Source organism: Dasypus novemcinctus, chromosome 8 (assembly GCF_030445035.2).
Source record: "Dasypus novemcinctus isolate mDasNov1 chromosome 8, mDasNov1.1.hap2, whole genome shotgun sequence".
In the NCBI taxonomy this organism is placed as follows: domain Eukaryota; kingdom Metazoa; phylum Chordata; class Mammalia; order Cingulata; family Dasypodidae; genus Dasypus; species Dasypus novemcinctus.
The window spans coordinates 36,529,433-36,817,790 of record NC_080680.1 but is presented as its reverse complement, the minus strand read 5'-3'; the positions used below and the strand labels follow the sequence as shown (position 1 = coordinate 36,817,790).

At 37.9% G+C, this 288,358-nt stretch overlaps 1 protein-coding gene and 1 pseudogene across 1 annotated transcript; one reads left to right on the top strand and one right to left on the bottom strand.

The window, feature by feature from the left end:
• Window positions 1-36,143: 36,143 nt before the first annotated feature.
• Window positions 36,144-52,304, bottom strand: LOC101416462 (etoposide-induced protein 2.4 pseudogene; annotated as a pseudogene).
• Window positions 52,305-128,213: 75,909 nt separating this feature from the next.
• Window positions 128,214-261,853, top strand: TMC1 (transmembrane channel like 1). The gene is made up of 20 exons (XM_071216678.1): window positions 128,214-128,359; window positions 131,052-131,099; window positions 133,606-133,777; window positions 140,393-140,521; window positions 181,018-181,108; window positions 183,948-184,029; window positions 193,861-193,967; window positions 198,000-198,098; window positions 214,429-214,571; window positions 218,976-219,120; window positions 219,759-219,953; window positions 222,476-222,655; window positions 222,781-222,942; window positions 231,720-231,848; window positions 242,503-242,570; window positions 247,381-247,620; window positions 252,993-253,118; window positions 256,866-256,944; window positions 257,064-257,115; window positions 260,209-261,853. Exons 3-20 carry the CDS (start codon window positions 133,653-133,655, stop codon window positions 260,229-260,231), a joined length of 2,175 nt encoding a protein of 724 aa, XP_071072779.1. The 5' UTR covers window positions 128,214-128,359; window positions 131,052-131,099; window positions 133,606-133,652; the 3' UTR covers window positions 260,232-261,853.
• Window positions 261,854-288,358: the final 26,505 nt, after the last annotated feature.

Sequence of the window (288,358 nt, the reverse complement as noted above, 5' to 3'; positions counted from 1 at the left end):
ACAATGACATTGCAAGAAATATTCGTGCCTCAATTTCAAATTCCACTCAAATTTCAAGAGTTTCTTGCTGTATTTTACTTAATTTGCTTTCTCATCTCTGCTGTTTTTCCTGAGTAACAGCACAGAACTCCATAAATAAAACCCAATAATGGGGAGTGACTCAAAACTGCTTATTTTTATTAGTAAACTATTTTGGGGGTAAATGCCCTACATTTTACATTCTCATGCTCCACAGCACTGAAAATAAGTCTGATCCCTTCCTCCCTACCCTTGGATTAAAGAAAAGATTTTTGAGATGATTAGCAGAAAACAGAGTTAGCAAAAGAATGTTATCAATTTTCATGTTGAATTTTTTCAAAGGGAATGGTGGCATCTTGTACTTAACAATAAACATACAAGGATTTGCAAATGTTGGCAAATTTCAAGAAAAACTCATTTGGAGAGTTATGCTGTGATTTAATGTCCTATGTAGCTTATTTACTTGTTTTGATTTATTTTTTCCTGAATGTTTAAAATGAAATTTCAAGCACAGTTGATCTTGCTTGGATAGGAAGCCTGTATATTAATTGGGGTTTCAGTTAATATTCAAAGGCTATCCCAGCTTCTGACTGTGTGACCCAAAGAGTCCCCTTAGAAAGTTCCAAAGAGGTTGATTATCCTTTTTTAAATTTTTTTCTTTTTTTAAAAAAGATACTTAGATCACATAAAATGTTACATTAAGAAATATGAGGTTCCCATATATGCCACTCCCTACCCCACCCCCACTCCTCCCACATCAACAACCTCTTTCATCAGAGTAACACATTCATTGCATTTGATGAATACATTTTGGAGCACTGCTGCACAGGATAAATCCCTCTTTTACTCCTTTCTATCGGCCCCTGCCTTCTCTAGTTGTATGCTATTTTGTTATGTAGAATACTGATTTTCTGGAATTTCTACCTCAATGTAGAGGATAGAAATAAAATTTCAATAAAACTATTGATTTGGGAAATATTGAAGTTTTCATATTATATGTATAGGGAAAAATAATTTAGTTGATTTGTTTCAATAACCTCTATGGTTTAATGATTAAGTTTAAGTTATTCGATTCACTTTTCAGTATCCCACTCATTAAACCCATGTTAGATCTCCAAAATATTGAATTGATGACCTATAATTTTCCATTCAAATTTTCCAGAAAGCAGAAATATAGATGTCTTCATTGTATTTAAAAGTAATGAAACAAACCCAGTGATCACAACAAAACAATTTGTACACCTACTGGTGGGATGCTCTTTTCGTTTCCCAGATGCTAAGACAAATACCATACAATGTGCTGGCTTAACAACAGGAATTTATTGGCTCAAGGGTTCAGAGGCTGGAGGACTTGCTTCCTCGTGGGGTCGCAATCTTCTGCAATATTCTGGCTGGCTGGCAATCTTTGAGGTTCCCTGGCTTTTCGGTCACATGACAATGCCCATGGCATTGTCCCTTCTCGTCAGGATTCCCTTGACTTCGACCTTCTGGCTGCTCCCTGTGGCTTCTCTCTGTGTGACCTTCACAACAAAGCCTCCAGTAATAGGCTTAAGATCCGTCCTGACTCAGTTGGGCCATACTTTAACTGACATAACCTCATCAAAACGGCTTACACCCACAATAATAGATTAAGAACATGGTTTGTTTTTTTTTCTGGGGTTAATAGCTCCAAGCCACCAAAGATGCTGTATTAGGATTTACATGGATTTCATTAGGCATGTTCTAATAATCTTTGCTATTTAAGAGCAGATAGGAAAAGCTTCCAACTTTAACTAACTTTTGTTCTGCCTCTTGCCACTCCCAAGAACAAGCAAATCAGATGCAACAAAGTTCCAACTGAAAGTTAGTTATTTTGCTTACTCAGGATCCCCTATGAGAAATCTTATACAAGAAATTTTGTGTCAGAACTAAGTGCCAGGAAAATTTTACTTCCCCTGAGCAATGGCATGTTTTCTCCTCCTAGATAGTGAGAACCATGTAATCAAAGATTTTCCTTTATGCTTTGGTTGCCAGGAAGCTCAGAGCCAAACTTGTAGGCCAACTTTTGTGCCTCTGTGAGATCCAGTAATCCAAATATCAGGGTTCTTCTTTTCCCCTTGAAATCGATTCTTCAATCCTGATTTTAATTTATAAAATATTCCACTACTAAAAAAATTGGTAATATAGCTATAGAATACCTGAAATTATTATGGAATGAAGTGAAATATAAATAAAAGGATACGGCATTTGTTTGACAAATAATGTATTTTTACAGGGAGATAACTGAGTAGTTTTTAGGTTTTTAGTCCAATCCACAAAAGCTTTTTCCATTTCAATATACATTTAATGGGATCTACCTTTAACCATACGGATGTGCCAACAGGGAGGAACACAAATATGTTTACAGGGCTCAGTCTCTTGAGTGTCTTTCAGACTGTAAGAGGAGAGAAATAGAAATGATACAAAAGGAAATGAAACAAGTTAAAACAGTCATAAAAACAACTTGAGATACAGGGGAAAGAACAAGTCATTCTTCAGGGGCTTAAAAGATAAAGAGGTTTTTTCTCAATAGCAAATAATGAGGGAAGGTCATTCTAAGCCAAGGAGGCTGCATGAAGAAAGCAAAATGTTGCAAAACTACAGTGAGAAATGACAAAACAATGTTGCTACAGAGCATTATTAATAAGCAATAGATTATTATGATTATTGCTTCCTGAGGAAGATGCACTTATTTAGAGGTAGGTAAGGTGAGTGGACTTTTTAAAGGGGACTTCTGGGTAATTTTGCTATACTAGTCCTTAACACATGCATTTCAACTTAAAAATTGTTTTTCTGCTTTTTCTAGATAAAGAGGTGTCGTTTGGTTTTCTTTTTTGCCTATCAGTCATGACTGGGGTTATTTCTGAATTGACAATTATAATGAAGAGAGGAAGCATAAAGGGAAAGAAGATAATACAAGAAGAAAAGAGAAGGAAAAAACGATGGCAGCTGAACTGGACGTTTCTAAGGTAGAGAGGGGGCACGAGGATAAAGAGCCTTCGTATAACTTTTTAAAAAAGACTTTTCTTCAGGCAGATGAAAAATCACTCCCTCTGTGGTGTTAGCTGAATGAGCAGGGTGAGATGGAGCCGTTCATCCCCATCGTCAGGTGCTGCCGTGCAGTTTGCATCATCTGGTCCCTTGGCTGGGAGAGACAGAGTTCCAGCCACGTTATTTGACACATTGCTAACAGAGAGCTCAAGCTCTGGCAGATGATCGTGCCTTCCTTGCTTTCCTACCTGGCCTCACTATCTAGTCCATACAGACAGATTCACAAATAACTCACTGTAATTCAAAGTGGTGGATGACACTAGTGCTAGAGAGGAGTGTATCTAAAATGCTTTCAAAGTGTGAAGAAGAGGCAACTCATTTTACAATGCTGGTGGTTGCATCGGTTGAATTGTCTTAAGTCAAGAGTTCTCCCCTGTGCCCTTTTGGCTCCCCAAGGGACTTTTGACAATCTGGAGACACTATTGTGTTTCTTTTCATCACAGGGGCAGGGTGGTGATTCTACTGGCATCTAGTGGGTTGAGACCACAAGGCTACTAAACGATCTGCACTGCATAGGGCTTCTCCCCACTCCCACAGAATTATCTGCACAAAAAGTGAATAGTGCTCTGTTGAAAACTCCTGGTCTATATTATGCTGTGGTAACAAACAACTCTTAAACATATCAGTGGCTTTTATAACTGCTTATTTTTCCCTCATGCAGTATACCCAGCATGGGTTGGCAAAGCACCTTTACACATTGTGGTCCCCTCAGGGGCTCTGCTGATAGAAGTTGCATTTCCATGTGTGTTTACACCGTCACTGTGACAGGGGGAGGGAACTTGATGATTCACACATAGTAGATTTTCATGCTTCTGCCCAGAAGTGACACACATCCTTTCCAATCACATTTCATTAGCCATGATTTGTCATGTGACCACACCTAAATTCAAAGAGGGCCAGAAGTACAATATTGTCATGTACCCAGAAGGAGGAGAGAAATAATTGTGAACCACCCTCATGATTGGCCTTGATGGTTGAGCTGGTATGAGGAGTGAATGAAACTTCTGTTTCTGTTATCTACATCTACACAAGAGACCGTCCCAAATTTAGGGGCTGAAGACAACAATGATCAGGGAGGGGAGGAAAAGCTCGCCTCTATACCATTGATGTCAACTGAAGGCAGCTGGAAAGCTGGGGGTGTTTCAAGGCTGGGCTGGAAACATCTGAAGGCATGATCACTCACACGTCCAGCAGTTGACCCTGGCTGTTGAATGGGACCTCAGCTGTGACTATGAGCAGGAGCATCTACAGTAGCCTCTGATTGTGGCTTTTTGGCATCCTCACATCATGGTGACCAGGGCCCAGTGCTGCCAGTTTCTGAAAGCCTGAGTCTGGAAACTGGCAGAGGGTCACTTCTAACCTATTCTATTCATCGAGGAACCACACAACTCAGATTGAAGGGTAGGGAATGTAGACCCTCTATGTCAATAGAATGAAGGTCAAAGCCTTTGAGGCCATATTTTAAAACCAGTACAACTTCCCAGGCAGATTGACAGGATTAAAGAAAGGACATGATTTCTTTAGGGGGAGTTTGAGGAATGGTTATTCTAGAGACAAAGTAAATGGTGTGAGCAAAGGCCAGGTGCATACGGGCTGAATTCATCTCATTGGATGTTCTCTACCTCCATTTTCTCATTGGTCCTGCTCCATAGTTCCTCACTCCTGGTGCTGACCTAAACCTTATAAAATACTTTGATCCAATTGTAAAATTATACAATATGTATTAAATGCATTGTGCTTTGCAAATATGAACTAATTGGGTTTGCTCTGATCTAATTGTCTAAAATTATACTGGTTCATTTTGATGCAAGCAAATGCTATTATTAAACAATGAGGGAAACGGACTTGGCCCAGTGGTTAGGGCATCCGTCTACTACATGGGAGGTCCGCGGTTCAAACCCCGGGCCTCCTTGACCCATGTGGAGTTGGCCCACGCGCAGTGCTGATGCGCGCAAGGAGTGCCGCACCACGCAGGGGTGTCCCCCGCGCACGGGGAGTGCACCCGTAGGGAGAGCCGCCCAGCCCGAGGGGGAGTGCAGCCTGTCCAGGAATGGCGCTGCCCACACTTCCCGTGCTGCTGATGACAACAGAAGCGGACAAAGAAACAAGAGGCAGCGAACAGACACAGAGGGCAGACAACCAAGGGAGAGGGGGAATTAAATAAAATAAATAAATCTTTAAAAAAAAAAAAAAGATATGTACCACCCCTAAACTTTTCTTTTAGGTACATGTTTTTTGTAACAATAATTTAGATTACCTGAATTTGAGGTTTACTAGATTAGTAGAGTTCATTCTGCTTTGAATTTATTCTGCTTTGGTCTTCATGGTTCAGTTAAGATTTTAAAGCATGCTGGTCTTGACCTGAAGCACTTTCTTGGAGAATCAGATGTGGTGGAGACTGAAGAATGGTACAAATGGGCATCACTTTTTCTGATTCTGAGAAAGGAATCACTAGTCATACTTCTTTGTGTTCCTTTCTTGAGTCAGTCCTAATAGCGCTGGCTGTGGGGAAGACCAAAGCAGAATTTTAGAACTGAGAGCCTCTTTAAAGTTCATTTAAGTTGAACGTCCTTATTTTGTAGATGAGGTAACTGAGAATCAAAGAGACCAAGTGACCTCATGGAGTGACAACTCAGTATAATGCAGGAAAAGAAAGGGTAGCTGGCATAAGGGGAGGGGACATGGTGATGAACTTTGTGGTAGGCTGAGGGAGAAACTCCTTAGCTCTGCTGCCTTGACTTCTCTTGTGACCTCTGTCCCTGCTCTTGGCTACATCTGCTCCAAGTCCCCAGGCCTGGACGATTCCCATCTGCCTTCTGATTATGCCCTGACAGCTGCCTTCCCCCTCACCCTTTGTTCTCACTCTTTTGAATCCAAGGGGGAGAAACTCCACAGATAGCATTTGAATTTAACTCATGAAAAATTCCAAAACAAGTGTACTTGACTGTTTGATCTCTGGCTTCTCCCACACATTTGACCTTTATACCCTGAGAGCCACAAGCTTCATTTCCTTGGAGCAGATTGCAATTTCAATGGAGAGGAATTAACTGTATAACTTTCAAGCTGAGCTCAGTTCTAATAAGGACGAAGAAAACTCAATCCTGGGCTTCTGAGGAAACTCAGTTACTGAATCAGACTGTGAAAGATCTATTTTTAAGCACAGCTTCATAGTTATGATCTTGGAAAACACCAGACAGAAGTTCCAAGTCCAGCTAAACCCATCTTACTAGCTGTGTGATCTTGGCAAACTACTGAAACTCTCTAGACTCAGTTTCCCATGCTTTAAAATGGGAAAGGTTGTTCATTCATTCAACAAATATGTGTTAAACACCACCTGTGTACCAAGTTTTTGCAATTTACAGTCCAGTGAAGAAGGTGGGTATGAATCAAATAATCGCTAGATTAAGATAAAATAGGCAACTTTGGTTAGAGCCCCAAAGAAGAGGTATATGAAATTTTGTGTGAGAGCATGTGATAAGTAAGGGGACTATGTAGCTTATTGTCCAAAAGGGCACTGTGAGAGGGAAAGGAGGTCCTGCTAATTGCCAGAACAAGCAGAAATCAGGACTTCCTGGGCCAACTCAGATGCCTGGTTCCCCTCCCACCCTTCTGCCCCTCACCCCCAAATAGGGAAGGTTGAGGAAAGCTTCCCCGGAGAAGATCTACAGAATGAGTAATGATTAGTAGGCAAAAGTGGAAAAGAGCAATGTAGGCCAAGAGAATAAGGGGTGCATGCAAATCTCTAGGACAGGAGGAAGCATGGAGCATACAAAGGACAGAAGGAAGGTCAGTGGGTTAGAGGACCAGGGGGGCGTGCGCTGCGCCTTGGAGGCCAGGCTAAGCAGCGTGGCCTTTATCCTCACAGCAGCCAGTAGCTAAGCATGGCAGGGGGAGCATAGAGTGACTGAAAGGTGATCATTAAGGGGTAGAGCTTTTTTGTTAATCTTTTTTTGTTGTTTATTATAATTGTTATTATTGGAATAATAAAGATGCTCTAATAATGATTGAAGTGATGAATGCATAACTGTGTGATTATACCAGATACCATTGATTGTACACCTTGGATGGACTGGATGCTTTATTAATGTGTATTAATAAAATTGATAAAAAAATTTTAACAAGCAGCCAGAAACCACTGGATTTTTTTTTAACTTTCTTTAAAAAAATTTTTTTTTTATCCCCTCCCTTCCCCGAGATGGCTCCCTTGTCTGTCTGCTTGTCTTCTTTAGAAGGCACAGGGAACTGAACCTGGGACCTCCTATGTGGGAGGTGGGCACCGAATTGCTTGATTCACATCCGCTCCCTGAATGTTTTTTAAGTAGGGGAACTGCAAGATCAGATTTGTGTTTTGAAAAGATCAGTCTCCCCAAATCCTCAAGGCTGAGGAATGAACAAACATAATGGGGGAATGCAACCATGACAAAGGAAAGTTATTAATATTGTAGTAATGGAAGAACATGTAACATTGATATAAAGATAATGGTTACGAGAGGTTCTGAGGAGAGGAGGAGGGAATAATAGGTGGAACGTAGGGCATTTTTAGGGCATTGGAATTAAGTGTAAACCACAATGTAAATTATAGACCTCGGCTAGGGTAGTAACAATGCTTCAACATTTTTTAATCACTTGTATCAAATGTACCACACAAATTTTAAGATGTTATTAATAGGGGAAGGTGTGGGAGGGGGAGTGGGCAGGGTATATGGGGATCGCTTATACTTCTGATGTAACTTTTTTGTAATCTAAAACCTCTTTAAAAATAAAGTTTATTATATTAAACAAATAAAGCTAATAAATAATGCAAAAAAAAAAAAAAACCAGTCTGGCTGCAGGATGGATTAGAATTGAGTAGTGGTTCTCAGCCTTAGCTGTCCAAGAGAAACATTTTTTTAAAAATTTTTCTGAGATTCTGGGGCCAGGGATTGAACCTCATATATGGGAAGCCGGTGGGCTACACCATCTCCCCCAGTTGTTTTTTTTTTTTTTTTTTTGCTTACATGTTTTTTGTTTTGTTTTGCTTTTAGGAGGTTCCAGGAATCAAAAATGGGACTTTGTATATGAGTTGTACATAGGAAGCAGGTGCTCAACCACTTGAGCTACATCTACTCCACACTGAGAAACTTTTTTTTTAATTAGCAAATTTTTTATTGTCTTTTTTTAAAAAAGTACATAGATCACACAAAATGTTAAAATAAAAAATATAAGCCGTTCCCATATACTCCACTCCCCATCCCCCTTCCCCCTCCTCCCACATCAACCACCTCTTTCGTCAGTGTGGCACATTCATTGCATTTGGTGAATACATTTTGGAGCACTGCTACACCGCATGGATTATAGTTTACATTGTAGTTTACACTCTCCCCAGTCTAAGAGAAACTTTTAACAATACTAAAACCTGACCCCACCCCAGAGATTCTGATTTAATTGGTTTAGGGTGGATTCCAGCAGATTATAATGTATTCTAAGCTTGAAATTAAAATTAAAAGGGCTATTGCAGTAGCCCAACTAAGAAATAATGTTATGTTGGGTGTAGTGAGTCCAGGGCAGTGGTTCTCAAATGGAAGCAGGGCTTGTTAAAATGCAGATGGCTGGGCCCCACCAAGTTCCTGATGCAGTAGGTCTGTCTGGAGTGGGACCTGATAATTTGCCTTTCTAAGTTCCTTGATGATATGAATATGGCTAGGTTGAAGACCACACTGATCTAGAGAAAAACTATCAGATTTGGTAGATAAAACCAGTGGAAGTTTGGTGATAGATTTTCTATGGAGCTGTAGGTGAAGGCACAGTAGAGGACTCAATTTTCTGATTTCTGCAACTGAATGTATGTGTGTCACTATTCACTGACATTCATGAACAATTGATCAGACCAGAGATTATGAATTCAGTACTGGGGCGTATATTTAAAATGTCTTTGCAACAATTAAGTGGATGCGTCAAGCAGGGAGATATGTAAATGGAACTTGAAAGGGAAGTCAGCTAGAGATGTAAATTTGCAGATCATTAAGCCAGAATCTTGTCGAGGGGATCACCTTTTTGCTCTTCTTAGTTCCAAAGCTCTAGCTGTTTTTTTTCGAGGTCCTTTCCAAGGGCCAATAATCCTCCCAGCCTCAGAGCCTTACTGCTAGTCTTTTCTCATACTTGGGTGCTGCCACCCTTTGTCCCTTCTGTATTTTGCTCCTACTTCTCTTTTGGATTACACTTGACCCTTGCCTCATTACCAACCAGGTACCTTTATGTTGTTCAGAGTGTGGTGATTATGGATCTCTTTGTGTGACTATTTGCTTAATGGCCATCTTCCCTGCAGGACTCTAAGTGTCTGAGGTGGCTGGAGAGCAGATACCAGTCTATTTTGAACACTGAATTCCATAATGTCTTAAACTAAACAGACCCTCGGGGACAATTGTTGAATGTCCAGTCAGTGAATTACAGAGATGGTAGTTGTTAAAATAGTGGCGATTTCTCAGGAAGGGCTTATCTGCCGTGTTAGTGTTTGTTCAGTAATGCGATTTATAGTTTTGTAGGGCTCTAGATGCGACAGCCAGCAGGAGCGCCATCTGGTGGAAACCAGCGACACAACAGCTTTACTATCAGTCTAGATTCAGTCAGAATAGTTTTGAACAATGGTGCTCTGGGAGAGAAGATTGATTTTTACTTTTAAAAACATACTAGTAAATTCTTTAGAGAGAAAGCAGACTCTTTTATAGATAATTAGTGGAAAATGGATATTTATTGGAACTAATGTTCAGGTTTTCAAAGAAGAGAAACACAAGTAAGTTACCTTAATTAAGAGGGGTTTATTATAATTATATAATCTAAATATCTTTAAATTTTTTTAAAAAACAGGAGTTTACTGACACTACCCATGGAAATAAGGAAGTCAGAGATCTCCACCCAAAGCCAGAGTCACAGAAAAACAGGAACAGACACATTTCTGAGACGATTTCGCACTTTGGAACCGACTGGTCACCGAGAATATTGCTCACCTGTAGCTGGTTGTCTTGTAACTTCCTTGGTAGCAGACGCAATCCTCAATTACATTCTCTTGAGTTTAACTTTTCCTTCCACGACGGCATCTCTCCTGCAGAGGCCGTGATGCTATTAAAATGATGATGACTGGATCTAGGATGGGGGTATGTGTGCCTACTCAGAATTTTCCTTATTTTCTAATTTCTATTATAATGGAGAAGAAAAATGATTTTTTAACCCTCTGATGGAATTCTAAAACTGTGGTTATGTCCCACAGTTTATGTAACTGGTTTATTTTGTTACCACATTTTGTATTTTGTATCCTACCACACTTCTCCAATTTTTCTCTGGAATGCTGAGGAAATTTTGAAATGATTTGGGGGCCTGCTACAATACAGAGGGGAGGGAACATACTCCCAATCCCTGCCTCTCCCCACCCTTACACGCCCTTCACCCGCCATATGCAGCTCTCCTCTCCAGAGTCAACTGCTCTTTTTTTTTTTTTCCTAAAGATTTATTTATTTTATTTATTTCTCTCCCCTCCCCACCCCGGTTGTCTGTTCTCTGTGTCTATTTGCTGCATCTTGTTTCTTTGTCTGCTTCTGTTGTTTTCAGCAGCCTGGGAATCTGAGTCTCTTTTCTTGTTGCATCATCTTGTTGTGTCAGCTTTCCAAGTGGGTGGCGCCATTCTTGGGCAGGCTGCACTTTCTTTCGCGCTGGGTGGCTCTCCTTACAGGGCACACTCCTTGCACGTGGGGCTCCCCTACACTGGGGACACCCCTGCGTGGCAGGGCACTCCTTGCCGGCATCAGCACTGCACGTTGGCCAGGTCCACACGGGTCAAGGAGGCCCAGGGTTTGAAGCGCAGACCTCCCATGTGGTAGACGGACGCCCTAACCACTGGGCCAAGTCCGCTGCCTCAACCACTCTTGCTGCTACCAACGTGCCCACAAACTTCTGAAGGTCTTGAAGCCAAATTGATTGATTTAGGCAGTTTCTTCCCTTTATGTCATGTTTCTATTGGGCCAAGCTTTTGTATTTGGCTACTACATAGACCACACTATGCCTACATATTGGTTGCTCAAAGGCCTGGTACCCTTTCTCATTTCATTTAGATATGTCTATTTTAGGGGGTGATATAGTACAATAATCACTATTTTGGATAAAGTGGTTTTCGCTGTAAATGAGAGACACCCTAATTCAAACAGGCTTACATGATAAGTGAATTTATTTCCTGTATAACTCGAAAGGCTAATATTAGGATGGCCTGCAGATGAAGGTTGATCCAGTGGTTCAGTAGTTTCAAGAACTCTGTTTATTTTTTTCCCATTTTGCCATCCACAGTATTGGCTTCATTCTAAAATTCTCTTCCTTTATGTCATACATTTTGTATTGGTCAGAATAAACAAAATTATATCACAAAAAATAAACCTCAAATCTTAGTGGCTGAAAAGAAGGATTTATTTCTTAATCATACTATTTGTGCACCTTGAGTCAGCGGGTGACTCTGTTCCTTCCAAGACCCAGTTTGACAGAGCACACACAATCCGAAAAGGTTTCAGACATTAGGGCAGAGGGGACAAAAGCTGGAAGGCTTTGGAGGAGTAATTAAATGCTTCCGTCTTGAAATGACACATCTTATATCTGTTCATAACCAATGTCCAGTGGCAGCCAGGAAGCACTATCCCACCATTGCCCAGAGGGGAAGAAATGGGAAGATTTGATGAACAGACTAATGACTACCTCAGGGTATTTGTAACAATTGGGCCCCTTGATTTTTCATCTGTGTCTGGTGGGAAAGAAGGACCATTTCTCAAAACCATTGTTCAAAAACCATGAGCTCCAATCTACTTGGTCTATTCCTGAATAACTTTCTGATTGGTTTAGTCTTGGTTTACCTAGATCAATTATTGATGGTAAGAAAGACAGGTTTGCCATAATTGGATTGGAAGAGACAAATCAAGACCCACCCCTACATTTGGAGGTATGGTTAATCTTCTCCAAAATCCATGACTGCTAGACAATGGGGAAAGATGACATGTAGATACCTACAATGGCCATTATAGTGACCTATGAATAAAAACTGCCCAGGGGACTTTTTTCAACAGGGAGCCACAAGAGTGGTGGGAAGCCAGAGTTGAATTAGACTTCTCTCCTTAATAACCCTGGAATATAAAACTTTCCTTTCATGATAGAAGGCAACATTTTTAACTAAGTAAAGCTAATCTCATGAGATAATTTTGTTTCTCATCTTTCTAAAAGGAATCTCACTTTCCTTTCCTTTTAGGCATAATTTCCCTTCCTTTCTATAGGAGTCTTTCCTTTATGCAAATGAAAGGGATTGGCTTCAGTCATTAAATTAAAATAATTTCACTAAGGTGTTAGTCCTTCACTCAGTTTATCACTCTTCTTAATTCTATGGTCTGCATAGTAAAAGACCTCTGATAGTTGCTGGCTCCACTCAGCTTTCCTCCTCTTTTCTTTCCCTGCAGATATGGAGATGGGAGTGGGCATAGGGTGTATTAGTCAGCCAAAGGGGTGCTGATGCAAAGTACCAGAAATCTGTTGGCTTTTATAAAGGATATTTATTTGGGGTAAAAACTTAGAGTTACAAAGTCCTAAAGAGTCCACCTTAAGGCTGCTTTCTCACCAAACTCAGGTGCCAAGTGTTGAGGCAAGATGGCAAGTGATCTCTGCCTGGTGTCTCCTTACTTCTTCGTCTTAAGTATCTGTGGGCCCAGCTTCTTCTTCTTTTTTTAAATACATTTTTTATTTATTTTGAAAAGGTACATAGATTATAAAAAAAAATGAATACATAGATTACATAAACTGTTAACATTAAAAAAATATAGTGGATTCCCATATGCCCTACTTCCCACACCTCTCACTTTTCTCACATTAACAACTTCTTTCATTAGTGTGAAGGGATATGACAGGGGTGTAGGGATACTATTGGGTTGTTTGGGACTTGTTGTGATTCTGGCTTCTGATCTCAGCTATAGGCAGGCATAGGGCACGTCTCTCAGGACTTTCTGTATTTGTCTGGCATAGGGCTTGTTTCTTTCCAGGCTTCCTCAACTGCTCAGCTTCTCAGCTGCAAACTATCAGGTGAATGGCTCATCTCTCCCCTGGGCTCCAGGATAAAAACTGACAAAGTTCTCTTTCTCTGTGTGTCTTCTGTATATTTTCTTCTGTGTGTCTTTTTGAGTGAGTGTCCGTTTCTATCAGCCCACCAAGAGGGTGGGAACTCAACTCTGAGTCAGGCCCTACTTTGATAGACATGGTCAAATCAAGCCTTAATCTTTTTTTTTTTTTTAGAACATTTTAAAGAAATCCTTTATTTACCTAATAAAGAAATCAACCCAGAAATTACAAACAAATTTGGAATTTTTAACTATGATCTATGTGTAGATAAGGATTAATTACAGACTTACACAAAATGCATCTTTTTTTTTTTTAAATATTACATTCAAAAAATTAGAGGTCCCATTCAACCCCACCGCCCCCACCCCCCACTCCCCCCACAGCAACACTCTCTCCCTTCATCATGACACATTCATTGCACCTGGTAAGTACATCTCTGAGCATCACTGCACCCCATAGTCAATGGTCCACATCATAGCCCACACTCTCCCACGTTCCATCCAGTGGGCCCTGGGGGGATCTACAATGTCCCCTAATTGACCGTGAAGCACCACCCAGGACAACTCCACGTCCCGAAAACACCTCCCCATCTCATCTCTTCCTCCCATTCCCCAAACCCAGCAGCCACCATGGTCACCCCACGCCCATGCCACATTTTCTCTGTGGACATTGGATTGGTTGTGTCCATTGCACATCTATGTCAAGTGGGGGCTTGGATTCCACATGGATAGTGGATGCACTCCTCCTGCTTTCAGTTGTAGACACTCTAGGCTCCATGGTGTGGTGGTTGACCTTCTTCAACTCCATGTTAGCTGAGTGGGGTAAGTCCAATAAATCAGAGTGTAGGAGCTGAAGTCTGTTGAGGCTCTGGGCCCGGGCATCATATTGTCAGTCCAGAGATTCAAATCCCCCAAATATATCTCAAACCCCAGCACCAACTACAATTTCAGTAAAGTAGCATGGGAGTCTTGTGAAAAGAGATCCCCTCTGAGTCCAGTTCATGCCTTAATCTTAACAGGTAATTTAACCAAGACATGTCAGCTGAATCTAATGCATTCAAAGGGTATCATACGCACAGGATTAGATTAATTTACAAACCGAATCGCTCTTTTTGGGGTTCATAGATAATCTCAAATTGCCACCGGGGTATTGTCTGGTATCACACACTTATTTAAGCTACAGATCTGGGGCTCCTCCCCAGCGAAGTCAGGATCCCCCTATCAATGCCCTCCCATAAGACCCCGCTTTTTTTTTTTTTTTAATTTTTCTCCCCTTCCCCCATTGTCTGCTCTCTGTGTCCACTTGCATTCTTGTCATGTGGTGCCAGGAAACTGTGCTGCATTTTTTATTGCGTCATCTTGCTGCTTCAGCTCTCCATGTGGGCAGAACCACTTCTGGACCAGCTGCCTTTTTTCACATGGGGCGGCTCTCCTTACGGAGTGCACTCCTTGTGTGTGGGGCACCCCTACACAGGGGACACCCCTGCATGGCATGGCACTCCTTGCACGTGGCAGTGCTGTGCATGGGCCAGCTCTCCACATGGCAGACCCTGCTTTAGGCCTCTCTCCTTCCCTGTGCAGATGAGATTTTTCTACACTTCTTACCAGGGCTCTGATGTGTTGATGACTCAAGGCCAATATTCGCAATTGCCTCTCCTCTCTCCCAGCCCATCAAAAAATTGGGGATAGAGTTCCCAGTGACGGAGTGTCATTCTCCTTGACACTTCAGGCACCAGTTAAAGAATAGATGCAGGAACTCTCAAGAATCTCTTATATGGAAGCATCTTATGGGAGCAGGGGAGCGAACATGTGCTGCTTTTAGTGATTCATGAATGTATTCATTTATTTATTTTTACCTATGAAAGATGGAACATAGTTTATTTTTAATGAGCTAAAACTTGAATACAGTAAAGAACAGAAATCTTAAGTATAGTTTGATGAGTTTTGCATATATACATATCTGTATAGTCACTGTCCAAGTCAAGATATAGAATATTTTTAGCACCTCGAAAAGCCCTCTTCCCAGTCAGAACCTCCCCCAAAGTATTTACTGTTGAAATAGTTTTGTTATAAATGTTTTAAATGTAAAGTATGGAGAACATTGTAATGTACCTATCACCCCTTATAATTGTCATCAGATCCAATGATTATGAATATCTTATATATGAGAGTCAATTATTCTCCTTTCCTTTATGCAGGTGTGATTTTAAGATTTTAAGTAATTCCCAAATATCACATCATTTTGTTCCAATATAGAACTCTTATACAGCGGAAGGGAAATTATGCCTTAAAAAAACGAACATTTTCTTATACAATGTCACCATTACTCATGATGAAATAAATAAAGCCTTGATGTCATTTAACACACTGTCCAACATTCCAATTTTCCCAATTGTGTATTTTATAATTTATTTGTCCAAACATTGCCTTTTTTTTTTTAAAGAATACATCTTAAATACTTCACATTGCATCATATTAGGAGGCACTTCATCTCCAGTTACTCCATTTTTAATGAGATAGATATTGATTTTTGAATTCATGTATTGGTAGTCTGGGATTCCTCCATTTCCTTAACAATCTTTCCTCAGTTTCCATTTTAGTTTTAAACATTTTTTTTCACAAATATTTTTCATAGCATCTATTGAGAATGTTTTATATGTAAAACACTGGAGTTACAAAAGTGAGCAAAATATACCACTTGCAAACAACTCTAAAGACTATTCATGTATCCTCAGCCTATTGGTATACCTCCTACCCCCGATATGAGATTTCTATTTTAGAACAGATTTTCTATCCAGAGAAAGATGTGGGTGGAAAATACAGTGAGTTTCAGACATTTCCTAATGTCTAATTAACCCTACTATATCTCCATCTCTCCTCTCTCTCCTTCCTTTGTCTCTTCCAAATTCTATTCCTTTCCTTTCCCTCTTTCCTTTCCAAATCTTTTGCCCCCTTAGTATGCTGAGCATACTGAGGATCAGTGTTAGAAGTGTGGTCCACTAAATTATTTTTGTTTATATGCCATAGTGATTCATGTTGGAGCCAGTGAGAGATACCAGATCATACAGCAACCTAGTTTTGTGGAAGAGAAAATTGAGATACGAAGACGTTGCTATTTATCCAAGTTTGCACAATGACTAACCCTAAGAATAAAAGGCTCCTTGCTTGAAGGTACCCAGCGCCATGCCTCCTGCCAAGCAGCAGGGATTCTTCCAAGAAGAAAGTTGGTCAAGGGCACATGGTGTAAATCTACACCTGAGGCCATCTGCCCATCTGAGAAGAAATTGTATACAGTGTCCTCTCAGGAAACTAAGTATACTATGTATCTAACAAGATTGTTTTGGGGATCTTAAAGTAGTTAAAATTTGTATGTCAGTAAGCCTCCTATGAGGAATTCAAATGCTAAAGGCTTTCACTCCACTTTGAATAAAATACATAATTAACTGAAGAGATAAAAATTTAAAAAATAGGAAAAAGCCAAAATAGGAGGGTCTCTGAAAAAAAAAAATAGGTGCGTTATTTGACCATCAGTGACTTATATGTACATGCCATGAAAACCCCATTCTTTGCTCTGTGATGGTGTGAAAGGCACATTGAATACCAGCAGCCCTGGTAAATATTTGTGGATTCGAATTGCACACGTTGAAATTCAGCCTGGTGAGGGCTTGCTGCTAATGTTACGGCAATTATAGCAAAACCACCACGTGGGAGACTTCTCAGATGACGAGATGTGGAATTCCTAATAAGAAAAGTTTGTTGGGAGACTTTCTGCTGTCTAATGCTCTTTGTAGAAGTGCGTTTTGGACTTCTGTGGGTGGTCCACAGTTCTGGCCATTGAGATTTCTTCACACACACAGAGGAGAGGATGAGGGCAAATGCTGTTCCCATGGGGCAGGAAGCGCATGCCTTGCCAAGCTGGGCAGCAGGACACAGGGACAGGATTCTTTCCCGGAGCTGCGGATTGGCTCCGGTTTACTAAGCTCTGTGCAGGAAAGTGCCCTGTGACAGATTTCAATTTCTGGAAAAGGAAGGGCCACCTTGAGAGCACCTGCTGTTCGCCATGCATTATTAGATTAAGGTTGAAGAAGGGTAGCAGCCATTTGTAGCAACTGGCATGTGGTAATCCTGGCGACCCACAGGTCAGTCCCAGGAAACTGCAGCATTTGCTGAGCTTCTCCCCAGGAGGCCCTCCCTGAGTATGAATAAAAGTTAGTGCTTGTTGGGTACATAGCTAATTGGTTGTGATATCTCTTCCAAGTCCCTCATCCATACATAAGGGGACTCTGTGCCTTCGCTGCTAATGGGAGCTGTGTTGTGTGTGTTCTATTTGGCTCCTTAATGGAGAATAGTAATTATAACAACAGTAATAACAATAATATTCAGAAGTTAGTGGAGAACCACTGTTCTCTGCCTTCCCTGAGATTTCTAGACCTTCCCAGGGATTAATGTTTGCCCATACGTGGCTTAGTTCCTGCTTGTGGGAGAAATTGTTATATATCCCCAGCTTCTCAGCTCCTATTCAAGTTCCCTTCTTTTTGCTTCATGCTGAACCAAATGCTATACTCATTCCCTTTCCTTTGAATTACATGCAAAAACTACCCTTATGAGAGCATTTATATATAACAGTCTTTACTGTGCGTTTGAGAACACAGAAGGGGGTTCATATCATAGCAGAGCAAACATTTTAAGTGAAAAATAGGAAAAGGAAAAAAATTCAGCCACTTCAGTGTTGTTTTACTATTACTTTTTTGCTGCCTTGTATGCTCCCTTTGCCTCCATGTGAAAAATGGAAAGAGTCAGAACCTATCCTCAATCTCTTCTCTGGGGCTCTTTTTAAATAGCCAAAGTACTTTAATATGCTTGTACTTGGCTAACCCATCTGCTCTGGTCTCATTCCTCCTTGCCCACTGTCTCTGCAAAGGAGAAAGGACAATATAGAGATTTATTACCCTAGTGACATGGCATTCTGTCCTTTTCCTGTTCCTCCACCTCAGAAGGCAGATTTGATTATGGTTAGTTCTGATTTTAAAAGTAAGTTTCTTGTCTCTATTACTAGAATAATATTGTAGCAGAATGTTATGAGGTGCTGATTGTTCTCTGCTTCATAATGTTATCTAATACTAGTAATATCTCTTTTGAACCCAGATATTGCTGAATAGTGTAGCAAATACAGTGGACCCAGGGTCCTGATAATAAAATTCCTGAATTCTTCAAAGTCAAGGGCCTGGCTTTTGGCCATGAGAATCCTGATTCTTACCTTCCTACTGCTCCTTTGCAAGAAAACCCAAACTGGCAAACAGGCTTGACCAGTGAGCCAAACTGAAGAGAGGAAGCTGATGGCTTTTGTGAGAATTGTGGAATTCAAGTTGTAGAAATTATTCCTTCATACGTCTTTCCCATAGGGAAGAAGGACTTTGGCTTTGGTCCTCTCCCTCTCCTACACATTAGGAGTGTCAGAGCCATTACTTACCTCACCACTGTGTGATTAGGTGCTGGCTATGACCACTTGTCTTAAAGTTGCTTCCTATTGGGCTAGGAGAGTGTTTAATACTAATTAGGCAAGGAGAAAGTGTCAAGAGAGAGATGGCTAACTAGGAAAGGGAGTGCTAGGGGGACAGCCAGCATTACCCGCCATTTATTGGCAAAGATATTTAGATTTCCTTCTGTTGGGAAGATGCCAAAAGAAGATGGATGGGCTAAAGCCTTATTGAAGATATCTCCCAAAAAAGTGGGTGAAGGAACCCCAGTTATGAAAAGTTTATTGGTTGAATTTCCAACAGGACTAGGGAGAGGGGTGAATGGAGGCCAATTTGAAGCTGGGTTTTCTAAACCATATACTTCGTAGATGAAGGCTCCTTCAGGACCTTCTAGGGAACCAATAAATACAAGTCCAACACCTGGGCCCCTGCCACACAGAGGAACCCAGTGACCCAGCCACACTGGTGGGGGAGAAGCAGCAGCATCCATGAGAAAGGGGATGTCAGAATTTCCATCCACAGCTTGTGGTTCCTCAAGTATGTCAATGTTGCTTCTCTTCCACCCTCATCCACTGCCTGAAGTTTTGGGGATAGGAATCTACCTGTAAAATTGGGGGAGGAGAAAGAGAGAAGGTGGTAGTTAACAAATAGAACATGCCTTCAGTGATGTATTGGAGATGGTGAACACTGGTTCACGAGATCTGATTTTAAATTTCTATAAATTTTGCCAGTTGTTTGTTAAATAATTGGTAGCTCCAAATCAACCATAAGAGTCTCATTTCAGCATTCACTACACAGTGGAAATCAACAAATGCTTACAAATTGGACTTTTTAAATTAATTCTTCACTAGAGAAATGGGTAACCAGCACACCACTGCCTTCTTCCCATGCCAACCAGGTGAGGTTAGGGGCCAGAGAGTTTGAGATGCTAACTCGTCTGAACTGTTATAATAACCAAAGGGGACTGAAAAGGTTTTTTTAAGGAAATCAATTTTATTGCTACATATTAATAAAGCATGCAATTTATCCAAAGAACACAATCAATAGTATTTGGTATAATCACATAGTGCTATCATCACCTCAATCATTATTAAAGCATTTCCATTTCATTATTTCAATAATAATAATAATAATAAACACAAGATGGACAAACAACAAGAAAATTCCTTATCTTTCAGTCTCTCTGTTTCTCCTGCTGTACATAGCTGCTGTTTTTGGCTATTCTTGCACAATTATTTATTTGTTTATTAAACAATTTTATTGAGATATAATCACAAACCATATGATCTATCCAAAGTGTATAATCAATGGCTTTTTTTCTTAGCTGTTAAAAAGTCCTTTATTGTAAAAGTGTATAATAAATAGAAAAATAGATAGAAACTACAAATTTTAAATGAGAGTGCAAGGTCAGTTTAGATTTAATATGATCACTTGTAAAAAATAGACAGCATAGGAACAAATATAAATGTAAACAATAATTCAAATATAATAGAAATTAATTATAACATAATTGTAATTTTTATATTACAGTTCTAACTATTGGGCATAATCATCTCTAAGAATGAAATAAATTATTGGTTTAGTTATATAATTTCCACTTAGGTCATAATTCTTCTAGATAATCAAATTCCTATTTGGGAATTCTTCACATCTTATTGGAATGAATTATAGGAGATAGCAATTTGCCAACTCACAGTTCTATGGAGCAGGAAAACTCAAAGTCCCTATCAATAATAGTCATGCTAAATTATTACTGATACAAATAAATTATTTTAATTAAGGAGTATGAATAAGAAAGGATTAAAGAAAAATGAATTATACAAAAACAGACCTCTTCTCCAGCCCTCCTCAATGAAAAGCAAGTTTATTTTTTATGAAAAAAATTATAGAATATTAATCACAGGAACAATTTGCCAGTTACACTGAGTAATTATTGTTTATATAATAAAATGTTGTTATTTTACATTTATCTGGTCTACGCCAGCTCATTTTTGGTTACTACTTGCCTGGAATACCTTTTTCCAACCTTTCACTTTTAACCTGGTTGTGGCCCTATGCCTGAGGTGGGTCTCTTGTAGACAATATAGAGATGACTTACATATTTTTTTAATCCATTCTATCAGTCTATGTCTTTTGATTGGGGTGTTCAATCCATTAACATTCAGTGTTATTACTATAAAGGCATTGCCTAATTCATCCATTTTGCCCTTCAGCTCTCTGTTGTCATATCACTCTATTGTCTGTCTTCTTATCCTTAGTTTACCCTTCCTAATAATTTTCATTTCTACGGTCTTCTCCAAATCTCTAGTCCTTCTTTTTCCCTTTCAGACTGCAACACCCCCTTTAGTATCTCTTGCAAATCTGGTCTTTTGGTAACATATTCTACCAGTTTTTGTTTGTCTGTAAAGACTTTGATCTCACCCTCATTTCTGAAGGACAATTTGCTGGATACAGAATACTTGGCTGGCAATTTTTCCCTTTTAGTACCTTAAATACATCATAACACTTTCTTCTCTTCTCCGTGGTTTCTGATGAGAGGTTGGCACTTAAACCTATTGAGTTTCCCTTGTATATGATGCTTTACTTTTCTTTTGCTGATTTCAGAATCCTCTATCTATGATATTTGTCATTCTGCATAGTAGATGTCTTGGGGTATGTCTATTAGGATTAATTCTCTTTGAGGTGTGTTGTCCTTCTTGGATATTGATATTTATGTCCTTTGTAAGGGTTGGGAAGTTCTCAGTTATTATTTCCTCAAATATTCTTTCTGCCCCTTTTCCATTCTCTTCTCCTTCTGGGACAGCAATAATGTGAATGTTTGTGTGTTATGCATTGTCATTCAATTTCCTATCTTTTCTAGTTCAGATGTTTGGTCTTCATAATCACTAGTTCTGTCTTCAAGCAATTCACATCTACTCTTACATGCTTCTGATATATATTTTTAAAATCTCATCCATTGTATCTTTCATTCCCATAAGGTCTGTTACTTTTCCTTACAGGCTTTCAAGTTGCTCTTTATATTCACCGAGTATCTTCTTAATATTCTTTATCTCTTTAATCCTATTTTCTTTCAATTCTTTGAACTGATTTAGGAGATTTTTATGATTATTATTGATTAATTGTCTCAAATCCTGTATCTCTACAGGATATTTGGTTTGTTGTTTTGCCTGGGATATGTCTTCCTGTTTCCTAGGATGGCTTGTAATTTTTTGCTGCTGTCTAAAGCATGTGAATATGCTGGTGAATTTTCTCTGATGGCTAATTTCTCTCTCATGCTTATTGTTTTCTTTTTCTTTACTTTTCACAGCTTTTCTTTGATACTTGGTTCAACTTACTCTAAGACTTTAAAATTGCCCAGCTTAAGTTATCATAATCATGCCAGGGACTCAGTAATGAGGTACAGATTTTCTCCCAGGAGTTGGGATTAATAGAGACCTCTACTGCAGTTCAAACCCTGGGCCTCCTTGACCCATGTGGAGCTGGCCCATGTGCAGTACTGATGCACACAAGGAGTGCCATGCCATGCAGGGGTGTCCATGTGCAAGGAGTGCGCCACATAAGGAGAGCCACCCAGTGTGAAAGAAAGTGCAGCCTGCCCAGGAATGGTGGCACACAGATGGAGAACTGACTCAACAAGGTGACGCAACAAAAAGAAATATAGATTCCCTTGCCGCTGACAACAACAGAAGCAGACAAAGAAGACACAGCAAATAGACACAGAGAACAGACAACTGGAGAGGGAGGGGGAAGGGGAGAAAAAAAATAGAGACCTCTAAAAGCAGTTTTTCTTTGTGTAAATTCCAGACTTGCCAGTAGATGGTGCTCATCAATGCACCTTTCCACAGAGGTCTTTCTTTCAATCTCTGCTTCCCCTTTCCTGTGTTTTTGCTTGGACAGAGCTGAGATTCAAAGCAGGTTCTGCAGGCCAAATTCACTGAAGAGATGACTCCCAACTCCCCCTCCTCTTTTCCTTGTAACAGCTGACAGGGAGGAAGATGTCTGTTCCCGCTCAGTTAGCTGCAGTGACCCAGGTGTTTTATCCCAGCTTAATATCTTGGTGGGGTCGGGGAGGGGAGAGTGGAGCCCTTCCTCACCACCACAGGGGCTTGGTAATTCATGTTTACTGTTTCAGCTTCTTTGTCTCCCTTTCCCTCACCTTCCTGGGAGTTGTATAGCATTGTCCTGTCTACTGAACCCCAGAGTAGGTCTCTCTGACACCTTTTACTCTTTTTCTGTTGTTTTAGTGAGAACGTTTGGCTCTGCCTCTTAGTCCATCACCATATTCCCACCCCTCATTATCTTTTGAAATTTGAAATCCCCATTAAGGCAGTTGACCCAGATAGCCAATCCGGACTGAAAAGTTTTAACACTAGGATAGGGTGTTCCATATTGGAGAGCATATTTATAATACAATAAGGATGACATTGTAATGGGGCAAGTGGTCTAGCTTTTTGACAAAATTCAAAGATTTTTACCCTTATATGACTGGAGAGAAGCTGTGGGTGATTTCTGTATTTTCCTGGACTGATCTCTGGCTCATGCATAGATCTCACATTTTACACTCATGAAAAGTCTTCATTTATTTATTAACTGTCTGTTTTGTGCTGGGCTTCATGCCAATTGCTGGGGACACAAAGATGAAACTGTACTTCTTGCTGTCAGTGAAAGCTAAGTAAAAGTCTTGTTGAGAGACAGACATTCAAGCAACAATTATAAGGCAATGTAAAAATTACTATGAGATGTATGCACATGGTATGGTACTTTGGAAGCTTAGAGAAAGGAGGGACCAACTCTCAAGTGATAGGGGAGGGGTAGGTTGTCAAGGAAAGCTTCGTGGAGCAGGTTTAATTATAGGATTGGGTCAGCAGGTGCCAAATCACAAAGGCCCTCCTGCACCAGACTTAAGGGTGTTTTAAACTGTGCAGTGGTGTGATTTAAATGTATACTTTGGAAAGATCTCTATGGCAGCAGTATGGAGGATGAAATGACAAAAATATACACTTTGGTTCACTTTATTCTAAATGGCAATTTTGCCTTCAATTGTGTATCTACCTTATTAACAATATTTAAGCAATAAAATACATAGGCTTATGAATCCTGTGTTACATATCCATACCTAGCTTTTGTCACTGATTCATCATATACCACATACAAATTTGTTTATGCATTGTTTTAGTTTGCTAAAGGCTACTAATGCAATATACCAGAAATAGGTAAGCTTTTATAGAGAGATTTATTAGGTTAAAAGCTTATAGTTCTGAGGCCATGTGTGTCCAAATCAAGGCATTGTCAAGAGATGCTGCCCTATCGAGTTGCAGCTGTGGGCCATCAGGCACATGGCAGGGCACATAATGATGGCTCTGCCATCTCTGCCTTCTCCTCCAGGTTTACTTTCTTCCTGAGTTCAGCTCTGGGCAATTAGGAATATATCTTTCTCTCCTCTCCTCTTGTTCTAGTCTCTTTCAGCCTCTCGGGGGACCTCTATCTATGCCTTTGTACTTGGCTGATTCCAGCCTCCAGCCTCTGGGACCTCATTCTCAGTCTTTTGGGGTTTCTTTGTCTCTGCAGCATTTTTATGTGTGTCTGTAGCATTTTAGTCCTCTGCTTATAAAGGGTTCTGAAAAAGGATTAAGATCTACCCTGGGTCTCACAATCTAATCAAATGCCCTTAATCAAATCAAATCAAAGGTCTGTCTACATGGGTTCCAATTATAGGCACAGAAATGGGTTCATTTTTTTTAAACAAATGACCTTTATTAATAAATATTAATAAAACATACAGTTCATCCAAAGTGTACAATCAATGGTATTTGGTATAATCACATAGCTTTGCATTCATCACTTTAATCATTATTAGAGGATTTTCATTATTTCAGTAATAAACAAAAAACAGACAAACAAGAAAATTTCACCTCTCAATCTATGCTTCCCCTGATGTATGTTGCTGCTATTTCTGGCTATTCTTGCTTATTTATTTATTTACTTATTCACATGCCATACAATATTTTCAAAGTGTATGCTCAATGGTATTTGGTATAATCAAATGTTGTGCATTTATCACCACAAAATATTTTAGAACAATTTCATTACCCCAAAAACAAAACCTCCATACCCCTTAGCAGCCCTACATAACCACTAAGCAAATTACATCTTTATAAATTGATTTATATTTACATTTTATATAAATGAAATCATACAATATATAGTACTTTGTGTTGGTTTCTTTCACTTAGCATAACATTATTATTATTAATATTTCATAGTATTAACATAAATTTGTTCAGCTTCAAAGAAAAACAGTCTGGGAAGCAGACTCGGCCCAATGGATAGGGCATCCACCTACCACATGGGAGGTCCGCAATTCAAACCCTGGGCCTCCTTGACCCAGGTGGAGCTGGCCCGCATGCAGTGCTGATGCGCACAAGGAGTGCCGTGCCACACAGGGGTGTCCCCCGCGTAGGGGAGCCCCACGCGCAAGGAGTGCACCCCGTAAGGAGAGCCGCCCAGCACGAAAGAAAGTGCAGCCTGCCCAGGAATGGTGCCACACACATGGAGAGCTGACACAACAAGATGACGCAACAAAAAGAAACACAGATTCCTGGTGCTGCTGATAAGGATAGAAGCAGTCACAGAAGAATGCACAGCGAATGGACACAGAGCAGACAACTGGGCGCGGGGGGTGGGAAGGAGAGAGAAATAAATAAAAAATAAATCTTTAAAAAAAAAAAGAGAAACAGTCGTATATATTCAATTTTACTCATATGCATATTTTACACAGAGTTGTTTACTCGGCTATACAGTTTCATGTTACATTTTTTAGCTTTCCTTTTAGTAATATACGTGACCTTAGACTTTCCTTTAAACTACTTTCATACCCACATAATAGTATTTCTAGTTACAAACATTATGTTGGGCTTTCGTTTTCTCTACTCCTTTCCAAAGTTTAACACACACCCTTTTCTCCAATTCTATAAAAGTTAACCCTCAGTTTGCCATTCTCCAACCTCATTCTATTTTCTGGTGACCCATATTCAAGTTATTAACTCCAGGAGATTACACAATATATTTAGTTCATAGTAACATAATCATACTGTATTTGTCCTTTGGTGTCTGACTTGCTTCACTGAATATAATGTCCTCCAGATTCATACATGTTGTCATATGCAAAACAACTTCATTTCTTCTTACAGTACATAATATTTCATCATATGGATATACCACAGTTTGTTTATCCATTCATTGGTTGATGGATGCCTGAGTTGGTTCCATTGTTCAGCAATCATGAATTATGCTGCTATGAACATCAATGTGCAGATGTCTGTTTGTGTCACTGCTCTCAGTTCTTCTGGGTATATACCCAGGGGTGGTATTGCTGGATCATGTGGCAAATCTATATTCAAATTCTTTAGGAACTGACAAACAGTCCTTCACAGTGGCTGTACCAATCTACATTCCCACCAACAGTGAGTAAGTGTTTCCATCTCTTCACATCCTCTCTAACACTTGTAGTTCTCTGTCTTTTTAATATGGCCATTCTGATAGGTGTAAAATGATATCTTAAAATTTCCCTGTTGAATATGATGTTGGCTGTGAGTTTTTCATAAATGCCCTTCATCATATTGAGGAATTTTCCTTCTATTACTCTCTTATGAAGTGTTTTTATCAAGAAACGATGCTGGATTTTGTTGAATGCCTTTTCTACATCGATTGAGATCATCATGTGTTTTTTTTCCTTCAATTTGTTAATGTGGTGTACTACATTAATTGCTTTTCTTACATTGAACCACCCTTGCATACCAGGAATAAATACTACTTGGTCTTGATGTATAAGTCTTTTGATATGATGTTGGATTTTATTTGCAAGTAATTTAGTTAGAATTTTTGCATCTATGTTCATTAGATTGGTCTGTAATTTTCTTCTCTGGTAACATGTTTATCTAGCTTTGGTATTAGGGTAATGTTGGCTTCATAAAATGTGCTGGATAATTTCCCTCCTTTTAAATTTTTTGAAAGATTTTAATCAGGACTAGTGTTCTTGAAATGCTTGGTAGAATTTACCTGTGAAGCCATCTGGTTATAGAATTTTCTTTGTTGGGAGATCTTTGATGACTGATTCAAACTATTTAAATGTGATTGATTTGTTAAGTTCTTATATTTCTTGTAGCATTAGAGTAAGTTGTTTGTGCATTTCTAGGAATTTGTCCATTTCATCTAGTTTGTCCATTTGTTGACATACAGTTTCTCATAATATCCTCATGATCCCTTTTATTTTTGTGGGGTCAGCTATAACTTCCCCCTTTTCATTTCTGATTGTATTTATCTGCATCTTCTCTCTTTTTTTCTTCATTAATCTAGTTAGGGGTTTGTCGATTTTATTGATGCTCTCAAAGAAATAGCTTTTGGTTTTGTTGATTTTCTCTATTTTTTTCCTCAATTTGTTTCTGTTCTAATCTTTACTATTACTTTCCTTCTGCTTGCTTTGGGTATGGTTTGCTGTTCTTTTTGTATTGTATCCAGTTCTTCAGTTAGATCTTTGATTTTAACTTTCTTCTTTTATAATATAAGCATTTAGGGATATAAATTTCCCTCTCAAGATTGCCTTCACTTTTACTGTATCCCATAAGTTTTGATAAGTTGTATTCTCATTTTCTCTTGTCTCAATATATTTACTAATTTCACTAGCAATTTCTTCTATGACTTACCAATTATTTAGGAATGTGTTGTTCAGCCTCCACATATTTGCAAATTTACTTTTTTTCCTGTATATTATCGATTTCCAATTTTATTCCATTATGATCTGCAAAGGTGCTTCGTATAATTTCAATCTTTTTATATTTATTGAGACCTGCATTGTGACCTAACATGTGGCCTGTCCTGGAGAAAGATCCATAAGCACTTTATAAGAATGTATAACCTGCTGAGTTTGGGTGCAACATTCCGTATTTGTCTGTTAGGTCTAGGTTGTTTATCATATTGTTCAAGTTCTCTGTTTCCTTGTTGATCTTCTGTCTAGTTGTTCTATCCAGAGATGTGAGTGTTGTGTTGAAGTCTTCAACTATTGTTGCGGAGATATCTATTTCTCCCTTATTTGCCAGTGTTTGCCTTATCTATTTTTAGGCACCATGGTTAGGTGCACAGATATTTATGACTGTTATTTCTCCCTGGTGGATTGTTCCTTTTATTAATATATAATGGACTTCTTCTGTATCTCTTATAACTTTTTTACATTTAAAGTCTGTTTTGTCCAATATTAGTATAGCTACTTGTAGCAGTTTGATATAATTGAAGAATTCCAAAAAGAAATATTGGATTATGCTTGTAATCTGATCTGTACCTGGGCATGATCGAGTTATGATTAGGGCTTTGATTAGGCCATGTCGTTAGGGCGTTGAGTCTCCACTACTTGATGTGTGGGGACTCACAGATAAAAGGCATGGCAAAGGACAGAGTTGAGGGCTTTTGATGCTGAAGTTTTGATATTGGAATTTGATGCTGAAGCCTTAAGTTGGAGCCCTGGGAAATAAGCTCACAGAGGAAAGGAAAGCCAGCCCCAGGAAGAAAGGAACCCTGAGCCCAGGAAGAAGCAAGCCTGGGAAGAAAGGAACCCTGAACCCAGACAGAAATAAGACCCTGGAAGGGAGGAACCCAGGAAGCCTGAAACCTCGTAGTTGTCAGCATCCATCTTGATCCAACACGTGAAAATAAGCTTTGGTGAGGGAAATGGCTTATGCTTTATGGCCTGGTATCTGTAAGCTCCTACCCCACATAAATTCCCTTTATAAAAACCAATTTCTGGTATTTTGCATCAGCACCCCTTTGGCGGACTAATACACTACCCCTGCTCTTTTTTGGTTACTGTTTGTGTGGAATATCTTTTTCCAACCTTTCATTTTCAGGCGATTTGTATCTCTGGTCTAAGGTGAGTTTCTTGTAGGCAGCGTATGGATGGCTCACATTTTTTGTTTTTTATCTGTTCTGTCAGTCTGTATCTTTTGATTGGAGAGTTTAATCCATTTTCATATTCAGTGATATTACTGTGGATGCATTACTTTTTTCCACCATTTTATTATTTGGTTTTCATATGTCATATCTTATTTTCATCTGCCTTTTTAGTCTTTTGGCTGTCCTTTCTGCTATTCTTTCTTCTATACTTTCCTCCAAGCTTCTCTCTCTTGTGTTTTTCTTTCAGGTTATAAAGCTTCCTTTAATATTTCCTGCAAATGTGAATTCTTTTTTTACAAGGTCTCTTGGTTTCTGTTCATAAGTATTTTAAACTCACTTTCATATTTGAAGGACCATTTTGCTGGATAAAGAATTCTCAGCGGGCAGTTTTTCTCTTTCAGTATCTTTATTGAATCATACCACTGTCTTCCCACCTCCATGGTTTCTGAGGAGAAATCTGCACAGTCTTACTGGGCATCCCTTGTATGTAATGGTTTTCTTCCTCTCTTGCTAATCTCAGAATTTTTTCTTTATCTTTGGCATTTGACATTCTGAGTAATATGTTTCTTGTATAGGTCTGTTTGCTTATTCTGATTGGCATATGCTATGCTTCTTAGACATACAGGTTAATTTCTTTCATGATAATTCGGGAATTTTCAGCTATTATTTCCTCAGATACTCTTTCTGCATCTTTTCCCTTCTCTTCTTCTTCTGGAACTCCCATGACATGTATATTGTTGCTTTGTTTCATGTTATCATTAAACTCCCCGAGTCCCTGCTCAATTTTTTCCATTCTTTTCTCTCTCTATTCTTTTTTCTCTTCAATTTCAGCTGTTCTGCCTTCTGTATCACTTATTCTTTCTTGATTATTTTGAGTTTGCTGTTGTATACCTCTAATGTGTTCTTGATCTCACCTATTGTGTCTTTCATGCATTGTTACTTTTTTATTCGGGTTTTGAAATTTTTCTTTGTACTTGTTCATTGTCTTCCTGATGTCCTTTATCTCTTTAACCATATTGTCTTTCAACTCATCAATTTGATTTTGGAAATTTGTGTGCATCTTGATTAGTTGTCTCAAATCCTGCATCTCTTATAGGACTTTGGTGTATTCCTTTTCTTGTTCCATTTTTTCCATTTTCTTAGTATGGCTTCTAATTTTTGCTGATGTCTAGGCATCTGATTAGGATGGTGATTTTACTCAAATGCTTGATTTCTCTCTTTTATAGGGATTTAGAGGCAGGAAGCTGCATGTTACTGCTGTTTTTTTGTTTTTTTTTGATTCTTGGTTCAACTTGTTCTGGGTCTTTAAGATTGTCCCTGATAGTTACTCAAATCTGGGCCCTACACCCAGTAATGGGTTGCAGACTTACTTCCTAGGGCCTTGAGGAGGGAGGCTATAAAGATCAGAAAAAGTCTCTCTTGCTTATTTACTTTCAGTTTCCTCATGTGCACCTACTTGGGCCATCAGCAGGTGGTGTGCTTTGACAGTCCTCTCAGTTCTGTGCCTGGTCAGAGTGTGTTTGCTGCAACATGACTGGACCAATGTGACAGAGGTTCCTGCCTGGAGCCTAAGAGCCCCGTAATTCAAACTTTCTCAGCAGTAGTTCTCCAACCTTTCTGGCAGCCCCCTCCTTTTTCCCAGGTAGGAAATAATTCCTCTCTCCTGTGTCTTTAACAACCAGCCCTGGTCAGTAGAGAGGGAGATGGAGAGGGTCGGATCTTTTTAGTCCCCTGCTGGGTCCCAAGGCAAACAATGGTGTGGCCCACCCAGCTTGGAAGGGCTCCTGGGACACTGCAGTCCAAATTTGTGGGTGAAAGCTGAGTCAGCCTGAGGCTGTTCCCTTTCTCCCCTTTCTTGAGGAGGTAGATCCCTGGGGCCCCATTTGTCTGTAGCCACTGGTCCTAAGGCCTGAGAATTCAAAAATGTCTGTAGGGTGAGGGAGGATGCCAGCATTTTCAGCTATGACTTTTAACTCACAGTTTTGCTGACACAATTATTTTCCTTTACCCCTTTCTCCTCTGGATGGTGTCCATCCTTCACCTGGTGTCCTAAACCCTATAAGATTTTTTCCAGGCCACTTCTGCCTGTCCTCTAGCTATTTTTCAGGGAAAGAAGAGAGTTCTGTATGTTTTTAGTCCACTATTGTAGCAGTCTGATATTATTGCTGAATTCCAAAAAGAAATATTGGATTATGATTGTAATCTGATCTGTACCTGGGCAGGACTGAGTTATGATTAGGGTGTTGAGTCCCCATGGGTGGGTGGGTGGGGACTCACAGATAAAAGGCATGGGGAAGAACAGAGTTGAGGGTTTCTGAGGTTGGAGTTTTGATGTTGGAGTTTGATGCTGAGACTTAAGCTGGAGCCCTGGGAAGTCAGCACGCAGAGGAAAGAGAAGCCAGCCTCAGGAAGAAAGGAAACTTGGACCAGAGAAAAGCAAGCCCCAGGAACAGAGGAACCCAGGAAGCCTGAATCCTCACAGATGTCAGCAACCATCTTGCTCCAAATAGACTTTGGTGAGGGAAGTAACTTATGCTTCTGGCCTGGTATCTGTAAGCTCCTACCCCAAATAAATATCCTTTATAAAAACCAACCAATTTCTGGTATTTTGCATCAGTGGTCCTTTGGCTGACTAATACAACTATCTTCCTGGAAGTCTGGGTTCATTTTATTTTTATTATTTTTTAAAGATTTATTTTTTATTAATTTCTCTCTCCTTCCCCCCAGTTGTCTGTTCTCTGTGTCTATTTGCTGCGTGTTCTTCTTTGTTTACTTCTGTTGTTGTCAGCCACATGGGAATCTGTGCCTCTTTGTTGCGTCATCTTGTTGTGTCAGCTCTCCGTGTGTGCGGCACCATTCCTGGGCAGGCTGCACTTTCTTTCACACTGGGCAGCTCTCCTTATGGGGTGCACTTCTTGCGCGTGGGGCTCCCCTATGCAGGGACAGCCCTGTGTGGCACGGCACTCCTTGCGCGCATCAGCACTGCGCATGGGCCAGCTCTATACGGGTCAAGGAGGCCCGGGGTTTGAACCGCGGACCTCCCATATGATAGACAGATGCCCTAACCACTGGGCCAAGTCCGCTTCCCTAGGTTCATTTTAAGAACAGGATTTTCTGGGGTCCACAGAGGACTCAAACCAACAAATGCATATAATTAAAACTGATCAATAATAATCTGTGTTCCAATGCACAATCCCATGATTATCACCAATACTGTTGGCTCTCCTTCTTTTAAATGAGTTCTTCCATTGCATCTTTGTCTTTCAAAATATGGTAATGGAATTTAATACTAGATCTTGGGACATGGTTGAGTGTTGATAGGTATTCTAGAATGTCTAGCAAATATCAGTCAAAAATAATCATAAAAATATCCTACAAAAACCCTAATGCTCTCAAGCTGCTCTGTTGTCATTTTTTTCTAGTTATTTCTATTTTCTAGTCTACAAAGTCAAGCATTCTCTTGCATTCAAATAGCCACAAAATAGAAGTTCTTAATAATGAAATTATATTAGAACAGTTTTTCTGTTTTATCCTCTATTCTGTAAGCATGGTCCTCACTTTAATGTTTACCAGAATCACTGGTAATTTTTCTTAAAACGTAGATTGCTGGGCCCACCTGCAGAGTATCTGATTCAGTAGCTCTGGGGTGGGGCTAAAATTTTGCATTTTTAACAAGTTCTCAGGTATTGCTGATATTGCTGGAGCAGGGACCCCACTTTGAGAACAACTCCCCTGAAACAATAGTGGCTAACATTAATTGGACATATTCTGTGTTCCAACTCTGTTTTCAGTACCTTACTTGCATTAGCTAATTCAGTCCTTATGGCAACACTAGGAGGCAGGGGGTCTTAGTAGCACATTATTACAGATGAAGACACTGAGGGTTGAGAGAATAAGACTGAGGTCTTATTTTCAAGGCCACTAGTCAATAAGCAATGGGCAAGGATAAAACCTAGAATTCTACATGGGAGTGAGTCACTGTGATTTTCCTCTTGGTGAATTCCCATTTCCCAAGTATGCTGCCTATCTAGAGGCCCTGGAACCCTTGAAAACTGCTGGTGTGTTTTGCAACTAATATTGCCTTGTCCTAAGATGGATGTTATTTTCTAAGAATTCATTAATATTTTTAGATAGAAATTTACTTAATCATCAATGAACCTTTTTTTATGGTTTACATTTTGGACCATACACTTTTATAGATTTTGATGAAATTTAAAATGGCCTGTATTCATTTTGCAAGATCATGCAGAACAATTCTAATGCCCTAAAAATACCCTATGTTCCTTCTATTCTATTCTTCCCTCCTGAACATTATCGATTACAGAGAAATTAATTACAATCCTCTGTAATTAAGTTGTTAATTCATTTTAATAATAAAGATCACCTACTGTTTAGTTTATGGCTTTTTAGTTTGAGGTGGTGGGAGCAAAGACAGATTACCACCCACTCTAAATCATTTTATTTGCATTTTATTCAGTGTCATTTACAGTACTGTACATGGAAGTGGTCTTGAGAGCTTTGTGGAGACAATTTTTCAATAGCTCAGATGGCTCTGATAAATATTTAAGGTATCTTGAGGAACAAGAGTATGATCCTGACTCAGGGGAAATTGGTCATGTAAATCATTTTGTTTCAAGTACTTTGGCCTCTGAACCTCTAAAATGGACACATACTTTATTGTCTTATTAACTCATTGCTGGGGTAATTGAAGGCTCAAGCTACAACTTCATGCCTGACCACACACCAAGGATTTTTATTGTTTATTTTTCTGGCTCTTTGCCTGTCCTGGTCTTCCTATCCAAATCCATGTAAGTATGATGTCTAACAATTTAATTCTCTCTCTTTCCCTCTCCCTCTTCCTCTCTCTCTTTCACACACACATAAGCTAGCATTGCCTATGATAGGCCAGAAGCTAAGTATAAAACATCTCTGACCACAGTAATATCACGTTTAGGTTTAAAGCTGTTATTTTCTGAGAAAATAACGGGAGCCACGGCTATCAACACTTGGCAATAATGTTTCTTACTATTATAATCTCACTGTTAAGAAGATAACACTGACTCCTATTATGCTTTTCTTTTTAATATCAAGTTGTCGCAATCGAAGATACTTCAAGTATATACAACTTTTCTGATAAGCTCACATTATAATCTTGAACAGATCTGCAAAAAGAAGGTACCCATTGAAACAAACCATGAAAATGAGCTTAATGAACCAAACTAAAACAGGATTATATCCCTTCTACTCTTGAACATTTACTAGATAAAAGAAGAATTACTAATATTGAACGGTTTATGAGATTCCTCTATTTACCAGCCCAATACCCTCATATTTCTTCCCATAATGTAAGGGGACTTGGTCTTGGCTAGAAATTCTCCTAGTGCAGAATTAGAAAGTGGTGGGGTATCTTAGTTCTTCAGAGCTACTATGATAAATACCAGACTATATGGCTAAACAACAGGAATTTATTGTCTTACGGTTTGGAGGATAGAAGATAGGCAGGCTCTGCTTCTCTAAAGCCGGCAGCATTCTGGTGGTGGCTCAATCTCTGCCTCCATCACAAGGTAATCTGTCTCCTTCTGTCTTCTCCTGTGGCTTCTGTTTCCATGTCCAAATTTCTTTAGCTTCTAAGAACTATTGGATTAAGGCCCACCCTGATTCTATTTATCATCATCTTAATAAGATCTTCAAAGATCCTATTTGCAAGTGGGTCACATACACGTGACCCAGGTTTTGGACTTGGGCCTGTCTTAGGGGGAAAATGATTCAATCCCCAATATGGGGAAAGAACTCAATTAGTGGGGTGGGAGCAGGTGGGGAAGGGCTTAGCAAATTAAGCCAAACTACAAATAAATAGGAAAGGGAAAAAGTAGTATAAGGCAGAATTAGATAGTACGTTTTATGAGAAGGGGGTGGTGAGTGTATAGAGTGGCAAGTGACAAAACAGCAAGGGGCTTAAGAAAGTGTTCCTGGGGTTGTGAATCAGATCAGGCCCAATGTCTTTTGAATGACACCTAAAAGAATAACAACTCCTTTAGAAATTATTTTTTGGCTACTGAAGTTGTGCGCAAGAAAAACTGGTTTGTGGAGATATCCTCTGTTCCTATAACTCTTTTTTTCTGAGCTTGTTTAACTGCAGGGCACATAAACTGAGCATGTGCAGAAGACACTGGCTCTTGTCCTTTAGACAATCTTTGAGACACCAGGAATAGAGGTCACCTCCCTGGGAACCAAGATTACCAGGACAGGGAGACATTAGGTGCAAATCAAAGGTGAGAAGTCATTCAATAAGGGAGATCCAGCCTAAAATCCACTCTACCACATATGGAAAGCTCTATAATTAATCAGTTGGACTTGGTCAAGTCAAACCTCCCCACTTCTGTTTCCACCTCTCATCTCTCACTCCCATAAATTCTCCCTTAACTCTCAGATCAAGAAGACAGATTTGAGCCTTTACTCTTGTCTCCATGCTGATTGACCTTGCAATAAGCTCTTCCTTTTCTCAAAATCCTGATGTCATAGTATTAGTCTCTGCAAGAGGCAGCAAGCCTTTGCTTGGTAACATTACGAAACCATTGAACAAGAGAGAGCTCTGTGACCCGGCCCGTGGAGCTTAACTTCAGGATATTTATATTCAAAATCACCCTAACATGCTTTTAAGAAAACTTTCTTGTCTCTTTCCATCTTTCTTTTAAATCCATTCTTTTCCATCTCATTTTCTTTTCTCTTTCATAACCTTGACTTCATTTTTTTGTCTCCATTTTCACTAAGTAGTAAGCATTTTTTTCCTGTCATGTCATCTTATCTAATCCGTTTTCCTCTGTACCAGCAAAATAGGACATTTTCTATATTGCCCATTTACAAATTTAAGCATCTTATAGTGGTTGTTGTTGGGGATAATGGACTGAAGTGTGCGGTGAGCATGGGGTTATGGAAAATGGAGGGAAAAAAAAGCTGTTGTCTTTTCCACCTCTCATTCTTTTCATAATACTTGGAGTAATCATCTCCCAAATTAGAACAGCTAGTTTTGCAAAGTCCATTCATCAAAGGATGGTGGAAGGCAGGAGAGGAAGATGGAAGGAAAAATGGGGAGAAAAACATGGGGAGAAAAACAAAGTGTTCAAATCAGTAAAGGCCCAATGACTGGATAAAGCTAGAATATAGCTGCAGAACAACATATCATGCTATCAGACTCACAGAGGTGTTAAAAATCTTCATACTGGTTTTAAGAAGATTCTGCCTTACATGCACCAAAGACAAAATTCCATTTCCTCAGAGAGAAGATAGTATGTACACGGCCCTTGGCAGAGTGGGTCCTGCCTTGGGTAGGGGAGGAGGTGGTAAACAGGGAAAATATCTGCCACAGCCTCCTTCGTATCCCAACCACCCCCTTCTGATGGCAGGAGATTCAGTGGCCTACAACAGCCTTCAGTTTGGCAGGGGATGGATGTGGTGAAGGGAACCTCTCTGTAGAGGTTGAGCTACTCAGGGCAGACTACAGATAGACTGTTTTGCGTGAGTCTATTGCTTAAGAAGATCACCAAGGAGGAAAGGCACAACTGGAAAAGGTAGGCTTTGACAGGAGTCTTTGCTTCATTAGTGCTGAGTAAAGGAAAGAAGATAGAGAAGAAGTAACCAATGATAATGCATGAGGAGTGCATTGCTGTGAGGAAAGCTAGGGGCAACCAAATCCAAAAAAGTAAGGTCAGTTCCTTTTTGTGTTTGATGACCTCTGATACATTTCAAATCCTTTTTTGAACCAACAGTATTCAAAGCAGTAAAGTGTGGAGAGAAGGGACATATGTAAGTGACTGATCCGCTGATCAAGGAGATGGCTGGGAAAGAGACTCACAAATATCCCCCTGGATGAAGAAAAAAGCCTGCAACAAAAATTTGAAGAGCAGGCCAGCAATTATTTTGCTGAAATGAGGGAATGGCTGAGGCTTCCTCCATGATCCCTCAAATGTTAGATCAGCTACATCTTAAAACAAAATAATATTGACAATTTTGCAAAGCACCAACAGGGAAAACACCCTCACATTGATGTGAGGAAGAATTCCAGCTATGACCAAACCTCCACAGATATAATCACCAATAATTTGTGCTGTTCCTGACTGAAGCACAGTTTTTTCCAGTAATAACTGGATAAAACCAGAAGAAACTGAACCAGAATACTCTGCCATTCCAAGTGCAGCACTGGAAAATTCTACCAACAGGCTCACTCTCCTTCCCTACTTGCCCTTTGATGCTGCTCCTCTTTTGCTGGGTTGGAGCATCTATCTTTGAGATGGTGCAGATACCTCCGATGGAGTCTTTAATTTCCCTGCCAAGGTCCTGGAGAAAGGTTTGACTCTGTCAGTCATCTCTTCATTACCCAAACTGTCAACTGCATAAAGAAAGAGATGCCCCCAAATCTCTCATCGTGAAGGACCTTGGGAATCACTCCTGTGTGTGCCTGCTTGGCTAATCTACAGTCACTGTCCCCCACCCCCATTGGCCACTTCTGGGGCCAGGTTGCTGCGCCATCTAGAGTAATCTTGATGCTGCCCTTTCTCCTATACTACATTTAATCTGTCACCATGTTCTTCCATTTGACCTTCAGAAGAGATCAGGAATCTGACCCTTTTATACCATCTTTGCTGCTGCTCTGGAAAGACCATCATCCTTCACCTAGATTATTGAAATGGTCTATTAACTGGTCTGTTTCTGTTCTTGCCTCTCTATATAGTCTTTTCTCCACAATGGCCAGAGCAATAGTGTCTTTTCCAGGTCTTCCTATTTAAAATTGCACCCTCACCTCCATACCACTGACATTGCTTATCCTCTTTCATTGCTTATTTTTTTCCCTGAATTTATCACCATCTAGCATATTATACATCTATCTATCTATCTATCTATCTATCTATCTATCTATCTATCTATCTATCTATATGTGTCTTTTTCTTGTTCATTACTGTTTCTGTCCACAAGATTCATGAGTAGGGATTTTCATTTGTTTTGTTTACTACTGTATCACCAATGACTATACCAGTGCTAGGCATGTAGTAGGCACTAAATAAACTCTTGTTGGATGAATGGATAGTAAATGAAAGAGTGAATAGATAAAATATGTTGGTTTAATAGTCATCATTAGACCTGAAAAACAGCTTAAAAATTTCAATTAAGTTATGCAGAATAAATATTGATAAGATAGTATAGAAGCATTTCCTTTGTATTTCTGAGACCAGGTGAAGAAAAGAGAGAGCAGAATATTTACACATGCTCTGATATATACATAAAAAAAAGATTGTGTTTTCTATACTCGGTCTAGAAAATAGACAATATTGAAAGGGAAATTTTGTGAAATTCTAGACTGTTTTTAAAGGAGTGGATAATTTAATTCATTTTTATATGTTATTTTCTTCCCTTTAAACTTAAATAATGTAGATGGAAGAATAAACTCTAAGATTAAATAGTTTCTGGACAATTCTCATAACAAAAGTTATATGTAACACATGTTCAAAACAATATAAACAATACAGTAGTCAATCATAGCACAGGTTTAAAAGACAATTCAGTTGTCTTCTAAATCACAAGCAATCTAAGCAATTCAATGGTGTAGTACTTATCTATCACTGCTCAACAAATAACCCCCAAATTTAGCACTTAAAGAACAATTTTTTAAATTATCTCACAGTTTCTTTGTTCAGAAATTCAGCAGCAAGTGAGCTGTGTGCTCTAGCTCAAGGTTTCTCAAGATGTTGTAGTCAGCTGTCAGATGGTGCTACAGTCTCATCTGAGGGCTTGACTGAGGAAGTATGAGCATCTGAGCTCACTCATAAAATTGTTGGTAGGCTTCCATTCCTTGCTGGCTTTTGGCTGGAGACTTAAGTTCTTGCCCCAGCTTCTGCCATGCCATTGCTTCTGTTGTATTTTATTAGTCACATAGGCCAAAACTGGTAAAATGTGAGAGAAGACCATACAAGGGAATGACTATGGGGTGGTATCATTGGTGGTCATCTTTGAGATTGTCCATCACAGATGAATTAAAAATAAATATTCAGACTGCAACACATTATGTATTTTAAATTATTTTAAAAATTTTCTTTTATTTTTATTTGTTGTTTCTTTTATTTACTTTATGCATTTATGTCACTTGAAACATTTTGACTAATTGCTGAAATATGAAATTAAAGTATTTTTAGAAACTGTGATAGTTGAGCAGGAATTACATTTTCTCAGGGTGAATCATATTTACCCTTTTAGAGACATTTGAAATTCCTTGTCAAACAAATTTGTAAATGTTGTAAATAGTAGTGCCTGCTGGTATGTTCTACTAAATAAAAAACACCGGGAGTTGGTTTAGTAATGGTGTCCAGCCTGCAGTGCTAAACTTCCTGGATTTGAATCTTGACTCTGGCATATGGAAGTTGTAAAAGCTTTAGCTGCTTATTCACTCTCTGTTCCAGTTTTCTCATATACAAAATGAAAGAAATAACATCTGCATGATATGGTGTTTATGAATGCTTAGTGGGTTAATACATGTAAATTACTTAGACTAGTGTCTTGGACATGCTGGACACAAAGGACAGGCTCAAAAAAATCTTAGTTGTTTCTTACTATTATCATCCAGAATTTAATGAAATGCCCAACACATTGTAAGTACGCAATACATTTTTTGGAATGAATCCATGTATTTGGTCCTAAAGGAATTTAAAATAGAATTTGTAGAATGGTAGGTACCATGAGCATATTACAGACTGACAACCATAAGAATTCAAAGCCAAAATTTGCCATATATTGATTTATTTGCCATGAAAGTTGGTGGTATTTGAGCTAAAGCTTAAGGCAGAGAAGGGTATGAATATGTCAAAATCATGAGATATATTAGTCCAAGAATAAGAAACAATATGAGCAAAAGTCCCCTCTTCCCTCTCCAATGAGGAATATGATTTTGGGAAGAGAAGTCATTAGGAGCAAGTATGGAGGGGTTGGGTTGGTGCCAGGTAACAAAATAACTAACATTGGACCATGGAATTTGGATTTTATTATGTGATCAATAAGGAAATTTTGAACAACCAATTCCTTAGGAAAATTAATCTGGTGTGATTGTGAAAAGTGAATTGAGAGGGAAAAGAAAACCCAGAGAAAAGATCTAAGCACAGGATAATCAAGAGGCCATATTTGGGAGACAGCATTGGGAATGGAAAGATGTAATTTGGTAAAAGTTACATTATCAAGAAAAAAAAATTCAGGGTTTGAGTGCCGGCTTCCCATTTATGAGGTCCTGGTTCAATCTCTGGTACTGGGAGAAAAAAAAAGAACCAAAAAGAAAAAAGATTGCACCTAGGGCTTGAATTGAGGAAGGCAGGTCAAAAGTTTCCTTCTCTATAAAGAGGTGAATCTATTAGGAATACTTTGTTTGCAGGTGACTGAAAAACATTCCCAAAATGGTTTACACCAAAAAGGGGATTGCTTGGTTCATGTAACGAATCAATTGTGGGTATGTCTGTGGGTATGTGTCCCTCTTTCCCTCTTTCCCTCCTTCCCTCTAGAAAGCCCACAAACTAGAATGGCAAGGCAAACAACTTCTTTGAAAGGAGGAGAGAAGAGAATAAATACATTTACAACACAGCAATTTTAAGAGGCACTTAGAGGGAAAAATTAAGAATGTTTACACATCAATAATTCATTCTTATTACACTTGGAAATTATGATTCGTTCTTGCTATTCTTGAGCACCTAACTACTTTCATTTCCACAAGTTGTTTCTTGCAGTTCCTTTGTTCATGCTTTCTTCATCTGCCTGAAATATTATTTCCCACTGTCAATTCTCCCATTCCATCCACTTCGTGAAACCTCTCCCAAGAAACCTTTGCTTCTCAGGAAGTCATCCCTTTCGGCAGTGCCACTCCCATCCTTCCAGACTGCTCCTTCATGTCCTCTGGAATGCCTCTTTGCCATTACATTTCTTCTAGGGTGCTTGTCACAAGGAGTTGTGACTATTTTTCAGTTCTATGTCTATTTATTTTACTACTCTGTGAACTATTTGAGGCCAAGACCCCTGTTTTGCATATCTAGCAGAGAGCCTGACACGTAGAAGACATTCCATAAACGCTTACTGAGTGAATAAGTCAATGGCTGAATAAAATGAAAAAATTCCATTTTGCATTTATTGAGTTGGAGCTCCCATTAGTACACCTGTTGGAGATTTTAAGCTTGGTTTTGGAAATATTGGACTAGAACTCAAGAAAAAATTAAAGCTTATAGATGAAGAACTGGTAGCACCTCACAGAAAAGAGTTAAAACTCTTACACTGTCTTCATGCCAAAACAGAAAGGCTGGTAAAAGAAGGCCTGTGGTATTTCCTTAGAATCCTTACCTGAAAGCAGAGGAGATGGGGAAGCTAATGTTTTCATCTATAAAATGGGAAAATTGAGTTAGATCGTTTTGAAGTTCCTTCTAGCTCTAAAACGTCTATCTCCACTTTGAAATTTCAAGATTGGGTTAATGGGGATATTAAGAGACATGAGTAAAAGATGAAGAGAATTTGGAGGGGAGATGATATCTTTTTCCCTGTTGCATGGAAACTACTTATTCATAAGATTTTAATTCTATGTATATTCCTCTGGGGAATGTTATTGGCATTTTATAAGAAACAGCCTTTGAAACTTTTCATTCTATCTGCTTTAATTGTATTGTTGGAGGGTCATCATTTATTATGAGGTCCTTTAGAGTACAGGCACACCTCGGAGATATTATGGGTTTGGTTCTAGACCACTGCAATAAATCAAATATTGAAACGAAGCAAGTCACATAGTTATTTTTGTTTCCCCATGAATAGAAAAGTTGTGTTTACATTATACTGTAGTCTATGAAGTGTGCAATAGCATTATGTCTAAAATAACAATGAATATAACTTAAATAAATGTGACACAGCAACTCAAAACGAGCACCTGCTGTTGGAAAAATAGCACCAATAGACTTGTTCAATGCAGGGTTGCCACAAACCTTCACTGTAAAAAACACAGTACCTGTGAAGCACAATAAAGTGAAGTGTACTAAAACGAAGTAAGCTCGTGCCTGTAAAGGCAAAGAGGAAGTGGTCAAAGATGTAGGAGGGAACCTTAGAATATATAGCACTGTGGGTGCCAGAAGAAGTCAAGTGGCAGGAATGCAACGATGATAAAATCTTCTGCAGAGAGGTTAAGGTTGATGAGGTGTGGGTAAAGGACATCATATTTGGTGATTAAAATATTTAAGGCAGTTTCTGTTAAGAGCTGGAAGACATTAAGCCCCTGATGTCATTGGATATTATGATTTTGTGGTGGACTCAGTAATCAGGGTACTTTCAATCAGTACTTAGCGGCCTGAGGACAGGAACAGAGAAAGTAGGTGGGTAAGGAGGGATGAGATATATGCTTGTTGACTTGGGGTTGAAGGTTTGAATGGTGGAAATGGGTTTAGGGGTTATAGTTTGCTAGTAAATACAGCATTGAAGAACCCTGGGATTTTGTCTCCGCAAGGAAGCTAATGAAGTCAGAAGCCTATAATAATTTGTAGGGCAGGATTTTTAAGCTGTATTCCCTGGATCCTTGGGTCAGGGGGTGAGGCAAGTGGCTCACTTGTGCTGATCTCAATACTGTCTCCCACTAAACATCACAGAAGCTTTTCTCTTTTCAGTGTCCTATTTAAGGTTGCATGCTGGATATCTTCTGTTTGCCTTCCTTGTCCACTCCTCATCCCTCTCCACTCTACTTTGCGACCCAGGAAGCTGACCTAGGAGAATGGCATCAGCGGGCTGCCTTGTCCTCCTGCCTCTGTTTGGGTTTGGCCATTAGGAGAGAACTAGCATGAGAACAGAGGGAGGCAGGAATGTGAAGTAAGATATTTCTTCTTCTGGCCTCTTCCCTCCATCCTGATCAAGGTCACAACTTCTTTCATATGATTCTCTTCTGGATTCCTATAACTACTCCCTTCACTCACACCTTCAGGCTTAGAGATGATAATGATAATAATGTCCAGCTTTTTAAACACAGACCTCCAAATGCACAGGGCAGCTCTCTCACCCTCACCCCTAAAGATTATCCAGCCCAGAATGTCAGTAGTGCTAATACTGGGAGATGCTGGTCTAGAAGAGAGTAAAGAAATGGTCAGTTTGCTACTGTGTTTAGTTTCTGGCTGCTAAAAACAAATACCATGCAATAGTTTGGCTTGAACAATGGGAATTTATTGGCCCACAGTTTTGAAACTAGGAGAAGTCTAAAATCAAGGCATTATCAAGGCATTGTTTTCTACTAGAAGATGATGGTGTTCTGGGGCTGACTGCTGGTGATCCTTGGCTCTTGGCTTCTCTGAAACATGGCAGTATGCATGGCAGCTTATTCTGGCTTCTTCTTTCTCTTCTAGGTTCTAATTTCCTTTGCTTATAAGAACTTCAGCCATATTGGCTTAAAGCCCACCCTCATTCAGTTTGGGCACATCTTAACTAATAACATCTTTAAAAGTCCTGTTTATAAAAGGGTTCACATCTATTAGACCAGGGGTTGGTACCTGAACAGGCCTTTTCTAGAGAACATGATTCAATCCCCAGAATTTACCATATATCTGTGGCTTCATGAAAAGAATATCAAAACTAATTTTGTAGATATTAAGGACTGTTAGGAGGTAGTTTATTTGCTAGTTTTAATTGTAAAAGTATTTTACAGTACTTAGAAAAGTTGGATATATATTAGGAAATTTGATGGCTTCCTCAGTGATTTTTTTCATTCCTTAAATCATTAGTCATATTAATCCACCTTAATTTACTTTTTTTGCTCCCAAATTATCATCTTGGTGGGAAGATATTTGGGCCTTTTTTTTTTTTTTTTAGCAAAATCATGTCTGTCTAGTGCCCTAAAACTGTGTCTTCTTGGATTTCCTTAGCTTGCTGGTTAAGATGAAGGACTGACTGGCAAAAGAATCAAATTTGCCCAATAGAATAGATATGAATATGGTATAGGTGTGGGTGGTGGGTGCTATGGAGATAGGCTTTAGTTGTTGAACCTAAGGAAAAATAAAAGTACTGAAAAGGAATGAGATTTGTTTGTGTAGGGTTTGGGCTAGTATGGATAAATGGGATTAATGAAGGTCTCGGGAGTTGAAAGGGACTGGGGACATTTTATTAACAGGGAGAAGGAGGGAGAATGAGAGCTGGGACAATGACTGATTAGAAAAGATTGGCTAGCGGATGTGCCCCTGAGCTAGACCTTTTAATTATATTTTTCTGGGGTTCTATATTTGAGATTGGATCCCTTAACATTCAAAAGGCAAAGGAAAGGAATGGATGATAACTCTGGCTGAGGTTATTGTATCTACATTTTATTCTAAAACTATTGAACCAGAGCAAAACTACAACATTTAATATTCCCTGAACTGAACGGATGTTTCTTTTGACTACTTTCCTTGTTTAATGATGTGAGGCCATGTTCTAAACCCCTCCTCAACCTTGTTAAAGTAGTAGACAAGTGAAAGATCAAGGGCATTTGGAGGTCTATGTCTGAATGACATCATAGTTTTGATTAACCAAATACCCTGGCAGTAGCCTTGAAGAGATGCTTAACTTTCAGAAATCGTTTCTCTTTTGCAACCAAAGCTATTGAGTTTAAAGGTCCATAAAGATGAGATAAACAGTAATAAAGGTCTTTTGAAATTCATACACAGTGTATTAAATGGATTTAATTACTGTCAGTTGAATATAGTGATGTTAAAGCAATGTCCATACACTGGCAATAATCAAATAATCAAATGCTTAAGGGGGCACAAATATTGAGAACAGTGGATGAAATGTTACTTACATGAGATTTCTGAGTCATTTTTGCAGGGTTTTTCAAGGGAAGAACTTCCCCTATGAATGCTGCAGTAGAAAACAGCTCTACACCTGGGTCCAAACTTTGTAAAGTCCATTTTTGCTAGTGGACACCTTCTGCTGTAGCCTAATTTGTAGACTGACAATCTCTGAAAAAAGATTTCAGAATAATACTAATCCTGAATACCAGTAAAAGAAGTGCAAGTGAAATAGTAAACTAAATTTAGTCAGTGTATTAAATATGCAGTCTAATTGTAATCATAGCTAATAGTTATTATTTCCTACCTGCCTGGCAATATGCTAAACAATTTAAATGTATTATTATTTTAATTAAACTAGTAAGCTAAGAGATATGTGCAGTTATTGTCATCCCACTTTACAGATGAAGAAAACCAAGGCACAAAGAGGTTATGTAAATATTCAAGATGATACAGTAAGTGGTCTTGTTGAAAGGTGCAGCCAGAACATTTAATTTCAAAGTCTGCTCTTAACCGCTTTCTTCTACTTCTTCCATTTTCTGTATTTTCTATGGCAAATCTGGGAAGATAAATTTGAGGGCATTATGCTATGTTGGATTTTAGCAATCCAGGTAATAAATCTTGTCTATATCTCAGACAAGCTACGTGATCTTGGGAAAATCACATAACATCACATCTGTAATATAAGGAATTTTACTAAGCAAGTTCCAAAATCTCTTTTCTACTTCAATATTTTGGTGATTCCAAGATAGTGCATAGATTTTCTTTCCAAAATCCTTCAACTTAATGGTCTTTTTAGCATTAAATTATTTGAAATAACTCTTCCTACAGTCACAGAATAATCTCCCAATTCTCTTTGCTTTGACCCCATTGGTTGATATGTATGATGGAAGCAGCAACTTCACAACAAAGAGGAAGCATATGGCTTAACTCATTCCTCTGTCATATACTGGATATTTTTCAGTATAGAAAATTCATAGAATTTTAGAACTTTAAAGGGCACTAGCTATGATCTAATCCAGCTTCTCACATTACCAACCAAGAAGCTGAATCCCACAGAAGTTCAAGGACATATCCAAATTCACAATGCTACTTTGTTGCAGATGTGGTACAATTACCTTGATTCAGATCCCAGGCTCTTCAGAAGAATTACAATCACTTCTGCCTTCGTCTTCTCAAGTCATGTAAACCACCTGTCTGTTTTCTTCTGCGTGGTATAGGGGAACAGAGATACCTGGGTTAGAATTGCAGCTCTACCGTTTATCAGCAGTGAATCGCTGGGGAAATTAAAAAAATATATATGTTCAGGATCATGAGACTGAGCCCCAAAGCCTGGTAATGATGTACAATAACAGTTGTGTCAGTGCTAAGCAGTGCTTCTTTAACTATTGAAGCCCAGTGTGAACAGAACAGAGGCCGACCTATTTGGAACTGATGTATTTGCCTAAATTAAACAGAAAATGATGAAATGGGGCTGTAGTGCTTCAGTTGTCACAGTTTGAGTAGAAGAAAGTGGTGGGAGAATCACATCATTACAAGGTCACAGGAGAATGGGTAAACCAAATCCAAAGAAGCTGCCCTGCCTCTTCTGTGGTCCGTACTATGCCCATAGTAAAGGAGATTGTTTTTATGAAAGCCACATCATCTGTAAAGTTCAGTTAGTGTTTTTGATTTGAAAATTATTAGCATTGTACGTTTGTTTCGACTTTTTAAAGTTTTTTATTCATTTTATTGTATAAGAACTAGAATCAGGAGTTAATACCATATTTTGTATTTTTTATGTTACATATTTAAGTACTTAAATAATATTGTATTACACATTTACACAAAACCAAGTGAAAAATTAGGGAGACAAATGGTTTATTTTTCCTTCAAGAGTGATTCATATATTTTCTTTGGGAAAAATACTTATCTAGTCCAGGAGGACTCCTTTAAAATGTTAGAGATTTTTTCAGATAATGGTTGTTACATGTTTTAAAAACAGTAACTGAGACAACACCAAATGACAAAAGACCATTATGAACTCAGTAATTCCAAAAATAGCTCATTTTTTTTCATCACACAAGTATTCACATATATTTGAAAAGTGATAGTACATTAAAAACATGAAAATAGTATGTACAAGGCTTTTCATGCAACATGATTTGTAAAGGCAAGATTGGAAACAACCCAGTTGTCCACCAGTATGGAACTGCTTGAACCCATGATGCTGTATCCACACAATGGAGTACTAGGCAGTGGAGAGAAGGAATGAGGACAATTTCTACCTACAGCCAAGGAGCAATTACTGGGTGTATTAGTCAGCCAAAGCATCGGTGCTTTTCCGATGTAAAGCACCGGAAATCTGTAGGCTTTTATAAAGGATATGTATTTGAGGTAAAAGCTTACAGTTACAAGGTCCGGAAAGGTCCAGCTCAAGGTTTGCACCAAAGCCAGTTGCCATGTGTTGAAGCAAGGTGATTGCTGACCTCTGACTGGTCTCTCTTTCTGGGGCTGCTTCTTGAGGCTCCGTGGTCCCAGGTTCTTCCTCATCTCAGCTGTAAACTGTTCTGTTCTCTTCAGCTCAGACTAGCAGGCAAATGGCTCATCTCTCTTCCCAAGGCTATAGCTGGGCCTTCTCCTTTCTGTCACATGGCAGGACTGAAATGACCAAGTTCTCTCCTCTTCCATGTCTATGGAGCGCTCTCTTTTCCTGTGTCTTCTTCAGTGTGTTTTTTTAAGTGAGTATCCATTTATAGCAGCCCACCAAGGGGGCAGGGACTCAATCAGAGTCATGCCTTATTGACATGGTTGAATCAAAGTCCTAATCTTAACATTATTTAATCAAAAACAGCTCAGCTGAATCTAGTTCAATCAAAGGGAATCCCAACCAGTGGAACAACATAATCACTCTTTTGGGGATTCATAAATAATCTCAAATTGCCACACTGGGCTAGATTATTAAGTGAAAAAAGCAAGATAGGAAAAAGGAGTTATAGATACCATTTATCCAAGAAACAGTATGTGTGTCTGTGTGTTTACACGAATATATGCATATACACATGCATGCGTGTAGACATGTACATATACACATGTATAAGTATATATGCATAGACATAAATGCTTATATATGTCTGTGTATGTATTAAAATGAGAGAAAAGAAATATATACCATGTATATATGTATTTAAAGTAGTTACCTCTAAGGGGAGACAAGAACAAGATAAAAAGGACAGGGATAGAAGCATGGCTTCTCTGGGTGTACAATTTTGTTTTGTTTTGTTGTTTGTTGTAGAAGGTACCAGGAATTTAACCCAAGACCTCGTACATGGGAAGCAGGTGCTCAACCACTGAGCTACAACTGCTCCCCTGGGTATATGCTTTTAATAGATTTAACTTTGGAACCAAGTTAATTTTTTCAAGATTTAAAAAAAGCAGAATAAAAAGGGGCAATTTCTGAAAAGGAATTTAAAATAAACATATTAACCTAAATGAATCTAGTTGATGACATAACCACCTGGAGAGGAATTATTTCAAGTGACTTTAAAACAGTAATTTGACTGCAGATCCCTAATGAGATATAAGTAAAAATAAAAAGAATTACAATCCTGTGTGGTAGGATTATGGGTGATTTTACTTTACCTTTTCTTTATTTTCCAGTTTTCTATAGTGAGCAAGTTAAATTACATTTCTAATACAGAAGATGCTAAAAATATTTATTAAGCTAAAAATAAAATTAAGTGTCCAAACATTTTTTTAAATGATAATACATGGATGGGAGAATATGTTTTTTTAATACAATAAGCAATGTTTATGTCTGTATTCAAGGATTCAATAAGTAGAAAACTCCTAATCTAGTTCAACTTTTTCATTTTAAAGATGAGAAAAGATCCTCCAAAAGCAAAGCGACTTGCCCAAGGCTTCTGTACCAATGTTCTAAAAGGAAAAGAAGTCAAGAGTGTAAAACACTCACATTTTAAAAGTTAGGCTTGCATTATTTTGAAGTTTATCTGGGTACTCCACCTGTGTATTCAAAATTTTATACTTATTTCCTAAACCTAGATAAAAAAATGGTCAAATTTGGCATACATGAATTAATCATGGCCTAATTAATGAGTGATTAGATTGTGCTCCAAGGAACTCAAGATGTGGTCAGCTGTAGATTAATTGTGTTTAGATTGTACCTCTAGAAGTATTTTCTATTCTTTGACAACTAGCTATGAAGGACCTAAGCAGGGGCAATTCACCATTTTGGAGAAATTTGACTTTAGAAAGGTATCTTTCTCTAGAGGGTGATTCCCAGGAGACATGCCATCAATGGACAATCCTTATCAATGAAAGAACTTTGGTACAAGGAAGCATGTGCAAACGTATGCTATAGGCATATTTAACTCATTTTCAGAAGATTCAAAGCATAAATCGAAAGTATTTGCAGGGCAATAGAATACAATCAGCCATGATTTAGGGCACAAAGGACAGAAGCACACAGTGGAGAAAAGGAAAGAAAACTCAGTAGGGAAATTATCTCATTGGGCTTGGATTTTAAAATTCATTGTAATAACAAACAAAAAGATGCAATTTAGAACATTTGTCTTAAAAAGACTGAACAGGAAAATTAGGTAGAATAAGTTAATATGAAAACAAAAACCAAGAGAATGTGTGAACGGTCACATCTTTTAATTCTGGATGAGTTGATGGGCTCCTTAGCCAGACTGAGAGAAAGAAAGCCAAATGTCACTATTCTCCCTTCTGCCTTAACTTTGAATCCAGAGAGTGAGGCTGGTGTGGAGTGAGGTGCTACATGGTGCATCATAGGAACCCAGGTTCAAGCACAGGAGAAACCTTCAGCAAATAATGACTTTATTATTTACACAGCACATAAAGTCTAAGAGAGCAGGGGAAGAGATCCCTCCTGGGGAGGCCAACTGCTCAGGTCAGGGCAGGTGGATGGCAGCTCTGCATGCCCCACTTTGCTTCAGAGAGGAGAGACAAATTTGTGCTGCTGGGGGTGGGACATTTATACAGCCTAGTGGGAGGAGGCCCAGCCACTGAGATTCCCTGCCCTGATAAGCAACTGGGTTTGCTTATTCCTGGTCTCCTGATTCAAGGCATAGTCAGGCCCTCATTAGGACTGCAGAATGGAAACACACTGAAACAAACGGAAAGGTGGCAGGGGTGGGGAAGGGGTGGGAGATGGCCCCTGAGAATGTGTCTGTGACTTCCCCAGCAGCTGAAGAGTTTTTTTCTGCCCTAAATCTTTGTTCTGTTTTTCCACCTATGCAGACTTGAGTTATGATCTGATTTTCTTTGGATGTTGGCTGAACTGAGAGTACCAGGAAGGGCAAAATAAAAGTCTCACAGTAAGCAGCTTAGTGGCTGCCAGAGGCTTGGGGGCAGGGGCAGGGAATGGGATGTGACTGCTTAATGGGTACATATGGGTTTTCTTTGGAGACAATGAAAATGTTCTAAAACTAGATAGTAGTGATACTTGTACAATGTGTGACTATATTATATGTATTATATATACAGGGAGAAAGATTTATTTATTTTTAGGAATTGTCTCATGTGATTGTGGGGGCTGACAAGTCTGAATTCCACTGGGTAGGGAATTTCTAGTAAGAAATCTTGATTGGAAAATCTGTAGAATTGATCAACAGGCTGGAAACTCAGAGAAATAAAGGTAGAAATAGAGGCAGAATTTCTTCTTTGTTCTGAAACTCAGTTTTTTGGTTTTAAGGCCTCCAACTGAATGGATGAGGTCCAACTGCATTGTTGAAGATAATACGAGTTACTAAAAGTCAACTAATTGTAGATGCTAATCCCATCTACATTAAATCTCCATAGCAACATCAAGGTCAGTGTTGGACCAAACAACTGAACACCATAACCCAGCCAAATTGACACATAAAATTAGTCACCACACTACAATAAAAGGTTTTGTTTTTTTTTTAAAGTTTCAAATGTAGTGCACTGGGGAGAATGGGGAGTTTCTGGGATCATGGCACCTAAGGGAGATAGACAGAAAATGAGGGACTGTAGAGACTGAGCTCGATTCAAAGGGACTTCTGGCTTAGAACTTCACTCCTGATTTTCTTTGGCTAATTCTTTTACTTTTTCTTTGCTCTACTTAAGCTTCTAATTCAGTTCACTCAAGATTTTTTTCCTCCCCAGCAGAGTGTTTTATTTTATTTTGTATTATGTTTTATTTTATATAATGCTTTTGGATGGGGCTAGAGCTCGCCAATTTTGTATGCTCCCCGTGAGTCATTATTTTATATTTTCCTGCCTTATTAATTTATGATGCATGCCTGGCCCATAAAAGCATTTTCATGTGCAAATTCCTGATTTTTAAGGAACTTCTACAGGCAAAGTACATTTCTAAATGCCAGGCAAACAGTTTACTCCAAATAGGCTCTTGCTTTATGGCTTCTTCTTAGGATGGACACAGTATAAATGACACTACAATACGGGCAGGATAAGTATCCAAATGGCAATATAAATTGATTGTATTGGAAACAAAGACAAATGCAAAAGATCATGCAATGTCTGATCCCATTCCACTTCTGTTCATTTCATTGGAATGTTATTGCAGTGAAAGCTGTTAAAGAAGACACGTGGCAGTTGTTAAGAAGCTGGGGAACAATACCCAAAAGTCTGTAACTAATAGTCACAGACTATTAGCCTTGAGTGTTATAAAGGGCTTAACGCTTTATTGTAGTACACTTTTAACTTGGACATGAGGAGCATAGTGTATTTACATCCTTAACGAAAACAACTTTGGCAAAATGAGAAACATATATGCTTGGGCTCTTAGCAAGTTAACAGCAATTCTCTCAGGAAACAAAGTTACTATTTATTGAATTCCTCACATACGTGGTTTCTTTTTTTAAATTTAAAATTTTTTTTCATAGGTGATTTCTGATCCTTACAATATAACCTTGCAAGTTAGTGTGTTAGAGTAGACCTTCGACATGCATGAGACAACATCACAGGTAGTTCCTAAGTTCTAAATTTAAAAAATGTGAACACGAATGCTGGCTTTCCTGAGTCACATTGCTTTCAAGAGTCAGATATTGCTTGTGGACATTTTCGTGTGCCTTTTTGTTTGATTACTTTTCCAACTATTGGAACTTTAGTTTTGTCTCTGCTTTGATAGCCATTTTAATAAGCAAACTAACTAAAATCACTTCATGGAAATATTACACAGGAAATGAGTAGAAAATAAGAGTTAGGCAGGCTGGGCAGTCAACTGAGATCATAGGCTAGTTAAAGACTTTGTTCCAATACCCGAGCTTCCTGGAACCACCCAAATTGTGATTTGAGTGTGATTACACCAACCAACAGGGGCAATCATAAACTGGTACTGTATTTCTGGAAAAATTTTATTATTATATAACCAAAGCTTTTTAAGTGTTTAGGTTTTTTGACTCAGCAATTCCACCTCTAGGAATTTGTCTTAAGGAAAATAATCATAAGATGTCCACAAATACTTACGTGAATGTTGACAGTAGTTTTAGTTAAAATAATAAAAATGTGCAAGGTTCCATTTTCCATTTTTTTTCTCCCAGCTCCAAATTCATCCTTCTTTGTCCTGCTTTGTGTTACTGGAGCTGCACCCTGTAAACAGATCTCTTTTACCCATTGCAGAATGTTCAGTGTCATCAATAGAGGGCAATGTAGTGCTCCTGCAGAGCAAAGGTGGCAGGAAGATACTCCTTTTCTAGTTTCCTGTCCTCTATATATTTAAATATTTACTATGAGAACCCCACAGCTTAAGAAAGAGTTCCAGTAGAAACCACAGGACATCTCTCCCCACTGGCGGCTACTTCAGAGTAGCTCCAGCCTGTCCTTACCCTCCAGCCATGGTGAGCTATTTCCAGCAGCTCCAGCCTGCTCACACCCTCCATAATGGTAGTTGACCCCTAAAGACCCACTCTGGCCCCCCACACTGCCCTGGCTCGAGGAACCTAAGACAAGGAGTTGGTAATTGTACCTTTCAGGTCAGTGGACACCTTAATGTGTTCCTTTGTGAACGTGTCTTCCTACTCTAAGAAACAGGACATCTAATTCAGGAAAGCCTGAGTTTGCAGGGACAGAGAGTACAGATGTTTGTGGTAGGTCACTGGGAGTGCTGAGTCCTTGTTCCTGGACCCAGGTATTATAGCTATTGGGCAGAGAACCATATATCAGCTGTTACTTTTGTGCATATACTACATTCCAGAGGACAGTGCCCCAGCCCAACAAAGTTTTATCCCCGGGTTGATGCCTTAACTGAGCCTTTGATAGGCTGTTCCAGCATCCTAGGTTTTTCTGAGTGAAAGGGTAAATGGTAAGGCCAGTAAGTCCCAAGATAATGAGCACGTTGTTTTACTCCCCTTGCTGTAAAAAAGATACCTTTGTCTTAGGAAATACTTTATGGGACAATAATTCTCTAAGCCTGTGGATGTTGGTGCTAGAGGAGGAGGCACTGCAGGCAGGAAAGGCAAACACATATCCACAGTAGGTGTTGACTCTGGTAAGGGCAAATTGCTTTCCCTCCAAGATAAAAGGCTCTGATATAATTAGCATTCCATCAGGTGGCTTGGCTAGCCTCGCTGAGGAATGGTACTATGCTATATCAGAGCCTTGACAATAAACTCTGCTCTTGACAGATTGGCAATTGGGCAGTGGCAGTGGCTGGGCCAATTTTTGTGAAAGAGTCCAAATTGCATAGCCCCATTGCATGACGGACCTTGTTTATGGGCTCCCTGCATAAGCACTGTGGTGACTGAAGAGAGGGGCAGGCTGACAGCCTCAGGACAGAGCATCCTGTGCACATGACTGCTGAGTATCTCCTCTGCAGTAGATGCTCTTTGGAGAGCACAAATGTGTGATGTGCTTTGTGTTCATTCCTGTAGTTTCATCTATATAACCAATTTCCAGACTTCCTTTTCTCTGATCTTCACATTGTTTTTCTTCAAAGTTCCTATCCAAAAAGTCGAGGCTTTTGTTACTGACTAGAAGCCAAGGCCACCGGGAACCTACCTGCAGTTAAACAAGTTAAGTTGACTGCTACTTTCAGCAAGGGAGAACACTAACCATTGGGAACCATGAAGTATCTCAGTAAGAGAGTTTTAGAAAGAAAGAATTTCAGAAATGCGGATGTTGCTAACAGAATCAAATGCTGTGGAGGGAGATCAAGTGAAACAAAGACTGAAAAGTGTCTTTTGGATTTAGCAACTATGACTTATACTGTTGGCAAAGGCAATTTCAGGGAAACTGGGGGTGAAACAGCGATGGGAGCAGAAACCAGATTGCAAAGAAAGGAGGGAACGGAGGTTGAGAAGGAGGATGCTAAGGCCTGTGTGATTTTAGTATATCATGCTGCCTTTCTCATGCTATTTGTACATATCCAGTCCTTTTTCTACAACTCAATAACCCATAAAACAATTGCATTATATCATTAATGCTACAATTCCATACTTCACACATAAATTATATCCTGGAGTGTATCTAATGCTATACTTTAACCTAAAGCTTCCAGCTAACACATTATTATGTTTTTTCCTTTCACTGTAATCACTTTAAATCTCTTATTAAATCTCTTATTAAATCCCTTGCATGTAAAATAGCCCATCATTTAAAATAGTATCATGTTCATTTGTGCCTTTTAATTACTTTAGAAAAACAATCTCAGTTTAAAAGTTATAAATGCTTGAGGCATCTCTGCAGGAGGAATAGATATTACCAGAGAAGTCTGGGAAAAAATTATTCTAGTAATACAGTGCTAATTCATTGGCCTGATTGTCAGGCTGTGAAGTTTACCCTCCTTGGAGGCTGGTGTGGGACCCTGTTTATTCTACCGAGAGTCAAGGCCTCTGTGGTGACAGTAAATGAGTTGCCAGGGAGTTATGGAGAGAAATTCGTCTCAGTTCAACCTGTAAATAGATCCTGCTACAATGCTCTTAGTTGGCTACTCTGAGCCTCTTTTTCCTACCTCTTTTCAGGGTGAGTCTGACCCCATGTACTTGTGGTTTCCCTGCCATAGAGGCATGGAGGCAAGGACTATGATGGGGGATGGGAGTGGGGTAGATGGGGGCTGGGGGATGAAGGGGTGGGAGTAGGGTAAATGGGGGCTGGGAGATGAAGGGGTGGGAGTAAGGCCTTTACAGGAAGAGTTTACATTTCAAAGAACTTTCAATTTGCATTTCAAATGTCATTTCCAAATGTGGCTTTACAGGCAGACAAAAACATGATTAACAGATTTGGAAGAATGCATGCAGCGTGCATTATAATGCACATTGTAGACCCCTGTTGCATTCCTGGGTTATACCATGGTGCCTTGAAGATGAACAATTTTTACACATCCTATCCTTACCTTGTAAATATCACCATGTAGTGTATTGTATTACTTTTTGTATGTTTAAAAACATTCTTTTTTGTTAGATGTAAAAGTTCAAATTATACACTAATTTCTGAAAATCTGTTTTGGCAATTCTTCGTTTTTTAGAATGCCAGGAGCCTTTAAGATGGAAAAATTCTGGGCATTTTTCATTGTCTCAAAATCCCTGTTTGGGGCAATAACTCTGACCCTGTGAAGAAGAATGCTGGATGTGGAGGATGATCTTGTACGTGCTCACAGGGGTTTGGAAGGATGGAAACCAAACAGCTACTGAGCCCATTTTTGTTCTCAGCGCTAGGGGCTGTCACATTCTACATTTAAACCTGAAGAATTGTGTGGAATGAGGCCTGGGACCATGAAATCCTGGGGGAGATGGTCTGAATTTTCATCTAAAGGAATAACTGAACACGTGGGACTTAAAAACAACTTGTGATGGAGTTTGGGCCTCGGGCAAAAGGAAGAGGAAGGAAAGATCTTGGCAAACCTGTTCTGCACAAATACTTGTGTCATCCCTCATTCGTGTAGTCTTTGTGGCTCTGTTTCTGAGTTCATCTGGTTGGCAGATGGGTACAAAATGCTGGTTAGCCTCCAGAAAGGCACACAGAAGGCACATGTGAACTGTGGCTGTGTGATAAATAGAAGCTGAGCCTCAGAGGGGTTTCTGGTGCGTGTGTGTGTGTGCATGTGTGCACGTGTGTGCATGCCTTGTGCTGAATGTACCACCAGTTTAAATCGGGCTTTCAATTGAGCAGATTTCACATGCTTCTGTAGTGTGGCCCAAGTGAATATATTTTTAGAAATGAAAAGTAGAGCATGTTCCAAAAGATCTTTTCTTCTGCCATCAGGCACTGTTACACTTTTATTTATAGTAATTTCAGGTCCCCAGATACCTTCAGCAATGTGAATCAGCAGACAAACAAACAAAATTAAGCAGTACATGATTATACCAGGTGTTACCTTATAGAAAATATTTTCTTCCTTTATCTTTTGAAAATATAGACCATCTTAACTGTGTTTAGAACTAATTTTTTCCCTAAGGTTTACTTAAAAGGAATATTCATTTCTAGGCAGCAGGAATATGGGTAATAAAATTGCCCTTCTCTCTTAGCCTTGATGTTTTAAGAAAAATACATAAGAATCAGATTGTTTGAATTTGTTAATATTTATCATAATGGAAATCATTACCTTATGGCAATATCTAGAAAAATATCTACTCTTTATTAAGCCACTGCTATATGCCAGGTTCTATACATATACTTATTGCCTCATTTATATTCAAAACAATCCTATAAAGTATGTTTTATTATCATCATTTGTTTTAGTGGAGTCTCAAGGATGTTAAGTAACTATTTCAAGGACACAGAGCTGGTCAGTGATATAGCTGGGAGTTTGAATGTAGATGTGGCTAACTCTGAAGCTTGTATTCTTTCCACTTAAACAGTCCTGATAATAACTGACAATGAGACCCAGTTCAACTGCTAGGAATATAACTCTTTACCATTCAATACTGTCCATATTCCAAGAGCCATTTACTGAGCTTCTACTTTCCTACAGCCACTGTGATAAATGATTTGTACTTTAGAGTTCAAATACGAGAAATTCCTGTCCTGAAGGAATTTGCAAGCTTGTGGAAAAATCTAGTAAAAACATTAATGATTATCATGCAGGATATTATGTGCTATGAAAGAAATAAGAACGAAGTATAATTGGAGCCTGTGGAAGGGCCACAGACCCTATGTGTGCCCATCATGTATGTGTGTTTATGTGTGTCTGTGTTTGGGGGAAGGTGAAAGACATTCCAAACAAGAAAACAGCATGTCCAAAGCCTATGGCTTACTTGAGAAACTGCAAATTGTTTGGTTTAACCATAAAATAGTGTTTATTTATAGCAGAGTGATAAGAAATGAGAACAAAAGGACTTAACAATAGTGAAATCATGAATTCTACTGTCTGGAATGACCATAACCTTTACAATTGACTTGATTAGATAGATATTTTTGTTCTGTTTTTTGGTTATCTATCTGTATTAGTCAGCAGAAGGTGGGCTGATGCAAAATACCAGAAGCTTTTGGCTTTTATAAAGATTTACTTAAAATGATTTACTTGAAAGGAATATTCATTCCTAGGCAGCAGGAATATGGGTAATAAAATTGCCCCTTTCTCTTGGCCTTGATGTTTTAAGAAACATAATTTATTTGGGGTAGGAGCTTGCAGATACCAGGCCATAATACATAAGTTACTTCACTCAACAAAGTCTATTTCCACATGTTGGAGCAAGATGGCTGCTGACATCTGTGAGAGTTCTGGCTTCCTGCATTCCTTTCTTCCCAAGTTTTGCTTCTCTCTGGGCTCAGGGCCTCTGTTTTCTCCACAAGGTCAGCTGTAGACTATGAGGCTCTCTAGGCATTGCCTCTCTCCACAAGGTCAGTTGTAGACCATCAATTGAACGGCTCTGTCTCTCTCCCCAGGGTTTCTGCCATGTCTAAGGAGCTGTCTCTATTCCCCCTGTGTTCTTCACCTGTTTCAGGTCCTCTTTTCCCAGGGCTTGCTTCTCTATCCTCTGTGTGCTTACTTCCTGGGGCTCCAGATCAAGACTCCAGCATCAAACTCCAAATCAGAACTCCTCCAACTCTGTACCTTGCCTTTTCTCTTTGAGTCCCCACCCACCAAGGGTGGTGTCTCAACACCCTAATGATGTGGCTCAGTCAAAGCCCTAATTAAAACTTAATCATGTCCAGGTGCAGACCAGATTACAGACATAATCTAAATCTATTTTTGGAATTCATATCTATATCAAACTGCTACACTATCTTTTAAAAATACATCAATAGTCACAGTATTTTCCCAGAGGAAATGCAATTAGTACACAGATATGTGGGAAACCAATGTGTTATTGGCAATGAAAGTAAAGAAAAAATTAACCCAACCAAATAATAGAACCAATGAAAATACCCAACATTGGCTAGGATGCGATGACATAAACATATTCATGTTTTGCCAATTGGCCTATAAATTGGCACAGCACTCATGTAAAACTATCCATAAGACATACTAAGATATTTTAAATGTTTATGCCATTTGATTCAATAGTACTAGTTTTGTAAGTCTGTAATAAGAAATTTATTATAAATATTAAAAGAGCTTTATGCATAAATACATTTATTGCAGTTTCTTTAATGGTGAAACATTAGAATCAGCCTAAGTAGCCAGTATGCCAGAACATCATTTTGATACAATTTAATATACCACTAAAAATTATGTTACATATATTCCACAATAACATTTAAAATGCAGTAAATACAATTTTAGCTGAAAAAGTAGGATTTACCACATCCTGTAAAGTTATACATTATGCTTGAATGGCAAGGCATGTGGATCTTTTTTTTCCTACTTTTACACATTTCCTACATTTTCTTTAATTTATTTTAATTATTTTTAACTTTTACAAATAAAATATTTATAAATATTTCCGCTAATGAACAAGAAAAGATGCATTATAGAGTCCAAACTGACTTTATATTTCTGATGTCCAGTAAACTCAATTCTCAAACTGATAGCTGGACAGCAGGTAGAAAATTCTTGTTAAAATTCCCAGCATTGACAAGTCTTCTCTGAGGATACCTGCTGAACTTGAATGAGACCTTTCTCCTCTGGCTGTTTTTCTGATTTTCTGGAAACATGGAATTCATGAAAAGTTATGATTTGCATTATGCACTACAGGTGTGCTATACAGTATGACACTTCATTGGTGTGAACTACATCTCCCAGCATATAATGTACCACAACGTCACACATCAAGTACAACCATCTTTTAGTTTTCTTGAAGGTGCTGTGTCTTTAAAGAGCAAGTTGTTGGGGAAGGCAGGAACAGCACTCTGGTCCCTCAAAAGGCATCAGCCATCCATTCTTCCTACTTGAAAAACAACAACAAGTCTGAACATGTTTCTCCTTCTGCAAGGTTGAATGAACCGAAAAAGGCATCAATGAGGGCTATAAAAATAATAGTAGGGTGCAAGAAGACAGGGCTGTCATGAAATAGGAATGCAAAGTCACTAAGAGGAAAGAAGGTGAGATTAAAAGTCACCAAGGTGAGATGGAAACAAACATGGAACAGCTAGTGGAGAGGGGCAAGGAACAGTGAAAAATGGAATTAAAAATACAAGTTGAGGAAGAAAAGAGCAAACTTGATGCTGCAAAATACTCACATGCAGAACGAACTGAGAAATTTTCCCAAAATAGAGTAGAAGAACAAGGAGACAGAAAGGAAAAGGTAATGAATACAGAGCAGAGAGGAGAGAATGGAGTTTCAAGCTACAACTAAGAGATTTAAGTATTCATAAAGAACCATGGAGGGTAATAAAAGGTGAACAAATGTTAAAGATGCAATGGAAGAAAATGACCCTGCATTGAAAAAGGCCAAAGTATACAGATTGAAAAGTCTGACAAATTCCAATGAAAAAGCATTAAAACCAAAAAACACTGTAAATCACCTTCTTAAAAATGTATTAGTTACAAGGTTTTAAAAAACTAACCACTCGGGCAGTAGAAAAAATATTAGCCAATAAAAGGATCAAAATTTAAGATGGACTATATTTTTTCTTATGTAACACTAATTTCCAAAAAAACCTGGAAATGTAGTTGCAAGTTTTGGAAAGGACTAGATTATAATGCAGGTATTTAAAACCAAACAAGCCCTTTAATTTTAGTAAAGACAATGGAAAGATGTACTTTAAAAGTGGAAGTTCTCAACTACACCTATATATTTTTCTGTAAAAAAAAATAAGATAAATTAAAAAGAAAAACTTGAAGGTTTACTTTAGTTATTGAGAGATGATTCAAAATAACTCAATTTTCTCTCCATCAAAAGTTGCATGGGACATGACTCTTGGGGATGAGCCTTCTTGGCACTGAAGGATTATTACCAAGCACCAACTGGTGATGCATTTGGGAAAAGACCTAGACCAAAAGGGGGTAATATTAAATACAAAGGAGTTTTTATGGTTCAGAGATTTTAAAGTGAGTAGAGAGGTCATTTCAGAGGTTACATGTATGCACCTCTCAGGAAGATCTCATTGACTGCCACTGTAAACAATGCCTCAAGCAAGGGAGCTCCTGAGGGATCTAGAGATAGCTAGACACTACAGGTCCGGCAGACAGTCTCAGGAATTCAGCACCCTGTCAGGGGGCCCTTCCTTGGAATATATGCTTCCCAATGTAACAGAATTAGACTCATTTATAATTTCTCTACACATGGCTCTTTTGACCCTTTTATTTGAATCTATATGTAGTACTATACTCTTTCAATATATGCCCAAGAGACTTACATTTTTGGTCTATTCAAATGCCAGTTGAGCCCTGAATCTCAGCAGAGTTGCAACACCTACTCTACAGTTCACTGGACTTGTCCAGGACAAATAACAAAAGGAAGATGATGGACAATGACCATCCCCAAAAACAGAGTATCTACAACTAAAAGCAAGACAGTTCCAAAAGCAAAACAGTTCCTTCCATCTGCTCCATGAGATTTAAACCCCCTTTTAATGAGAAACAAAGTGGGCATTACCATTGTAAAACCCTTAAGATTCAGGAATGAATGACCATAAAGGGGGACCTGCAACTATGGACTAGAGTAGCCTTATTATTCTAGCAATGGAAGAACTTGTAACATTGATATATAAAGACAATGGTCATCAGAGGTTCTGAGGGGAGGGAGAGGGAAGAATAGGTGTAATCATGGTACATTTTTGAGACATTGGAATTGTCCTGCATGACATTGCAGTGACAGATACAGGCCATTATACATTCTGTCAAAACCTATAAAATTATGCTGTGGAAAGTGTAAACTATAATGTAAACTATAGTCCATGGTTAGTAGCAATGCTTCAATATGTGTTCATCAATTGTAACAAATGTACCACACTAATGAAAGACATTGTTAATGGGGGAATGTGTGGACGGAAGGGAGAGGGTATATGGAAATTTCCTATATTTTCAATGTAACATTTATGTAATCTAAACTTCTTTCAAAATAAAATAAAATAAAAAATAACTCAATATTGAGAATGTTAGCATTTCAAAGAATGTGTGGAGCTTTTTTTATTCTGGAGTTTTTCTTTATTCAGTTTGTTCACCAAAGTCATGGAGTTAGTATAATCAGATATATTTTGTTGCTTACAGGGAAAGCTTGACCTTACCTTTTCTATTTTTCCTCTTTTCATGGGCAGGAAATATATTTATTTTTTTGTTAACCAGTTATTTTCTTCACATTTGAGATGGTCTTTGTTTCTATGTTGGGTAGTGTTTGTGTTAGGTCAGTCAAACTTAGTTTCCTGCTACATGCCTAGACCATTTAAAATTAGTAATGCTACCCTCAGCTCCTCATAAAGGGACCACATGCTCTGTTCTACCCAGATGCAGCCAACATTGGACCATCATCATGGGCATATGGCCAATGACTAGCAAATAATAGAGGCCAAGAGTGTAGCATCTGGAGTCACACTGCACCCAAATCCAGGGGCTACCCCTTGACTTTGATCTTCATTTTCTTCTTCCACAACTGGTCTTAATGATCATTCCTACTTGATAAGTTTGAGATGAGAATTAAATGATTTAACAAATAAAAAATCTATTTGGTATATGGCATAATCCTGCTACATATTATTTTTACTATTATATGAAAAAATAAGATCAATCAATATCTCCTTCCATCTTGTAAATCTGGTGTGGGAAACTCTAAGAGAATTAGGTAGGTAATGGGGAAAGGAGTTGAAAACAAACTGAGAGAGAAGCTATGCAGTGAGTTGAAAGCAAACATAGAACAGTAATGCAGTAAAGTTGGGCTGAACGAGTTAATGGCAAGCTGAAGTTCTAAGGTAGCGGAGACTATGATTAAGCAGTGTGTCACTAGGCAGGTCTAATATAAACTCATACACTATCATATCACCTCACTGAGTGCTCGTCCTTTGCCCGGACACTTGTTTTAGTGCAGACACAATTGACCTCTCAGTAACCGTTTGCCTCAAGCATGACCATCTGCCTCTCCCAATCAACTGAATAAAAACAGAATAAAGTCCAAGCTTCCACCCATGGTCGGACTTTAAGGAGCCTATCTAAGTATATGTGGCCAATAATTAGCATCTATACATTCTCCGGACTTGGACCATTCTATGAATCAATAATTAGCAAAATAGAGGCAGTACAAGAGACACATTTCCTAGGATTTCAATATATAATCTGCATTGTGGTATTGAATAAAATAAAATGGCACAGTTTGGGAATTGGCACTTTGTATTTCTCTGTCCCAGCACATTTCTATGTTGTAATTCTCTTACTGTTAAAGAGTCAGCAATATGTTGTTCTTTAATTCCATTACCCTAGAGCAGTGGTTTGCAATTGGGGATGATTTTTCCCCCTGGGGACATTTAGTAAGGCCTGGTGACATTTTTTTTGGTCACAACTAAGGGGATGCTATTGGCCTCTAGTGATTAGGGACCAGGGTTACTGCTAAACACCCTACAATATACAGGACAAGAATTATTCAGACCAAATGTCAAAAGGGTCAAAATTGAGAAACTCTGCCCCAGGGAAAAAGCTAGAACTTCTATTGAATGTTTTTCTCCATCAACTAATAGGAAGAAAAATGGAGAAGACAGACAAAAATGTCAGCAGCTCCTATGGTATTCAGAGTCCCTTAGGTCTGAATCATCTCAGACATTTACTGTTTACCAGTGTCAGCCAATGTGTTCATTTTCTCAAGTTCAGAGATTCCACAAGTGTGTATTATTAAGATGCCTATTATTTTCTCTTTTCAAAGTCAATTTTAATTCCCTAACATGGATGCCTTTGTTCTGAGTCCTGGACCCTTTTTCACATACTCAAACCTTTCCTTGCTTATACAGCCTTCACCTTGATACCCCAAGAAGGATGGAGCCTCGCGTGGTTCTGCCCTCCTCTATCCCCAGTCAGCAGGTCTCCGCAAAGCTCCCCAGTGTTCAGCTAGAATGCTCTATGTCTCTGAGTGGTACAGATTAAAAATATTATCCATAGTTAGCTATAACCATTCAACTCATAATAATTTTTCTAGTGTCAGTATGGAAACTGAATCATTACTGTTTTAGAATATTTATTTCCAAAAGATCACCAAGAAAGCCTCACTGATATCCCATGTAGAAAACATTGTTCGTGTCTTACCCAGTTTCTGATAGGGTAATTCAGACTTATGTCTTGACAGTTTGCCTGAGAAATAAGTTGACAAATAAGTTTTTGAAAGAGGCCTGGAAAGTCAATAGGAAAATCCCTTTCACTCTCAATTTTTCTTGGATGTGGATAATTCTACACAAATGTCTTCACAACTGGATATGTACAACAGAATGAGAATGAGTTTTACATTATAAAGAATCACTATGTTTAAAAAAAAAAAAAAATATATATATATATAGTCTTGCTTGGGAATGGTGGCCACGTAAATTTTATAGCAGAGTCTAAGGGAAATTTCTTGAACGGCTGTAATTTTCACAGTGTTCTGAAGTAGAGTCGATGGTAGCTATGCCTCCCATTCTAGGGACTTCATTAGGTCTCAGCTCAAAAGCATCTTTCTCAGAGAGAACTTCCTTGGTCTCCTTTTAAAAAGAAACACCTACTATCCTTCCCCATTACCTGTTTCTCCTATCCCAATCCCTGTCTATGTATTTAGCCCTGTTTTATTTTCTATATAAAATTAGAACAATTCTTTGTTCATACACTATCACTCCCCAAAACTATAATGCTTGCCTTCTTTCCAAGAGTAACTAAAGCCCATTAGCATGGTAATTTTTTAATCCTCATTTTCCTTGAACTCTCCTACAACTCCTCTTCTGACTCATCAGCTGGTCTTGACTGCTGTAATCCCAAACATGTCTGGAACTCTTCTACTTCTCTCAGTGTCCACTGCTGTCACCCTAGTCCAGGCCACCATGGACGCTCACCTGGCTGCAGCAGCCTCCTGCTTGCTGGCTGCTTTCCTACGCCCCCTCTCTAATCCCTTCTGCACACAGGAGCTGGAAATGTTTAGTAAAAATATAGATGGCACTGTTCACTATTCCACTTACACAGTGCCTGGCATATGTAGGTTTTCATAATATTGCCTATATGTATGAAAAGACAGAAATAAATGAGCAGAGGAATGAGGTGACAGAAAGTCCCCTACTCAAATTTATACAGAAGACCAGTGACCTTTGGCTAAGGTCAAAGAGCTACTGCATGTCAGACTTGGGAAAAAAACCCAAGTTTTACAAAGATTTATTTACAGAAAACATGCTGTGATGTTTCCTCACTACTCTTACCTCTGATAAATTAATAGCATTTTTTTCCATTTTAATGCACAGTCATATTTACTCTTGAAAGTTTCTAAATTACTGAAAAGCATTAAAAGAAAGGATTATCCCACAGTGCATATTATTTTTACTTTTAACTTATATTTTGCTTCTTCATTATTATCAATTTTTTACCATAAGTATGCATTTATTTTTATAATCAGGAAATATGGAAAGTTATATTGATGTGGAAAGATTTCATTACTGGGAAATAACTACTGCTGACATTTTAATGTAATTTATTCTAATACTTTGTGGGCTTTTTGCAATTTGTGGGTTATGAATTTCCATAATGTTTGGAAAGATATTTCAGAGAATGTTAACATAGGTTTAAGCAAGTAGACTTCTTCATGATTTTTGTAATTGGTATTGTAAATGGAATTTTTTTTCTTGCTTTCTTCTTCAGATTGTATAGTGAATAGAAACCCTCTGATTTTTGTGTGTTGATCTTGTACCCCACCATGTTGCTGAATTCACTTATTAGCTCTGGAACTTTATTTGTGGATATTTCAGGATTTTCTATATATAGGATCATGGCATCTGCAAATAGGGAAAGTTTTACTTTTTTCTTTCCTATTTGGATGCCTTTTATTGCTTTTTCTTGCCTAATTGTTCTGCCTAGAATTTCCAGTATGAAGAGTAAGAGTGGTGACAACTTTCAATTTTTTACCATTGAGGAGGTTAGCCATGGATCTTCATATATGGTCTTTATCACGTTAAGGAAATTTCCTTCTATTTCTAGGTTTCTAAGTGTGTTTATCAAGAGGGCGTGCTGGATTTTGTCAGGTACCTTTTTTGCATCAACTGAGAAGATCATATAGTTTTTTCCCTTTGTTCCATTAATGTGGTATATTACATTAATTGATTTTCTTAAGGTGAATCATACCAAAGTATTTTGGATAAATCTCACTTGATCATGGGGTATAATACTTTTAATATGCCATTTGGACTAGTTTGATAGCATTTTGTTGAGGATATTTGCATCTTTTTTCATAAGGGGTATTTGGGTTGTAATTTTCTTATGGTATCTTTTCTTAATTTTTAAAGGTGCTTCAGATTGCATAAATATTACATTGAAAATATAGCGGGATTTGCATATACTCTCCCACACACTTTCCCCCATTAACAACATCTTGCATTAGTGTGGTTCATTTGTTACAATTGATGGACACATATTGAAGCATTGCTACTAAGCATGGTCTGAGGTTTACATTATGTTTTTTAAATTACTTTATTTCTCTCCCCTCCCCCCCACCCCGGTTGTCTGTTCTCTGTGTCTATTTGTGTCGTCCTCTTTGTCCACTTCTGTTGTTGTCAGAGGCAGGCACGGGAATCTGTGTTTCTTTTTGTTGCATCATCTTGTTGTGTCAGCTCTGTGTGTGTGCAGCACCATTCCTGGGCAGGCTGCACTTTCTTTCGCGCTGGGCGGCTCTCCTTACGGGTGCACTCCTTGCGCGTGGGGCTCCCCTATGTGGGGGGACACTCCTGCGTGGGGCAGTACTCCTTGCGCGCATCAGCACTGCACGTGGGCCAGCTCCACACGGGCCAAGGAGGCCCGGGGTTTGAACGGGGGATGTCCCATGTGGTAGACGGACGCCCTAACCACTGGGCCAAGTCTGCCCCCCTATAGTTTACATTATGTTTTATACTTTGCATGGCATAATTTTATAGGCTTTGACAAAATGTATAATGGCTTGTATCTGTCACTGTAAAATACTGAAGAACTATTCCAAACTCTCAAAAATGCCCCCTGTTACACCAATTCTTCCCTCTCCCTCCCCTCAGAACCTCTGGTGACCACTGTCTTTATATCAATGTTACAAGTGCTTTCATTGTTAGAATAATAATAATAATAGGGAAACAGACTTGGCCCAGTGGTTAGGGCATCCGTCTACCACATGGAAGGTTCGCGGTTCAAACCCCGGGCCTCCTTGACCTGTGTGGAGCTGGCCCATGCGCAGTGCTGATGCACGCAAGGAGTGCCGCCCCCACGCAGGGGTGTCCCCCGCATAGGGGAGCCCCATGCACAAGGAGTGCACCAGTAAGGAGAGCCACCCAGCGAGAAAGAAAGTGCAGCCTGCCCAGGAATGGCGCCCCCCACACTTCCTGTGCTGCTGACGACAACAGAAGCGGACAAAGAAACAAGACGCAGCAAATAGACACAGAGAACAGACAACCGGGGGAGAGGGGGGGATTAAATAAATAAATAAATCTTTAAAAAAATAATAATAAGTCTACTTTAGTCTATAGTTGCAGTCCCCCTTTATGTTTGTTCATTCCTGAATCTTGAGAATTTTATGATGGTGGTGCTCACTCTGTATCTCATTGAGAGGGAGCTTAGATCCCATGGGGCAGATGGAAGGAAATGTCTTGCTTGGAATTGTCTTGTTGCAGTTGCAGATATTCTGTCTTTTTGGAATGGGCATTGTTCTACATCATCCTTTTGTTATTTGTCCTGGGTGAATCTGATGAACTGGAGAGTAGGTGTTGGCTGCAACTCTGCTGAGATTCAGGGCTCACCTAGTATATAAACATCTGGAAGACTTAAGTCTCTGGGACATATTTAATGAGTATAGTGCTAATTATAGGTTCAAATAAATGGAGCAGAAGAAACATATGTAGGGAAATTATAAATGAGTCTAACTCTAATATATTGGAGGAGATATATTATCATATATTCCAAGGTAAGGCCCATCAATGGGGTGCCTGTTTCCTGGGATTGTTTTGCCTGCCTATAGTGTCTAGATGACTCTACAGCCTTCAGGAGCATCCCTACTTGGGGCACTGTTTATTCAGGCAATCAGTGAGATCCTCCTGAGACATCCATAAGGGTAATGTCTGGAATGACCTCCAGGCTCATTTTGAAAATCTCTTAGCCATAAAAATTCATTTGTTTTTAATATTTCCCACTTTTAGTCTAGGTCTTTTTCCAAATGCATTGTTAGTTAGTGCTTGGTATTAATCCCTCAGTGCCAGAGAAGCTCGTCCTTGGGAGTCATGTCCCACATCTGGTAGTGAATTTATATCCTGGATTTGGCTTACAGATAGGCCACATTTAAGCAACAAGGAGGCCCTCAGGAGGTAACTCTAAGGCAATAATTATTACTAGGCTACATTTCAATTTCACAAGAACAAAACTCCTAAGTACAAGCATCAATATCATTAACCTTTACAAATAACAAGGGCCTGGTGTATTGGTCTGTCCTTCTTTGCTAGCCACTGCCCATACTCTAGAGATTCTTGCCACTCTATGAGAGAATGTAGCAGGACCTGCCAGAGTGGGAAGATATCTTTATCTAGTATTAGTGTGATGGTGTTCACAGATTTTTAAAATTCTACTTATTTCTTAGAAAATATTTAGGAAGAGTAAATAAACTTTTTAGCCTTTTTATTAGTTAAAAATATCAATAACATAATTCTATGTATCTATCTAATCTTTAAAAGCAATATTAATATACGTAAAATCTTTGACATTTTTCTAAAGATTTTCTCTACAGAAGTTGTTTTCAAATGTATGTATAAAGCCTTGGAAATAATTTATAAGTTTCATCATTGGTCTTTACATATGTTGGCAGGCAATATTATTAATTATATGCTTGAAATTTTTTAAATTACTCTGACATTTGTTATTAAAATAAGCATACTTACATTAAAAGCGTTTTGACACCAAGGTAATGCTTTCTTACTTAAGCAAGAATGTCCTCAAATGAAATTTAATTTTCCATTATGTACATTTTAAAATGACCATAGTACTTTTTGCCATTGTGCATCTCTTAAACAAATGAAAATTTTAATTGCTACTCATCCTCCCAATCCAACAACAAAAATTAATCACAGTTTGCATCAAAATAGCTTAAAATTGACCAAAGAACAAATTTTATAGCCTAATTTTCAAAAGTATTATGCAACCAATATGTAGTCCCAATATATTATATTTCTGTTTTTGTCACTAAAATTTTGAAAGAAAATTAAGGGCTTAACACAGTGCTTGACACTCGATACACATTGAGCAATGTCTTTGTAATTGTCATTTTTATTGATGATACACATTGGTATTAGTAAAGGTTAATGGAATGCCTGCATTATGGAGTGATAATATTATAATTAGGGTGACCATATGTCATGCTTAGCCTGGGATAGTCCTGGTTTATGTTCAATGTCCCAGTGTCTGCTCCAGCTTAGTTAGCATTTTAGCCCTCTCTAAAATGTCCTGTTTTGGATGATAAACTATGTGGTAACCCGAATTTTAATGCAAAAGTAACTGTGATGAGAAGACTCCAGCCCATGCAGTCATCACTCATCTCTTGGTTTGGGTTTAACCCTACCTGGGCCTAGTGAAAGTTTGAGTAGCCTGAATTACAGTAAACGTTACACATTGGAGAAGGTTTATTTTAAAATGTTGTATTCATTCCAGTGTATGTATCTTCTTACATTTCGTAGATGAAAAATAAGGCAACATTTAAGGAACTGAAACCACAAGCCTCTCCAGCTTTACCTCTTCTCACCCTTCCCAACAAAATATAATTTAGTTAGGATTTAGTGTCAGATAAAATTTAAATAAATTTCTTAAATATTCCATTTTTTTCATTTGGCAGACAAGATGGACTAGAATTGTGATGGTCACAGTTATGTTTGTGGATATGGCCCAAACCATTGACACTTGAGTGGCAGACTTTTCACCAGTTATTTGTGATTTATTTTCAGGTTGTAGGCATTATTTTCGCTTCATTTTAAAATTATTTATTTATTTATTTTGCTTCAGGGGCTGTCAAATCTGTCAACTCAAAAATAGCCTGTTGCTGCTATGGTTTGCCAACACACCCCAGTTAGGTCTTATAACTTAAAATTGTGCTTCACTTTGACACATGGGTCTTTATGACAATGTTGAGTAGATAAACCATGTCAAAAACAGTCCACCATTAGATAAAACCCAGTGATAGCTCCAAAAACTATTGGTCTCTTGGATTTGGTACTGGTGACAAAATTTGTGGGACCCAGGGAAAATTGAAAATGTGGTGTCCCTTGTTAAAAAAAACATTAAGAATTTCAAGACAGCAGTAGAAGAATATTCAGTCAAGTATGTGGCCCTTGGGGTCCTGAAAAATCTTATGGACTCCATGAAGTCCACTCTGCTTGGATCTTTTATCTGTTTGTCCTTTTCTTTTCCTTTTTCTTCCAAACCACAATTATTCACCACCTATTTTGTGTGAGATTCTGTGTTTGTTATTGGAAATAAAAACATAATTAAGACATGATCCTTTAGTTTCTGGTGATTTAGATCCCCTTAGGATAGATGAAATAGGACTCAAATTGTGGCTATATTTTTTCTCCTTCAAATTGGAGGTTCGTCTGTAGTTTCTTATATATCAGTCTTAAGTTTTAAATTCTGTCCTCTATGTTCTTATGATCTATGTACTAGATACATAGGATCACAGAAGTCTCTACTCTCTTGTTCTATTACCGTCATATACATTTCCTGTTCCACTCCTACAGACTTTTATTTATAGCCAGGTAATAGATCCTGCTAGTGAAGGGGTTAGCTAACATGGGTTTAAGGCAGGGATTTAAACCTCTATGACTCCAGAAATATGCCATCAACTATAAAACTACCAGGCAAGGATTGTTTGCATGCCTGAAGAGTTACAAGCTGCCCACTTAGCCACAGTAGATTATTGCCATGTGTTATGTATTGAATCATGTGCCCCACAAGAATTAGGACTACGTCCTAATTCTTGGTCCTATGGCTGTGAACTCATTTGTAAATAGAATCTTCGAAGATCCTCTTAAGTTGAGGTCAAACTGAATTGGGGTGGGTCTTATTCCAATTTGACTTGAGTCCTTGTAAGCAAAAGAAATTTTGACTCAGAACTAAGAGACAGAAGGAAACAGCTTACCGTGAGTGGAGGTAGAGATTGCGGCACCATTGGAACACTAACAATCTGGAGAAAGCATGCCCTGCTGTCACCTTGATTTTGGACTTCTAGCATCCAAACTGTGAGACAAATTTCTGTTGTTTAAGCCAACTGACCTGTGGTATATGTTATAGCAGCCCTGGCAAACTAAGACACCAAGTAAGAATGTAGGCTCTGTTGTTAAATATTCTTAAGAAAAAGTAAGAAATCCAAAAATTTACATTAAGTCTTTTGCCTTTTTCTGTTGGCAATTAATAAAAAGATTCAAAAAAGCAGAAAAAAATAACCGTACACCAAGGTTAACTCAAGAAGAGTTGGCATAAAGCATTTGAGATTTATCCATGTTATGTGTATTTGGATTGTTTCTGTCTAATTTTTTAAGGTTTTCCTTCCTTTCTTCTTTCCTGCCTCCCTCCTTCCTTTCTTCTTTCTTCTTTCTTTCTCTCTTTCTTTTTGGATAGCAGGTATACAAAAGTGGATTTTTTTATATGTGGCTATTCAATTGTTCCAACAACTATTTATTAAAAAGATAATTTTCCCACTAAATTGCTTTTATACCTGTTTTGAAAATCTTTTGACTATAAAAGTGGCATCTATTTTGGACTCTTTATATGTTCCATTGAGCCATTTGTCTATTCTAATGCCAACACCACATTGTCTTGATGACTGTAGCTTTCTAATAAGTTGAAGTTAGGTAGTGAAAGTTTTCCAACTATTGTCTTCCTTTTCAAAGTTTTCACCTATGTACTTTTAGAATCAGTTTAACAATTTATTCACTTTTACTGCTGTATAACATTCTGTTTTGTGAGTATTCCATAATTTATATATTTAATTCTCTTGTTGATAAATACCTTTTTCAATGTTTTGTTTTGATTTTTCTGTTATGAACAGTGCTGCTAATAATAGTGTTTGCCTCATCGTGCAAGATTTCTTATGTATATTCCTAGGAGTAAGTTTGCTGGGTCTGAAGTTCAGTGAAAGCTCAACTTTGCAGGATACTGTAGATTATTTTCCAAAGTGATTGAAGCAATTTATATCCCTATATTTTGTCAACAAGGTGAAAATTAATACTCATTTCTTTTTTGTTCTTGATTTGCATTTCTGTAGATGAAAATTGGGTTTATTGGCTATTTAGATCTTCTGTGAAATGTCTCTTCATGTTTTTCTCATTTTTCTATAGGGTTATAGACAATTTTATATCTTCATGTGTGAAGTATCTGTTCATATCTTCTGCCATTTTTTCCTTATTGGGGTGCTCATCTTTTTCTTATTGATAAATAACAGTTCTTTACTTTTTATACTAGTCCTGTGAAGTGCTCTGTGAGTTGTAAATATCTTCTTCCACTTTTATTTAATTTTCTTTGGACTGTCTTTTGATGAATAGAATTTTTTTATTTTAATGAAGTTGAATTTTTCTACTTTTTATGACTTCTAATTTTTTTTTTAGTATTGTTTTATAATTTTCTGGATATAAGACTTACAGAACAACTTTTGTCAATTGATTCATAGATTTGTTATGGTTTTGTTTCAGAATAGTATTTATGGTTATTTTATAAATTTATAATTAAGTTAATATAAATAAAATTGCACACTATTCTTATAGGTTCAATAATTCATAACAAAACTTCTTTATCTCTTTATATATCCCCAAGTTAAGGAACCTCTCTGGAAATACTTAAATATAAGTAACTGTATCAGGTGTGTTCTCTTTTCCTATTACAGTTAGAATCTAGTGCCCAGAATAGGGCAAAACTAGGTAAGTGTAACTAATACAGAGCTTTGTGTTAAGCTGTAATTTTAAGAGTGCTACATAACTTTGGCTAAAACCCATGTACTGTTCTATATATCCTAGAAGGGTCAGATCTGTGCACAAATCCATTAGTGAAGCCAAAAGCTGCTGTGGTGTAAATGTGCCACCAGGATCCATTTCAAAACATTGCTTCCTCTTGCCAAGGTCAGTGCAACCATGCCTGCTATCACCGAAGTAACCAGAGAATACCAGCCTCCTCGCTCAAAAAAGGCAGCTTCTTTTGCAATGTTAAATTTCAGTGCTTTGGGGCCTTTTTTTTTCCTTTTCAAAGATGGAAATCTTTTGTTTGTCATTTAAAAGCAAAGATTACAACCTTCCTATGATAAGTTTTGATAGACAGAAAAAAAGTACTATTACTCCAGAAAATTAGCATTGCCCTCTTATAAGAAATTTTGTCTTCAGAGAAGTTGAGAAAATGAATGCAGTATCTCCAAGTTTGCCCACATTGGAGGTTGATTGCTAAATGACGTTCTATGGCTTTGCTGCTTAAACCTGAACTCCAGCTGTAGGACATCTCTACTTACTCATTTAATTTACCAAGTTTACTCCCGTCAGTGTTTCTCACCTTCCTAAGAGTGCACTCACACTGCTCTCGATAATTAGGATATAATTCTAGAATGGAAGACCTTAAAAACAAGGCAGTCAAGCACAGAGTGGAATGAAGCCAGATTTGGTTTGAATAGGACTTACAGGATCAGTTTAGTTTTATTTCAAGCATGAACCCCATATATAGCCCTTATGACCTGAGTGCTCTGTCCCTAAATGGCAAACTAAACATTCATAAAAATTTAATGGCGAGGAAATTAGTACCTTCTTATGTTTCAGACTGTGAAATGGCACCAAGGGAGTGCTTTCAGTGACAGGCAGAAGTGTGTGGATGTGCTACGCCAAACCTAGAATATTCATTCTTTCAACCTGTAATTCCTCTCCAGGTCAGTCCGCAGCTAAGAAGTTCTGACAGGACATACCCAGGATGCCGCCCAAAAAAGGTATTTCAAAATAAAACTCTGTTTGTTGAATACTATATACCCTTCTTAGAAATTGGGCACTTTGAAAAGTTTGTTTCAAAATTTGTATTCTCTTTGTGGGACTTTTCCCCACCTCCTTGTCTGTGGGTAGGTTCCCTTCGGTTCTTGAGCAATTGGGGGTGGGGGGCGGTTTATTGTTTTTTATTCTTCAATTTCTTCCTTTCTTTTATGGCTATATGATTTCACTAACTAGTAAGTACTTGTATGTGCCTTTCTGTCATTCAGGAGTATAATGGGAAAAAGTAAAGTACCTGGAGATTCCAGTACAGTAATTCAAACTTGGGGTACAGTTCATGCCCCATAGTCCACTGGAATATGGAAGAGTTTTTTGAAGGAGACCTGCTCTGCTCCAGTGTATGATTTAAATGAAGTTATGAATTAAAGTTGAAAAGGAGGGTAAACGGAATAATTCATTCAGGGAAAGCCAAGAAAAGTGGCATAAAATCCCACTTGGGGAGTATTTATATAGAGGGATGGGCTATGTGATGAAGCGCATTTTTGGTTGCTGAGACTTGTTATAACGGGTGCCTTTTTGGTACCATTTGGTTAATCTGCAGCATGTGCAGCAGTCATTTTGTGATGCTTATGTAGCTTACATTTGGATCTGTTTCAGCAACATTTCAGTCCCCAAAAGACAAACTAGTGAAATGTTTTCAAACAGAGAAAACCTGGATAAACACATTTGCCTTTAAGAATATAATGTCTAATTTAGATAGCCTAGGAACAGGTTATTCCTTTAGCTGACTTATTTAATCTTAGAATGGAAAGTGGAGACAGAGACCTCATTTAAAGGTAATCTACTGAAGCCATCCAGTTTCAACCCTGTATCTTGGGAATCTGAGCAATATCTCATTTCATGAGCTCAGTCATTTTATTGACTTCAAACATCTGGAGAGTCTTTGGAGCATCATTATTCAAGTAGGTCATTTCTTTCAAAAAACAAAAACAACCCCTTCTTTTGAGGCTCTACATACCTTTCCAAAAAAGCTATTGGAAATCGCCTAGAGTTGCATATTAGCTTTTAACAGAATGGGTTTGGATTTTCCATTATTAAGGGAAGGGTCCAAATCTAATTCAAGATATTAAATTTCAGTGCTTTCAGCAGCTCCCTATGGGGGTCCTCAGGCTTCTCAGTTTATTTGGGTCATTATGAGCTTTGTTAGGGTAGTTTTGGGGTTGGCCATCTCTTTTTAGATCTCTGACAATTCTTACCAAAACTTTCAATGAAGCTGTTCAGACAATCTTAAATGCCAGCCACTTCATTAAACAAGTAAGCTTAGAATTGATTTTTCTTGCTGTTTATTAATAGTATTATTTATCATTTATTAATTTTATTGCTTTCTCAATAGCAAACATTTAAACTTTAATAACTTGCTTCTGATTATGAACGTAATAAATGTGCAAATTTTACTTAAAAAAAACTCATTAAATGTTGACACCACCCAAACCACATAATCGCACCACAGAGAGATCACCATTGACATTTAGGTATCTTCTAGATTTTTTTCTATGAAATTTTGTCCATTTTAATAACATGGATAAAAATTAATTAATACACAATGAATATAGATTTTAAGACAATGCTTGGGGAAAGAACAATAGCATAGCCTATTTTGGTTTATATAATGTCAGAGTATCCTAGCCATAGCTTCTGTTAATGAGTGCTTATTATATACCACGCTCTGAGTGCTGTGTAGTGATGAGTTGCCACAATGGCTAGCTGTGAAGCAATGCAGAGTGATGTCTTACTTTGATAGCTACCACTTTTAACAAGCTGTGAAGGTACATCGCAGGTCGATTGGCAGGGGCATCATTCAGCACTTCTGTACAGTGGGCACAAGTTAAAATTGTGCCTGGGGGTAGCCCATGAAAGATGAAGGAAAGCAAATTTATCTGCCTGGATCCCTCTAGACTCCCATTTCCCTTTGTGTAAATTGTACCTTATGGGGAGTCAACACGGCATACTTCTGGCTTCTGAGCTATACAGTCCCTTTGACACCACTGTAAGATCTCAGATCCCACACTCGATAGAGTGGTGGCCCATCCAGGTCTGGAGTAACAGAGGTCCTAGAACTCTGGGTTTACAGGTGGGCAACTCTGCTGTGTGCTTGGCACTTTGAGAGCAGATGATGTGTTAGGTCTGGGATGTAGTCAGAGCCTTAGAGGAAAAGGGGACATTTGGGAGAATCTGATGAGGTATATAAGGTTTATGTCGGATACGGAAAGGAAGGACTTCCAAAAACATTTGGCTTATGGACATATTAGTACTTGGGGAAGATTGCGTATGGGAAGACAAAGAAGTATAAAGGAATGATTCCCTAATTTCTGGATTGGTAGAGTAGAAGTAAATTCCAATAAATAAAGCAAGGAAACAACAGCAAGAAAAAGTTTGGTTGGAGTATGGCTTGATTATTTGAAATTTTTTGCTGGAGATCAGGAGAGGGGTGGTGTTGGTAATAGTGATTTTGGTGTGATCTGAGAGTCGAAATTCTTAGAATCATGTGGCTCTCCAGGAAAAACATATAAAATGACAAAGGAAGATGGCCAATAATGGCACCTAGGACAATTTCCACATTTAACAGTAGGTGAAAGAAGATAAGCCTATGAAAGAAACAGAGGGTTTCACAGGATGGGTCAGAGGGGTAAGAGAAGATTCTGCAAAGAAAAGAGTCACAGAAGCTATCAGAACAGAGTTTCAGCAGGGAGAGCTGGTGGCCAGTTAAGAACTGCAGTACTTTTTACAGAAATATATTGCATTGCAGACTAATCATGGAAACATTTGCAAAATTATGACAATTTGAAGTGTAATTCAAAAATACAATTATGTTGATATATCTATATCATCTATCTATGATCATCATAATTTGAAATAGATTAACAAAGTGTTAACCAGCAAAAGCCCTTGGAAATTTCCCCTCAGTCAATCAATCAATCAATTTTGTGATTTATATGTAGAAACTGTTTATTGGTAAATTAGTGCTCCTAAGTGGCTTAAATGAAATAAAGCTTGTGGAAGCCATTTGTAAACTCTGAAAAGAAAATAAAGGTGGCAATCATCACCATGTTGCTATACAGCTTTGTTTAGCTATATGAATTTTTTTCAACAATATAAAGAAAAATCTCAGGCCTGGCTATACAAACTAATCAAAATTCTAAATTTGTGGCACTCAAATGAATGATGTTTTACTATACTTAAAAATGAATAGATGACATTTCCTACAAGAGCTTATTAATATATGTAGGTGTGTTTGGATTATAAATTCTCATAGAAATTCTATTCATTCGTTTGTTTGACAAACAATTCATTTGGTTCTTTTTATGTGTCGTGGGAAGAACTTGATACAATGCAGCTACTTCTCACAAAGATTTTATAGATTAATGTGTTCTGTGCAATTCTGAACAATTTTTGAAACAAAATCAGAGTCACAAACATGGCATTACACACTAGAGAGGCCTTTAAAAGATAGTAACATTGACATGTTTCTTTATAACCTGGCCTGTGTTTTTAGGATTCCTTGAAAATGGGACAGCACTTCTTGGGTTTGAAATGTTCAGCAGTGATGACTAAGAGTCAGTATTCCTTTGAATGATAAAATGTCGGCACTGTTTTATTTCCATATCTTTCATTCAGCTTTTTTTTTTTAGATTTTATTTATTTATTTATTTTTAAAATCCCCCCCACCCCCCCGCCACCCAGTTGTCTGCTCTCTGTGTCCATTCACTGTGTGTTCTTCTGTGACCACTTCTATCTTTATCAGCAGCACTGGGAATCTGTGTTTCTTTTTCTTGTGTCAGCTCTCCGTGTGTGTGGCACCATTCCTGGGCAGGCTGCACTTTCTTTCTCCTTACGGGGCGCACTCCTTGCGTGTGAGGCTCCCCTATGCGGGAGACACCCCTGCGTGGCAGGGCACTCCTTGTGCGCATCAGCACTGCACATGGGCCAGCTCCACGTGGGTCAAGGAAGCCCGGGGTTTGAACCACAGACCTCCCATGTGGTAGGTGGATGCCCTATCCATTGGGCCAAGTCTGCTTACCTCATTCTGCTTTTTAAACCAACCTTATTGCGGTATAATTTACATATAGTAAACAGCATTCATTAAAAAATGTAGTTTGACAAGTTTTGAAAAATGTATACATTTTATAATCACTACCACAATCAAGATTTAGAACATTTCCACTGCCCCAAATGTTTCTCATGCCCCTTTGTCATCAAACCACACCCTCCACCCCTGGTCCACTCTACCCCTGGGCCCAAGCAATCACTAATTTGCTTTTTGTCACTATAGATTAGTTTGTATTTTCTAAAATGTATAAATGGGAATATACAGAATATACTCTTGTTTCTGCCTGCTGTTGTTGAGCATGATGCTTTTTGAGATTCATCCACATTATCTTTTGTATTATTAATTGTATTCCATTGTATGGATCCATCACAGCTTGCTTAACTATTCACTTATTGATGGACATATTTGAATTGTTTCCAGTTTGGTGCTATTATGAATAAAGACTTACATTTGAGTACAAGTCGTTGTATGAATGTATGGATTGGAATTTCTAGGTTGTACGTCAAATGCTTGATTAGTGTCATAAGAAACTAACAAATTATTTTCCACAGTGGCTCTGTCATGTTTGCTTTTTGTATATCATTTGCATCTTGACCAGCAGTGTCTGCGAGTTCCCATTGATGCATATCCCTGCCAAAAGTTGGTATTGTGAATCATTTTAATTTTTAGGCTTTTTGCTTCCAATTTGCATATTGTAAAGGCTAATGATGTTTAGCTTGCTTTCTTGCTTGCCAAAAGTTGGTACTGTGTGTAGATGGGTAATTTCTTTGTCTCATCTATTCTTTGTTCTTTATTTTCTTTTCTTGCCTTCTTTTGGAGGAATTGAGTAATTTTTTAAAAATTCCCTTCTATCTTCATATTTTGTGTATTAACTACATCTTTTATTGTTTCACTTTAGTGGTTCAGTGGGTTTACAATATATGTCTTTAACTTTTCATAGTCTATTTTCAAATTATTTCATAAACCCCTTACTATGGTATAATTCTATTCCCCCCTCATATATTGTGATAATGTATTCATATATTTTACTTCCATATATTATAAGCCCCACAATCTATCATTCTTATTTTTGCTTTAAACATTCGATAATCTTTTAAAGAGAGTTTGAAATTGAGAATAAAATCTTTCATATTTACCCATATATTTACCATTTCCTGTGATTTTCATTCCATATTTTAGATATAAGTTTCTATCTGGTATCATTTTCATTTTGCCTGATGAACTTCCTTTAATGTAACTTATAGGGCAGGTCTGTTAGAAATGAATTCTCTCAACCTTTGTGTGTCTGAAAGTCTTTATTTCACCTTCATTTTTTGAGTGATATCTTTTGATGGATATAGAATTCTAGGTTGATATATATGTTTTTTTCCTTTCAATGTTTTCAAGATTTCTCTCTTTCATAGTTTCTAGTGAAAAGTCTGTGATCTTTCTGTGAAAAGTCTGTGATCATTCTCATCTTTATCTTTCTGTATGTAATACTTCATTTTCCTCTGGCCGCTTTTAGCTGTTCTTATTATTACTGTTTATTTTAGTGATTTCTTTATGCTTAGACTTGGTGTGTTTTTATTCATCTTTTAAAAGTCTGTTTCTGTAGTCTTTTGGATCTTTGGCTTATAGTTGTTTTTTTTTTTTAAAATCAGGTTAAATATAAGTTTTGGCTATTATTTATTTCTTGCCATTCCTCCTTCTGGGACTCCAATTACATATATATTGGATTTCTTTGTATCCTTCCACAGGTCACTAATGCCCTGTTGATTTTTTTCAGATCTTATTTTCCCTCTGTGTGCCATTTTGGATAGAATCTAAGCCTTCAAGTTTGCTGCTTTTTTCTTCATCAATGTCCAATTCACTGATTATCCCAATAAACATTTTTACTGTTTATCACTGATAGCAGATTTTCATCTCTAGAATTTGATTTGTATTTTTAAAGTGCTTTTTATCTTTCTCATCATGTTTATATTTTTCTCTATCTTCTTACACATGTGGAATATATTTATAATAGCTGTCTTAATGTTGTCATTTGCTAATTCTATCATCTATGTCATTTCTAGATCTGTTTATATTGATTGTTTTAATTGTTCTCCTGGTCAAGAGATATTATTTTTCTTTGCTTACTGATAATTTTTTAATTCAGTGTTGGGTAGTTTGAATTTTCCATGTTTGGGTTCTGGATCTTTTTGTCTTCCTTTACATATTGTTGGGCTTTGTATTAGTCAGCCAAAGGGGTGCTGATGCAAAATACCAGAAATCAGTTGGTTTTTATAAAGGGTATTTATTTGGGGTAGGAGTTTACAGATACTAGGCCATAAGCATAAGTTACTTCCCTCACCAAAGTCTATTTTCATGTATTGGATCAAGATGGCTGCAAACATCTGTGAGGGTTCAGGCTTCCTGGGTTTCTCTCTTCCAGAGTCTTGCTTCTCTCTGGGTTCAGTGTTCCTCTCTTCTTGGGGCTTGCTTCTATTTCTTCTGTGTGCTTACTTGCTGGGGCTCCAGCTTAAGGCTTCAGCATCAAACTCCAGCATCAAAACGCCAACATTGAGAGCCCTCAACTCTGTCCTTGGCCATGTCTTTTTTCTGTGAGTCCTCACCCTGATGTGGCCCAGTCGAAGCCCTAATCATAACTTAATCATGCCCAGGTACAGACCAATTACAAACATAATCCAATATCTAATTTTGGAATTCATAACCATATCAAACTGCTACAGGCTTATTTTTCAGGTATGTAGTTAAGTTACTTGGAATCAGTTGGATCCTTTTAATGTTTGCTTTTATGCTTTTTTAGGGTGTGTTCAGAGTAGCAGTTAGTCCAGGGTTAATTTGGTTTAGGCAATAACCTTCTGAAGTCTATAGTCAACACTCCGTGAATTAGGAGGTCTTTCCTCTGTCATTGCTAGAAAATCCTGCACTATTCCCACAATTGTGAGCTCCAAAAATTGTTCTACATACTTCTTTCCAATGGTTCATCCCCTGACCTTGATAGTAACATGACATGCATGTGTACATTTGTGCTCAAAGTTTGAAAGGACTCCTCTGTAGGTCTCCAGAGCTCTTTTTCTGCACAGCTTCCTAATTTCCAGCATTTTACCCCACAAATTCTGCCTTTCACTTCTTGAAATTAGAACCGCATCCTCAACTCAGTGAGACCACAGCTTTTATTTTTATTTTTATTTTTAGATTTATTTGTTTATTTATTTCTCTCCCCTTCCTCCCCACACTGGTTGTCTGTTCTCTGTGTCTATTTGCTGCATCTTCTTTTTTGTCCACTTCTGTTTTTGTCAGTGGCACTGGAATCTGTGTTTTTTTTGTTGTTGTTGCGTCATCTTGTTGTGTCAGCTCTCCGTGTGTGCAGCACCATTCCTGGGCAGGCTGCACTTTCTTTCACGTTGGGCGGCTCTCCTTACATGGCGCACTCCTTGCACGTGGGGCTCCCCTATGCAGGGGACACCCCTGCGTGGCAGGGCACTCCTTGCGCGCATCAGCACTGCGCATGGGCCAGCTCCACACGGGTCAAGGAGGCCCGGGGTTTGAACCGCGGACCTCCCATGTGGTAGACGGTTGCCCTAAGCACTGGGCCAAGTCCACCACTGAGAGACCACAGCTTTTGTTTGGTTTCTTACTCCTTGTGTTGCAGCCTAGAAATTCTCAGGCAGTAAGATTAGGCAATGTCAGGCAGGGCCCATTTCATTTGTGTCCTTTCTTCCAGGGATCACTGTTGTCACAGGCCGAAAATTGAGCATTGTCTGAACTGAGATGATTAGTTTATTTTGTCTGGTTATCTGGTTGTTTAAGATAAGAAGATAACCATTACTAGTTACTCCATCATTGCTGGAAGCAAAAGTCCAATACCATTTTTATGGCATGCTTTGACTTAATTATTTGAGAATTCCCTTTAGTTATCATAAGTTATAATTGATGGAAGCAGATAAATGAGAATTCCTTCAAAGCTTATTTTTCTACTCTGAAGAAGTAGTTCTCATAGTCTTGGTTTTTGCCAATAGTTTAGATTTTTAGTATCTGAGTTCCATAGGCCAATATTCATAAATATCAGGTATATTCCCATGGAACATTATAAATGTGAAAAAAAGATGAAATTTCACTCTTGCCTGATGTCTTCATAGGTCTTAGACTTAGCATAGGGTAATGAAGTCCATAACTCTTTATTATTTGGGCAACTTAAAAGGATCCAAAAGAAAAATTTTCCTCAGCAATGAAAAATATCCCTGTTAAGAAGCTGCTTCTCTAAGTTTTTTCTTAGAATGTAATCATTGCCTCAGATTGGAAATTTATCTTAAGCACTAACTTAAAGATCTCACATTGATAAGTAAGAAATTTTCTTCCTCTTCTGATTGCTGTGTAGGGAAAAGTCAGTTTCCATTAATTCAGAGATTCCTATTTCTATGCACTGTTATTAAATTATCCTCTATCTTCCTGTGTTGGAACATGTTATATGCCTTTAATTTTAATTTATTTAATATAATATTTATTAATTATTGAATAGAGGAAAAAATATAATAGATACTCCTTGAATTCAAGAAGCACATAATCTATTTAAGAAAATGAGACAAATACTCAGAAAAGGTTAAAAAGTGGTATAAAATCATAATGAAAAAGATGTTTGGTACAGGATATGAAGTTCAAATGCACTGTAGAGGCTATATACACTATGCACTTTTTGTTATTTCCAACTCTTTAATCTTCTTCTACAACTCTCTAACAGTCTGCAATTTATCCAGACCATCCTTAGCTGCAGAGCTGAAATATTCAGCAGATACGACTTTGATCAGTTCTGAGTATGTTTGGAGGATTACTTCAAAGTTCTGACTGCTCCAGTGCTGTTTATGCTTCCCATACCTCTACTTGGTCTTGATCAGCCAGACCATATCATTATTTCTAGGCAATGCTGCTAGTGGAACAAATGTTGGGATCACACAAACCTGGGTTTAAATCCTCACTTTACATATTGCAAACTTTAGACTTTGAATGAATGTATTATTTGAGCAACTGGGGAGACTTCTGGGAAGATGGGAGGTAAAAGAGGCAGAGGGATCACTTCTTTCCCAGAAAAAATAGCTAGAGGACAAACAGAGACCATCTGGAGGGCTGCTCTGGGGCTCAGGACACAAGGGAAAAGCGAGACACCACCTAGAAGAGAGAGAGGTGGAGGAAAGGCATCTCACTGGCAAAAAACCCATGAATAAAACTGCAGAAGCAGCAGCTGGTACCCGTCCCCCCACCTTTGGAGCAAACAACAGTCAGTGGACTGCAGTGGCTGTGGACTAAGGGGATTGCAAGGGTCCTTTTCCCCAAGAAAGGGGAGAGGGAAGGACACAGCTTACAGCAAATTCAGATTTTGACCAGCAAACCTGGGTGGCTGCATTGAAAGTGTTGTACACTTACAGGCAGATGGGGTTGTGACATTGTTTGCACTGAAAGCCTGCAGGGAGCTAAAGATAATTTTCCTCCTCAAACACCTCCCTACTTCCTCAGGCTGTTTGCTGAGGAGCAGAGGGAGGGAGGATGCCAAGGGAGGAGAACAGCTTCTGAGAGTTTGTGAGTCTTGGCCAGCCCTGAGGAAATTGCTTCTACACCACCCATCATAGAGTTATACTGAACGCATTCCCTCCAGTACCTGGGTTCTGTGCTGAGAGGTCTGCCAAAGAGTGCCATCTGCTGGAAAGAACAGAAAAATGCACAAAAAGGGAAAAATAATAAAAGAAGCAAGCAGGTGCCTTTACTGCTCCCCCACCTCCCGCCAAGGCCTTTGGAAACAGGCTTGCATCCCATTACTAGTCCTTAGTCCTGGTTTGAGCAGTTAAACAGGGCAATCCTAAAATTTAGAACAAGTTGAATCAAGAGTCCAAGGTTCAAACCCAGGGCCTCCTGACCGGTGTGATGAGCTGGCCCACATGCAGTGCTGATGTGTGCAGGGGTGCCATGCCACGCAGGGGTGTTCCCCACATAGGGGAGCCCCACACATAAGGAGTGCACCCCATAAGGAGAGCCGCCCAGTGCAAAAAAAGTACAGCCTGCCTAGGAGTGGTGCCACACACATGGAGAGTTGACACAGCAAGATGATGCAACAAAAACAAGACACAGATTCCGGTGCCGCTGACAGGACTACAAGCAGATACAGAAGAACACACAGTGAATGAACACAGAGAGCAGACGACTGGGTCGGGGAAGGGGAGAGAAATAAATAATAAATAATTTTTTAAAAAAAGAGTCAAAGAACAGTAGTAGCACAGAGGTACTTACCAAAAAATCCCTAGGCAAGAGAAAGAAACTGAACATCAGAGGAAACTCAGCATCAGAGTCAGATGCCTAGACATCAGCAAAAATTACAAGCCACACTAAGAAAAGGGAAAATATGACTCAGGCAAAGGAGCAAATCAAATCTCCAGACAAGACATAGGACTTGAAACAGCTAATCAATAAGGTTCATACACATCTCTTAAATCAAATCATGAAATTGAAGGAGAACATGGCTAAAGAAATAAAAGACTTTAAGAAGACACTGGGAGAGCATTAAGAAAAATTTGAAATCTTGGATAGAAAAATAACAGTTTATGGGAATGAAAGACACAATAAGTACGATTAAAAATACAATAGAGGCACACAACAGCAGATTTGAAATCATGGAAGAAAGAATTAGTGACATAGGGGAAAGAACAACTGAAATTGAGAAGAGAGAAGAATAGAGAGAAAAGAATGGAAAAATTGGGCAGGGGCCTAGGGTGTTGAATGATAGCATAAAGTGCAATAACATACATGTTTTGGTCATTTCAGAAGGAGAAGAGAAAGGGGGCAGGAAAAGTCTTTGAGGAAATAATGGCCAAAAACTTCCCAACTCTCATGAAAGACATGAATATACATGTCCAGGAAGCACAGCATACTCCATTTAGAATAAATCCAAAAGACCTTTCTCAAGACACATAATATTCGGAATGCCATATTCCAAAGATAAAGAGAATATTCTGAAAGCAGCAAAGGAAAAGCAAAATATGACATAAAAGAGGTGTTCAAAAAGACTTAGTGTGGATTTCTCTTCAAAAACCATGGAGGCAAGAAAGCAGTAGTGGTATGATATAATTAAGGCACTGAAAGAGAAAAACTGCCAGCCAAGCGTAGCAGTTTGGTATTATTTATGAATTCCAGAAATAGATGTTGGATTATGTTTGTAAATCTGCCTGTTCCTCTAGGTTTATTAGATTATATTAAATTCAGAGATTTCACTTTTACTTGCTTCAATAATGATTAATGCTTTGATTGGGTCACATCAGTAGGACATCGAGTCCCCATCTGCTTGATTGGCAGGGACTCACAGAGAAAATGACATGGCAGAAGAGAAAGATAGAATTTTAGATCCTGGAGCCCCAGGAAGTAAACACGGGAGAAGAACACAGAGGAGTAGAGATGGCTCCAAAGACACGGCAGAGGTCCCAGGAAGAGAGCCTGGTAGTCTACAGCTGACCTTGTGGAGAGAAAAGAGCAACTGCTCCAGAAGAGAAACAAGCCCTGGGAAAGAGACGAGACTTATCCCAGACTACAGCTGATATTGGAAGAAGCTAGCACCATGGATCCCTAAGAGGAAGAGGAAGGCTGGACCTTTGCAGTTGTAGGCAGCCATCTTGTTCCAAAATATAACAATGGACTTTGATGAGGGAAGTAATTTATGCTTTATGGTCTTGTTGACTATAAGCTTCTACCCCAAATAAGCGCCCTTTATAAAAGCCAACAGATTTCTGGTATTTTGCATCAGCACCCATTTAGCTGGCTAATACCCAAAGAATTCAATATCTGGCAAAACTGTCCTTCAAATATGACTGTGACTTTAAAATATTCAGATATAAAAATTTGTAAATAAGATTCAGCCCTTCAGGAAACATTAAAGTGAGTTTTGCAGCCAAAAAAGAAAAGAAAAGAAAGAGAGGCTTGGAGGAGAGTATAGAAGTGAAGACTATCAGAAAGGGTAACCAAAAGAATAAAATAGAGACAAAAATAAGATATGATATATTAAAGCCGAAGGATAAAATGGGTGAAGTAAGTAATGCGTTTACAGTAATAGCATTGAATGTTTTTGTATTAAACTCCCCAACCAAAACACATAGACTGACAGAATGGATAAGAAAACAGGAGTCATCCATATGATGTCTGCAGGAGACTCACCCTAGAGCCAAGGATGCATAAAGACTGAAAGTGAGAAATTGGAAAAAGATATTTCATGCAAATAGTAACCAAAAGTGAGCAGGGATACCATACTGGTGTCAGATAAAACAGACTTTCAGTGCAAAAAAATGATAAGAGATGCAGAAAGTCATTATATATTAATAAAAGGGACAATCCACCAGCTAGGAGTCACAGTCATAAATATTTATGAACCTAACCAGGATGCCCAAAAATAGATAAGGCAAACTCTGGCAAAACTGAAAGGAGAAATAGACATATCTATAATACTAGTTGGAGACTTCAGCATATCACTCACATCAATAGAACAACTAGCAGAAGATCAGCAAGGAAACAGAGAATCTGAACAATATGATAAAAAAGCTGGACCTGACAGACATATACAAAACATTGCACTCCAAATCAGCAGGTTATACATTCCTCTCAAGTGCTCATGGATCTTTCTCCAGGATAGACCATATGTTGGGTTGCAACAGAGCTCTCAATAAGTTTAAAAAGATTGAAATTATACAAATCACCTTCTCTGATCATAAAGGAATGAAGTTGGAAATCAATAATAAGTGGGATAGGGGAAATTTTGCAAATATTTGGAGGCTAAACAATATACTCCTAAACAATCAGTAGGTCAAATAAGAAATTTCAAGGGAAATTAGTAGATATCTTGAGATACATGAAAATGAGAACACAATTTATAAAAACTTTTTTTTTTAAGATTTCTTTTTATTTATTCCCCTCTCCCCCTCCCCCCAATGTCTGCTGTCTGTGTCCATTCACTCTGTGTTCTTCTGTGTCTGCTTACATTCTTGTCAGGAGGCACTAGGAATCTGTCTCTTTTTGTTGCATCATCTTGCTGCGTCAGCTCTCTGTGTGTGCAGCACCACTCCTGGGCGGGCTGTGCTCTTTTTTCATGGAGCAACTCTCCTTGCAGGGCACACTCCTTGTGCTTGGGGCTCCCCTATGCGGGAACACCCCTGCATGGCACGGCACGGCACTCCTTGCGCATGGCAGCACTGCACGTGAGCCAGCTCACCGCATGGGTCAGGAGGCCCTGGGTACTGAACCCTGGACCTCCATATGGTAGGTGGATGCTCTGTCAGTTGAGCCACATCTGCTTCCTTATCAAAACTTGGTGGATAGAATGAAGGCAGCACTGAAAGGAAAATTTATAGCACCAAATGCCTATATTAAAAAAGAAGAAAGAGCTAAAATCAAGGATCTAAATGAACAACTGGAGAAACTAGAAAAAGGACAGCAAATAAATTCCAAAGCAAGCAGAAAGAAAGAAATAACAGGGATTAGAGCATAAAAAAGATGAAATTGAGAACAAAATAACAATAGGGAAAATCAACAAAACCAAAAGCTGGTACTTTCAGAAAATCAATAAAATCAACAAACCCTTAGCAAGACTAAAAAAGACAAAAAGAGAGAAAATGCACCTAAATAAAATCAAGAATGAAAGGAGGGACATGATAACCGAGAAATTAGTAACTATCTCCAGATGAATGAAAGTGAGAACACAACTTAGCAAAACTTATTGGATGCAGCAAAGAAGGTTGCTAAGAGAAATTTTATAGCCTTAAATGCCTACATTAGAAAGGAAGACCTCCAATCAAAGACCTAATTCAACATCTGGAGGAACTAGAAAAAGAACAGCAAACTAATCTCAAAGCTAGCAGAAAGCAAGAAATAATGAAACTGAGAACAACAACAAAAACAACAAAACAATAGAGAAAATCAACAAAACCAAAATCTGGTTGTTTTAGAAAATCAATAAAATGAACACTTAGTAAGACTAACAAAGACAAAAACAGAGAAAATGCAACTAAATAAAATCAGAATGAATGGGGGACATTACAACTAACCTCACAGAGATAAAAAAGGATCATAAGAGGATATTATGAGAACCGGTATACCAACAAATTAGACAACCTAGATGAAATGGACAAATTCCTAGAAATGCACAGACAACCTACACTGATGCAACAAGAAATATAGGAACTCAACAAACCAATCATAAGTAAAGAAATTGAATCAGTCATCAAAAATCTTCCACTAAAGAAAAGTCCAGGACCAGATGGTTTCACAGGTGAATTCTACCAAATATTTCCAGAAGAATTAATACCAATCCTGTTTAAATTCTTCCAAAAGTTGAAAAGGAGGGAAAATTACCCAACACATTTTATGAAGTCAGCATCACCCTTATACCAGCTAGATAAAGATACTACAAAGAAAAGAAAATTACAAATAAATCTGTCTAATGAACATAGATGCAAAATTCTCAACAAAGTACTAGCAAATTTTTTTAAAAATGGGCAAGAGATTAAAATAGACATTTTTCCAAAGAAGAAACACAAATGTCTAAAAAGCATATGAAAAGCTGCTCAGCATCACTAGCTATTTTTTTTTTAAGATTTATTTTATTTATTTCTCTCCCCTTCCCCCACCCCTGCCCTAGTTGTCTGTTCTCTCTGTCCATTTGCTGCATGTTTTTCTTCTTGTCACCTTCTGTTGTTGTCAATGGCATGGGAATCTGTTTCTTTTTGTTGCGTCATCTTGCTGCATCAGCTCTCCATGTGTGTGGTGCCATTCCCGGACAGGCTGCACTTTCTTTAGCGCTGGGTGGCTCTCCTCACAGGGTGCACTCCCTGTGCATGGGGCTCCCCCACATGGGGGGCACCCCTGCATGGCATGGCACTCCCTGCGTGCATCAGCACTGCATGTGGGTCAAGGAGGCCCCCGGTTTGAACCGTGGACTTCCCATGTGGTAGGCAGACGCCCTATCCACTGGGCCAAGTCCACCTCCCATCACTAGCTATTAATAATAGGGAAATGCAAATCAAAACTACAATAAGATATCATCTTACACCTATTTATACTGGCAGCTATTAAAAAAACAAAACAGAGAGGGAAGCAGATGTGACTCAAGCAATTGGGCTTTTGCCTACCACATGGAAGATCCTGGGTTCAGTTCCTGGTGCCTCCTAAAGAAAAGACAGTGACCTCAAGCAATGGGGGGGGGGGCGTAAATAAATAAAGTAAACCTTTAAAACAAACAAACAAACAACAACAACAACAACAGAAAAACAGAAATACAAGTATTAAAGAGGATATGGAGGAAAAAGAATACTCATCCACTGCTGGTGGGAATATAGAATAGTGTAGCCATTGTGAAGTACATTTTGGTGGTTCCTCAGGAAACCAACTATAGAACTGTCAAATGATCCAGCAATCCCACTGCTGGGTATATATGCAGAAGAATTGAAAGCAGGGATGTGAACAGATATATGTACACTGATGTTCATAGCAGCATTATTCACTATTGCCAGAAGTTGGAAGCAACACAAGTGTCCATCAACAGATGAATGGATAAGCAAATTGGAATATTGCTTAGCTGTAAGAAAGAATGACATATGGACACATGGATGAACCTTGAAGACCTTATGCTGAGTGAAGTAAGCCAGTCACTGTAGGACAAGTATTACATGACCTCACTGAAATGACTTAAGCAAATTGAATAGACTGACAGAGCTAGAGTCAGAAAATAGGTTTTCAGGAGACAGAAAGGGAGTAGAGAGTGATGAGCCAATGCTCAATAGAGGAGTAGAAATACTTTGATAATGCTCTTTCATGATTTATTAATGTTTCACAACATTTCAAGTTATTTGTAGTGGGGTGACGTATGGGAGCTCTATATGATGTTATATAAGTTTGTTTTGTAAGTTCAAAACTTTTACTATATACTTACTGTATACGTATGTTCATGTATAAATGATACTTTTCAGAAAACTGTTTCTTTAAAAAAATAAATAAAAAAAGAGCAGTTGGTTGGAAACAACATATTCCAATTTAGCTAGCTTAGGCCAAAAGAATGCAGGGAACCCAGAGGCCAATGTTACGCCTCATGATCAGCCAGATCTGGAGATGAAGGCATTTTAAAATATTGAGGAAATTCTCTTTGTCTCTCACCTCTGCAAATCTGCTTCATTTTTCTTTCTGGTTCCAGATAGTATTCTCTGCTTTATAGTAGACATGACAGATAAGGTTGCAGTAAGAGAACCTAAAAGCTTTTGTATTCTCAGTCATGTAGGTGGATACATGTATGTATGTCTATGTTATGGTACAGTTCACAGAAAGTGTTGGGGAGGTAGGAGAAAAATTTCTCTCAAAAGTAGGATAACTGGGACAGTAAAATAGCTGTTCAGTATAACAAATCATTTTAACTCTTTTATGCTCGACTTACTCATCTCTAAATGGAGTAAATATCTATTTCACAGCTTTTGTGTGTGTGTGTGTGATGATTAAATAGGATAATGTGCATAAAATGCCTATTTATGACCTAATATACAGGAAGTATTTTGTCAATATTAGGTTCCATCCCTTAACTCTCTTCTTCCTGACTTCATTTATAGCCCAACTTTAATTTATGTCTTAGATAATTTTCTGCTGTGTATATGGAATATGTCATACCCACAACTAGGAATATGTCTTGATAAAACAGAATTGTTGGAAATGGCCTACATTTCCTTCATTTATCAAGGCAAGAATCCATATATTCCCCCAGGGCCAAGTAGATGCAGTGGAAGGTACAGGGATTGAAACATTTTGATGGTTCTATACCTAAGAAAATTGCTTGCTGGGGTAAGGGTTGTACAGATAGGAGGCTATCTATGGGGTAAACTCTTGGGGTAATAACTATGAGAATGTTGCAAGAAGCCAGCAGGAGAATGCATTAATCACATGAAGAAACCTTATTTGGAAGATCCCCTGGGGGCAAAATAGGGGTGATTCTGAAGAATTCACACATTTTCTCATGTAGTAGTCCTGGATGTTGGCCACAATGAGGACATGGTTTTTTTTTTAACTTTAAAAAGAGAAAAAAGTTTAACTTTTTGCTTTTCTCCTTCTATTACTCTATCAGTCCAGACCATGCAAAAATCAGAAGCCATATAGTGAGTAAAGAAGGAGAAGAAATGGTCAAAGAGATATTCCCTTCCCCACTTCAGCTCCCGGCATGAGGTGAGAGGAAAGAAGCTTTGAATAGGGTGTGAGATTGCAGTTTTAATTTAGACAGGACTGGATATTTTAATACCTGAAAAAGAGTGTGAATTATTACAGAGAGATGTAAATGTAAATGACTAGAAAGCCACAGGATCTGCCTGAGATGTATCCAGGGGTGGAAAAGTGAAATCCAATGGAGCCTGATTAAAGATAAAATTTATTTACATTTTAAACAAAGACCTGCACTTATTGAAGAGAAATATAATTATATTTTCTAGGACACACAGTGGGTTTTAATAGAAATATCCAATTCCTTCTCACCAGGAAATTAGTTAGAACCTTTAACCAAGACAGTTTAGGAATTTCTTATGGGTGGTAAGGTTCATCTACCTGCCTATGTAATCCATGCTGCTCATAACCTATATGGTTTCTTCTTAGCTGGGATTTCTATTTATGATTGCTGGGCTGTAATTGCTGATGACAGAGTGTTCACTCATTGCTTTCTAATCCTGGCAATGATCACATGATGCTACAAGTCTTTTTCTTCTCCTGAGGGCTAATGGTCTAGATGTGTCTTATTCCTCATGTCTGTCCTGTCTCCTTGAAGGTGAGTGTTGTCTACATACTGGGTGGATTGAAAAGGCCTCCATAACCTCCTTGATGATAATGCTATCTAACTATTTAAAGTCTGAACTGAAAATGGTCCCCCTGTTTATGTAGCACCATGACACTTCCTAGGTAATAAATAAGAAACAGTCTTCCCAGCAATGAGTTGTTTTTTGTTTTTCACTTCTTGTGCAATATTGTGTGCAAGTTAAACTTGCAAATTAGCCATAGGCTTCACATATGGTGATTATTGTGAAGTAGAATTCTCTACCTCAAATATATTTGCTTTTCCTTGAACTCAACAATTTATATTCTGTTCTGGCCTCCAATTCTTAAACATCTCATTTTTGAGAGGCAATGTCCAATACAACAACATCTCCTCCTAATACTATCTCCTTTTGAAAAAAGGACTTTGACTCAAAGAAGAAAAATTTTCTTGCCCTTCTTCTGTTGCAACTCTTAAACACACAAACAGGTTTTTGGAGACTTCCAGAGTTTCTCTGACTCCACATGTGATTTTGCACATATATACACATTGGCAATTTTAACCAGTAAACGTATATTGGTTTTTAGTATCTTCATGGCAACGTGAATATACAAGGTTCTTTTTATGAAAATATTTCTTGGACCCTACAGGAGTTCAGGATATTTGGGCACTCCAGTTAAAATTATAAAGTTATCTAATATTTCTGTCTTTCTGTGGTTTCCCTATATAATAATCTCATTGTGATCCAGGACTTAGTATTCTCAGGTTCACTATCCTCCACTTTTATTTTTGCTTGCCTTTATGTAGGTATCAGATGGAAAATTTCGATGCATTATTTTTATACTAGTATATTAATTATCATTAAGCCACTTAAAGTATACATTTCAGTTTTTAGCCATGGCTCATATTTTTTTGGATCTTGATTAATTCCTAGAATATCACTCTGGTTACATCCCTTCTTTATCATAAAGCTCAGATGGTTTTACACAGTTGCCATGTGACATTTAAACTCCCCAAACCAGGACGTCACAGTACTCTGCTGTTTGAACTTACTTGTAATCTAAGTTCACATCTAATCAGTTTGATCTACTCTCTATTCCCGGCCTGCCCAGCAAATATATTTTATTGAAGTAATTACCCGAGCCTCTCTCAGTCTTTGTTCTTTATGACCGTCTTTATCCTTCAAGGCTTGGTTGATTTACCCCTGCTATGTGATGTTTTCCTGGAGTTCCTCAGTATGACATAATTTCTTTCTCTTCACGCTTTCTATGGTATTTCAGTATGCACCATTTACATGTCACTCCTCTCATAGTGCTTTTGAGGAGAGATGTTATTTTTGACCCTTAAAAAAAGTAACCATTTTTCCAGATAAATGTATGTTGCAAACCTTGCTTGGAGAGCCCATGATCAGAACAAAGATAGGTTGATAAGCTTGAAGTCTGGTGGAGTATTCCTGTCTTCCTGGCAGGACAAAAACAAAACAAAACAAAACACTAGGATAGCTGGTTTTCTGCAGATTCTGGATCTCTTCCCACTGGATAATGTTTCATAAGCACTAACATTGCTTTCCTCTTTGCCTTCCCATTTTCTGTGCCTCTTTTTTTCACCACTTCCTCTCTTTTGACTTCCTTTGTTTTCCTTTACATGTATCACTGTCATTATTTTGGCTACTTGTCCTACCCTGAAAGCATTTCTGTTTCTTTGGACGCCTTTGCTTATGTTAGAGCTCCTCTTTTATGTCTTGACGTTTAATAATTTCTTAAAAGTTTTAATTTTTTTAATGAAATAAGAGAAAGAGTGCTCAATTAATAAGCTATGCCTTTGACAATTTGTGGCTTTTTTAAGAAAGAAAAATTAAAAATTCGTGAATAATACATCTTAGTTAATAAAATATTTGTAATCAGGACTCTTGCAGAAATTTCATGATGTATCATTATTTTGCTGATTATTGTAGATGATCCAGGAAAGCAGGGCTCTAACTCTTTATATCATATATCCTCTATGACCACAAGAATAGTAAAGACAATATTTATTGATTGAATGGCCCACTGTAGGTAAATGAATAGTAAGTGGAATGAACCTAGGTTTTCTAAGATAACTCCTGAGACTTTTAATTAGGTGTGTATGAGAATTCTAGTCAAGGACCCTATTCTTTGTTCTTAGTGCCTGTTTGGGGTGGGGTTGGGGGTGTGAGAAAAGAAGGTTAATATTTCCCATGGTAGGTTATATGGACCAATAAGGAAATAGGTCTATTCTTAGACTCAGTGACTCATTTAGAGAGGTTGCCATAGAAAGTAGTGCAAAGATATTTCACATATAGTATATCACATTCACAGTGCTTTAACACTGTGCTCAGATAACCTGGGGGTGGGATGGATGAAAGCACTAGGAAACTGAAATAAACTACTGCAAGCTCCTCTTTGGAATCCACAAGTCTGGCAAGTGGTGACTCAGACTGTAGGTCAGGAAGCCTGAATGTTGTGTCTGGCACCGTCATCCCACCTCAGTCTGTAAACTTGGAGATTAGACAATGGACCTTCAGTATGTTTCTATCACTTTTAAAATCTGTTTTGTGCTTTGTTCCCTCTAAATTTCCCCTGGTTTATGTCTAGATGTAGATAAGAGTTCTAAATGCTTGTGAGTTGTCAGCGCCAACTACCAGGAGTGAGTTGACCTCTGCTTTTTCTGCTTCCTTAATGGCTGCCAGAAAAGGGGAGAAGACCCAGAGTTCCCTGCGGAGCTTCCTCTGGAGCCTTCTGAGGTACATCTCCTTGGAAGGCCATGTGGCTTCAGCTTTGTGAGGGGCAGAGCTGTCAGACTGCATCAACAATGTAGTGAGAAGAGAATTAAAATACCTGAAATTTTAAGAGGACAGATTTATTTATTTTTAATTAATTTTGTTTTTAACGTTACATTTAAAAAATATGAGGTCCCCATATACCTCCCACTCCCCTCCTCCTACTCCTCCCATAACCACAACCTCCTCCATCATCATGGGACATTCATTGCACTTGGTGAATACATCTCTGAGTACTGCTGCACCACATGGTCAATGGTCCACATTACAGTTTACACTCTCCCCCAGTCCACCCATTGGGCCATGGGGGGGACATACAGTGTCCAGGTCCTGCAGTACCACCCAGGACACCTCCAAGTCCTAAAAATGCCCCCACATCACATCTCTTCTTCCCATTCCCACCCTCAGCAGCTACCATGTCCACTTTCTCCATCTTAGTGTCACATTTACTTCCACTCCTAATCACATTAGTTCCAGAATAGAGTATCAGTAAGTCCACTCTAATCCATACTCTATTCCTCCACTCTGTGGACCCTGGGATGGTTATGTCCACTCCATCCCTCTATCAAGAGGATGCCTTGACTCCACTTGAATGATGGATGCAATTCTCCTGTTTGCAGTTGTAGGCACTCTTGGCTCCCTGGTGTGGTGGTTGACCTTCACCTCCCTGTTAGTTGGCTGGGGTAAGTCCAATAAACCAGAGGGTAGGAGTTGCCAGTCTGTTGAGGCTCAGGGCCTGGCTATCACATGGACAGTCCAGAGATTCAGGTCCCCCAAGTATACACTAACTCCCCAGCGCCAACCACAGGTCTGGAAAAAGTGACAGGAGAGGCTTGTGAACAAAGATCACACCTGAGTCCAATTCCATCACACTCAGTACCAAAAACTCCAAAGTAGGGCCAACTGACATGGAAGAGGAGAGATTTATATTTGCTATGTTAAAAGGTGACGATACTGAGAGGCATGAGAGATAGAGATGGGGGGTGATATAGGATCTTCTCTAAGGAAATGACGAGGACACCTGAGGTAGATTGACTAAGGTGCCCCAGGAAAATATGTTCAAGTCCTAATCCCAGGGTCATGTGAGTGTGAACTCATTTGTAAAGAGGAACTTAAAAGATCCTATTTAAATAATATTAAATAGAACCAGGGTAGGCCTTGATCTGATATGACTAGAGTCTTTAAAAACTAGGAAAAGTTTGACATAGAAGTTCAAGCCATAGGCGGACCAAAAGAAACAGATCGCCATGTGACACAGACAGAGACTGCTTGCCAGCAAGCCCCCAGGAGAGCTCTATAGACATTAGAGAAGACATGGCCTGTCGATACCTTGATTTTGAAATTTTAGCTTCCAAACTGTAAGTCAATAAATTCCTGTTAAGTCAACCAATGTGTGTTATTTTTTGGGAGCAGCCATACCAGACTAAGGCAGACATTGAAGAAGCAGGCCTAAGTAGTCAGGCAAATCTCTATTTCCCTTGTGCCCTATGGCTGCTTCTTTGTGTCTTTTACTCATGATATTACTTCTCCTTAGAAAACTTTCCTACCTCAATCTACAGGCCCAAGACATATGGTAAAACATCGTAAATCTGAGGCTAGAAGGAATTTACTGTGTAACATCCCTATTGTTGATTGATTGATTATTCATCCATACCATACATATTTACTAAATGCTTACTCTTGCCAAGTACCGAAGATGAACAGGTGCCTAAGATCAACAGAGGCCCCACTTTCCTGGAGCTTACATGCTTGTAGAAGGAAATAAACAGTGGATCAATTAACAAATAAATGGATAACACAATGTCAGGTGGCAAAGTGCTATGAAGAAAGCTCACACCGGGTAGAAGGAGTGATAATTGGTAGTTTGCTATTCCTCCATTCTTTCTGCTTGTTTTTGCATCTGCAGTAAGGTGGGAGTGCCAATTGAAAATTCCAGTGTTGACCTTCAGGTTAGGGCAAGTCTCACCCCTGCCCTCACCATCCTTGTGACTGCTAATACCTGTTTCCTAGATTCTGTAATGTAAGCCAGCTTCCTTTGGCTTGGATACTATCTCTGCATTATTTTTGCCTGTAAAAATTAGAAACCTCTTATCTGTTTCAAAGTTTTGAAATCTTTCATCTGCAGGTGTTCCCTCTCTCCTACTGTCTTTTAAAATTCCTTTACTATCACATTTAGTTGGATCTGACAAACACATGAACACAGCCCACCATGCTTAAATGCTCTTATCCACTGTTTTGGTTTGTCAGGTCTGCTATGACCAATACCACAAACTGGTCGGCTTAAACACCAGGAGTTTATTGTCTCATGGTTTTGGAGGCTAGAAGTCCAACTTCAAAGTATTGGCAGCACTTGTTTTCTCCCAGAGTCTGTCACATTCAGACAATCTTCCCTCACATGGCAATCTCTTTTTCCTTGTTTCTGCTGCTCTGATTCCCACTGATTCTGGCTTCTCTTGAAGCATCCAAATTTCCTTTTTTTATAAGGACTCCAGTCATATAACTTAAGGCCCACCTTGAATCAATTTGGCCTCATGTGAATAGGGCCTTTGAAGGTTCTATTCACAAATAAGTCCATATCTTTACTAATAATAACATCTTCAAAGGCCCCATTTATAAATGGGTTCAAAGCCACAGGGCTGGGTTTCGGACTTGAGCATGTCCTGAAGGGGGAAATGATTCAACCCCCAACATCTACGTAGTTTGCTTAAAATTGAGGTAGTGACACAGCCATTGCTGGGTTTTCTCTGAGGACTGAGCAATTTTAATCTTGCAATTTTTAAATTGCTTAACAAGAAAGTGATCGGGTAACACCACTATTGTGATATGTGTCTGCCTAATATCATTAGGTCGTCCTTCCTCTCTGTCAATTTATCTTCTCTTTTTGACACTCATTTTAAAGCCTACCTCTTCCATGTGACTTGCTCTGACCATTTTAGCTCCCTAGGATGCTCGTTGCTCTTAGCATCTATCTTTGTCATTACATATCAGGGAATTTTTTTGTTTTTTCATGAGGTGACCGGGATTGAACCCAGGACCTTGTCCATGCAAAGCAGGTGCTCAACTGCTGAGCTACACTTGCTCTGCTGAGGAACTTAATTTTATCCCATCTCACACTAACTATTAACTGGTTTATTTGTGAATGTCTTGCCTTCTAGCTAGACTGTGACTTCCTGGAATGAAAGGAAAATATCTTATTTCCTAGATTTCAATAGGTTCATATAGATTTGAGTTCCTCCTATATTTAGTTATTACAACACTCCTATGAAGTTGTTTTCAAAATTTATTGAAATCAAAGCTAATGCTCAGAGAGGTTAGACATCCTTCTCATGGCCATACTTTTTGAAGTAGCAGAGCCATTTTGAGTTCAGGTTTATCTAATTCTAAAAATAAGACAGTGCTCCTTCAACTGGGCCATAAAGCCCCTCTTAGTGCTTTATATTCCTAGACAGTAAGTCTGTTCTTGTTGAATATCTGAATTAACAAGTGACCTATCTGGTCTGTTCCCTTCCCTGTAAAATGAAGATCATGGAAGGAACCTGATGTAAGAATAAAATAGTTAAACTGAGGTTCCTTAATTTGGCAACCAAGACAAAGTAGAATGAATTAACTGAAACCCTGTCTCATCGCTTCACTTTAAAGTTCCGGAACGTTCCAGAATCATGGTCCTAAACTCAATTAGAAAGTGGAACATTTTAGTCAGTACTGAAGAAAGCACTATTAACATTTTAAGAGGATTGGCTCCTTTTCCCCTAACATTGTGGAATTAAAATGTTTGTTTACTAAATTCTGTCTGTTCTATTTCTATTTTTCCATGATGCTTTATAATTCAGACCTTCTTTACAGGGACACAGAAGTATGCTTTATAACTGCAAAGGTCAAGAAAACAGGAGTTTGTGTGAGATCTTAGGAGAGATAACTAAGCAGTAACCTCTGACTTTCCATACTTTTCCTCTAAATTATCCCTCACTTTTTGTCTCACTAAACTTCATTCTTAAAAAAAAATACAACTTTGCCTTAAGATAATGTATGTATTATAATAATTTGGATAATAATAACCAAGTTTAAAAAAGAAGAAAATAACCCCTTATAATCACATATTCTCATATGGCAGTTAACATTTTAGCATATTTCCATTCAGCCTTGTTTCCTTTCAAAAGGCATTTATTTCAGATATTTTATATAAGATAGCCAATTAGTATAAACTTTTTGCAAAATGTGTATCACACATTTCTGTATGTCATTAAAACATTTATAAACATTATTTCTATTTAATGAATACACAGTTTATTGGCACAAACATTCCCTTAAAATTGGTAATTCCGTACAACTGGAGGTGGTCAGATGCAAAGCCAGAGAAAGGATGGGAAGTAGCTAGGGTTCTGGACTCATGATTTTCCCCCTGTGACTGGGAAAAAAACTCACAGACATCTAGAACATTGAGCATGAATAAATTTCTCATGTGGTAAAGATGGAGTAACAGGTACTGAATATACTCTCCCATCTGAAACAAATTAATGGACTAAATATATGAAACAACAGTTTTCAAGGCATGTACCTCAGACAACAAAGGATAGTGACCTCTTTGAGATGGAAAACAAATGAGGAGAACCCTAGAATTGTCCCCATTTTACTGCCTGGATTGTTTTCCAGGCTGCATTGTAGGGGTGTGAGAATATAATTGAACCCCAGAGATCTCCCTGAGTTGAGGAGATGGAACTGAGAGTTTCTGGAATCCAAAGCAGGTAGAATTCACAGGGAAGAATATCAGAAAAGAGAGAGTTGAACAGAGAAAGAGCTCTGGAGAGGATTCCTGTTGATTGTTGAGCTCAGGCTGGTGAATGAACCACCCAAATGATTACAGGAAACAATCCCTAGATCCCACTTAGGTCTGGTAATAGTGTCTGCTATCACCAGCCAGAGTTTTGCTTCAGCAAGGAGAAATATTGGCCTAGACTAAATGTTGCTCAGGTTCCATCTAACAAAGCTTAAAAGCAAAATCTGAAAAGATCAAAGTGTTTCTTAAATGTATACAAGAACAAAGACTCAATAACATTTACAGGAATATAAAAATATCTAGCACCCAAATCACAATGTCCATTATCTAATAACAAATTGTCATGAATATACAAAAGCATGAAAATACTTATAATTAGGAGAAAAAGCAAGTAAATAGATTTGATCCCTAAGTGACACAGATAATATAACTAGTAGACAAAGGCATTGAAACAGTTATTATAACTACCTTACATACATTTAAAAAGCCAAAGGAAAGATTAAGTAGGCTCATGGAAAAAATTGAAAAGACAAGATTGAACTTTTATAGTTGAAAACTACAATGTCTGAGATGAAACATATGTTCTATGGGATTAACAGCAGATTAGAGTGTTGCAGAAGCAAAGATTGGTGGATTTGAAAACATGTAGCACTGAGTCTAGAAAGGAAGCACTAAGTCTAGAAGGGAAGAAATGGTCCTATATTGTTGTAAGTTTCTTAAACTATACATGAAATGGTATAATATCACTTGAAGGTAGACTGTGACTAATTAAAATGTATACCCTTAACCTAAACCAACAACCTAAATAGCATCACAAAGAATTACATCTACTAAACCATAAAATATGTTAAAATGGAATTATTGAGAAAAGTCAACTAATCCAAAAGAAGGTTGAAAAAAAAAAAAGAAAGAGAAAAAAGAGCATATGGGATAAATACAAATTAAGTAGCAAGAAAGGGTTAACACAAACACATAGTCACATTAAATGTAAATGTCCTAAATATTCTTATTACAATTTAGAAATGATCAGATTGAATAAAGAAACAAAATCCCAATATACTACCATAAAGAAGCCCACTTTAAATAGAAAGACAAATAGATTGAAGGTAAAAGGATGGGAAAAGACATACTATATTAAATTAATCAATGGGAAGCTGGAATGGCCTTATTAATATTGGATAAAGTAGCTTTTAGAGCAAAAAATATTATCAAGAATAAAGAATACCATTCTATAATTACAAAAAGGCAAATTTATCAATAGGAAATAATAATCTTAAAAATTAATTCACCTAATAGGAGAACTTCAAAATACATAAAACAAATATTGACAGAATTGCAAGGACAAAATAGACAAAATCCACAATTATAGGCAGATTCCAGCATCTTTCTCTCAATTATTGATGGAAGAAGCACACAAAAAATGAATAAACATATAGAAAACTATCACAACACTGAACACTCCACCCAATGACAGCAGAGTATACTCTCTTTTCAAGTGAAGCCAGAACATTTAATAAGATACAACATATTCTGTGCAATAAAACAAATCTTAATAAATTTAAAAGGATCCAAATCATAGAGTGTGTTCTTTAATCACAATGGAATTAAGTTAGAGATCAATGTAAAAGTTATCTGGAAAATCCCAAAATATTTTGAAACTATTGCCCATGGGTCAAATTTAAAAAAAAGAAATTAGTAAGTATTTTAAACTGAATTAAAGTAAATATACAACATGGAAAATTTTTGAAATGAAGCAGTTGAGAGAGAAACATAGTATTTTACACCTACATTGGAAAAGAAGAAAGGTGTCCAATAATTAATTTCAAATCACCTTAAGAAACTGGAAAAGAAGTATAAATGAAACCCAAAATAAGTAGAAGAATGGAACAAAGCCAAAACCAATGGGCTAGAAAACAGAAAAACAATAGAGAAAATCAATGACACTAAAAACTTATTCTTTGAGAAGATCAATAAAATTAATAAACTTCTGACAAGACTGATCGGGAATAAAAGAGAAAAGAGAAAATATTAATACTAGAAATTAGAGGCATGACAGCATTTCAAATTCCATAGATACTGAAGAGATTAGATAAAATATGAACAACTGATGCCAATAAATTTGAAAATTAGATAAGTTGTATAAATTATATGAATGACACAAACTACCAAAGCCCACTCAAGGAGAAATATAGAACCCTAATAGCCTTCTATTTATTAAAGAAATTGAATTTGTGCTTTTGATGATTAAATTCACGTATCAATTTAATCAGGTTATGGTGTCCAATTGTTTGCTCAAGCAAGCACTGACCTGATTGTTACCAATGAGGATATTTCAAGGATTTAAATATCAGTAAGTTGATTGTATTTATGGCTAATTACCTGTGCAATAAACTGAGGAGATTGCCTTCAACAATGAGAGAAGTCTCATCCAATCAGTTGAAGGCCTTTAAAAAAGTGATGATTTCAGGAGTCAGAGGAGAGAATTTCTATCTCTACTTCCACCTGCCAACTTCTTTTGGGGGATTCATTGAAAACCTTCCTCAGAGTCCCCAGCTTGCAGCCTGCCCTGTGGAATTTGTACTCATTCATCCCCACACTTTCATGAGACAATTCTTACAAAAATCTCATATTTACATATATATCCTTTCAGTTCTGTTTCTCTAGATAATCCTGACTAATATAGTAGTTAAAAACCATCCCACAAAGAATACTTCGAGTCCTGAATAGCTCGCACGGGGAATTATACCAAACATTTAAGGAAAAAATAATCCTAATACTGCACAAACTTTTCTAGAAAATTGAAGAAGGAATATTTCCTAATTTATTCCATGAGACCAGCATTAATCTGATACTAAAACCAAAGTCACCACCAAAAAACAAAGCAATAACCAATATATGCAAACAACTAACAATCAAAACTTGAAATTTAAAAAATACCATTTATTATATCAACAAAAGTTGTAAAGTAGTTAGGGATAAATATGACAAAGTTGTATAGGACCTGAGCAACTGAACCTACAAAACATTCCTTGAATAAATTAAAGGGGACATAAATAAATGGATATACTGCATTTTTGGATTGGAAGATTCAATATTGTTAAGATGTCAATTCTCACCAGATGATCCACAGATTCAATCAAAATCCTGGTAGGCTTTATTTTTTTTCATAACTTGGCAAGTTGATCCTAAAATGTGTGTGGAATGCAGAGGACTAGATAAGCAAAATAATTTTGAAATAGAGGAACGAATGTGGAAGACTTATTTACCTATCCTCAAGAATCACTAAAGAGCTAGAGTAATCAAGATAATGTGGGATTGGCAAAAAGCTAACCAGAGAAAGACAGTTTCTGGGTGATGAGAATTCTATTTCCTAATAGAAAGTGGCATGTGCCCTGGATTTTCCCTACTCCTTTTAGGATGCTTTAAAGCAGTGGTCCCTAAAGCATGGTTCAAAGACAAGCATCATTAGCATCACCTCAAAGCTTGGTAGAAAAGCCCCACACCAAACCTACTGAATTAGAATATTCGTGATAAGACCCAGATCTGTAGTTTCTCAAGCTCACCAGGTGATTTTGATGTACACTATGGTTTGAAAAGCATTGCCTAGATCTCTCCATAATAAAAATCCTCCAGGATTTGGGGCATAGGGGAAGAGGTTTGGAGACAGTGGCAGAATTCAATGCCACAGAACGAAGAGGAAAACTGATGGCTTTTGTCCATGGGATCCATTAAAATATTCTCATAATGCTGCCAGGTTGAGCTGATGAATAAAAAATAAGCTAATCTCATTTTTAGCTATCAGGCTATTGATGATAATTGTGTTTCAAGGTAAGCAAACAGCTTTACCAAGCACATCAATGGACACAATTTGATGTTTGAAACTAAATGCAATTAGATGCTTGAAAAGAATGCAGAATCTGTGAAAAGAAATACAGAATTCTGACTCCCTAAGTCTTTTAAAATTCTTTTCTCTCTTTCCCTCTCCCCCCTCCCTTTTCATTCTCTCTCTCTTTCTCTCTCTCATACACACACACACCACACACACACACATATCCACATCTATGTACACATACATTCATTGTGAGAGACCATGACACAGGAGACAGAATGTGGAACTGAAGAGTTTCGATGGCTGTCTGAGTGGTAGGATCATCTTGAAAAGACAGAGGTGAAGGTCTATTCTAGCTGAGTATGAGCTGTGAGCTAGTTTTTTGGGGGGAATACTTGAGTATTTGAATACATTAGGCTGAGTAGAGGCTACCTCAGAATTTTTGTCCTACCTTTAATCCTCTGAACTCTATAATATATTGTTTTTTTTAAAGATTTATTATTTATTTATCCCCCCCCCCAGTTGTCTGCTCTTTGTGTCCGTTCACTGTGTATTCTTCTGTGACCGCTTCTATCCTTATCAGCGGCACCGGGAATCTGGGTTTCTTTTTGTTGCTTCTTTTTGCTGTGTCAGCTCTCCATGTGTGCAGCACCATTCTTGGGCAGGCTGCACTTTATTTCGTGCTGGGTGGCTCTCCTTACGGGGTGCACTCCTTGCACATGGGGCTCCCCTACGCGGGGGACACCCCTGTGTGGCACGGCACTCCTTGCGCACATCAGCACTGCGTATGGGCCAGCTCCACACAGGTCAAGGGTTTGAACCATGGACCTCCCATGTGGTAGGCGGGCGCCCTATCCATTGGGCCATGTCGCTTCCCTATAATGTATTGTTAGGACACTTGGTCTACTAAAGCCTGTTCTTACTTACTAGGGGTGGGATATGCCTCTGATAACCAAATAACCAAAACCAAAGTGGTTCTATATCTGTGTCTCAGGAAAGGGAAAGGGAAGAGTACGGTGGAGTTAAATGATGAGCACCGGCACTTATTTGTTGTTCCTTTAGATGGGTCTTTCTTCATTGCAACTTCAGCTTTCTTTCATACATTCTATTGACTGCTACAGAACTAGTTGTAGATCTTAGTATTTGACCATTGTCTTTCCCTGCAGGAAGTGATAGTTATAATTACAGTCCCAACTCTCTGGCATTTAATCAAGATAAAATTCATTAACTTTACCTGAAAAAAAAATCCCTTATAACCAGTATATCAAATGTATTAGCAAAGACAAGGTCCTGACTTTTAGTAGATTTGGCAGACTGTCAGTCTCTCACTAAATGGTCCACATCCCACCCTTCCTTTTTCCTCTTCGTAGGACTCTGTCTTCTGCTTGCCAGAGTATAGTCAAGAAGGTGAATTAAGAAGCTTGTTGAAGGAGATTGCACACATCTCTAGCCCCAGACTCCACTGACTCCTGTCTCTTTTTTTGTGTAAATCAGATTTTATTTCTGTGCCACGGAAAGGCTATTACCCAAAGTAGCTCTGGTCCTTTATCTATTGGTCAGCCTAAGCCTGTTACAGTTGCTCCTCCAATGGCTGATGGGCAAGAATGAGATGGTGAAGCTGACCATTGGCTCTGGGGTATGACAAGTTTGAATTTGTCTGCTTCCAGTTGATTGGTATCATAAATGGGCATGGGGAAGAGAGCTAAGGTTACCAAAAGACAGGGAGTTTAGGGTAATATTTTATTCCTAGTCCTTATGTTTTGGTAAAATGCACCTTAATCTCATCTTAGACTGACTATTATGGCAATTTTTCTACTTGCAAAGATCTAGTATTGAAATAAAGGTCAGAGTAGATCTGTCTTTCTTTTTAGGATTTTAAATGAAAAAGTATGTATGTGTTTTAGTTTGCTTAAGACTGCCAATGCAATATACCAGAAATGGATTGGCTTTTATAATGGGAATTTATTAGGTAAAAACTTACAGTTTGGAGGCTGTGGAAGTGTCCAAACCAAGGTATCATCAAGAGATGCTGTCTCACCAAGTTACAGCTGTGGGCAATCAGGCACATGGTGGCATCATCTAAAGATACTTACTCTCTGAGCTCAGCTGTTGGTGATCAGGCCCATGGCAGGACATATTGGTGGTTCTGCTGGTCTCTGCCTTCTCCACCAGTCTTACTTTCTTCCTCAAATCAGCTGGGGCAATCACAGATATTGGTCATTCATATCCTCCAGCCTCTTATGGGACTCTTTCCCTGCCTCTGTGCTCCACTGATTCCAGACTCTGGGACCTCTCTCTCAGCCTCTTGGGGTTTCTGTCTCTGGAGCTTTTTTCTGTGTCTGAGTTGGCTTTTTTCCCTTTGTTTATAAAGGACTCCAGTAAAAGGATTAAGACCCACCCTGGGTCATGCTGTATTGATATGATCTAATCAAAAGCACCCCCCCCTTTTTAAGGAAGGTCCCTTAGCTGAATCTAATAAAAAATTCCCATCTACAATAGATTTACATGCACGGGAATGGATTAGCTCTAAGGACATGCTCTTCTGGGGTCCACCAGGCTTAAAACTGCCACAGTATGTGTTTAGCATTTGAATAGCACTTGTAGAGGATTACAACCACTACCATATGCCAGCATATACACATTAGGTACAGTGTATGCATTTATTACCACATTTAGTTCTCACAACAATCCTGTATGTTGGGTATTATTGTCTTCCTTTCACTAGAGCACAGAGAGCTAAAGTACATTTTCCAAAGTATAAGATGGCATAAAATTGTGGCAAAGTAAAAAATCAAATATTCAGTCTCTTTTCTGCAAGAGTCAACTGCCAATCCAAAAGCCTTGAGTTGCCTTTTCTAATCCCAGGATATAAATACTATTGTCTTAGAGAACCAAGAGAAGAACAAAAATCTTTCTTTCCTATTTATAGTTACTATTCTTATTTCATAAGAACTCCATTCTTCATAGCCATGGTCTTGAAGAAATTAGGTTTGATTCAAAGGAAATAAGGTAGTGAAACATACATTTATTTACTCTGAATTATCTTCTGTCTACTTCTGGAAATCTTTGAAGAAAAGTAACAATAAGTAAGTACCCTGAAAGGCCCTAATGAACATGTTCTGTCTCTGTTGTGAACTCAGATCTTTGGCCTGTATTTCTTAGGTGGGATTTACCAAATTATATCCTGCATTATTATTTTCAGTGCACTAGTCTGATTCCACTAAGTTATTTATTTATTTTGGTAGTCCAATTGGAGGTCAACCTCTGCCCTTTGTGGCACATAGTTGAAACCACTGTTATTTTCTCTGTTATCTCTTTCTCTTGTCATAGCATCTTTAAGATTTCTGGTTTCAGCTGCCACCTGTGGATAATTGCTCATTCATTCTTTTGTTACATCAATTTTATTGAAATGTATTCATAAACCATACAATCTAAAATGTGCAATAAATGACATTGGGAATAATCAGACGTGTACATTTATCATGGTAATCAATATTAGAACATTTTCATTACTTCACCAAGAAAAAACCCTACCCCTTAGTAGTCACATACCAGTACCTCTATCCTTATCCTGCTAATATAAAACTGCTAATCCATTTCTGTCTCTGTAAATGTATTTATATTTATATATTGTATAGATAGAGTCCAACAATGTAGTACTTTGAGTCTAGTTTATTTCACTTAGTATACCTTCTTTTTTTTTTAACCACTGATGGAAGAATATTAATATACTGCTATACCACAGTACATAGTTTGCTTCAGTTGTTTTTTCACCAAAATATCATCCTATTATTAACAACTTATAATATTAACATAACTTTCTTCTATTTTGGAGAAAAACCTTCTTATATATACACTATTAACCACACTCATTTTCCACAAGATGGTTTGCTATGCCATACAGTACCATATTTCATTTTTAAGGTTTCTTTCTAGTGATATATGTGATCTTGAACTTTTTCTTTTAAATACTATCATTCCTAAATATTAGGACTTCTAATTACAAACACTATAATGTGCTCTCAACATTTTTATCCATTCCCAAACACTTAAAATGTTTACAAATACAATTTTTAAATTATCCTTTTATCAATTCTACACAGATTAAGCCTCAGCTTTCCATTTTCTGTCCTCTATCTTCTGGTGACCCATATTCTAGCTATTAACTCCATGGCTTTGCTCATTTATTATTTAGTTTATAATAGCAAAATCATATTTTTCCTATTGTGTCTGGCTCGCTTCACTCAACATAAAGTCCTCCAGGTTCATCCTTGTTCTCATATGCTTCATGACCTCATTTTTTACAGCTGAATAATAATCCATCATATGTATTAATATATACCACAATTTGTTTATCCATCCATTGGTTGATGGATACTTGAGTTATTTCCATCTTTGGTAATTGTGATTTATGCCTTTATGAACATTGGTGTACAGATATTTGTTCATGTTCCTGCCTCAGTTCTTCGGGGTATATATCTTGTAGTGGTATTGCCAGGCCACTCAGCAGATCTATATTTAACTTTCTTAGGAACTGCCGTACAGTTTTCCACCACATGGTTATACCATTCTACAGTCCCACAAACTGAATAAGAGTTCCGATTTCTCCACATTCTCTCCAACACTTGTAGTTTTTTTTTTTGTTTGTTTATTTGTTTTAATAGTGGCCATTCTAATAAGTGCGAAATGGTATCTAATTGTAGTTTTGATTTCCATTTCCCCAATAGCTAGTGATGAACATCTTTTCATGTGTTTTCCACCTTTTGTATCCCTATTGGGAAAAATGTCTAGTCAAGTCTTTTGCCCATTTTTTAATTGGGAAGTTTGTCTTTTTTCTAGTTTTAGGATCTCTTTATATATCATGGATATTAAACCCTTGTCAATGTGATTTCCAAGTATTTTCTCCCATTGGGTAGGCACCTTTTCATTCTCTTGTCAAAGTCCTATAAGGTGCAAAAGTGTTTGATTTTGAGGGGGTCCCGTTTATTTATTTTTTCTTTCATTGTTTGCACTTTGGATGTGATGTTTAAGATATCACCTTCTACTACCAAATCTTGAAGATGTTTTCCTACGTAATCTAGGAGTTTCATGGTACTGACTTTCATGTTTAGGTCTTTGATGAATTGTGAGTGTCTTTTTTTTTTTTCTTAAGATTTATTTTATTTATTTATCTTCCCCCCTCTCCAACTCCTGTTGTTTTGCACTGTCTGCTTTCTGTGTGTTCTTCTGTGTCTGCTTGTCTTCTCTTTAGGCGGCACCAGGAACTGATCCTGGGACCTTCCAGAATTGGAGAGAGGTGCTCAATCTTTTGTGTCACCTTAGGTACCTGGTCTGCTGCGGTCTCTTATTGTCTTTCCTCTGTGTCTCTTTTCGTTGCATCATCTTACTGCACCAGCTTTGTGTGGGCCAGCACCCCTGCATGGGTCAGCTTGCCACATGGGCCAGCATGCCTTTCACCAGGAGGCCCCAGAATCAAACTCTGGACCTCCTATAGGGTAGACAGGAGCCCAATTCCTTGAGGCATACCCATTTCCTGATTCTTGTATAAAGAGTGAAATAGAGATCTTTGTTCATTCTTTTGGTTATAGATACCAAGTTCTCCCAACACCTTTTGTTAAAGAGACTGTTCTGTCCCAGCAAAGTTTATTTGGTAGGCTTGTCAAAAATCAGTTGACTGTGTAAGTGAGGGTCCATTTCTGAACTCTCAGTTTCAATCATTGATCGATGTGTTTATCTTTATTCTAATGCCATGGTTTTTGACCACTGTAGTTTTGTAATATGCTTTAAGATCAAGAAACCTGAGTCCTCTGACTTTGCTCTTCTTTTTAAGGATGTTTTTGGCTAGTTAGGGCAATTTTCCCTTCCAAATAAATTTGGTAATTAACTTTTATCTTGATAAAATATTATTAAAGTATTTCATTCATACATGAACATACATAAACAATGAATATACAGTAAAAGTTGTGAATTTACAAAACAAGTATGCATATCATCATACAAGGTTTCCATACATCTCCCTTCACTAACACCTTGGATTGCTGTGAAACATTTGTTACAAACTATGAAAGAGCATCATCAAGATATTACCACTCAAGCAGTTGAGTGCCTGCCTCCCACACGGGAGGTCCTGGGTTCTTTTCCCAGTGCCTTCTGATAAAACAGCAACAAGCAACAAGCAAAACAAAACAACCCAACCCAGGGAGGCTGATTTGGCTCAGTGGTTGAGCACCAGCTTCCCACGTACAAGGTCCAGGGTTCAATTCCCAACGCTCGTACCGCAAAAAAAAAAAAAAGATATTACTATATTATTATAGCCCGTATCTTCTACATTCCTACAAACAATGAAGAAGTGTTCCTGTTTATCCACATCCTTTCCAGCACTTGTAGTGGTTTTGATCTGCATTTCCCTGATAGATAGTGATGCTGAACCTTTTTTCATGTGCTTTTTGGCCATTTATATTTACTCTTTGGAAAATTGTATATTCAAGTATTTTTGGTAATTGACTTTTCTATTTCTGTAAAGTAGGCTGTTGGAATTCTGACTGGTATTGCATTGAATCTATAAGTTAATTTGGGTAGAATTGGCCTTTTCACAATATTTAGTCTTCCAATCCATGAATACAGAATGTCCTTCCATCTGTTAGGTATTCTTTGATTTTTTTTTAGCTTTGCTTGTAATTTTCTGAGTACAGATCCTTTACATCTCTGAGTAATTAATTCCTAGATATTTGATTCTTTTTGTTGCTATTTTAAGTGGAAATTTTTTCTTGATTTCCTTCTCAGATTATTTATTATTACTTGTCTTAGTTTTCCAAAGGATGCCTATGTAAAGTACCAGAAATGAGTTGGCTTTTATAAAGGAGATGTATTTGGGATAAAAGCTTACAGTTCCAAGGCCATGAAAGTCCAAACTGAGGCACTACTAGAGATGTTTTCTCACCAAAGTCAGCTGTCACATGGTGAAGATGGCTGCCAATCTCTGCCAAGGTTTCTGCTTTCCCCTCCAGAATATACCATCTCTTAGGTCCAGCTCCTGGAGCTCAGCTGGCAGCTATCAAGCAGAGGGCTTATTTCTTCTTGAGCTGTTCCATGGGCTCAGCCTCTTGGGGGCTTCATGCTTAAGCAGTCCTTTAGTCCTCTCTCACACTGCCTGATCAAACATGGCAGATCCCTTTTTCCTGTGTCTCTCTGTGTGCCTTTGTTTTTATCAGACCCAGCGCAGCAGTTTGATATGGTTATGACTTCCAAAAATAGATATTGGATTATAAGTTTGTAAACTGGTCTGTACCTGGGCGTGATTACGTCATGATTAGAGCTTTGATTGGGTCATGTCATTAGGGCATTAGGGAGTTGAGTCCCCACCCCTTGGTGGGTAGGGACTTACAGATAAAGGCATGGCAAAGGGCAGAGTTGAGGGTTCTTAATGTTGGAGTTTTGATGTTGGAGTTTGATATTGAGGTCTTAAACTGGAGCCCCAGGGAAAGAGACAGAGCTATTTGCCTGATAGTCTACAGCTGACCTTCTGGAGAGAGGCAAAGCCTAGAGAGTCTCATAGTTTACAGCTGACTTTGCGGAGAAAACAGAGGAGCTGAGCCCAGAGGAACCTAGGAAGTCTGAACACTTGGAGATGTTGGCAGCCATCTCACTCCAACACATGAAAATAGACTTTGGTGAGGGAAGTAACTTAGGCTTTATGGCCTGGTATCTGTAAGCTCCTACCCCAAATAAATACCCTTTATAAAAACCAACCAATTCTGGTATTTTGCATCAGCACCTTTTTGGCTGGCAAGAGGGCAGAGACTCAACTTGAGTCATGCCTCACTGACATAATCCAGCGAAAATGGTCTCACACCCACAGGAATGAATTAGTTCTCTTTTTGTGATTCATAAAAGAATTTTGGACTACCAACCTACTGTATAAAAACATTACAGATTTTTGTGTGTTGATCTTGTTTCCTGCCACTTTGCTGAACTGATTAACTCTAGTAGCTTTGTTGTAGATATTTTGGGGTTTTCTAAATATGGAATCATGTCAGCTGTAAATAGTGACATTTTACTTCCTCTTTTCCAATTTAGATGTTTTTATTTCTTTTTCTTGACTCATTGCTCTCGCTAGAACTTCTAGCAAAATGCTGAATAACAGTGGTGACAGTGGGCATTCTTGTCTTGTTCCTGGTCTTAGGGGGAAAGCTTTCAATCTTTTCCCATTGAGTACAATATTGGCTGTGGGTTTTTCATACATACCCAGAATCAGGTTAAGGAATTTTCCTTCTATTCCTATCTTTCAAAGTGTTTTTATCAATAAAGAATGCTGGATTTTATCAAATCTCTTTTTTGTGTCAATCAAGATGCTCATGCACTTTTTTCCTTGAATTTGTTAATATAGTATATTATGTTCATTGATTTTCTTGTGTTGAACCACCCTTGCATACCAGGAATAAAACCCTCTTGATCGAGATGTATAATTCTTTTAATATGCTGTTGGATTTGATTTGTATGTATTTTGTTAAGAATTTTTGCATCTATGTTTATTAGGGAAATTGGTCTGTAATTGTGTTTTCTTGTATCTTTATCTGGCTTTGGTATTAGGGTAATGTTGGCTTCATAAAACATGTTGAGTAATTTTCCCTTCTTTTCAATTTTTGGAAGAGTTTAAACAGGATTGTTTCTCAAAATGTTTGGTAGAAATTACCTGTGAAGCCATCTGGTCCTGGACTTTTTTTTTTGTTGGGAGATTTTTGATGACCGATCAGGCTTTTTACTTGTGATTGCTTTATTTCTTGTAGTATCAGTGTACGTTGTCTGTGCATTTCTAGGAATTTATCCATTTCATTTAAGTTGTCTAATTTGTGGGCATAGTGGTTCTCATAATATCCTCTTATGATCCTTTTTTATTTCTGTGAGGTTAGTTGTAATGTCCCCCTTTCATTCCTGATTTTATTTAGTTGCATTTTCTCTGTTTTTGTCTTTGTTAGTCTTATTAAGTATTCATTTTATTGATTTTCTCAAAGAACCAGATTTTGGTTTTGTTGATTTTCTCTATTGTTTTCTTTTGTTGTTGTTGTTGTTCTCAGTTTCATTTATTTCTTGCTTTCTGCTTGCTTTGAGAGTAGTTTGCTGTTCTTTTTCTAGTTCCTCCAGATGTTGAATTAGGTCTTTGATTTCCTTTCTAATGTAGGCATTTAAGGCTATAAATTTTCTCTCAGCAAACTTCTTTGCTGCATCCAATAAGTTTTGCTAAGTTGTGTTCTCACTTTCATTCATCTGGAGATAGTTACTAATTTCTCTTGCATGGCCCACTGATTATTTAGGAGTTTGTTTTTTAGCCTCCACATTATGTGTGAGTTTTCTCCTTTCCCATCTATTATAGATTTCTAGCTTTGTTACATTATCATCAGAGAAGATGCTTTGCATAATTTCAATCTTGTTAAATTTATTGAGACTTGCTTTTGTGACCCAACATGTGGTCTATCCTGGAGAACGATTCATGTGTATTTGAAAAGAATGTACACCTTCATATTTTGGGTTCAGAAAGAAAGGTGTTTGAGAAGGCAGGCTTTTAGCTCTGTGCCAGCTCTGAGATGAAGGCAATGGGCCCAGCTGGGAAGGGTGCAGTTTGTGGGACAAGCAGACAAAATTTGTCAGTTAAAAGCTGGATTGGCAATAGGCTGTGCCTCCCCCTTTCTCCTTTCCTGGAGAGGTGGACACCTGTGACCTTCTTAGTTTGTAACTGCTGGCCAGAGAATGGAGGACCAAAGTTGTCTTCTCTGAAGATGGGTGGTAGGTGCCAGAAGCTGAAGCACCCGAGTTGCTCATGGTTCTCTCTAGCAGAGTCCCATTTTCTTTGCTCCTCTCTTTTCTGGGTGCTGCCCTGCCTTCCCTGGCCTCCTGAGCCCAAGAACAGTTGATTTGGGCAGTTTCTGCCTGTCCTCTAACTATTTTTCTGGGAGAGAATGAGCCCTGTACCTCTCCATTCCTCCATCTTCCTGGGAGTTGTCACTAAGGTAATCTTGAAGGCTCAGACTCCCTTACTAACCCACTTAGCTGCTCTAAGACAGGGTGCTGCACCTTGCAAAGAGTAGATGCTCAATGCATTTTTATTGAATTACATTAGAGGTGCTATTCCTAGAATATGTCTCAAATATGGACTAGCAATTTTTAAACCCCCATTCTTGTACTCTACTCCACCCACAATCATTACCGAGGGAAAAATTAGGATTTTCTCTCCCTGTACAGTATAATTTGCTCTAGAGATGGACAGGGGTTAAGACCGCTCTTATTTCTCTTTATTTAGAATTCATTCCAGTTAAATCATTGATTAAATGAGCATCCACTGAGTGCCTGCTATGTGTAAAGCTCTGGATGATGTCCTGTGAAAGGTGCTGAGATGAATAGGGCTTGGTAGAATAGAATAGAATAGTATAGAACAGAATAGAATAGAATAGAGCAGAGACAAGAAGACAAGACAAGACAAGACAAGAAAAAAACCATGGTCTTCTAGTTTGCTAAGCTGCCCAAGCAAATACCCTGAAATGTGTTGACTTTAACAAGGGGAATTTATTAGCTTAGAAGCTTACAGTTTGGAGGCTGAGAAAAAAAAAAAGTCCAAATCAAGGTATCATCAAGGTAGTGCTTTCTTCCAGAAAGGCCAGCTGCCAGTAATCCTGGACTCCTCTGTCACATGGAAAAGTATATAGTGGTGTCTACTGGTCTCTCCCTTCTCTTCCAGGCCCTTTTGCTTTTAGATTCTTGCTTCCATGGCTTTCTCGCTTTTTGTCTGAAATTTCATTTTCTCATAAAGGACTCCAGTAAGAGGTGAATCACATCTTTTTTTTTTTTTTTTAAGAGGTACAAGGGATTGAACCCAGGACCTCATACATGGGAAGCAGGCGCTCAACCACTGAGCTACACCCGCTCCCCATGGGTCACATCTTAACTTAAGATGCTACTCACCAAGAAAAACTACTTACAATGGGTCCACAACCACAGAAAAGGATTAACTTTAAGAACATACTTTTCTAGGGTCCATACAGCTTCAAACCATCACACATGTCAAACCTGTGACATCCATGCACTTCCTCTTTGCCAGTCTTGGCTCATGTCAGGGTTGAAGTTGATGGCAGGAACCTGAATGTAGATCTAGTTATGTATTCTGATTCAGTTCCACTATGAAATGAGTTGCTTGCCTCCTTCATTGTTGATTTTATAGCACGGGCTTTCCAACTTTATGGGTGAACCTTTGAAATGGATGTAATTGAGGCAGCATGGTATTGAAACTAGTACTGGTCATGGAAATTAGAGGACAGAATTTAAATTATGCTTGCGACCCATATTGGTTTTATGGTCTTTGGAGAGTTATTTGACCTTTGTATTTTCAGAGTTTCTTTGATAGAATGAGGGAGTTGAACTAGAACTTATTGATCTTAGCAGTTGGTCCCTTCAGGCACAGATAAATCTTGGTTGTGTATCCTCAGTTAGCTGTTCATTTCCACTATTGCAGACAATGCTCCACCTTAGAAGAATAATGAATCATATTGTGAGCTTTAGAGTTCAAACTCACATCCCTGGGTTTGAATTCTGGTCCCGTCCCTTTCTTGCTTTGAAGACTTAGGCAAGTTAATTTTTCTGGGCCTCAGATTTCTCAGTAGTAAAGTAATGCTAATAATAACCATCTTATATATTGTTATGAGCATGAAATGAAAAACTATATTATAGCTTTTAAAAAGTTGTATGGGGAGGAGAAGATATGACTCAAGTGCTTGCACGCCCGCTTCCCACATACAACGTCCTGGGATCAAACTCCGCCCCAGCACCTCAAAAAATAAAAAAAAAAATTGGACCCTGCCTCCTGCCTGCGCCTCGCTGCTCTTGCTTTGTTGCCCCTGCCCGGTCTGCCTAGAGGCCCCGCTGCCCGTGGTCCAGGTTCCACCCCATCCCGCCGCCTGGGCTAGGCGCCCTCTGCCCTCCGCAGGCCGGCCGGGCTCCGGCGCCCTACTTGGTCGTTCTGGGGCAGGCGAGTGAAGAAGGGACGCGAAGCTGTACGCGAAGCGGCCGGGAGGAGCCGCTCTTGCTGCCACCGCTCGGGATGGCGACCCACGCGGTGTCACCTCCTGTCCTCAGAACAATGGGACTCGGCGCATGGGGAGCCTGGGTTCCTGGGGGCGCTGCAGGTGCTAGCGCTTTGGGGGACCACCGTGGGCAACGCAGCAGACCCGAAAGAATCTCCCTTCAAATAATTCTAGGCTTCTACCAAAGCCCATCGCCAACTTAACAGGCAATGGCTTGCAAGTGCCTTCCAGCCAGACAAGTGCAGCTTCCAACACTTTGAAACACCCGTTTTCCTCAGTCTCAAGCAATGTGGCAGAAACCACAGCAGCATCTAAAATGATGGCCCCCGGGGTCTCAACAAATACGACTTCCTCCTTAAAGCCCACACCCAAAACCACAAAGTATCATTTGACTGGTTGAGAATTAGATGGGAGAAGGAAGTGTTCTCTGTGTATGTGTTTTTATTTACCATCAACCATGCGCAAGCCGCAATAGTTCTGTGACATGATATCTGTTTCTTCTTTATCAATAACAGTCGAAGCTACTGTTAATTCCAAGAAAAATAAAAGATCAAAATTTGATATCGGCAGCTTTGTTGGTGCTACTGTATTAACACTGGGAGTTTATTCTGTTTTTTACTTTGGATGCAAAATGTATTAAGAAGCATTCAGCATAGAACCATTGAACATAATGCCATCATTTAAGGAAATCCAAGGACTAAGGAAAGAAAAAAGACTGATGCAGTCCTATCAGTTGTTTTTAGTGTATTATTAGTTTAAAAATACTATTTTCTTGAAAATAATATAAACAAGCTTTGCATATAATGTACAATGTATTATGCAGATGTGTAAAATTTCCTCATGATTACTGAAGTTAAAAAAGTTTGTTTTGTGTGTGTTTTTGTTTAATGAACATTTGGAGCTTCCTAACAGTTAATGTTGTGGTTATATTCAATTTTAACAAATACAGAGAAGACAAGCAAGTCCTCTCATTTTTATATGGCATTGGTCACAAAGGCTGAGTGCTTAAAGACATCATCACTGAAGGGCAGGATGCTATCTGGACATGCAAATAAGAAGCTTATCACAGCATGCAGGGTTTTGTCTTTGTTGCTCACTCAAGGAATTTCAGTGCTTTTCAGAATCAGGTTTATCTTAATTATTGATGTTACATAGCAGAAGTTATAGAATTAAGTCCTAAGCATAATTTTATGCCAGGTCCTAAGCATAATTTTAGTTTAGTTGTCTTCAAAAATTGTCAACATTTAATATGTATAAATGCAGTCATTGGTTTTGAAGCGTAACACCCTCCCCATCCCCCCAAAAAATCTTAATAAAATCAGAAACACTATCTGGGCTTAGCCCCATTAGAGATTCGTTTGGCGCACTGGAGAGCCTATATTCCCACCCCCTCCAGAGATGGCTCCCTCATCCGTTTGCTTATTGTTTTTGCTCATTGTTTGCCCTGGTCTGCTCATTGTTTTCGCTTGTTGTATGCTTGTTGTTTTTTGTTTGTCTTGGGGTTTTTTTTTGCTTGTTTGTTTTCTTTCTTTTGGAGGTACAAGAACTGAACCCAGGACCTCCTGTGTGGGAGGCAGGCACTCAACTGCTTGAGTCTTGTCTCCCCCTGTGTTTTTTTTTAAGATTTATTTTTATTTATCTCCCCCTTGCTGCTTGCTTGCTGTCTTCTCTCTGTGTCCATGCACTGCATGTTCTCCTGTGTCTGATTGTCTCCCTTTGTTGCATCATCTTGCTGCTCCAGCTCGCTGCGGGTGCAGGCCATCAGTTTCCGCGGGCGCGGGCCAGCTTGCCTTCACCAGGAGGCCAGGAAGCCTTGCCTTCACGAGGCTTCCCAGGGAAGCGAACCCAGGGCCTCCCATACGGTAGACGGGAGCCCAATCAGTTGAGCTTCCCCACTGTGTTTTTATTAGTAACTCCTTTTGCAATTTCAATGGTAGTTGATATAAAATTCTGTTTGACTTTTCTCTGTACAATTTCAATAAATTGCAATGTTTAATGTGATAGTGTTTTAAAGACTTAGTTGTTGGTATTAAATAATCCTGGCATTATAGAAAAGTACTCCTGGAAACAGATTAATTGCTACTGTGAGAGTATTGTCACCACTGGAAATTGCTTGTATGTCATATTTACTTCATTTTAATTTTATACATAGTGAATTATTTTAGGAGATGTAGAACTGCTTTTAGTATTTTAAAATGTCTGATGAAGTTTAACCACATTTATTGTATTAGTCAGGGTTCTCTAGGGAAACAGAACTGACAGGCAATATCTGTAAATAGTATGAGATTTTATAAAATTGTTTCGCATGGCCATGGGGATGCTCAAACTCAAATTCTGTAGGATAGGCTGCAAGCCAGGAACTCTGATGAAAGTCTTTGAAGAGTTCCCCAGGAGACAGTGTCTGTCTGAAGTAGACATAGAAAGTCTCTCTGTGAAAGCTGAAATCACTTCCCCTTTTAAGACATTCAACCAATTAGATAAAATGTCACTCATTGCTGATGGCAATCTCCCTGGTTGATTGTAGATGTAGTCAGCCATCTATGCAGTAAATTCACTGATGACTGAAGTCCATAAATGTCTTTGTATTACAATTAGCCCAGTGCTTGCTTGACCAAACAACGGGGCATCATTACCTGGCCAAGTTGACACATTAGCCTAACCAACACATTTACCTTAAAAAAAAGTCCTTTATATGATTTCCGAAGCAAGGTTTAGAATTCCATACAGTTGAAACCATAGATTAATAATGCGGTGTTTATCAAGCCAGGGCTTATGGGGTTCCACAGGATAACATAATAAAAGTTGTAGGATGAAAATGCTGCATTTTCATGTCATCTCAGTTTTACTGAAAAGATTTGGAAAAGAGTACTTTTATCCTAAAACAAGCACAAATATATTTGGAATGTATTATTTTGAAGTTTTAAAACAAAGTTTTTAGACAGGAAATTTCCTGTTTTCCTATTTGGATATTCCCCTAGACTACTCCTGTTTCTCCTGTGCTGATGAGGAGGTACTTTCAAACACATTGTTAATGGGGAGAAAAAGCAGAGTATTGTAAGGACATCAGTATTAGCTAATGTATTCTGGAATATTTTCAGTTTTACAGTTTGTATACTCAGTTTTACAGTTTGTATACTGAGTACTCAAAACTCAGGGTAAAGGTTTGACAAAAGAGGTATTTAATCATAATAGAAATACTAAGATAGTATTTATCTTACTTAAATGGCCAAAGTAAATCACACCACTATCTTATAGTACAAAGATGGAGTTAACATGTCTTAAAGAAGGACAACCACCACACCATGGAGCCTAGAGTGCCTACAACTGAGAGCGGGAGGATTGCATCCAGTATCCACGTGGAATCTGAGCCTCCTCTTGACATAGAGGTGCAATGGACACAACCAATCCAATGTCCACAGAGAAAAGGTGGCACTGGAGTGGGAAAAGTGGACATCGTGGCTAATGGGTATGGGGAATGGCAGGAAGAGACGAGATGTGGAGGCGTCTTTGGGACTTGGAGCTGCCCTGGATGGTGCTTCAGGGGCAATCACTGGACATTGTAAATCCTCACAGGGCCCACTGGATGGAATGGGGGAGAGTATGGGCCATGATGTGGACCATTGACCATGAGGTGCAGAGGTGCCCAGAGATGTACTTACCAAATGCAATGGATGTGTCATGATGATGGGAATGAGTGTTGCTGGGGGGGGGGGAGTGGTGGGGTGGGGGTGGTGGGGTTGAATGGGTCCTCGTATATTTTTTTTAATGTAATATTTTTACAGAATCAATAATAAAAAAAATAAATTAAATAAAAAAAGATGTCTTAATGAACATGCACCTATATTTAACAGAAATAAAATATAACTCATAATCAGCTTTTGGTTTGCAGAGAATATAAAATATCAAGGATTTGGTATAAAGGATAATTTCTACTTGCTGTGTATTATGACCATGGCAATGAATATGGATGATAAAAAATTATACAAAATATGGATTCAACAAGATGTATGTAACACATGCATTGTGGAGGAAGTTTTATGAAATACATGTGTTCAGACTAGTTTGAAAAGAAATGTGGACTGATAGGTGAGTTTTATGTTATTAACTTGGTCCTAAACTAGTTATTCAACCACTTTGCAAAATATAGTTAAGATATACTTTATAGTAATGGGGGTCTTTTAAATTTAAATTGTTTTGTGTCCCGCATTCTTTATATTTTAGTACTTCAAGTCAGTTAGAACTTTGTAGATAGGCCCGAAGTTTTTCTTGAATAGTTGTTTCTTTAGCACTTTGAAGATGTAAAACCGCTTCTTAAGTACTAGATGTCATTATTTGCCCTGAAATAGTTTACTTTGCTTTAGGCTTGAAATAATTTAGTTACATCTTTTCTCTGTCCATAAGTAGTAGAATTTGTTCATTTTAAACACCAGTGTAGTCAGTTGTGGGTGTGTGTTTTTTAAGGGAAACGATGATGTAAAGCAATATTTTACTTTAGGACACAATTCCTAAATGTAAATTTATTTTCCTAATTATGTACTTAAATAGTTCAAATGTGTTTACATTCCTTGAGAATATATTTGCCTGAAGATAAAAGCAACCCAGATATATATTTAAATATTAAAGGAAAGCCAATAACATTTTAAAATTTCCTTGGATAATCTATACGATGAATAATTCAAACACAAATGAGAATTGGCAGTACGTTGCAGTGAAACTTGTAATTTTCAGAAAAAATCAAACAAATGTGTAAGGAAATTCCTGTTACTTTTTTCTTCTTATGACAGTGACCAGCTTTTAGTATTTCATTGTTACTGAGATCTCTTTTTACAACAAAAAATTGTTATTCTTCATAAAAAAATTTTATATGCTAAATATGTTCTCAATTTCTTTCTTATAGCAGATATTCTATTCTGTTTTTTAGTTCTCAATTTCACACTGGAATTGGTTTGACCTGTTTTGTGAGATGCATGGTTTGACCTCTTTTGATCCTGATATTCTTCAGAAAGTAAGATAATTAGAAATCTTTGATTGTAATCTTCATGTAAAATATTTAATAACCATGGCTGAAATGATTCCAGAAAATGGTCAAGGAGTCATGCACATCAATTCTTTCACTTTTCCCAATAATATTACCCATAGAATTTATGTGAGGCAATAATTATGTGTTGGGATAGATCATTTATTAGTGTTTGTCTGTAATGTTCCCACCTCCCATCCCACTAAAAAGGACTCTTTAGTTACATAGTTTTTTTACATTTTCTTTCCTTTACAAACCAATATATTTCAATGTTCTTCTATTTTTCAAGCTGCCAATGTATTTGACCCAAAGTCTTTCATTTTGCCACTGCTACTCAAGTGTACTTAGACCAATGCATGACTCCCATTTTTGTCTTATATTTAAAATCACCTTTTAATTGCAACAAATGAGTTTTTATTTTTTCCCTTGTATTTAAGATCTCATTATGTTCAGCATGAAATGGTGTTGCAGAAAAGGGGGTGCTCACTGGGACACAGAGACTGATTGTAGGCTGACAGTTTATTGAGAAGCTCTCCCAATGGAGGGGGTCTGAAGAGAGACTTCATCCCACTTCTGGAAAGGAGAGATTTGAATTTGTATGGTATATTCCTAGGCGGGGAAATGATAATCAGTGGGAGGGGGTTGAGGGTCGGGTGAGGTGCAGGGACCAATAGGAAGCTCTGGAGGTGAACATTTTCCCTTGTATGGCTAGAGGGTAGTGGGTTAGGGAGTTACATATCTTGGATTGCTAGAGGAGCAGGTGGTGCTTTGATCTGCAGGGAGTTAAGGTCTCTATCTCCTTTTACTCCATTTCCACATGCTTTTAGGGACATGCCATGCTTTTAAGCACATAGGCTTATTGGGGGGGGCCTTGTCTTTCCTCGATGCATGTCAGGGGAACTGAGTCACAGCTTGTTAATTATTGCAAACCTAGCGAAAGGAAACCTCTAACAAATGGTAAATGTAATTATCTTTCTCCTCCCCCCTTATGGCTATCTTTCTCTCTAGATCTGTTTCCTGACCCCAGAAATTTGCCCAGGTCTGTGGATCACCGCTCTCTGTCACTATTACATCTAATTTCTTCTTGTCCCTGTTGCCTTTCTGGTTTCATTTAAATAAAACATTTGTTGTTTGTACAAAATACAATACATAGTATTCCTGGAGAAACTTCTACTAACTGATTTACTCTTAAGACATTCTATTATGGATAGTGATTTTGGTGATTCTTGATAAACTTATACTTCCTTGTGAATATAAAAGTTCTACGGTGGGGAAACAAATGTGGATCAAGTGATAGAGCTTCCGCCTACATATAGGAGGACTGGGTTTGATCCCTGGGGCCTCCTGGTGAGAAAGAAGAGAGTGCAGCAAGCCAGTGCCCACATAGTGAGCTGAGTGCCCACGCGGTGAGCTGAGTTCCCATGCGAGTGCCTGCATGGCCAGCCAAGTGCCTGTGCGAGTGCCCGTGTGGCGAGCCAGTGCCCATGCAGTGAGCTGAGTGCCCGCATAGTGAGTTACGTGGCACGATGATGATGCAACAAAAAAAAAGAGAGACGAAGGGGCAAGTCAAGGTGAAGTGCAGCAGAAACCAGGAATGAGGTGGCACTACTGACAAGGAAACTCTTTCCACATCAGAGGTCCCCAGAATCGAATCTTGGTGAATCCTAGCGGAGAAAAAATGAGAAGACAAAAAGAGAAATAGATACAGAACATCACACGGTGAATGGACACAGAAAGCAAAAACAGCAGGGCAAGGGGAGGGGAAGGGAGAAGGGGAAAGAAAAATAAACAAATAAATCTTTTTTTAAAAAGTTCTACTGTGTTTTTTATTTTATTTTATTTTTCAATCCTTCTACCAAGTCATCTGAAAAAAATGAGGATGACAGTATTTACTCTATTGGCTGTTGTGAAAAGGCAGTGAGATGTGAAAGTTTGTAGTATACCTGAAAGTTTGTAGTTTACCTCCTCTCCCCCCAAAATAAAGCAACAACAACCACAAGTGAATGCACTATTACTTCCATGACTATGCAATAGCTGCAGCTTGGAGAATGGACTGGATGGGGCCGGAGTGACTAGTTTACTACTCTTGGAAAGAGGTGATGGTAGCTATTCTGTGGTGTTGGCAGCGGTGACTGAGGGAAACAGATAGATGCGAGGGATATTTAGGATGTAAAATCAATAGGCTTGGTGATGGATTTGAGATCTGTAATTTACTAGTTGTGTGGCTGAGGCTATCTCTCTACTTATCCTCTCTGGTTCTCAGATTCCTCATTTGGAAAATGGGAATAATAAAGCCTATTTCATAAGGTTTCCATTTGGATTAAATAAATAGCACATGTAAAACACACAGTGAAAACCATTGCCATTCCAATTATTGTGGCAAAAGTGGCCTGAGTCTATTGGGCTATTTGCAATGGCTAGTCTTTTTTTTTTTTTATTGGATAGGTGTCTTTGACTTCAAATAGTTAGAGTAGTCCTATAGCTCAAATAGGCTATAGGTTCCCTTCTGTACAATCTCACCTCAGATGATAATACCAGAAAAATCAAGACTCAGGCCAAATTTTACCTTACAAACAAATCTTTTATGCATCCACACCCAGTTCTGTAAACTGGATTGCATTCCTTTTGGATACTTGGACAGTTCCTTACATAAATGTGAAACTAAGAGGCAACTGTGATTATAATTTAGGGGCAGGACTCAGGTAACCTTGAAGTTAGATAACAAAATACTCCATTAAGCACCAAGACCCTTTGGGACTCCTTGGCCTAGAGCTCCACTCCAAATGGAGAAGCCTGGAGCCAAGTAGCTTCTCTGACATTTTGCTTATAAGGACAGGGTGCAGGCATAGTATTTCTAGCCAATCCATATACCTTGATCATGAAATAATTTCATGATATTTACTTTTAATAAGTATTACTCCAATTAACAAACCATCTGGTGTTATTCTGAGATAGAGATGACTGAAATGCTTTTTGGCTAGCATCTTTCAGATATTAAATATCCATTCTAGCATTGTGTATTACTAGCTAGGGTACTCAAATGTTGACTAGCGACTCCTAGGATATAAACTAACACACACATATCACATTCTGTATGAACTATTTTAATAAAATTATAGACGATATAAAAATTATAGGTTTAATCTTACTGACTATTGTAAGTTGAGTCTGTGGAGAAAAAGCTTGGGATGGGGGCCGAGTCACAATTCTATAAACTCATGAGGATACCTAGAATGCAGAATTTCTTTTCATTAACTGGAAACTGTATTAACTAATCCTTAGTTGAGCAGCAAACCCCACAAAACATGATTTTCCCAAAACACCTAAAAAGTTGAAAAAAAAAACTGCTTTTAGTAAAAAACTTGCTTTTTTTCAAGAAAAAATTATAAACTAAATCATTTCAGTCTTCACACTTAAATTTTGTCAAGAATACAAGTCTTCCAAATTCCAGGAAACTACAAAACGAAGTCATTTAGGGCTCCCATTTTCTTTCTTTCTGCCCTGGTCTTCTGGAACAGTATTGCCATGCTCCCCTCTCTATCCAGCCTTCGTCCTGGCCCTACCTTGCCCCCACCACCTTTGTTCTTTAGAAGACACATTAACATTTGCTAATGTATGCTAATTAGAAGTGATTAGTATCTTCAAAGTGAACAAAAGAAGGCGAAAGTGTGCGGACTTCAGGCAGCCTTGCTCCACAAACCTTTATGCTCTGGAACAATCATCTCAGCTGTGCACATTTCTTCAGGGTTGTTTGTTTGCTAGCTTCCATTTGTTTGTTTACCTATGAATCCTGACAATCATTCTTCTCTGTGATTTGGAATATTGCAGAAGCGCTATGAAGGCTAGAAATATTCCTTTTTCTTCTAAGCACACTAAAGATATAAACATAGCTGCCAAGGGTTTATAATACATGGTCATAATTTCATCTGGTTGTTATTTTGGTATCGTATTAATATAAAAGGTTTTAGCTACACGAGAGAATGTACTTTCATGTCACCACACTTATTTACAGTGGTTGCCCTTTATGGTGGTAATTGCAATGTGAGAGCACAGCACACGCTCTGAATATGTATTTTGACAGCATGGTTAAATAAGAAATGTCCCCTCCCTCAAAATATTATCTAAATACAAAGAAAAGGCAAGACTCACCACTTATATTTGTGCAACCACAGAGAGGTCCCTAAATGTCTTTGTAAATAGCTCATTATTTCTTTAATATGTATAGTTTTTTTTTTTAAAAAGCCAATGCTCCAAACCTCAGAATAAGAGCTGCTTTTGTTCTTTCTATAGACCAATGGTGTCATGAAATACCTAATTGTAGTTTTTCACAAATACTCCAACATGTAATCATGTAATTCCCCATTTGAAGAATTATGTTTCAGCATTTCATATTTGCTTTTCCACCTCAGGGGTGGTAGAATTTGGAAACATACCTGCTACCTACTTCGCTCAGCCTGTGTTTAATTTTAATTTCATGTACAATAAAAGCAGAAGGAAGAAGTGCAAGAAAAATGTACCTATGTTGCTCCATCCCCTCCTCCTTATATATATAAAAGAGACTTATTTCCATTGTAAAAGGATCAAATGGGGATCAGTTTTTTTAGCGCATTTTCTTTCTTTCCTTTTTTTTTTCTTTCTTTCCTTTCTTTCCATTCTTCCTGGGGGTTAGCCAGCCTCTCTTTGGGACCTCACATTAAAATGTGTTTCTCCACAGACTTCATCCTTTTCTATTTGGCAACTACAGCATTTTATATTGTGTTTTTAATAAAGCAGACACTAGCAGCTATTTATTTTCTACTCCTCAGGGACCCTGCAGCCTCAAAAAATGAACATAAGATAACAGCTACTGTAACAGTTGTATTTTTTTGCTCCTCCCTTTCTTGGGCCCGTGAGACTTGCCAAAAGCCAAAATTATTATTCTCTTTATAATTTTCTAACCTCAGAGATTTAAAATAACTATTTTGTATCATCAACACATTTTAATGTTTAAAAATATGACCAGCCTTTCTGGGATTTATTATACAGGTTCCATAAAGGGTGTTTCTGAGTCTATGTGCCCCATGGTTTTCCTAAAAACTGGTATGAAAGGGGAGCAGATGTAGGTCAGTGGCTGAGTGCCTGTTTCCCATGTATGAGGTCCCAGTTTCGATCCCTGGTACCTCTTAAAAGCGAAAAAAAAAAAACAAAAAAACTGGCATGAAGGGTGACAACAAAGAGGCTGATACACACAAAAGTCATAACAGTCCTAGGTCTGTCTTTTTTTCCCCAAAAATATCTATTTAAGTGTAGATGATCTCATTCTGCTTTTCCCACTCCTGAGAATTTTTAATGTCTTATAGTTAATAATGTCTTATTAAGTCTTTTGATTGATATAAGGACTAAATATTTCTTCTCTTTACTCAAGGTTTCCAAAATATTATGTTTAAGTTCATTATTTGAATAACTTGGGATTAGTAAATTCAAATCTTATGAACTTATTGTCCTTACCTAAAAGCAAAAATAAAGGGAGAGACTGAGTTCATCTGACTCAGATTTAATGTCCTGGGTAGATATTCTACAAGAAGAAGAATCACACCTGTTATCTTTATTAGATTTCATGGACATTGGCTTCTGTTCCCACCAATGGTGTTATCATAAATGAATGGAAGTAGAAAGCTGGGCCATAGTCTTCAGGAGAGATGATACCTCAATGTGGTTTGGTGACACAATACAATGTCCTGGTCGCTCATTGTTGAAAAAGTCTATCTTGGGGCAAACTATGCTCACTCCTTTTGACATTTGCATTGGTTTACCTTTGTTTGTTTGTTTGTTTGTTTTTTCATAAAGTAGAATATCTAAATGCTGTTCTTTACTATAGCTCCTATATATATTATTTTCTCTATATCATAATCTGATCATCATCATTATCATCACTGTAATCAAATATTAGCATTTTTAGAGGCTACTGGATGGTATCAGGCCTAGAATTTTTCAGAGCATAAATTCACACAATGTCTTTTATTCAAAAGGATGCTGTATTTTAAAGACGCAAAAGCAATTATAGCTTTTTTTTTGTTTCAATGATCTTCCTTCTCTTTCTTTTCTTTTTTCCCCTTGAGGGAAGAAAGTTTATGTTAAGGAGCTCATAACTCTCCTTCTTTATAGAACAAGGCATTTTTTACTTTGGAATACATCATTTTACAAAAAAACCACCTTTATTTTGACTACATTTTCTAGCCCCTCATTTTGAGATTCTTGTTAAAGAAAAATATTTCTAGTAGAAATAGCTAAAGGTAGTCTAGTTTTTATTAACATGAGGTGTTTCTATAATATGGAATAATTTAATTATGGAAATTTATACCTAATATATAGCAAAGACAAAAATGCAACTAACTTTTTTCTTTATATTTAGCTTTATATTTTTCTTTTTTTCTTATCTTTTCCAGTAATCCCCATCCATATTTTGTTCCCTTACTTCCCTTCCTTTGCTATACTCTCCCCTTCCTTTCCTTACTCTTCCCCACTCCTCTTTTTCTTATTCTTTTCTCCCCGTTCTCCCCTCCCGCCATCTTTTAACTGCATATTTTGAATTGGTATATCATGGACAAAATGTGTATTAGTAAGTTTCAGTCTCTTAGCAAACCCCTGTCAAGGAAGCTGTATTAGTCAGTCAAATGGGTGCTGATGAAAAACACCAGAAATCAGTTGGTTTTTACAAAGGATATTTATTTGGGGTAGGGGCTTATAGATACCAGGCCATAAAGCATAAGTTACTTCTCTCACCAAAGTCTATTTTCATGTGTTGGAGCAAGATGTCTGCTGATGTCTGTGAGGGTTCAGGCTTCCTGGGTTCCTCCTTTCCAGGGTCTTACTTCTCTCTGGGTTCAGGGTTCCTTTCTTCCCAGGGCTTGCTTCTTCCTAGGTTCAGGGTCCTGTCTTACTGGGGCTTGCTTCTCTTTCCTCTGTGAGCTTACTTCCTGAGCTCCAGCTGAAGGCTTCAGCATCAAACTCCAGCATCAAAACTCCAACATCAAGAATCCTCCAATTCTGTCCAGTTGGGACTCAACGCCCTACTGGCACAAGAGGTTTACCTGATTAAGTAATTAATCATGTATTACCTGATTAAGTAATACCTGATTACTTAATCAGGTAAACCTCTGAATCCAATATTATCTAATATGCCCAGAGGAAAAGATCAGTTTAGAAACATAACCCAATATTCTTTTTGGAATTCATCCATAATATCAAACTGCTACAGAAGCATAGACCAAGAACAAACCAACAACAACTACAACAATAGCACGAATTCATGCCTTAATTTGTGTTGCTTGAATGGTAGTAAAGGGGAGTTATTTCATAACCTACATCAACAGCTCATTCTCTTTGGATCTTTCCCATTAGCATATAAGAGTATTCTCTTGAACCCCATTTCCCTTGCCAACTACCACTCCAGTTTTTGTTCCTTTCTGTAGCAAAATCACTTGCAGAAAACCTTTCTGTTATTACTCACTCCTCTTTATCTCTGAAAGTCATTTGAATTTAGACTTTTACCCTTACCATTTCAATAAACCTGTCACTGCTAAGGTCATTACTGACCTCTACATTAACCAAATCCAATGATCACTTTTCAGTCCTTGTCATATTTGAGTTTGCAGCCTATGACATCTTTGATGCACATCACTTGCCTTCCACAATCTTTTTTCTACCTCAATAATTGCTTGTTTCTGGTCTCTTCTGTTTGTTCTTCTTTTCCCTGTCCTCTCAATTTTGGAGTCTCCCTTTTTTTTTTTTTTTTTTTGCTCTGTTTATAGCCGCTTTCCCACTGGTCTCACCTGGTCCCATGACTTTAAATATCATCTACATGCTAATAATCCTGAAATTTATATTTCTAGTTCAGATCTTTCTTCTAAGGTCCAGATTCAAATATCGAACTGCCTACTCAACGTCACACTCAGATGTCTAATAGGCATCTTAAATCCAACATGTCCAACTAAACCCCTGATCTTCAATCCCTGCCCCATCTAACCTACTCTCCCTACAGCCTTTCCCATCTCCTTTCCTTTCAACTCCATCCTTCCAGTTGCGCAGCCCTAAAACCTTGGGGTCATCTTTGATTCTTCTCTTTCTCTCTACTCCACATTCATAGCCCACACTGATGGCATACATTCATTAACTAAGACTTGGAAATCTGCTTGCTACTGCACAGGGCAGTTTAGTCTGAGGTAAGGGACACTTTGTTATGAGAGGGGCTGAGATTGACATTAGGGCTGGTTAGCCCTGGTTCTTCACACACAAAAAGGAATCCTGAATATGAACATGCAAAAGAGCCTAATAAACATATCTAATAAGCTGCTGCCATAATTCTATTAAGTTGGATGATAAAATATCAAACCTTATCTTGGATCTCCTTGTTATAAAGTCATTCTTCTACATCAAATATCAAGTCTTCTGCAAAGCAATGGTATTTTCTTTGCCAGTTTACATCTTTTCCTAGAACATTTTGTTCAGTAACTGACCCCTTTGTGGGTGCTCAATAAGTGCCAATTGAATAAATGAATTTCAGTTTCCCAAGTAATGATCCAGTGCTAAAAAAATCAATTCAATAGCTGAATGTGGGACAAAGGAACAAGCAATGCCATTCAACTCTCATAGCCACCTGGCCACTCTGTAATACTGAAGAACCATAAACTACTTTTAACACTATAAATTAAAAAGAAAGCTCAGAGGAAAAAATAAAGAAAGCAAGTAAGCCCAGAACAGTATCTACTGTTCTGAAGGACTCCAATGTTTCTGAAATGTGACATTTTGCTGTTGTTTCCTTTTACCATTTTTAATTACTGGGTCTATTTGCATGAAGTGAGCCTCTGGGTTGCCTAGGAGTTCATCTGTGCCTCTTGCATATTCCTCTCTTAAATAAGCAGACTTCAGTGCAGTTTTACTTGCTGCCTCCAACATTTTAACAGGACCACCCCCTCCTCTTCTTACATTATCCTCCCACCGCTCCCGAGGAGAAAAGGCTATATTTAAAGCACATGATCAATGGGCTTTGAGAAGCAGCCAATGCATGAGGAGGGCCGTATGATTGAGAATAAGCTGATAGGGATTGCTGAGAGAAGAGATGACGAAAGGCCAATCCAGAAATTGTCTGAGAAGGGAAAGGCAGCCTGCAGTCTGAGGTATTTCTTTCACAGGCTTTTGTCTTGGAGGGATATTATAGCTATAACAAAGTACAGACTAGTTGACTTAAAATAACAACAGGTTATTTATTATCTCATGATTCTGGAGGCTCGAAATCCAAAAGCAAGGTCTTGTCAGGACCGTGCTTTGTCTTAAAGGGAAGAATTCATTCCATGCCTCTTCCCTGGCTTCTGGTGGGTGGGTGTCCAACAATCCATGGCATCCTTGGCATAATTTCATTTCTGCCTCTGTCTCTGTCTGTGTCCTATTTACTCTGTCCAAATTTCTTCTATTTATAAGGACACCTGTCACATTGGATTTGGGTCCAGTTCCATCCAGTTTGGCCACCTCTTCATTGATAATACTTTACAATGATTTTACAAATGAGTTCACATTCACAGTACTTGGGATTAGAACTTGAATATGTCTTTCTGGGAGGACACAATTCAATCCATAACAAGGAGTTTCTTAGCTTGATTCCATGGCATTGCTTTGAGTTGAAGGAGGTGCCGGCGAGTGCTGACAATTACCTGTCAGGCTAAATAATGCTCTGTTAAAACTTGGTCTGAGGATCTTGATGGAGAGTTTAATCTCTTGTTCGAAATTCTGCTGCTGATGCCTTTGCTGAGGGTTTGAATCAAGAACAGACCAATTATTTTCACAATGGCTACAAAAATGACTGTTCCATGTCCCTGACTTAACTGATTGAAGTCCTAAACTCTAACAATTGCCAGACAAAGGAACAGTGTTGAGTACAAAAGGCACCTAATGGGAATGTTGAGATTGTTGAGCACAGACCAGCACCACTATTGGAAAGCCAGCTCAAAGGGAAGGAAGGGGCGACAACCGCAACACTCCCCATTCCATCTCTTAGAAATCATAGCTCTTCTTTGAGCTCTCCTTTTGCAACCACAGGGATGTCTCCCACTAAGGATTTTTAGGTTGTATTTAGTGATCATTTATAACTGTCCTTCCTTTACCAGAGAAAATGATCCATTACTCCAGCACTGCTTTTCCTTTCCACTGGTTATAAGACAAAATTGATTTGTTTCCTTCCTCCTTGGTTTGGCACATTTGACTCTGCGGTTCCTATTTAATGTATGATCTTTCCTAAAATTTTGCTTATATTTTTCTTTAGTATTTTTTTCCACTTCATTTAATTAATGTTCTTTAGTCATGTTCTAGTGAATTAGTCATTATAAATCTGTATATTATATCGTGCAGATTTTTAAACACTTGGTATACATGTTGCAGAATAGGCTGTGTGTCAGCATTTACTCTTTGTCCTCAGCTGTTCCAATACTATGCACACTGAAAAGACCCTGCTCCAAGGCTAATTGTATATCATTAAAATTCCTTCCTAGGGTATTCTTCTTTGACTGAAGAAGCTTGGTGGTGGCATTAATTGTAAATAAAAGAAAATGACCCATTGTTGAATGTATTATAGAATATCTTCGTGGAAGTGTCTGCCTTCGTTATTGCAAATTCTCAGTGGTGACATAAAGACCTTTGTCCTGTGCAGATGCAGTTACAGCCAACAACAGAAGGCGTATGTCCACCCAGAAGAAAAGAACATTTATTTTCACATTCCATGGCTGATATTATGTGATAACATTTTTGCATGCCCTAAAATTTTTTATGCAGATGCTGTTTTAAGAAAAAAATGCTCAATAATCTGCTTTGTGAATGGAATTTAAACTCTGGGCATGCGCTGCCTATTCAATGTGCTGAATAATAACCTTTGACCGTGCTTGAGCAGAAACAAAACTGGAGGTTGTTTTCTCTGTTGACTGTAAACTTCTTTGCCATCTCTACTTTAAAAAAACAACAAAACTTAAACCTATCCACCTTAGATTAAAATATGATAAAATAATATTTTATGAACCAGAACTACACCAAGTTTTTAAAGGAAATAGTCTAGTCTAATTTTTACCACAAGTTGGAGAGCTCTGTCCCTGGCTGATTAACTAAACCTGTGATGAACTGACACTAGGTTAACGAGGAAAAGACTCTGACAATTGATATATTTTCTTCATATTACCAAACCATTAAAATTTTTATAAAACCTTTATATGGTTTTATTAAATAGAGCAAAACAAAAACCAAAATCACCTGCCTCCACATTGCTAAGATGAGTTGATCATTACAAATCAATATTTTGGGAAACTTTGGCTGTATCAATATAATACCTATAGAAATAATTGAATTAAGAAAGATCAGACTTTAAGCATTTTGAAAAAGACTCTGATACTGGGTAACTTTGGAATAAATTAGTCTCTATTTTTAATGAATTTGTATGGCTAGGGCAAACAAATTAACCTGAGCTTGTGGATATAGCATTACTAACAATTCAGTTTTTCAAAGAATGAAATTTTCCAACAAATCCCAAATTTACCTGTTTTAATATAGAATTTTTATAGGGTGAAGTTAATTTGAAGTTGAACTGAAAGGCTCATAACTAATATTTCTTGCAAATCCTTGAAGGCAGTGAAGAAGAGCAGTCTTTGTATAACATTGCATAAGATGCTGTAGCAGTGTACCTTTAAAAAATAATGAAAATTTTGATAAGTTTATTGAAAATGTTTTTATTTACTGCAAAAAAAATCATGGTAAAAGTAATAAAATAAAAAATCAGTTACTAACAATTGTGCTGGCATTTATATAATTTCTATATTCTTCTTTCTTCAACAGTACAAATCCAAGTAGAAAAAAATGAAGATGACACTGAGGGAAGTTCAAGTAAGTGGGGATGGGCCCACTAAGAATATGTTTTCTATGGAAGAGAAGTGAATTCAGAGGATTCATCTTATTTTGTGGGCTTATGCTACCACATATAAATATAGTGTATGTGTGAATGATTTTTGATGGTTTCAGAAGAAAAATCAAGTCCAGCAAATAGAATCTCAATTGGCACACGCACATTTCACCCAATTCATAAGTTGCCCATAATCAAGTAGATAATGGTCCAAAAATTTTTGCTTTTTTATCTCTCTCCTCCTCTTCCCAGAAAGGCCTTTGTTCTATTAAGCTTTTCTCTAAAGCTGAATCTACAGATTGGCCATTTTAACAAAACTGACCAGGTGGTTCAATTAAAATGAATGAACTGATTCTTTTGCTATGTTTTTACTTTGTGAAGTCTCAGTACAAAAGCCTGGTTGATGACCCCTTTCCAGGGATCCAGTCCATTCTTGGACTGGAATGAGAGAAAGATCCTTGTATGAGCAAAAGCTTACTTTTACCCAAACTGAAAGATTAGCAGCATCTAGGAAAGAGTTCAAGAGTTCAATTAAAGGGTATATCAAGACTATCCCTTTAATATCTGATGTACAATGTTGCAGCCAATAAATGTTCACTATGCCAATTGCTTACATTAATTAGGTGTCCCTTAAATGAAAACAGCCTGTAGTTACACAGCTTCTGGGTGCCATGACTCCTATATCTAATTGAGCTCATTCCAAAAAGTAGCATTGTGAGCAAATTTGCTTTGAGTAAACAACCTTAAAAATTGGTTTTTTAGAATTTGAATATTTGGAAACTAGCTAAAGCACTACAGACTTTTTGTTTCTAAATTGTAATAGATAATTTTAATGATACACAATTCATCGTGGTAAAACTATGCAAGTAGTATAGGAAAGAGTTTAATAGTTTAATCTTAAAACAAAAGTACTAAAATGCAGAGCACTAAGTGGCTGCTTGAGTTATTTATGCGTGAAATTGTTTCTCAATTTCTTATCCTTTCTATAATCAGTTACTGATATGATTAACAAATACTATGTAAATTTTTTCAAAGCCAGAATGTAGTTCAAATAACATAAGACATTGACACACTCTTTAACAAATAGAAACTTTTTCTTGGTATTGATAACAAAGGATGTTTTACAAAACTCAGAAGTTATCCTCCTGCTTCTCTTTTCTAGCCTAAATTTAATAATTGCAATAATATTTAGATCTTAGATCTGAAATATCAGTAAAAAAGTTTCAATAAGAAGTACTGAAAGATAAAATGTATAGGCATGACTCACATATGTAAAAAAGAACATATTTAACTCATTAGCGAGGACACCTGTGAGTGTTAAAATCAATTCAAAGGAAAAAAAAAAGAACAGACGCATTTATAGATCAAGAATATTGAAGTGATTGTGCAAATGGAGGCAAAACTGATTTCTTTTGGAGTAGAATTTAGGTGAAAGATTGTCCCTCCATAGGACAGAATTCACTTGCATGTCTCTAGACAAGAGTTATTTTTTCATTGCTAGTCAGTTAGCTATAACTTACAGAGTTGTAAAATAGCTCTCATAGCATTAGAAAGAAGTAACACAGAAGGGTATGCTAGAGATAATTCATAGTTTTCCACCAAAGCACAAAATTTTCCTTATTGTAGCTTCCATTTAAGAGGATATTGGTAACTCTGAGAATAGTTGATTGTTTATAGTTTATTCTAAAAGGCATAAATTAAGAAGTAACAGAAACCAAAGTAGGAATGTATGTTATAAGCTCTGTAAACTACAAACTGAATTATCTTTACCCAAGAGCTTTCTAAGAAGTTTTGGGTATATGAGATATTAATTGTTAGCTGATAAATCATAAAATAATGCTGTCATTTTTCTCTCTCATTAAGTTTATATTTAGAAATTAGATATTTCTATTAATAAGAATAGAATGCTCAGACCAGTTTGTTTATTATTGATTTCATTTAAGGGAAAAGAAAGACATATTTAGGAACAAGAAGAAGCTATTTGGAATCAAGAAGAAGATAATTTGAATTAAGGGGACTCTTAAGGACTGAATGGCTTTCTCTAAAATTGTTCTAGTTCCTAGCATTTACTTGTCATTCCTGTCCTTTGTTCTAAAATAGAAGTAGTGGTAAATACATAGTGGTTAATCCCTCAGTCCTTAAGTGTTGAAACTGGTAACCTCTAACCTTGAACATTGATTTTGACGGATATCTTAGGGATACAGAATGACAATAAACACTAGGCTATCAAGTAACCCAAGTAAATGAAGACTGAAATGGTAAAAATTATTATATTTTTAAAATATTCATAATTTTGAGTAGATGAACCACCCAAGAAATGAACACCTAGATAAACTTATTATTATATAACATGATACATCTTTTTTGTACTGTGGGGAACTGCTGGTTCCCAGGTGTGTGGCACCAGCAATTAAAAAGAAAGAATAAATTTGGTAGTGGGAGGAAGCATTTTCTGCTGTTGCTCACTGAATCATTAATCACTGTGTTTAGGTGAAGAAGAAGAGGAGGAGGAAGACAAACTCCCTCGAAGGGAAAGCATGAGGCCAAAGAGGAAGCGGACCAGAGACGTTATCAATGAGGATGATCCAGAACCTGAACCAGAGGATGAAGAAACAAGGAAGGCAAGGGAAAAGGAGAGGAGGAGGAGGTTGAAGAGAGGAGCGTAAGTTTGTGGAGATATAGAACTGAAAGTGTTATTCATTCAGGAGCATTTGACACTGAAAGAAGACCACTCACCTTAGGCACTTCTGTGCCTTAAAATTGGAACTTAAAATTACTTGTAGAAAGACAGGCTTAATATGGTGCTTCCATTTTACTCCAGTTAAATATAGTTTAATAACTCAAAAGAATTAAAAATGAATATACATTAAGGATGGACTATGGTAAATTGCCTTTTGAAAGATCTAAATTATCATAGGTCATTAACATACTATATTAATTTAAATATTTTTAAATTATCCCATTAATTACATGCACTGTTACCTAAGGTAAGTGGAAAACCCCTTAAGGATGAGCTAGAACCACTTCATTTTACAGAGCAGGGGTTGGCAGAATATGGCCAAATACACCCTGACAATTAGAATGTTTTCTATATTTTTAAAGGATGATTAATGAAAAATAAAGACTAATATGCAGCAGAGACCTAAAGCCTAATAAAAAGACTCAAAGCTTAATATAATCTCACATCTCTTAGTTGCACCAGGTCAACACTTTATTGAGCATTGGCTTTGTGTAGAATTATGTATTAAATACTGTTTCAGGAAAATGCAACAAAGAATTTTCTGGTCTTTGCTTTCTGGAAATGTGCAGATGGCAGGCAGGTAGGGAAGTGCATGTGTAAAACACATGCAATGAGAGAAAACATAGAGCCCCTGGAAAAGACTTAAGAGAAAAGCATTGGAAGACCTTCACCATTGGAGGGTCATAGGGCCACTTGCATCACCACCAGTTAAAGTACTTTCTTCCAAAACACTGCTAGGACTTTCTTCCAGCACCCCTCAGACTTTAAATGATGAGAAACTTTCTAAGTTGTCTACTCAAGATGACCCACTTCCTTATTTAGTTGCTCTATTATTTTCCTATTTATAAATAAATACAATTAAATACAGTGCGAATAAAGCTTTGTATGAAAATTTTGTCAAGTAGAGAACCTTAGCATTAATATATGATGATTCCTTTTAGAATAAAAGAATAACCCTAACCACGTTGTCTTCTTCATATTTTAGTTTATTTAACTTTTAAAATTTCCCTCCTCTTCTTTCTCCTTCACCTCGTTGTCCTTCCTGGGTACCTCTTCTTTCAATATCAAGAAGTTGCTTGCTTTAAATTTTGACTCTGATATTTTCTATTTGTATCTTCTTTTCATGTACCTTTTTGCTTTGTTCCTTTCAGAAATGAAGTACAACAAAATTATAAGTTCCATGTGTTGTTATTACTACTATCATGTAGTAATATCTCCCGTTAGCAAAGTTAATGTTTTCTGACAGAGGCATTTCACTGAGAAAACATTACCAATAAAGGTAGGCAGAATATGGGCTGTGTTCCAGAATGTGCTTTTCCTTTCCTCTTTTGCCTCAGAAGGTTCCTTCTACATGGATGAACAGTTGGGCAGAATTTCTCTGCTCTCTTGATCTGCTTAAGGCTCTGAGGAGACTTGCTCCACCCCCAGGATATAAAAGGTGACTCAGGTGTGTGGCCTGACTCAGGAAGACTGTCTTAGGTCGCACCTGACAGTGTCTCTCCTCAGCTAGAGCCACCCCTCAGCCTCCTCTTGCCCACATAGTCAAACTTCGCTAAAACTTAGTCTTCATATATTTTGTAAATTATATTATTATTGCCACAATTTGTGCATATATTCTAAATAGTACCATAAATTTTTTGTGATGTTTGATAGCTCCATTTGCTACTTTAGAATTCATTTTCTATTGTTCATTTTGAAGATAAACATTTCCTTTTTCTTTTAAAGAGAGTGTATTAGCAAATGTGTTTTGAGGAAGATTAGTAGGCAAACCAGGGCACATTTATTTAGGCTAATTAATTCAGGGTCTTTTATTTAAATCTTCAAGTAATGCCTCAGGGCATTTCCCTTGCACTGACAAGACTTTTGAAACCAACTAAAACTAAGGTTGTACTATTAGCTATCTTTGGAGATGGTTAAAAAAATACTGCCTTGTTAGCCATTTTGGAGTATTTCTAAAAATAGCTCAAGCTTTTCCTGACCTAGTTTTAAATGACTAAATAATATGTTCAGAGCAGTGGGAAATCCAGTGTAGTGTGCCTTCTTTTTCCTAATAGCTTTTGTTTAGGTAAATTAGATTTATGATAGAAAGCCATTCTTGAAGAATATTTTAGTTTCCTGACTGCCAAAACAAATACCATACAATGGGTGGATTTAGACAATGGGAAATTATTGGCTTGCAGTTTTGAGGCTAGGGAGAAGTCCAAACTCATGGCATCAACAAGGTGATCCTTTTGCCCAGAAGACTGTGGCATTCTATTGGTGATCCTTGGTCACATGACAATGCAAGTGTCAGCCTCTCCTGGCTTCTTTCTCTTCCAGGTTTCACTGACTTCCAGCATCTGGCTGCTCCCTGTTTCTTTCTCCTATGCAGCTTTCTCTATAAGGCCTCCTGTAACAGGATTAAGATACATCCTGATTCATTTTGCACACCTTAATTGAAGTAACCCTGTCAAAAGGTCATATTTACAAATAGATTCACACCCACAGTAATAGATTAAATTTAAAGACATGTTTTTCTGGGATACAAAGCTCCAAGCCACCATACAGAGATAAGCCCTGACTTTTAGAAGATGGAGTGTGCTTATGCTATGGCTTCTTGGTATGGTGAGTCCTTTCTTAGAGTGGTTCCTAGAAAGCAGATTCCATGTTAAGGATGATGACTGTAATATTTTAATTACCTACATATTTGAAGGTCACTTATTTCTCAACAGCCATACTCTGTATTACAACTGAAGAGGGGCTAGAGTGGACTTTGGCTGGGTTTGTTCACTTGGCATGTCAGAACAGACAAACACATCGAATTAGGGAAGGAAGGAAAAGAGGGTTGATTCATGGGCGGGAGACCAGAGATGTACAGTTTCCAATCAGCCTCTCTGTTAAGGATTTATCTCAATGCTTTATATTGGTTGAAACAAAGGAAGTTAATCATTAGGGTGACATTTCCAAGAAGGGTCCAGAAAAATTAGTTTTTGCTATTTCAGTTAATCTTAAAATATGCATGGTACTTGGGACCAGGTAACCTTGGGGTGATAAAAATGGGAAGTGGTGAGGACGTGAAGGTACAAATAGTGATGGATAAGAAGATATAGATGATGGATGTGAGTAAAGATGAGTGAGGAAGTGCATAATTATACATTTTGGGTGATGCTAAATCTGGTTAATGTCAATCTGTAGCTCTGCATGCCTCTTGACATATGAGCAGGAGTTATGTTGAATTTTTCTAACATTATAAGGTATAGAACAATGCCTTAATATTTAAACTATACTGGGCTTTTTTTAGTACTACACAACATGATCCTGTTGGAACAACCAGCTTTTAACAACATCTTAAGAAATATACCAGTCTGGAATCATTTCATGTAGGGGTAAATGCCTTTCCATACTGTGATAATCTTGGAGGGCATTGTTATATTTTAGTGTACTGTGAACACCGGGTGCATCATGATAACCCTAAGCCATCCAAAAAGGTTCTGTACATATACATTTATTCAATAAATTTGTATCTAGCACCACTTCTGTGGAAGATAATTTACTAATTTCTTTGAGAGACTTGATTATGAAAATGCAATTGCCTGCATCCTCCAGTTCATAATTAGTAAGAGAGCGACGACTTATACAGAGATTATTATGGAACGAGACGGCATGCATATATTTGTTTGAACTCTCCCAGAAAACACTTTTTGTAGGAATTATCAGAAAAGAGATTACTGAAGACATTTAATTTAACTTTTGAAGGAATCATATAATTGGGATATACTAACATATAAAGTGCTGGGTTTAAGATGGCAGAAAAGTATGTAATTAGTCTTAGAAAAGTTTCCATTAAGTGGTGTTTAAAAATTGGCATGTAAAGAAATAAGCTTTAGTTACACAGTAAATCCACTTATTGAATAGATCTTTCTTTTCATTCTTTGATGATGCTGGTTCACATGAGGTGCTGTTTTATATGTAAGTCTTAATAGAATTTCAGTACTGGAAAGCTTTAAGGTATTTACATGTAAATGTCATGAATTATTTTGGAATGGTGTTTAAGTTATAGGCTTAAAATATCAAGAAAATGAATTATTAATCTTGAAGTTTCTTTTTTTTCTAATGGACTCCATATTTGATCTTTCTTGGCATCTATTTTCTTTTTATTAATTTCTAAAAAGATTTTGGCAGATAATTATCTATATAATTTAGATTTAGGTCTACACGAAGACAATTTCAGTCATGTTTGTGCAGCACCATAGGATTTTATATAATAAACAACAAGCAATTAAAATGGGGGGGGGGGAACAGAGTTGTATCTTAGTAGAGTATATTTTTATAGTTCTCTTGAGTCAGTCTTACACTTCTAAGCAAAATATCTGAATTGGCCAAAAAACCAAACCGTCAATAGGAAATATTGTTGTAGAGTAAATGTGGATTGTTGTTTCAGTAATAATGACATGATTAACAACTATAGATTGGTGGGAAAGAAAAGAGATTGCAAAGTGATTTTGTAGGAAGGACTGTAAAACTAGGGATGTCCACCTGTTCCTCAACTGGAAGTTTAAAAAAATTATAATAATTTTTTCTATTAATATATCCCCTACTGTTTCTAGTCATGCATTTACTGAACAGGAAAATCTGTGTCTGAATACAATGAATGAGATTACAATTTCTTTTTTTTTTTTTAAGATTTATTTAATTAATTTATTTCTTCCCTTCACCCTCGTTTTTTACAGTCACTGTCTGCTCTCTGTGTCTGTTCATCATGTGTTCTTTGTGTCTGCTCATCTTCTTTTTAGGAGGCCCTGGAAACCGAACCCCGGACCTCCCATGTGAGAGGGAGGCACCCAATCGTTACAGCCACCTCCACTCCCTGCTTCTTGTGTCTCTCATTGTGTTTCCTCTTTGTGTGTCTTCTTTGCATCATCTTGTTGTGTCCGCTTACCTCGCCAGCCCATTGAGTCAGCTCACCGTCTTTCTTGTCCTCTTCAGGAGGCACCAGGAACCATACCGGGACCTCTCATGTAGTAGGCGAGTACCCAACTGTTTGAGTCACATCTGCTTCCCAGATTACAGTTTCTATAACAGTCTTCATCTAGCTAGGACAGAAATTGCAACAGTTTTTTGAACAGAGGTAATTTAACAAGAGAATTGATTAATAGGTATAAATGTTAAGTAGGTTACTGAAATGGCAAAAAGAGAATACTAAGTTCTCATGGTGACAGCAACCACAGGAAGCAGCTACCATCTCAAGGGCAGGATGAACCATGAAAAGAGGTTGTAATTGTTAAAACTTATTAGTTCAGAGGAGACACCCATGAAGCTGAAAACAGACCTCTGAGTGGTGGTGGCGGGGAAGCCTTCTGCTCAGCTGATGCTGATGTCTACTGGGATGTAATTCGGCTGACCAGGCTAGTGTTGAAAATTTGCAGATAGATTCACCTGCACCTATGAGAGGGCACCCCTGCTCCTGTGACGAAGAAATGCTGCTGGGGAGGAAGAGTCACTCCAGGAAGCAGATAGGAAGCCAAAGCAAAGAGCAAGGCCCTTTTCAGTATCCCCTTTTGGAGAAATCTGATTTAGAACCAGCTGATAAAGCAGAAATAAGATTTACAGAGTCCCAGTCCCAGTATCGCAATGCTATTTAGAGAAGGGTGAGTATAGAGCTGAGAAGCAGTCTAGTGGTGGAGACAATCAATTACTGAAACAATTTATTGATACAATATGTTATTGTATTCCTTGATTTGAAATCATGCTGCTCATGTTAGGTTTTTTCTGTTGTCGTTTTTTAGGAGGTACTGAGTATTGAACCCAGGACCTCACATTTGGGAGGCAGGGGCTCAACCATTGAGCTACATCTGCTCCCCCCCCCATGTTAGTTTTTGTTTGCTTCAAATTCTGGAGTCTATTTGTAATACTAGCAGCACTGAAGAGAAAAGATTTATCTCATTTTCTCAGTAAGAAATAAATTCTTTTTGGGGTTGCTTTAAAGGATTCACATCCACCAGATTCACTTCAATTTGCATTTTATCAATTGAAATTTTGATTTTAACAAACTAGGTTACCTTCAATAAATAGATTTTTATTTTTTCCTATTTCAGTTTTTCTCTTTCTCTTGAGAGAGAGTTGACTTCAATTTTTAAAGTGTACTTCAAAGACATTTTCACCTCTAATTTATTATCTTTATTGAAAAATAAGGTTCACAAATGAAAAGTGGAATTTGGTTGGGAAAGATAGACAAGGCAGCAAAGAAAATGAAAATACATTGATTAGCTCTGTATCTATCCTTTCCATAAATTTTCTTGTTCTGATATCTGAGGCTGTGAGCATAAAAGAACAACTTGAACCCAGAATATCAGAATATAAATACTATTATTTAAAGTTGCAGTAATCCTGAAGCAATGTTCAGATATGAGCTCTAATGCTTACAGATCATTGACTCTATACAGCCAAGTAAAGAAAGTTGATCTGGGTATCTGATGTTAGTCAGCCCTAAGTTTGGAAGCCAAGCAAAACTTAACTTTATTAAGTGTTCTGTCTATCTTTATTTATTTTCTTTTAAAGGGAAGAAGAAGAAGAAATTGATGAAGAGGAATTGGAGAGATTAAAGGCAGAGTTAGATGAGCAAAGACAAATGATCGCTAATGTCAAATGCAAACCTTGGAAAATGGAGAAGAAAATTGAAGTTCTCAAGTATGATGACACTTTCATAAGTAGAAATACTTTCCCTGATACTGATCTAAAACTTCTTTAGTATTACATATATTATATTACATATTAATGTTATAAGAATTTAGTTAATTATATATCAATTATAATTATGATATATATTATAATACTTCATATAATGTAGCTTATAGGTAATACTCATTATATATGATGCTCAACATACATGTTTAATATTATAGATATGCTCTATCATTTCACTGGAGAGATTGGGCTAAAGATTATAAATTAGAAACAGCTATAAGCAAATTCATTGTTTAGGGTCTTATCACCTCTCTGGTCCCCTTTCATCATTTGTTTCTTGACCTAAGAATTTCCTTAGTTTAATATATTCATTACTGACTCTCTGAAGAGATAATATATTTGATTTTTACAAGTTTGTGTGCATTGAACATTCTTGTTTCTCTGCAGGGGAGTAGCCCCAAATGATATTTTTCATGTGACAGCTCTCATTCAAGCTCAGTGAGGATGATAAGCCAACAGAGCAATTCCAATTAAGGATTATGCTAATACCCATTCCCTGGTAACTTGTCAGTGGCCCAATGTCAATCTTCCTTTGAGTGTTGATGTAGGTGCTAATGCATTCAGAAATGCACTATATGCAAAGTCAATTGACTTTCCCTTTCTGAGGGATGGAGCAGCTTTTTCTCTAGGATCACACTATATTTCACATTCATGGTTGTTGTAGGAGGGAAATGAAAAATGGGATGTGCCTATGACAACAGTCATGATTGTTTCCCTAAATTGTGCCCCAAACTGCATTTTTCCATAGAACCAATTTTATAAATGATGGTGAGTTCCCAAAGCCATTCTGCCCCAAGCCAATTTAGCTAATAATGCTATTAAAATTATAGTATAGCATTACTGTTTCACAATGAAAAGAACTTTAGTAGCTATCAGGATAATTCACTTCTGGTCTTTTGGCTCTGCAAGAATTTGTGTGCTGTTGGAGGAGTTTGCTTAACCTTCTGGAGCCTCAGGTGCCTCATACCCAAAATAAAGGAAGATATTCTAGATCTACCTTATGACCTGGGAACCTAGCCATAAACAAATGTTTGTTTTGCAGAGAAAGGTTTTCCAAGTTCCAAACGAATGTCTTCCCAGAAAACTTTTGAAATGTCATACAACTGTAGGCTGGCAACTCCCTGTGCATGCATGTGCACACACACACACATGCATGCATGTGAGCACACACAAATGATTAGCTCCATGGAACCAGAAATTCAGCTTACATCCACTTTTGTTCACTGTATGTTCTCAGAGAGGTGCTGTGGCAGAACAATACTGTGAAAATACTTCATGGGTACATCACTCTGTACTAATACAGGTACTAGTGATAGTGTTTTCTAATCCTAGTCATCCAAACGATTTTAGCAAACAAATGGACAGGCAGGGGCACATGAAAACACTGGTCCTATCAAGCCAAGTTGAGGAACAGTGGCAGCCTGTTATTGAATGTTTACTCTTCTATGATAAAGTAGCAAAATGAAGGTGGTTGAATATATATTGTTTATTTGTATACATGTTAGTTTAAGGATACTAAATCCTCTTTTTGGGAAAGGGTGATGTTTCATTCCAAGATTATGCCCTTTCTAGTTTTCTAATGTTGTATGTGAGTTTGTGTGTTTGTGTATAGGTGTGTATATGTGTGTACGTGTCTGTAAACATGTTAAAATAATCTTCACTTAATAAAGTGATGATGATGCCATGTGGTAGATTTTACAAATATTCTTACTGGGCAAAATAAAAGTTTAGCAACTCTATGTTGGCCCCCAAAATGTATTTTAACATATGTTACTGGTTTATGAAATCCCTAAACCTAGGAATCACACATAACTGTACAGAAAGTTCTAAATTAGAAAAAAAGCTATGTTACAGAGCAAGGGTTTGTACACTTTCAAGGCATGGGATTAAATTGAACAAGGAGACCAAGGAATGATCCCCATCACCTTCATGGATGTGTAGAAATACCCATCTCTCTGCCTTGCCTGCATCTCCTGGGTGGGATAGTGGAGAGACCATGAGCTTTAGACTTGAGTTTGAATCTCATAGCTACCATCTAATAGCTATGCCATTTTGAATGAATTGTCTTGTTGCACTGACCTCAGGTTCTTTATGAAATCATACTTGCTTATAGGGTTATTGGAAGTCTAAAGTGAGATGATTCATGCAATGCACTTAGCATGGTGCCAAAGCACAGTAAATGGTTGGTAAACGCAGGTTGTAATTACTATTTCATCTCATGATATACTAAATGTTGCCTGTTTCCCTGCAGTGTTACAGGAGAGATAGAAAAGGCATCTGGCAGGGCGAGGCTGGAGCAGAAGTAGGTACAGGCAGATATCAGGAGTCTTGGGGGTTGGTGCCACTATTGTAGCATTAGGTAAATAACCAGGTTTTTAGGCTCCAAGAGGAAATAGCGAGTCCTGACAATTTGGCAGAATTCTCAGGGCCAAATTCCTCTTAGCTCTTCTAAAAAATACCCTCAGGGTAGCTGTGGTAGTTTGAAGCTGTTATGTACCCCAGAAAAACATGCCAAATCTAATACATTCCTATGGATATAAACCATTTTAAGTAAGACCTTTTGATGAGGCTACTTCATTTAAGGTATGATTCACTTCATTCAGGATGTATCTTAATCCTATTAATGGAGCCCTTTATATATGGAATGAATACATACACATACACACACACACTGAGCAAGAGTACACACACACACACAGAGCGAGAGCGAGAGAGAGAGAGAGAGAGCGCGCCATGGAAGCAAGAAGCTGAAAGTGACAAAATCCAAAAGAGAAGGGAGGGACCAGCAGATGCCACCATGTGCCTTGTAATGTGGCAGAGGAGTCAAGGATTGTCAGCAGCCAGTTTTCAGGAAGAAAGCACCACCTTGATTTGGACATTTCCATGGCCTCAATACTGTAAGCTAATAAATTTCCATGGTATAAGCCAAACCATTTCATGGTATTTGCTTGGGGCAGCCTAATAAATTAAACCAGATTTTGGTACCAAGAGAGTGAGGTGCTGTTATTGCAAATACCAAAAATGTGGAATTGGGTAATGAGTAGAGGCTGGAAGAATTGTGAGGTACTTGAGAGGAAAGGCCTAGGCAGCTTTGAAAAGACTGTTTCTAGAAACATGCATGCTAAAGGTACTTCTGATGAGGCCTTAGAAGAAAATGACAAATATGTTATTGGAAACTGGAGGAAAGGTGATTCTTGTTTTAAAGTGGCAGAGAACTTGGCAAAATTGAGTTATGATGTCAGATGGAAGACAGAATTTGAGAGTGATGAGCTTGGATATTTAGCTGAGGAGATTTCCAAGCTAAATATGGAAAGTACAGCCTGGTTTCTCCTTGTAGCTTATAGCAAAATGTGAGAAGAAAGGGATAAGTTGAGAACAGAACTCCTGAGCACAAATACACCAGAAATCTACGGTTTGGAAGGTTCTGAACTTCAAGAAAGCAAGTCCCTAGAGGATAGTTCTCCATGGAAAGATTTAACTGAAATGGAAGCAGTCAGCCATTTCAGTGTGAGTCAGGATTCGAGATGCATTTATCCAGGAAGGATTTGTGTAAAGTCCTACTGCCTGATGGTTTGAGTCCCTGTGTGCTATGTGCAAAACCATCAACTTCCTTGCAAGATCCATATGAATGGAACCGCTGCTAGCCTGGACTAAAGGGAATGGAAAACAGACAGATTGAGGAAAAAATCACTTCAAGGGCAGAACCATGGAAGCTGAGATCTGGATCAAAGACATCTTCTTGGGCCAAGAGAGTGGACCCACCTGTGTGTGTGAAAAGGTGAGTCTGGAGCTTGGAGAGGGTGGACCTTCTACCCCATTGTTTAGGAAGAGTGCTACCACTCAAGTTTTCTCAGATGCCTCAAGGACTGTAGAGAGTCTAGCCACCACCCCATTGTTCTGAGAGGGTTGAGTCTAAGCTCCAGGGATTATGGAGAGTCTGGCTGTCTCCCTAATGCTAGGAAAGGGTAGAGACTTTACTTCCGTAGGGTGGAGACTTTACCCCAGTATTATGGGAGAGCAAAGCCACTGCACAAGCACTTGGAAAGGGTGGAGCTGTCACTCCATAAGGCCCAGAAGATAAAACTTCATTCCATAGATGATTCACAGACCTTGAAATCTAGTGAGGTATGCAGGGTTTTGGAATTCTTTGGGACCCATGAAATTGCCTCCCAGTTTCTCCCTATGGGAATGGAAATGTTTATCCTATGCATGTCCCTCCATTGTGTATTGGAAGTAGATAACTTATTCTTTAGGTTTCATAGGTCCACAGACAGAAGAAATTGTGCTCCAGGATAGTCCACACCAATACTTGATTTTTTTTAAGACTTATTTTTTATTTATTTCTCTCTCCTCCTCTCCTCCCCTCCCCCCCCCCCCCCATTGTCTGCTCTCTGTATCCATTTGCTGTGTGTTCATCTGTGTCCACTTGCATTCTTCTCAGTGGGAATCTAGGCAGGCTGCATTTTTTTGTGTGTGGGGCAGCTCTCCTTGCAGGGCACACTACTTGCATGTGGGGATCCCCTACTCTGGGGACACCCCTGTGTGGCACAACACTGCTTGTGCACATCAGCACTGCATGTGGGCCAGCTCACCACATGGGTCAGGAGGCCCTGCGTTTGAACCTTGGACCTCCCATGTGGATGGTCCACATGCTGATAGAGCATGTGGATGCTCTATCAGTTGAGCCAAATCTGCTTCCCACCAATAATTAATTTTGATGAGACTTTGTACTAAGCATTGTTACTGAAATGTCTTAAGGCTTATAGGCTATTGTGATGGAATGAATGTATTGTGCATATAAAAAGAACACATCTTTTTGGGGTCCAGATGATGGAGTGTGGTGGTATGAAACTGTATGTACCCCAGAAAAACATGTTCTTATATCGAATCCATTCCTATGGGTATAAAGCCATTGTAAGCAGGATCTTTTGATGAGACTACTTTAACTAAGGCGTGAACACCCCACGAAGAAAGGCTCTTAATCCTATTGCTGGAGTCCTTTATAAATGGAATGAACAGAGAGAGTGAAGGAAAGCCACAGAAGCAAGAAGCTGAAAGCAATGAAACCCAGAAGAGAAGGAAGAAACTAGCTGATACCACCATGTGCCTCACCATGTGGCAGAGGAGACAAGGATTGTTGGCAGCTGTAGCAGTTTGATATGGTTATGAATTCAAAAAATAGATATTAGACTAAGTTTGTGATCTGGTCTGTACCTGGGTGTGATTGAATTATGTTTGGGGCTTTGATTGGGCCACGTCATTAGGGCATTGAGTCCCTGCCTCTTCGTGGGTGGGGACTCACAGATAAAAGGTGACAAAGGACAGAGTTGAGGTTCTCAGTGTTGGAGTTTTGATGGTGGAGTTTGATGCTGAAGCCTTAAACTGGCACCCTGGGAAGTAAGCGCACAGAGGAAAGAGAAGCAAGCCCCAGGAAGAAAGGAACCTTGAACCCAGAGGGAAGCAAGACCCTGGAAGGGAGGAATCCAGGAAGCCTGAACCTTCGCAGACATCAGCAACCATCTTGCTCCAACGTGTGAAAATAAGACTTTGGTGAGGGAAGTAACTTATGCTTTCTACCCTGGTAACTGTAAGCTCTTACCCCAAATAAATACCCTTACCAATTTCTGGTATTTTGCATCAGCCCCCCTTCAGCTGACTAATACAGCAACTGATCTTCGAGAAGAAAGCATTGTCTTGTTGATGCTTGATTTGACATTTTCACAGCATCAAAACTGTAAGCTAATAAGTTCCCATTGTTTAAGTCAATGCATTTCATGATATTTCATGCTTGGAGCAGCCTAGAAAACTAAAATGATTAGTCTAGTGGCAGATTCCTGATACCCACCTTGGTCTGGAGTTCAGGATTAGTTAATATTGTTTTGTTTTTAATTTTTGATTAGAGAAGTTGTAGGTTTACAAAAAAGCAGGTAAAAAATACACCATTGCCATATACCTGCATATTATTGACACTTTGTGTTAGTGTGGTACCTTTGTCACAACTGATGAAAGACTATTAAAATTGTGCTATTAACTATAGTGCATTGTTTACATTAGGTGTATTTTCCCCTATATACCACCCCATTATTACCACCTTGTATTAGTGTGGTGCATTTGTTATAATTTATGAAATAACATTTTTATACTTGTACTATTAATTATAGTCCAGCATTTACAATAGGGTTCAGTGTGTTATATAATATTCTTTTAATTTTTATTCTAGTAACATATATATGACCTAAAATTTCCCCTTTTAACCATATTAATATATATAATTCAGTGCTGTTAATTACACTCACAATAAAGTGCTATCACCACCATCCATTTCCAAAATTTTACAGTCAACATGAATAGAAATTCTATACAATTAAGCATTAACTCCCTATTCTCTAACCTCAATCTAGACACTGGCCTGTATCCTAGATTCTAATTCATATCAGTGAGACATAAAATATTTGTCTTTTTGTGTCTGGCTTATTTCACTCAGCATAACGTCTTCAAGGTTAATCCATGTAGTCACATGTATCAGGACTTCATTCTTTTTTATGGCGAAAAATATTCCATTATATACATTATATATACATATACATAATATATACATTATACCACATTTTGCTTATTCATTCATCAGTTGATGGACACTTGTGTTGCTTCCATCTTTTGGCAATTGTGGATGATGCCACTATGAACATTGACATGAAAATACCTGTTCAAGTCCCCTCTTTCAATTCTTTTGGGTATATACCTAGTAATGGGATTGCTGGGTCATAGGGTAATTCTATACTTAGTTTTCTGAGGAACTGCCAAACTGTCTTCTACAGTGACTGGAAATTTTACATTACCACCAGCAATAAATGACTGAGTGTTGCTCTTTTTTCACATCTTTTCCAACGCTTGTAATTTTCTGTTTTCTTTTTAATAATAGCCATCCTTTTGATCTGGGCATTTCTGCTTAACCTTGGGGGGATGTGAAATCATGGTCTCCATGGCTCTGGGGGCACATAGTAATGGTGATGCTGTGTCTTAGGTAAAAACATGGTTGTATAATTTGTTTAAGGAAATGTCAATGTTGGGCCATTTTTAAAAATAAAAGCCACTCTAGTGGGTGTGAAATGATACCACATTATGGTTTTGATTTGCATTTCTCTAATAGCTTGTGATGTTGAACATCTTTTCATGCACTTTTTAGCCATTTATATATCATCTTTGGAGAAATGTCTATTCAAGTTTTTTGCCCACTTTAAAAATTGGAATGTTTGTCTTTTTAATGTCAAGTTGCAGGATTTCTTTGTATATTCTGGACTTTAAACTCTTATCAGATACATGGTTTCCAAATACTTTCTCCCATAGAGTAGGTTGACTTTTCACTTTCATGACAAAGTTTCTTGATGTTCAGAAGTTTGTTATTTTGAGGAGATCTTATTTATCTACATATTCTTTCATTGTTTATGCTTTGGGTATAAAGTTTAAGAAACCATTGCCAACCACATGATTTTGAAGATGCTTCCCTATATTTTCTTAAGGATTTTATAGTCCTGGCTCTTATATTTAGGTCTTTAAATTTTAGTTAATTTTTGTGTATGGTGTCCAAAAGGGGTCTTTCTTCTTGCAATCTTTTGCATATGGATATCCAGCTTTCTTAGGAACATTTGTTAACGAGACTATTCTTTCTCATTTGAGTGGACTTTGGCAGCTCTGTCAAAATCAATTGGCCATAGACCTAAGGGTCTATTTCTGAACTCCCAATTCCATTCCATTGGTCAATATATCTATGCCTGTGGCAGTACTGTGCTGTTTTGTCCACTGTAGCTTTGCAGTAATCTTTACAGTCAGGAAGTGTGAGTCATTCAACTTTGTTTTTCTTTTTCAAGATGTTTTTGGCTATTTGCAGCCTCTTGCCCTTTCAAATAAATTTGATATTTAGCTTTTCCCTTTCTGCAAAGTAGGCTGTTAGAGTTTTGAGTGGGATTATGTGGAATCTGTAAATCAATCTGTGTGGAAATGATACCATCACAATATTTAGTCTTCCAGTCTATGAACATGGAATGCCTTTCCATTTATTTAGGTTTTCTAAAATTTCTTTTAGAGATTTTTTTTATGTTTTCTGTTTACAAGTCCTTTACATCCTTGGTTAAATTTATTTCTAGGTATATGATTCCTTTAGTTTCTATTGTAAATGGAATTTTCATTTTAGATTTCCTCCTCAGATTGCTCAATACTAGTGTATAGAAACCCTATTGATTTTTGCATGTTGATCTTGTACCCCACCACTTCGTTGAATTTATTAGCACGAGAAGCTTTGGTGTAGATATTTTGGGACTTTCATGTCATCTACAATTAGTGAAAATTTTACTTCTTCCTTTCCAATTTGAATGTGTTTTATTTCTTTTCCTTGCCTAATCGTTCTGGCAAGAATTTCTATTGCAATGTTAAATAACAGTGGTGGCAATGGGGCCTCCTTATCTTATTCTAGATCTTAGAAAGAAAGCTTTCAGGTTTTCACTATTATGTTTGATGTTACCTGTGGATTTTACATATATACCCTTTATCATGTTGAGGAACTTTCCTTCTATTCCTAGTTTTCTAAGTGTTTTTATCAAGAAAGGATGCTATATTTTATCAAATGCCTTTTCTGGGTCAGTTGAAATTATGTTTTCCCCCTTTTGTTAATGTTGTATATTACATTAATTGAAGTACCCTTGTATACCTGGGATAAAACTCACTTGATTATGATATATAATTATTTTAATGTTCTGTTGGATTTGGTTTGCAAGCATTTTCTTGGGAATTTTTGCATCTATATTCAAAAGAATAACTGGGTTGTGATTTTCTTTTCTTGTAACATCCTTATCTGGCTTTGGTATTAGAGTGATGTTGGCTTCATAGAATAAGTCAGGTAGTGTTCCCTCCTGTTCAAATTATTTTAAGTGTTTGAGCAGAACTGGTATTAATTCTTTTCAGAATGATTCATAGAATTCATCTGTGAAGCCACATGGTCCTACACATTTCTTTGTTAGGAGGTTTTTAATGACTGATTCAAGCTCTTTATTTGTGATTGGTCTGCTAAGATCTTCTGTTTCTTCTAGAGTCAGTGTAGTTTGATTGAGTGTTCTAGAAATTTGTCCATTTCATCTAGGTTGTCTAATTTTTTTGGTGTACAGTTTTTCGTAGTACCTTCATATGATCCTTTTTATTTCTGCAGAGTCATTAGTAATATCTTCCCTCTCATTTCTGATTTTATTATTTGTTTCTTTTCTCTCTTTTCCTTTGTCAGTCTAGCTAAGGATTTGTCAATTTTATTCATCATTTTAAAGAATCAACTTTTGGTTTTGTTAATTCTCTTTTTTTTCACTCTCAATTTACTTTATTTCTGCTCTAGTCTTTGTGATTTCTTTCCTTCTGCTTGCTTGGTGATTAGTTTGCTCTTCTTTTTTCTAGTTCCCCCAGGTTGCAGTTAGGTCTTCATTTTAGTTCTCCCCCCCCACCCCCTGAGATGACTCCCTCATCTATTTGCTTGTTTTTGCTCATTGCTTTTGCTCATTGTTTGCACCTGTCTGCTCATTGTGTGTTTGTTTTTTCTTTAGGAGGCACTGGGGACTGAATCCAGGACCTCCCATGTAGGAGGTGGGTGCTCAACTGCTTGAGCCACATCTGCTCCTGCTACTTTTAAGGATTAGGGCTATAAATTTCCTGTTCAGCACTGCCTTTTCTGCACCCAATAAGTTGTGATATGCTGTGTTCTCACTTTCATTTGTTTCAAGGTACTTACTTATTTCCCTTGCAATCTCTACCTTTACCCATTCATTGGTTAAAAGTATGTTATTTATGTTATTTAACTTCCATATATTTGTGAATATTTCCGTTCTCTGCCTAGTGTTGATTTTCATCTTCATTCCATTACTGTCAGAGAAGATACTTTGTATAATTGCATTCTCGTTATATTCATTTAGACTTGTTTTGAGATCCAATATATGGTCTATCCTGGAGAATGATCCATGTGTACTTGAAAAGAGTATATCCTGCTGGTTTTGGGGATGCAATGTTCTGTATATGTCTATTAGGTATAATACATTTTTCATATTATTCAAGTTCTCTGTTTCCTTATTGATCTCTTGTCTAGTTTTTCTGTTGATGAGAGTGGTATATTGAGGTGACTGAGTATTTTTGGGTAGAGGTGTCTATTTCTCCCTTCAGTTTTGCCCTTGTTTGCCTTATGTATTTTGTGACACCATGATTAGGTACATAAATATTTATGATTGTTGTTTCTTTTCAGTAGATTGCCCATTATATTAATATATATTGTCCTTCTTTGTCTCTTATTACATCTTTTGATTTAACATTTATTTTCTGATAGTCATATAGCTACCCCAGCTCTTTTTTTTTTTTTTTTGGTTTCTATTTGTATGGAATATCTTTTTTCATCCTTTTACTTTCAACTTATTTGTGTCTTTTGGTCTAAGGTGAACCTCTTACAAACAATATATCATTGGATCATGCTAAAAAGCAATTCTGTGAACCTGTGTTTTTTGATCAGGGAGTTTAATCCATTAACATTCAGTATTATTACTGTAAAGGCAGCATTTCAGCCATTTTGTCATGTTTTTGTTGTTTTTTTTTTAGTAATGCAATCCTAGTTTTATATTATGAAATTATATAACAACAAATCAAGGGATTCAGGTGATGGTGGCCTCAGATGAGAAGAGGTATTAGCTTTTTGCCAACATCCTCACTTTATTATTATTATTTTTATCTTATATTTGGTGTATTTTTCTCCAAGCCCAGCCTATTATTATTATTACTGTATCATTTATACATGAATATATGTAAACAATAAGTGTGTAGTAAAAGTTGTGAACTTACAAAGCAAACATGCATAATGTCATACAGGGGTCCCATACATCAGTCTACCACCAACACATGGCATTATTGTGAGATATTTGTTACAAATTATGAAAGAATATTGTCAAAATCTTACTACCAACTATAGTCTTACATTTGGTGTATTTCCCTCCCAACCCACCCTATTATTATTTTTAAAATATATTTTTATGACAAAACAATCACACATGTGCAGAATTCCCATACAACAGCCCTCTATCAACACACCACATCATGGTAGAACATTTGCCACAGACCATGAGATAGTATCATCATACTATTACTAGGTCCATAGCATACATTTGGCATACTTTTTCCATACTCACCCATTAGCAACACAGTATATCTTTGGCATAGATGCATGAATATTATATTATTATTGTTAACCACAATCCATAGGTCACTCCAGCTGTATTTTTCCCATGCTTCTCCACATTCACATCACCCTGCAGTAGTGATGTACATCTGCTCTAGTTCACAAACAACACTCTTGCCTCTGTAACATTCTCATCCACCTAAGTTTACTGCGTTAGTCCCTAGATTAATCTCCATCTTTCTTTCAATTTGCATTTATAGCCCTAGACTACTCTTTTCAGCCACATTCCCATTTACAAACTAGATGTTACTTACTATAATGTGTTGCCATCAACTCTATACATTTCCACACTTTTACAGTAAAGTTAATTAAAATTTCTATGTACATTAAACATTAGTAGTCCATCTTAGTCCTCCTCCTATCTTCTTTAATAATCCATCACCTACCACCAGGTCTTGAAGATATTTTCCTACATTTTCTTCTAGAAGCTTTATGGTTCTTGCTTTATATTTAGGTTTTTGATCCATTTGAGTTCATTTTTGTATAAGATATGAGATAGGGGTCCTTTTTCTTTCTTTTGGCTATGTATATCCTGTTCTCTCAGTACCATTTGCTGAATGGACTGTTTTGCTCAAGCTGGGTAGGTTTGACAGGTTTGTCAAAAATCACTTGATCCAAGATGTGAGGGTCTGTTTCTGAACCATCAGTTTGGTTCCATTGGTCTGTGTGTCTGTTTTTATGCCAGTACCACTGTAGTTAGGGAATATGATTTAAAGTCCAGAGTGAGAGTCCTCCAACTTTGCTTTTCCTTTTGAAGATGTTTCTGGCTATTCAGGACCACTTACCCTTCCAAATAAATTTGATAATCATATTTTCCATTTATTTAAAATATGCTAGTAGAATTTTTATTGGGATTACATTGAATCTGTGTATCCTTTTGGGTAGAACTGACATGGTAATCATATTTAGTCTTCCAATCCATGAGCATGAAGTGTTTCTCCAATTATTTAGGACTTTTTAAAAATCTTTTAACAATGAGTTGTAGTTTCCTGAATACAAGTCCTTTACATTATTGGTTAAGTTTATTCCAAAATATTTGGGTTTTATCTGTCATATTTTATTTTCATCACTCTTGTGACACTTTTAGTTACTTTTACTGATATAATCATCATTTCTAGACTCTCTTTCAAGTCTCTCTTGTCTTTTCTTTTCAGACTGTAGCACACCCTTTATTATTTCCTACAAAGCTGGTCTCTTGGTTACAAATTTTCTCAGTTTCTGTTTATCTGTGAATATTCTAAACTTGCCTTCATTTTTGAAAGAGTGTCTTGCTAGATATAAGATAAGTTTTTCTCTTGCAGTATCTTAAATATATCACACTACTGTCTTCTTGCCTCTGTGGGTTCTGATGAGAAATTGGCACTTAATCTTATTGGGTATGCCTTATATGTTATGCATTACTTTTCTCCAGCTGCTCTCAGAATTCTCTCTTTGTTTTTGGCATTTGATGTTCTGATTAGTATGTGTCTTGGAGTTGGTCTATTCAGATTTATTCAGATGGGAGTATGTTGAGCTTCTTGGACATGGATATCTATGTCCTTCAATAGGACTGGGAAATTTTCTACCAATATTTCTTCAAATAGTCCTTCTGCCTCTTTTCCCTTCTCTTCTCCTTCTGGGACAATGACATGCATGTTTGTACATCTATTGATGTCATTTAGTTCCCTGAGAACTTGTTCAATTTTTTCCATTCTTTTTTTCATCTGTTCTTTCATATGCTCACTTTCAGATGTTCACATTTCATCAAGCTCACCAATCCTTTCTTCTGCTTCCTCAAATCTGTCATATGATTTCAGTGTACTTTTAATTTCATTTATTGCACCTTTCATCCCTATAAGATCTGCTATTTTTCTATGTATGCTTTCAAATTCTTTGTGCTCATCCAATGTCTTAATATCTTTAATCTCTTTAGCCACTTCATTAGATTTATTAAGGAGATTTGTTTGAACATCTATCATTAGTTGTCTCAACTCTTTTATGTCATCTGGAGGCTTATCTTGTTCCTTTAACTGGGCCATATCTTCCTATTTCTTGGTGTGGACTGGAATTTTTTTTTGGTGTCTTAGCATCTGGCTTACTAGATATATTTATTCTGGGTGCAGTTTCTTTCTTTAATTTAGGGATTTCTTGCCCTTTCTCTCTTGCTGGATGTATAGAAGGAGCCAAGGATGTAGTTGGTGCTGTAAGCTGTGGAGACTCAAGTTGCCCTCATTGCCCAGAGACCAATGAAACTTCTCTTAACTTTTTCCTTTGCTAGGGATAGAGACAGAGCCACAGCTGTCTAGAATAATCCAAGTTGTACAGGCCTAGATTGTAGTTGCCCAAAGAGACTGAAGAAGCTTTATGCCCCATTCTCAGCTACCAGGGGTGGGAATGGAGCTGCAGATGTGGGCAGCAATCTATGCCATGCAGGTCCAAAATGACTGCAGTTGCCCCAGTAGATTTCCAACTATTCAGTCTGTGCCAGCCAAATGTACCTGCAGTAACCCAGAGAGGCTGGTCCAGGGCTCACCAGCTTCCTCCCTCCTACAGGTAGGACTGAAGCCTAGGTTAGAACTGCAGGCCGATCTGGGTGAAAGAAGCCAATCCCTACTATCACTGTGATTTTCAGTCAGTCCAGCTTCCCCTCAGGCTGGGGGCAGAGTCAAAATGGCAGCCACTGGCCTCTTTCCTACTTGGACAGGTACAAACTTTAGCTGTTCTTGGGATTATACTTTAGCCAGCCAAATTGACTAATCAGTAGCTGAAGTCATTGGCCAACCATCTCTTCCTCCCTTGTTTTTGGGAAATGGAGCTTTCAATGCCAGCCACAGAATAGATCCTGAGTCAGTTTGCACCACCAGAGTAGAATGTTCACTGGCCTCTGCAAGTACAAAGCACTGTGATTTTCAGTCTGCCCTACTTCCCCTTGTGCCAGGGGCAGAGTTAAAATGGCAGCCACTGGACTTTCTGACTTTGACAGGTTCAAATTCTACCTGTTCTTTGGATTATACTTTAGCCTGCTGAATTTACTATTCTAGATGAAGTTGGTGTCCAACCATCTCTTCCTCCCCCATTTTGGAGAAGTGGAATTTGTAATTTCAGCTGTGGAATAGCTCACAAGGCAGCTTGTGCCACCAGTGGAGGATCGACCAGCCTCTGGGGCATGGGGTGCTCTACTTACAAATCTTCTCTGCAGATAGTCAGTCTCCTCCTTCCATTCTTTCAAGGATATTGCAGGATGCTCTTCTGGTCCCCTGGAGCCCCCAAACAGGTGCTTTAGATAGCTCTGGGTGATTGCTAACTGCCCTCTAGCATGAGCTGACTCTAGGAGTTCCTTTACTCTGCCACCATTTTGCTGGTTGTCCTGCCCTTTGGTTTTTATATGTCATATCTTTTTTTTTTTTTTTTGTCTCTCTTTTCCTTGATTGCAACCTCCTTTACCACATAGTTGATATTTTGTGATGTATCTGATTGATCCCTTTCTCATTTCTGTTTCTGTATACTTTAAAATATTTTCTTTGAGGTCACCCTAGGGTTTACATTATACAACTTTCATCCATATCCTACTATTAATAATTTGAAAAGATACCAACTTAGTTTGCATAGAATATACCTTTTCTTCTCCCATGTCCCTCTGTTTCTCCTCTTTATGTTGTTCCCCACCCCCCACCCCCCACTTTAGTCCTTTATATTTTGCATGTCCATTATCAGGAACTATGCCTTTTTCTTGTTGAATTGTATTCTGACTCTTACAGGAATTAAAGAGTAAAGTTGTATATTGAGATACAGTACTTCTGGGTTTTTGCATTTACCCTTTTAGTTACCTTTACGGAAGATCTGCATTTCTTCACACTACTTCAAGCCACTCTCTCCTGCCTTTTCTTTTCAGCCTGCACAATTCCCTTTAGTAATTCTTGTAGTGCTGATCTGTTGTTGACAAATTCTCTGTTTCTGTTTATCTGTGAATATTTTAAACTTTCTCACTTTTAAGGACAGTTTTGCTGGATAAGGAAATTTTGTTTTGCAATTTTTCTTTGAGTACCTTAAATTACCATACTACTCCCTTCTCACCTTCATGGTTTCTAATGAGAAATCTGCATGTAATCTTTTTTTTTTTAAGATTTATTTATTTATTTATTTCTCTCCCCTTCCCTACCCCCCCCTCACCCCACCCTGGTTGTCTGCTTTCTGTGTCAGTTTGCTGCCTCTTCTTCTTTGTCTGCTTCTGTTGTTGTCAGCTGCACGGGAATCTGTGTTTCTTTTTGTTGCATCATCTTGTTGTGTCAGCTCTCCGTGTGTGCAGCGCCGTTCTTGTGCAGGCTGCACTTTCTTTCACACTGGGCAGCTCTCCTTACGGGGTGCACTCCTTGCATGTGGGGCTCCCCTACAAGGGGGACATCCCTGTGTGGCAGGGCACTCCTTGTGTGCATCAGCACTGCATGTGGGCCAGCTGCACACAGGTCAGGGAGACCCAGGGTTTGAACTGTGGATCGCCCATGTGGTAGGCAGATGCCCTAACCACTGGGCCAAGTCCGCTTCCCTGCATGTAATCTTATTAAGAGTCCTGCATGTAATCTTATTAAGAGTAAATAAAGAATTGCTTTTTTGTTGCTGTTTAGAATTTTCTCTTTATCTTTGGCATTTGATGTTCTGATTTGTATACATATCAGAGCAGGTCTATTAGGATTTTTACAGTTTGGAGTACATTGAACTTCTTGGACATGTATATTTATGTCTTTAATAAGAGTTGGGAATTTTTAGGCTAATATTTTCTCAGATATTCTTTCTGCCCCCTCTTCTTCTCTTTACCTTCTGGAACACCCATGACATTTATGTACCTCATGGTGCCACTCAAATCCCTCAGACACTGCTCAATTTTTTCTATTCATTTCTATCTGCTCTTCTGTTAGTATGATTTCATTGTCCTGTCTTCTAGTTTGTGGATTCTTTCTTCTGCCTATTGAAATCTGCTATTATATGCCTCTTACGTATTTTTAATCTCTAGTATTGTAACTTTCATCTCAGTAATTTCTGTTATTTTCTTTTTGTACTTTCAAATTCTTCTTTATGTTCATACATCATCTTCTTAATATCCTTTATCCATATTTCCCTTCATCTTCTTGAATTGATTTAGGAGATTTGTTTGAATATCTTTAAATAATTGTTCAAATTCTGTTTTTCCTATCAAGTTTTAACTTGTTCCCTTAACTGAGCCATATATTCCTGTTTCTTAGTATGACTTGTAATTTTTTTTGCCATTATTTGGGCATCTGATTATCCTGATGACTTAACTCTGAAGGTCTCCCTCTTGTCTAGGATTTTTATTGTTGGTTGGCTTTGTATTAAGGCTCCTCTTTGACACTTGGTCCAACTTATTTTAGACTTTAGGGTAGCTAGTGTTTAACTGTTCTGATTTTCTCAACTCTTCTTCATCTGATTCTTGCCCTGAATATGTGGTACAATTTTTAAGATTGAACTTTTTTTTTGCAATTGTTTCACCTCCAGGAGATAGCTTCCTTTCCTCTGTTCCTTCTCTGAGAATATTGATCTGTTCTGTTTGTTTTTGTGCAGAATTTTCTACCCAGCTCCTATGATTTGTTTAAATTCTCTCCACTCATTGTCCCATTTTCCTTACACTTTTCAGTTCTGGGACCCATCTTACTGAAGTTCAGTTTAACACCTCCTCCCCTCTTTTTTCCCTTGAGGCTTTTCAGCCTCTGGTTTCTTTCCCATTAGGAAAACCTTCCCAAGGGAGCCAGATAGGGTCAATCCAGAAAGGTGGGTTGCTCCAGAAAAGTTTGTTTTGTGTTTAGTTGCTCCAGCCACAGAAACAGATTGAATGAATGTATCTCTTGCCAACAGTTCTGTTGCAGTCTTCCCCTCTCCATGGGTAGAGGAGCCACACACGCAAGGAGTGTGCCCCGTAAGGAGAGCTGCCCAGCGCGAAAGAAAGTGCAGCCTGCCCAAGAACGGCGCCGCACACACAGAGAGCTGACACAACAAGATGACACAACAAAGAGAGACACAGATTCCTGCTTCTGCTGATAAGGATAGAAGCAGCCACAGAAGAACACATAGTGAATGGACACAGAGAGCAGACAACTTGAGGTGGGGGGGGGAGTAGTTGAAAAAAGTTTTAGTTATACCCAGAATTAGTTTACAGTCATCTCTCTTGGCTAAGTCTATGGAATCCAAGACACTAGCTTTAATATAACTGGAGCAGATAGATGTTTTGATCACAGGTTTGGATCTGTGTCTGAACTCCAAGGTTTCTCATTTGGCTCTGGACACTGAACAACTTGTGAAACTTCTAAAATAGATTTTAGAGAGTGTCAGACATCCAAGATCTGTTTTAGGGTAAACCTTCAGCAATGATGGCTTATGTTTCTGAGAACATTGTGGGAGATTCAGGGGTAGCTTCCACATATTTTAAAAAATAGAACATCCTTAGGGCCTAGGATCAAACAGTGGTTAATGCAAGCAGTTAAAACATACTCAGGAGCTCTAGATCAGTTTTGTATCTGTGTGTCCTCTCAAACACTACTCAGGAACTGGAACTTGATATTTTCAGGGTAGAAGAAATTGCCTCTATAAGGAACAATAATTTCTGACAGCAAGTATGGTGCAATTCTGACTTTAACTACCCAGAGTTAGGCCAGACTCTGCAGAATAACCAGAGCAAAGTCCCCATGAGACCCCTCTTACTTCAGACACTGGCCTTAAGTTTGGAGGTTCCAAAGGGCCACCTTCATTTCTGACCTACTGGCTACAAATGTGGGGCTTCCCACCATCCACAGTCTTGGTAAATCTTTAAACCACTCAAGAACTCAAGAAAACATTGAATTTATGATTACAGTTTTATTATATCAGAAAGAACACAAATGAGAAGAGATGCACAGGGTGAGATCTAGGAGGATCTTAAACCCAACATTCTGTGCCCTCTCCACATGGAGTCAGAATGTGTCACTCTCCCCACACACTGAAATATCAGGGAAGTTCTGCCAAACTTTGGTGTCCAGGGTTTTTATTGCTATCTCATTATGTAGGTATGGCTGATGGGATTGATGCCCATATGGCTGAATTCAATCTCTATTCCCTTTTTTCTCCCTGGATGTTTGACTGCTATGATGTGGCTCAAAGCCCCAATACCTTGATCACCAGGTTGTTCTTTCTGGTATGGCCAGTTCTACCCTAAGACTACTGGTGTTCTACTCTGAGTCATCTTGTGAACATAAACTATCAGGTATGGTCTGTGGCCCACCATAAATAAGAAAAGACTTTCCTCACATGGGCAATTCCAAGTATGTAGAGTTACTCCCGAAGAGCCAGGACAAATGCTAGACCTTTTTATGGAGGCCAAATTACCTTATTATAAAATAGTGTTGAAGGGAAGCCACCTCCTTTCCATTGTCTCTCTGCAACAGTATTTCTACATATATGTTTCACTGCATACTAATACAGTTTTGTACACTAATGGGGCCTTAAATTTGCTGAATAATAATTGGGTGGAGGACAAATATATCTGGCCTAGGACTAAGAATGTGTATTTTCCTTTTACACTCCAAGAGTCATTGATAATACAGTTAGTACGGAGAGCTACTACCTCCAATTCTGAGAAATAGAAATCTTAATAAGCAGGAAACTACTCTGTGGATGATTCATTAAATGGATATGAATGTATATATTGGGAGAAGAGGAGGGAAGATGATGTATTTTCCAATTATGTGAAAGCAAATTGATTCTTATTATATGCTACTTTACTTAAGAATATTCAACAGTGAGACTATCAAGTATAATCTATATTTAAGTTGTTCATAGGTTAAGCTCATAAGTTGGATTATTGGGTCCCCCTACCATTACAAGATGGCAGCACTACTCTGGTAGCAGCCCCCACAGGTGAAACAAAGCAACTAGGTGGAAAAGAAGGGGTGTACTTATTACTTATTTTTATACCTAAAACCTTTAACTATAGAATGTTATATGTGGTAGACTGAAAACTCTCATGAGTAAAGTTAAGTAAGCAACCACTGATTTCATGATAGTGGAATAGATTGGGGACTGAAATATAAGAGAATTGGACTCTGCTCTAATTTCTAGCTCTAACTTAATTTCTCTGGGCCTCAGTTTAGTTTTTAATAAAATGAAGGCATTGGATTGGTTTTCAAACTTCTGTCCTCCAAGTTCAAGTGTTTTTTCTGAACCAAATGAAATCCCTTCAAAGGCAAGAGAGGGAAACCTAAGAGGGAGGAAGGGCTGCTTGGCCACAGCCCCAACGTTAACCAGAGGGGACCTACTGTTTCTTTTTTCTATATAATACATTCAGTTGAAGAAAGAATGCTTCTGTAGGAGTTAAGATAAGATAGTTAAAAGGAAACACCACTTAACTGGAATTATAAGAAAACTTATTTTGGGGGAGAGGGCAGTTTTAATATTTCATGAGCCCACAAATTAAGATATAGGGATAAACCACGTGTAATTTTTCATGGAACTGGCTCTTGGGTAGAAGCCAATTTAAAATTACTTTGATAACAAAAATGTTTATTTAGCTATTATACTGACCACTTTAATTTCTGAGCTTTGTATCACCCTTGTACTACAAATACATTGGCAGACTAGTCCTGGTGGTTTATTAATAAGATGCCAGATAAGCCAAGAACATTACCTACCCTTGAGATTTATTTATACAATCGCAGACACCTGAAAGTGTTAGCTAACCATTAAGATGACATTTGTCTTTACTCAGTCTCGCTTCAACCTATCATACTTCTTTGGGCTCAGTCCCCATTTCTTTTGATATTGTTTTGTGTTTTTTTTTGGTTGAGGGAACTAATATATTTCCAAGAAAGTGAGAGCAAAACAGGGCTGATTTCCTCAGTGAAAGTCATCTGAGAAAGCTTAAGGGAAAACTACCCTTTCTTTCCAATTTCCTTGGAGCTTAAGATATTCATGGGCAAGAATCATGGTTTCTACTTTTGTTCACAAAGCACTTTCTTTTTTCTGTCATTGTGAAGGAATGAGGAATTACACAAGAGAGGACTTTTAAGTATGTTACACACACATAATATACTCTTCAAACATTTTATATTCTTTAAAACCAATAACTCAACCAAATCATAGTCCTTAGTTCTTATATATTACAAGCTTCTTGGGTATATTGATTTTCTCATCCAAAGAAAGGAGTGACTACAGGCAATCAGTATATCTGAATTTTGCTGATCAAAACCTGACAATGACATCCAATTTTTCCACTTTTTAATAAGGTACCTGTCATTATACTGTGTCCTTGGGCAGGTTTATTAACCCCTGAAACCTTGAATTTTCTCATCTATAGTTGGGAATAAAAGTGTTACTTCATAAAGTTATGTTTAAATATATTTTTATTAGAGAAGCTATAGGTTTACAGAAAAGTCATGCAGAAAATACAGAGTTCCCATATGGAACTCTCATGGTCAAAGTTTACCCTATTATTAATTCTTTGCATTAGCGTGGGTGGTACTTTTGCTACAATTGAAGAAACAATATTGTTTTAATTATACTGTTAACTATGGTCCATATTTTACATTAGGGTTCACTGTGTTGTACAGTCAAACAATTTTTTTAACAACTTTTATTCTAGTAACATGTAATATATATACAACCTAAAATTTCTCCTTTAACCACAAATTTGTAATTCCTAGTGTTGTTAACATTCACAAAGTTGTACTACCATCACCAATCACCATCCATTACCAAAATTTTCCACCACTCCAAATAAGGACTTTCTACCAACTAACTATTAACTTCCTTTCCCTATCGCACCCCAACCTGTTAACATGTTCTAGTTCCTGACTCTATGAATTTTCTTATACTAATTATTTCTTATCAGTGAGATCAAACAATATTTGTTATTTTTGTATCTGGCTTATTTCACTCGATATGATGTCTTCAAGTTTTATCCAAGGAAACTTCATTCCTTTTTAAGGCTGAATAATATTCCATTGTGTGTATATACCATATTTTGTTGATCCTTTCATCAGTTTATGGACACTTGGATTGCTTCCATCTTTTGGCAATTGCAAATAATGCCACTATGAACACTGGTGCAAAAAGTGTCTGAGTTCTTGCTTACAGTTCTTTGGGGTATATACAAAAAAGTGGGGTTTCCTGGTCATAAGGTAATTCTCTACTTAACTTTCTGAGGAAATGCCACATTGTCTTCCACAGCAATTGCACCATTTTACATTCCTACCAGAATGAATGAGAGTTCTAATTTCTCCATGTCCTTTCCAAACACTTGTAATTTTCCATTTTTAAAAAACAGCTGGAATTCTAGTGGGTGCGAAATGGTATTTCATTTGGTTTTGATTTCCCTAATGGCTAATGATATTGTGCATCTTTTCATGTGTTATTTTGCCATTTGTTTATCTTTTTTGGAAAAATGTCTGTTCAAGTCTTTTGCCCAATTTAAAATTGGGTTGTTTGTCTTTTTGTTGTTGAGTTAAAGAATTTCTCCATATATTCTGGATATTAAACCCTTATCAAATATGGAGTTTCCAAATGTTTACTCCCATTGTTGTCATTTTACTGTCATGATAAAATCCTTTGATGTACAAAAAGTTTTTAATTTTTGAGGTTCCCTTTATTTCTACCATTTTTTAAAGCTGTGTTTTATTGATTTGGCACTCACCTTGACATTGCCACCCTTTAACTATATTCTGAAGTTTTAAGGAAGATGGCTTTGCCAGTTTTTGCTAGTTGTTCAAATACTCTCTGGGAAAACAGCACCCTGGGGCATTTTACAGCCCCATCTTGGTCTACTGGAACCCTTCATAGAGTTATTGAGAAGGTTTATCAGTTAATAGACATAAAGCACTGAGGATGGTGTCTGGCACATAATACTCATTTTATATATGCTGGCTATTATTGATTTAATATCATAATTTCATTTATCCCTCTATATCATCCCTCAAGGTAGTTATTATTATTTTGACTTTATGGGTAAGAAACCAGAAGCCTGAGGTTAAATAACTGTTTATGGCTAGACAATTTAATAAGTAGTAAAACCATGATTTGTACTTGTCATGTGGAATATTACCTTGATGCAATGAAGGTGTCTATGTACACTACCATGCAAGCTCTCCCAGAGGTCACAGGTCTGAAAAACTCACAAGTCACATGGTTTATTGAGTCAATTGAAAGCTCAGTGAAAAGAAATGGGATTAAATACACTTGGGACAGAGGACAAGCAGGCAACAGGACCATGCTCCCTGTTTCATGGGTAATACAACTTTCACATCTTCTGTCTATCTCATTTCCTGCTGATTATATGGACAAAGAATCCAACAAGCAGGTCAAAGAATGAAGATGTCTTGTGCCAACGACAGGTACTTGCTCTATTGGAGAAAGGCAGAGGCAAGTAATGTAACTTGGCCATAGCTATAGCTTATCAATTAGGCTGCTGAAATGCCATGGATTGTATCTGTATTTCTTGGGTAGTATGTATGAAGGGTAGAATGAACCATACTGGAGGTTATTAAAGAGTGGCTGATTTAGCAACTGTCATCCCCCAAAGGGCAGGTTCATGACTTGGTCTTTCCATTCCTTCCTAACTGTAGTATTATTGTTTGCTCATCATATTTTCTATATATTTTCTGCCTTTCTTTGGCCTGTATTACAGGTTACTAATATACTTACTGTTTTTATTTAACATGTCTTATAAATTATACCCATATCTCACATGCGACATGTTTACTTGTTAACTATACACAACATATCCTATGTACAGGACCAGTTACATAATTCGTAGAGCCTGATGTAAAATGAAAATGCAGAGACACTTGTTAGAAAAGTATCAAGAATTTCAGTTATTAAGGAGTTCAAGATGGCAACAGCAGAACCTTAAATCAAGGATAGGGCCATTCTGTGTATGGAGCCCAGTGTGACTGCACAGGTTGCAGGCTCATGAAGTTGGCTCTGCTTGTGAGTGTCACCTGAATTTTATAAGCTAATAGCTTATTTACCGTCTATGGAGTTCCATCCACCCCAGTAGGAACTTGAATGGTTTAAATTACATTAATTTACATTGCAGAAATCAAATATGCCAAAGTCCATGATCATGCACTATAGCCAGGGTGCTCTTTTTTAAATACCACTTCAAACATGTCATCTCCATGTTCAAAGTCTTCAATGTCTTCCCAGTAACAAAATTTAGAAGTTTTTGCTTTAAAAATTCAGTGTGTACTCCACAACCTGACTTCCAGCTCCCTTTCCAAATAGATGTCTCATTAGTTTTTTTTTAAAGATTTATTTTTTATTTCTCTCCTTCCTCCCCCCCCCCCACCCCCACGTTGTCTGCTCTCTGTGTCCATTCACCATGTGTTCTTTGTGTCTGCTTGCATTCTTGTCAGTGGCACCAGGAATCTGTGTCTCTTTTTGTTGCATAATCTTTCAGGGTCAGCTCTCCATGTGTGCGGCACCACTCTTGGGCAGGCTGTGCATTTTTCATACAGGGTGGCTCTCCATATGGGGCATACTCCTTGCGCGTTGGGGCTCCCCTATATGGGGGACACCCCTGTATGGCATGACACTCCTTGTGCTCATCAGCACTGCATGTGGGCCAGCTCCACACGGGTCAAGGAGGCCTGGGGTTTGAACCGTGTACCTCCCATGTGGTAGGCAGATGCTCTGTCAGTTGAGCCAACTCTGCTTCCCCTCATTAGTTATTGATGATGATGACCTTGAAGTTTTGGAGATGGACAAAATTATCACCAAGTGATAGATTTTTTGACACTATGTGTCAGATCCTGTGCTAGGAAATTTTGCACATATTAACTCATTTAATTCTCATAAGAACCTTGAAAGTGGAAGTTATTATCCCATTTTAGTAATGTGAGAATGACATAGGAGGAGACTTCTTACACAGCTAGTAACTATCAAGGTAATGATTAAATCCAGGTTTATCCATCTCCAAAACCTCATGCTTTTTTGTTGTGCCATACTATTTCTCATTCAAACCAAATTTTCCAATGAAATGAGTTTAATCTTCTTCTTTGAACAAGTCATGAACATTTTCTCACTTCGTTCCAGTTTTCTTTCCACTTTCCTGTGTCCTTTGCTTCTTCCAGACTGGAGTTCTATCTCCTTTTCAAATTATTCTCTCTCTTCTGAGGTCCATCCTCTACCTGCTTTAATAGAAAGTGACTCTCTTGTTATGCTGCTTTGTGTTACATTTTTGAAATTGTATGTAAATCTTTTTCCCCTCAGCATAGATTTTGAGCTCCTAAATATAGGGAAGAATTATAGCTCTTCATTTCCTCGGGTCTTAGCCTAGTGCTTTGTAAATTTTAGGCATTCAATTAATGTTTCCTGTGTGAGTGAATGTTAACGAATGCCCTACAATGGCACTCAAAGGGCTGCCTGTCCAACAAAAAGAGAAACCAAGAGAATCATTAACTTGACTGACTTTTAGGGCCTTGGATAAATATTAATATATGAATAAAGGACAGGAGTTTGCTGGTTAAAAGACATGATTAGTAGCATTTGCCTATTTCCGTAGTGTAAATATTCTTAACTGTGTGGAATTTCAGGCTAACTGGGGTTTAACAACCAGCCCTCAAAATTCCTGAAATCCACTGCTCATGTGAGCCCAGCAGGTACATTCTAGTGATGCTGCCCTACTAGGGAAATCTGTCAATTCCCTTTGGCTAACCTATTTATGCTAGAAGAAACTTAATCTAGAACAACTGAAGGTAAACGCTAAAGAAAAAATAACTGGGTCATATTATTACATATTTCTTTTAGTCAATCTATAATCAACAATGAAATGCTTGAATTAGAGCTGCCTCTGAGAAGGATATTCTTTGATAATTTCAGGACTCCAGATAAAGGTCCAAAGTGCACTTGCAACATCTCATCCTAGCTTTTATCTTAACACCCTGTTAAAGGTCCTTCCGTTTATAGTCCAGAATTTCCTCCCAAATTGGTTAGCAGGTACAGTACAGAGAATTTCCATCTTTTTCCTCTCTTCTCCTCCTTCTCTGGTCTAATCTCTCTTTTAAAAATTTATCTTAAAGAGGCAAAAAAATTTTTTTTCAAGAGAAATCAATTCTTGATTGAGGTTAGAAATATTTCTGGATATAATTCATATTAGAGTTCATTGGTCACAATTGCCTGTTTCAGCATTTCACAGCATTTGAATGAGTCTTTCTAACCAGTAAAGCTCAGCAATGCACCTTATATATTTCTATTAAACAAGAAAAATATCCCTGACAATTCTTCCTGCCTTAGTACTTCTATTACTATTTGCTATATGATTATAAGTGCCTAGAAAATTATTGTCGTTAGTGAATAAGACTTTGAAATTCTCCCTTAAAGTATACTGAAAGGGAACCAATTTTAAAAATCTTTTTTTTCCCTTGGGACTCGCATATATTTGAGACTTTTTAAAATTTGTTAATGATATTCAGCTCTGAAATAAATGGGATAAATATACTTTTGTATATCAAAAATCCTCCTCCTTTATCTGTTTTCATGATTCATTTCATCTTTCTTAGCTACTGTGACATTTCACCATAATTACCTGGAGAGTTTCTATTCTTAGCCCAGATTTGGCAAGCTTTTCAGGTGGCCCACTGGGCTACTGTTCCTATCTATTTTAGCGAGTTGTGAAGACATTTTTGACTCTTGTACTGTATTAGTCAGCCAAAGGGGTGCTGATGCAAAATACTGGAAATTGGTTGGTTTTTATAAAGGGTATTTATTTGGGGTAGTTGCTTACAGATACCAGGCCATAAAGTGTAAGTTACTTCCCTCACCAAAGTCTATTTTCAGGTGTTGGAGCAAGATGGCTGCTGATGTCTACGAGGGTTCAGGTCTCCTGGGTTCCTCTGGGCTAAGCTCCTCTGTTTTCTCCACAAGGTCAGCTGTAGACTATGAAGCTCTTGAGGCTTTGCCTTTCTTCACAAGGTCAGCTGTAGACTATCAGGCAAAAGGCTCTGTCTCTCTCCCTGGGGCTCCAGCTTAAGACTTCAGCATCAAACTCCAACATCAAAATTCCAACAGTAAAAGCCCTCAACTCTATCCTTTGCCCTGTCTTTTATCTGTGAGTCCCTGCCTTTTGGTGGGTGGGGACTCAACGCCCTACTGGCACAAGAGGTTTACATAATTACTTAATCAAGTAAACCTATGAATCCAATTGAATCTAACATGCCCAGAGGAAAAGATCAGTTTACAAACATAATCCGATATTTCTTTTTGGAATTCATCAATGATATCATACTACATGCACCTACCTCAAACTCAGGGTCTAGTTAAATAGGCCTGAAGTTCAGCCCAGATGGTTGGTGGAAGGATATTAGTCATTGGAAAAATGGGTCTAAAACCTGCTATTTCTTAAAGATGTGTTCCAAGATTCTTGGCAATCAGTCTTCTTGATGAGCTTCCATAAATGTCTACTTATTCAAAATTCAATTAACCACAAATTTTGAATAAGCAAATTTTCTTTTGCAGTACAGTGTAAGTTGATCATTACTACACTTCAAACTAATAAATCCTAGGCATGAGAAGGTGCTATAGTTTGCTTCCAGATTTATAAAGTGTGGTTACTATCATCTTCTTTATAATTGCATTTCCTTGTACTCTATTTTCTACAGAATTAGCAATGTATAATATATAGTAAGACCCACTGAATCGGTTTGCTCAGCTTGCTAGAACACCCTACCTCCCCAACAATTTTTCATAAATAGCAACTTACCAAATTTGTACTATTTAGAATTTCGGCTCTCAGTAACAGCTAATTTTCACAATTTATTATGCTATTTATAATATAATCCGTTATCCTTGAAAGGTGATTAAAAGGGAAATATATTAATTATCATTAACAATTATCTGGGAATGCTTTTCAATATATTTCTCATAATATGTTAGCAGTAAGAGGAAACAAATATGTACCAGGTAAGCACAAAATAAACACTTGTAGGATTAACTTGAGAAATGTGTATTGTTTTTTATGAGTGTCATGTAGATCTCAGATAAGATACTTACTCTGAGGATAATCCCTTGTTTTTTCTAGTTTGTGTTAATAGAATAACCAAGGCAATTTTTAGAAGATCTTTATATATATATATATATGACCAAGGAATAGCAAGTGAGATCCTGTTTAGGGGGTTTAGATAAGCCTGTTTGCTATAAGATTCAAGTGGTTTAGCCCTTTTAAAATGCATCTACTAAAAGTAAATATTTGGAAACCATCATGTTAGAAAATCATACTAAATTGATGTAAGGAAGAAAGGGGAACAGTTTCATATTTCCAATAAAATGTGTCTAAGATTCCCTTTTGTAATTCATGAAAAATAGAAATTTTAAAATATGAATTGCTTATTCCAAAGTGTTGTTAGCGATGCTTTCTACAAAAAAGATACATAACCCTTTAGATAAATAAATTTTATATTTTACTCATATACTGTTACAATATATTTCTTGATTGGTGCTGGGCCAAAAGGATCAGGAAAGATCAGAAGAGAGGCTATGGAAGGAGACTAAAATATTAAGACTCCAAATTAACTCAGCAGAAGACTAGTTCACTTTAGAGTTTAGTGTGCTCTGGGAGTAATTTCACCTAAGCTGTGTTTCCCAGGTGCTTGTGAAAGACCTCACCAGATCTAAGTTTGCCATGTGGCAAACAATCAAATTTACCTGGTCAGTCATGGTTATTTGCAGGGCTAACTGAATTTCTGTTGTTTTAAAGTCTTAACCCACTCGCAGATCAAAAGATAGACTACACTATGCTCCAACAAAAAAACTAAAGCCTTCAGTGCTCCTAAATACCACCACACAACAGTTTGAAAGAATATTCCATAATAATTAGATGTGTAGCAGGGTATAAATATGAGTGCTCAGGTATTATGCAGAAATATTTTACCCAAACTTCCAGAGCAAAATGGCTTTTTTCACTCTGGGGCTCTGCCCTGTCAATCCTTCTGTTTCACAATGTGCAGAATTCATTGGAACACATTTGACAAAAATGCAAATGAATCAAGCAAAACTAGCACAGTCTGTCTACCAAGCCATGTAGATGACCTTGTGAAGAGCTGAATGTTAGTACATCTAAGAATATGAGATTGTATGTGTGGTTCATGGTGGAAATATCTCCTTTGTTAGGGAAATTCCTGCAAACCAATGCCTGGGATGCCTTCTTCTGCCCACTCAAATTCTATCAGTCCTTTAATGTCCAGCTTAATTCTTATCTCATCAAGAAGGTTTTCAACAAGCTCTAAAGCCACCATTGTCCTCTCCCTTTTCACTTCAATGCTGTCTTGTGTTGTTTTGTAATAATTTTATGTGCCTATATCTCATTTTTCTTAATAGGATTTAAGCTTCAGATAGGATTCAACTCAACTTGCAATTCTTTGTTTCTTCCAAAGCACTTAGCACATTCTGAGCATATAAATACATTTAACAAATACTTTGAATAAATAATAGGGGGGACTGAGGGAATAATAGAAAAAACAAATTTTTCTTTTGTTCAGAATTTTTGGATGGGCCTTTCTAGCAGCTATATACAGCAATCTATATATTTGGTGCTCTTTCTATCCACTTCTGAGAATGATTTTCCAACAGTAAAGCAGAGAAAGGAAACACCAACATCTTGTGTTATCTTTGGTGATGAGAGTAGTTGAGGTAAGGCTTTAGATAGAGTTTTTCTTTGTGCTCTTGGGCTCCTGATGTTAGGATTCATTTGTTGCTTTAAGGTCACATTCTTCCCTATAAACTAGGAAAAAAAATTCAGTAACAACTTCTGATGTGACCTGCAAATAATGCAGTAACTTAATTCAATTCAATTCTGACTCTCACTACCAGGAGTTAAGCCAGACTGCACAGGTTCAGGGTAATCCTCTACAAATTGCCCTCCAGGCACCAGTTGCAAGGTCACAGGCCCAGGCCACCTACACATCTAACCAACTGGCTACAAATTTGGGGGTTCCCACCATCTCCTTGGATTCAGTATTTTGCTAGAATGACTCACAGTACTCACTGAAATTGCTATGTTTAGGATTATAGTTTTATTATAGTGAAAGGATCCAAAGAAGAAGCCAAAAGAAGAGATGCCTAAGGCAAGTTCTGGGAGGGTCTCAACACGAATTTCTGTGTCCTCTCCACATGGAGGCAGAAAGTGTCACCCACCTACCTGGCACAGCAATGTGTCTTTTTAATCATGGAAACTCTTGTGAACTTCAAGTGTCCCAAATTTATATGGAGTCTCATTACATGATAGACAGAATCATTGTCCATGTGGTTGAACTCAAAATCTGCAGCCCTCCCTCCTTTCCTTCCCAGAGGTTGGGGAAGTGGGCTGCTGGGAGGTGGTCTTTCTGCTCTGGCTAGAACCCACCCTAAAGCTTCAGGTGTGGCTGGCTCTACCCTGTAACCAGCAGCTGTGGTCCTGGGCTCACCAGGAAGAACAATAGACCCTCCTATCATGAGAAATTCCCAGAGAGTCAAAGTTGCTTCCCCAGAAAATAGGGCCAAAGACCAGTCAAGTTTTTCATTTCTCTATCTCCCCAAATCTCATTTCTGCTAAAACACACACACACACACACACACACACAAACAGCATAACAGTAGACTGGGGCATCCCTAGATGCCTTAAGGATAGGAGCTAGGTCAGTTATTAGTGTTCCTAATTGTATACTCAATTGGCAAAAGCAAGACAAAGCAAAAAAATAATCCTTGCCATAGAGCTTAGTAAAAAGATTCAGAGTTTTTTTTTTAATAAAACTACCATTATAGAATACTTCACACTGAGTAAGAATCCATTATAGTAATTTGGTTGTACATTGTCTCTGTGGCTGATAGTGCAATCTTACATATTTTTGTGTCCTTCTGTGGAGGAAAAGCCACCTTACGCTGCTGTCAATATCTAAAACAGCACAAGCATTTAGTTCCTTGTGAAATTTGTAGTATTTTCTTCTCTCCACTCTATACTACTATCATAATACAAAAAAATTTTTTTTAATTCAAAAAATTTACTGTAAATTGAATGGTAAATCAGGGACAGAAAAAAGTTAGGAAATAATCAGCTGGTAGAAAGGATTTTTGGTATGTTTTATTTTTTACTAAACCACTAAAGTCCAACTATGTTGTTTCTCTTTGTTGCATCTGAAGTTGCTCTGGGATATGTGACTGACCTCTAGGGTATGACTAAAATGGGTTTAATTCTTTATTTGACATTTAAGCCAGCCATGAAAATCATCATTGGTTCATAGCCTCAGTGAACAAGCAAGTTTTCCTCAGTCTGAAAAATATCTATGGGTAGTAGTTTGTTACAACTTTTACCTACTTCAGCTTTGCTTTAGCTACTCACTAACACCAGCAGCTGGCCTTGATACATTTCCGAGTGTCCTCAGAGCTAGTGAAAAGTTGCCGTAAGAAGTCTTTGTGGGAGAGCTGATGTGACTCAGTGGATTGAGCACTGGATTCCCACATATGAAGTCCCACGTTCAATCCCTGACCCCGTTGCCTCAAAAAAAAAAAAAAAAAAAAAGTCTTAGTGCGCAGGATGCTCTGTTCCTGATTAAAAAAAAATTAGAGGGTTGGTAACATAATATATATATACACACACACATATGTTATCTGTGAAGTGACACTATCTATCTAAAAAGGAGGTGCCCCCAAATAAGTCAGATGTCTAGGCTAAGAGGATACATACATACATAGGCATCTCTTTTGCTTGTTTTCCTTGTTCATTTTCAGATAGTCAGTTAGTTACCCTTGAAGGATATAAGATAAAGGAAAGAGTGAGCTAGGGACATGAAAAGTCAAGTTAATCACCAAAGGCAGGTTATTGAGCATCAAAATATGGAGAGTACTGCCTAATTCAAGGAGACACCAAAACAATTATATGTCATAAAATAGCTTTCTAGCCCAACCTTCCAACAATTGTTTGATGAGTGTAAATTTAGTAATACCAGCAAATCGAATTTGGTTTAGTGTCAGAGTTGGTCCCCACACTTGTCAGCACATTGGAATCATTTGGGGAGCTTAGAAAGTGCTGATGGCTGTGTACTAGCCTTAGAGACTATAATGTGAGGGAGTGGAGGTGGGGTGCTAAACCTTGTAATTTTTAAAAGATCCCGCAGGTGATTCCTATGTGTAAGCAGTTTAGGAACCCTCTGGCTCAACTATCATTTTTTCCCTTTAATAGTGTTCAAATAGCATTTGTTGAAACTGAATGCTGTGCCAGGTGCTATATTAAGTAATGGGAAATTAAGGATAAAAGACATAGACGTTGCCTTCAGGAAATCCCAGTGCAATGGTGAAAATGGACCAGAAAACAATGCAGTGGGAAAGCTACCACAGAAAGGGCAGAGGTTAAATCATAAGGACCTGGGGCTTTAGGGCAGAGGGTTGGAAAGAAAAGGAAAGACCTAATGGAGAAGATGTGGTGCTGGGCTGACTTTTAAAAACTGAAAAGAATGAAAAGCAGAGGAGAAGGGCAGTCCACAAAGAAGAAATAGCATATAAAAGCCATGCCTGTCAGAGGGAGAAACACCTCAAGAGATGTCAACCCACTCTGAAAGCAAAACTCAGAGGTTTCTGATGGAAAGACCTTTTACTCACATGGAGAAGAGACAGAGGAAGATCACCTTCACTAGTGGACGTTGGTTTCCCATAGTCAGCAGATCTCAGTCCCAGGAAGATGTTCTATGCATAGAATTCTTCTGTTGTCTGTGTGTGCTGTAGTAGAGGAACCCTGTTCCCTTCCTGTCAGGGACAGATATACCACCATGGTGTGCTGGGTGTCGTAAAACATGCCCTCCAGAATCATACTGACTCTAGTGAATGTTTACATATGCTCAGGACAATAGTGGAAGGAATATACCAGAAGTTCCATTAGCTACCAGACTATTCACCTGATCCTGAGCACAGGATGTTTTCGTGGGTCCCAAGGAAAGGCGGCAGGTGTGCTAGGGCAATCCCTCTCATGCGTGGATATAATAGGTATCCTTGACTTCACGTTTAATAGCAAAAACAATTCCCATGAGAATCAGGCCCGTGGTCTTATCTTATTGGGGTAACAATCTGAGGGGAAATGGGCTGATTTTCTGCAGAGCTTTGTCTACAAGTATCTAGTTGTTTTTCCACTTTGTATTTTAGAGATTCAGCATAAAATTTAAATTCACCCCTACCAGTACTATTGTTTTTAATAATGGCTGTTACTTATAGTGCTCTTGCTATTTGCCATGGGTGAAACAAAATATGTTATATACACTATTTCCCGTAAAGCATACAACAATCTTATGAAATAGCTACAATTATTATTTCCATTTTACAGACGAAGCAACTGAGCATTTTAACTACTATAACTACTGTCCCAGCCACCCCTTTCTAAAAACACACTTTGAATCATCTCTTTAGTATTGGGAATGGTTTTAAATCATTCTTCCAGTGTAATTTTGGAGTTACATTATTTAGGAGGCCTGTGGTCCTTATTTTTAATCTCTGTACATTAGAATAGCTTCTTACTTCTTTCAATTACTTAAACTTTCTTCTTTTTTTAAAATGATTTATTTATTTATTTCTCTCCCCTTTCCCCTACCTCAGTTGTCTGTTCTCTGTGTCTATTTGCTGCGTGTTCTTTGTCCGCTTCTGTTGTCAGCGGCACGGGAACCTGTTTCTTTTTCTTGGGTCATCTTGTTACGTCAGCTCTCCATTTGTGCGGCACCATTCCTGGGCAGGGTGAACTTTGCTTCACGCTGGGCGGCTCTCCTTACAGGGCTCACTCCTTGCACATGGGGCTCCCCTATGCGGGGACACCCCTGCATGGCAAGGCACTCCTTGCGTGCATCAGCACTGCACATGGGCCAGCTCCACACGGGTCAAGGAGGCCTGGGGTTTGAACCGTGGACTTCCCATGTGGTAGACGGACGCCCTAACCACTGGGCCAAGTCTGCTTCCCTAAACTTTCTTTCAATTACTTTCTTCCAGCAAACTTTCTTTTAATTTGTAATATTTTAGGGATATTCAGAATTCTCTGTACTATAGGTTAATTTTTTTTTTTTTTTAAGACAGAACTTATTTGGAAAAGGTCTGTCATCCTTCTGATCCCTTTACTGGGAAGTGGTCAAGAGTTGAAGTTTTTATTGCAGTTTCTCTAAACACAACGTATGAAAGGCCTTTCATTTAACTGAGTGATAAATTGGCTTCTCAATCATACTATCAAAGGGAAAACAAGAGAAAAGAAAAGTCTACTTAACCTAACCCAAACAGGAAACATGTTTCCTGGGACAAGAATGTGTCAAAGGCAGCATAGCATGCCCTAACTCCCCAATGTGATCAGGGTTGTATCATGTGTCATGGTAAATTATCTATTTTGTAAGGATAGTCAGACTGTGCTTCTTTGACTAACTGTGACAGTGTTCTTGAAAGTCCGTAAAACCTTACTATGCTCATTATCAACATAAGAGGTTAATAAATGAATTATGAGGCCAGGTATTATTGTCATTAAATAGACCTCACTCAATTATTTATCCTTGAGTCTGGGGTTACAGCTCAGAGAACTGTGCATATTGAACGAGGGCTTACTTGAGCTCTGAGAACTAGAGACCAGATTACAGTCTTGGCAGATGGCTTTCATTGAATGCGATTCAAGGAGATGACACACATTTTTCAGTCAGACATTTTGGTGGTTTGAGGCCAATAGATATTCAAAAGTCTATCCACAAAAGCCTATTTCATCTTAGCCATATTGAAAAAAATACTTTAAGTTATCTTGATAAATACAAATGGGTAGGAAAATGTATTATCTATAGGAAAAACAAAATTGTCTGTGTCTTAGTTTCTGAAGATTCTGATCTTTATTTCTTACATTTTGATAATTTCATTGGCACGTTAGTATAAGTATTGGTCAATTTATCTCCATATTGGATATTTGCCTTTTATACCGCGTTTCTAATTGTACAATAAGGAATGTTGTCTTCAAGTGCTGAAATTTCTCTTATCAGATGAGGGGGTCAGGTGATACTAGTTTTCTGTGTGTCTGAAATCCTGCCAGTGCAAAAGTTGGCCCTGAATATACTGCTAAGGTATATCCTCTCCCTGTGTTTCTGACCTTTCCAACTCAGTGCACCTTCTTCTAGACCATCAGCCTACAAGAGTACATTCTTACCTCCCAAGAGCATCAGATCTGTTTTTTTAAATGCTTATTCTCTCCCTTTTCTCATGCCATGACCCTTCCTATGTTGGAAATTCATCCCCCAGATTTCTGATGATTTGAGTCTAGTAGTAATTCTGGGCAGGGTTGGGAAGCAAGGAGCAGGGAGTAGCCAGAATAGCTGTTGAGGGACCCCCTTGTGTATGAACTTGGGGATGAAGAGTTCTTGAAAAATGGATGAAGGGTTAGGGCATTAGGGAAAAGAAGTAATCTTTCCATGAGATTACATGGACTAGCATGGAGTCCAGACTTTTGTCTGAAAACTAGAGTCAGTATACATATGCTGAGGGTGGGGAGGTGTAGTGATTGAAAGAGAGGTATGAAATTACTTAAAATGATAAAAATCTGCTTTTATTGTTCAAAAGAAAATTATGTTTCTAATAAATGACAAAAACCTTATTAATGTCATATCAGTAGGATTCTGTGTTATTAAAAGTATGTAGAATTAATTTTATGGTTATTTTATTTTGGTTACGATACTGACCTTCCTCTAAGTTTTTCTAGTTTAATAGTCTTGTAACTTTTTTTTTTAATTTTTTTTCTTTTTTCTTATTTTTTAAAATTTTTATTTATTCATTTCTTAAAAAAATATTACATTCAAAAAATATGAGGTTCCCCATTCACCCACACTGCCCCAACCCCACCACTCCCCCCACAGTAACACTCTCCCCCATCATCATGACACATCCATTGCATCTGGTGAGTACATCTCTGGGCATCGCTGCACCCCATGGCCAATGGTCCACACCATAGCCCACACTCTCCCACGTTCCATCCAGTGGGCCATGGGAAGACATACAATGTCCGGCAATTGTCCCTGCAGCACCACCCAGGACAACTCCAAGTCCCGAAAATGCCTCCATATCTCATCTCTTCCTCCCATTCCCCGCACCCAGCAGCCACCATGGCCACTTTTTCCACACCAATGCCACATTTTCTCGATTATTAACCACAATAGTTCATGAATAGAATATCATTAAGTCCACTCTAATCCTTACTGTATTCCTCCTTCCTGTGGACATTGGCTTGGTTGTGTCCATTCCACATCTATGTCAAGAGGGGGCTTAGATTCCACATGGATACTGGATGGAATCCTCCTGCTTTCAGTTGTAGGCACTCTAGGCTCCATGGTGTGGTGGTTGACATTCTTCAACTCCATGTTAGCTGAGTGGGGTAAGTCCAATAAATCAGAGTGTAGGAGCTGAAGTCTGTTGAGGCTCAGGGCCTGGCTATCATATTGTCAGTCCAGAGATTCAAATCCCCTAGATATATCTTAAACCCCAGCACCAACTACAATTCCAGTAAAGTAGCATGAAAGGCTTGTGAAAAGAGATCCCATCTGAGTCCAGCTCCATCACGCAGAAACACCAGCTCCAAAGAAGGGCCAACTGACATGGCAGTGAACTCCATCTGCCATGACCATAGAACCTGTGGGTCTCTTTAGCCCTCAAAAGAACCAATACCTGGGGTTGTATCTACTTTATCTGTCTCTGAGACTCTGCTCAGGTGTGCATAAGGGCAATCCTTCTGATAACCTCCAGACTCTTTTTTCGAGACTCATAGCCATATAAACTCATTTGTCCTTTCCATTTCCCCCTTAATTTAGGTCAAACAGCATTTTTAACTCCTGTTTTTATATGTAGACAGGGATATTCTGCTGGTCTGTGTTGAACCTTTAATTCAAGGTCATTTTCTAGTTACGCCATCAGCTGGTACTTGGTAGTGATCCCTCGGTGCCAGGGAGGCTCATCCCTGGGTGTCATGTCCCACGCTGGGAGGAAGGCATTGCATTTACATGCTGAGTTTGGCTTCGAGACTGGCCACATTTGAGTAACACGGAGGCTGTCAGGAGGGAACTCTTAGGCACAGTGTTGCTCTAGGCCTTGTTCTTATTTCAGGTGTATAGGCTTACAAGCATTGTCATTAGTATCAGGGGGTCACTGTTGGACCCTCATTCCTTCCTGGTCCTTGCCATTGCACCTGGGGGACTGCTGCTGCTCCCCTAGGGACCTTGACAGAACCCCCCCCCCGTCCCCGGCCAGGAACCCAGTACCCCCCCAGCTGTTGTTTTAAATTGTTTCCACTATGAGTATAGCCAAACATTTCCATGCACCCTGGACACATGCCCTGTATAACTCCCTGTCAACCATATGTCCCCTGTCAATAACATCCCATTCCAGTATTCCTCCGCTCCCATTGTTGAACCACTCTATGATCTAAAACTTCTTGAAAAGTGAAGCCCAATATAATGTCAGGTTCCCTTAATAGTAAAATGGAATATAGCGACGAGTTTAAAGGTTAGATATAGAATACATATTGATTTCGAAAAATTCTACATCCTATCTTTTTCTTTTCTTTTTTCCTAATTATTGAGCTTCTCTTCACAGGAGCCCTAGATCACAGTAATTCATATATACAATATACAGTACTCCCACACATCCACCATAAAACCTTTTCCCTTTCACAGCGATAATCTTTTAACTTGTTCATATCATATTTACTGAAACTGATGTACAGACTCCAAGACAATAGCTTTCAAACAAGGTGACATCTGTGCTTACATTGTGGTCCATACTTTAGGATATACAGTTTCCTAAATTTTTTAGTTATCCTATGTTTTACATTATGGTTTACATTATTAGTCTGTCATCCCCTATATGTTTTTGGTGTAATATTACATGTTTTATATTCATCCTTGTGTACTCTCGTGAAACTCCTTTCTTGTCCCCACATTTACCTTGGTTCCATCCATTCAATATCAATTTTCCCCTCCCCTTGGGGCCCACAGTGACAGCCAATCTCCATTTCCTGAGGAGCCACGTCCAGAGATACTTGCAACAGTGTTCAGGGCCTGACTTGCTCAGGTCTTGTAACTTAACCATCAGCTCCTAAATTTAAAAATCTTGGCAGAAATGTGGAGAAGAATGGCTATTTCTATATACTCTGATGGCTTGGAACAAGGTCATACTCTCTAATTGACCATTCATTTAGAAAGTAAGATAAGACTAATAGGCCACAATGATGTCCTTTATTATCTTCTAAATATCCAGAGTAGTGAATATGCCCATAAAGTATGTACTTAATTACATTTGAAGAATAAATTTTGATTTTACTCCCAAGTAACTTTTTATTTTGGTTTATATAAATGTTTATTGTAATAGAGAATGATGGATTACTCATATGTATGCGAGGTTTTATGAATTTCAAAATTCTTGACATCAAAATGTTTATTTATAGCCAATTCATACAACAAATGGTTCCCTAAAAATCAATGCCCTATGCCAAGTTGTGACAATAAAAGAACTTTAAAATGGCAACACAGTGTTATGCCTGTTAAATAGTTAAATATACATAAATATTACAATAAATATGATACTTTATCTTGAAAAAGACTTGCAGTTGGCTTATGGAAGCTGCCATTGGAAGAGCTCCAGTTTGTATTATTGTGAAGTGGTGGAAGGAGGGCTATTCAAAATCAGGTAAAAAAAGGTATCATCAGATATGAATAGGTGTGGATGATAACTCATGCAATGAGATAGTTGGTAGATATGTGAGGTATGTGCATTTTGTGTATTCCTACATTGCTAGGTTCACATGAGTACAGTTTTCTGCCTTTACCTAGTGTTTCTCATGGATAAAATGGCACATATGCAAACACAAAATTCATGTTATGCCCCTTGTTCTGTAATATGTCAGTCACATTGGAAAAAATTCATGGTTTCCAAACAAACAATAATCAGAGTTGACTGTATAATCATCTCTTCAACATCTTCACATATATGATCTCACCTTATTCTCACAACCACCCAGGCAGGCAGGAAAAAATTTCTGGACCATTGTTAATTTGTTGGGAAATCCTAACCTGTTAAATGCCAGGTAGCAACTGAAAGAACCTGTGCCAGACTCCACTCAGGATTTTGTGTGAATGCTGCATCAGCGTGCTTTGCTCTGAAAAGCAGGACACCTATGAACGTGGGTATAGAGCTTTAAAAATGTGCATGAGAAACAGGAAGAAATAACAGGGGCTGGCTTAGAAGCCAAGTTTCCTGCTTTTTATTTGAGATAATTTCAACAGTATATAAAGTTTCTACCAGATGCCATGCTTAGTCCTGTCTCATCATTCCTATAACACACAGGTAATGCTTAAATATGATGAGTTTTCATCATATTAAACCCAGCCATAAGACCCAGTTATAATTTTTCTTTTGAGGTACCAAGGGCCAGGGATGGAATCTGGGACCTCGTATGTGGGAAGTGAGTGTTCAACCATTGAGCCACATTGGCTACCCTGAGTTGGTTTTTTTTTTTTTTTTTTCATTTATTTTGCTTATTGTTTGTTTTTGTTTTTTTCAGAAGGTACTGGAAACCAAACCTGGGACCTACCATGTGGGAAGCAGGAACTCAACTGCTTGAGCCACATCTGCTCCTCTATAATTTTCTTATTGGTTTTATTGAACACTTTACAATGTTTAGAACATTTTAGAAACTGTTTTTCAATTGATCTTCCCAGAACAGAGGTCATGTCAAATGTAAATAAGGCCAGTCTAGTGACTCTTCTTTTCTGGGAGTCAGCCTTGCTGGGTTTCTGGGAAGACAAATAATTAAGAGTACAATCCCAACATCTGGAAATGACTTTGCCTTCAGGGATCAATCAATGTAGAAATTACTCCTCTGTCTACATCTATCCTGTTTAAGCCCTATTTTCATGAAGGTTTAAGTTTATTAAGCAAGTCTTATGGGTAAAGCAGTGGTAAATGATATGGAAGGTACAAGTCAGTTAAAATATTTTCCCTACCATCAAAGAACTGATCTGGGGCTTCTGTTTGATGACTGAAGAGGATCTTGATGATTGTGCTTGTGTTTGTATGTAAGAAATGAGGCACTCTTCCCTAAAACTGGCTAAGTCAGCAGGTGTGTGTCATGTGTTGTTCACTGGGTATAGTCAAATCATGCGTTTAACACCGATACTCTGAAATAACTTACAAAAAAAATCTTTGAACAATCCTTTATTTTTTTAAGGTTTACTCGGCATGTTAATAAAATGTTTATATATAGTCATGTGTTGAGAAGTCTTGTCTGTAAAACCACACATTCCAGGGTCCAAACAACTGAAGATAACATTGCACCTATAGAATCCAGGTTTGGATTGTCTGTCCTTATCATGACAGAGGCTACTCTCCATCAAATAGTCGATACTCCCTATGACCCCTAAGAGGTCAAGAGAAGTCTGGGCCACTTCTATTTTTTTTTTTTTTTCCAATGCTCCTCATGTATAAAAAGCAAATTAACAACAAAAATGACCAAACAAAAATTGTTGTATATTTAACATGCTCACATTATCCATTTTGGTGAATTAATGTTTTTTTAGCACTCATATGCATATACTATGATACTGTTAATGTGTAAATTTGGGGGAACAGTGTTAACATTTAAATTTGAAGCCCCTTTTAAAGGTGAGACCAAAAGCATTCCTTTTCTTCTTCCCTCTTTCCTCAGTCCCATTTGTTACACAAAGTATGATTTTTTTTGTTTTAAGACATAATTTCTTTTATGGGATTAAGTACGCAATCAATAAGTATGTTTGATGTCAATTTGTCCTAAACTCTCTGCCCTATTTTCAAAAAACAGAAAAAAGAAAAATGTTATCCTTGAAAAGGAATGAAAGTATTTTTAGAGAAACGTTTTGGCTGCCAGAATCTTAAGCATACTTCAGAGTTAATTTTATGTGTTAGAAATGAAAACTAGGGTTCTTTGATATTTAGCATAAATTCTTGCTTTTCGATGACTCTAGCTGATTAAGTGAGAATAAAATACCTAGTTCTTTCTGTCCAGAATTAAAAATAAAAAGCTTACACATCTCCTACAAGTCCCTCAATTATAAAAAAAAAATTATTAAGAGTCTAGAAGGTTCTAGGATTAAGAATATAGGCCTAATAAAATTGAATATCCACTATCTCTATATTCTGCTAATCTCAACCCCATCCCCACTTATCCCTTATTTTTTTTTTCTTTTCTCAGAGAAGCGAAAAAATTTGTGAGTGAAAATGAAGGGGCTCTTGGGAAAGGAAAAGGAAAACGATGGTTTGCTTTTAAGATGATGATGGCCAAGGTAAGTATTTTCATTATTCAGTTTGGTTTATAACATGAATTCTTAATGGAGGCATTATGTATAAAGCACAGCTATACATACAGTATATTCATAGTATATCTGTGGCATTACAATTTGGTCTATTTTTTTTTTTTTAAGATTTATTTTATTTATTTATTTCCCCCACTCCCTCGTTATTTTTCACTTGTTGGGTCTTCTTTCAGAGTTTCTTCATGAGGTACTGGGAGTTGAACCTGGGACTTCCAATGTGTGAGGGAAGTGTCTAATCACTTGCGCCTTCTCCACTCCTTGCTTTGTTGTGTCTTATTCTGTTTTACCTCCCATGTCTCTTGTTGCATCAACTTGTTGCGTCAGCTCGTCGTGCCTGCCTGTCCCGTCAGCTCTCTGTCTTCTATAGGAGGTGCTGGGAACCTCTGCTCCCTGCTTTGTTGTGTCTGCCATTATGTTCTTTTCTTCTTTTGTCTCTTTGTTGTACCAACTCACTGTTTTCTTTAGGAGGCACTGGGATCTGAACCAGCGACCTCCCATGTGGTAGGTGGGAGCCCAGTTACCTGAGCCACACCGGCTTCCTTCAGTTTGGACTTGAGTATAGTTTGTGACATCTCATCATTTGTGTTTTGCTTTTGTGATATCTCCTATTCCAATCCAGGAGGCCCAGTAAAGCATTTGCCCTATAGATAAAATTTGTTTGTTTTGCACAGTATTTAAATTTGTTGAAATTAGTTCTCAATACTAAAAAACAAAAACAACAACAACAAAAAAACCCAAGGATATTTGAAATAAAAAGTTGGATTTTTGGCCTCTCTTAAGATAATAAAGGTCTAGCAATAGTGGTAACAATGAGCTAGTGCTGAGCAATGAGGTATGACCTTTGACGGGGCATGTGTTTTCCTGATCCCCATGCTCTCTATTTCTCTCTTGTCTTTATATTCAGGCTAATTTGCTGAGGTCTCCTGCCTGGTCCTTGTGAGCATTTGACTTTGTAACCCTGCTGGATGGCTTCAGAGCTGCTTTACTAAACTCAGAGTTCATGTATTCTCTGCTCTGATTCCAGTATCTTGAAATATCTAAATTTTGTCAACTGTATTTTTAGCTATTTTTATTCCATCTTATTCCTTAATCTTTTAAAATATGTGAAATATGACTGTCTTACAGTCTTACATTGATCATTCTTTCCTGAAATCCTATTTAAAAGGCTCCTATGAGATGTCCATAATTTCCTGGGATTATATGCTACAAAACAAATGCTTGTCTCCCTATGGTGGGAAGGACTTTCTAGACTTCTCTGGTTTAAGCCAGTTAAATAAAAACCTCTAGACCATGCATTCTTAATGAGGGTGATGGTGCCATCAAGGAGAGGGAAATTGGTTCTTGGAGGGGGCAAAAAAACATTCTTTTTACAAATAAAACATAGATTTGCATACAGTATATAAACAAATATGCAGTATAGCTGCAATTTTAAAATTTCTTGGGGGTAATCATGAAAAAAAGGTAGAGAAATACTGTTCCAAATTGAGTGTTATCTGGATCATTATTCTGCTGCTTCTTGGAAAATCTTTCCTCTAAGAATTTATCTGGCTCTCTGGAATGAATGAAACCTTCTGGTGCAGAAGCTGGAGTTAAAGGGTGTGAACTGATCAGCTCACTGGAATTTTCTCCTTAACTGTTTAGTAAGCGTGGATTACATTTTTTTCTGCTGTTTTTATCCTGAAATGTTTTCCCCTGCTATTGTTAGTAAATATTCCTGGGTATCTAGCACCCTGATCAAGAAATTGAATATTATCTGAATTCCTGAAGCTTCCTTGTATACCTTTACAGTCACTACCCTTTCCCTCAAAGAGAAAATTTGACTGCCAGCACCATAGATTAGGGTTTTTTAAAATTTAAATAAATGGAATTATACAGTATTAACATTTTTATATCTGGCCTCTTTGATTTACTATTTTGTTTATGAGATACATCCACATTGTAGGTAGTTATAACTCACTTTTATTGGTGTGTTGTATTTCCTTGTATGAAGATAACACCATTTATCCATTCTACTATGGATCAGGCATTGGATTATTTCTAGTTTTGGGTATTCTACTGAACTTCATACTTGTTTTATACTGTTATTTAGGCTTTATATGCCTGTCCAGACTAAAACATTATGCCAGCGTAATTTGCACATATGTAAAGTTATGTCTCATTCTCAGTTTTCCTAGTGGGATAACCATAGATAACCCAAAACTGAGAAGTAAAATGGAGAAGAATTTCTTGTAAAATCAATTTATGATTCTTTTTCTTCGCTTTCCTATGACGCTGTATCTTTCTGTTCAGCTGACTGCTCTGTCTTTACCAGAATGGAAAGTGTCCCATATCAATGCACTTACCAAACTTCTACTGAAATTACCAGTTAGTATACAGTCTACTATAGTATACCAGAAGCCTGAGTCGGGAACCATGTCTTATTCACATTTCATTAATTCCTTCATGCAATGAATATTAATGAAGCACACATGCTCCAATCTCCTTATTAGGTACTAACCAGCCACCTAATGAGCAGTCCCTGCTCTCTTGTGGTCTGATAGAATGAACATATCTTTGTATTCTCAGTGGCCAGGTTATTGCTATAATGCAAAAGATCAATAAACATACTTGAGTTAAACTGATCTAGCATAGAAAGGGTACAGGGAGGCAAGTGAAACATACTGTTTCTTCTTTTAATGGAAAGTAATATTTGGTGCTAGAGAGATATTTCCAAGCCACTACCTTGTGTGTTTTGGGGTGGGGTAGGGTAGTAAATAGCTTAACAAACCAAGAGATTGGGTTTTACTGTTGTACTTGGCTTCTTTTTCAGAAATGGGCAAAATTTCTCCGTGATTTTGAGAACTTCAAAGCTGCTTGTGTCCCGTGGGAAAATAAAATCAAGGCAATTGAAAGTAAGTTCTCATCAGATCTCCATAGATGGGGGAAGTTATCCTAGATAAATGCATAATTTTGTCAGATGCCTTTCTAAAGTTACTAGAAAACTGGAAAGATTAAAAACAAACTCTTTCACTCTCTCCTTTACATATTGTGAAGATTTGCTAGCACTTACCAGTTACTGGAGGCCACGTTTTTATTTCCTAGGTTAGAGTGAAACATTCTCGTTCTGAGCTTGTTTTCTTTCCTACACAGGGAAATCAATATTGTGCATAATGAAATTGAGTCATATCATTGGGAATGCAGGGAATTGGCAGTGAATAGGATACTGAAAATATATATTCTCAAGTTTGTTAGACAATAATAAAAATGAACAATGTCTAAAAAGAGTGCAAAAGTCTTAAAGTGTCATTTTCAAACCTCTGAATAGAATAAGCAATGATCATCCAAGAAATTGCTATCTGAATATTCATAGTATGCCTTCATTTTGTACAACATTCTAGTGTACAGAGAAAGCAAGAGAATACATCTAATAAAAAAAATCTCTTTAGGACTAGGCTTAGAATTAGGAAAATAAAGAAATTTAAAACATTGTAAATATAATAAATAATTTTTAAAAATAGAGAATATAAAGAAAAAGGAATAGTATTGAAAAATATTTTGAGCACAGTCTTGCCATACACTGTTCTAAGGGCTTTGACTAGGATTTGATTTTCCTTTATACCTCTCCAGGTCATGAGGCAGGTTGTCTTGCTGGTTAAATATGGTATTGTGTAATTAAAATGGAGGCTCAATAGGGAGTTAACACAGCTGATTGATATTTCACCGGCATGAATAGACATGTTTGAGGAGTGACTATCCCTCAGTCTTCTGTCTCTCATTATTAAATGGCAATAAGTTAAACTATATTAATTCCTTAATTGCTGCCACTTGCCCACGTTCATTGTACCATTTCTTTCTTGCTTTCTTTCTCCTCAATACTTATCACTATCTAAAATACTGTGATTTTAATACAATTTTATTTTGTTTTATGTTCTCTCCCAATACACATGAAAGTGAAGATTTTGTTTTGTTCACTCCAGTATTTTCAAATCTAGACAAAAATCTAGACAAAACACTTAATGATTATATGTTGAGTAAAATTAAATACAAACAAATCCTCCAAATATCTACCATTCAAGGAAACAGAAGAAAGAACTTAGACACATCAAAAAAGAGCATGTGTCATGGAATCCTTAGGTTTTAGTTATACAGCTGAAATATGGTACTTTGAGAGGCATTGTGAAACAGAAGACCGTTTGTAGCACTAGATCCCTGATACAATTTGTGTGGAAAGAATTCTGGATTTGATGCTTGCTGTGCCATAGTTTAGCTGTTTGGCGTTGAGTAAGTCTTTAAACCCTCTGGGCTTCAGTCTACTCATTGACAAAATGATAGGGTTGAATCTTGACCAGTTGTGAGGTGTAGTACAAGAAATTTTAAGATTAACAATAGTTGAAATATATGAGTTGGCCAATTGTTAATTTTTAAATACACCTGAGCGGGTTTCAGCCTATCCCGATAATAATGTCATGCTCACTTGTGTTTCAGTATCCTGAGTAGGCTAGACACAGATGGAATTATTTCTATTGCCAGAAAGTGCACACAGGAGTGAGTTAACCAAATGACCACCATCCATCATGCATGTCACAGTGGGAAAGACAAATTGAAGGCTACTCAATAACACCTTCGATTAGCTTCCCTCCTCCCCTTGTCCCCAGAAAATTTGGAATAGCCAATCTGGACAATCCAAGCAAATGTGAATTATTTTTCTTCCATTATGTAACTTATTTGGTTAAGTTTTCCTGACTTCTTCACCTTTAATGATGCTTTCCCTCAACTTGGAAAACTGACCCTTATTTTCTATTTTAGAAACAATAACCATGACCGCTATATGTTGACTGTCACCATAAGTCAGACACTTTACAATCATTATTTCATTTAATACTTGATGTTCCTGCAATGTACACATTAACCTTCATATTTTACAGTTGTGATTAAATACCTTTCCCAGAATAAGTAGAGAAGTTAAGATAGAAGGTAAAGTCTGTCTGGATCCAAAGCTTGTGCTTTTCCCAAGGTGGCATGTTTGTTTTTTTTAATTTGGGAAAGATTCTGTAGACTCTGTTTTTTCATTTTCAATGTTAGATCTGTAGAGAGTATTCTACCAGGTCAATGGCAGGATCTTGGCTTATGGATTTCCTTGATAGTTACCCTCCCAGTCCTTCCTCATTCCAATCCAGATACAGATACATGCAGGCATAAACAGACACACATAGTCTTTATCTACACACTATTCCTCTTCATTTTTGGAGTATATTAGTTGTATTAGTCAGCCAAAGAGGTGCCGATGCAAAATACCAGAAATGGATTGGTTTCTATAAAGGATACTTATTGAGGTAGAGGCTTACAGTTACCAGGCCATAAAGCATACATTACTTCCCTCACCAAAGTCTATTGCCACATGTCGGAGCAAGATGGCTGACAACATCTGCCATGGTTCAGGCTTGCTGGATTCCTCTCTTCCAAGGTCTAGCTTCTCTCCAGGCTCAGGATTCCTCTATTCCCAGGGCTTGCTTCTTTCTGGGCTCAGAGTTCTTTTCTTCCTGGGGCTTGCTTCTCTTTCCTCTATGTGCTTACTTTTCAGGGTTCCAGCTTAAGGCTTCAGCATCAAACTCCAACATCAAAACTTCAACAATCAAAAACCTTCAACTCTGTCCTTTGCCACGTCTTTTATCCTATACCCAATTGACATGGCCCAATCAAAACCCTAATCATAATTCAATCATGCCCAGGTACAGACCAGATTACAAACATAATCCAATATCTATTTTTGGAATTCATACCTATATCAAACTGCTACATTAGTTATATCTTTGAAAAAAAAGTACTAATGCATTTGGAGCATTATTTCCCATTTTCTCATAAATTTATTTTTGAGCAAGGTATTTATATAATTGTATATTTTGTATCATATAAATATTTCATGCACTAAGATTTTAATATTAATAGTCATAAGAAGAAGATATAGCTTGAGCTATTGTATTGGTTGAAAAATATGAATCTTACTTAAGACTGTGTTGGCAGAGTCAGTGGTTTAGACTACCCATCTCATAGAAAGTACCATTCTAAAAAGAGGGAAAGTCTTTGAAGCAAACCTGAATGGACAGTGAGAATAAATGGAACTTAGGATGGTTTTTTTAAGGATTGAGGCCCTTGTGCATCATACTATTTGTTGTAGTTTCCCAGCTACTAAAACAAATACCATGTAATACCTTGACTTAACAATGGGAATTTATCACCTCAGGGTTTTGAGTCTAGGAGAAGTCCAATATTGAGGCATCAGCAAGACCATGTTTCTCTCCCAAGACTGTGGTGCACTAGGATTGGCTGCTGACGATCCTTGGTCCTTGGCTTTCCCATCACACAGCGATGCATGTGGTGGCAAATTCTCCTTTCTCTTGTGGATTCTGTTAATGTCTAGTTTCTGGCTGCTCCCCATGGCTTCTCTCCATTTGATTTTCACAGTATAAGGGATTCCAGTAACATAGATTAAAGCCAGACCCAATTCAGTGCGCCACATCTTAATTGAAGTAACATCTTGAAGAGATCTTATTTACACTGGGTCCATGCCAGAAAGCAGACCAAGAACATGTCCAAACTGGTGTACACAATTCAATCCACCATACCAGCTCTCTGGTTTGGACAATCTTTTTCTCTCTCTGGCCCTCTGTTTTCATATCTGAGGAATGTAGGGTTTAATTAGTTACTTTATAAGGTCAATGCCAGCCCAACATTTTATGGTTTATAAGTTACAATCAGTTTTATATGCCTATATAAGCATTAAGTATAAAGTTCTTTACGTTATACTTATTACAATGGTAAATTATTGAAACATTTAAATGGAAAACAACTTTTTACTAAGAGAGGCCTACATAATTTATTCTGCAAAAACATTTGTCAATAGTGCAATTCTGATTCTAATTACCCAGAGTTAGGTCAGACTCCACAGCTTAAAGCCACAGTCCTCTCCAGGATTGTATTCACTGCAGATACCAGCTGCAAGTTCAGGAGCACCCAGGCCAACCATGCTTCTTACCAACAGGCTACAAATTCAGGGATTCCCCTCAGGTTAGATAATTTGCTAGAACAACTTACAGAACTAAGAAATGTGCTATGCTTATGATTATAGTTTTATTATAGCAAAAAGAATATGCATAAGATAAGACACATAGGATATGGTCCAGGAGGGTCTTCTGTGTCTTTTTGCCATAGAATCAGGATGTGCTACTCTCCTAGCACTTTCATGTATACCAATCATGGAAGCTCTCCCTAACTTTGGTTTCTAGTGCTTTGATTGGGGTTTTGTTATGCAGATATGATTAAAGGAATTATTGCCCATGTGGTTGAATTCAATCTCAAGACCCCCTACCCCTTTTGCCCCAAAGCTTGGGCTGACATGGTGTGGTTCACAGCCCCAAGCCCTTAATCATATGGTTGGTCCTTCTGGTGTGACCAGTCCCCTACTCTAAGAGTACAGTTGAGACTGGTCCTGAATGAGCCCTCTCCTTAGCATAAACTGGCCAGTGAACATGTTGGTTTTGTTTTTGTTCTTTCCTCTGACATTTGCCAGTCTCTTTGACCTCTGTTGGGTCTTTCCTATAGTCACTCTAGCTACAGTGAAATCTGTTTTATTGAAATACATTTTTTTTTTTTAAACTTGGGAATATTTTTGATTTTTCTAAGGAAAAGGTTTAGATGTCACTACTCTATCTCCAATTAAATAGTTGTGAAACCATTTTCAAGTCAAAAAGCAATAGTTTGGAAGCTGTGAACTCAAAAAATATATTTCCTCCATAAGAAGTATGTGTATGTTGTTGGGAAGAGGATGTATTTTCTGAAACATTTTTATTTGCTGCCCCCTTTTGCATTTAAGTGTATTTTTACTCTATAGTCAACTCAAGAAAATCATTTTCCAGAGGTTGTCTATGGGGAATGGGAGACCGTAGGCTATGGTGGTAAAATAGAAGAGCAAAACTGCAAAGAGGTAGAAAGGAAGGAAAGAAGGGAACAAGGAGGGAAGGAGGGAGGGCGAGTCAGTTTCCTGTCCTCAGGACCCTGTATCAGAGAGTGTTTCCAGGGAACTACTTACCACAGATACCTAAAGACTGAGCATCTCAGTAAATGAGTAACTGTAATGACTAACAAGCTGGACGTCCACTGCCTTCAGTGAAACACAATGAGTGAACCTGGCTGAGGCAGACTTGGGTAGTCATTACCAGACAACATAGATAACATCATAACATCCATGAAATGATATGAAATCACTGGGAGCCAGGTGGATGATCAGATATCCTATGAGGGGAGGATCTGTGTTACTGCTTTGGCAGACCAACCTGTGTATCTGGTTACAGCACCTAAGCCTCTTGTGATCTGAAAGAAAAACAAATTTCAGTTTTCAAAACAATTGATTTCTTGAAAAATGATCTATTCACAGATTGACCTCTTTTTAAGTTTCTAAAACAAAACTGCCACTCTGTTATGAAATAAGTAAGATGGTATCTGAAGATCAGACCAAATTTCAGAAATAGAGAGCCTCCTTGTTTTAGTTTGCTAGGCTACCAAAATGCAATATGCCAGAAATACATGGGTTTTTACAATAGGGAATTATTACTTTCAAAGCTTACAGTTCTGAGGCTATGAAAATGTCTAAGTCAAGGCATCATCAGACAATGCTTTTTCCCTGAAGACTGGCTGCCAGTGATCCTGGACTTCTCTTTCATATGGCAAGACACACAGCACTGTCTGCTGGTCTCCCTTCTCTTCTGGGTTTCCTTTCTTTAGCTTCTGACTTCCTCTAGGTTTCTCTCTGTTTCTGTGGCCTTCTTTCTCTCTCCATATTCATCTTCTTTATAAAATACTCCAGTAAGAGGAATAAGACCTGCCCTGGGTCATGCCTTAATGAAGTAACCTAATTAAAAGGCCCTTAACTGAAGTAACATAATCAAAAAGTCCCACCTACAATAGATTCACACCCAAACGAATGGGTTAACTCTAAGAACATAATTTTCTGGGGCCCATCTAGCTTCAACTGTCACACTTCAACCTTTGGACCCCCCAAATACATATTCTTTCCATATGCAAAGTACATTCATTCCATCACAATATCCTACAAAAACTTAAATTATTTAAGTACAAAGTCTCATGAAAATCAGTTACATGTGTGGTCTGTCCTGGGCACAATTCCTCTCAGGCTGTGGAACTTTGAAACTGAATATGTTATCTCTTTCCAGTATACAGAAAGGGTAGTCATAGGGTAAACATTCCCATTTCCATAGGGAGAAACTAGAAGGCAAACAGGGGTCATGGGTCCCAAACAATTCCCAAACCCTGAAGGACATATTCCTTTAGGTTTCAAAGTCTGCAAGGCATCTGTGGAACAATGCTTTCTTTGTCCTTGGGGCCTGATAAAGCAGCAGCCCCACCCTTTGTAAGTGCTATCCATGTTCTTAGCTCCACCCTCATCAAGCTTCTGGGTGGAAGCCAAACTCAAACTCTCAAACTCTAGGACCCACCCTTTGAGAATATTGAGATGATGGCCAGACTCTCTGGGACACAGACTCGACCCCTCAAAACAGTGGGATAGGGGCCAGAATCTCCCCAATCCCAGGGAATAAGCTCCACTCTCTCTGAAGGCTGGGGCAGAAAAATTCTTCCCAAAACCACTCTCTTCAAGTGCATATTCACCTTTTTCACACATATGGGTGGGCTCACACTCTTGACCTGGGAAGATGTCTACCATCCAGACTTCAGCGTCCATAGTTCTGCCTTTGAAGTAATATTTCCTTCAATCTGCCCCTTTTCTGTCTCTTTTAGTCTAGGTTGGCAGTGGTTCCATTTATACAGATCTTGCAAAAAATTGTTGATTTTACTTGTAACACACAGGGGTCCAAGCCATCAGACATAAGACTTTCCCCAGATCCTTTCTGGATAACTGCATTTCCAGTCCTGATTTGCACTTAAACAGCTAACTGATTCCGTGTTCATTTAGGTCCTCACATGGGACATTCTTTTCTGGGGACTCACTTTCTGTATTATCAGAATTTTCCAGACCATCAAAGTCTGGTTTCTTTGTGCCCAAGAATTCAGTTCTCAGCTTATCCCTTTCCTCTCACACTTTACTATAAGCTATAAGAAGAAACGAGGCTGCACTTTCCACGTTTAGCTTGGAAATCTCCTCAGCTAAATATCTAAGCTATCACTTTCAATTCTGCCTTCCGTCTAACATCAGACACAATTTTGCCAAGTTATCTACCATTTTAAAACAAGGACCACCTTTCTTCCAGTTTGCAATGACACATTTATCATTTCTGTCTAAGACCTCATCATAAGTATCTTTAGCATCCGTATTTCTACCAACAGTCTTTTCAAAGCAATCTAGACCTTTTCTATCAAGCACCTCACAATTCTTCCTGCAGATCCAATCAATAATCCATTTCCACATTTTTAATATTTGCAATAGCAGCATCCACTTTCTGGTACCAAATCTGTTTTAATTTGCTAGGCTGCTGAAACACAATATATCAGAAATAGATTGGCTTTTATGTTGCAGATTCATTAGCTTAAAAGTTTACAGTTCTGAGGCTATGACAATGGCCATGTCAAGGCATCATCAGACAACCCAAAGCCTGGCTGTCAGTGAACCTGGACTCCTCTGTCATATGGCAAGACCCATTGCAGCATTGACTGGTCTCCCTTCTCTCCTGGTTTTGTTTCTTCAGCTTCTGACTTTCTCTGCTTTTTCTGTCTCTGTGGCCTTCTTTCTCTCTCCTTATTCATCCTATTTATACAGGACTCCATTAAGAGGATTAAGACCCACTGTGGGACATGCCTTACTGAAGTAACCTAATCAAAAGGTCCCACCCACTGTATAAGATGTAAAACCTCCTAGAAAACAGGAATTTGGGTGGTATATCACATATGTAAGATTGTTTTTATAAAGTGTAAATACAAATATACTTGAGACAAGGAAAAAGAATAGCAGCTATGTACAGCAGGGGAAGCATAGAGATTGAGAGCTAGTGGGTTTTTCTTTTTTTACTATTATTATTATTGAAATAATGAAAGTGCTTTAAGAATGATTGAAGTGATGAATGCACACATATGTGACTATACCAAATACCATTTTTGTATACTTTGGTTGAATTCATGCTTTATTAATTTGTATCAATAAAACTGACTTGTTAAAAAAAAAATGGGCACACCTGCAATAGGTTCACACACACAGGAATGGATTAACTCCAAGAATGTAAGTTTCTGAGGTTCATCAGCTTCATACTGTCATGCTCCTCTCAGGGGAGGTCTGTGTCATCTTAGTAAATACACTGGAATTTATACCACATGAAACTCCCTATGCCTGTAATAATATTCTCCCATCAGTAATGTTTGAAAGTCAGTGGGTCCAAGAAAACCAGTGGTCAGTGGAGAGATTTTGCCAAATGAAACAGAACAAAGGTTCTGCTGGTTCACTAGCTGGCTGAGGCTGCTCATTGTGTTGTTCCTTGGGCAAATGAATGTGACTGGGGAGGACTGGGAAAACTAGCAACTTGATGCCCAACAGTACATGATAATAAATAAATCTGTGAAATCTCAACCTGAGAGTTGGACTCTTCACTATTTGGAATAGGTGGGAATTGATAGAACATTCTCGCCAATCCGCTTCCATTTCATTCCACATAGCCAAAGTTATTTTTTTTCAAAGTCTATAACCCCCACCCCCAATAATTAACACTTGATAATGACTTCTCATCACATTTAAATTAAATCTTCACTTTTTACTTTGTTTAAGAGACTCTACATGATATGGCATTAGTCTTCCTTTTCATCTTCATCTGTCATCACTTCCCTCATTCATTGTACTCCAACCACACAGGCCTCACTTTTGCCCCTCAATTGCCCTAAATTTTAGCGTCTATCTGGAGATTTGCCCTTGCTCTTTTCTCTGATTAAACTGTTCTTCTCCAGCTCTGGATTTTGCTGCCTCTTCTCAACCTTCAAGTCTCTGCTCAAATGTCATCTCCTCTGATATACTTCCCTGAAATACCTATCTAAAGCAACCACTCTCAGTACTTTACCTTCCTGCTCATTGGATCTAACTATTTTATGTCATTTCCCCTCCCCCCCCCATAATTGTTTTTGTTTCCATTAGGAGAGGGACCCTGTAAGTGATTTTTTCTTTAGCATCTACAATAATGCTTAGCAGAAGATGTATAGAGTCAAGGAATGAATTTCAGTCTCTTCAATGTACCTGTAGAAGATCAATAATGAGGGGAAACAGCACAGGTTGGTAGGAAAGATAGATTCATAAGGTATGTAGTACACTATTTTGAGAGCAGCATTGTTTGCCTGCAAAAAAGGGGAACAACTGTACTAATGATAATTTTAACAGAAGCGAACTACTGGCCAGGTTCTATAGTAACGTTACATATTTTTTACTCATTTACCTGTATCAACCCAAGGAATAAAATTTGCTCTTCAAATAGCAATCATGACTGCTAAGCAAAGGGCTGCTCTCCCTTGGATGGACTCTGAAGAAGTAGGTCACAATCATTCTACACAACTACATGTACATAATAGGGGAATGCCCATCATTATTTAACTTTCTACCCCTGGATAGAATAAAGAAGAATGCTGGAAACTATAAATGTGACTGGGAATGAGCAAACGTATTTTGGAGAGCCACCAAGACAGAGTTTTTCTTTTGTTTCATTTTGATCTCCCTTCCAACATTTTCATTTTCTTTTTAATAGGTCAGTTTGGCTCATCAGTGGCCTCATATTTCCTCTTCTTGAGGTGGATGTATGGAGTAAATATGGTTCTCTTTATCCTGACATTCAGCCTCATCATGTTGCCAGAGGTGAGACTCCAACTTCTAGTTTAGAAAACATTGAAACAAGTTTCTCATGTGGTCATTCTCCTAGGAAAGCTCTTTTCTCTTCTTTAGGAGAAGACCGACTAACTGGCTACATGCACCTCTTGCAGTCAGAGTATTTGTAACAAGGTTAATCTTCAAAATGGTGCCCATCCTAATGGCTGTTCCAAAGGATGTATGTGTGTCCTGAAATCGTATATAGAATATTGGGTATGTTTATATGTGGAGAGGGTTCACTGCTTCTGTCAGATTCCCAAGGTGTCTCCTGTGCCCAAATGTTAAGAACCGTTACTCAGGAGGAAGTCTTTGACACTTTGTGAGCTGTGCTTGTTTATTGCCAAGTTTGCATTAAAAGAAATACATTTTTTTTTAAGATTTATTTTTATTTATTTCTCTCCCCTTCCCCCACACCCCCACCCCAGTTGTCTGTCCTCTGTGTCCATTTGCTGTGTGTTCTTCTTTTTGTCCGCTTCTGTTGTTGTCAATGGCACGGGAATCTGTGTTTCTTTTTGTTGTGTCATCTTGTTGGGTCAGCTCTCTATGTAGGCGGTGCCATTCTTGGGCAGGCTGCACTTTCTTTCATGCTGGGCGACTCTCCTTACAGGGTGCACCCCTTGCGCATGGGGCTCCTCTACACAGGGGATACCCCTGTGTGGCACAGCACTCCTTGCGCACATCAGCACTGTGCATGGGCCAGCTCCACACGGGTCAAAGAGGCCCAGGGTTTGAACCGTGTACATCCCATGTGGTAGGCGACGCCCTATCCGTTGGGCCAAGTCTGCTTCCAAAAGAAATACTTCCTAATGCAACTCAAGGCATCCAGGTTTTCTGAACTGAAGAAGCACAAAGTGACCATTTTTTCCAGATATGAAGTAAGATACTCTAGACACACACACACATATACCAATGGAATAGAGGATAGAATGGAGTCATTTAAGACCAGCTCCAGAGAGGGAAGTAAGGCAGATAGCACATGGGTTCAGATTGAGGAAGAACGCAAAGCCCTGTGCTGATTTGGGGAAAAGGGGTGACTAAGGCCAAGAAGCAAGATTGAGGACTGGGTTTTTACCCATATGGAGTTAAATGACTCTGACTAATTTGGATTCTAACCATACAAAAGGTGAGTAAGGCTTACAAAAGACCTTTTCAGGTACCAGAATTTTGAAGCCAATTTATTCATTACAGCATTTGTAACAGCCCAAACCTGGTGTTTGAGTGACTCTTTATCTCTATAACTCTGAATAAGTGGCAGTTTCTGTATCAAGCCTTTCCTCTGGCATAATGATAATAATAGACTCTTACATTCATATTAGAATTTTTAACTTTTAATAGTGCAAAGCATCTTCACTTATTTTTTTTACTGAACCTCACAGTAAGTTTATGAGGTAGACTATGAAGAGTATTTCTTCCTGCATTTTAGAAATGTAAAACAGAGTCACAGAATGCTTACGTGGCTTACCTAACATTTGAGTGAATTTTTATTTTGCGGTTTTATTATTTTTTAAACCTGTTCTGGAACTGGAACCCATGATTCTATCTTTTGTTCCAAGATTTTGCACTCTACTCCCCTAATTCTGTAATCCTTGAGGTAATTCTAGAGTTTCTAATCTACTTGGCTCACGGAGGATGGTGGGAATAGATCAGAAGTCCTGTATAGTTTGTCTCCTAAGAGGGAAGTTTTAGTCAATGAAGCAGAATATATGTATTTCATATACTCTGACCTCAGCTTTGGTTTTGCTCATCTCTCTCAGGAAATCAGAAACCCCTCATTCCATCCACTACTATAACAACACTTACTGTAGGAGGCAGGGTATATATGGAGGCTTATCAAGCTGCATTTACTCTTTCTTGCACACCATGCTGCCTCCATGTGGAGGAAATGAAAGGTTGTAGCCAACTCATTAAAACCATAATGAAATTGTGAAATTCCTAATATGTAGGGGACAGAGCTAATATGTATTAGATTGGGTAGCTTTGGATACCTTTGAACAGGAGGGTACTGGGTGCCCAGGGTCAGAGAGTCATCCTGTTTTTTGGGCAATGACTACCCATTCTAGTAAGAGCCCAAAAGGAGACGGGCACCATGCAAACCACCACACCAGGGAGTCAAGAGTGCCTACAACTGCAAATAGGAGAATTGCATCCATCATCCATGTGGAATCTAAGCCCCCTCTTGATATAGAGGTGGAGTGGACTTAACCATCCCAGGGTCCACAAGATGGAGGAATAGAGTATGAATTAGAGTGGACTTACTGATATTCTACTATGAAACTATTGTGATTAGTAATGGAAGAAATTGTAGCATTAATGTGGAGAAAATGGCTACAGTAACTGGTGAGGGTAGAGAGAGGGAAGAAGAAATATGATGCGGGGGCATTTTCAGGACTTGGAGTTGTCCTGGGTGATACTGCAGGGACAGATGCTGGACATTGTATGTCCTGCCATGGCCCACTGGGTGGACTGGGGGGGAATGTAAACTACAATGTAAACCATTATCCATGTGGTGCAGCAGTGCTCCAAAATGTATTCACCAAATGTAATGAATGTCCCATGATGATGAAAGAGGTTGTTGATTTGGGAGGAGTGGGGTGAGGGGGGTGGGGGGTATGTGGGGACCTCATATTTTTTGATGTGATATTAAAAAAAAAAAAGAGAGCAAAAAACAAAAACAAAACAAAACCAACAGATTAATTAATTAATGTGCAAGAATAGGCAGAAACAACAGCTATATACAGGACAGGAAGCTTAAAGAGATTGAGAGTGAAGAATTTTCTTGTTTGTCTGGTTTTTGTTTATTATTAGTAAATTAAAGATAATGCTCTAATAGTGATTGAAGTGATGAATGTACAACTATGTGATTATACAAAATACCACTGATTATACACTTTGGATGAATTGTATGCTTTATCAACATGTATCAATAAAATTAATTTGTTTAAAAAAAAAAGAAAAGAAAACCACCAGTTCTCGGGGTTGGCCATCTCCTAGTAACAAGGTTACATTTTTCAACTTCTCTGCTCAGCAGTCTTCTGATGCATACCCAGCAGTCCTCTGTGTCCCTGGGCAGGTCCAAGACCCAACCCTAATCTCCTTTGTCGTCTCTGCCTCCCAACTTTGAGGCTTAAAAGTATGTGCAAAGTCCATCTTCTGTTCTGTTCCATGTTAGGGAGCCAGAAGGCCCAAAGGTCCACCCCAAGGTCCACCCCTAGGTCAAGCAGCTTGTGTGGAGGAAGTGAGTAGGCTGAAATCCAGCCCTTGCCCAGTCAAGCTCTACACCCAGGCTTCAAGCCACGTTCATCCTCCACCTTCCTCTCCCCACTCCCAAGGAAGGGAGCTTTGTCTTTACAAAGGAGTAGCATCTCCACGTACCCACCCTGGGGATAGAGGGATGTTTTCCAATTCTCACAAAGGTACCTGGCCAAGACCCTATTCATTGCCCCTTACTGGAAGATTGCTCCCCAATACTACCCCCTTCCCAAATGAACTAGCCTCTTTTCTAATTTAGTAGCACAATTTCAGGGCAGTAAGCTTAACATGTATATCCTAATCAGGGCACACAGTCTTCCCTCCTTATAGATACCTTCAAAATTGTATGAGGGATTCTCTTGAGTCCTCTATGCCTTAAAATCAAGGAGACAATATGCTTCCCACTCCTAGGTGTATTCCCACATGAAGGTGTATGTAATTAGTTTTCTTCAACACTATGGTCCCCCAAAGATCATCTATCTCCTTTCTAGGACTCCCCTAAATCACGATACAGGTGGTGGTGGGTTGTGGGGCCTCTCAGCAAATCTTCTGGGGATTGTGGTTGGTCCTAACTGCTGGTGGTCTGCTAAACTTGTTCTTAGCTCTGCATTTAGCACTTGATTCCCAGAAAATGGGACCTCACATGGAGACCCACAGAGTATCCATGGAAAAAAACCTTAGAAATGCTCTTATGCAAAATCATGTTTTATCTCATGTGTGGCTCAGACTTTGTTTCTAATGACTAACTGCTTTCTTTGCTTCTCCATATAGTACCTTTGGGGTTTACCATATGGAAGTTTACCTAGGAAAACAGTTCCCAGAGCTGACGAGGCATCTGCAGCCAACTTTGGTGTTCTGTATGACTTCAATGTAAGTGTCTTCACACAGCTCTGTTGGTAGGAAGACAATGGAATTACCTTGCTTTTTGAATCCCTAGACTGTATGAATGTCTTAAGAGAGATGTCCCTGGCCCTTGTTAAAAGGAAAAAAAAAATGTGAATAGGATTTAGGAATATGGTATTATAATTAAATGCGAGTATAAACTACTGCATGAAGATGAGGTCAGAGATCAAAGACTAGAAGCAAATACTCTTATCACTGACTTTCAAAAAGAACAAAGAAAGAGTTTGTAAATGTGCTTTAGAGAAATTTGGTTGGATTCCTGGGGAATTAGAGCTGACACTTAATATTAACCCGTTTACTTCCCAAAGAAGCCTCAAACCTATTTAGTATTAGTCAATCTTCAATTCTAATAGTATTACTTAATAGTCAACTCTAGATAAAGCTAAATATTAAGTACTAATTACTGAATCATACCTCCTTAAAAAAGCTAAATGAGTAACACTCCATTGTAGTACTAAAATAAGTATTACTCCATTGTAATACTAACATGAGTATTCATCCATCCCCTGGATGGAGATTATTCTTATGGTAAAGACTCATTCCTCCCAACTGAAAAATCTGGAGTGTGGTTCAAGTCTGTGACCACAACATGATTTCACACGTTCTTTTAAAAATAGTGAGCAGGTTAGAGATGTTTGAAAGTGAATTGAGTAAGTAGTAAGGTGAAGATTGGGGATTTGAAAATTCAAGGAAGTTTTGGGGGATAGTAAATGAGACTAAATTTTATGTAGACAGTGGAATGAAGGAAGGACTCAAAAAAGCTATCCTCACATTCATAGTATTGGTAATATTTTCACACATTTTGCTTTCTACCCTCAACTTCCCTAAATTGTAAACTTCCTCAAGAGCATATCCTGTCTGCTACATCTTTGCAATCCTGGATTTAGACCTTGCCCCAGAGGCTTAAAGAATCTTATTGACAGATAAAGCCTGAGGCAGGGAGGTGGAGGGGGCAGATTCTAGAACCCTGAGATCAAAACCACAGAAATGAATTCATGTGAACAGTACCAGAAAATGTAAACTTTAAGAAAGATTCCCAGCCTTGGATTGAACAAACCAAGCTAGAGAATAAGCATAAGACTATCATGACAGAAATGAATATGTGGCATAACACCCCAAAAGTTGGATTTTTCATTTCAACTTGGCACTTATTTATTGAACATGTCCTGATATTATAAAGGTGAATGTGATATGGTTCTTGACCTTAAGGCACTCATGATAGTAGAAGAAATGTATATAGACAACTAGTATGCAATAGGCTACAGTGCTAAGTTAAGAAAATGAAAAGAGAAAAAAGGTACTGTGAGTTCTGAGGAAGATTAATTCTGCTTGGAAGGGTCTGGCCTCAGAGGACATGGCCTCTGAGTTAGATTTTATTTCTTATCCTTTATTTCTCCTTTCTACCATCTTTACTTCTTCCAGTTTCTATCCCTGTCTCTCTTTATATATTTTTAAGCAATTTTTAACGGTGTCCACCTAACAATTATTTTTATTTCTCATTTTCTTCCTGTGATTAGCAAGATAATGACCTTCCAGTCAGGTTAATATGACTGAACAATGTCATTGACATTTTCTGATGTTTTGGTCATACTGGAGAAAGGAAGGACTAAAAATATGCACCAAAGATCTTTAATTTGAATACAGTTATTTCTGAACTTTTGCATTTTAAGCATTTAGAAATTTATTGACTAACTGAAACAAAAAGCTTTGAGAAAAACTGTCCATTTGAAATTTGAAAAGATATTTAATCAGCTGAGGAAAGCAGAATGGAAGTTATATAAGAGAGCTATTAAGGGGTGGACAAGAGGGCCTGGGAGGTGAATGGGGAGGGGGTAAGATTTAGGGACACTACAGTGAAGCTAGGAGAAAGATGGTAAGTGTAATTACTAAGATTTTATTACTCTCCTCAATAGCTACCTCTTTAATGTCCAGTTTGGTGAAATACTAGTTATAGGTAGATATGGGAAGACAGAAATCCAATGATATTTATTTTTCCTATATAATTCTAGGTCTGCCTGAAAACTACTCTAAGTCAGTGAGGGAATTTCAGAAGGTCAGGAAAAAATAAGAATATCATCACCCTGAAATTATTCACTTACAGGCTGTAAGTCAGTCAAAGGACTGCTGACACAAAGTGCCAGAAATCTGTTACTTTTATAAATGTTTTTTATTTGGGGTAAAAGCTTATAGTTACAAGGCCCTAAAGAATCCAACTCAAGGTACCGTAAGAGGTACTTTTACACCCAAAGTCAGTTGCTACATGTTGAAGCAAGATGGTGGGCGATATCTGTGAGGATTCAGCCTTCCCCTCTGCTCTTAAGGCCCCATAGGCCCAGCTTCCTCTGATCTCAGCTGCAGGCTGGCATAAAGCTCAACTGCTTTGTTCTCTTCAGCTGCAAACTATCAGGCAAATGGCTTATCTCTCTTCCAGAGCTGCAGGATCATTCTCTCTTCTTCCATGTCTACAGAGCTCTCTTCCTCCATGTATCGTCTTCCATGAATGTCCATTTATATAGCCCACCAAGGGGGCAGGGAATTAACCCTGAGTTATATCCTACTGATGAATCAAAGCCCTAATCTTAACATAATTTAATCGAAGACATCTCAGCTGACTCTAATAGAATTAAAGGGGCTTACACCCAGAGGAACAGACCAGTTTACAAACATAATCTCTTTTTCTGGATTTCTTAAATAATCTCAGACTGCCACACAGGCGTTCTTAATTTTTCTACATATTGTAGTCATTCAGTTATTTGACTTTTATTATTACTGAGGTCAATAGTGTTAGTAGCTCTATTTTCTCAGTGCCTGCTCCATGCCAGGACCTGTGACAGGTGCTGGATAAGTATGAACCCTCACCTCACAAGGTACAGACTTTTTTCTGAGCCTGAGTCTGCGAGTTTTCTCATCTGTAAAATGTGGAAAATAATGGTATTTACCTCAAAGAGCCTTAAGTGAGGTAATGCATGAAAAGTATAACAAATAATCCCTTTAAAAAAAAATCGTAACTTATTCACAGGCAAGCAGCTATTAAGAGAAAGAACTGGGACTTAGGGGCTGTAGCACTAAGCAAGGCCGGAGATGTGAATATGGACAAAGAAATGAAGGGTCTAGAATAATATTTTTTTAAAAACTCTTCTGACTATAATGAGAAGTCACTGAAGGCTTTGGGGAAAGGAGCGATAGGATGATGTAGTAGTTATCAAATTGTGCATTGAACATGATCATTCTCGCAGAAACACTAATATTGCTTCTGCAAGGAATTTTACGTGAAGTAGGTTTTTGGTGTTTTATAGTTTGAAGAGCTTTGTCTCTGTTATCTGCAATTATTTTATTCTAAAATTGACAGGGAGAGATAGCTTGAACCGCCTTAGGGCCATCCTGCTTTCCAATTGTTGTAAGAAAAGGGAACTAAGTCTATCCTAGAAGACTCAAATGATTGAGAATACTCTGTATATTTGGGTCAAAATAATTTCACGATTTGATCAATAAAAGAAAGACTTTTGACCTCCACTTATACAAATGAAGATAACAGAAGGGAAAAAAATGTGCAAAACCTAACTTGAAATACGGGAGATTTTGCTTCACGGTCAAAATCGAGAAGAATAAAACCCAATTGTTATTCATAATAAGACCTTCTAGGTTCACACGAGGCCCTATCTTGGTGAGGATATGATCTCCTCTGCCTGAAGTCATAGAGATGAGCAGCAGGTATGGTGGGAGGAATCGGATGCCTGGACAGTTAACTGTCCCCTTGAGAACTCTAACTGTGTGGGTTAAAAGTCCTCCTTGGCATATCACAATTGGGTATAATAAGGAGTAAATATAAGGAAGGAGAAATAAAGTCTAGTCTAGCTAAAGGACTGAATATGTCACATTAGGAAACTGGGTCTTTTCTCCGAAGAGAGAATCTAATTTTCCACTTATATTCTTCTGCTTTTATTATATTTTTTGTTAATATTAGCAAAATTAACATTGACTGGGTACCTATTATTGGACAGATTCTGGGTTTAGTGGTCTCATATCTTATTTTATTTATATTATCTTTGTTGGTGTCCATTAGGAAAACAGAAATCAGATATTTACACAGAGAGAATTTAATTTAATATAAGCAATTGGTTAAGCAGGCACTGGGGGGACTTAAAGGACAAAAAGAGACATGTATTTCATACATGGAATACAATTAACACAGAGAGCAGTTATCACCTCTGGCCTAGGAGAACAAAGAGCAGAGTCTGTAGTAATTGGACCCTAGGATTTGGAGGAGGGGTTGTGCTGAACTGGGATCTGAATCTCCAAGAAGCAGGTGTGATAAGTGTGTTTTTGGGTGTGCCAAGAAGGAGCTGGAAATGGGGCTAAATTTTTTTGCCAAAGGGAAGAGGCCTTGCTGAAAGGATGGATTCCAGGAGTGAATCCCTTCTCCCAATGTGCCTCTAGTGCCCCCTATTGGTGGAGCGTACAGGAGCCAACTCACAAAGTAGTTTCCAGAGTCCCAGGCCCAGTATCACAGAGCAGGGCAGGAAGAGTCTGTCTGAATAACTCGCTCATTATTCTATTTATATTATAACCTAATCCTCATTCCAGCCTAGGATGGTAGATATTGTCATCCCTGTTTTACAGATGGGAGACCTGAGTTTCAGTGGGATTAGATATTTTTCCCCCAAAATTCTATAGATAGTAAATGGTAGGTTGGGATTCTCACGGAGTCTATATGGCAGCTCTGTCTGACATTGATGCCTGGAACCAACTCCCTCCACATATCCTTACAGAAGTCCCTGGGATCTCTGTAGTTCTATATTGGGAGTTCACAAAATAAGAGGTTACTAGAGTTGGAAATACCTTTAGAGATCTTCCATCCCATGTGTCACATTATAAAGTTAGGGAAACCTGAGTCACAGGCATACGATCAGGGTCTTGTGGCTAATGAGTGGCTCCAAATCTAGTGCTCTTGCCGTGTCCTGTACACCGTCAGTAATTTTCTTATAATTTCCAACAACATTCTCACTGACTATTCCTAGAACTGGACTGTTTTCATTTAATGCTATGTCTGTCTCACAAAAGGAGAAGGAGCTGAAGCAGTTGGATCCCATTCTCACATTTCATAATAGACCTGCATTTCCCAAATTATCTTCTTCAAAAGAATGATAGGTTCAATACTTATTCTTTCTGCATTCTTTATTTGATGCTCTGAGAAATGACATCATAGATGTGCCCACTCTGTATTTTAAGATGATCTAAGTAGACAGTCCAGTATTTCATCTATCATGGCACCATAAAGAAGACATTACCCGAAAGTCCTTGAGCTCCCCTGAGCAACCTGAACACTCAGAATTCTGTACTTTCAGAGAGTCCATATAAGTCAGGAGGAAGAGACATGTTTCGTGCCCAGGGAGAGATGACTGTGATACTTGAACAGTCTAACTGGACCATGGGACAGTTTGTTGCATCTAAGAAGGTGAATGTACCGGCTTAGCTAAGCAATGCCCTATAGATGCAAATGAAGAAAAGCAGAAAAGGATGGAAAGTCTATATTATAGAACACTGAAAAATAAATGTAAGCATGACCTCTTATGGTAGAGGAGCCTGTAGAATGGGAAGGTTTAGAAAACTTTTGGGGATGCCAAAAATGGGAGGTCGTGAGGAGCCATGTTGAGTTTCATCTGGGAACCTTGGAAACCACCCGATCTCCATCCAGAAGCACAGTGCTCTGTCACTTATAAGCATGCATCACAACTCATCCAAATTCCTCTTAATGAATAGTGGACAAGTCCATTTGATATATGCAAGGTCATCCAATCTTACAGTTTACCATTTACAAAACAAGACATTTTTCGACTTTTTATTGAGTGCCTAGTGGGTCTTATTGATGAGGGAAATTTATTTTATTAAAATAGAAAGATTAGTATGTGTTCTATGGATTAAATAGGAAGAAATAGTATAACCTGAATCAGTAAAACTAGAAGAATGAATTTACATAAGTAAGAAGAGGATGTCTTTGTTGGCATGATACCTTGAGACAAAAATGATACCAGAATGATAACGAGGAAGAGACTATGTTAAAGAGGAAGGTCTGATACTCTCACAAGGGAAAGAGAGGGAGGAATTGTGATGGAAATTGGGAGGAGCTTGAGCTGATATCAGAGGGTAAGATCATTCTGGTAAACAATTAGGTGTGACTATAGGGAAATGTACTCAGCTTTTAAGCCTAAGGGCATCTTCTACATTGCATATGGATAAATGGTGAGTCCATTTTGCCTCCCCTTTTCTGCTGGTCATTATAGTTGAGAGAGGTGGGGAAAGTCTTAGAAGGGACAAGAGAGAAGAGTTAACACCTATTATGTGTTAAGCAGGAACATACTTAAACATTTATCTTCTTGGGAAGCAGCTGTGGCCCAATCAGTTGGGCTCCTGTCTGCCATGTGGGAGGCCCTGGGTTCACATCCTGGGACCTCCTTGTGAAAGCAGGCTTGCCCACACACTGTGGAGAGCCACTGGCCGGGGAGCTGCAGAGTGCCACCTGGCCTGCAAGCACTGTAGACAGCCGACTCAGCAAGGTGATGCAACAAAAAAAAAGGGAGACAAGCAAAATTGCGGAAGAGCATAAGGTGAATGGACACAGAGAGCAGAAAACAAGCAAGCCACAAGCGGGGAAGGAAATAAATAAAAATGAATACAGACACAGAAGAATGCACAGTGAATGAACACAGAGACCAGACAGCACACAAAAAGTTGTGGGGTGGGGGGAAGGATAATAAAAAAAATAATAATAATAAAGAGTTTAAAAAAAACCTTAAAAAATTTATCTTCTTAACAACCCTTCAAGAGAGAGATAATCAGTCTTTTTTCAGTTGAGGAAACTGAGGCTTAGAGAGGTTAATTTGTCAAAGACAGCACAGATAATCAAGGGAAAAACTGATACTCAATTAAAATTGCCTGACTTCATTGTTACATTGCCCTTTTTACTCTAATGTAGCATGGCAAGCCTAGTCGTTCTGACCTGCTGGTTTTGCCACATCCCATCCCTGAGGTCTGTGATTTGACCTCAAAGGAGACTGGTCACAAGCATTCAGAATGTTAACAAACAGAAGCCCAATTCCTCATTTAACCAGAAGCAACAGCTCTTTTTAGCTTTTAAGTAATGCTCTTCCAAAGTAAAGATGTCTCCTCTGAAACATATGTCAGTTCTTAACTTCTTTCATCTCTTATTACACCAGCCACATTTAAGAGAGAGTTTTGTTTATTCATACATGAAATACACTTCCTTTCTTTTAGGAGTATTTTCAGGGAGTCCTTGTGAAGGGGTATATCTTTTCAGGTCTCCTGAAAGGAAGACACCAGGGTAATATTAGGTGCAGAAGACATTTTATTTTGGAGGGGAAATCCTTATAAAGGGTAAAGGGGGAAGGAGTAGAAGTAGGTGGGAATAGTGTCAAATAGCAATGCAGGTCTGACACCTGTGAAAGGAGAGAGAGAAGAAAGGATTGGGTAGTAAGAGTCAGTCTACAGCACAGTGTCGTCCAAAGGATCAGCAGGAGGTATATCGAGCAGCTGCAGGAGTCTGTTGGCCCTGAAAATGTGAGTGGGTTCCTCACCTTTCGAGCAGAGTGATGGTTGTTATTTGGTTTCAACAGGCTTCAAACACAGCTAGCATGACCTCTTTGCTACAACCATGTCTGAACCTTACCCAGCACTGGGTCAGCAGAGACTGGCTGCTGAGAGTATAAATAATCACTTGGTGAAGGCAAAAGTATTAAAACCAGACTGCTAATCCTCTTGGGAACAAATTCAGGCTTATAGACGCCCAAGTCCACCCAGGGAGGTGACACTTACATTTAAGAGTGGAAACCGTAAGATTGGTAGCAGTGATGATCCACTCATCAGTGTAAATAATGAGACCCCTTTAAACATATCCCTAAGCAGGGTTGGGTGTTGCTCAGGCACAAGGTGCTGGGATTGGTGATATCTGAGGGCTGTCTAACCTTGGCCCCTGTATTTGCTTCACTTCTTCAATGTCCAGAGCAAGCCCCTTTAGTTCAATAGGATCATTAGATTTGTTTGAAAGAAGGGGTGTCTCATATTCTGTTCTAGGACCCAGGTTCTTTCTCTCGCTTTATGGGCTCCTGGACTCTGCCATTGCTGAACTTAATTTTGGCACAGCCCTGTCTTGAAATGGGAGAGATCCTGGGGCCTGCTTTTAGCTTTCTTGGCATCCCTTTGTTCTCCTAAATTTGGAGCATTGACTTCTTAGGATCTGCAGTCTTATCAGTGCTTTCTTTGCTTCAGTCCTAACTTCTAATTCTTCATACCCTTCTCAAGCTACAGTTGTCCAAATCAAAGATGAACTTTCTTTTTGCAAAAATTTAGAATGCCAGTGATCCTAATGACATACTAACAACATGAAAACAGCATCCCTTCTATTGATGTGATCTTTTCATTAATTCAGCAAGCATTTAGGAGTATCTTCCAGGCGTCAGGCTTTGTGCCAGGTGCTAATCATAGAATGGTGAGCAAAACCCAGCAAGGACCATGCCCTCAGGAATTTTAGGTTCCTGATTAATGATCAACTAATTACAAAAATATATGCAACTGCAACTGTGCCAAGTGCTGTGAAAGAGGGTAAATAATATTAAGAGAACTTATAGCCAGGAACATATCCTGGTTTGAAGGACTAAAGAAAGGGTGTTGGTGGATAATAGGAAAAGTTTTTCTGGAAAGTAATATTAGAATTGAGCTCTAAAGTGTGGTAGGAGCTCCCTGTTTAAGAGAAGGAAGAAGACAATCTAGGCAGTAAGAACAACAAATGCAAAGGCCCTGTAGTGGGAGAGAGGGTGTCTTACTGTAGAAGTCCAGTAAAACTAGAGTTCAGCGAGTAAAAGGGAGTTAGAGGCAAGATGGCATTGGAGAGGTAGGAGGGTATCAAACCATATGGGACTTTCTAGCATATAGCCTTATTTTTTTTCTCCTCGTAGCAATTGAAAATAACTTAAGTAGGTGGTGGGTAGGTAGAATGACATTATCAGACTTGGATTTTATAAAGGTCAATGGATTGGAGAAGTACAGATGAATGTGGGAAGACCTATGAACTCTATTGCTATGCTCAGAAGATTAAGATTGTTTAGAAAAACTAAATTTACCTGGTGAGAATTGGCTGATATCTAAATATTCACTGCCAGTCTAAACAATCAAATGCTGAACCATCTGATCACTGAGTGAGATTAAACCCTCACGAACGATTGAATTATATTCCATAAGGCAAACAAATATTACCAAGTCAAGTAAGTCTTATGCATCAGAACCAAATAGATTCACTTAAATTAGCAAACATTTGAAAGCAATTTAGTAAAAATGCTATCATACATGCTAACATCATATATCTCCAATGGACATCATTTGCAGTCAATTGTACTTGAAATTAATTGCATTTGCTAATCTTAAATATTTGAAATAAAAAGTATGCTGCTAATATGGGATTGGAAGTTCCTGAATTCAATTCATTTTCCCAGTCAGTCTCAATACTTTCTCAACATTGTTTTTATTCAAAAACTCATTTTTAAATAGATTTATACTAAGATAATTTCCAGTACAGGCTGTGTTCAGATACCCCACACTTCCCCTTTATCTATGAATTAACAAAGCCTTATCCTTTATAACTTTAGGGAACTAGTGGGCAGATTTAAAGAACTAGTGTTCTGAAGACAACAAAACCATATGATATAACAGTTTAATCTCCACCTTTTGAAACAAAAGAAGACCATTTTTCCTATGTAGGAAGAAATCATGTATAGCAGCTCATTTTATGGTATGGAGATTGCCTCCTTCTGTGAGAGTTTTAGACAATTAGACAGTAAAAGTTTTAGAGTTTTGCCAGCTTTTGTGTCTCTTAAACACTTTTTTGTTGTTTTGATTAATAAAATCCCAACATAAGGTAACTTTTCATGTTACTGTCTTGAATTATTTACTCTATGTTATTAAAATGGTAGCAGAGAACAGTAGAATAAAAAAGACTGGTTTAGATAACAGTCCGTAGGAGCTTAATCTAACTGAGGATTGCTAAGTGACCATCAGAAACAAGTTCTTTGTTCAGTCATGCATTCCACAAATATAAAATGAAGGTCAGATGCTGGGAATACAAAGGGAAATAAAATAATATATTTCCCCTGCCTTCAGGGACCTTATGGTTTAACTAGATATCGAAACAAACAAGTATCATGCAATGCAGCAATATCAAACTAGTGGCTATATGTCCCATTGGGTGGCAAATTACAGGGAGAGTTCAGTGTTGGAGTTTCTGAAGGGACCCAATAAATAACAATTCTCTTTCCCACATGAAAGCTAAATGATGTGTTCAAATTTGGCCCAGTGGTTAGGGCGTCCGTCTACCATATGGGAGGTCTGCGGTTCAAACCCCGGGCCTCCTTGACCCGTGTGGAGCTGGCCATGCGCAGTGCTGATGCGCGCAAGGAGTGCCGTGCCACCCAGGGGTGTCCCCCGCGTGGGGGAGTCCCACGCGCAAGGAGTGCGCCCCTGAGGAAAGCCGCCCAGCGCGAAAATAAAGAGCAGCCTGCCCAGGAATGGCGCCGCCCACACTTCCCGTACCGCTGACGACAACAGAAGCGGACAAAGAAACAAGACGCAGCAAATAGACACCAAGAACAGACAACCAGGGGAGGGGGGGAAATTAAATAAATAAATAAATCTTAAAAAAAAAAAAAAAAAGCAAATGAAGGCCAAATTACCACCTTCAATACTAATCAAGGCAAGCTAGGAGGACCTTTGCCAAATGATCTTATGAATATGGAACCCCAAATTAGACAGACTTATCCTGGGGCTGCTACTTCCTTGAGTAAGAAAGTTACGTTTGGGCAATGCAAGACAAATTTACCAATCAAAGAAGTCATTATCCCTTCTTGGGGATGGAGTGAGTAAAGGGTTAGAGGAATATTCCATCTAGTGGAGCTCCTGAAGAAGATACTCTTGAAAGAAGAGTAGGTGTTGACCAAGCTCTTAAACGGGTATGAACAGTATTGCAAGGAGAGAGATAAGCATGTGCCAGGGCATGGGGGCATGAAACAGCACTGTGCACTCAAAACCATGGGCGATTCACCCAAACTGTCTTGTAGGAAGAGAGAATAGTGAAAGATGAATCTGTCATACAAAAAGGAAAAAGCTTGAAATCAGGGAGTGCAGGTTCATCATGCTAAGAACCAAGACTTGCTTCTATAGGCAGTGGAGACCTCAAAGCATTTTGAGGCAGGGTGGAAACAGTTAGAGCTACCTTTTAGAAGCCACTCTGAATGTGTTACAGGCTGGGGTTGGACTTGGTGTGAAATGAAGGAGGAAGGACCTGTAAATGCCAGTGGGTGTGCAGAGAAGGGAACAGTATTTGATGTGTTGATGATGCAGGAACTACAGGACGTAGTAAGTGACTGGACATGGGCTGTGGGTGAAGATGGAAAAACAATAAAAATATCCAGGTTTCTGGCTAGGGTGACTGGGTGGGATGGTGGTACCATTCCCTGAGATAGGAGGAATAAACAGGTTTGGAGGGATATTTTTAAAATATGCTGAGTTCAGGATTCTTGTAGGGAATCTCAATGGACTACAAAGTGTCATGGGTTTTGTGCATAAGGATTCCCACCATTAGTGTCAGTTGTGGGCCATGGCACAAAGGCAAATGGAAGCACTCCTTACAGAAGTCTGCATAATTAAAAAAGGCATTGTAGCATAGTGGAAAGAACCAGTCTTGGAACTCATACAGAACTGGGTTTGAATCCTGCCACATGCTACCTACGAGACGTTAGACAATCACGCTGAGTGTTTTGCCATGAATAAAATGGTAATTTTAATGCCTGCATAGCAGGATGGTATGAAAAATAAAAGAAATTATGTGTATAAAGTTTTAACACAATGTCTGGAATATGGTAGCTGCTTAATAAGTGTCTTTTTCTTTAAATGCCTACCGGGGTAACTAAGCTCATAAAAATACCCATTTCTTGAAGGGTCAAGAAAACAGAAAGAGAGAGTCCTGATGGTGGGTGACCACAAGCTGGGGGTGGGCTGCAGCAGCACTGTCACCTGGACAAGGGTGCTGATATGTGGACAGGCACCAAAACAAACTGTCTACTTCACAGCCTTTTGGGGAGTTGACTCTTCTCCCAGAGTTCGCTGTCTACAGTCCTTGACTCAGGTTTATTTCCTCTTTGTAGTCTAAACACTCCCCAGCTAAGAACCACCTAACATCTGTTTCATGTCTCTAGATCTGCGGTTGTAACAAAAGGAAAGGAAACTTAGAGATAAGGAAATCGTTAGGGAGGAGCCTGGTGGGTCTGCTTGGTCTCAGCATTCATTAGTGCCAGGTGGGGCTGCAGTTCTTGTGAGGTTAGTTGAGGTTTAATTTGCGTATCATTAGCCTTTTCACTCCTTGCTTCTCTCCTCGGTTCCACCCTATCAGATAGTAAGGGGCATCATTTCCTATCTCTCATCCACATGAATGACTAACAGCTCTGAGAAAAAGAAAAATATATCCGGGTGCATGTGGTATGATTTCAACTTCTCATACCATTGGCAGATATTGTTCACCAATTACTTCTCCCTTCCCAGCAATTTTGACTTTGTGATCTTTTAGCTTTTCCAAAATAGTGGTCTGACAGTTACTACAGATTAAATAGTCTTGCTAAAGGTGATGAAACTCATTCACCCTCTCGGGGATGGAGTATTGTCTTTCCCAGGGAGTATTTACTTGTAATAATGAACAACACCAAAGGAAGAGAATTCTAATAAATATCAGGCCACAAACCCTTGTGAAGGGGACATTTTGCATGCAGAACTCTTTTCAGGGACCTCTGTGATCCAGTCTCTCGCGCCATCTATTTTCAAAAGTACTTGGTAAATACTTCACCAAATACGTTCTCAAAATGTTAGATTAATAAGTGCATGAGTTGATTCTGGGTGACCCACATAATCAAAATACTCTTGATTCTTGATCTGCCAGTAACTTTGGACTAGACCAGCTGCAACATTCTAACAGAAAAGAGAGTTTTAATAGATAGAACCCCAGAGTTGGACAGGAATTTTCTTGTGCTCATTTGAAACTTGGCTCTGGCTGTGGTTTCTCTGTCACAGATATTGGGGTGGGAGAGTGTTCCCACAGGGAAAGCAGCATGCACTGACATGGAAACTGAACAGAACCTTGGCTAGGCTAGGAGTCATTGCTATTTTAGTCACTGCCAGATGTCTATTGTTGTAGTTTTAAGGGAAGGGGAAAGATTATTGGAGTGTGGTGTGCCTGCTGGGTGGAAGGGAAGGATGTCCCTCTTCTATGCCTTCCAACTTGTATTTAAAGCCACCCTGTAATATGCTACTACTGTGGATTTGATAAAGCTTTTAAAAATTGTACTCTTCAATGGTATCTCTTTCATTTAAACACTCAATTGCATATGTAATAAAGATGCAAACTGAAATAAACCTTTTTGAAATAATCAGGATCCCAGAAAAAACAGGACCCTTACCCTCTTTGGTTGTGATTTAATATTTATGAAGTGCCAGCCATTGAACATATGTTGAACGGTATATACCATACACCAGATGAGCTTGCTGCCCCCAGTAGCTATTGTGCTAACCTAACAAGCTCAACAGATGCTTGTTCTATATCTACTTTCTTCTTTCATGCTATTTTGGGGATGATTTTTAATCCCAATACTGTCATGATGAATTAGACAAAAATGTCAGGTTGTAATATTTATAGACATGAAGATAAGGCCCTCTGAAATCTTTTCAAAAGAGAGTCTGGGGTCCTTTCTAAGAGGCCCTGGCACCACCAGAGACCAATCCAGGTCAAAAATCCATGTTGGTTTGGTAGGGTTTCTCATTTCTTTGTTTTATTTAGTAGTTATGGAGCTATCATAATACAAGGGCTGGGAGGCAGAAAAGAGCAACAGGACACAGTATATCACAGTAGTTAAGTACATGGATTTGAATTAGACAGATGCAGTTCAAATTCGGGCTCTGTCATTTCCTAGCTATGTGAATGTGGACAAGTTACTTAACCCCTTTAAGGCCACTTTAGTCATCTATAAAACAGGTATAAAAATAGTAGCTTTTGAATCTTTGTAGGGTGGTACATAGTAAATAATAGCCCCTCTCTTTTCCAACCAGTTCGTGAGCCACCCAGATATAAGACAAAGAATAAAATAGTTGGAGGTCAACATGCCACCATTACGACTGTTGAAGGTGGTATTAAAGAATGTGACATCTCTCAATGAGCAGAGTGGGCTTCACAGCCAGAACTAACTACTCAGTAGCCTAGACGGGGACAGATGTCCCTCCGTAGGGCCAGAACACGGCCTGTGCTCTCTGTAGGTTGTCTCCTCTGAAGAGGAGGAAGAGAGGTGGCTCACAATGTCCCCTTCTCTTCATCCATGCTCTACTATTAGATTTGTCTCTCCTCCTTGGGGCTAGAGTGAATGCAGTAAAAAGAGGCTGGATATTACATTTATAGAACACCTCCAAATGGAAGGAAACAACAAGAACCAGGGAAAATAATTGTCCCTAACAGTAGCAAGGTCATGGTGTTCTTGTGAAGATTCTGAGATAAAGTAAGGTATTTGGCAAATGATAAATGCACAACAAAATTTGTTGATTGATATTATTCCAACTAGTATCACAAAGCATTAGGACTGTGGTACAGATCAATTACTGGGGAAAACAATGTGTGCTGTACCTATAGGAAAAATAAAGTTCAAAATATAACCTGTAAATCAGTGTGACAGGTGGTCCAGCCTGAAGGTTCAAGACAGGCCAGGAGAGTGGATTTAAAATACCCGGGGGGAAGCTGAGACCTGAACTAACTATCATGGAACAGGGTGCTGACAAATCCTGCCAATGCATCTTTGCCCTGGGGTGATTTCTGGGTTTTGGGAACCTGGGTTTTGTGTGTTGTCTTGTTCACACCTGCTTCTCCTATTTGAGGTTTCTATTAGTTGTTCAGCCCCCAATATTTGGGGGGTTGGATTTTTTTTTCTTGATCTGAAAAATGCAGATACAGGCAGGTATAGTGCAGGGTAGTAAATCACTTTGGTTTTTACCTACCTGCTACCCTCAGGTTAAGCCCATGAGCTCCTCTGAGACTTTTCCTGCTAGTTCTTAAGTATTAAAAATAAATTTGCCCCCAAAATTGAAAGTAATAGTTTTTCCAGATCTCCTTTGGGTTCTGAATTAAAGTAGGCATGAGCTTTATTTAGGGAAATTTTCTAAATTACTTTTCTTCCTCTGAAATTAGCATCCAAAGTATTTTCTTCTCCTCCTGCTTCTGTTTCTGCTTTTTCCTCCCTCCACCTTCTTCTCCTCCCTGAACTTCAAAGTCCCTGGGTTGGTATAAATGATATTAAAGGCAATTGGATTTCCTAAGATTCAAGACTGATTTACTTGATCTCAGGAGGCAGTCCAGGATTGTCAAATTATTATCTTCTCACCTCACAAAGCATAGTGATTTTAAGAAAGGAAGTCAGAGAGAATCTCAGAAAGTGCATCTATAGTAATAAGAAACAGTGCTAAGAGTAAAAGACACAGTGAATGAGAGAAAGATGAAGACTATTATAAAGGAAGCAGCTTCAGAATATGCCAACATTCTGCCTGGAAAGAATGTTTATTCAGACATTTTTGGGGAGATGGTAATTCCAACCCTGGCAGATAAATTTTAGGGAAGAGCGCTTAGTGTACAAATGATATGCTTGTTATGGAGAGTATTAGTATAGTCTTAATGAATAGAAGGTCGGGCAGATGGTTTGCAATGTCACCACACGTGCTTATCATTTTTGCTATGTGTGAGCTAAGACTCAGCCCCAGTGGTTTAAGGAGAACTGATCTAATTGTGGTTCAGGTGACTGGAAATGGAAACCTGCCAAAGCACTCTGATGTTTCAGATCTTCCCCCGAATATTAAGTAGCTCTTAAAATTGTAAATCTAAGGACACCATGAAGTGTGTTTTGATGTTTAAATCGATGGGCATTTCAATGGGCATTGATGTTTAAATCAATGGTAATGGATCCATGGCTCAGCGAGCTGATATTTGGTTAAAAATTTAGTCCATTTAGAAGTCACTGAATTTGGAATAAACCAAAAAAGCCACCAATCAATGTGGCAGCTGAAACATTTACTCTTCAGAGCAAAACAGTAGGGCTCATGTCAGAGCTGTCACCCAAGTTTGAAAATTAGCATCATTTTGTTATTCCCCTTAAAACCTTTTTCTTTGAGTTACTCTTCACAGCAATTGCTAAGTGGCTTTGTTGTTGGATTTTAGGGCTTGGCGCAATATTCTGTCCTCTTTTATGGCTATTACGACAATAGACGAACAATTGGATGGATGAATTTCAGGATGCCACTCTCCTATTTTTTGGTGGGGATTATGTGCATTGGATACAGCTTTGTGGTTGTCCTCAAAGCGTAAGTTTAATTTGTCTTTTGGGAAGCAAACATTGGTTTCTGGAATCAAACTGGGGAATAGGTTTGAGAATCAGATATGATTTTGTTGCTATTGTATGCCAAGAGGATGAAAAGTCTGTAGGAGATGTAATTAGTTTGAATACCAACACTAATGTCCAACTGTTGCATTCTCAAAACAAAAGGGTTGACCATCATCTCACTGCATCTGTGTAATGGTTGCATGCTATCCTGTGCTGGAGCATATATTTCTTTAAATGTGCCTTTTTGTATGTCATGGCGTGAATGAATGTTAAGGCAGGGAAACAGCTGCTGACCTTTCTTTTTACGTGTAGAGAGGTTTGCGACTTGCACAATCAGCTCAAAAGGCAGAATCTTTTGTTCCTTGTTCATTTTTTAAGAACCAGAATAATCATTCATCGAAAAAATTTTCAGCTGTAAGACAGCACAAAACGAATGGCCCCCAATGAGACCATCATGATCAACTGTGTAATCACGATTTGTCTTGGAAAAGGATTTATTGGTGCAGGGGGAAGGATTTCATTGGGGAACTGATGAAACTGCAATTCATTTTGTCCCTTGCCTGAGATGTCTATATACAATACCTCACTTAAAGACACTGCTAAAACCTAGCACAGTAATTTGAGACTGTGAATAATTTAGCCAATTTTCTGAACTAGCTTAGTAGACGAGCTGAGATGTCTCAATTAATGTCTCTACTCTTTATTTGTCACTATGCACAATGTGAATCAGCCTTCGCCTCAGTGCAGAGAAGTCCTTCTGCCTGAGGTTCTACAGGGATAAAGTGCGGGAGCTCTCGGAAGCAGTCTGTGACATGCTTTGTGGACCGCCCATGGCAAATGTACTTGTTCCCTCAGAGAAAAGGGTCGTATTTTTAATAGTTGTTAAGCCCTTTCAGGACTTGGGAAAAAAAGCCTTAATTGAGACCTCACATCCAATATATTCATCTATGGGAACAAGCAGAACCAGAGACTCCAAATAAAATATATCTGTTCTCCTGATAAATTCCTACCATATTCCAAAATCCAAGATATTGTCTAGTTTCTCAATGTATTGGTTTGGCTGGACTAGTTAAGAGCACCATTTACATGACCGAGGCCTTTATGAGTATCACTTCCATGACGGTACTTTAGTCTCTGTGGTCACTGGAGAAGAATGTGTTTTGCAGGTCCAGTTGCTCAGTGACTACAGAGGCAATGTGCCCTTGTGGTAAAGAGTGAAGGCTCTTGAGCCTTTCTGCCTAGGTTCCAATCCCGCTGTACCACAAACTTATACGACCTTTGACAAATCACTCAACTGCAGTTTCCTATATTTAATAGACATGTAATAACCCCCTTTTTTTAAAGATTTATTTTATTAATTTATTTCTCTCCCCTTTGCTCCCCCCCCCCCCCCCCCCCGTTGTCTGCTCTCTGTGTCCATTCGCTGTGTGTTCTTCTGTGACCGCTTCTATCCTTATCAGTGGCACTGGGAATCTGTGTTTCTTTTTGTTGCATCATCTTGTGTCAGCTCTCTCTGTGTGCAGCGCCATTCCTGGGCAGGCTACTCTTTCTGTCGCACTGGGCGGCTCTCCTTATGGGGCACACTCCTTGTGCGTGGGGTTCTCCTACTTGGGGGACACCCCTGCGTGGCATGGCACTCCTTGACCACATCAGCACTGCGCATGGCCCAGCTCCACGCGGGTCAAGGAGGCCCGGGGTTTGAACCGCGGACCTCCCATGTGGTAGGCGACACCCTATCCATTGGGCCAAGTCTGCTTCCTGAGGAATAACCCCTTTTTAGGATGGTGGTGAAGACTAAACAAGTTAATACATACAGAATACATACAGTATAGCTGGCATGTGGCTTGGCAAATGTTAACCATTTTATTAGTAATATTTCATAGGTTTTTTTGAAGAACCAGGCAAAGCCAGCATGGATAGGGTTGAGGCAAGACGATAACCCTAGAGGCAGGGCAAGTGCTTATAGTATGCACTTGAACATTAATAGATTTGTATACTCATTAGAGCAATTATCTGGCAGATAGATTTAAAGTGTCTAGAGCAGCATTGTGCAAAGAAGTCTAAGGCAAGCCACATATATAACTTAACATTTTCCATTATTAAAAAATTTAGAAACAGCAAAATTAATTTAATGATATATTTTTAACCATCCCAACATATCAAAAGTATTATCATTTCAATATAAAAATTACTATTGAAATGTTTTCTTTTTTTGTGTGTTAAGTCTTTAAAATCTGGTGTGCATTTTACACTTCTAGCATATCTCAATTTGAATGATCCACGTTGCAAGTGTTCAGTAATCACATGTGATTAATACTGCTAAACAGCACAGCTCTAGAGGAAGTGGCATCTTCTTTTGAATTTATTCAAAGATGCCACTGAGGGTAATTGCAGGGCACCAACCAATTCCACATTTTCTCCCTTGATGTTTCCTATATTATGCCAACAAAACCAACTTGGCTCTGGCCCCTCCCTTTGGCAATGGGCTTCTGATCACTCATTACCTGATTGGCAAATGGCTTCAGCTCATTGGTCTGTATATTGGAACAATTTAAAAGCAATATATGACCCCATACTCACCCTTACCCCCAGCTCTGGAGACAGTATTTGGTAGAAAAGGTATTTTCTAAATGACTGTGCAGAATCATTTATAATCTCCCTTCCCCCACCACAATCAAGTATACTCATGGAATAAACATGGGTGAATTTAAGGGATATGTCCTCGAATAGAGTAGACGGGAGTATGTGTTCTAAAATCAACTAGGTTACTGATTGGCTTTTGTCATCTTGATACCATTGCTTCAGAATCCATATCTACAAAATGAGGAAAATACCTATTGTGAAATTAACTCATGGAAATTGAAGGATAAAATGAGATAAAACCCAAAAGAGTACTTTGGTTGGCCCAGGACTTTCCCTATTTTAGTACTAAAAAACTCAAGTCCTGGAAACCCCTTCTGTCCCTAGCAAATGGGGAGGGTTGGTCATCCAAGTTTTATGACCTTCCTTCTTTCCTACCAACATATTTCCCCTAAACTCTGATGAGACTGTATCTCTGGTAATGAGGACAAGGACCTGCCTTTACCTTGACCTGGTTGGCCTGTTTAATTCTATTTTGAAGTTGTTCTTGGTCTATTGCCAAATTCCTTTGGAGTTTTATGGCCTTCATGTAATACCTGTGATCAAAAATTTATTAAAAAAATTAAAATTCAATAAATCAAAACAATGTCTTTGACTTACAAGACACTTGTATATCACCTGCCTACATTAAAATAATGGCCAACTTCACATAACATTTCTAAATAAATGGAAATTATTTTTTCCCCTTCTACCTGGATTTTCTGTGTTCTGTCTACTTTCTCTTCACTTCTCTTATACCCACTGACCTGGACAGCTGTTACTTTCCTGATTCTAGTTAAAAATCCTGCATGTTTCTTGAAATCCTTGCATGGTATCTTAGCCTCAAAATTGTCTCTTTCTTCCTCTCAATTTCTTTGCTGCAGGAAACTCCCCTAGTTAGATTTCTCCAGGGAAAGCAGTCAGAATCCCTCATAGACTCTGCCCTAATAATTTACTTCTCAGAGATATTTTCACTGGGGGTGACAGTGTTTGAAGTCTCTAATGACAGATTTCAGAACTTATGGAAGTCTCTAGAAGGGTAAGTGGAACTGGCCTACAGGGCAAGAAGTCCTGGCAGATTCCACAAAGCATATGACTATCTATTTTTCCTCAAACTATGGTTGACCTTGCTTAAAAAATGTCAGGATTTTCTGCTTTCAGCAGAAAAACAGTGAGCTATGACAGATTTAAAGGCACCATATTCTAGTGTTCCAGTTCATATTACTGCTAAATTAACTGCATCTAAAATTATGAAATTCAACATGAAAAATATTCATATTTCAAGCCTAGCCTGGGAATAACAGTGGTCCAGTATGACTCACAACCATTTATGAAGTGAGATGATATCAAAACCTATCATGAAGGACAAGGACAGAACTGAGTAGCAATAGCATTGCAAGCATATGATATGTATTGTACCACATGTGAAGCTCTGTGTGTTATATGTATTTATTTGGGGAGGCTCTTGCCAAGGCTAAGTTTACTTCCAGAATCACAATTCATTCATTCATTCATTTAATTAGTCTTGAGCACCTACTATGGACAATCTAGGGGACTAGCCAGTGTCTGGAGATTCACTGGTAAGTAATATAAAGGCTTTGCCATCATGGTGCTCAGATGGGGAAATAGACACTAAACAAATCAACAGCCAGTGGGTTGTGGCGAATATATTATGAATTTATATTTTTGTGAGTGTTAGCCATTGCAGTCCATATCCCCTTTTTTTGGTACTCTTGATGCTGAGTTAAACTCCTTATTCTTACAGGATGACCAAAAATATTGGTGATGATGGGGGTGGTGATGACAACACTTTCAACTTCAGCTGGAAGGTGTTCACGAGCTGGGACTACCTGATTGGCAATCCTGAAACAGCAGACAACAAATTCAATTCTATTACAATGAACTTTAAGGTAAAGATACAAATTTCCAAAGTCTTTTCTTGAATTTCTAAAAGTTAAATTGGGGCCATTCCTTATGGTCTTGCTAACAAAATATCTTGACAGTTAAAAGGAAGATTAGCTCACTGTTTCTGCCTACTAGGATCTGGGCAGGGTTCTGATAATGACTAGAAAATATTTGATTACCCAGGACTGCACATTAACCCACTAGGGCTTTTCTTCTCTAAATGCGGTAGTAAAATAATGCCATTGGTTTGAAAATATCAGACCATTCAGTAATAGGAATCGGAAATTTTTAATAATAGGACAGTGGTTGCTAGTTATTTACAGGAAAAGTTAGCTCCACATTTAAAATGACTTGAAAGCAGTCCTTTGTAGTTTTTCTTAAGCTGTACAGGAAAAGAATGTCTTGTAGAAGGAAGCCTATCCTCATTATTAGACAAATCAGATTTGTCTGCAATAATTATTCCTTCTTTCTCTCACTTCCCATCACTTGCTGGGAAGAGGCACCTGGTTTGTAGAATCACTGACTTAGTTTATATTTTCATTTTTCACATTCTGATGTTTGCAAAAATTATCCCTGATATCTTGAAACTCTCTGTAGCTCAAATATTCCTTTTTTTTTTTCTTTCTGTTTCGCTTGGGTACAGGAAGCTATAATAGAAGAAAGAGCAGCCCAAGTAGAAGAAAACATACACTTGATCCGATTCCTGAGGTTTCTCGCTAACTTCTTCGTGTTTCTAACACTTGGTGGGAGTGGATACCTCATCTTTTGGGCTGTGAAGCGATCCCAGGAATTTGCGCAGCAAGATCCTGACACCCTTGGGTGGTGGGAAAAAAATGAAGTTCGTCCCTGCGTGCTTTTTATGTGCTTAGAACCTGACAATTGCTACTTTGTGGGTTATTCTTCTATGGTGGGACATTATATAAGGCTACTCTTTACCTCTCCCCTTTCCTGCCCTTAGATTTAACCCCTCTCCTCTATTCTAGTCTTATTTCCAAATCTGAGTATGTGTAATTTTTCTTCCATTTTGTGACATTGTGGAATGTTAGAGTTGGAAGTGATCCTAAAACACATGTAGTACAACTACATTTTATAGATGGGGATGATATATCTCAGGAGATGAGGTGATGTGACGAGGGTCACAGAGTTAGAAGAAAATTGAGGGCTAGGACTTAAAAGTCTAAATTCCAAGCCCACCACTATTTCCATTACCCAAATTTCTTTCTCTTTAGATCCTGCATCTGCCATTGAAAGATCCAGCTTTTGCCTCAATTCTTTGGAACAGCTATGATAAATCCCTTGGGCCCTGTTTTAATTTACCTCACTGGAAATATTCAGACTGCTCTCCCATTTGGGGGAAGCATAGGCTTCCTTTAGTTTTCCATAAATATCCTTACTGCACATGTCCACCTACTCTCCACCCCCACCAAGTCTTACTCCCTCCTCTCCAAATGTTATGCAAATAAGGAAGGCTAGCTTTTTGCCAGAAACTATATTTTATGGTCATTATTTATCTTCAAAGTATAATGCCCAGTTAGTGTGTCTAGAAAGGAAGTTAGAGATAGAAATTTAGAATCAGGAAATCATTGATCATGTGTTGTTAAGTACTGTTCCTTTTCATAAAATGTTCTTGAGAACAATGTGGCATAATTTTGAACTTGGACATTTAGGCTGTGGGAAGTGTAGACGTATCAGGATATTTCTGATTATCCTGATGTATTATCACTGAAACTTCTGCAGAGCCTAATAGATCAAAACATTAAGAAAGTCTTCAAAAGCATAGGATTTCTTAGAAGAATCTTAGACTTCAAATGATATAACCTGTTTTTTAAAAGCTCTTCCGGAGAAAAACATTCTAGGTATTTCAAAATCTGTGACACTGGAGATGGGGACCATACATTTAAGAGACAATAATATCATAGACCTTTCATGAGAACCTGTAAAATGGAAAGCCATTAGGTAGAGGAAAGTTATTTATTTAAAACAGATAACCCAAAAACATTTATAAATTTGATGTCAAAACTTTTTCTTATCAAGCTGTTTTGTTCCATGGTTTATACTGATCATATATTTTGATAAATGAATCATATCAAAGGATAGATATTTGATTATCATTAAAGGATCATTCTTTTTGAGTACCTGTTTGACCTCCATCTTAGGAGACCCCTGAATTCTCACTTCTAACAGAGTAATTATGGGGACTCATGAGTAACTTTACAAATTAAATGTACTTGAATTTAAAGTAAACTTCTATAAGATTATGCAAGATATGGTAGGTTTTTTGCATTGGACTGAAATTATATCATGCTTATTTTGTGTCATGTCATGCTGGTTCTGAGCTCCTTTTGGCCGTAATCATATAATGTTATTAATTAATAAAAATTAACAAAACGTATTACAAATGATTTTCAAATATAATCTGATAGTTCTCATTGTTTAAAACCTGGAGTTCATGGTGGTGGAGGAAATAGAAACTGTTTAGTGATAATAGTTTGAGTCAGGTATTTGAGAAAGATTGTAGCCAGAGATATCTGGAATCTTTTTGAATTTAAAGGAATTTTTTTTTTCTATTTTAAAATTAGTGCATTCTGTGGCCTAATTTAGCTAATGTTACAATCATAAGCCAGGATGATAAAGACCACACATTTCCTATTTCCCATATTGCTATTCTTTTTTGTTGTTGTTGTTGTTTTGCCTTTGGCAATACAGATTTCATTTGTGAAATTTTCACAAATGAATTATGGATTTCATTTGTGAAACTTTCCTACCTTTGCTTCTATAAAATTAATCCATGTGTTTCTCATTTAGCTTCTCTGAATGTCTTCTGCTTTTTTTGGTGAAAACTATTGTTTTTCTTCCCCTAAACAATTTGCATTCCTCAAAGTCCAGCATTTTGTCTTGAGTCTGTCTTAGGTAGTTCAGCCATTCTAATCAATTGAACTAGCCCATATCCTGATGATTGCCAAATTACTATTTCCAGCTCTGATCTCATTCCTCAAGCAGATCCATTTGCCGTTTCTTAGGGAAACCTTGCTATATATATATATGTGCATCACCATATCACAATCAGTTACTATGTAGGACTCTGAGTATAGAATGATGTAAATTATATCTTTGGCTATATGGGGGAAACACCCTATTTTTATTGGCAAATACACAAGCTCATATACATGTATATCTTGAGAATGTGAGTTGACTATTGTCTTTGTTCTTTTATTAAGACCAAATTTAAAAATAAATGAAAAACTCTTTAGTTTTATAAAAGGGCAAAGAGAACCTAGCTGAGAATCTTGCAGACTTGTGGGGGAAAGAGGTCATTTTTAAACACCATTAATTGAGTTCATCCCTTGCATCTTGTTGTAGATGAACATGGTAATGTCCCTTCTGGGGATGTTTTGTCCAACTCTGTTTGACTTATTTGCTGAATTAGAAGACTACCATCCCCTCATCGCTCTGAAATGGCTATTGGGACGCATTTTTGCCCTTCTTTTAGGCAACTTGTATGTATTTATTCTTGCATTGATGGATGAGATTAACAACAAGGTAAGCTTTATGTCTGCATTGTCTTTGCCACCAGTGTATTGTTGAATCCTCAGTCTCAATGATTGCCAGAAATCCTTTGAAATCAGTGTTATCTTCATTTTTATTTCCATCTCTTTGCTTTCTAGATTGAAGAGGAGAAGCTGGTAAAGGCCAATATTACCTTATGGGAAGCCAACATGATCAAGGCCTACAATGCATCGCTCTCTGGAAATAGCACAGGGCCACCTTTTTTTATTCACCCTGCAGATGTACCTCGAGGTCCCTGCTGGGAAACAATGGTGGGACAGGTAAATAACATAAGCAGAAGTTGTCTTAGTCCACCACAGTTGTGCCAATGCAAAGTACCAGAAATCTGTTGGCTTTTATAAAGGGTATTTATTTGGAATAAAAACTTACAGTTCCAAGGCCATAAAAAGTCTGACTCAAGGCACCATAACAGGTGCCCTTTCACCAAATTCAGCTGTCACGTGTTGAAGCAAGTTGGTGGGCCATCTCTGCCAGGTCTCTCCTTCCGCTCTGAGCTTCCTCTTCCTCCTGAGCTCCATGGGCCCAGCCTCTTGAGGCTTCATGCTCAAGTGATCCTGCAGTCTCCTCTCTCCTGGCATAGGGCTCGTTTCTTTCTGGGTCTCTTATATCAATCTCAGCTGTTCTTTCTTCCCAAGGTCAGCCACAAGCTATCAGGCAAAGGGCTCATCTCTGCCTGGGGCTCAAGCCACTCAAGGCTTCTTTTTGTTACATGGCAGCATCAAAAATGACAGGGTTCTCTCTTCTGTGTGTCTTAGTGAGACACACAGTGGGAGTGTCCATTTATATCAGACTCAGCAAGGAGGTGGAACCTCAACCTGAGTCATGGACACTGACAGCTGCCATACAAAAAGACCTAATCTTAACAAGTAGTCTAATTAAATTCCCCTCAGTTGAATTTAATAGAATCAAAAGGTATCACACCCAGAGGAATAGATTAGTTTACAAACATAATCTTTCTGTTTTGGGGATTTATAAATAATCCCACATAAATAATGCCACAGAAGCATATGACTCATGGATTAAAAAGAGCAGAATCAATATGTTTTCCCATAAATGTGGCCTATTTCTTTATTGCTTATTAATAAAAAAAATAGCTAAGCTACACTAAATGCTTACCATTTGCTGGCTCTGAATTTCACCTATATTATGTCATGCAGTATTCACACCCATCCTTTATACCCATTTTGCAGTTGAGTATAAAGGAAGGATAGTTAAAATGGTGTGAGTAGGTGATTGCTATCTATTTGTGTCTGATAAAGCACCAAATTTAGATACAGGTCCATGTGAATATTCAACTAGAACTCTATTTAGTATTACTTCTTTGCCATTAAAAAAACAGGCTCTTTTGGGAGCATATACTAATTTTAGGAATGTCAATTTTGTCAAATAATTCTCCCTTAGGCATCTAAGGAAATACTATCTTAGGTTATTTGTTTTCACGATGATTATATAAATGTCCTCAGTAAGGGACCAGTGATATTTTACCAGAGAGAAAGAATATTTCATGTGGCTTTCTGTCCATTAAGGGAAACCCAACCCAACCCAATCCAACCCAACCAAACCAAAATTTAAAAAATCAAGTCTCTTATTTCCATATAGACCCTATTTATATTTTGAAAGCCTTCAATTTTATTCTGTTACAATTGACAACTCTAGTCTGCATTTTATAAATTGATTTGGGGCTTTAGTTCGTCATTGGTGACAGATGTTTTAAAATATATTTGTCACAGTGCTTCTGCTTGTTATATAGTTAAGCAACATGGTCTGTGAAATTATTTGAATATTTGAATTGTTTTTTCTCATGTACTTATTTTTAGCAAAATCAAATGAAATTTTAAAAATTAACTTTATTTTTATAAAGCTAATATAATTAAATCAATATGAATATCATTGGATGTCCTCAGCCTCAGTGTTCATCACTTTGAGCCAATCAACTGTGATTTCAGTAGTTGAGAAAAATAAAGAATAAGTATAAAATGCTAAACACATATTCATTGAAGATTGAGTCCAAAATTATAGTATAGTTAAGTATTTTATTTTGCTTTATTTTTTAAACTCTCAGGGAAAAGAAAAACCCTGCTACATGTGATTAAATCTTTGACATTCGGACATGCACATTACATGTTTATAGTAACATATTATGTATGAAAATAAAAGCCATCTGTACTTAGTAGAGAGATGCTTGTGATCAAGGGTGGGAGACAGAATAATGGCTTCCAAAGATACCTGTGTCCTGATCCTTAGAACCTCTGAATATGTTACCTTATATGACAAAATGGGCTTTGCAGAAGTGCTTAAGTTAAGGATTTTGAGATGGGGAAATTTTTTTGGATTATCTGGGTGAGCCCAGTGTAATCACAAGGGGAAAGAAGATTCAAGTCAGGAAAAGGAGATACAATGATGGAACCAGAGGTTAGAGTTAAGTACTTGGAAGATGGAGGAAGGGGCCAAAATCAAGGATGGCAGGCAGCCTCTAGGAGCTGGAAAAGACCAGAAAATGGATTCTTCCCTGATGCTTCTACCTAGATTTTAGACTTTTGACCTCCAGAATTATAAAAAAATAAATTTGCCTTGTTTTAAGCTACTAGGCTTATGGTAATTTTTTACAGCAGCCATAGGAAATTAATACACAGGGATAAATGGGTTTCCATGTTTCAAGACTCCTTGAAGCAAAGGATGGCCATGGTGCCTAACTTGAGCCTATTTTTATCATATCTAGTCTGCATCCTAAATCTTCAGAAAATATTGTAAGAAATGAAAAATAATCATTGCATTTTCACAAACTCAAGATATCTGAGCAGTTCCTTCTGTCCATTCTAGAATGTAGGCTGGCATGAGGGCTAAGAAACCTACCCCTAAACAGGCAAACACATATTGAACAGGGTTAACAGAATTTGCTGCAAAGAATAAGATTGGTGATGGCCACTTCTGGGCATGGGGAAGGGATAAATTAGATATGAATGATTGTGCAATCAAGAGAGAACACTTATGTTTCTGATTATGCAGGAGATTCTGTGGTATTCTCTCATGTAATGATTTTAAATAAAGGAAAAACAATTTGTGTATTTAATTTTTCTTCTTAGAAGCCCCTGGGAAATATTGCTTATCTTGTCAAAGACCATTGATTTTTTTTTTTCTTCTAATTCTGCCTCTAGTGATTTTCCTTACTTTATCATCTTTCCTTACTGCCATTTGTTGATGAATTTCTTCCTTCTTTCACCTTGCTTTCTCTAAATGTGCATTAGCTGCAGGTACCAGCTAGGGGTAAGATACTGTGGTTCTGAATGGAATGTTGAGGGGGTAGATGGAATCTGTGGGAAAAAAACTAACACTGGAAACATAACAGTGAGTACTGGTGAGGTCTGGCCTTTAAGAGATAAATATCTATATCTTTATATATGGAAACATTACTAAATTTTAGCTATATTTTAAAAAGTGACCTCAGAAGAAATAGTAAAGGCTTTTTATATAATGTTGGAGGTGCACCCCAAAGGCTTATTGATTGTTCTATGAGAATATTCCAGATGTTTCTTTCCTCTTCTCTTCTATGAGTGCACTCTGCTTATTTCTCCTCAGTGATACGGTGTGACTCAAAGCTCTCTTTGTGTTTGAATAAAAATAAATTTGATTACTTCTTTCCCTCTGAAGGAATACCTGAGAAGTAGCCATTTAGCCTCATCTCCAAAGGCCTTTGATAGGTGGGTAGCAGAGCTGTTCTAGGGGACAGCTATCTGAAGTTTTGTCCTGAGGTCTGTATTTTGGGGAAAGAGACAAAACAACCATCAGCTAAAGATAATAAAATCAATAGCTATATTTAAGGAATGCTTCTAATGTACCAGGCATTGCCTCATTGAATTTTAAATTGCCCTCTCAGATAGGTCTTATTGATGTTCCCATTTTACAGATGAGAAGCCTAAGACTTAGGAATGTTAAGTTATTTGCTTTAGACCCCACAGGAAGTGGGGTCCAAATTTAACCTAGATAGTGTGGTCAGAATTTGTGTCTGTGGCCACTGTGCTGAATCACCTCCTAGAAACATAATTAGCATCAACACACACTCTCCAAGCAACTGCCTTGGAACATCTGCTGTCTTTGGCCTTTTTGTGAGCCTCCTACCTATTTTTCCCCTTTAATTTGTTAATAATTCCCTTAGGTTTACTGTAGCAGTTTGATATTGTTTATGAATTCCAAAAATAGATACTGGATTGTGTTTGTTAACTGGTCTGTTCCTCTGGGCATATTACATTGTATTGGATTCAGAGGTTTTCATTTATACTTAATTAAATTATGATTAAGGCTTTGATTGGGCTGCATCTAGGGGGCGGGGACATCAAGGGGGCAGGGACTCACAGGGAACACTACAAGGCAGAGAAGAGAGTTTAGAGTTTTAATATTGAAGCCCCAGGAAGTACACAGAGAAGCAGATACATGAGGAAGGAGAGAAAGCTCCATTACACATGGCAGAGGCCCTGGTAAGAAAGATGAGCCATTAGCCTGATAGTCTATAGCCAACCTTGTGGAGAGAGCAAAGCAGCTGAGCTTTGAGTGAAATGAGCCCCAGGAGAGAGACAAGACTTGTCCCAGTTTGTGGCTGAGATTGGAAGAACCTGGGACCATGGAGCCTTGGGAGAAAAGGAGACTGAACCCTGGCAGACGTTGGCAGCCATCTTGCCTCAACATGTGGCAACAGACTTTGGTGAGGGAAGTAACTTCTGCTTTATGGCTTGGTAACTGTAAGCTCCTACCCCAAATAAATACCCTTTATAAAAGCCAACAAATACCAGATTTCTGGTATTTTGCATCAGTTTCCCTTTGGCTGACTAGTACATTTACTGATCAAAGCTGCCCAGACATTTTAACTAACTGCCGTAAGTGTAAAGATGTTGTTAGGTGGGGAGTGTGATGCTTAAGGAAGGGCCTATGTGGAGACACTGCTCCCCAACCTGACTAGCACTAAGGATCAGGATTGGACGGCATCCTTGAGATGGGCTGGACCCTTACAATCCCCTTCCTCTAAAGCACTGTATCCCTCTTATGGTAGGAGGTTATTTCAGTTGATATAGGAAGAAGTGTTTTTAAATTTAAAAAATAATGTCTGAATCCTCTTTTGATATTTTATGTGAAAGTTAGGACCCTGCTTGGGAAAAAATAGAATTTCAACCGTAGGGATAAGGATGCCTGGGAGGATCTGGAGGATTTCAAAACCCTGAAATAGTCTCCTACCTGAGAATGTCTTTCTGAGCTGGCAGCAGAAACCTAAAAATATCCTTCATAGCCTACCTCTAATTGATGCTTGGCCAGTTATCAGAATCTGAACTCAACATTGCCTGGGGAATGAAAAGGAGAACAAAAGTAGGGAAGAGAAAAGTTATGCCCAGAAATAACTGTAGGAATTTGCTATTATTCATTCAATATTCATTTAGTCTATTCTAAGTGCCAGACCTTATGCTGGATACTTGAGATACAGTAGGGAATGCAGATAGACCAGTTCTGTGCCTTCATGAAGATTCCAATCTATTGGGGGAAACAAAGCCACCAATTAGATAAATATACAAAAATTGAAAATTTTTAAGGCAATTAAATATTACAAGGATAAAATACTTGGTGCTCCAGGAACTTGTTATTGGTAGACTTCCCCAAAAGGGAAGAGAGGAGAAGCCTCCCTAAATTAGTAATGCCATAGGGATATGTATTATTTGGAATAAACTGAATGAAGAGGTAAGGTAAGAGTGAGTCAAGTAGAGTGAACACTATGTGCAAAGGCCCTTGACCTGAAGAAGTATGGAGTTTAAGGGTCTGAAAGAGGGTCAGTGGGATTGGAGAAGACAAAGGGAAGGGCAGAACAAGATAACTATGGAGAGTTAGACATGAGTCAGATTATGCAGAAACTTTGAGGCTTTCATATGCTCTTGACCTACTTTTCCATGCAGCCTGCAGCTGCTATGTGACAACATCTCACCTGAGCTGTACTCATCTTCTCACCTTTTGCTCAACACTTATCTGCTGTCACAGAGGGGGAAGGCTGCAGGAACCTACTTGGCCAGTCTGCAGTCTGCGTAAACTGGAATTGCAGGGCCACCCTTGATTAATGGGAGATGGGAGCTGGAGGATGGATACGTCCCTCTTCTGCCTCTTGAGGGGAAAATTCTGAGGTATATTCTTTATGGTTACTAAGCCAGTTGCCAGAGGAGTCAAAACTCACTTGCCCCAGCAGTGACAGATTTTAACAGTCTTGGGGGATGGCTTCTCTCTTTCCCCGTTTCATTCTCCCCAACTCTGATCTTGTTCTTTGAGATCACTTCCCCAAATAGTCTTCCTGCTTACAAGCCCTAGTCACAGGTACTACTTCTGATGGGAACTAAGGCTAAAACTGATTTTTTCTTTTTCAATATAGTAATTTTTTTTGTTTTTAGTTGTATTTATTTTATAGTTAGCTTCTGTTTATGGAAAATGATTATACCTTCCATTTACCATAGTAGCAGTTATCTTTTTAAAGTTAATAAAAATATTAGAGAAATAATATTTCAGGTGTACTTGGACATGGAAGCATCGTAGAGATGGTTTCCCACTGCTTGGAGGTTAGGAAGCCTGGCTTCGAAGTATGAGGCTGGAAGTCAAATGGTCCTTTTCCCTATGAGATCATACTTTATTACTAGTAAATTTGGAGAGGAGACTATATAGGTAGCTAGAAATAAAAACCAAAAGTATTTTCATATTATAGAAGACCACTAATGTATCTGACAAAATATTTCTTGTTAGATGTTCAGTGTCTTCTGTCTTAGAGTGCAAATTAATGAAAAGAAAGGAAGTGGGAGAGCAGATATAAACTATCATGATGAAAATTTATGTCTATTCTTATATTTATTGCCTACTATCATGTGCATTCCAAGAGGAAATAGTGATCTTCCCCTCTAAACCACAGCACCCATACATATGCACATAAATTCAAGGCCCCACCAGTTTCTAATTTTTCAGATCTTTTCTATGCATATATATATATACCTATTATGCTTATACATCTACATCTACATATACTTTAGGTTTTTTGTTAACAAATAAGTTCATGCTATATGTCCTGTTTCAAAAATTTTTTTAAAACTTACTATCAGAGCATAGCATTTTTGCACTTTTTAAACAGCATTATTGTGATATAATCCACATACCATACAATTCACCCATTTAAAGTGTACAATTCAATGGTCTTTAGTATATTCATGGAGCTGTGTATCCATCACCACAATTTTTTAAAAGCTCAAAATATTTTATTGGGAGAACACCCCATTTTATTCAATTCAACTTCTCTTGAGCACATTTTAATTATTTCCGGTTTTACCTGAAAGAAGCAACACTTTAATAGCTGGACATACAGACTTGTGCATTTGTGTGACTATTATTGTAGGATAAACGTCTAGAAATGGATTTTTAAAATCTAATTCCAGGGAAGCGGACATGGCTCAACTGATAGAATATCTGCCTACCATATGGGAGGTCCAGGGTTCAAACCCAGGGCCTCCTGGCCCATGTGGTGAGCTGGCCCACGCATACAGGCAAAGAGTGCCATGCCCCGCAGGGGTGTCTCCTGCATGGGGGAGCCCCACGTGCAAGGAGCGCACCCTGCATTGAGCCGCCTTGCGCGAAAAACGTGCAGCCTGCCCAGGAGTAGTGTCGTACACATGGAGAGCTGACGCATCAAGATGACACAACAAAAAGAGACACAGATTCCCAGTGCCACCCAGAATGCAAACGGACACAGAGGAACACACAGTGAATAGAAACAGAGCAGACAATGGGGGGGAGGAAGGGGAAATAAATAAATAAAATAAATTTCTTAAAAAAAGAAATAAAAAAAAAAATCTAATTCCACACATTTTGAAATGTGATAGATATGACAAATTTCCCCCTGGGAGTTGTACCAGTTTAACTTACCCTATTAGTCTTACAATGCTGATTTCACCACACTATCACCAACGTGAAGTATGGATTTTTAAATATTTATCACTCTGTGAGGCAATAACTCATTGTTATAATTTTAATTTTTTATTATGTGTGAGTTAAAATATTTTTTCAATGTTTTAATTGTCCATTCATGCATTTTCTTCTCTGAATTTCTTATTCATGCCATTTGCCTTTTTTCCCCCATTTTTGGATTGTTAATCTATTTTTACAATGATTTGTAAAAACTTTTTGTCTGTTAGGAATATTAACCCTCTGTCATGTTTGCTGCAAATAACTTTTCCAAGTATGTCTTTTGTCTTTTTATTTTTTAAAGCTGAAATGTCATTTTATTTTATTTTTTACATAATTAAAAAAATTTTAAAGTAGCTTTATTTACATAGATGTTACATAAAAAATATAAGGGATTCCGATATGCTCCACTCCCACCCCCTCCCACACTTTCCCACATTAACAACATCCCTCATTAGTGTGGTACATTTGTTCCACTTGATGAACACATACTGAAGCATTGCTACTAACCATGGATTAAAGTTTATATTATAATATACACTTTAGCCCACACAATCTTGTAGGTTATGACAAAATATACAATGGCCTGGATCTATCCCTACAATGTTATGCAGGACAACTCCAATGTTCGAAAAATGCCCTCATATTACATCTATTCTTCCCTGTCCCATCCCGTAGAACCTCTGATGGCCACTGCCTTGATATCAGTGATGAATTCTTTCATTGCTGGAATAATAATACGTCTATAGTAGAATAACTTTGTAAATGGTACTGTTGGCCAGATAAAAGGTTTAAACCTCTTTATAGTCAATAAGTTACCTGTTTTTGGTTCTTTTGTCATACTTAAAAGGTTTATCAGGAAGAAGATGATACAGTGATTTTTGAATGTGAAATAATTATTTTTAGACTAATACAGTAGGGATGAAACAATTTTCAATCATTAGATATGCCTAAGTTTCTTTTTGCAATCTTCAGAGTTGTGATTTTTTAGAAATATGATAAATTTGATGCCAATGTGAAGACCATTTGAAGATGGAAATGCACACTTTTAATGAAGACAATATTTCAACAGGAATTTGTGCGGCTGACTGTTTCTGATGTTTTAACTACCTATGTGACAATCCTCATTGGGGACTTCCTCAGAGCGTGTTTTGTGAGGTTTTGTAATTACTGCTGGTGCTGGGATTTGGAATATGGATACGTAAGTATATTACTTTTTCTCTTATCAGATTATGCCTTTGTGATTTATCATTTAAACACACCCTGAGAGAAAAGGACATAAAGTGTGTAGAGGGTGGGATCTCTTTTGCAGATGTAAATAAATGAAAACCAATGAGTAGAGTTGTACTTAAGAGGTGACCAGACTTGAGGATCATGGTTTATAGGATTCTAGTAAAATTAGCACAGATTTGCCCAACTGCTGAAGCAATGAACTTCAACTAGTAGTTAAAATGTTGAACTCAGTGCACCTCTGACCAACGTAGTCAGCCCTCTCTCTATGCAGCTTGCTGATGTTTCTGGAAACAGGACAAGTGGATAGTATCGATGGCACATTTATTAATTCCTTTGAATTTCACTAAACAAACTGCTGAGCAATTATTATGTACCAGTCACTGTACATTATATTGGAGGTTAAAATGATTCAATAAATATGGTCCTTCATAAAGCTCACAATCAAATAAGATTTCTGCAGAGACATAGCAGGGGACTGTGGAGGTTTCAAGGAAGGCCCAGTGAGTTTGCTAATAGGACTCTAAATTCTTGCAACTGATTCCCTTAGACTCCACTCTGGACTTCTACACTGGCTCTCCCTCATTGCTCAACCTCAGCTCCCCTACAAAACTTGAAGGCAGCTGCTGAGCAGATCTCAGTCTGTGGTCTGACACATCTGTAGGTTTCTACTGACCCTCTTTTGTAAAGGAAACTGGCTCCAGTCATCCCAAGAAATAGTACCTGGGGAGGTGGAAGATGATAGTATTCATTTGCTCAAAATCCTCTAGTGGCTTCCTAAGTACTTAGAATGAATTTCAAATCTCTTTATACAGCCTTTGATATCCTGTATGATCTGCTTCTTTTTGTTCTTTTTGAGCTCATCTCTTACACTATTGTCCCTGCTTCGTAAAGTCCAAAAACATCCATCTTCTTTCTGATGCTCAAACACATCAAGGTAGTCCTTGCATTTGTGCTAGCTCTTCCTCCTAGGGGTATTGCCCTAGAACTTGGCATGGCTGATCTGCTCATCATCAAGGTCTTTACTAATATGTCATTTCCTTAGAGGCCTTTTCTAACCATTCAATCTAAAGAAGTCCATCAATAACTCTCTCTTTCAACATGCTGTTTTATTTCTTCATAAGCCATATAATGATTTGATATTTACTTTCTAAAATTTGCTATTGTCTGTCTCCCTATGTTGGAATGTAAATTCTATGAAGGCAGGGGTCTTGATCTCTGTCCTTAGAGCTATGCAACTATGCTTGTGACCTGGTAGGAGTTAAGTGTTGACTGACTGCTCAAATGTTGTACCTCCATATTATAGCACCATCAAGGCAGCATCATTTTTGAAGAACCTGCCTCCCTCAGGGCTGTCCCGATGGAATCAGTCTGGCTTAGGGTTCCTGAGCCAATGCTATGCTTTTCTCCTCACAGTGAAGGGATATCCTTTACTGCTGATCTCCCTTCTTTCTCATGCCTTCTAATCTCCGGACAATCCAATATTCCATCATGTTTTCAAGATCTCACGCTAGTTCCTCTGCCTGGCCACCTGACTTTGAGAATATTTCATTTGTTAGGTCATCTTTATCACACTCGCTGAAAGTGCCTCCTCAAATGAGCCCGAGGCAGTTAGGTAATGCTCTTTAGTAAACGGCAGTGAGGTAATGCTATAGATACAGAATGCGGTTGCGTTGCTTTCCCATTCCCTGCTATGAGGTATTCAGCTGGCTTGGTTTCATTTCTATTTTTCTTGCCTGATTCAGCTTTTCTGAGGCAGACATAAAAATTGCCATTTCTTTCCATTGCTTGTTTTTTGCTTGCCTTTATCCCTTGCTGCTTTCTTCTTAAGTGGTAGAAAATTTGCTGCAAATATGAAGTCAATATTACATGACCTGGATGCATAAAAGCTGTAATTAAATGACTGTCATTTATTATTTATTGAGTGCTGAGAGTGTTCTTGGGTTAATACAAAGCACAGGAAAAAAGGCAAGTTCCTGCTTCAGGTCATAAAGAAAGAATTTTCTTCCATGCTACCTTTGAAAGAATTTTTTTGAGAGAGGTTCATCATCAAAACAATTTTTAAAGCATTAAGGTTGGATGATGCATCTTTGATGTGGATCCTATTTTCATTGCTGCACAAGCTGGAAAGTTTACACATTTAAATGCCTACTAAGTGCAAACCATTATGAGTAAACCTCTGATGGTATAGATACCGAGGTGTAGAAAATGGAAGCTGAAGGAGAAGTTGCAAACTGGGGCCTGCAAGGTTGATTCAGTTTATAGATACTTGTTTGCAAAGTACTTTTTGTTGTTGCAGTTACTATAATGTTTAAAAACATTAAAAATAAAACGCATTTCTTACTTTTCTCGATATATTGGAATGTCTGGCATAAATTGGCTTGTGCTGAGAAACCACTGCCTTCTTATTTTATTTTGCAATTCCCATTGTCAATAAAGGACAAAGAATGTAAATACCATAGGAGAAACCAATTGCTTTGGGACTTTGAAGAAGTAGTGGGAAAGAGAGAGCTAAAGACTCTTTTGCAGAAATACAAAAGCATGATGGAGGAGAAGGCATTTGAGTCCAGCCTTGAAGCATGATCAGGATTTCAAAAGATTGAGATGGAAGAAAGTATCCCCAGTGGAGAGGCTGGAATAAACTGAGGCCCAGGGGAAAGTCTGGTCAGTGCAAGCAAAGAGAAGAGGCTGAAGAGGATGTTGCTCTGATACTTTTATGGGCTTACTTGATTTTTTTTCTGTCCTAAACTAATTGGCATTATGGGTCCAGAAAGTACCTGTCACGTGGAGATGGAAAACTGGAGGTGGGCAAAGAAGATTCCTTTGAGAATCTCCTCATAAATGAAAGTGAAAAATGTGACTATTTTGCCACTAAAATATTTCTTTTTCTTTCTTTTTTTTTTTTGAACTCCCAAAATAATGCCAATTCATTGTAGAAAATTAGAAAATACAGTGAAGTCAAATATGAAAATAAAAAACTCAGGTAATCCTAGCAGTCGTGGGATTATTTATATGGATCATTTGAATCATACAGTACTTATTTATATGTAGATTTATTTATTTAGTTATGTATGTATATATTTATATTTATTTGTTTATATATAGATTTACAGTTATAGATTTTTATAAATTATAAATTTTTATAAATATATTATAGATTTTATAAATCCTTAGATTATACATTGTAATCTATAGATTTTTATAAATTTATATAAATATAGATAGATATAGTTATTGACTACCTGCTTTTCTCAACTAATAGTGATCATTTCCCCATGTTATTGTTATTTTAAAACATGATTTTTAAATAACTGAATGATATTCTACATATGGATGTGTTATAATTAATTTAATTAGTTTTTTATTTGTGGTCAGTTGAACTATTTCTAATTTTTGTTATTATAATACGTTTTGATAACCCTTTAGATATCCATGTAGATAAATAGCCTCATAGATAAATCATAGTGTGTATACAAATTATTTCCTTGTAATAAATTTCTCTAAGTTGAATTGCTCAGTCAGAGAGAAGGTGCCTTTAAAAAAGTTCATTTACTTTTATTACAGGAATATTTGTATGAACTACACCCTGCAGATACTGGCATTGGATTGAGAGCTTCATACAATGTTAACAATAGGTAGACTTTTGACATGATCAACCATAGTGTCTTTACTTATGAAAAATTGAGAATCTGTGACTTGAAATGAGTTGCCCATGAAGTGCCCTTCTGGACAAAAACATAAAGTTAAATATACTGAATTATACATTGAGTATATCTGAGTAAATTGGGTTAAATATGACCCTGTATATTTTTCCAGTCATAAATTTATAACCAAAGCATTATTACAATGAACCTCTGAACTTAGGTCAACATTGTTAGATCATGTAATGTAAGTTAACATTTCTTGACGCTTCTCTTAGCATAGTAGATAGCCCTCAAAGAGTTTACTGACTCATTGTGAGTGAATGGCTCCATCTCAGGAGTTTTTTCTTTTTTTTTTTTCTTTTTTAAATTTATTTTTAAAAGATACTTATATTACATAAAAGGTTACATAAAAAAAACAACAACGGGATTCCCATATGCCCCACTCCCCACACCTCCCAATTTTCCCCACATTAACAACTTCTTTCATTAGTGTATTATGTTCATTGCAATTGATGAACACATTTTGGAGCATGGCCACTAAGCATGGATTATAGTTTACATTGTAGTTTACACTCTCTCCCACTCAATTCTGTAGGTTATGGCAGGATATATAATGGCCTGTATCTGTAGTTGCAATGTCATTCAGGACAATTCCGCCTCTTTTTCCCTCTCCCTGACTTCAGCACCTCCGGTGGCCACTGTCTCAATATCAATGATATAATTCTTCCATTGCTAGACTCACAATAAGCCTATAGTAGGACACCAGTAAATCCACTCTAGTCCTTACTTTATTTCCCAATCCTGAAGATTCTGTGGTGGTGATGCTTACTCTACCTCTAATTGAAAGGGGGCTTGGATCCCACATGGTTGATGGGTGGGACTCTCTTTCATAGTTGTAGATTCTCTCAGTTCTTTGGTGTGGTGGTTTTCTACCCTCACCAGGAGGGGCTTTAATTGTCATGATTCAGTGCAAGGTGAGGCCTCTCGTAAACTCTATAGGTTTTAGCTATAGTTCAGGGCGGAATATCTTTACTTTCGCTTTAATATGCATTGACAACACTCTTGCCATTTACTAATAAGGTAGGTAAAGAATATCCAAGAGAAAATAGAATTGATCACATGGCATGTTCAATCAAATTAAAATGTCAGGGTCTTGTTTAAAGTTATATTTTTAAAATTGTCCTTGTTGAATTTTTATAAGTGGGGGAACTATGGGAGATTTCCTTGAGATATGATGAAGGGACCTCAAGATTATCCATAAATAGGAGACCTATGATTGATAGACCATTAGAGAAGATTCTAATCATATTATGCTGTATTATAATAAGATGCATTTTTACTTACTGCTTATTATCAGAAATTCTACAAAATACTTTCTATATTTTATTCCATGTCATACTAGCAATGCTATGAGAGAGGTGTTATTCCTACTTGCAGTAAACTGAGCATTAGAAGATATTAAATGATTATTCAAAGACATATAACTGGTCAATGGTGCGGCTAGGACTTAAACTCATGTCTGTCTGATTGTAAAGTCATTAACTGGATTTCCATAGTTTTGAATGTTTATATGTAATGCTTAACCCTGGAAATTTTATGCCAAAGCATGACTTATCTATGAGTTAACCAATGGCTTTTTAAACTCAAGGTGCTTGCAGGCATAGATGGGTTACTTGCAGTAGAGTGAGTTAGTGGGAGGGTCTGGGATATAGAAATAGAAAATCATATTAGCTGTTAATCTCTAGTTGGAAATGTGAAGGTTTAATTGTAGCAGTCTTGGAAGATGGCAAGAGAAAGAGTCAGTGGGAAGTCACTGGTATATTAAGAGGGGGTAAGAACATGAGAACAGGATAGCACAGGCTTATGTGAACTTGCTCATGAAACTATGGAGGGTGTTTGTCTGCAGTTAACAAGGTTTTGATCTCAACTAGGGTTGAAGTGGAAGGCCTCAAGGTGCTGAATCATTCTAGTAAATGAGGCTAGGATTTGTCCTAAAGCAGTGGTTCTCAAATTTGAGCACACATTAGAATCTCCTGGAGGCCATGGGAAAACACAGGGCTTCTACTTTAGTAGCGTTAGAGTGGAACCTGAGAATTTGCTTTACTTACAGGTTCCCAAGTGATGCTGCTACTTGTGGTCTAGGGTCCACACTATGAGGACCACTATCCTTGAGCCACAACCAGACCAGCCTGTATCTTTAAGTAGAATGATTCCAGTTGTGGGAAATAGGATTTGCATGAAGATCAGTCAGGTCATTGCAGTGTCAGATCTCTCTGAGATCCTGAATTTCATTTTACAATACCCGTAGTTTGGCGTTCTGCCCCAGATAACTAAACTTGCAGAGAGAGAATGGATTTTCCCAGGCTCTTCAGTCCAATGAGCACCATATGTCCTCCCTCTAGGTAGATGACTGACTCAGGCCCACCACAAAAACAAAGTTCCCAAAATAAAGCAAGACAATTTCCATCCCCTTGGCTGTTAGGGGCCTCAGCCTAACTCCAAATGGGCTCCTCTGTTGCTGGCCCTAAAAATCTTATTAGGAATGAGTGGCCATTAGTGAGTTTATTACACTTATCCCATTTGAATAATTTCATTACCTCAGGTTTCAAGGAAATCTGTTTATTTCCCCAAGCACCATTTATCTTTAAGCTTTTTTATATTTTAGAGGCAATTAAACAAATATATTCCAGATCTATTTACTCTTATGTTGTTAAGCTATTACTTGAAGAATTTTTAAAACAAAACATGTTTGTTAAAAAAGTCCACCTCTAAAAGAATGAGCATTAAATTTTATATGTATTAAATTGTATAGTATATATAGCATCTTGAATAAAATTATATATAATTTTTTCACCTTCTTATATTTGCTTTGTTTTTAGAGTGGGAGTTTGTGAGTTTAATATATACAGTATTAAATTCCTTTCCAAAAGAGTTTCCAGAGAAGCAATTCCTTAATAACTCTACCTAATTTTTAACCAATTACAAATTTTAGATTATAAAGAGGTCTTGGAAATTACCTTGTTCAGGGGTCGGCAAACTTTTCCTGTAAAGGGCTGATAGTAAATATTTCATCCTTCGTGGGACATGGTCTGTTGCAACTACTCAGTTCTGCTATTGTAGCTCAAAAGTAGCCTTGGACAAATATAAATGAATGAATGTAGCTGTATTCCAGTAAAAGTTTATTTACAGAAACTGGTGGCAAAAAAAAAAAAAAGAGGCAAGCCCTGGTTGATTAACAGGCCATAGTTTGCAGACCCCTGATGTAGTTTGTTTCATTTACTTATCTGTGAGGAAACTGAGGCCTAAAGCAATTAGGTGATTGGCCTAGTTCATTCAGGTAGGAAATAGCGGTACAATACCTAATGTTCAAGGCTGAATCCCAGTCATGTGTCTGTGATAAACCACAGGGTGCATTAGGTCTACCCTATGCCCTTTCTCTGCATCAGGTCAATTTACACATCAAAGATTTTATCCCTCCAGCTGCCACTGCTGCTAACCCTGTGCGAGGCTAGGGGCTCCCAGGGTGTCCTTTGTGCTGTTCTAGTCACCTAGTTATAAAAATATCTCATTTCAAATGACCTTTAAGAGGTTTATGCATTTGTGAGCATAAAAGAAATAATATATTTGAAAGATTTCTTCATGTTCAGTAGTTTGGTGGGCTAAATCATGACACTATTCGAAGGAGGCCAAGGTTGAAGACTTGATTTTTGACTGGCAGAGAGAAAAGCTGTTCCAAGGCCACAGATGGCATGGGTCACCCGACTGAGCATTTTTCAAATGTGTTCTGTGATCACACAGGAATCTAGGAGAAAGTGCAGATGATTCAGAGCAGAACACTCTTGTGGAGGGAACAAGACTCAATGTTAATGCTCTTCAAATTAAAAGCAATTCTTCTTTTTTCATGAAGGACACATTTTTTCCTTGTTGATCTCGGAATAAAAACTGTGAACTAGGAAAACGGACTTGGCCCAGTGGTTAGGGCGTCTGTCTACCACATGGGAGGTCCGCGGTTCAAACCCCGGGCCTCCTTGACCCGTGTGGAGCTGGCCCACGCGCAGTGCTGAAGTGCCGTGCCACACAGTGGTGTCCCCCGCGTGGGGCTGCAAGGAGTGCGCCCCGTAAGGAGAGCCGCCCAGCGGGAAAGAAAGAGCAGCCTGCCCAGGAATGGCGCCGCCCACACTTCCCGTGCTGCTGACGACAACAGAAGCGGACAAAGAAACAAGACACAGCAAATAGACACAGGGAACAGACAACCGGGGGAGGGGAGGGAATTAAATAAATAAATAAATCTTTAAAAAAAAACAAAATAAAAAACTGTTAAACACTTTTGCATCTTGCAGCCATTCATGCTCCTAGATAATCCACCAGCTAGTGAGATACTTTGTATATCCTCCAGCAGTACCGTGACTGAATTTATGTTGAAATGATCCCAGCCATATTTGTCTTGCTTAATACAAAGTGCTCTTTATCATTTCACTATGTATCATCTTATTTTATCTTGTGATTTAACCAACCTTGTTATGCAATAATTGCTGTACTCACTGAATCTGTAGCATGGTACACTGTCCACAGGTTTCAGTTGAATAGGAACGTACTACTTTACAGGAAAGTGATGAAGTTGAGGCCTGGACTCAGAGCCTCTTAAGATATGTGGAAACAACCCAAGCGTCTATCAACAGGTGAATGGATAAAAAATGTGGTATATACACACAGCAGACTATTCTTCAACCTTAAAAAGGAATGAAGTTCTGCTAACATGCTACAACATGGAGGAACTTCAAAAGCATTATGCTGAGTGAAATAGACCAGATGCCAAAGAAAAAAAAAACATATATGATTCCACCTTTATAAAATATCTAAAATAAGCAAGTAATAGAGACAGAAAGTAGATTAAAGATTACCAGTGGCCTGGGGGAGGGAGGTATTTAATAGGTACAGAGTTTCTTTTGGGGTCATGGAAAAGTCTGCAAGTCTTGATAATGGATAGTGGTGGTGGTAGTACAACACTGTAAATGTAATTAATACCACTGTGTATGCATAAAAATGGTTAAAATGAGAAATTGTCTGATATCCATGTTGCCACAATAAAATTTATTTTGAAAGGGTCTCTTAAGGCTAAGCATTTGAATGTTCTGGCTAGTTTTGTTGAGGATCCAACTCAGAAACTTGTTTTATCTCCTTACAAATATATTTTCTTGGGTTCTTGGGTTTGGAAAGAATAGAGACTCTCTCAGGTCATTTTAGTCTGCATGCACATGTGTGTGTTGGGGGAAGAAGTTATGAAGAAATGCATGTTCTGAAGCCACACAGGAAAAGGTGTCAGCATCTGGGCAGGCTTGGTCCTCTGTCTTGGTCCTCTCACCTCTGTTGCTCTCTTATTACCAGTTAGTCAGTCTTCTTTGAATTCTCTGTCCCCAATTAAATAAGAACCAGTTTCATTGCCTATGCTGATTAGCATTACCCTATTGATAGGAATTTTTCTGCTAAGATGCCTAATGGGCCACCAGGAAGCCTTCAGATGGGCCATCCTAGCAGAGAAGCCCAACTCAGTTCCTATTGGTGATGCCTCTGCCCCCAAAATAGCCTGGTTCTACTGTCTAGGACAGAGAAGTATCATCTAAGAGATACATTGGACATAGATTTGAATCACTTCTTAAACTTTTGTTCTATTTATTTCTGTTTATTTTATTGTAAAAGTAATTTTCATTATTGTTGAAATTTTTAATAAGCGAGACTTAAGAAAATAAAAGCCACAATTCCATCACCCACATATAACAATTAATATTTTGCTGTTTACTTTCTAGCCTTTTTCTTTGTATGTAATTTCATATAGAGTTGGTAAAAATAATGAGTATCTAATTATGTATATATTTTTGTTTAAAATTAGAGTATAGTCTTCTCTCCTGCATATAAATAATTCCAAAAAACTATTGTAGTTAGCTGCAATATATATCATATATTATGTAGATATACTGCATTTAAGGAACCAATGTTGGACCTTTGGATTGTTTCACCTTTGCTTGGTAAAATGTATTGGCATTTCATATTACTTCCTAGATGACAAATTCCTAAGGGCCAAAGAGAATGAAATTTTAAAATCTTTTATGTCAACTTGTTTTCCCAAAATCTTGCTGTATTAGTCAGCCAAAGGGGTGCTGATGCAAAATACCAGAAATTGGTTGGTTTTTTATAAAAGGTGTTTATTTGGGGTAGGAGCTTACAGATACCAGGCCATAAGGCATAAGTTACTTCCCTCACCAAAGTCTATTTCCATGTGTTAGAGCAAGATGGTTGCTGACGTTTGTCAGGGTTCAGGCTTCCTGGTTTCCTCTCTTCCCAAGTCTTTCTTCTCTCCAGGCTCAGGGTTCCTCTCTTCCCGGGCTTGCTTCTTCCTGGGCTCAGGGTTCCTCTCTTCCCTGGGCTTGCTTCTCTTTCCTCTGTGTGCTTACTTCCTGGGGCTCCAGCTTAAGACTTCAGCCACAAACTCCAACATCAAAACTCCAACATTAAAAACCCTCTACTCTGTCCTTTGCCATTTCTTTTATCTGTGAGTCCCCAACCACCAAGGGATTGGGACTTGACGTCCTAATGGCACAAGAGGTTTACATGATTACTTAGTCAAATAAACCTCTGAATCCAATATATTCTAATATGCCCAGAGGAAAAGACCAGTTTACAAACATAAGCCAATATTTATTTTTTCAATTCATCAATAATATCAAACTGCAACTGTCACTCTGATTTTTACTTTTGCCACAGTGTATGAGAGAGCCTGTCTTGCCACACTCCAAAGCACTGTATGGTAGCAACTTTTATGAACCTTACTAGGTTAAAAATGGCATCTCTTTGTGCCTAATTATGTGTTATATTGATTATTTTGCCACAATAAGGTAGTTGAGAGCCTAGTCATGCCTATGCAGGAACACTTGCCTTTCAGTTTTCACTGAGATGCTAATTCATTGACTGTTCTGTCTCTTTCAGCCTTCATACACAGAATTTGACATCAGTGGCAATGTCCTCGCTCTGATCTTCAACCAAGGCATGATCTGGTAAGATGGCTAATCATTTAAGGAAAAGCCTCCAAGGTCACTTTTAACGTAAAACACCATTGCCTGGAGTCTATATCTAACTTGACATTTGCCTTTGCAAAGCTAATGGCTATGAATAGTTTGCTTTTTTTTTTTTTCATCTCATAAACCTTGGTCCTCAAATACATCTGCTTTTTTTACAAATGATAAGAGTCTATTTTCTGGTTGGTAGATTTATTTGAAGGCTTTTATAGCCTATAGCTCTAGGATCGAACAGTGAAACATGCCCTCATCCTACTACTACACATTATGTATGAAATAAATTAATATAAGTCCTTTCTGAGAAAGTGATTTTGTTGTGTTGTCACTATTGAATATATTTAAAATACAACTCATAGTTACTATTAAAAATAATCCTGGAGTGGATATGGCTCAAGTAGTTGAGCTCCTGCCTCCCACATGGGTGGTCTTGGATTCAGTACCTGGTACCTCCTAAAAACAAACAATCAACAAACAAAACAAATGAGAAAACCAAATCAGGAAGCCAATTTAGCTCAGTGGTTGTGCGCTGGCTTCCCACATACAAGATCCTGGGTTCAATCCCTGGCCTCCAATACATCAAGGAAAAAAAAAGCCCTTTACCAAGCCCAGTTGTTTATAAAGATGAGATATGTTTTAGGAATGTCTAATTGAAAATATGATCTTTATTTTGTAACTCGTTTCATAGAATCATTTGCCCATCAGACTTATTTCTCATGATATGCAAAGGAGTGTCATTTTTCATTGAATGATAGGATTCTCACTGTAAACCCTGACAGTTAAAATGAGCTGATACAGTAGAAACAGTCTTTGAGTTTAAAAATTGAATCACAGCATGTAATTCATCTGAGGACCATGTGTCTCGGAAATCTGTCACTCTTAACTAAGAACTAAAGCAGTTAAACTGAACTGCTTTACCCTTTTGATACATGGTTAAAATAAGATTGTGCTACCAACCGCACCATTGTTCTATGCACAAGGACCAGTAAGCACCAAACACAAGCTTGGTGTTTGTACAAGCTTCATGTGTTACTCAAATCCTTCAGTCGTCGATGCCCTGAATTGAATAAGTAAACCTTTGTGTGCTGAGAGAGACCAGATCCCCCTGCAAATGTTAAAATCCTCCAGCTTCAATCGTATAAAGATCAATCTTCAGGGTCCCATCATCCTACCATGGGGCCTATCCAATCCCTGTGCCTTACTAGTTGAATCAGTATGAAGGAAAGACTATAAAAATATGCTTTTCTCTGTCGTCAAGTATGTTGCAAATGTAATTGCTGTTTCATCACATTTTAAATTTTTTAAGTTCTGGCTCTCAGTCCAGAGTGGCATTAGGACGTGAAACGTATCCTTTATTCTCCAAGCAAGGAGGGAAGTCAAGGTCGCACAGCATGGTAAAAGGGAGCACTTTCTGTGGATTCTGTATCTTCCATTTCCTGAAGAAGACTCTGCCATTGTGGTAGAAGATGGCTAACACTACTATTGGAGTAATGAGAATCTACTGCCTTAAATTTCAGTTAAAAAACTCCTTGGCTCTTATTGTGCCATAAATCCCCCAGGTCTGGTGGAATGCCATTTGTGCAAACATACACTGCATGTCCATTGTGTTCTTTCAGAGTTAAGACAACAGATTCGTCTAGCAATCCATTTTTACCTAACAGAAACGCATTTAGGATGGCCATCCTAGTTGGTTTTACTTGTAATTTTGCAACTCTTTAGTATACTATTGCTCGTGTTGAAATTCTTTTTAAAAATCTAAGAGTTTTCTCATAGGCAGCCCATTATCATGATCTTTCACCTATTACTCTATCTCTTTCTATGTAATCATTCTTCAGACAATAGTTGAGTCTTCTGGTTACTTTGAAGAGGAATTTAGAAAGTGGTTGTGGTTTTTGAGTGTGTGCTAGTAATTCACATACTTTCCAGAGTCCCAGAAGCAAAATAACTCTTTTTAATCTTCAGGACTGTCCTTTGCACAGATATTCTTTTCCTTACTCCCAGGAGGTTGGTGAGGGAGTAGAGGATATGGTATGGTGGGAGAGGTGAGGAGATAGTGTAGAACAGGAGAATAATAGGCTCATCCTGCAGGAAGGTACTCATACGTGTGTTGTAATTCCACTAATTTATGAGGCATGAGGATCTGATGCCTGAGCTTGGCTATTTTCTGTAGAACCAATCAAAAAAGTGTGAGGATATTGTATTTAGTTCAGTTACCTTGAGAATGGAGACATTCATTGATTACTGCTGTAGGAGTTGCTGAATAGTGAAGGGTTTCTTTATGCTGTTACTAAAGCCAGACATTTATAGGTAAAATCCATTTTGTTGTGATGATTTGACCAAAGTAGTCAATAAGCCTTTATATTGCACATTTATTTTTTAAAACAGACACCATAGATTTTTGTGATAATATTTTTATATGGTTGGAAGCACATTATATCTCTATCATATCAGAATGCCAAAAGGCAGCAGAGAACACTCAGAGAGACATGAGTTTGGGGCATTGTTCTAAACACTGTCTCATTGTGTATCCTCTGGCCAACCCTATAACCTTTCTCAAGTTCATTTTCTCAGTTAATAAAATGTGAATAATTTACCTGCCATGTACCATGACTGGAGTAATGAGAGCTAAATAAAAGAAGCTTTCATTTGCTTTGATCTTCTTGGAAGAAAAGCATTTTATAAGGCTAAGGTATTACCATTGTCTTTAACTGACAAATGATAGGATCAAGTCTGGGTAAGGGTCTTAGTTAGCTGAGCTGATCAGCGAGTCATGAGCAAAGCTAAGATGAGTATTAAGGTTTAGATATCTCTGTACAGGACTCATTTTTCCAAGTTATAGTTTTGACCCATTTGTTCAAAATGTCGATGTGGTATTTATTTTGAAAATCTGAAATGTATTTATCTATAGGTACACATGCATAGTAGGGTTATATTCATGCAAACATATAAACAATACACATTTGTGTAGGTAGAAATGAGTATGGTCTTAGGCAAATCTAGGTTTTGAATTGTGTGCAAATTTTGTCTTAGCACAGAATATTTGTGCGACAATGAAACACATCACCAAAATCTTAATGGCTTACAAAAATAAAGATTTATTTAATATTTATGTTCCATCTCCAATTTGGGTTGGCAGGAAACTACCATTACAGTGACCCTCACTTTGGAGAACCAGGCTGTCAACATTAGAACCGTCTGGAACATTGCTATTCATAATAGCAGGAGATGAGAGAAAAAACAAAATGCTTGGCTTTTAAAAGTTACTCATTTTTATTCATATATTATTGTTCAAAACAGGTCACACGGCCAAGCCTAGGAGTGGGGGGTGTATAGTCATCTAAAAATATATTCAATCAAAAGTATTGATATTTGGGAGCATAATCTAGTGCTTTGTAATTCTGACCCCTCAGCTGGGACTGTTGGTCTCTACGGTTTGCTCACTTTTTTGGCGTCCCCTGTTCTCTCCTATTCTTCTGTACGAGATACACTGTGTTGTTTCAGAGCCTAATCTCCCATATATTCTTTAGCAGTGTGACTTTCTACAGTGTCTCTGATCAATTTGATATGAAAAATATTATTTGGATCTGCTGTCTAAAATACTACTAACAAGTCAACTCAAATTGAGACAAATTCCAATTTTCGATGGAATGGGGTTGCTGTAGGTTCAAATATTACAGAAACTAATTTCTTCATCTAACTCACAAAACCTCCTATAATATATTGACTTTACATTGGATTGGTTTAAACAACTTTTCTACATACCTAGGAAGTAAAAAGTCCTAAATATACTTAGGACCGTTGAGGACTTAATCATAGTTGGGATAGTTTAAAGATAAGACACTGCTTAAACTTCTAAAAGAAATTCCCATATATCTTCATTTTGGCTTTGGACATAATAAATTGTTATTAATGTTGTTTTATGTGTTTCAGAATTTTCCGATCCAAGAAAATTGAAATTTATCTTGTTGAAATAATCAACAATGTCATCAAGTAAAAGTGAGCCTACCTTAGGTAGTTCCTCTTTAAAATGATATTTTAAAACACTTGAAAATTCATGTGTATAAAGCAGTAGTTTCCCAAAACAAGTTAATGTAAAAAAAGTAAACAGATAAAACTAAATTAAATGTATGTGTGGATTTCATCTTATAAACACATAAAGCTAGCTATAAATTATCAGTGAAACCTATTGGATACAAAGACATCATTCAGCTCTAAAACACCAGAACACCATAGCAGCTACAAACAGAAAATAGTCTAATCAGGAAAAGAAAAAACTTAATGTATTTTTTTTTTCTTTCAGTAAACAAAAACCAATTACCCATGACAAAAGTAATTACTCCAAATGGGCAGTTTATTTGAACAAAATGAGTAGATTTAAGGGTCAATTATTTTTTAAAAGGTTAAATTTCTAGATATATTAATCAATGATACGAATATTAGGGGAAAATAGGTTTATTTTAGAATTTAGGAGAGAGAAAACAAATGATAGAAATATAATGTATTAACACTCTGTGGCTTAAATTTTGCAATAATAGCGATATAATTGCTAGTGGTATAATTTGGGAGAAAGAATTATGTAGACAATACCTACAGTAGTGGAGAGAATGGTAATATGCATATAGAAGCTGCACTAGATTAGTCAAGTTAATTTATCAAAAGAGTATGTATGGCTGAATGTGGAAATATGTTTTCCGCCTGTAAAACTATGCAAGATGTACAGGAAGGAGGTACCGTGTGACTTTGTTATGGAGTAAAGATTCAACACTGAGCAGAGCTCTGTTTTCCTTTCTAGGATGGGCTCATTCTATGCTCCCTGCCTCCCGGGCATCAACATCCTCCGCCTCCACACGTCCATGTACTTCCAGTGCTGGGCCGTGATGTGTTGCAACGTTCCTGAGGCCAGGGTCTTCAAAGCTTCCAGATCAAATAACTTCTACCTGGGCATGCTGCTGCTCATCCTCTTCCTGTCCACCATGCCTGTCCTGTACATGATCGTGTCCCTCCCTCCGTCTTTTGATTGTGGCCCATTCAGGTCTCTGGCCTCGGAAGATCTATGTGTGCTTATTTTTCTTTCAGGGGTGCTGGTGGGAATGGTCACTCATTGTACAAGCTAATTTTTTTTTTGGGGGGGGCAGAGTGTCAAACTGGTATTTTCAACCTGGAAAAATGAGATTTTTGGGGGTATTCAGGTTCAGTGTGTGACATGGAGATTGAGTTCTTAGGCAAATTCCATCGATTTTCTTATTTGGGAGTCATAAAAGGGAAAATAATTGTTCTGGTTCCTGCCTAAGTAAAATATGGACAATGAATCTGAGCTATTTCCATATCAGGAGATAGCCAACAGCAAGGTTTGATTTCATCAGTCTGGTGGTGAATGTTTTCTTGATGCTAGGCCATTACTTCCAGGAATAGTAGGCTACTGCTATTTCTCACCTGGATCACCAAAATGAAAAAAAAAAATGAGAAAGTAGATTGCCCACAAGCTTCCTGGGAAATGGAACCATTGTTGGATAATAATGAATATAAGGAGGGTCACATAATTTATGAATCAAAATGCTACAACTTGCTATTAAGAAAAAATAAGGGTATTCCTCCTCTTATGGTGTCCCTAAGTAACAAGGATAAATTGCTGAAGTCAGCAATAGTCAAAAAAGCTCTGGGATCCAAGTTGGAGATACACTTTTCTGCAGCTCTCTCTGACATATACCAAGAAAGTTAAGTCACTGGTATTAGGAGAGGTGGGATTTCATTTTCCAGAGTTTTAGAAAGGAACCTTCCACAAATTCCCTCAAAAGCTCTGCACGTTGAATAACTGGTTAGCACGCATTTGAGAGATTTTCCTTTTCAGTGGAGGAAATGTGAAAGTGAAAAGTAGTGTGAATGACAAGCCTGATGCAGTCATGGCCACATATAATTTCCCCTTCATGCTACCAGACCCATGTTATTAAAGTCAAAAGATTCTTTACCCAAAGTCTAAGTATAAAAAAGGCATTTTCGCCCCAATTTAGCCTGAGTCATTATCACTTTATCAGAAAAGAAAAAAATGTTAAGCGAGCCGATAGGGCAAAAACACAGCTGGAGTTCTGTCATACTCTGGAAGCTGGGGTTGACAGGCCCCATTTTATTTTATAATGGGTTGCTATAAATAATGCAGACAGTGACATCTGGTGAATAATTGTGAAATTGCAGTCTTGAAGGAAAGATTGGTCTTACTACATTTTTTTTTAAGATTAATTTTTTTATCCCCCCCCACCCGCCCCCCGTTGTCTGCTCTCTGTGTCCATTTGCTGTGTGTTCTTCTGTTACCGCTTCTATCGGCACCGGGAATCTGTGTTTCTTTTTGTTGCGTCATCTTGCTGTGTCAACTCTCCGTGTGTGCGGCGCCATTCCTGGGCAGGCTGCACTTTTTTTCTCCTGCGCTTGGGGCTCCCCTACGCAGGGGACACCCCTGCGTGGCAGGGCACTCCTTGCGCGCATCAGCACTGCACCGTGTGGGCCAGCTCCACACGGGTCAAGGAGGCCCGGGGTTTGAACTACGAACCTCCCACGTGGTAGGCGAACACCCTATCCATTGGGCCAAGTCCACTTCCCATAATAAATTCTTAATAAATCTCAGGGTACAAAGTTCAAAAGATGAGCCATTCAAATGCATTAGTCAATTGCAAATAATCCACATAACTTAATATCCAGGATAAGTTTTAGGTGTGCTTTTAACTTTTTAACTGGAAATTGATCTGTCTCAGTATATAGCAAAGGGAAAAATATGTAAAAATGAAACTGGTTGGTAGTTATTCAGATGCATTCCTATTTAAAATGAAATTGTACAAGTACTGTACAATTTTAGCTTTTTGAGCTCTAACTCTCTGCCTCCCTTTATGTCACCTACTGAGTTACTCTGATTTGTACTGAAAGAAAAAATATTCATTTGTATCTAAGGCATAGTATCCTACTTTGTCCAAGTGTTTCCTAATTAGTAAACATAAGTAAAATCACTGCATGTACTTCTCTATTTCATAATTAGGGATATTGAAATGTTTTCAGTGGAGTGTAAGGAAAAGTATATACAGACAGTTAATTTCCCTGTAGATCTCATTTTAAAGCAAAAGACTGTTCACCATATTTACTTGCTTGGACTTTAAAGTTTCAAAGGGTTGTTTTCCTCTAGAAATAAGGAGAGAAGGCATTTACCAATAGGAACCTCAGGGTTTGACATCCTTAGGGACTCTGAGTTTGAGGTAGTTTCACCATCCTGTTCAGTGACGCTCCTCCGGCACTACCTGGCTCTGGGTGGGCATCAGGTTGGCAAACATGTATTTGAGGAAGGTTAGTAGACACATCACAGAGATGGCCATTAGGATGGGGAACTTTGTCCCCAGGTTTAGTTATGGTTTCAGGGAAGATGACTACAGGATTTTTAGAAGGTCCATGCAGCAAAGCAATTTATTGAGATATTCTGGTTTGTTCTGGTTTGATTAGAGCTGGTTAGCAAAGGTGGGTTTTCCAGGCAATTATTCCAATAGGCTATGAAATAGGTATACATTAGACAGCTCAATAATTTAACATCTATTTCTTTGATGCCCAGTTGAAGAAAATTCTTCTGCTTGCTCAACCTTATTTCCTGCCACTTGATGTCAGTAATTCTGAACAATTTGTGGTTCTTCAAGCTCTCACATATCACACCTCTCTGCTTAAATGATGACATTAGCTTTTCTGTTTTTGTTTTTGTTTTTGTTTTTTTTTGTAATATGTGTTTATCCTAGAAAACTTAGAAAATTGTGGGCAATTTAAACATGGAAACAGAAGCTACTCAAATCCCTAAAGACCTAAAATAACAACTCAACATTTTGGGATTTTGTATTCTTTTTTTCTTTTAGGCAGATTTTTGATAACTGAAGTCATGTAATATGTATGGGTTTGTTTAGCGATTTTAAAACTTAGCATTATATCGTGATACTTCTATTACATTGCCCATTTGTGGCTGTTTTTGCAGCCATTTTCCTTAATAGTCTAGCTGACTTCTAGAGGTTAGGAACAGAGTATTTTAATCTCTTTGTGTACTGAAAACAGTAGAGCGCTGGTAAGTACTTTGTGTTAATGAATGAATAACGCTTATTGTATGTTAAGCACCTGAGGAGACCTGGGATAAATTGGACATAGATTCTGGTCCTACAGAGCTTCGACTAAGAAGACAGGCCTCTTTGTAGACCATTCTAATCTAGTGCAGATTGGGCAATGCCCACATGAAAGATGCAGGCTAAATCAGTAACATTTCACTTACATGTATAGTTGCAGACAGATTGGAAAGGACTTCTGGAATATTGTGAGGTAGTATACCTGGGCTAATTTGGCAGGAGATAGGATTCCCAGATTTTTTATAGATGTTTGTGTAGGTTGCTTATAATAAAGAGACCTAGACTCCTTTCTTTGGTAAGAAACCTGGTCTGAAAAAGACCCTAAACAATACCCAGAGATGCTGACAACTGCCTTGGGATATACTGGATGCTAAGATGATCTTTGTGGGTAGGGATTATTTTTCTAAATTGCTAAATTTCCAGTCCTCCCATTCTAACTACACTCATCAGTCACAGTCTGAGAGACTAGAGAAGGAGGGATGGACTCTCTTATCTTCTCTAGTCCTCCTTGCCTATTTCTTTACCTTCTATTCCACATGGCAGGTGGAAACTATGGTCAATTAGAATGGAGTTATTTTAGTTTGTTTTAATTTGACTGCTATGATAAATAACACACACTGGTTAGCTTATCAATAGACATTTATTGTCCCATGGTTTTGGAGGCTGGAAGTCCAAAATCAAGGCATTGGCAAGGTCATGCTTTCTCCCTAAAGTTTGTAGAATTCTGGTGCTGGCTTGCTGTGATCCTTGGGGTTCTTGACTTGCATCTCTGCCCCCATCACTTGGTGATCTCTCCTCTTGTCTGTTCTACTGGTTTCTGCTGACTTCTAACTTCTACCTGTAGTCTCTTTGACTGTGTCCAAATTTCTTCTGCTTGTAAAGGACACCAGGAATGTGGATTAAGATCCATCCTGATTCAGTATGTCCACATCTGAATAGCATCTTAGAAGCGCCTATGCACAAATGAGTCCACATCTTAACTGTTAATACATGTTCAAAGAGTCCTATTTATAAAAGGTATACATCTCTAGAAACACAGATTAAGATTAAGAATGTGTCTTCTTTTGGGGTACATGGTTCAATCTACCACAGGATGATGAAGAAAACATCTTTTTGGAACAAGCTGATGTCATTCTAAATTGTCTGTGAGCTTCCTTCCCCTTCAGGTATCATTGATCTTGCTACTAAGTATATAGACAATAGACATATGATTTGTGAAGCAGAGTGTACACTTACCTCTGTGGTACAGCAAACCCAGGCAAAATACTTGGAGCAACTCTTGATCTGTTGAAGAAATATTTCATCTGGGATTTGTGAGTCTTGTTCATTTAGTAGTTCAGTACGTTTAAAGATTAAAAAACACAAGCAAAACCAAAGTGCTCTCTTAAGGGCTACACCAACTTCTATTCTGATGATACATACAAGTTGGTGAAAAAGAACCCAAAATCTTTCAGAAAATTACATCTTTCCATAGTAGAATCCATATGCATATACATTAAAAAAGTATATGGCCTAATGGATATTATTTTATAATTCTGGATATTAGAAACAAAGTTAAGACAGACATCCTGTTTCTATTTCTCTAGTTTATAGGGGCTGATTCTCAATATGTCCAGGATCAACCCACTAAGGACTTTGACCTTTTAGGTTTGTTTTCCTTGTCTTTGCATTTTCTGTTCTTAGCAGTGGAGCTAAGTTGGTACCCATTAAGGCCTGGCCAGAAGAAATTGAGAGGGAAAGGACTCATCATTTAGTGTGGTTACCTGTGAACAGCTCTGAAGAAAGAGGTCTGGTGGAAAATGAGGTGGAAGTTATTGGGTGGAAAGAGTTATTGGATTATTTGCAGATTTTATTCCATTAAACTATTCCTTATGCTCATTTCCAAGGCTAATTAAATAATGAGTGCACTGTTTCCTCAGCCCAAAAAGAATGTTCTCCTGCAAGGACAGCTGGCTGACGGATAATCTTATGCACTATTTACAAAATATATTTCAATCAAAATCTTAGAAACATGTTTAAAAAAAAAAAAGTCCAATGCCATGGTTCATTTCCTAACTGCTTTGGCTACTTGCCTGCATTGGAATAACATTTCTCATATCTTAGTTCTGTGTTGACAATGTGAGATCAAAATATCAGCAGTTGCATTAAATAAATGTCAGATTCTTAACCTAAAGGAGTACCTAGGCAGTGTTTGAGAAATATTTCTAGTTTTTTTGCTATAGCTATGGGTATTCCATGCATTTTAAATAAACTTCTTCTCCTGCTTTTTCAGTGGCAAAAATAGGATGTTTGAAGTCATTGGGGAGACACTGGAGCATGATTTCCCAAGCTGGATGGCGAAGATTTTAAGACAGCTTTCTAATCCTGGACTGGTCATTGCCGTCGTATTGGTTATGGCGTATGTGCTTTCCCTCCTCCATAGAAAGAGTGTCTGTAATGTTCTTCCTGGATCCTTTTAGGTGTCAGCTTTTCCAGTTCCCTCGTTCTTCCCAAGGCTTGTGCAGTAACCTAACCAAATTCAGTACTGATAACATGGTGGTGAGAGGCTGAAATTCATGAGCCATATTTTGATCCAATTGGATGCAATTCACAGCCATCTGCATCTATCTTTCCCTCCCCAGGATTATAAGATTTGCTCTGGAGTAATCAAAATAATTATCAGTAACAGTTAAAGCAAGGGAAACATAAATGCTAAATCTAATCAGCACATTGAGCTTCTCCCCACAACTGGTACCCATCTTTTGTTCCATAAAGCAGATGGCTGTGAAAACACAGGAATGATTAGTCTCTAAGTTAATATCCTCCTTGGGAACCCTATAGGCTGTAATTTAGGGCTAAGGGCTTAAGAGTATCTTAAAAACCATCCTCTCCTTGTTTCTAGTGGGACATCAATATCTGTATATCATGATACTATAATCATAGGACCGGAAGGGTCTCAGAAAGGCCACTTAGTCTATACCTTCAAAGTCAGAGGTGGTATCCAAAGGGGAACTTGGTAGTGAGCTTTCATTCCATGTAATTTTCACTGGCTTCACTGGCTTCTGATACTTGGCTACCACAGATAAATTTAAATTTACAATCTAAGTACAATTATATTGCTATGGCTGAGCTAAGAAAAGTGTCCTAACCTTTCCTTTTAATCCCCAAGACCCTCCTATGTGGCACTAACATTGCTCTCAGTCAAGGATGGCAGAGTTAAACTTCCCCTAGGGAGACTTCAGAAATGATAGTTGATGCAAAGGGGTGCATTGGCGTAAATAAAGGTAAAAGCAGGAAATCTCAAGGAGAAAACTCCTACTGCTTTGAAGCAAGTGAGTTGGGATTCTGGACCAAGTTATCATTATCCATCATCACCATCTTCTTTATTATCAGGAACCAAATTTAAAAACTAACTTATAGGAGTGAAGTGAATTCCCTAGTGAGAAAGATGGTGAAATGGTACTAGTAGGACTTAAAGCAGATCCTTTGATGGTAAATCCGATGCTCACTCCTTTATACTGTGACAACTTCAGTGAGGGAGAGCTAAGAGCCAGTAGGGATAGTTAAAAAATAAAAAAGCCCTCTTATACATTACAGAACCTTGATCCTGGGGTGGAATGAAGAGTACATTAGTAAATCTCTGGTCCAGATGCGTTAGAGAATGACCTGCCTGATGCACACATGGCCCTTGAAGTGACTTTCTTTCTCCACATTTTCGTGATGCAGTGGCTTCTGATATTAATAAAAATCCCTGTGGCCTTTAAGAGGTAAGGCCCTTTAGTGGTATAATTGAGATCTTGTTTTAGAAAACACAAAACTTTAATGTTAGGCTTTCTTATTTTCTTAAGTTATTGAGAGTTAGATTTCTTTGCAAACAATGAAAGAACATTATTTCTAATGCCACTATGTAAAGATTCAGTAAGCTGTTTCAGAAGAGTGGAGAAAGAACAAGACTGATTTGTGGCTGCTGTCCTCCCAGGCACTGCATGCAAGAACTCATTGAACTCCCACAATAATGTTAAAGAAATTGGCTTCATTAATTGTATTACCAAGAGCACATGGAAGCTTTGAGTAGTTAGCTGCCCCAAATCAAGTAGCCAGTAAGAGGGTTCAAACTCACATCCTATCCTTTTGCACCCCTTATTCTCCCCACACCTTGGTAGTCCCTACACTGGGAGTTCACCATCATGGGGTGTTCAGAAGGGCAAGAAGCTACTTATCGAAGGGATGGTCTAGACCCCACATCACATACTTTTACTTAAAGGGCCCAGCTTTGTGGGTCAAGAGACCAATTAAGGCTATTATTTAAATGCTTATATTACCATTTTAAAGTGTAAAAACCATTCTTTCATGAGCTGTACAAAATAGTCCTCAGACCACCTAAGGCCTGGAGGCCATTTGCCAACCCTTGATACAGACAGTCTAGAGGAAAGGTGAACAGCATGGAGGGAGCACATAGATTTTCTCCTAGGCTTATTTAGTTCTGAGCTTCTGATTTAAAACACAAATGTCAGTTCATTACTGATTTGCTTTTGGGATTCCATAGGTCTCATCTTCTGTTCTAGGGGGCCCGTGTATTTGGCTTGGCTTTTTATTCTCTTTACTTAGATAATGTTACAAACATTTGAATGTCCCTACTTGATCATATTCACTCAATCTAGATGGTTTTGAGACACTAGATAGATAGTATAATTCATCTTAGTTCTCTGTAGTTAGACTTAGTCTTTGGGGGATATGAAAATGATTTATGAGAAAAACCCATTTAAGGTTTATTACAAAGCAGAAAATAAAGGTGAATTCCAGAACTGGAAATGACTGGTGAGATGTTTGAGTTATCCTCCAAATCCAGTCACTTTGCTAAAAAAATCTAATAACACACTCACATATACATATACACTCAATCTCACATTTATTGAGCACAACTTCATGCCAGACATTGCACCAGATGCTTTCATGTATGTAATTTCATTCAAACTTCCATCACTCATATAAAAGATAAACCCAGCTAAACCGTATCAATAATTACGTTGCTAGCACCAGATGGCTCATAAAGGATTTAATCTTGCATGTTGATGAGTAGAGGAAATGTGTTCAATATTCAGTTATCTGCCACAAAGAATAATATCAGTTACCTTTTCAAAAAAGTATTTATTTTATTAGAGAAGTTGTAGGTTTCCAGAGAAATATTGCAGAAAATACAGAGTTCCAGTATAGCACACCACATAGAAATACAGTTTTCCCTATAATTAACACTTTGCATTAATGAGAGACCTTTGTTACAATCAATGAATTGATGAATATTATTATAATTATGCTACTAATTATAATCCACAGTTTACATTAGGGTTCACAGTTTTAAAAAACTTTCTAGTATATATATATATTTTTCTAGACATGAGATTTCCGGGTCATATGATAATTCTTTACTAATCAGTTACTCTTTTTACTGCATTTTTTTCATTGTATTGCCTTAAGTGAGGACAGGTACATTTACTTTTGCAGAATTGTTTGCCTGGAATAACTTTGATTTGCCCTTTCTAGAAATATAAACATCATTTAAAGGACACAAATGTTCCTTTATAAATTATTTTCTTTTTGAGGGAGGGAGAATTGCAAACAATATCCCATGAAAAAAATCCATATTACTTAGCTATGACTATGAAAAAAGATATTCTTAGCCATATAAACCAAAGCAGGGAATTTGATGTAGAAAGCCATTTTCCTTTTTATTAGACATGTTCTGTAAACTTCAGTAGATTTTGCTTTCTCTCAGATGCCATTGACATTGATTTAAAATGTTAGTCTTCGTTATAATTTAATCTTATATTAATACACTTCCAAGAAAGAGCTAGCATTAGCAGTATGGTAGGAGGAAAGAGCAGCAGGCTGGTGACCAGGAGCTCTGGGGTCCCACTCTGAGCTCCTTCTCTAGTTGCTGTGTAATTCTAATTGTGCCTCATTTTCTTTATCTACGAAATATGAGAGTTAGTATAGAAAATATCCTAAAATCCACCCCAATGCTAACATTCTATGACCTAGTGAAAAGCACCATAAAGTGTAAATTTTTTTTCTTTTCTTTTTTCCTCCCTCCCCTCCCCTCCCCTCCCCTCCCCTCCCCCTTCCCTTCCCTTCCCTTCCCTTCCCTTCCCTTTTTTTTTAAATTTAGCTTGACCATCTATTATCTCAATGCTACAGCTAAGGGCCAGAAGGCAGCAAATCTGGATCTAAAAAAGAAGATGAAAATGGTAGGATGAAATTGATTTTTTAGAAATATTGAGTGTATTTTCATTATTATAATTTATTTATGTCAAGTAATAGAAAAGACCAGGGAAGCTAATTTTCTCCTCTCTTTTTTCATGTGTAGCAAGCTTTGGAGAACAAAATGCGAAACAAGAAAATGGCAGCCGCGCGAGCAGGTTGGAGATATCTTTATGTTTGCAATTCTTTTTTCCATAAGGCTCATGCCCTTTCATCCCTGTCCACTTTCAAGTGGGGCATTTTATGTGGAATGGCATTAATGCCCTAAACAAGCCATTTTAGACCTTCACAGCCATCACCTCCAAGGGGGTTTCAGTTAGAAAGAGAAAAGAGGAAAAAAATTCAGGAATGGTAAATTCAGTAGTAATGATAAAAAAAAAAAAGTTACCTTAAAAATTGACAGGAAATGAAGAAAACATCCATATAGTCTTATACAAATGGCAGGTACAAACACAGATTCCCTTCCTCTCAAATTAACCATTTTTATACATGGAAGAACCCATTAGGAAGATCCCAAGGGAGTTTACCACTATTAATTGCCAGAAGCTTTTTTCTAATCCATTAACCTCTTTCTCTTTCTCTTTTAAAGCCTCCTTTATTTGTAAAATATTACAATAATGTGTGCTTCTATTTGCCAAAATGAATTATACGTTTTGAGTTCCATAGGTAAAGTGATGCCTAACAACTTGAGTGAAAATCTTTTTTATCCAATGCCTTTTCCAGATTTCTCTCATTCCTAACTTAAAAACTCTTTATATTAGTAGAACCTTTTTTTTCCTGTAAGTAATAGAAAAATCAAAATTTGGGGGAAAAACCCAAATTGGTTTAATTAAAAAACTGGAATTCATCAGTCCATGCAAGTGTATAGAGGGATGAAATATATGGTCTCAGACTCTGCTTTATCCTAAATTTAATATGTGATCAAAGGAGTCCCATTTCTCTTTGATTCTCTCCACAGCAGCTACTAACACCTCTTCCTTACATTACCCTGTCCAGAGGAAGAGAGACTATTTTTAAGTAGCTCCCTTGGAAGAACAAGAAAATGTCTTCTCTACAAATTCACAGAATGTCTCCTCCTTTCAAATGGGACCTAAGAGGGTCATGTGCTCATCCCTGCATCTGGGAAGGAGAGAATGATGAGTGGCTTAAGCCAGTCAGGACCCACCCTTGGAGCTGGAGGTTCTCAATTTCCTTGAAGCACATAGAATACATTGAGGGGGTACATCTCCCCAAGAGAAGGAAAAAGGAATGCTGGGTGGTAATTTACAGTTATCCAACTCATCTTTTAATAAAACATGTTAGTTTTTATCAATGTTACATATGCACAGTTTAGAGTCAAATAATTCTATAAAGCTTATTATGAAAAACAGTATCTCCTTCCCTTCCTCTGCCTGCCCCCACCATCCAACTATACAAAGACAAACATTTCCAACCCGTTTAGCTGACTCTTCTGGTATTATTTTCCAAACTGCATGCTTTCATTACTTTCTTGATTGTTTAGTTTAAAATATTATATATTTAAAGTATTAATTACAGGGAGCTGATAGGACTCAGGGGCTGAGCACCAGCTTCCTACATATGAGGTCCCAAGTTCAATCCCCCACTCTGGTACCTCAAAAAAAAAAAGTATTAACTAGAATGCAAATAAGGATATGGCTCTCTTTCATACCCTTGCCCAAATCTCTCTACATATCCTTACTATAATTATATTGTTATTTGGTTAGGTTAATATTGAGTATTTACATTATTATGACCATCTGATATTTTTTCGTAGCTGAGTTGAATAGTAAAATATGACTTTTTGTACACACTTTTTATTTTCACAGGATTCTTAATTATCTTTTTAAACATTAATTATTTTCCATGTAATTATCATTAATCTAATCTCCATCTCTCTGCTATTTTTTGAATTATGCTCTCTCTATATATTCAGACAGATTGGGTGTTCTATCTACTTTGTCTGCTTGGAGAAATCTTCCCAGGAATCTTTTGAACTTCCCCAGTCTCAGCTGGTTCCTCTTCTATACCAAGTATACAGATAGAATCTTCTAACTTCTCTCCATTGTCGTCCCGGGGGGTTCTCTAGCACTCTCTCCTAGTTTGCATATCCTTTTCCTAATTTTCCCAACTATCTCTTTCTTGGTTTGTTCATATGTTTTGGTGAAGAAAGGGTATATGAAAGAAAAAAATTTTCTGAGATCTTGCATGTCTAAAACTGTCCTTCTTTTACCTTCCCTTTTGATTAAGAGTTTAGATGATGTTGGAAATACCCTTCTGATTAGATTGAAAATAATATTCCTTTAGAATTTTGAAGATGCCTTCCCATTGTTTTCTAGATTCCAGAATTGCTATTCATAATTCTAAACTTATTCTGACTTTTAATCCATCTCGAGTGACTTATATTTCTGTTTCTTTATCTTATCTCTCTGGAAGGTTTCTGGTTATGTTTCTTATCATCAATATTCTGAGAGTTCACGATGATACAACTTAGAGTGGATATATTTTTATTACTATGGTCTCATTAATGTGCCCATTTATTCTGTAAACTCAAGCTCTTCCATTGTAGGAACTTTTCTTATATTATTTTTTAGGTAGTATTCTCTGCTCTGCAGAATATTAGGGAACAGAAGCCGTGCTTTTCTATATTCTCAAGATTGTGGCTACAATTTAACATTATTAAATTAGTGTTGAGAATGGTAAGTGAAAAAGTTCTAAGATCTAAATTCTAGTTTAGGTATGTTGATATCATCATTGTATTAGATATTTCTATAATGCTAAAGCATCCTATTTCTCTAATGGTTTCCCATAATTTATGCTTAAAAATCTTTATAATCCTAGGTATCTTATTTATAGTTGTTTCCTCAGGACTTAATACATATGTGACATGTAACAGTCCCTCAGTAAATATCTACTGAAAGTCTACTGGACTATGAGGAATACTTTTACTGGACAAATTTGATAGGCATAAATTTCTATATTAATGAGATAAGTAAGAATTAATAAATGTTACAAAACAAGAACTTCCATTCTGCCTTCTTTAGAATTTCTGTGAGGGTTTAATAAAATAAGACACGTAGAAATATTTTGAATATAAAAATGCTAAATATTATGGTAAAGTGTAGCACACTTGGAAGATACAGATTTCAGGCCACTTCATTCAGAACCATTAACCACACTAAAATTTTATTTTCTTCTTGTCTTTTCTATATATATAATTTGTATTTCTTTTTTCCTTTTTCTTTTTGGAACAGCTGCAGCTGCTGGTGGCCAGTAACTTTCATAGACATCCTTGTGGCCCAGAAATACTCCTTACTGTGCTGTTTAAGAGTAATGAATTATACGAAGGCCGAAAGAACAAGCGTCGTAAAGCTGCTATTCCCCTCTTCTACTCCTGATGGGTTATCAAGGTCAAGCAAGTGAATCACGATCGATCACATGAAGGCTTTGCCAATCATAGTTTGGCAAGAGGAACTCCAGCATAGTCTCTATTAAGGACTATTTCCTGAACTGCCATTTTCTTCTCTGACCCATTTCCCTGAAAGTTTCCTTAACAAATTGAGTTTAAAAGCAGGTGTAATCCAGCAGTCTCATTCACTGGTTTACTTGGTAATTTAATTTAAAAACATTTTGCTTGTATGGAGTTGCATTTTATATATTTTTTTCAGCTTTAGCTTTTCTTGGATGAGGAGCAGGAATATTTCACCCTCTTTTTCCCTCTAAGTTCAGAAATATCTTCATAAAATACTCATTGTACTTATTCACTCATTCATTTTTCTGAATACAGCCACTTGTTTTCTCCTTTTTTTTTTCCTACCTATCTCCCACTCACAGCCCCCCAAAATATACACCCAAGACTTTTTTATATTTCCTGCTGGATTCAGCATGAAAAGGAATAGGCTCTTCAGAAGAAAAATCTTAAATGAATTAGTGGCCTGATAAACACTGGGTTGAAGGTCTCTCACTTAAGGGAGAACATGGGTCATAGACAAATTCTTCATTTGTTAAAAAAAAAATGGCACTACATGTGACTGCCATTCCATTGCAGTCTGCTCATTTGGCCTCCAACAATCAGTCTCCTGAGTTTAGATTCTAATATTCTATACTTTTCCTTTGTTTTTTTGTTAAGGTTAGGAAAACACACACTTTTTATCTGACACTTTAGTTCATAGATGTATTTAAAGTTTATATAAAGTTTGAATTGACTTTGAATAATAACACTCAATACCCTCAGCTAGTCTTGTTGTGTGATTAACTTACATTTTCATTTCCCCAAACTAAGCCAACTTGCCTGCTATTCCTTGCAATTGACTTGGTGATTTTTATTACTCTGTCTTTGATTTTTTTTCTTCTCAATTTTCTAGTAGCCCTAGAAAGATCTTCCTTTCCTCTGCTAACCTATATGATCATCAATTCCATCATACCAAATTCAAGACTTCCTTCCTTGGGGAACATTTTCAGGTTAGCCTTCATTTCTAATCTCATCAGTCCCTTGATAGCCTTCCTAAACTTCTTATAGCTTTAATCAGAGTTTATTATTTATATTAATTTTCATGTAATTTTGGAATGGTCTTCTATTGTTTCTTGTATGCGTAGCTTTTCTTTCCTAACCAGATTTTAAGCTCCCCCAAGAGCAGGGATCATATCTTCTAACTTGTTTCTATGCTGTATATTGCCTTGTATAGTGCTGTGCACAGGTAGGCATTCAATAAGTGCTCGTTAATTAAATTGAATCAATTTAACTTACAGCAATTGCATTGTGAAATTAAAACTTCTGTTGTCTGGATGAAAAATGTTTCTATATGTAAAAAATGGATTATCTGCTGATGTGCTGAGTTTATTATCTCATTATACTATAATGCAGATGAGTAAGTAAAGCTACTATTATTTCTACTTGGATCATTTTTGCACTGTGCATTAATGAGATAGGAGAACTGATTTATGCATGTTGCCAAATTTACAATGTGGATGACACCCCTTGCCCTTTATCTATGTCATAAAGATAATGTTGAGAGAGATGATAAATGGTCCCCCAAGGGCATTCATCTCCTGAAGACAATGTACTTTTTGCACAAATGTTCATAGTACAAGCATTCTGATGTGATAGGCTAGATTTCAATCTTTCTATAATTAAAAAATAAGTTAGATTTTTATAGATCCTAAACACCCACCTGATTTAAATTAAGTAGTTTTAGAAATATTAACCCTTTCCATCTCTAGAGAGCTGTTGAAAATATTCCATCCTACCATGGACAAAGATCTAAGGTCAAAAACTATTTTATGGCTACTAAGAGGGTTGCCTTTCTCTGGGGGGATTAGATTGCTATGGTTTATTTCCGTAACCTTATTTCTATAGGGAAAATTAGAGGCAAACAACGAAATCAGAGTGTACCTTTTATTCTCTCTTAGAAGAAGAAAACATAATAAGCTATGACAAATATATACAAAAACTAAATTCACTTATTTGAAGAACTTTACAATTTGTTGAAAAACTGCAAAACCACATTTCAACATACTGAATTATCTGCTTTGCTTCTGAGAAGAACACATACTTTCAGCCACATCGAGGGATTTATATGAACATAGTGTAGACCTGATCTATGCTTTTTTTCCTCCTGATTGTTAGCTACCAGTGGCAGAGCCAGAGGTCGTGCTGGCCAGGTCTGGAGATATATTGGGAACCCAAATCTTATCACATGGTGAGATTGGGACAGGACTTGTTGATCAATGGGCAGAAGATTAGTCTTGATTTTTCTAAGCTTCTTTAGGGGTACAGACTTTACTATCTTCATTCCTTAGTGGATGTTAATAGAAAGAGGTTTTGTCTCAATTTCTCTGCCTAGCACTCCAGTGCTCTTTGTGGGCTGGAGTTCTGCCTTGAACCCAGGCATATTGACTGGAAAGTAGAATTTTTTACTTTGTTTTGCCAGTCCTGTCCCAAGTAGATGGTGGAGGAGTGTGCTTATAATAAACACGGCAACACACTGGGTGCCAGGTCACCAGGAACTATATACGGCGAGGCCAGTATGCTCCAATCCATTGGCTAACCAGCTATCAAACAACTACTATGTGTCAGTATCCCAACTATTCCTTGCTCTCTAGATTTTTCCCCCACTGTTTCACCCTACCTGCCAGGTTGGTCTCTCTGGTCTCCAGCATCTTTAAGCATGATAGTAGAATTTGGAAAACTTTTAAGATCAAATAAATTAAGGATATCTTCCCATCTGGGGCAAGACTGCCCCTTTCTTCACAGTAACACAGATATTGCAGAACACTCAGTGATAGAAATTGTAAAGAGATTTACACTCTCCTTTTCTCTATCAAATGCAATGTCAATCAAAATCCAGATATTAATTTCACCTTTCCCTGCTCTCTTCTGATGTTAGGATTCTTTGGTGAGCAAATAATCCTGAACCTCAGAATTAGCATTGCTTGCTTGGTGAATGGGATGCACACGAAGAACTTTAGCCTGCAATCCAGCATGAAGTTCTTATAGGGAAAATCAATGTAGGAGTGTTTCAGCAAAGGGCAACAGAATGGGAGTGAGACTGGGGGTGGGGTGGGGGAGGGGAGAGGTGTCTGACAACTTTCATTGCCTCCTTTGAGGCAAAAATATGTGCCTGTAATAATACCCAGTTGTAACTTTCTCTCATCTTATTCAGTTTACAAAGATAAAAATGTCTCCACAATTTACTTGTAAAACATACATAAGCCACCAGAATAAGTAAGCAGGCCTTCAAAAACAAAAGTCTATGAATGGGATTTGCAGGTATTCTCAGCTCTCCATGCAGATATGTATATTATTTCTTTGAAGATACATTGAGACCTAAGTATAACTTAAAAAAAACAAAAAAACAAAACAACACAAAACAAAAAAAAAAATCTGTTATAACCTTTATTGTCACCTTGCAAGAAAAAAAGTTCTCTTGTAATGGATCTCTTTGGATACTTGGCCCTGGATGGCTGCCTTTTTCATTACAGGTCTTGATGATTCAGTAATTATGAACAATGAAAAAAATGTGTGTACAAAATACTTGCCATCTTCTGGGAACTTAGCTTATATAATACATAATATGCACCAAGAAGTTTTGGTACAAATCCTTATGGTAATTTAAAAGCTTATAAGAGCGTTGTATGTTCATTGCAGCAAACTTGAAAATATATAATAGTGTAAAGAAGTAAAAAGAAATCCCATAATCCCACTACGTTTTGGTGTATTTTTTTTCAAGTTCACTCACAGACTCATTAAAGTATTTTGAATCCTATGACATGTCTAGGTTTCACCCTACTTTTTCATATCATACTTTGTCATTTCATAAAAATTACTTTAAGCCATATTCAATTGATACAAAATATTCTTTATGTCTAATATGATGTAGTTTTAATCATTCCACTATTATTGTATATTTAGATTTATTTAGATAGGAATTTCAATGAATAATTTTTATTTATAAATTTTTGGTTATAACTATAATTATTTCTTGAAGGTAAATGCTTCCATAAGGAATTACTGAGAAAAAGACAAAAATGTTTTGAAGATTCTCAGTCCATATGATCAAATGGTTTAACCGATGTATATTAATTTATATTTTATAATATTACATTTAAATATCAGCTTTAAATTTGAGCCTCCCTGTGGTTCCTTGGAGCTATGTTCCCCAGAAAAAAACATATGCTTAAATTTAATTCATACCTGTGGGTGTGAGCCCTTGCAAATAGGAAATTTTGATAAGTTTGCTTCAGTTAAGATGTGGCCCAACTGAATCAGGATGGGTCTTAATTCTCTTACTGAAAAGCTTTATAGGGAAGGTAACAGAAAGAGAGAAAAGCCAAGAGAGGAGCCAGAAGCTGAAAGCCAGCAAAACCTGGAAGGGAAAGGAGAAGCCAGGAGAGGTTACCATTGTGCGTTGCCATGGGGCAGAAGAGCCAAGCCCCCAAATGCCATAGTCTTCTGGGAGAAAGCATTGCCCTGATGACACCTTGATTTTGAACTTTCCCTAGCCTCAAAACTATGAGTCAATAAATTCCTGTTGTTTAAGCCATCCCATTTCATGGCATTTGTTTTGGCAGCCAGAAAACTGAGCGATCTCCTTAGAACACATTTTTGTGTAAAGGCATTAATTTAATATAGAGCTTTTGATCAATATACACAATTTGAAGGTCAAATTATTGATGCAAATGTATTACTTTCTATTACTTAGGAATACAGTGTCTATTTTAGAGCAATTAGTCTTAAATGACATTGAATTTTCTTTTGATACTGCTTTATTTGTGGCTATATGAAAATATCTTTCAGAGCTCTCTAATTTAGTTAGGTATTTTCATCTTAAGAAAATACTCTAAATAATTTTTTGGAAGCCAAATATCATATCCTGCATTAAATAAATATCGACCAGATTTGATAACCAATCCAAAGTGCATTAACTTTTTTCCCCTATTTTTTCTGATTTACTAGAACTTCAGTCATAGTTATGATGTTTATGTTTTTAATTTATTACTAAAAATCAGTGACCCCAAATTATTTTCCAAATTAAAGAACACAGGTAGAATCTCCAACATTTTTTTCATTAGAGAAGTTGTAGGTATACAGAAAAATCATGAATAAAATAGTTTTCATCACCCTATTACTAACACCTTGCGTTAGTGTGGTATATTTGTCACAGTTCATGAAAAAACCTATTTAGAATTAGTCCATCATTTACAATAGGGTTCACTATATGTGCTGTACAGTACTATGTGTTTATTTTTATTTTTACTCTAGTAAAGTATATGTAACCGAAAATTTATTTTAACCACATTCACATATATAATTCAGTACTGTTAATTACATTCACAATGTTATGCTACCATTACCACCATTCATTACCAAAAGTTTTCTATCAACCCAAATAGAAACTATACAGTATAAGCATTAACTCCCCATTCTCTACCCCACACCATCCTCTGGTAATCTATATTCTACTTTTTGACTCCATGAATTTTCTTGTTCTAATTATTTAATATCAGTAAGGTCATATGATATTTATCTTTTTTGGTATCTGCCTTACTTCACCCAACATGAGTTCTTCAAGTTTCATCCCCAATCTTTTATTAGAAGTTTAATTTGTATGTTTTGGTTATGATGAAGGATGTGTGACCTTGACAGCTTATCCATCACTGGGAGGATATCAGTCAAATTCCTTTTGGATCATTCACTTTTCATCATATATAAACAAGTAAAAATTCCATAAATCCAAATGGAGTCACAGAATAATCCAAATATGATAAATTAGTAACTGGTCATGTCGAGAGTATCATGAAATATCCCAAAGTATCCAGCTTGAATTCAGAGGGTGATTTATGCTCAAAAGCTCTGACCAACTGTCTGGAGAATTGACCAGAAATTTTAGAGGAAAAATGCCATCTCAAAATCAGGTGAGAGTATCACACCTCTATAAACTTCTAAAATCATGGTTCTCCATAAATCATCCAAGAATAACTGATCAAGTTCATCGATTACTTTCTCATCACCAAAGCCATTATTGAGAACAGGTAAGAAGAGCAAATATGAAAGTATCCACAGTATAAGACCCCAGTTATTATAGCCCATCTCTCTTCTTTATTGGTTCAAATCACTCAACAATTTTATTTACCCATTCTACACATACACACAAAAACACATTTCAAGTACAGTTATACACACTTCAAGTGGATCTGAGTGGTATATCACGTAAATGGTACCAGTTTAAATCAGGGTGCTGTTAAAGACTTAAGGTCCTTGTTTCAACAGAGCTGTGCCTAGGAAACCTGCAGTAGAACTCTTTTTCTTGGCTTCCCAACCCAGCTAATTCTCATTCAACCAAGTGGTGCTCAGTCCCAGTCCCACTCCCCTTCAAATGGCACCGCTTGTGATTATTCCTTTGCATTTGCCATGGCAAAACCATCACTATATCAGAGTAAGTTTATCTTGTTACTATGACACAATTTTTAAAAGTACACAAGCAATTCAGATACAAAAACATTAAAGAGGTAAATATTGTTCACAGATCCCATTGAAAGGCATACTGGAAAGAAAACATTTGTCAACTCTTAAAAATCTATCTTTAACAAAATTTCCTTTACATTTTAATTTATTAGATAAGGAATAAAAGCCAAATTCATGTCAATTAAAAGCAGAAGTATTATTTAATGGAATAGACACCCTGTAAGAGGGACAGCTGAGGACACAGATGATTTGGAAACATAGTGAACATGAAGTCCTGCCTACAAGCAGGGGATTGCATGAGAACATTTCAAGCAGAGGTAACAATTTCAGGCTTTGAACAGGCATCCTCTTAGTTGAGTTCACAAATGACCATATAAGTGATGGAGTTTCTTCTTTTACAAATGATGAGAAGTTGGCCATTACTCTGTAAGAAATGTCTATTAAAAATCTTAGTGTACATTGTTTGCCTGTAAAAAAAAAAAAAAGTGGAGTGTTTAGTTCCTGTCTTTGTAGGACACATACTAGAGACAGAAGTACAATAAAATGCACAAACTACCAACTAGTACAATCAGAAAACAGGAAGACTGTCAGCATATAGACCCTACCAGAGTCTGTCAGCAGTCAGCGCGCAGACCCCACTAGAGCTGTCACTCATTCAGCCTGCAGACAATACTGGAGACAGTCTTATGAACACTATGGGTCTAAATTAAAGTCCTAGATGTATTTCTGATGTTCGTGTCACCCCTAGGAGAAGTCAGAGCTCTACCCTGCCAACATCTCAACCTGACTTAATTGTTACCTGTTATGAAAGTACAAATATTTAAAAATGCAAGCAAGTCAAAACTGCATACTGGAAAAGCTGGGTAAATTTATCAAATTTCTCAGCTTCACACAATATGCCATCTGAGCTTGGCAAAAACAACAGAATGTGTATAAAACTTCATAACCCAGATCTAATTCTCTCAATTATTGGCTACCCCAAGCACCAAGGAGTTTCTCTGGGACACAGATCTCTTGCTCACAGAAAAACCACAAGACAGATTTTAATCTAAACAGCTGTACCATATGGTTCTTCAAAATGCCAGTGCTTCTGACGATCAGATGTGGGTCGTGAAGAGGGATACCCAGAACCTCCCACGTAAAGCTCCTTCAGCCAGACAAGGAGTACAACTATAGTGTATCCCTAACTCTAATTTCTTGCAAAAATAGAGACAATGATACAGTGCAGACCCTTTGCACAATGCATGTTCTTAAAGGATTTTCTTATACTGGTTTCCAACTTATTATAAAACCAAGCCAAACCAAATCAAAAGACAGTAGAATATAGCCCATCTCTTGAGTTCACTTATTTTAGTAAGCCAAAGTACTCTGCATCAGACAACACATTATGCTTAAATGGGTGGTGAGGATGATCTGAAAGATCTTTAAGAGATCACTTAGTGCTTCAGACAGGAAAATACATCCACTGATTGATCTTCCAAAGGACATTAAAGTTCTAACTTGTGCTCTTTTTATATATAAAGAACCTGAAGCAGGCACAAATTAGGTGACCTGCCCATTGCATTAGGTGGAAGAACCATAAATCAGAATTTGGAGCATCCTAGAGTTAGTTTTCATCCCAGATCCTGGTGAGGAGGTTAAGGCTATACTCAACAGAGTACTGGACCAAAGGTTAGTACTTCTTGCTTCAGTCTCTGTGCTGTAGTGAGTTTACTCAAAATAGGAATAAAATATTTGGAGTTAAAATAAGAAATATGAAAAATTAATTACAGAGGGCTTTGAAAAAGCTCAGGTGTTTATAGTTAGATGCTCTATAAACCTATCTGGCTCATTCTCCTTAGTATGGGTTGATACCTTTGTGTCTGATTGGTCTAGCTAGGTTTGGAGGTCAGTGTTGAACTGTAATGTTAGTGGAAGATATGTCCAAATGGAGAAGCAGAAGGCATCTGTTGCTTTTTTCAGCACTACAGGTCCAGAGGCATCAAAATGTCATTCATTTTTGTTCATTTGTTCTTCAATTTTTCAGCAGTTTTGCCTTGATTTTTGGTTATATATTAATGAATAAAGTAAGGAAATGAAACACACATTCAAAGCAGGCAAAAATTAAAATCCGCTGTGTGACTTTCAGAAAGTAGGTTGAATTGTGTACCTCAATGAAAGATGTGTTCTTAATCTTAATCTGTGTTTCTGTGGATGTGAATCTATTTGTAAATAGGACCTTTTGAAGACATTTTTATTTAAGGTGTAGCCCTACTGAATCAGGATGGGTCTTAATCCATATTACTGGCGGCCTTATAAAGTGACGATATCAGAAGCTGAAGTCAAAGAAGGCCTTGCAGGAAGAAGCTAGAAGATAACAGAAACTGAAAGAACACAGACACAAGGAGAGCCCCAAGATATCGCCATGTGATGGAGCACTGCTACCTCCAGAACAACTCTTGACCCAAAGGTAAAGCATAGCCTTGCAGTGCACTTCTGACCCAAAGGGAAAGCATAGCCTTGCAGTGCACTCTTGACCCAAGGGGAAAGCATAGCCTTGCAGTGTCTTGAATTGGGGCTTCTAGCCTCTGAAATCATGAGCCAATGAATTCTTATTGTTTAAATCAACCCACCATGTGGTATTTGTCAGAGCATCTTGGCAATCTAAGACAGAAGTTGTTGAACCTCTCAAAACTTCATGTTTTTCACCTCTAAAAATGGGGATAATAGCATTCCTACCTCATCAGGTTTTTATTTGGGATTACATGAGACGATGTAGGCATAGTACCTAATACCATTGGCTGACTCTTTGCTAGTGATCAATAATAGTCATAACTGCCATCCTTATTTTTATGGAGTTCTAAATGTTTCTATTTTTTGGTTTAATTAATTTTTCTGCTTGACCATACATATAAACTCTGCGAAGTAATTGAAATACCATTGAAATGAGAATTATTCAGAATCTGATCATGGTTTTTATAGGCTGTAAACACTACAAATATAGTGTTCCTCAACGTCTAATTTAAATTTAAAACAATATTAGCTTTAAAGCACTAGATTTACAAGTATGCTTCTTTCTGGGGAAAAAAAATCTTGCTCTGTTCATTCTCTAAGCACCTACTTAATTAGTCTATTGTGTACTCTAGCCATGGAATTAGCAATCTCTAACACCAGTGTGCCTATAAATTAGAGTATAAGGCCCTATACCCATACTTAATATCTTACAGGATTATATAAATGAGTTAGATATATAGAGACTGAGAGTGAACAGGAACAGAAAGTCTTACGGAAACGAGTGTTAGAATTCTAAAATGTGGTTTTCATTTCGGCCGGCAGCCTAGAAAAGCCTAGAACAAGCTCCTCTTTTCTGTCGCCCTCCTGTCTGCGCGTCAGTGACCTGCGCAGCGCTCTCAGGACGAATCACCGCACACGCTGGCAAGGCAGGCATTTAGAAAGCTTATGCCCCTCTTTGACCGAGTCGTGGTTGAAAGGAGTGCTGCCGACACTGCAACCAAAGGAGGCATTAAGCTTCCAGAAAAATCTCAAGGAAAAGCATTGCAGGCAACAGTAGTAGCCGTTGGATCGGAATCTAAAGGAAAGGGTGGAGATATTCAACCAGTTAGTGTGAAAGTAGGAGATAAAGTTCTTCTCCCAGAATATGGAGGCACCAAAGTAGTTCTAGATGATAAGGATTATTTCTTATTTAGAGATGGTGACATTCTTGGGAAGTACATAGACTGAAATAGATCGCTATTGAAATGGCATCATGTGAAGCTGCCCATTCCACTGAAGTACTAAAATCTTCCATCATGTAGATTATTTCCATGACTCTTTTGTAATAAAGTAATGATAATCCAGTGTTTCTAAAATTTAGTTTCACTGTACCAATATAAACATTTTCAAATAAAAGTATGTAAATGAAAAAAAAAAGAATTCTAAAATATGGGTTTGTTTTTTATTTTGCTTTTGTGGGATCAAACTTTTTTCCCATAAGAATGTAACTCAGATTTGCTATAAGTCAATGGAGAAAATGGATGTAATACAAACATTTAGAAATGGATCTTACCTGTTAAGGGAGGTCAAACTGAATGACTATTAAGAAATTTTATGTGACAGTTGTATTGCTATGCATGGTATGAGGATAACCCTGAAAAAGAATATAGGTAGGGTAATGGGTCTGAATGGCAAGGGGGTTGGGTCATTGGTCACCTGAATTGATGAACACATTTGTATTGGAATTCATGACTAAACAGCCCATTAGCAGATAAAAATCAGCCTGCTGCAAAAGGAGCCATGGACTGCAATTACAGCTGATCTCAGTAGAACATGGAATGAATTTTTTCCATGGGAAATGTTTGTCTCTGTTGGAACAATAGATAAGACCTGGTAGAAATACTTAGCCTTTGGGGTCAATGTCAGAGAAAAAGCTCCGTGTATCTCAACTTGATGGACAATAAGATAATTGTGTGGTGGCTGACTGGTGGAGTGAAGGAGCACTGGCCTGGAAGTTAGGACAAGGGCTTGAATTCATTGCCTGTGTGATTTTGGGCATGGCTTCTAATTCTTGGGGATCAGGCTCCTCACCCTTGAAATGAAGTGGTTATAATAGATCATCTCTTAGGTGTTTTCCAGTTTGACTTTGCTATTAGTCATGTGCAATTAAGCATGTGCATTATGGAGATTCCCAAAATCACTGTCATGTTTCACTACTTATTAGGTTAAATAAACTAATAGAATGAAAGGCATTAAAAATTCCTGGCCCAAAGTAAGTGATGAATAAATATTAGCAGCTCTTATTATCTTTTTCACCTGGCCTAATTACTTACCTTCACCAAGCCTCAACTACCTCATCTTTAAAATGGGTTACAGTGGTTTCCACTCCTGCTGTAGGTATTATAGGAGATGATGCTGAAAACCACTGAGCAAAGGGTCTCGCGCTCAGTTAAGACCTGGATAAATATTATACACGAGTTTCCTTTTTTTGTGCCAATTATTTTTATTTGAAAAATTTTGTCATGTTCTAGTTAAAAATTCAGAATGATGTTAATTGATCTAATTCTGACAGTTTTTAATTAGAAAAACCAATCACAAGGAAGGCTTGACTCAACTGGAAAAACAACATTTTCACAAATCCAATAAAAACAAGTCTAAATTATTTTGGTACATTCTTAGTTATTTTTTTAGGTGTGAATATTCTAGTAGCAAAGAGGTTAACAAATTTAAGAGAAGCAACATTGAATGAATCAAAATGCATGTAGTTGAGCATTAGGATCCCAGAGTTTAGTCCTGCTTCTGGTACTGATGAGCTGTTTGACCTGTTGGAAATCATATAGCTTCTCTCTGAGTCTCAATCATCTGTAAGGTAAGGGAATTCACAAAGTGAATTCCAAACTTCCATCCTTATCCTCCAAACCTGCACTGTCCAATCTGGTATCCACTAGCTAGCTACACATGTCTATTGGACACATGAAACATGGCTAGAAATGGAAATGTGCTGTAAGTGTAAAGTACAGACTGAATTTCCAAGACTTCATATGAAAAACTATTATAAAAATATCTCATTAAATGTTTTAAAATTTTTCATTAAATGTTTAAAAGATACCAGTTTGGAAATAGTTGCTTAAATAAGATACATTTCTAAAATTAATTTCATCTTTTCTATCAGATGTCTCTGTCAGACACAGCTGCTCTAAGAACTCTCTGAATTTATGAAATACATTTTAGTGAGGAGGGTTCCAATTACATTATACCCAGAGTTGAGATTCAAATCAGCTGGAAAAAGTCTAATGAGCTGGTAGTGCTGGTGGCTCAGTCCTATCTGATGGCAGGAGTTGATTTGTATGGAGGGATTCAGCCTTTGTGAAAATAGAGAAAAGGAATGGAAACGGAGAAGGAGACTGTTACAACCATTGATTAGTGTTCAGAGAAGACAGACAGGGACTGCAGGCAGAAAGAACAGTGGTACCCGGTACATGTTAGGCACCTTTGGTGGTCTGACACAGAGAAGAGGGACATCCTGTCCATGTGTGAATGGCACTGCCATCAATTGGCAGCATGGGGAGCAAAGGGACCGTCCACTGGAAAGGTCTCTGGTGTTCTCATGGCAAACACCCATGGCAGGCAATTCCCAGGTCAACTGGAAGGACTGGAGGAGCAAAGTAAGAACACAGAGAAGGGCCCATGGTGAGTAAGCCTGACAGAACAATTCAGAAACCATAAACCCATGGATTCCCAAACATAACCAGGTAAGACTTTGCAGAGCACTAGTATCTATGCCTCAAAATGTGTGGGTATAATAAATCTGGGATCTTAATGTTAATAAATACCTCCACTGTACCTTACAATGGTATGGTCCAGGAAAGCTGTGTTTATTTTGTTTTGTTTTGTTTTAGACAAATTAGCAATAAAGAACTTTTAAAAATCAAAGTTTCTTGACAGCAGTGGAATACCAGGCTTTCTGTGCTGTGTCAAAGAGAGGGAGGATGCTCATGATGACTTATCCACATTGTTTGGGGGTATCTGGGAGGGCGGTGGGGAGGGGGGAAGAAAGCGTTGACAGATGCCACATTTTTGTTGCCCCTTCTATTGCTTTATGGCCAGTGAAGTACAAATGGGGACTGCAGAGCTTGCTTTCCTGGAACACAAGGATAATATTCTTGAGGCAGTGACAAAGTAGAATACTAACTGCTGCTACCCCCCAGGCTGAAATCTCAAAAAATATTCTTACTATATCACTGAATGACAAAGATGTGTGGTTATTTCTGTCTTTAACACCATTGTCACTTGACTGTTGTTTGGATTTTTACTGCTTAATGTTCATGCTGATCTGTGAATAACCACAAAAGATCAATAAAGATTTGGTCCTAAGAATGAAAACACTAGCTCTCTTCTTAAGTTTCTGAATTATTTAACTCAGACCCACTTTAGAGTTTAGAACTGGATTGAAATCATGAAAAATAAATTTCACCAATCTGTGAATCACAGGTGATACCAAGTATTCCTGGTAGGATCCAATAAGACCTTTCAGAAGTGTTCTTGGAATCATGCTCACAGTCAGACTGACCAGTGAGCAGCTTCCCAACCGCTGGTCCACAACCCAGCAAGGCTAATTGTTACTGCCTCAGTTGTGAGGGGCCCTCTTTGCCTTCTTCCTTGACAACATCAGCTGGACTTCCAAGATGCTTATTTGCCCTTTTCTAATCTCCCTGGAGATAATAAGAGAGGATATATAAAGCTTTCTAGGCTACAGTATAGATTGGGAAACACCACTCTATGAGGCATAGAAACATTTGTGGGCAGTTTGTACCAGGCACTGTACAAGGCTCTGGAAATCCAGTAGTGAACACAACAGATCTCTTTCCTGAAGAATGATGCAAAATATGTAAATATGATAGTGTGCCTGGAAGGGCTCCTTTAGGAAAGTAATCAGGGAAGCCTGCCTGGGAGGTGACATTGGAGTTGAGACATTGATGAGAAAAAACAACCAGAGGGTATTTCTTTGAATGTTTTTAATTGACTTAAGACCCCCTTGGAAGGTAATTAAAATAAAGTGTCCAGGAACCAGATGTTTTCTTATTGTAGAGAAATGAACATCACTTTAAAAAGCCCTGTGTTGTAGGGTATAACTCATACCTGCTCTGCATACTAAGTACTCTATTTAGTAAACAAAGCCCCGTGGGATTGAATAAGTATAAGAAATGATGAGTATGCAAAGATATAAAATATGGCTTATTTTTGCCCAAGGTGACCCAGCCAGGAAGAGACAATGCTGAGCCTCAGAATCCTTATTTTGTCCTCTTTCAACAACTTTAGAGCCTTTTCGTTGTGCACTTCCTGTTTAACAAGGATCTCAACCCAGATTCCAACAGGAAGCAAGAGAATAATACAAATAAGTGAAGTTGTCTAGCAGAGACTGTGATGAAACAGAGAACATGGTCCTTTAGGGGGCAGCCACTACTCAATTCTAGCTAATTACCCCAGATCCACACCTCCTATATCTTTGCTTTTACAAGAGAAACTGGAAACCTGTTTTTGTATGTGAAATACCAACATACTTAAATTTTAGTAGACAGCACAGATAAACCTACACACATACCATCTGTTGCCAGGAAGATGTCCAAGGGCCATCCCAGAACACACTAATATGAGAAGTCTTTTGAATGAACAGCCCTCTTTTGCACAATTTGAAAGCACCTCCCTGGGTTTTCCTGATATTTTTCTCCTTTTGAAAAATGAAATTTCTCTCCTCACTCTGAAGACATTGTGGCAATTTGAGATTATTTATGAATCCCAAAAAGAGAAAGATTATGTCTGTTAAACTAATTTATTTCTCTGGTTGTGATACCGTTTGATTGTATTAAATTCAAAGGTTTTATGTTTACATCATAACATCAATTTAGGGCTTTTGATTTGACAACATTAGTAGGGTGAGACTCAAGTTGACTCCCTGCCCCCTTGGTTGGCCTATAAAGCAGACACATGAGAAAGAGAGAGAGAGCTCTGTCATGCTTGATCCTAGGGTCCCAGGAAGAGATGAGACATTTGCCTGATAAGTTTACAGCTGAAGAGAACAGAGCAGCTGAACGGTTCAGAAGGCCTGGAAAGAAATGAGCCTTGTGCCAGAGACTAATGTAGGAAGGAAGCCCTGAGAGACCAGGCAGAGATCACCCGTCATCTTGCTTCGACATGTGGCAGCTGACTTGGGTGAGAAAGTACCTCTTACGGTACCTTGAGTTGGACTTTTTACAGCCTTGGGACTGTAAGCTTTTACCCCAAATAAATACCCTTTATGAAAGTCAAAAATTAGAAAAAAAAAAAAAGGAAGGATGTAGACACTGAGGAAGAAATGAAAGAAAGTGCCTTGCCTCTGTATATACAGAGCAATACCTGTTACAGTGATGAAAGGCAAAATGTTTGAAACAAAGCTTTGTAATACTTTTCATTTTATTAATACACTAATTTATTTTTACTTTATTTTAGTTTTCTAAATTATTATGTATTCTATTTCTAAACTTTAAACCCATCACTGTATTTCAATTTCCTATTAATTGAACTTGGTAATATATTAGGCTTCATTGTTGAAGTTTTGGACCAAGGAAAGGTTCAACTATGGCAGGGGAGGAACACTGGTGTGGGTGTTACTGATGGGGGGGAAAGGGTGGGAAGGAGTTCTCCAGGACTTGTATATAGGGGACATAAAAAATGTTCTGATATATGTTGGGTGTTTTTATAGTAGTTACAGTTACAAATGTCAACTGAGGGAATGCTGAGTTCCTACCCAGGGGAGCTCTGGCACAACAATAATCCACCAAGGCAACAACAAAGACCAACAAAGAAGGATGGTTCAATAATGAGCCCTTGATACTGATGACTATGCTTATGAGCCTGAGTGTCTGAAATACGAACTAGGCCTAGAGCTGCAGGGTGCTTAAGAGTTACCTCCTGAGAACCTCCATGTTGCTCAAATGTGGCCACTCTCAAAGCCAAACTCAGCATGTAAATGCATTACCTTCCCCCAGTGTGGGACATGATTCCTTGTGATGAGCCTCCCTGGCACCGAGGGATTACTACCAATCACTAACTGGTGATGCAGCTAGAAAGAGACCTTGCATAAAAGGGTCGACTCAGACCAGCAGAATATCTCAACCTACATGTTGGATCAAGTGTTAAAAACTGCTTTTTGACCTTGAATAAAAGGGGGAAATGGCAAAGACAAATGAGTTTATATGGCTAAGAGTCTTTCAAAAAGAGTCGGTGGTCATCAGAGGAGTCGTGCTTACGCACACCTCAACAGGACCCCAGAGAGAGCCAAAGTAGATACAAGCCTACGTGCTGGTTCTCCTAAAGGCTACAGAGATCCACAGGGTATACGGTCATGGCAGATGGATCTGGAGTTCTGTGCCATGTCAGAGGGCTCTACTTTGGAATTTGTGCTCCCAAGTGTGATGGAGTTGGACTCAAATGTGACCCTCCTACACATGCCTCTTCTGTCACTTTTATTGAAATTGTGGTAGGCACTAGGGATGGTGCATACTCAGGGGACCTGAATCTCTGGACTGGCCATGTGCCAACTGGGCCCTGAGCTTCAGCAGAGTTGCTGTTCTTACTCTGGTTCATTGGACTTACCCAAGTCAGCTAACAGGGAAGTGAAGATAGTCAACCACCACACCAGGGAATCAAGAGTGCCAACAATTGCAAACAGAGGAATTGCATCCATCATCCGTGTGGAATCTAAGCTTCTTCTTGATATAGATGTGGAGTGGACATAACCACGCAGGGTCCACAGGATGGAGGAACAGAGTATGGATTAGAGTGGATTTACTGATATTCTATTATAAAACTATTGTGACTAGTAATAGAAGAAATTGTAGCATTGAGTTGGAGAAAGTGGCCATAGTAGTTGCTGAGGGCAGGGAAAGGGAAGAAGCAGTGTGATGTGGGGGCATTTTTGGGACTTTGAGTTGTCCTGAATGATATTGCAGGGTCAGATACTGGACTTTATATATTCTGTTATAACCCACTGAATGTACTGGGAGAGAGTGTGAACTACAGGGTAAACTATAATCTATGTGGTGCAGTAGTGCTCCAAAATGTGTTCACCGAGTGCAATGAGTGTGCCACAATGATGGAGGAGGTTGTTGGTGTGGGAGGAGTGGGGTGAGGGTGTGGGGGGTATATGGGAACCTCTTATATTTTTTAATGTAACATTTTTTGTGTGATGTATATATCTTCAAAAAAATACAATTGACAAAAATGATGGGGTGGGGGAGTGGGGAGTGAGTTATATGGGAATCTCATGTTTTTTATGTACTTTTATGTTTTTTAATGTAACATTCTTTGTGATCTATTAACTTTAAATTTAAAAAAGTATAAAAAAAATTTTAAAAATAAAAAAAATAAATAAATATTACCTAAGGGGGGGGGAGTCAATAGATTTCTGGTACTTTGCATGAGAACTCTTTTGACTGATTAATACAGGCATCATATTTTTCCTGCACAAAAAAACCTAGAATTTGAGTTCTGCTAAGTCTCAAAATGTAGTACCACAAGGGGGAGCTAAAGGTTTTTTTAAAATCTTATATAAACTACTAATGCAACAATTGAAACTATTATCCTATAACAGTTAAGGTTACTCCTTCTTGGGCTTTGAAAACAAAAGAGTCCAGAGCACTTACAGTTTCTTTCTAACCAATCAAAATCAAGTGAAAAGTGAATAGTCAGAATAGGTAAATTAAGTTATATTTATAAGGTAATTTATAAACATAACATTGGAAATGAAGATGAGTCAGGACTCCTATTTACGTTAGAGATAAATGGTTCTACATTGGGCTGTTCCTTTGGTCTATACCTGGGAGATAAGTGATAGGATCAGCAATAATTTTTGTTTTTCCATTTATATAAAAATGAACATTTTCACAGCAATAATTACTTTATTAAGCAATGCTTTCTGATTAAATGCTATATCCCATTATTCTGTGCTGTAGAAACGATAGGCTGTGTGATTACAGACAACTTACCTATAATAAGCAAACATTGCTTCAGATATGTTGACTGCTCACACCTGCCCTCTTTGTGATCTGGATTATTCCAATTAGCTGATGACTGTTAAAGTATTCAAATTAGGCTTCAGCTCTGCTGCTCTTTATGACTCCCTCTTTTTTTTTTTTTTAATTCTATTTTTATTTGTGTAAAGAAGACTTTACAGGTAAAGGAACAGAACTGGTGGGAGAGAGATTCTCCCTTCATGCCCCTGTTGCCCCTAGCAGCTTTGGTTTATAGGATGGGGACAGGGAATAAATTCACTCACTCATCTGAAAGGACACATGGCACCAGAAGTCCTTGACTTTAGTATGTTTATAGTGGACTTTCATCCAGTAGACATATCATCACTGCAAGCCATCAGTTTTTAGTAATGCCTACAATCATGCATTTTTTATTTCACACAGATGATATGCATATTATGGAGTTGTGTCCCAAAAGGGTATATGTAGATACATTTACTACTAGAAAATGTAATGACATTTTAAAACTTATTTTATTGCAAAAAATATATAAACTGGAATACTGAAAAGAAATCTGTAGCAATAAAATAGAGATAAAAATAGAATTCTTTAAAAGTACCTAACAGATACATTCTAATCTCTTTAAAGACTTTCAATGAAGTATGTACTTGGGAAAGAAAAGGAGAAAATGGAAAACATGTTCAAAATTATGGAAAACTTTATTGTGGTGGATCTTTGCTGCTTTTTGACAGTCTGGCAGTCAAGCTCCATGCCTAAAAGGACTAGGAAGAGGACTGTGGGTAGATAGCAGAGTAGGGAACTTCAAGACTCAGTACTCCCACAAAAACAACTATTAAACAAGAAGGAACTGCCTGAAACAACTATTTTCAAACTCCAGAGTCCAGAAGAACCCTGTATAGCATCCAGGGAAGAACAAGAAGAGGGTGATAAATTATAGTAACGAGCAGTAAATTGTTTTCTCTGCCTTGCAGCAAGTGGCACCCATCCTCCACTCTCCCATTAGTCCATCTTAGGGTCCAACCGCTGCATAACTCACTAGTGACAATGAGGGACATAAAAATTTTCTTCGTCAAGACCAGGGGTGGGCACAGTCAATCACTGATCATGGCTTTTGATTAATAAATTCAGATCACTGGGGATTTGGCTCTGAGGGTAACCATTGTTTCAACCTGCCCCACACAGGGGTGGCAGCAGTGGAAATTTATAGATGATGTGCTTCCTCAGGGCTCCAGGGGACAGTTTGTTGAAAGGCTATATTTTCTGGGCAAACCAGAAAAGCTAGCTTTGGGGAGCCACCAGAGAAGCACTTGGCACCCTTCCTGATCCCCTGCCCATGGCACTTTGGAGCAGATCTACATCCCCTTCATAGGTCCCTGGTCCTGTTTTGGCCGGAAAAGACTTCCTTGAGAAAGTCCTCAAGAGCAGAGGATTGGAAAAATGCCTCTTCTCCCAGAATTTGCCCTCCAGGTAAAATCAGGTTGAGGCAATGAAAGGAATGTAAGAAACTGTAGAGGCAGATAGTCTTGGGCAAAGGCAAGCTAGCTTCAACAGAAGGTATAAATCAAATCCTGTAAACAGGGTAACTTCTAAACAACTAACAAGCAAAGCCCAGGACAAAATTAAGGTCCAGAATGACAGGGAAAACCCTGCACACTACATTTGCCTTGCCAGACCTTCCTGATAGGAGTGGTGAAGTTCAGGAAAATCTCTGTCTTATCACCAGCTGGTTACAAATCCAGAAACAGACATCTCAGGGAATAAGTCCCAGGATTAACATTTTAAAATATTGAAATGCACAGTATGCAACAGAAGAGTATAAGACAAACAAAGAAATAGAAAATGATGGCTCATCCAAAGGAAGAGGATAAAAATCTAGAAAACACCAATGAAGATGATAAGAATGTGGACATACTGAACAAAGTCTTTACAAAAATGACCTTAAAAATGTTCAAGGATAGAGGACTTCTGGGAAGATGGAGGATTAGAGAGACATAGAATTCACTTCTCTCCCAGAAAAACAGTTAAAGGACAGGCAAAAACAGTTGGTAAAAAACTGTTCTAAGGCATAGAACACCAGAGGAAGGCTGGTAACCACCCAGAAGAGAGAGGGGCAAAATAAAAGAATCTTGATGGGAAAACTCTGTGAGTAAAAGCTGTAGCAGCAGCTGCAGTTGCTGGCACCCATCAACCTACCCTCAGAGCAGACAGCATTGAGTACTCCAGCTTCTGGCCAGCAGCTACAGACAGAAGGGGCCTTAGGAGTCCACCTCCCTAGGAAAGGGGAGAGAGAGAAATGCAACCTAAGGCTAATTTGACTTTTGGCCAAAAAATTTGGTCTGCTATGACCCATGAGCCCTTCCAGGCCAGGTGGGGCCATGCCATTATTTGCTTTGGGAGCCAGCAGGGGATGAGAAAGAGATCCAACCCTCTCAAACACCCTCCCTAGGAAGTGGTTGTTAAGGATGCAGAGGAGAGTGGAACTATTTCTTACCTGGGAAAAGGGAGTTGAAGAAATCAACTTCTGAGAAAGTTTGATTTCTGAGGCTCTGAATAGCCCTGAGGCAGGAACTTCTGTGTTTGACCAGGGTTTGAGCTGAGCAGTCTACAAAAGAGCACCATTTGCTGGCAGACCAAGGAAGTGCATGCAGGGAAACTAAAAAGATAAGCTTTTCAGGGTCTTTACAGCCTCTCTCGCCAAGGCCCTTGGAAGAGGGCTTGCTACCCATTACTGGGTCCATGGACTGCATTTGAGCAACTAAACAGGTACAATCCTGAAGAGCTAGAACAGGTTGAACCAAGAAACAGAGAATGGCAGAAACAAGCAGCATCCTACCAGTAAATCCATGTGCATGAGAGAGAAATTGAGCATCAGAATCAACTCACCACAATAATCAGATGCTTAGACATCAGCAAAAAGTTACAAGCCATACTAAAGACAAGGAAGATATGGCCCAAGCAAAGGAATATATCAAAGCCCCAGATAAGACACAGTATTTGAGACAATTAATCATCAAGTTCCATTCAAATCTCCTAAATCAAATCAATGATTTGAAAGATAATATGACTAAAGAGATAAAAGACAGCAAGGAGACACTGGGCTATGCACAAAGAAGAATCTGAAAACTTGATTTGAAATATAAAAGAGCTTACAAGAACAAAAGACACAGTAGGTGTGATAAAAAACACATTAGAGGCATACAACAGCAAAATTGAAACCATAGAAGAAATAATAAGTGATGCAGAAGACCAAACAGCTGAAATTGAATAGAGAGAAAAGAATGGAAAAAAGTAAGCAGGGGCTCAGGGAGTTGAATGATAATATAAAATATAAAATGCAATAACATACATATAATGGGAATTCCATAAGAAGAGAAAGGAAAAGGGGCAGATAGAGTATTTGATGAAATAATGGCTGAAAAGTTCCCAACTCTTATGAAAGAAATGAACTTACATGTCCAAGAAGCACAACATACTCCATTCAGAATAAATCTGAATAGACTTACCTGAAGATGCATGCTGTTCTGTCACACGCTGAAGACAGAGAAAATTCTGAAAGTAGCAAGGGAAAAGCAACATACAAGGGACACCCAGTATGACTTAGTGTGAATTTCTCATCAGAAACCATGGAGAAAAGAAAACAGTGGGATGATACAATTAGGATACTGAAAGAGAAAAACAGTCAGCTGAGAATTCTTTATCCAGAAAAATTGTTCTTCAAATATGAAGGTGAGTTTAAATATTCACAAATAGATAGAAACTAAGAGAGTTCATAAAAAGGAATTCGTATTTGTAGGAAGTACTAAAGAGAACCCTACAGACTGAAAAGAAAAGACAAGAGAGAGAGTCTTGAAGGAGAGTATAGAAGGGAAGACTATCAGAAAGGATAATGGGAAAAAAAGACAGACATAAAAAGGTATGACATATGAAAGACAGAGAATAAAAAGGCAGAAGTAAATAATGCATTTATAGTAATATCATTGAATGTGAATGGATTAAATTCACCAATCAAAAGATACAGGCTTACAGAAAGGATAAAAACATGAGCCATCCATTTGCTGTCTACAAAAGACTCACCTTAGATCCAGGGATAAAAATTAGCTGAAAGTGAAAGATTGGAAAAGTATATTCCACACAAATAATAGCTAAAAAAAGAGAAGAAGTAGCTATACTAATATTGGACAAAGCAAACTTTAAGTGTAAAATGTTATAAGAGATGCAGAAGGCCATTATGTATTAATAAAAGGGACAATTCATTCAGGAAGAAGTAACAGTCACAAAACACCTAATCAGGGTGCCCCAAAATACATAAGGCAAATTCTGGCAAAACTAAAGGGAGAAATAGACACTCTACAATAACAGTTGGAGACTTCAACACACCACATACATCATTAGATAGAACAACAGGACAGAAGATCAACAAGAAAAAGGGGAGCTTGAACAATATGATAAATGAGCCAGACCTAACAGACATATACAGAATGTTGCATCCCAGATCAGCAGGTTAAACATTCTTCTCATGTGCTCATGGATCTTTTTCTAGGATAGACCTCATGTTGGGTCACAAAGCAGGTCTCAATAAATTATATAATTATAGAATCTTGTATAAATAAGAAGATTGAAATTACACAAAACACCTTTTTAGATCATAATGGAATGAAGCTGAAAATCAATAATAGGTGAGAAAGGGGGAAATTTAAAAATGTGTGAAGGCTAAACTACACACTCCCACACAATCAGTGGGTCAAAGAAGAAATTGTAAAAGAAATTAGTAAATAGCCCAAGATAAATGAAAAGGAGAACACAACTTATCAAAACTTATGAGATACAGTGAAGGAAGTGCTAAGAGGGAAATTTATAGCCCTAAATGCCTATGTTAAAAGAAGAAAGAGCTAAAATCAATGGCTTAACTGAACATCTGGAGGGACTACAAAAAGAACAGCAAACCAATCCCAAAGCAAGCAGAAGGAAAGAAATAGTAAAGATTAAAGTAGAAATAAATAAAATTGAGAATGAAAAAACAATAGAGAAAATCAAGAAAACAAAAGCTGGTTCTTTGAGAAGATAATAAAATTAACAAAACCTTAAAAGAAGTAACAAAGTAAAAAAGGAGAGAAGATACAAATTCCAAAAAATCGAAATGAAAGGGCAGACGGTATCACTGACACCACAGAAATAAAAAGGTTCATAAGAGGATATTATGAGAAACTGTATGTTAATATATTAGACGACCTAGATGAATTGGACAAATTTTGGAAATGCACAAAACAACCCACATTAACTCTACAAAAAATACAGGAACTCAATAAACCAATCACATTTAAAAAGATTAAATCAATCATTAAAAATCTCCCAAGAAAAAAAGTCCAGGACCAGATGGCTTCACAGGTGAATTCTACCATCTCGCTTAAACTTCTCCAAAAAATTGAAGAGCAGAAAATTACTCAACCCATTTTATGAAGCCAGCATCACCTTAATACAAAAAGCCAGATAAAGACACTACGAGAAAAGAAAATTATAGACCAAAATCTAATGAACATAGATGTAAGGGTTCTCAACAAAATACTTGAAAATAGAATCCAACAACATATCAAAAGAATTATACACCATGACCAAATGGGGTTTATTCCTGGTATGCAATGGTGATTCAACACAAGAAAATAAATTAATGTAATTTAGATCAGTGCAGAAAAGGCATTTGACAAAATCCAGCTTCCATTCTTGATAAATGCACTTTGTTGTTTTTTGTTTTCTTTTAAGATTTATTTTATTTTTTAAAATTTTATTTCTTTCCCCTTCCCCTCCCCCTCCTCCCCCCCCCCCATTGTCTGCTTTCTTGTGTCCATTTGCTGTGTGTTCTTCTGGGTCCACTTGCATTCTGGTCAGGTGGCATGGGAATCGGTGTTTCTTTTTGTTGCATCATCTTGCTGCATCAGCTCTCTGTATGTGTGGTGCCACTCCTGGGCAGGCTGCACTTTCCATGCAGGGCATCTCTCCTTGTAGGGTACACTCCTTGAGCATGGGGATCCCCTATGCAGGTGGCACCCCTGTGGGGCATGGCACTCCTTGTGCACGGTAGCACTACACGTGGGCCAGCTCACCACATGGGCCAGAAGGCCTTGGGTTTGAACCCTGGACCTCCTATTTGGTAGGAGGTCACTCTATCAGTTGAGTCACACCCACATCCCATAAATGCACTTTGAAAGATAGGAATGGAAGGAAAGTTCCTCAATGTAATAAAGGGCATATATGAAAAACCCACAGCCAACATCATACTTAATGGGAAAAGGCTGAAAGCTTTCCCTCTAAGATCAGGAACAAGACAAGATGTCCATTGTCACATTAAATTAGAAATTCTTGCTAGAGCAATTAGACAAGAGAAAAAAATTAAAAGGGATCCAAATAGGACAAGAAAATAAAACTCTCACTATTTGCATATAATATAATCCTATATTTAGAAAATTCCAAAATACTTTAAAAAAAAACTACTTGAGCTAATAAACAAGTTCAGCAGAGTAGCAGGATATAAGATCAACATACAAAAATCACTATTGTTTCTGTATACTAGTATTGAACACTCTTAGGAGGAAATCAGGAAAAAAATTCAATTTAAAATAGCAACAAAAAGATTCAAATCCCTAGGAATCAATTTAACCAAAGCTGTAAATGACCTGTATTCATAGAACTACAAAACACTGCTAAAAGGAATTTAAAAAGACCTAAACAAATAGAAAGGCATTCTGTGTTCATAGATTGGAAGACTAAAACATCATGAAGATGTCAGTCCTACCCAAATGAATTTATAGATTCAATGTAAAACCAACCAAATTCCAACAGCCTACATTACAGAAATAGAAAAGGCAATTATCAATTTATTTGGAAGGGAAAGGGCACCTGAATAGCCAAAAACATCCTAAAAATATAGCAATGTCTCACTGTCTGACCTTGAGACATATTACAAAGCTACAATGGTCAAAACAACATGCTACTAGCATAAAGAGACACAGTGATCAGTGGAATATAATTGAGAGTTCAGAAATACACCCTCACCTCTATGGCCAACTGTTTTTTTGACAAACCTACCAAGTCCACTTTATTTGGACAATAAAGTCTCTTCAACAAAAGGTGCTGGGAGAACTGGATATCCATAACCCAAAAAATGAAAGAAGACCCTCCTCTCTCTAGCTATACAAGAATCAATTCAAAATGGATTAAAGACCTAAATATAAAAGCCAGGATCATAAAAACTAAATGGGGGTGGGGAGATTGATTTTGTTTTTAAATATAAAATAAATTTCTTGTTAAGAAAAAACTTCTAGAAGAAAATATAAAGAAACATGTTCACTTGGTTTCTTGGACCTTACACCTAAAGAATAAGACACAAGAAAAATACAGATAAACCTAATTGAAAAAATGAGCAAAAGACTTGAATAGATATTTGTCCAAAGAAGAAATAAAAATAGCAAAAAAAAAAAAAAGATTCAACATCACTAGCAATTATGGAAATGCAAATCAAAGCTACAATGAGATATCATTTCACTAAAAAAGATTAAAAAGACAGAAAACCACAAGTGTTGGAGAGGATGTGGAGAGATAGGAACACTTATCTATGGTTGGTGGGAATGTAGAATGGTACAGCGACTATGGAGGACTGTTTAGCAGGTCCTAAGAAGTTAAATATTGATTTGCCATGAGACCTGGTAATACCACTACCGGAAGAACTAAGAACATTGACTCGGATATCTGCTCACCCATATTCACAGATGCATTATTCACAATTGCTGAATGGATAAACAAATTATGGTGTGTACATATGATGGAATATTATGCAGCTTTAAGAAGAAATGAAGTAATGAAGCTTAAGACAACATGAATGAACTGGAGGATTTTATGTTGAATGAAGCAAGCCAGACACAAAAGGACAAATACTGTATGATTGCACTATTATGAACTAAATATACTGGGAAAATCATTAGTTAGCAATTAGAATTTAGGTCACCAGAAAATAGAATGAGGTTAGATAATAGAAAGCTGAGGTTTAATCAGTGCAGAATTGGTAAAAACAGTTCCTAAATCTTTGGAAATGAATAGAAATGGAGAAAGCATATCATAGTTTTTGAAACTAGCAGTGCCTAGTATATGGGTATGATAATGGTTAAAAGGGAAAGTCTAAGGTCATATTTATTACTATAAGGAAAGCTAAAAATGTAACATGGAACTGTGCAATAAAGTGAAACTTCATATGAAATATGAGTTTGGGTAATATTGCATTTATAAGACTATTTTTCTCTGAAACTGAACAAACGTACATTATTGTTACAAGATGTTAACATCAGGCAAAAATACAACCAAAGCTAACTATGAATAGTAGGGTATAGCACTATATTAATAATCTCCCATTAAGGGTAAAAAAAGGAAATATACTAAGTGAAAGAAACTAGACAAAAGGTACTACATATTGTTTGATTCCATCTATAGAAAATACAAATACAAATAGATTAAAAAAATGGAAACACTAACAGCTATGTACCACAGGGGAAACAGAGAGATTGAGAGATGACTACTAAAGGGTAGAAGTTTATTTTTTGTCTGTTTTTATTATTATTATTATTATTATTGTTATTATTAGAGGAGTAATGAAAATGCTCTAATAATGGTTGAAGTGATGAATTAATAACTATGTAATTATACCAAATACCATTGTAGTACACATTGGATGGATTGCATGCTTTATGAGTGTGTAACAATAAAAGTGATTTTTAAAAATGCTCAAGGACATTGGACTTACCCAGGTCAGCTGACAGGGAGGTGAGGATGGACAACCACCACACCAAGGAACTGAGAGAGTTAAAGCTGCAGTCACGAGAGTCTCATCCACCAGCCATCTAGGATCAAAGCCCCTTCTCAATTGAGAGGTGGAGTGGGCATCACCATCCCGGTCCACAAGATGGAAGAATAAAATATGGATTAGAGTAGACTTACTGGTATTCTACTATAGAATTACTTTGGCTCTGGCAATGGGAGAAATTATATCATTGATGTGGAGACAGTAGCCACGGAAATTGCTGAATGTAGTGAGAGGGAAAAAGAAGTGTGATATGGGAGCATTTTTGGGACTTGGAGTTGTCCTGGATGATATTGTACGGACAGATGTAGGACATTCTATATATATATATATATACACACACACACACATCATAACCCTCTAAATGGACTGGGAGGGAGTATAAACTGCAATGTCAACTATAATCCATGCTGTGTAGCAGTGCTTCAAGATATATTCATCAAATGCGATGAATGTACCACCCTAATGAAAGAAGTTGTTGATATGGGAAAAGTGGGGGATGTGGGGAGTGGGGCATATGGGAACCTCCTATATTTTATAATGTAACATTTTCTGTGATCTATGTACCTTATAAAAATAAATAAAAAATACGTTTTAAAAAATGTTCAAGGAGATGGCAGAAAATACAGAGAGTGAACAAAAGGATATCAGGAAAATAATGAAAAAGCAATATAAGAGTCATAGTAAAGAGATAATAATTTTCAAAAGGAGCCAAACAGAACTACTGGAGTTGGAGACCACAAAATCTCAAATGAAAAATGTCAAGGAGGGTTTCAAGAGCAGATTGGAGCTAACAGAAGAAAGAATCAGTGCACTTGAACACAAGACACTTAAATGAGTTAGGCTGAGAAGCAGAAAGAAAAAGGAATTATTAAAAGTGAAAATAGCCTAAGACACCTCTGGGACACCATAACTGCATTATATATGCCTTAAAGGAGTCCCAGAAAGAGAGGAAAGAGAGAAAGGAGCAGCAGGAATATTCAAAGAAATAATGACAAAGGACTTCCAGAACTTAGCAAAATATATGAATATGTTCATCCAGGATGCCCAGAGAAAGCCAAACAGGATTAAAATAAAGAAAAATACACCTGATCACA

Coding starts and splice junctions, on each gene's coding strand:
- TMC1 (XM_071216678.1), top strand. CDS start 133,653: ATGAGGCCAAAGAGGAAGCGGACCAGAGACGTTATCAATGAGGATGAT. Junction 219,121..219,758: donor CTATTACAATGAACTTTAAG/GTAAAGATACAA, acceptor GCTTGGGTACAG/GAAGCTATAATAGAAGAAAG. Junction 219,954..222,475: donor GGTGGTGGGAAAAAAATGAA/GTTCGTCCCTGC, acceptor ATCTTGTTGTAG/ATGAACATGGTAATGTCCCT.